The 274,218-nt window shown below is 42.0% G+C and overlaps 1 protein-coding gene across 4 annotated transcripts; it reads left to right on the forward strand.

Annotated features, from left to right (window-relative positions):
• Window positions 1-99,823: 99,823 nt before the first annotated feature.
• On the forward strand, window positions 99,824-231,172 carry LOC121876055. 4 transcript variants are annotated; one of them, XM_042380937.1, is made up of 9 exons: window positions 99,824-100,058; window positions 148,487-149,323; window positions 186,636-186,923; window positions 198,991-199,227; window positions 201,907-202,222; window positions 203,325-203,427; window positions 218,404-219,292; window positions 227,722-227,751; window positions 228,642-231,172. In XM_042380937.1, the coding sequence occupies exons 2-9, from the start codon at window positions 148,703-148,705 to the stop codon at window positions 230,544-230,546; spliced, it is 4,389 nt and encodes a 1,462-aa protein (XP_042236871.1). In that variant the 5' UTR covers window positions 99,824-100,058; window positions 148,487-148,702; the 3' UTR covers window positions 230,547-231,172. The 4 variants fall into 4 exon arrangements, with proteins under 4 accessions (XP_042236871.1, XP_042236872.1, XP_042236870.1 ...); XM_042380938.1 differs by having other exon boundaries at window positions 99,848-99,867; XM_042380936.1 differs by lacking the exon at window positions 99,824-100,058 and adding an exon at window positions 124,284-124,379.
• Window positions 231,173-274,218: the final 43,046 nt, after the last annotated feature.

Raw genomic sequence — 274,218 nt, forward strand, 5'->3', positions numbered from 1 at the left:
ACAGATACCATTACAGTGTGGTATGGGCCACTGAATAGGTGGTGAAGTCCATCGTAAAGGTTGTGAGGGTCATTATAAAGGTTTAGAAAGCCATTAAAAAGCGAACTATAAGCCATTATGACACTGGAGTCATTGTCTATGAGTGAGATTTAATGTGTATCTTACAGCAGAGAGCTTCCCCTGCTAGCAAGCAATATTTGTACCACTCCTGCTAACTATTGTTTGTACCACCCCTGCTCGCTACGATATTGTTTGTACCATCCCCTGCCAGCTATTGTTTGTTCCATCCCTGCTAGCACTGTTTGTACCAGGGGACTTTTGCTGTCATATTAATATTTACACCTGATGGGGTCACGTGATGAGAGCACGACGGCAAGGTCACACAGGAAGGAGGACCCATAACCTCTGACCTTTATAGCTTCTTACCCGGCCTAAAGAGTTGAGAGAGAGGGAGGGAGGGAGGGAGGAAGTGGGGTAGGAAGGGAGAGGGAGGGAGGAGGGAAGGGACGCTCCCTGGTGCAAGGGAGTTGTGGAGAGGCTAGAGGTGTACCCTGGTCTGGCAATACTGTCTATTGATCACTTACCAAGCTGGTAACACTGTTTTTGCATGACTTATGCGAATTGGTAATGATGCTTCTTGATATATTTTTTTTATTTTGTAATACAAAAGCTGTAAGACCTGTTTGACCTGGTAACACTGTACTCATCATATTTGCCTGTGCCTGCGGAGGCCAAGACACCAGATTCGTATTCCTTTCATAAAATTTCTGCTATTCATTAATGTCGTTTACATAGCAAAGAAAAATCCCAAACTAGCAGTCCTTGAATTCAGTGGTGTTCATCTGCATGGCGGCCAAGGAAACACGGGGGCAGAGAGACAAGTTTACTGCTCACGTTTCCTCACGAAGGACTTTCCGTTGTTACCATACAAACACCCTCTTTAAATATATATAAAAAAGTTGTTTATATTAAACCTATACATACCACCTAGTCAAAATTCGCACCTAAAAGATGAGTAAATCAGAAATATGGATAAAAAAACTATCAACATCATATTCGCCGTTATGTCATTATGAACTAAAGTGTATATACATTTATGTAGACATTATATATATATATATATATATATATATATATATATATATATATATATATATATATATATATATATATATATATATATATATCGGATTCGTAATTTATTAGCATCAAATAGTACTGAAACTTTCGACCTTCAGACCAATACAAACAAAACAATTAATATTCATAAAATATTACACAACTGTCAATATAAACAGTTAGTGTTATTTACAACGGCCATCAGCTGCATAATAAATCTATTTTTATTAAACTCGGGGTAATTAGACACAAAGTTAGTTTTAATTGTATATGTATACAACATTATATTCACATACCAAGTGAATAAATAGTTGTATATGATAGAGTAACTAATACTCTCATTACATCTATTTCTCTACCTGTCCATTAATCAACTTATATATCTATCCGTACATCTATGTTTAACCATCTACCTGTATATCTATTTATTTACCCAGACCACATATATACCTATCTATCTATCATCCTATACACTTATCTATCCATCTAACAAAATAGTCATCAAATTACCTGCATATCCATCTACCAATCTATCCATACATCCATATATCACTATCTATCTATCCATCATCTATATACATTATATCTCTCTAAAGCACAACATCCCATCCTTAACCCTTTGAGTCCTGGAGGGTTATATCATCGTCATTAAAGGGTTAAACCAGTCATCAAAAAGTTAACCAATCGTCTTTAAAGGTTGAGAGCGTCATCAAGGGGTTACAACAAGAGCAGGAGTGGGGGACGAGGGGTGGGGGGAGGGGGGGATACGGAGAAGGGGTGAGGGTGGTGGGGGTGGATTCGTCTTGGTCTCTCCTTTCAATATTCGTGTCTTCAGGCCCGTAGCCAAATGGAATATCCAAGAGGGTCGATCGAGCCTCCCCTTTGGTGGAGAATGTTGCCCTCAACCTTCTCCTCCTCCTATATGGTCCTAGTTTATGCGTGTGGTGTGGATGTGTCTGTGTTGGTGTACCGGTCGTGATTAGCAACTAGAGTGAGAGGGTTTATCAATGCCATTTAGGAGTGGAGTCTATATGTGTAGGTGATGGGTCTTTGATGATAAGGCACTGAGAGGCGTCCCTTAAAGCTATTCCCGAGGCCAACCCCAAGTACCTTCTGTCTATGAACTGGTTTCTTGGTTTCTAATTATCATCATCTTCCGTTTTCTTGTATGAATTATTAATTATTTCAATCCCTTCCTGTATTCTAGTAGGTCCATTCTCAAATGCTTTCTATATCTAAAACTGAATAAAATATCACTGTCTTACACGTTCTTCACTCGATAAATTATTTTCTCTAATTCAAATAAAAAAAATAAATTGCTTAATTTTTATATATTGTTAGATTTTTATATAAAGGTCCTTAACATAGAAATAAATAAGAAAAAAAAATCACATTCTTTGGGGATATTTTTTTCGTTTTCTCTTTTCATGAAATAAATGAGAAGTATTAAATTAATTCTCATCAACAAGAGATGCGGGTAGAGGAATTACAATACTGTGATTTTAGCTAACGAAGGGAAGTACATTTATAGGAACTCGATTTTTTTTTTTTGTATTTGAATTATCATGAAAATGGTTAAAATGATATATTAATCTGTTCATATATACCATGTCCCACTCTGAACTTAAACCCATGCATGTTACACCCATGCATGTTACACCCATTCTTACTATGAACTCACATTTACCACAACACAATCTTAAGACACAGCTATCCTACACCATCCATGCCTACCCACACCCAGATCAACACCCATGCCCTCATAAACACCCATGCCCTCATACATTACCCATGTCCTTATTCACTCCCACGTCCAAACCCACACAAATGCTCTCATCTATACATCCTCACACATATTTTCATTCGCCGTAACTCCTCATACCCCCCCTATCTCGCTAGCAGTGCTGATGACGCAACTCTCATTATTGGGAACACTGCCGGTGACATAAGCTACTAGGTTTATGATAAATTACAATTAGCTCTGTGTGATATATTTTTCTTTCATTTTCAGGTGAGTGTTGGGCTTTGGTGAGTGACGAGAGATATTGTCAAGCTTTGGTGAGTGACTGGGGATGCTGTCGGGCATTGGTGAGTGACGGGGGATGCTGTCGGGCTTTGGTGAGGGCTACAGTGGTGACGGGGATACTATCGGGCTACAGTGAGTGACGGGGATGATATCGGGCTTTGGTGAGTGACGGGGATGCTATCGGGCTTTGGTAAGTGACGGGGATACTGTCAAACTTTGCTGAGTGACAGGGGATGCTGTCAAGCTTTGGTGAGTGACGGGGCATGCTTTTGGGCTACAGTGAGTGACGGGGGATACTATCGGGCTTTGGTAAGTGACGGGGGATACTGTCAAGCTTTAGCGAGTGACGGGAGATGCTGTTGGGTTTTGGTGAGTGACGGGCATGCTATTGGGCTACAGTGAGTGACAGGGGATACTGTTGAGCTTTAACGAGTGACGGAGGATGCTGTCAAGCTTTGGTTGAGTGATGGGGTATGCTTTCAAGCTTTGGTGAGTGACGGTAGATGCTGTTGGGCTAAAGTGAGTTATGGACGGGGTATGCTGTTGGGCTTTAGTGAGTGACGGGGATGCTTTTTTTTACGGGAATTAGCCCCGGGCACAGGTCAAACGACCCACAACGGGGCCTGGGGGGCGAAAAAAAAGAATGGAAATAAATTGTAAATATAGAAAAAAAAGTTATACTGTATTACTCTACACCACGAAGATGCCGGAAAACCAGCTTTTTAAAGTGAGACAGATTGTAAGAGCATGGAAACACAGAAGAAGGCAGAGCATTCCACAGTTTGGCTGTGTGAAGAAAGAAGGAAGAACTATAACGGGTTATTCTAGTGTGACCGACATCCACAGAGAAACGTTGGGCACCGCGGGCAAGACGTGTGTTACGAGCCCACGGCCTTGCCGGCGGTACACAGGATGCCAAGTCCAACGAACATTGCCCGTTAAAGTACCTGTAAAAGAGAGAGAGTGAAGCAACATTGCAGCGATTTGGATTTAGTGAGTGACAGGGGAGGCTGTCGGGCTCTAGTGAGTGACGAGGGATACTGTCGGGATTCAGTGAATGACGGGGGATGCTGTCGGGCTTTAGTAAGAGTTAAATATAATGGTTCTCATGATCAATAAATTCTTCCTCATTTATTTTCATTTTCTACACCGGGGTAATCATTGTTTTCTTTTTGTTTATGTTTGCTTGTCTAAAAAAAAAAAAAGGTCTTGTACGGCTGACTAGATAACTGACCAATTTTCCCATCAGCCCGGCTCATCAACTGATGTAAGACTGTCAGGCGTATAATTCATAAAGCAACGAAGACATTTTCAGCTTGGGTTATATTTCCAACTTATCATGATGCAGAATTTATTTTGGGGGGGGGGGTGTAAAGAAAGGAAGGGTGAAAGAAGATTAGAGGTGGGGGAAGAAAGTTATAGTTCGGAAATTGAAGAAATTTAGGAGGAGGTAAGAGAGGGCGGGTAAAAGGGTTCATTATGCCCTCACACTGCAGTATGCCCCCCTCCCTCCTCCCTCCCCACGTGGGTGTAAATAAGTCAATATTTATGTATAGAACTAAAACAATGTACTAGAAATGCTCTAATAATCAATGCCATAATATCCTGACTTGTGGGTCCTGTTATACACACCCTTTGTTACCTCTACTCTGTATTTTTTGTGTGTGTGCTACCGTCTATATACACTACAGGATGAGTATGGGGTGCACCACAAAAAACTAGCTGCTGTATATGGAAAAAATCATGTTGACATGAATGTTAGTCTGTAAAATACTTGCAAGCATTCTCTCTCTCTCTCTCTTGTAACCAATTTTATGTTCCTAATGTTTTGTAACATTTTTTGTAACAAATTACTCTTTTATTGTCTTTTTAATTTTATATGTATATATTTATTTATTCTTACACTTTCTTTTACTTATTCCTGTTATTCTTTCTCGTTACACTCGTGAGAGGTGGAGAGGGTGAGGGAGGTAATTGTTATAGTTGCGGTCGGCTGGTGATATAGGCTTACAGTTGGCCCTCCCACACACACACACCAGCCAGGGGAGACTCAGGGAAGCTGGTTTGGGGAACTAAGATACAATACTTCACAGAGGGGAAATATAGGATAGTTATTATATATATGACTCACCGTATTACTGCATAATACCAAGACATTTATAACACATCAGCCTCTCTCAAGGAGGGAGGGATGAATTAGGACTCTTATTAACGGTTACTGTATTTATTGAATACTTTATGTTAGGGTTTAACAGTTACACTTCAAAACAATAAACCTACCCTCTATGTTCCTAGCTAGTTAAACGGGGACCACGTATCTCACAACAAATGGGAACTTAATGATTTACCAAATAGAATACACCCCAAATACCCGCCATGTCGCCACCACAGACGTCCCACACCTCCCTACACAAAATTCCAACACAGACTCCGCTTTTCAAACTGTTTCAGCCCACAAGGGACGCCACAACGTTCATGACGTCACGCCTCAAAGGCTTTCTCATTGGTCGAAGACAGGCCTAAGGCCTTCTTACTATTACCTTGCAATTGGCGGGAACTCTCAGGTGGCGGGAACTCATGAAATTGTTACACTCTCTCTCTTTCTCGTTTATTTTCCTCACTACTTGTTTATCCTGTATATTCTTCATATCCTACATCTCTTAACCAAAAACATAACAAAACACACAATTGATGGGTTTCTCTCTGTACATAACTATAACAGGAAGGCAACATTACATCGTCCTAGTGACCACTCTGCGACGCCAGTTGGTTGACCTACAGTATTGACCTAAACTATACACACAACACACCCCAAAATATTGATATTACACTTTTTGGTTTATACACTGGAACAAAAGAGACTACCCCCCATACATTGGAATAAAACTATCGATTTTTTATTGTGTTCAATAGAGCTAACAAAAAAATCACATAAAAATAAATAATTTTATTCATTTTTACATATTTATTATACCAAGAAATAAATATAGAGCATAATCATATTTTCCTCCTATTTCCTTTACCCAATTTGATACACACAAAACAAACACAAATAAATACCTTAAAATGTACTTGTTATTTTCACTCAGCTGACATAAATTTATACATAAGGAGAGAGACCATCTATGGAGGTGTTGGTGCTGGGTGACGCTGAGTTGGTATGTGTGAAGTGACTTGATATTATCATTGGGAGCCTTGTTGTGGAACGGGAACACCATAACAGTTTTGCTAACACACATCCCACACGCTACTTGTTACTCACGAGAAGCAGTTTCAGCTGAGTAACAAGGAGCGTTAAGGTGTGTTAGTTTCATCTGAGTAACAAGGATCGTTAAGGTGTGTTAGTTTCATCTGAGTAACAAGGATCGTTAAGGTGTGTTAGTATCATCTGAGTAACAAGGAGCGTTAAGGTGTGTTAGTTTCATCTGAGTAACAAGGATCGTTAAGGTGTGTTAGTATCATCTGAGTAACAAGGAGCGTTAAGGTGTGTTAGTTTCATCCGAGTAACAAGGAGCGTTAAGGTGTGTTAGTTTCATCTGAGTAACAAGGAGCGTTAAGGTGTGTTAGTTTCATCTGAGTAACAAGGAGCGTAAAGGTATGTTAGTTTCATCTGAGTAACAAAGAGCGTTAAGGTGTGTTAGTTTCATCTGAGTAACAAGGAGCGTTAAGGTGTGTTAGTTTCATCTGAGTAACAAGGAGCGTTAAGGTGTGTTAGTTTCATCTGAGTAACAGGGAGCGTTAAGGTGTGTTAGTTTCGTCGAAGTAACAAGGATCGTTAAGGTGTGTTAGTTTCATCTGAGTATCAAGGAGCGTTAAGGTGTGTAAGTTTCGTCTAAGTAACAAGGAGCGTTAAGGTGTGTTAGTTTCATCTGAGTAACAAGGATCGTTAAGGTGTGTTAGTTTCATCTGAGTAACAAGGATCGTTAAGGTGTGTTAGTTTCATCTGAGTAACAAGGATCGTTAAGGTGTGTTAGTTTCATCTGAGTAACAAGGAGTCGTTAAGGTGTGTTAGTTTCATCTGAGTAACAAGGAGCGTTAAGGTGTGTTAGTTTCATCTGAGTAACAAGGAGTGTTAAGGTGTGTTAGTTTCATCTGAGTAACAAGGAGTGTTAAGGTGTGTTAGTTTCATCTGAGTAACAGGGAGTGTTGAGGTGTGTTAGTTCCTATGTGTCTCAGCAGCAAAGGAGAGAGAGTGACGTGTTTTGTAAGTGTCTGTGGTGGTGTGACTTAGACCACACTGAGCCGGAGAAAACTCACGAGAGGGAAAATCAGATTGACTTCATAAAAAAAAAATCCACCTTATCTGTATTTTTACGTGACTATAAATTAGTAGACCCCAACCTGTAGTTCCTGAACCATATAATGGAGCTCGCAAGAGTTTATTAGAAAATTGTGAATTATTTGGGAATCTTTGTAAGAGAGAAATTAATGAAAATATGTAATAACTTGATACAGCTGTCGTGTACAAGACGTGTATTTACCCCAGACCGGGCCCAGAGAGAGAGATTCAGCCTTCTCTCACTGGGGTAAATACACACTTGCTGCCCAAGATTAAATGTAATTGTAACAGTTACGACGTGTAAAACTGAAAATAACTATACAGTATATATGATATTTTTTTTCTTGAACTTAAATGCAAAGTTTTGGCTCCTTCCACTATATTTACAATGATAAATGTGGCCCAGAGCCTCCAAAAGGTTGGAGACCACTGCAGTATAAATTGTCTAGATTTGTATTAATTGTTCGTTCTCATATCCTGACGTTCTATATATCAAGTAAATCAAAAATAAAATAGTTTTATATTAACATAGTGACATTGTATCAAAAATTACACACGAAAAAATAGTTCATCTTAATTTTTTTTTTACAAATTCTCTATCAAGATTCACCATTCCTTCGTAGAAAGAAATCGGCACTACAGTTTCTCAAATAGTTTTCAAAATCGATATAAAATGTTATCCATACAGTATGTGCGCTATAAATTTTCCCAACGCCATCTGCTTAGTTTGAAGAATAATTCAATGGTGACTTTACTCTCTTTTGGTGGGACAGCGACGGATCAATTTGCATACTGATGCTGAGAGATTCACGACGAGACTTCTGCATAACAACGGTGTCTTGTAAGGAGAAAATAGAAAGAGCTGATAAAATAAGAGAGAGAGAGAGAGAGAGAGAGAGAGAGAGAGAGAGAGAGAGAGAGAGACTTAAAATGGAAAATGCTGATATCTGTTATTTGTTTTCCGTTATGAAGGAATTAATAGATAATGATATTAACTATCTCAAGTGAATAAATTAAATGAAACATAATGAAAGAATTATTGTAGCTGTAAAGTCATCGTGTGTGTGTGTGTGTGTGTGTGTGTGTGTGTGTGAGGTGTTTCCACTACACTTCCCCGAGGTTGTCATGTAGATTACTGGCCAATATGCTTTATGGGACATCGTAATTAAGAGTTCAGTAAATTACACACACACACACACACACACACACACACACACACACACACATGTACACACGCACGCACGCAACTTCCACATACAATATCGACGAGTGATAATTACAAATAATAAAATAATGAAAAATAATAATAATAGAAACAAAACATTCGTGCTCATCATTGGCCGGCCGTCGTGAACCTTGTGTGACGTCACTCATTAGGGCTGGCGAGGAAATGAGAATTTCGCGTGCAAGATAACTTAATTCCTTCCTCTGTAATTAAAGGCTGAGAGCCAATTTGTCCAGGGCGAGGACAGGTATTGTTGACGAGGACAAGTAGTGTTGTTGACGAGGACAAGTAGTGTTGTTGACGAGAACAAGTAGTGTTGTTGACGAGAACAAGTAGTGTTGTTGACGAGGACAAGTAGTGTTGTTGACGAGAACAAGTAGTGTTGTTGACGAGGACAAGTTGTGTTGTTGACGAGAACAAGTAGTGTTGTTGACGAGGACAAGTTGTGTTGTTGACGAGAACAAGTAGTGTTGTTGACGAGAACAAGTGTTGACGAGGACAAGTAGTGTTGTTGACGACAAGTGTGTTGACGACAAGTAGTGTTGTTGACGACCACAAGTAGTGTTGTTGACGACCACAAGTAGTGTTGTTGACGACCACAAGTAGTGTTGTTGACGACCACAAGTAGTGTTGTTGACGAGAACAAGTAGTGTTGTTGACGAGAACAAGTAGTGTTGTTGACGAGGACAATAGTGTTGTTGACGGAACAAGTGGTGTTGTTGACGAGGACAAGTAGTGTTGTTGACGAGAGGACAAGTAGTGTTGTTGACGAGAACAAGTATGTTGTTGACGAGAACAAGTAGTGTTGTTGACGAGGACAAGTAGTGTTGTTGACGACAACAAGTAGTGTTGTTGACGAGGACAAGTAGTGTTGTTGACGAGGACAAGTAGTGTTGTTGACGAGAACAAGTAGTGTTGTTGAGTGTTGTTGACAAGTAGTGTTGTTGACGAGGACAAGTAGTGTTGTTGACGAGGACAAGTAGTGTTGTTGACGACCACAAGTAGTGTTGTTGACGAGGACAAGTGGTGTTGTTGACGGACAAGTGGTGTTGTTGACGACCACAAGTAGTGTTGTTGACGAGGACAAGTAGTGTTATTGACGAGAACAAGTAGTGTTGTTGACGACCACAAGTAGTGTTGTTGACGAGAACAAGTAGTGTTGTTGACGACCACAAGTAGTGTTGTTGACGAGAACAAGTAGTGTTGTTGACGAGGACAAGTAGTGTTGTTGACGACCACAAGTAGTGTTGTTGACGAGAACAAGTAGTGTTGTTGACGACCACAAGTAGTGTTGTTGACGACAACAAGTAGTGTTGTTGACGAGGACAAGTAGTGTTGTTGACGAGGACAAGTAGTGTTGTTGACGAGAACAAGTAGTGTTGTTGACGACCACAAGTAGTGTTGTTGACGACCACAAGTAGTGTTGTTGACGACCACAAGTAGTGTTGTTGACGAGACAAGTAGTGTTGTTGACGAGAACAAGTAGTGTTGTTGACAGGAACAAGTAGTGTTGTTGACGAGAACAAGTAGTGTTGTTGACGAGAACAAGTAGTGTTGTTGACGGAACAAATGGTGTTGTTGACGAACAAAGTAGTGTTTTGACGAGAACAAGTAGTGTTTGTTGACGAGGGACAAATAGTGTTGACGAGGACAAAGTAGTGTTGTTGACGGACAAGTGGTATTTGTTGACGGGCGTGGTGTTGTTGACGAGGTCAAGTAGTGTTGTTGACGAGGTCAAAGGCCGTGGTATTGACAAGGGACAAGTAGTGTTGTTGACGAAAGGAACAAGAAGTGGTGTTGTTGGCGGGGACAAGTAGTGTTGATGACGAGAACAAGTAGTGTTGTGACGGGGACAAGTAGTGTTGTTGACGAGGACAAGTAGTGTTGTTGACGAGAACAAGTAGTGTTGTTGACGGAGGACGTGGTGTTGTTGACGAGAACAAGTATAGTGTTGTTGACGAGAACAAGTGGTGTTGTTGAGCGGAACAGTAGTGTTGTTGACGAGAACAAGTAGTGTTGTTGACGAGAACAAGTAGTGTTGTTGACGAGGACAAGTAGTGTTGTTGACGAGAACAAGTAGTGTTGTTGACGAGGACAAGTAGTGTTGTTGACGAGGACAAGTAGTGTTGTTGACGAGAACAAGTAGTGTTGTTGACGAGGACAAGTAGTGTTGTTGACGAGAACAACTTCTTTCGACCTTTTTTATACATTTCTATACGTGTTCCTCCCTTCCATCAACCTTTTCACCTTTCAGGCCTCTTTCTCTCCTCCCTCAATCACTCTACCTCCCCCTTTCTTCCTTACAACAGCACTGCTTAACTCCTTCCTCTCCCATCCCCTTTCTCCCGTCTTCCTTTTTAAGTCTCTCTCCCTCATTATTACCTCTATATCGGTGCTGCTTATCTCCTTTCCTTCTTCTCTCACCCCCACTCTCTTACCTCCCCTTTCGCCGTCTTCCTTTTATATCAGTATTACTTAACCTCCTCCCTTCCTCTTTCGCTTTTTTCCTCCCCCCACTCCCATCATTTATCACCCCTTGTACAATCACTCTTCATTTAGTGTTACATTCCCTCTCTCACCCTCACCCACTGGGAGGAATAAAGAAGGAGAACATTATGAATTTTTCGTTATTTCCCCATTTTTTTTTCGTTATATATTTATAATAATGATAATAACTTCCGGGTTTTTTTGTCCAGAAAGCGCCTCAGTACCCAATGATATATGGCACTCTTTACTGTGGTTAATAATAATAATAATAATAATAATAATAATAATAATAATAATAATAATAATAATAATAATAATAATAACTGGGTATCATTCGGCAGATAACATGCACAGGAACCTACAATATATAATGTGTATATAGGATGATAGTGTATAACAACAAGAATACTTTATTCTATTGAGTGTTGGGGTTGAAATTTTATTTTATACTTTGGAGTTATTTTTATTATAAAGTAAAGAAAATCGCATATATCTAGCGGGTATTCAAGTCGCTGGAGTAAATTTCGGAGGGGATTTAAATTGTACTCTTTTATGTGAAGTTTATATGATCAGCCTAGCCCTAGAGTATAGACCAATCTGGGGAAGGCACTCTGTCACGTGCCCAAGTATTTGAAATGGGAATCTTCAGTCGCAGAGAGTTTTCGTTGTGTCAAAGGTGTTAGCGTCTTAGTGGGAAACCATTCAACGTGTTTTGGACAATATAGCTGCTGCTATTGACATTTTCAAGGTACATGGTGTATTGCTTACTTCCTTAAAGTGTCCAAAGAGTGGTGCAGACTACCATTATCGTGAACAATAACACGTTTGGGTTAGATAAAGACAATAAATCGCTAAGACAAAGGTCAGGATAGGTTAGGTAAGGTAAGGTTAGGTTAGGTTAGGTCAGGTTTCCTTAAGTTTGGTTTGGTATTTTTTTTTCTTTTTGCTTGTTTTTACCCCACAGCTTCCATGGACTTAAATATCCTTCCCTCTTGGGCAATCAAAATCGTAGGTAGTGGGGGTGGGTCATATCCCCTTTAGGTCATCTCTGAAAAAATATCTTATTATCGAATTATCAATATTTTTTGTAATACCTACTGTATAGTCCTGCTTTTATTGAACCACCAAAACCGTTTTATCAGCAATTATCATGTAGATAGATAGAAATTACCATTGCAATAAATATATTTGCCAACTAGACACAATACTGACAGCTCTGTCCTCTTGTTCCATCTTAATACAACCCATGTTGTTCTGCTTCCCTCCCTTATCACATTAATGTTTTTCAATTCCACTGTAAAGTATGTATATATTTATAATATAAATGAAAACAAATAAAATAAAATAAATAAATATCGAAATGATAACCGTGGTAACATTCTGATATGCTCTTATTACCACCATGCTATTGTACTATCCCAGATGTTACATAATACTTCCTTGAGATAAATGTATAGTATATATCAGGTGCCTACAAGAGAGCTCAGGTTCTCAACTGGCTCAGCCATGTTAATATTATGATTTTTAATCAACTTTGTATCTGTGTTCTTCTGGCTAAATAAACTGTTTCAATAACAATACTATTCATTTCAGCCAGAAATGAAGGTCACATTCTTTATATCACCATAAAAAACATGGACCTATTTTTTCTATTGATCCCTGTGTATGTATTCTCCTGAAGTAAAAACGCAATACCAAAGTATTTTTTAAGCATATTAAATTTCTTACGAAACTGCCACAGAATTAACAAACATTCATGATTAAGTTAGTTGGCCCATGTGTTTGATGTAGCCTCCTCCGTTTTCTCTCATTCTCTCACACTCGCCTTCATGTTTCTCTTCATCTCTTCCCTCCTTTAGCAGCCAGATTCTCAAAGGTCTGTGCGAGGAATTTTTTCTTGTCTCAATAACTAGGGGTGAAAAAACTATCTAATTACATTACAGTCTCAAGTGTAAAATTATACAACATTTTGAAGTGCATCTTTGTGTGGCGAACCAAAGGCCGGCATTTAGGCGAGTCCCCCATAATTTCAGGCTAGAAGGTTCAAGTTAACACGAAACTTTATATGTTAACAACAGACCTTTAGGATGATAAAATGAACATGAAAATATTTATAATATTAACCGAAGAACCTTCAGGGAGATACAATTATCTAAGAACCTTAACAGAAATAAATGCAAGAACCTTTCGTAATCAACATAAGATCTTTAGGAAATAAATTATTTTAAGAATCTTTATAAACTTAAAATAAGAAACTTCACGATTATAAGATTAATACACTATTAGAAAAAATTAAAGTAAGAACCTTTATAAAATCATCTTGAAAATTTGTGCAACATTAGTGCAAGGACCTTTGAGAATCGAGGTGATGGAAAGGTATCGACAGCAACTGTCAGAAACTTTGAGGAAACGGTACAGTCGTTGTCTCCCAAAGTGATGACAGCAGGACCTTGAGTCTCTCCCTACACCGACAAGGAGAGATTTTTATGATTGCTGCTCGTTCGATCTCTCTCTCTCTCTCTCTCTCTCTCTCTCTCTCTCTCTCTCTCTCTCTCTCTGTTTATTTGTTCATACCACTATATTATCTCTTCCTATATCTGGTTTCAATGTTTACATTTTTTACTCTCTGTATACGAGAGAGAGAGAGAGAGAGAGAGAGAGAGAGTGTGTCCTTTGAAAGGGCATGGGATAATCATAATTGATTATAATCGATAACAGTTTTTAAAGTAATCGTAAATCGATTACATTCTTATTTTTGACAAAGTAATCGTAATTGATTACATTCAAAATGTAATCGTAATCACGATTACTTTCACTATTACAACAGTAAGTACATACCGGTACTTCATTTCCTTTTCTTACAATACTGAACTCATGATTTTCAATACAGTCATCGGTCCTGAGGTATATCTGAGTATTTAGTATACCATACATTTAATTTTATCAGAATACTAAATTACTATCCTCTTAAAACCATTTGTGTTAATAATATTCCAAAACTTCAGATCACTTCAGAGTTATTTAGGTCAGATTCATTTCTGTATTTAGTATTTTCCATATTAATCTAATGAAAACTTAGATCCGTCAATTAAACACTTTGATTTCTTGTCTATTAAATGTCCTCACCATTATGTATAATGCATTATGTCTACCTTTTTCATCTCAGAAAATATTATTTAAATGTACCAGGTTGACAAACAGTACAGTACAGTGAGCTTTTGTAGTACGTTCGTTTATTTATGCCCATTACTTTAGAAGTAATCATGATTGAATCGTGATTTCGTATCATGTAATCGTAATAAATTACATCCTTTTTATTGTAATCGTAATCATAAAATTACTATGTAATCGTAATCGATTACATTACCGATATAATCGCCCCATGTCTGGCGCTCCTTTCACACCCGTCTCCCAACCAGTTCGCTCCCTCTCACACACTACATAAATCTCTCTCTTTTCTTCCATCCTATCTTTAAATTTTCATAAGATTACTTCCACTTGAAACGATGCCTAGGTGTTCGCAACAATAATCCTCATGAATCCACATTCTAAGGCACGAGCTTGCTCATCTTATGGTATATAAGCTGTATCATTCAGAAAGATGGTTTCAGGGTTACGTTCATTCATGAAACACCATACTAATCCTCAATATAAACTAGATTTGCTATTATAATCCTCTATAATCATCAATATACTAAGACAAGGGTCTTCGTCTGCCTTTTGTATATAATCGTTATCAATGAAAGCGACAGATGGGAAGGATAGGTGAGTCAGTAGAATCCTCTCAGATCCACAACACAAGCTGGAGTCCGTCATCTTCCTGTACATAAACAGATTAACTCGGAGCGACTCACTGCACTGAAGGAGGCTGTATGATAATGTTCGCATGTATAGTCCCGTCGAGGAAGATATGGCAGGAAATATATAACTGTTACTGTGAAGGTCGGACGTATTTTTCTGTAAAGATGGTCTAACCAACACTCTCTGTCACCGCTCAAAGTAAAATACGATCTCTGACCCTCCACCATCACCATTGTACACACCAGCACTCTGCCTAACATGTTCCACTTTTCTTGCGTATATATATATATATATATATATATATATATATATATATATATATATATATATATATATATATATATATATATATATATATATATATATATATATATATATATATATATATATATATATATATATATATATATATATATATATATATATATATATATATATATATATATATATATATATATATATATATATATAATGGAAGCCCCTCGAAATCGAGGATGGCCGGCCCAAGGGCCTCCTAGGCGTGAATTTGTTAAGGTGTAGAAGCTGTCGCCAACACAACAACCAAGAATAGTCCGAGAAGACCGGACAACTAGCCAACTGCACTGGCTAAGCCATTACCCCGAAATACGATCCGCATATCGATTAACATCCAGGTTCCCAATTAGTGCTGGTTAGACAGAGGCAAATGGGGTAAAGAAACTTACCCATAGTTTCACCTGGCCAAGGATTGAACGAGGGTACGCTCGCTTGCGAGGCAAGGATGCTGATCATTACCCCACAGGTCTATACAGTATATATAAACACACACACACGACTATAGCTAACACAAACGGTAAAATAAAGACAGCATCACTTTATATTACCGTGCCAATCTCAGCATTATCTGTAGCCATTTCGTACATAATAAATTATTTCTGCTATTATTATACCTATAATGATGGCGGTTTAAAGACTCTTCAACTGTTTCTAATATTCTCACAAGAAAGGTTGTCTTTTCTCTAAAAAGATAATAATAACTATGTCAGCGGCTCTGTAGTTTTCAGGTCAGTTTAAGTAGTCACCGATGATTAACAGAAAATGATTGGAGTGATACTTCAATGACCGTGCACCATCGTCCTAATAGTCTGAAAATTCCGTATTAAGTCTTCCATTTACTAACTCTCCTGAGACTCTACTGTCACAAGATACAATCTGTAATCCCTAGTTATTGACTCTGCCGCCGGTAACATTTACAGAGGACACGCAACCCATTCAAAACTCTCCCACTGATGGATGCTCCACCATTTCTCTGATAAATTGACACTCCCAGACAACCCGCTGTCACAACATGGCAGCTTCCTTGCCCGAGCATCACACCACAGCAGCTGATGAGTCAGGAATCGTGTACGAGATGGGAGCGAACCCATACTCCTGACGGGGTAAAAACATAAGAACATAAGAATGGAGGAAACTGCAGCGGGCCTATTGACCCATTCTGGGCAGTCCCGTTTATACCCAACCCCTATTGCTCATATAAGCATCCAACCTATGTTTGAAGCTATCCAGCGTATTTGAGTTAATAATGATATTTGGTAACTTGTTGTTCCATTCATCCACTACTCTGTTTCCAAACCAGTGTTTACCTACTTCACGCCGAAATCTAAATTTGTCTAATTTAAAACCATTGTTACGAGTTCGCTCCTGGTTGGATAATTTGAGTACCTTTGTAATGTCCCCTTTGTTTAACCCTGACTTCCATTTATACACCTCTATCATGTCGCCCCTCACTTTACGTCTCTCGAGGGAGTGCAAATTAAGATGCTTTAACCTGTCTCTGTATTCAAGGTTCCTAATGCCCGGGATTATTCTTGTCATTCTCCTCTAGGTTCTTTCCAATAATTCTATATCCATTCTGTAATACGGTGACCAGAACTGAACTGCATAATCCAGGTGAGGTCTCACAAGCGCTAGGTATAATTTTAAGATGACCTCGCTAGTCTTGTAACTAACACTCCTTTGTCTGAACCCAAGTACTTTATTAGCCTTGTTACAAGCAATACAACACGGAACGTATATATAAACTGGAAACAGTATCTTCCCCCCTCGTGTTATATTCCAAAGAAACATGTAAATACATAATACATATAAGAACATAAGAACATAAGAAAATAAGGAGTCTGCAATAGGCCGGTTGGCCTGTGCATGGCAGCTCCTGTCGAGAGTTACTACCACTCTCTATCATCCATGAATCTATCTAGCCTCCTTTTGAAACTTTCCAGAGTTCCCGCACTTACTACAAAGTTGCTAAGCTTGTTCCACTCGTCCACCACCCTATTTGTGGACCAGTTTCTTCCGATCTCCCTCCTAAACCTAAACTTATCCAACTTGAATCCGTTACTCCGAGTCCTATCCTGCTCGGATATTATAAGAACTTTATCTATATCCCCTTTATTGATTCCTTTCACCCACTTAAATACTTCTATCATATCTCCCCGCACTCTTCGTCTTTCTAGGGAATGCAAGTTAAGTTTCTTTAACCTATCCTGATATGGAAGGTTTCTATGTCCCGGAATCATTTTTGTCATTCTTCGCTGCACCGACTCTAGTGAATTTATATCCATTCTATAATAGGGGCACCAGAACTGAACCGCATAATCGAGGTGCGGCCTAACTAGCGCAAGATATAGTTGCAATAAGACCTCTGCACTCTTGTTACTTACACTTCTGTTTGCCTTATTTCGAACATTAACGCACTGTTTTCTAGGCCGTAGGTCCGGGCTTACAAGTACCCCTAGGTCTCTTTCACAAGTCGACTTCTCTAGGCTGATGTTGTTAAGGCTGTATACATTATAAGTATTTGTTCTTCCAATATTAACTACGCTGCACTTGCTGGTGTTGAATTTCATTTGCCATTTTTCAGACCACCCCTGCAGTTTATTTAGATCCTCCTGTAATGCATTTACATCCTGCCCTGAATTAATTTGCCGCCCTATTTTGGTGTCATCCGCAAACTTGCTTATGTCACTGCTGATCCCAGTATCTAAATCGTTTATGTAGATTATGAACAAGAGTGGGCCTAGTACTGACCCCTGGGGAACCCCACTGTTTGCACGGCCCCATTCAGATTTAACACCATCTACGCTGACCCCCTGCGTTCTATCGGTGAGCCATGATTTTATCCAATTTAAAACTTTCCCCTCGATACCATGAGCCTTAATTTTTCTCAGAAGCCTCTGATGCGGTACTCTGTCAAATGCTTTGCTAAAGTCTAAGTAAATAACATCGTAATTTTCGTCATTATCTACTACCTCTGAGACTTTCCTAAAAAACGTTAGCAGATTTGTTAGACAAGATTTTCCCTTTGTAAACCCATGTTGAGAGTCGTAGATTAATTTGCTTTTCTCTAGATGCGATCGGATGCTATCTGCTATAATTGATTCAAGAAATTTCCCCACTACTGACGTCAAACTGATCGGCCGGTAATTTGACGCTGATGCTCTGTCTCCCTTTTTGAATATGGGTACTACATTTGCCTGTTTCCACAACTCTGACACAACTCCAGTGTCTAATGATTTTGTAAATAAGTTTACGAGGGGTCCGCTAATCTGTTCCCTACACTCTTTTAAGACTCGAGGAAAAATTTCATCCGGCCCTGGGGATTTTGTATTCTTTAGTTTATTTATCTTCTTAAGAACATCCTCTTTTCTGATAGTGATATTCTTTAATTTCTCTTCTTCCTTTCCCTTAAATATCAGTTCCACCTCCGGAATTTCATCGCAAATTTCTTCTGTGAAAACTGATAAGAAGTAGCTGTTCAATGCTTTGCTTATTTCTTCACTGCCATTTATCAATTCTCCCCTCCCTGACTTTAAAGGCCCAACTTTGTCCTTGACCTTTGTCCTATATACCTGGAAAAATCCTTGGGATTCGCCTTGGATTCTCTTGCTATTTTGATTTCATAGTCTCTCTTTGCTTTCCTTACATTTTTCTTAACATTCCTAGATAGTTCATTATACCTGTTTCTGAGCTGCTCCTCCCCTCCCTTTAATTTCTTATATATTCCTTTCTTTATTCCTATGTCATGTTTAAGTTTTCTGGTCATCCACCTTGGCTCATTCTTATTTGACCTAATTTTTCTGTGTGGTATATTTTGTTCTTGTGCTTTATGTAGTATACTAGTGAATATATTATAGTCATAAAGTCATATAAAGCTCAATTTCTTACCTGAGGTACAAATATATAGAGGTGAAATACATGTTTCTTACCTTTGTGAACCAAGCAGGTGAAACGTCGTATTAATGAGAACAAAGTAAACAAAGTCTCAGTTCTTACCGTTCCATGCCATGCATCAGAAACCTACCTTGCTGTTATTTTTTTTTTATCTAAGGACAAAGTTACGGACACGCGCATGGAACCTACACTAGTGACCTCTGGCAGTGAGAACATTTTTAGCTGCAATAAGGGTAATTTACCGCCTGTGAATATCTAAAGTACTATCTTATTTTATTTTAATTTTGATTTTTAAACTTATTAAACTTCTCATTTAATTTATATTATATAATAGGTGTTACCGCCCGCACTGTGTGAGCAGTAATGGTGGAATTCAGGATAACATATGTGAGTGTTATGATAACGGCAATACGGAAAAAATAGTTGATATGAACACTGAATTAACTAGTTAAGTTGAAGGAGTCAGTGTTGATGGTAGCAGTTCTGATGAAACAGCACGCAAGTTGTGTCTACAGAAAGGGGACGCAAATTATTGTGATAAGAGTGGTGAGGGCAATTATGGGAAAGTGATAAGTGTAATGAGAGGCGATAGTAAGCCAGCCCGCGTCATAATGAGGAGCAAGTCGTGTATATGTTGAATTGGCTCTACTGTATGGTCACCTGGGCCGCTGGACGATAACATAACTGATCTCTCTAGTCTAAACACAGCAGAGGCTTCCTACTCCATCTGTCCTAGGTGGGCCAGTTCAGGACAAACTCTCGAACTATGAACACTACGAGTATCACTTACAGACTAGTTATAGGACCCATTATACGTAAGTCTATTCTCATACGAGGCTTTATTGTTCTAAACTGTTATGTATTGGGAGATACTATGCATACGTCTTTGTAATTCTCAGATAAGTGTGTAGTAAATGCTGTTACAGTTGTAATGGTATGTACAAACTGGACATATATATTAGTACATATTCACCCCTGAGGATGTGAATTACACGAAAGCACTTGGGAACTTCGAGTTTTCTTGTTTCCGTGTGGTTATCAACATATACTTGGATCACGCGCACCTACAGTGATATACTTGCACATATATATATATATATATATATATATATATATATATATATATATATATATATATATATATATATATATATATATATATATATATATATATATATATATATATATATACATATATATATACATATATATATATATATATATATATATATATACATATATATATATACATATATATATATATATATATATATATATATATATATATATATATATATATATATATATATATAACAGCATACTAAATTACCTCACAAATAACTAACAAATATAACAACAAAATGGCATCAAAAGTACACTGAGACTCTACCACAACGAAATAGGCCCTATAATCTTCTCTATAATGGCGAAATAAAATTAACATACGACTGTTTCAGGATCTAAACGCCAGGCTCTATTGATCGTGTTGAACCGCAGTAACCAAGCCCTCTTATCACGGGTTCCCAGGGCGGCGTTTAAATGTACTCGGGACGGTGTGAATATACGAGATTACGATATGCGAAGAATCTCACATCATACTGCAAATTTATTGGCTGGAAGAGGTCTCGTGCGTGATGGGATATTTGAGAGAGAGAGAAAGAATATGTAAGTATATATAAATGTACGTATATCAAACTCAGAGAGAGAGAGAGAGAGAGTGCGCCAAGAACGTCTTTGTTCCTCTGACATACCCTTTAAAATTTACTTAAAATACGACCCGACACATTAGTTTACATTAGTGAAGAAAACGAGTAAAAACTCTACAAAACTTACTAATTACATCAACTAAAACAAGAAAATTAATCCATGCTCACTTAACCTAACCAAACTTCCAATATTCTCCAAACAGTTATAATAAAATAATAACCTAACCTAAACTAAACTAACCTAACCGTATCTAACCTAACCAACCCTACCTTGAAATATTCCCTAAACATTACATCACCCTCCCCCCAAAATAGGACACAATTAGAATTACTTGTCATCAATACATTATCTGAACATAACGACAAATGTTTCATTAATGTATTCAGAGCCGAGTTTCGCCTTTTATACAATTTAACTACACATTATTTAAGGCTGAAATATGAGAATAGTAATGTTCATTTTAATGAATAGATTTCTAGTTCTCTGAAAAATTGATTGGTTGGCTGTGATTCGGACCCACCAATCAGTTAGGTTAAGTTAGTAACCTTCTTAAATTTACGTATCTTCAACAAATATAAGTTATATCTACGATTTTAAGTAACTTCCATAAATTCAAGTAACCTTTATTTAAGTGACTTCCATACTTAAAAGTAGAATTTATGTATTTTTTCTCATCTTTATCAAAAAATATCTCTGAAATATTCACATAACAAAGTAAAATCAGTAGGGAAACCGAAAAAAGACAGTTAATTAATTGTAAATCCCGAAAAATAAAATAAACCTAAATTCATCATGAAATCCGGGAAAATTAATACAAAACCTCGCAAAATCAGCAGATTATACCAGAAAAACAAGAGAAATAACGAAAATTAGTGTAAATATCCGGAATGTAACAGAAAATTCTGGAAAATCATGACAAAATCCGGAACTCAGAAGAAATCCCCCCAAATCACCAGAAAAACTCAAGATAATCAGTAAAAACTTAAAACCGAAAATTAGCAGAGAAACAAGGGATAGAAACATGAACCTCGAAATTTCAGAATAAAATCCCCGTAAAGTCCAAGAATTCCACAGAAGTTCAACGCTGATTGATTTCAAACACTATGTTAAGCGCAAGCGATTTACCAACTGCATTTTAATCAATATGGTAATTAAGGCGAATTACATCACAAACAACGTAGTTCGGCCGGAAAATGTGTGTGGGAGAGAGAGAGAGAGAGAGAGAGAGAGAGAGAGAGAGAGTGCGAGCGTGTAAATCAGTAGTCGCATTAGATTGCTTATCCTCAAGTCTATTAGCAGTGATGTGTTTAGTGGTCGGTGGGGAAGACAGGGTGTGAGGGGGCATACACTCAAGCCAAGAGTACGTGCACTCAACTGAAGAAGACATACACTCACGAAAACATGCCCTTAACCCAAGACAACATACCCTTAACCCAAGACAACATATCCTTAACCCAAGACAACATACCCTTAACCCAAGACAACATACCCTTAACCCAAGACAACATATAACATAAGAACATAAGGAGTCTGCAATAGGCCGGTTGGCCTGTGCATGGCAGCTCCTGTCGAGAGTTACTACCACTCTCTATCATCCATAAATCTATCTAGCCTCCCTTTAAAACTTTCCAGCGTTCCAGCACCTACTACAAAGTTGCTAAGCCTGTTCCACTCGTCCACCACCCTATTTGTGAACCAGTTCCTTCCTATCTCCTTCGTAAACCTAAACTTATCTAACTTAAATCCGTTGCTACGAGTCATATCCTGCTCGGATATTATAAGAACTTCTTTATCTGTATATCCTTTATTGATTCCTTTCACCCACTAAAATATTTCATTTCATATCTCCCAGCACTCTTCGTCTTTCTAGGAATGCAAGCTTAGTTACTTTAACCTATCTTATATGGTTTTAAATCCCGGAATCATTTTCGTCATTCTCCGCTGCATCGACTCCAGTGAATTGATATCCATTCTATAATATGTGGGCAATTCGGTGAACTGAACCGGCATAATCGGGAGGGTGGCCCCGACTAGCGCAAAATATAGTTGCAATAAGACCTCTGCACTCTTGTTACTTACACTTCTAGATATAAAACCCAATACTCTGTTTGCCTTATTTCGAACATTAACGCACTGCTTTCTAGGCCGTAGGTCCGGGCTTACAAGTACCCCTAGGTCTCTTTCACAAGTCGACTTCTCTAGGTTGATGTTGTTAAGGCTGTATACATTGACAGTATTTGTTCTTCCAATATTAAGTACGCTGCACTTGCTGGTGTTGAATTTCATTTGCCATTTTTCAGACCACCCCTGCAGTTTATTTAGATCCTCCTGTAATGCATTTGCATCCTGCCCTGAATTAATCTGCCGCCCTATTTTGGTGTCATCCACAAACTTGCTTATGTCACTGCTGATCCCAGTATCTAGATCGTTTATGTAGATTATGAACAAGAGTGGGCCTAGTACTGACCCCTGGGGAACCCCACTGGTTACACGGCCCCACTCAGATTTAACACCATCTACGCTGACCCTCTTCGTTCTATCGGTGAGCCATGATTTTATCCAATTTAAAACTTTCCCTGATACTATGAGCCTTAACTTTCTCAGAAGCTTCCCATGCGGTACTCTGTCTAATGCTTTGCTAAAGTCTAAGTAAATAACATCGTAATTTTTGTCATTATCTATTACCGCGAAGACTTTCCTAAAAAACGTCAGTAGATTTGTTAGACAAGATTTTCCCTTTGTAAACCTATGTTGAGAGTCGTAGATTAATTTGCTTTTTCTCTAAATGCGAGACAACCTAAGACAACATACCCTTAACCCAAGACAACATACCCCTTTTTTAGGTTAAGGTGGGGAAAGGATGGAAGGCATGCTGGGGCTCAAGGCACAGCCAGACATGAGGGATGGAGAAGTCACAACATATAGTCGTGGGGGGAAAGGTTGGAAAAGAAGTTTAGTGAGTTAAACAGAGGGGGACGACACCCCTTGTTTTACATATTACAGAGTTTGTTGGCTAACTAAGCTAACCTAGGATTTAGGATGAGGTTGCACAATGGTTATTTTAGTAGACAATGACTAGATTGATTTTACAATTACAAGTTTATTAACATCTTATACTGTATTACGTTATGGACTCACTTGATTGTGACTTGTTAAATGTGAATTTATATCATCTAAGTTTTAATCTAAGGTGGATCACTGTGGCGGACATAGATGGGTCGCGGGTTGGGTTGTTGTAGTGCGGGCAGACTCCGGGGCCACCAGGCGTGGGGTCTCCCTCCGTTGATGTCTTCCCCGCGTAGGTGGTCTGGGCTGTGAGGGTCGTCCAGGAGCTTGTCCCAAACCTTCTTCCCTAGGCGATGGAACCTGACGTTGAGGGCCTCTGTTTTATTTCTTAGGTGGATGGTTTCCACTGTCTCCTGGTAGGGTGGCGCTTGGCCACTGGCTGACCTCAAACACTTGTTTTGGAAGCTCTGTAGTTGTTGTAGTCTAGTCTTCCCGAGTGTGACGAGTGGTATAGATGGGTACTCCAACACAGGCCTCACCAGTGCCTTGTACAGGTGAACTTGTATCTTCTCAGGCATCAGTTTAAAACGTTTTAATTTGGCTGCGGCGACTTTGGCTTTATTTAGTCTGTCCTTCACGTGGGAAATGATGCCCGTCCGAGAGATGATGAGGCCGAGCAGCCTGCCTTGTTTAGAGTACTCAATCTCTTCGTCATCGATCATCAATGGCGCCGGCTTGAATTTGGCTATGGGTATGACCTCGAATTTCGTTTTGTTTGTTTTTATTTTCCATTTATTTTCATACTCCGAGATACCCTCTATTGCCCGAGCAGTGAGTCGCGCCATCCTTGCTGTGGACCTTCCTGGGCAGGTGACGATCTGTGTTACATCGTCGGCATACATGACGTACTCGCTGCCGACGATTGGGGGTGGCAGGTCAGCCGTGTAGAGTGTGTAAAGGGTTGGTGAGAGACAAGAGCCCTGAGGCACGCCGCTCGATAGTGAGAATTCTTCTCCAAAATGTTCTTGCATCTTGATTTTGGCTCTGCGGTCCGTAATGAAGTTGCACAGCAGGCGCGTCAGATTTTCGGGTAGCCCCAGTTGTATGATCTTATACTGCAGCCCCGCGTGCCAAACTTTGTCAAACGCCTTGCTGACGTCCCTCAGTACTATATTGCACTGCAGGCGGCCAGTCATGGCAGTGGCGATCTGCTCGTAGGCCTGAGCTATGGCGGTGGATGTGCCTTTGTACTGGCGGAAGCCGAACTGGCGGGGATTATGCACGTCTTCATCCTCCAGATACATCCGCAATCACTTGTTGACTATTTTTTCGAGGATTTTGGCAGACAACATACCCTTAACCCAAGACAACATACCCTTAACCGGACAACATATCTTTAACCCATGACAACATACACTTAACCCAACACAACATACCCTTAACCCAAGACAACATACCCTTAACCCAAGACAACATATCTTTAACCCATGACAACATACACTTAACCCAAGACAACATACCCTTAACCCAAGACAACATACCCTTAACCCAAGACAACATATCTTTAACCCATGACAACATACACTTAACCCAAGACAACATACCCTTAACCCAAGACAACATACCCTTAACCCAAGACAACATACCTTTAACCCAAGACAACATACCTTTAACTCAAGGCAACATACCTTTAACCCAAGACAACATACCTTTAACCCAAGACAACATACCTTTAACTCAAGACAACATTCACTTAACCCAGGGCAACATACCCATAACCCAAGACAACATACCCTTAACCGAAGACAACATATCTTTAACCCATGACAACATACACTTAACCCAAGGCAACATACCCTTAACCCAAGACAACATACCCTTAACTCAAGACAACATATCTTTAACCCATGACAGCATACACTTAACCCAAGACAACATAAACCTTAACCCAAGACAACATACCCTTAACCCAAGACAAACATATCTTTAACCCATGACAATACACTTAACCAAGACAACATACCCTTAACCCAAGACAACATACCCTTAACCCAAGACAACATACCTTTATCCCAAGACAACATACACTTAACCCAAGGCAAATATAACCCTTAACCCAAGACAACATACTTTTCACTCAAGACAATATACCTTTAACTCAAGACAACATACACTCAACCCAAGGCAACATACCCCTTAACCCAAGACAACATACCCTTAACCCAAGACAACATACCTTTAACCCAAGACAACATACCTTTAACTCAAGACAACATACCTTTAACCCAAGACAACATACCCTTAACCTAAGACAACATACCCTAACCCAAGACAACATACCTTTTAACCCAAGACAACATACCTTTAACTCAAGACAAACATACCTTTAACCCAAGACAAACATACCTTTAACCCAAGACAACATACCTTTAAATTCAAGACAACATACACTTAACCCAATGCAAATATCCCTTAACCCAAGACAACATACCTTTAACCCAAGACAACATACCTTTAACCCAAGACGAACATACCTTAGCCCAAGAACAACATACCTTTAACTCAAGCAACATACCTTTAACCCAAGACAACATACCCTTAACCCAAGACAACATACCTTAACCCAAGACAACATACCCTAACCCAAGACAACACAATACCTCTTAACCCAAGACAACATACCTTTAACCTAAGACAACATAACCTTAACCCAAGACAACATACCCTTAACCCAAGACAACATACCTTTAACCCAAGACAACATACCTTAACCCAAGACAACATACCTTAACTAACCCAAGACAACATACCTTTAGCCCAAGACAACTCAACCCCCCAAAAAAAAAGAAACACATAACAGGAATAAACAAGAAACGCGTCATTGTGAATGTTCATTTTATTTACAATGTTTTCATAGGACATTTTCCCCTCGACTGGTATAAAAGGAAAGGCTTCAGTAGTGTTGCCGGGGAGGGAGGGAGGGGCATGATGGGTGTAGAGGGAGCTTACCAGGATTGGGACCTGATCCTGTTGGGAACATCACCACCAAATCCCACACTTCTGGAATGTAAGTGAGACGATCTCTCTCTCTCTCTCTCTCTCTCTCTCTCTCTCTCTCTCTCTCTCTCTCTATCTCTCTCTCCTTTTTTTCTGGCCAATGTTTAATTACAAAATAAAAAAAATGACATTAAAGCCCTTAAGCCTCAGGCCACTTTCCCTGACCCTCGGAGTGGAAGTAGAAATACAGGGATACCTCTCTCTCTCTCTCTCTCTCTCTCTTCTCTCTCAAGCCATAGTCTATGTTGTAGTATTTCCCAGAACACGTCGCCACTCTCCATATTTTTCCTATTTCCCTTTGATGTTTATTACCGAGGGTGTTTTTTTTTTCCCTTTTAAATTATAATTGGTCGGGAGTGAAGAGCCTGTTCTTTGTTAGAATTCTCATTGGTCGATAGCAAAGGGTCTGTCCTTTATCTGAATTCTCATTGGTCGGGAGACAGGTTAAACCCGATCTTACCTCTCATCTTTCTTGCCTGCACCTAACTAATTTCTTTGTCTACCTCTGTCACTCTGTTTCACCTCCCCTTTTCTCGTATTCTTATTTATTTGAGTGTACAGTATATGTTATGGTTTTTTGCGAAATTGGTTATTTTGCAAAATTACCGGCATGTATATTGGTAATTTTGCGAAATAACCTTCAAACAGGCTAACCAAAGTTAACTGTGTATCAATCTACACGAGCTATCCTAACCTAACCTTATATAGTTTAGATTGTTTGTTTGTAATTTATTTGGCAAAATTACCAATATGCGTGTCGGTAATTTTGCAAAATAACCAATTTCGCAAAAAAAAAAAAAAAAAATAAAAATGTGAAGTTAAACTTTTCCCCTTGAGGAAAATTGAGAGACGGTTTAACTGGATCTCTTACGCTCGCTATGAGAGAGAGAGAGAGAGAGAGAGATAACACAGTTGAGACTTAAACGTAAATTCAACAGTATCTTTCTCTTCAATCATGGCCAATAAAGTAAAAATAAAAAATAAAAAATAAAAAATGTACATAATTCCAAAAATCAGGCATAAATGAGGATATCTAAATAAAATAAATAAACACAATTCAAGACATAAACCAAATTCTCAATAAACTTAATTTTTTTAAGAAAATCCAAAAATTCTGCCTATAAAAGTTTGGTTCATGTTTTTATCAATGAACAACAATACTAGTGGAGCGGACCAAAGTTCTCTCTGATAAAGGAAGAGTCAGCATATCTGAACAATTGTCCGGGAGTTTTGTCCAGGAAGCCGGGTGTTTCGTCCGGGTAGCCGGGTGTGTTTTCCAGACAGCCGGGTGTTGTGTCTAGATAGCCGGGTGTGTTGTCCAGACAGCCGGGAGTGTTGTCCAAACAGCCGGGTGTGTTGTCCAGACAGCCGGGTGTTGTGTCCAGACGGACGGTTTTGTGATCAGATAGCCGGGTGTTGTGTTTAGACAGCCGGTGTTGTGAACAGACAGCCAAGTGTTGTGTACAGACAGCCGGGTGTTGTGTTTAGACAGCCGGTGTTGTGTACAGATAGCCGGGTGTTGTGTTTAGACAGCCGGTGTTGTGTACAGATAGCCGGGTGTTGTGTTTAGACAGCCGGTGTTGTGTACAGATAGCCGGGTGTTGTGTTTAGACAGCCGGGTGTTGTGTACAGACAGCCGGGTGTTGTGTACAGACAGCCGGGTGTTGTGTACAGACAGCCGGGTGTTGTGTTTAGACAGCTGGTGTTGTGTATTAAGGGAAACATTTTTATGAAATTGCATCTGGATTCTAGATTAGCAATATTTTCCCTTACCCAGACCGAGTGCATTCCGTCACTTATCATGAAAATTTTCCCTTTTCTAGCTTATTTTTTTACACAAACTGGATTGAAAAAAAGTACCCAAGGTCTAGTCTCACTGCAGTTTTGTCGCCATTTTTCAAAGTTAATTTAGTTTTTTAGCGTAAAAGAAGCCAGTTAGATCCGTTCTTACTTATATTACCCTTTGAGTAACATAATTTAACTCTTTGACGACTCTGATTTAACCTTCCCGTCCTCAAAGGGTTAGGTGAGAAATTTGCCTTACAAACGCTTGAGAATCCGCACCAAGAGGTCTAGCTTAGTGAGTCTGACGTTGGACTTGTCTGTGCCTGCCTTGGGTAATGTTACAAATTATTATCTATATATCTTGTGCACATAAAAATCCTTATGGTATATCAGTCACAATTTAAACATTAAAAAAAGCAAGATATTAAAAAAAAGAAAAACACGACGATTATTCCTGTCATTTAGTCTCTTAGGAAAGAATAAATTGATCAGACTCTAAGGTATAAGTCATCAGATGCTGTCCATCCAACTTATAATCTGTAATTCAAAGTCCAACTCCTATTTGACGGGGTGGATGTTGCACGCTAATATGTCATCACATAACACTAAATCATTTATAAAACGTAAATTAAAAATTCCAGCAGGATTTTGTAAAGCTCCCATTTAACTGTCATGGTGGGAATTAGGCGGCCTGTTGTCAGGCTGTATTGTCAGGTTGATGTGTCAGGCAGTATTGTCATGCTCCCTTGTCAGGCTACGTTGTCAGGGTTTTATCAGGCTCCTTTGCCTGGCTGTATTCTCGAGCAGTGTTGCCAGGCTCCTTTGTCAGGCTGCGTTGTCAGGCAGCGTCAGGCGTTAAGGATTTAAATCGCCTGGTGACAGTTACTGGCTGTCAGTTTTGGTGGCTCAATTTATCAAGCTCGGAGTATCAAAGAAACTTGCAATATATATTTTTTTGTCCAGTTTGCCTCAGATTCAGAAATAAATTCATAAATAAATTTTATATATTTTTTTCAATATAAGTTCAATTAACAAAATAGATAAAAAAAAGTTTACTCCGAAATTTTAGTGCGAGTTGAAGTTCAGGATTTTACATTACACATAAAAAAATCACTCCTTATAGTTTTAGTGTGTACCTCAACCCAGAAATGATCGAAAATATTAAAACATATTTATCTCAGGTCACAAATAATTATGTTACATATATCCCATCATTAAAACCACACATGGTCATTAAGTATATATTTTTTCCAGATACTAACGTTCATTTTGCCATATTCGCTCAGTTTATAGCAAAATATAAATAACGACTAAAGCGAATATTCACAATCATTTAAGACGAATAAAAGGAAAAAACATATTGAGGGTGAGGTCTCCGTGGGCTCATTACTCGCACATCGTCACTCCAGGGGAAAATAAACTAAAAAAAATCCTAAACTTTCCCTAATTACACGAGATACTGAGCCGAAAGTGTTCAAACTTTGGCACAGGGAGGGGAAAAACAAGTAAAATTACCTATGGATTAAACAAAGACTGAAGCATAGAAACTAGGTGGTGAGAGAGTCTTACACAGGCACAGTAAAAGTGAGTCAGTGGTATGGTGAGGCTCGTGATGGAAGACTCTCAGAACCCCAGACAAAGGTAAGAGTCTCAGCTTTAAAGGCCAGTGTAATATCTACTCTGGTTGAGACATTAACCATTATCACAATTGGATCAAAGAAAACGTATGTTCTAAAACAACTCATTCCTTTACAAATCTCAAAGGAATTTCAGGATAATTTTGCTTCGTTTATCATACAGCAACATAAGACAAAACTCAAGTCCTAATTGGCTGAAGTTTCTACGTTATAATATTATGCGGTACTATGGTGGACAAAAGTCCCTTCCCTCAGCCCTAAATTTCTTTCCCCTTTTGTTCCCCATCCCCCGGAATACGCACTACACGGTGAGCCATCTGTTGGACGATTTCAGCACTTCCCTCAGTTGCTTCGTTATTCGAACCTCAGATATTTAGTCACATTGTGGCTGGCTGAGGAAAAGAACTTTTGTCCACCATAGTACATGAAAAGACTTTAAAACAATTTCTACATATTTTCTCAGATTTTTTTTTTGGGTGTTGTGTAGTTTAAGTGACAATGGTTAATTCTCTTATATTTATTTACGGGAATATATAATCCAGAAGGAAAAAAAAATATTCAACCCACGAACCTCTGAGAAACCGAACTGAGAATCGTATGAGAGAGTGTGGGATTTACCATCTCTGTTGACACACCTTCTGCTCAATATCCCGGAGAGGGGGTCACACACACTCACCAGGTAATATTTTATCAGGTAAATAAATGCATAAGTAAACACACACACACACAGAGTAATGCAGTATGTGGATAACGTGTAGCACCCCAGCACAGGATGAAATAAGTTATGAGTTTGTGCAGGATACATGTTTGGAATATTACCCGCGTACGGGAGAATCATTCATAAATATACGTCGATATATTTAGCTCAATATTTCATGCTTACAATCTTAGTTAATGATATAAAAAAATCCATAGATAAATAATAGAGGCATAATATGGCTATGAAGACGTTTGATATATATAGATATATATATAAAGTAAAAAACGGAAATACATGAAAGAGAGAGAGAGAGAGAGAGAGAGAGAGAGTATACGTGTGTGTGTTCGGGGTAAAAAAGCATAGGAGAACCTGATATAATCGTAAGCTGTCTAGGCAGTGGAAACGAGGACTCCAAAAGCCATTACCACGATTGCAAACAGAAACTCTCTGACGTGTTCCTATACTGTTGATGGTGGACCAAAAAACACGAATTCGAGTGACCCAAATATCTGATCTCTCTAAAACCCTTGTATTGCTGACAGGTCTCCCCCCAAAACCACCTGAACATTATTTGCTTCAGTTTTCATCCTAGAAAGGAGTTTTGGATGTCATATGAAAGCTCTTGGCAAGATAAATGACTTATATAACTGAACCACTTGGGCCAAAACTACGTAATCTTCAGAATTCATTTAAAGTCATTTTAAGCTAGTTCCAGGTCTCACTGATCCTTATGTGAGCTCGTCTCTACGAATATCATAGAGTGTAACTGCTTCTATCACTCTCAGTTCAGTATTTGGCCAGACAGCTGCAGCCGACGACACTGAAGCTGGGAGGGGATCACTGCCAAGGGGGTGGAAGGGGAGGAGGTGTTTGCCGAGCTGAGTGCGTTGACTGTAGCCCACCCACTCTGTTGACGTCGGGAAATTGGCTGTTTTTTTGCGTTTTTTTTTTCTTTGCAAGGGTGTGTTTGTCGAGTGCCGCATTAATGGCCACTCTTGTTGGCTCATGCGGGTTGTGTGTCGAGTTAATTCTTAACCTCAGAATGTGGGAGTTTGTGGAAAAATTGGTTTAAGTCATAAGTGAGCTAAATATTTACTGGGTTAGACGTCTCTCTCTCTCTCTCTCTCTCTCTCTCTCTCTCTCTCTCTCTCTCTCTCTCTCTCTCTCTCTCTCTCTCCACAGCCCTTACTTTGACGTCCCTCTACCTCTCCACCCCACCCCCCTACCACAATCACCGCCAACACCTTCCTCTCTGTTCCATCCCACCTTCTTCTCCACCATCCTCCTTTATTCGTCTACCACCACCAATACTAACATTACCTTCACTATCACCAACACTACCTCCACAATCACCAACACTACCTCCACCATCACCAACACTACCTGTCCACTGCTATTACACCCTAGCATGTATTTGAAAGTAATGACACCAGTTCCATGACATAACCACCTGTAGCTTTCTCTCTCGCAATCCTGCATGGGTTACTTTCGGATTAACGAGATTGACACTATACTGCATAATATCGTGAAGGCATTTAGAGAAGTAATAATATTAAAGTAAATGATATTCACTTCTAAACATTGAGATGAAGGAAAAATTACACCACCCCTTGTTGGATGTCACATTGTCTCACAATATATGATCGAGTTGGGATTTACCTGAGATGCCTGAGGATTATGGGTAACTGTAATCTGAGGGGAGTGTACACCGCCTCCGGCCTAATGACCCCACAATGTCTCATACTGATCTCACTTCCAGCCAGACGTAAACCGAGTATTGCACAAAATCCTGCTAGTGGGTATGAAGCCCATGTCACTAGACTTCCCCACTTGAGTCATACCTCTGTCACTCACACACTAGAGGGAGACCAGATGACCATGGCGGTCAGTAAGCAGTCGGAAAGCAGCAAAGCCTGTCCAGAATTGCGAGAGTGGTAGTAACTCTCGAGAGGAGCTGCCATGCACAGGCCAACCGGCCTATTGCAGACTCCATATTTTCTTATGTTCTTATGTTAACAATGCACCCCTGCCGGCTCATTCCTGTGGAGATTGACGCAGAGAAACCCGACAGAGAGAATGACGTAGTGTCGCTGCCAGCATGCCCTTTCGTCAACTGGCGTATGCCGGACGCAGAGATGACCCCAGCTGGGATCCTGTCATCATTCTTTCAGCCAGGCGGCCAGCCCGACGACACCATGTGGTGGATTGCTGGTACCACAGCCATCGGGTTAAAAGCAAATATCCAGGGACGACGGAGCCAACTCGGTGCCTCTCTTTGACCCAGGGGCCTTACTTTAATTGGTTGGGGAGGAAGGGGCTGACCTTAATTGTGTTGGTCCGAAGTCAACGTGTTGGCTACAGTCAGCGTTTGCAACATACAAAATACTGGTGAACGATAGCTGCTAGAAGCAAGGAGGAGGAGAAACGTGTGAAGTTGATGTCCCGGAGAAGTGACACATACTGTCCTGGAAAACCTCTGTCCCGTTGGTAGCTCTATTAAGGATCCGCCCCATAGGCACCTACCAACGTAGATGTGTCATGCCAAACCTGATGAAGTGAGGGAAGCGTGCAACAGTGAAACACAACAGTTCACGAAGGTGTTAGTACGGATGGGATGGTGGTCACTGTGGATCTGATTGATGCTGTGTGTCCTGATCGAAGTTGGAGAAGAAGATTCTTGTGGAATTGTTCAGAAGAGAAGGAAAGGATATCCTATGTCCTGTAGGATGGACATTCCCGTTGTACAAAATTGGCTAGCTGCCGCCCCACTATTGGAAAGCTCCCATCCCCCTTATGAGTTCTGAAACTAAGCCGCCCAATAAGCCTAAACCGCCACTATTGTGGAATGAGGCTATGCCGCCAAATTAGTACAACCACGAGGTACAATCGATATGTTTAATACGAGGAACTCTAGGCAGTTAGTACTTAGTGAATAATGTAGTCAAGAAACTCCACTTCTCCAGAAATGATTTGTTCACTCATAGTAGATGGAAGTTGAAATTTAGTAAACAGTAAGCAAGTGTCTGTGGGCGACCTGCCATCTGCAAATGTTAACTCTGTATCTCTGCCAGCTGCCAGATGTGCCATCATCAATTGTGAGATGAGAGACCAGCTAAAAAACAGAAAGTAAGATATTCCCACTCTACCTCCACCATCACCAACACTACTTCCACCAACTCTACCTTCACCATCACCAACACTACCTCCATCAACACTAACACTACCTCTGCCATCACCAACACTACCTCCATCAACACTAGCACTACCTCTGCCCTCACCAACACTACCTGCACAAAACCAGGATTCCCTCTTTCTTCCCATTCCCCCTCTTACTCCCCTCCACCTGAGCCTTAAAACTAACCCCATCTCGTACCTCCAACACCAAACTGCTCATGAAAAATTTTACACCAAAATCATGAAGATTCACCTTCCATAAAGTGTTCAGTTATGTCATGAATATTATTTCTCACGCGATTCTCCTTATGGTGGCTGACTCAGTTACGTCACATCAGTAAAAAGTTTCAAAATGTGTGGAGCCCTAATTTGCATATTATAAATTCATCGTAAAATGATGGAATTTTATAGCGTGGCTCGCGGGGGGGGGCCTTTTTTAATTGTTTTGTATTTTATAAATAATATTATATTACATTGCAGCAAGAGACAAATGCAGTTGTTATATTATTATTATTATTATTATTATTATTATTATTATTATTATTATTATTATTATTATTATTGTCATTATTATTGAGTAAGGTTGAGGAAAAAAAATAGGGAAAATTATGTTACGTAAAATTATATTAAGAATATATTGGGACAGGATAGAGTAGGTTCTGGTTAGGCTGGGTTAAGTTAGTTAGATTATGTTAAGAGATAGGTTAGGTTAGGATAGGTTGGGTTACGTTAAGTTACGTTGGAGTTATATAGAATAGATTAAATTAGGACCTGACTAGAATATGTTAATAATAGGTTAGGGATTATTTTGATCCAGTCTAGTCTAGTCTAGTCTAGGTTAGGTTAGGTTAGGTTAGGTTAGGTTAGTGTAGCTTTGGCTGAGTCTCCTGGACAGACTCAGGTGATTAGCGAATCTCGTGAATTTCCAATCAAGATCTGAACCACGAGACACACATTCGCTCTACACAGATATGGAAATATTATTCACTGCCCTCGCGAGCCAAGAATTTATACATGTATTCTGTATGCAAATTATACAAAGCTGGATTTAGTTAGTCATTTGTTAAGGGTAAACTGTGATTATTGAACGTGATGTGAAGTGAATGTAATTGTCGGTATTATAAAGGGAGTGATGTGTAGAGTTTTAATTAGACTTGAAGTACAGTATGTGTGTTCGACTCTTATTACTCTACCTCCTCCTCCTCCTTATTCATTCACACCCTGTCTTTCCCCTCCCTAACACTCTCGCCCCCTCCCTAACACACTCACGCCCTCCCTAACACACTCGCCCCCTCCCTAACACACTCACGCCCTCCCTAACACACTCGCCCCCTCCCTAACACACTCACGCCCTCCCTAACACACTCGCCCCCTCCCTAACACACTCACGCCCTCCCTAACACACTCGCCCCCTCCCTAACACACTCACGCCCTCTCTCTTATTCTCCCTCCCTTCCTTATTCTCTTGCCATCTCTCGCACCCACCACCAATGCTTACCCCTCCCTCCTTCACCATAGCTGTCCATCCCTCATATCTCCCCTCCTCCTACCCTACCTCCTTATCTCTCACCTTCCCCCCCCCCTCTTACTCTCACTCAAGGGGCCGCAGCGTACGTGAGGAGAATCGTAATAGAATTATCATGACATACAGCCAACTCTCCACTTTATGTTCGCGAGATTTGGAGGTTTGCGAATCTCCTCTAAAATTGTTCCTACAAAATACAATGATAAAAAGAGTCGTATTTTCAAGGTTTAACGTCCTTATTATCTTATTTATTCCTCATTATGGAGGCTTTCGTTCAATTTTCCCCCATTGTGTGTTTACCGTTCTATTAGCTATTAAAAAAGATTACATATGTAGTATTTAAGATGAATTTAAAACAGGCGTTTTTCATATACGGATTTGCTAGGTAAAATTTGCTATGTATAGTTTATTAAGTAAGGATTCATTGTCTAGGATATAGAGGCCATGTTACAGCATATATCCCTTAAGGATTCACTACACAAGATACATCTGCCATGTTACAGGATAGGTGGAACAATCCTGAGAATGGAAGAAAGTCGATAGGGAAGATACAAAATTTGACAAAGTTCGGCATAGATTTTTTTTCCTGAAGGAGGATCTAAACTCACCAAGGAACAAGTCATGGCAAGAACTGGACAAAAGATGGCGATATTTTTTATGCAGTTAATTTACTGGAAAATATGTAAATCATTCATAGGTAAGATGTATAGCCACATAATTATACATAATATCATATCAGCACCAGTACAAGTATCCCATCTAATAAGTACATACAGTATATACATATATTATAGGATTATACATTGATATACAGGCAACCAGGACACAAAGACATGATACAAATTCAAACACTATCTTGTCAATTAACACGTTAAAGCATTATCGGGAATTATCTTCATGGTATTCTTCCTATATACAATGTAATACCTGTACCGATATTACTGAACAATATTTTTCTGCTCGTATGAAGACAATATTCTTGTGCGACTGTCATATTATGTCTAGTTTTCTCACCATATGAAAATTACTGTACCTCTATTTTATACCAACACACATCATTGTGGTGTCACGTATAATGTCTTTTTCAGGCTCGCTGTTGGTAAAAATAAGTCAGATTTCACCAAACAAAAATGACTAAACAAGGAGTCTCCTCTCATTACAATATCATTGTCTAGGTCAGCCAAGTTTGCAGACTTGTCACGAACACGCTTTCCCTCACACGCTAATTATTCACAGATTCCCTGACTGCGCTCCCTTCCCCTCAAAGAAAAAATGCACAGCTCTTAACTTTATCAAGAATGATGTGATAATTTGTTCTATTCTTTAGGACGAATAAATTAACGTCAGTGGATTCTTGATAAAGCAGGAATATTTGGTAGCCTTACTCATTAAAGACCCATTAAATAAACTAAAATTGTCTATTACCATCATCATCTACCATCAACCCACATCAACGACGATCATCCCACATCATCATCATCTACTATGAAACCACATCATCTTCCATACACCCACATCATTTTCCATCAACTCATCATCTACTATAAACCTACTACTACTACTTTGCTGTCACCCAGAATCGAGTATGACGATCATCCAGCAATGATACAATGGTATGAATTATTAAGGATGTCACCTTCGTTGGTGAGCTCTGAGGTGACTAGAGAGGCCGATATGGGACGAGCAGGGTCGTCCACAGATGTTGCTCGTGTGGAGGGCTACATCTAGAGAATCTTTCCGGCGTTGGCGCTTGTCTGCCTCGGTATGCAGTCGGGCTGACTCGAAATTATTGACACCTTCTTGTGTGGTGCTCCTCAAAGCATTACGGTGTGGAGTAATCGTCTCCCAGGTGAAGGGGTCGATTTGGCACTTTTTCAGGATTGTCTCATACCTTTACAGTTGCCCACTAGCGTTACGTTTACTATTCGTAAGGTGACTGTAAAGTAGCTACTTTAGCAGTCTACTGTCTTCCATGCGTGTAACAAGGCCAGTCCAACGTAGATGCTCATGAATAATGGTAGACTCGATGCTCCTACAATTGGTGTCAGTTAGAATACTGTTCTCTTGTCTTCCCAGCGAACTCTGAGGATGGAACGTAGACTACGTTGTTCAAAGAGCCCTGAGGTGCCTCCTGTATGTGACCCATGTCTCGCTGCCATATAGCAGGGTGGGGACAACCAATGATCGATATACGTGTAACTTTGTAGATAATTTCAGCTCTCTACAGCTGAAAACACGGGTACGGAGTCTACAGAAAGGCTTGAGATGCACATCTGATCCGATGTTGAATCTCTTCATCGATGTCCACGGTGGTGGACAGGTGGGAGCCGAGATACTGAAAGCGGATAACATTAGAGAGGGTAGTACTGTTAAGTTAGGTGGATGGTGGGGGTGTGGTTGAACCAGGGGCAGGTTGAAAAAGAATCTGAAGCTTACGTACATTCACCTCAAGGCCGAAGTGTGCATACGCATCTGCGTTGGTGTTCAGGATCTCCTGTAGGTGGCGTTCAGTGTGAGCGACAAGGATGGGGTCGTCTGCATATTGAAGTTCTGTAATAGAAGCTGCCGACACCATTGTGTAGGACACTGCCGTTCATGCCATCGTAGAGTTGCCTCACAATGGCGATGAATTTTGGTGGGCAGCCAAAACGGATGAGGGTCCGCCAGAGGGCTTCCCTTTTGACCGAGTCGAAGGCCTTGGTTAGGTCGATGAAGGCCATGTACAGGTCACGAAACTGTTCTCCGCACTTTTCCTGTATCTGGCGAGCAGCAAAGATCATGTCAGGAAGAAGTCTGTTTAGTAGGACTCGGGCGATAATCTTGCCAGCTACGGACAGCAGTGTGATCTCGTGGTAGTTGCCACAGTCTAACAGATCTCTCTTTTTCTTATAAATGTGGAAGATGGAGGCATCTTTAAGAGCTTGGGTGATTTCCTCCTTTTCCCATATATTCTCCAGGAGAGAGTGGAGACGGTTGGTAAGCAGAGGTCCTCCTGCTTTATACACTTCGGCTGGGATTCCATCAGGCCCTGAGGCTTTGTTATTTTTCATCGGTTTGATGGCAGTAGCTACCTCATCCAGGGATGGAAGATAGTTAAGGTGGGTCAACTCTGGATGCTGAGGGATCTGCTCGTTAGTCAGGACATCCACATCGGTGTTTCGGTTGAGCAGCAAATGGCAGTGCTCTTTTCAGGGCAGGATGCCTTCTTCATCTTTAATTAGGGAGTTACCGTCGGATGAGCGGTCGGTGGTTTCGCCATGAGTGACAAGCACATAAAATGTTTTAGTGGAATTGAAAAATTCGCGTATCTTGTGTTGATCTGCAAGTTTTTTGTGTTCATATGCTTTATTTTAAACCAGTTATTCTTTAGATTGCGCTGGACTGCTTTCTTCTTGTGGAAGGTATCAGCTTTGGTCCGAGATTCAGGGTTGTTCCGGATCATCTTCATCAAACCAGTCCTGGTGTATTCTTTCCATCTGGTCGAGGGTCTCTCTGCAGGTTTTTGTCATGACAGTGTCGAGAATATCCCATTCGGCACTGGGATTTGGGTTGTTTTTGTCAGGTTGTTTATCAGCCCATATTCGAGCTGCTGTCTTAAAGTATGTGCTACGGCTGGATCTCCCAGACGCTTAGTGTTAAAACCTCTTCTGAAGGCTTGTTGCCTTCACCGTTTTGGGGCGACGTGAAGTGAGAGCTTGGCTCTGGCGAGCCGATGATCAGTGTCACAGTGGTCTGAGCCACGGATGGCTCAGGTGATGAGGACATCTCGGCGATCTCTTTCTCTGACAATGATATAGTCAATGAGATGCTTGTGTTTGGATCGTGGGTGTTGCCACAAACCCCTGACCTTTTCTGCCTGGCTAAACAAGGTATTGGTGATAGTGAGGTTGTGTGCAGTGCACTTGCCGAGGAGGAGTAGGTTGTTGGGATTACACTTGCCTAGTCCATTTCTCCCTATGATTCACAGCCAAATGTCAGCATCTCTGCCAACTGTGACATTGAAACCACCTAGGCGCACACTCTTATTTTTTCTGAGGATAGAGGTTAGCACTCTGTCAAGGTCGGCGAAAAAGGTCTTCTTGATGTCATCCTCTGAATCCAGTGTTGGGGCGCATGCACTGATGAAGAAGGCATGATGCGAGTGATTTAGTGGAACTTGGAGCATCCTGAGGCGCTCGTTGATCCCATTAGTCATTTCAATTAGTCTTTGTAGGATGCATTGGCAGATGGCAAAGCCAATTCCATGAATGCAGTTCCTGTCCGCAGGAGGCTTAGCCTTCCAGTGAGCCGAACCTCGTCTGGGAGCCGGGACTAACTAATGGCTACTGTGTCGATGTTATACCTAGCCAGCTCTTTTGCCACAAGGGCGGTTCTTCTTTCAGGACGCGCATTTGTGCCAGTATCCAGAAGTGTACTGACATTCCATGCAGCGACCATGCGAGGTTGTGTAGTTTGTTTTTGCTTTGGTCTTTGATTATAACTGTGTTTTCGACCGCATAAGGATGACCTTACTGGGAGCGGTTGCCCAATCAGGTCGGTATCAACCATCACCATCTTCGATCAACCCACGTCATCTACCATTAACCCACATCACCTACCATCAACCCACATCTTCCATCATCCATCATCATCTACTATCAACCCACATTATCGACTATCAACCCACATCATTAATTATCAACCCATTTACTTTCAAACGCATCTAGTAAAGTCTCAGTGTAATTTTGATGTGAAGGGGCAGGTCTTTTTTTTGTTTAAGGTGTGAGAGAAAATATTTCGCACAAAGATTTTGAGAAGTGTGAGACAAGATTGGTAAAAATGACACAGATTAAGGGGATAGATGGCTCTTACGGAGGGAGGGAGGGAGGAGGGAGGGAGGAAGGAGGGAGGAGGAAGGGAGGAGGATGGGGAGAAAGGAGGGAGGGAGGGAGGGAGGGAGGGATAAATGGTAAAGGGAGAAAAGAGGGAGGAAAGTATAGAGGGAGGGAAGCTAAAAGGCGAAAAAAGGGTGGGAGAAAAGGATAAAGGGAAGGATGGCAAAGAGAGAAAGGAGGGTGGGAAGCAGTGAGAGGTGGGTAGTGAAGGAAGGAAGTAGGGATGAATGGATGGTAGAGAGAAGGCCGCCGCTGCTGCCGCCGTCGCCGCCGCCGCTATTATCATTATTATTATTATTATTATTATTATTATTATTATTATTATATTTTCGCCCCCCAGGCCCTGATGTGGGTCAGTGACCTGTGCCCGGGTGGGCTAATCAACGTTAAAAAAAAAGAGGGAAAATAGAATAAGATGAGACAGAGGAGAATACGAGACATGAAATACAGACAATAGAGAGAAAAATTAAAGGTGAGGATAGATGATGAAGAAAAGAAAACGATAAGTAGGGAAGAGAAGGAGAAGCAGAAGTGACAGAAGGAAACAAGAAAGAGTAACACTGAATAATACTGAAGGAGAGAGGAAGGAGAAAGTAAAAAAAAAAGGCTTAAGAAAGAGTAAAACTAAATGATAAAAGAGGAAAGAGGGAGAAGGCAATAAGAGAAAAACCTAATGGAAAAATGAGAATCAGGAGAGAGAGAGAAGGAAAGAAAAGAGAATCAAGAACGAGAGAGAAGGAAAGAAAAGAGAATCAAGAGAGAGGAAGACTATTAAGGAGACAGGTAACGACAACTGACCACAATCATCTTTTTCGGTCCATTACTAAATATTAACTTGTTATCGAGTTGGCAGCTAATATATTGTAGGCCTACTGTACATCTCTTCTCCACAATTATCGGCTCTCTCTCTCTCTCTCTCTCTCTCTCTCTCTCTCTCTCTCTCAAATGTTCTCTTCAACCACATCTCTCCATCTTATTCTTTGTCTTCCTCCTCTCCTGGTTTATGCATTGTTCTTCTTAGTGCATTTTTCTTTTACATTCCCCAATAATCGTCTAAACCCTTTGGAGGTATTTTGGGAGTAATATTTGGAGGGATTTTAAGAGGAATATTTGGAGGGATTTTAGGAGGAATATTTGGAGGGATTTTAGGAGTAATATTTGAAAGGATTTTTGCAGCAATACTTGAAAGATTTTAGGAGTAATATTTGAAGGGAGATTAGGAAGAATATTTGAACGACTATTAGGAAGAATATTTCAAGGAATATTGTATGAATATTCAAACAGGATTGGAAATAACTGAACACAACTCAATTTATATAACAAATCAAGAATCTTTGAGAATAATCTAACTAGATATAATGTCTTAACCCCACTTTAAACTCTACAGCCAACTCTCCCTCTGATAAAGACATTTTCTTTGGTACCTTATTCTGCTCTAACTCCACCTTACACGATTCCAACTCTACCCCTCCTACTTCTCCTACTGAACCTATGCACTTTCCTAAATCTCTACTCGTACGGTTGCTGGTGTTATCCAAAATAGATGTGATTATTCTGAGGGAGTGTGCTGAAATTCTGGCCCCAGTGCTTGCTCGCTTCTTTCGCCGTTGCCTCAAAACCAAAACTTTTCCTTCTTCTTGGAAGCTTGCCTCGGTTCAGCCCATTCCGATGAAGGGTGACCATTCTAATCTCTCTAACTATCGCCCCATTGCCCTAACTTCATCCCTCTCCAAGATTTTCGAAACTATCATAACCTCTTATTTTCTCCGTCACCTTGAACGCCTTTCTCTTTTGTCGGATGACCAGTGTGGCTTTCGCCAGACGAGATCTACTGGTGATCTGTTCTCCTAATGCACCCATCTTTGGTCATCCTCTCTTAGGGATTATGGGGAAACTTTCGTCGTGGCCCTCGAAATCTCCGAAGCATTTGACAGGGTATGACACAAGTCTTTGCTTTCTAAACTTCCCTCTTATGGTTTCTCTCCCCCACTTTGTTCTCTAATTTCAAGCTTCCTTGAAAACCGATCCATGGCAGTTGTTGTCGAGGGATCAACCTCTCGCTCTTTCTCTACCAATAGTGGTGTTCCAAAGATTTCTGTTCTTTCACCTACTCTCTTCCTTCTTTTTATCAATGATTTACTTCACACTACAACTAATTCTATCCATTCTTACGCTGATGATTCTACTCTTAATTCTTCTCAGTTTACCTTCCCTTAATTCTCAAACTAGATCTGTTTCAAAAGCTGATATTGTATGTATATGTATGTATATTATGTATGTATATTATGTATGTGCTCCATTTATATACATTATTTATTCAGCTTAGCTAGCAGCGTCTGGCAATGTAATTACCATGTCCCACATGCTTAATTAATGTGCCTGGCGACACATGGAAGCTGTTTATGTATCACTTACCATACGTCGCCAAGAGGGCAGTTGACCAGCAGACAGAGTAAGGAGCGCTACTCCCCTTGTGTACATATCTCTTATCCAGTAAATAGAACCTATAAAACTATACAGGTGTTTGTGTTCGCTCCTGTATATAGAACCTGATACCCAGAACACGAACATGGCGCAGTGGACTGATTTTACTGGATAATTATACAGTGACAGTGTAAACTTTGTGGGAAGGCCGGATTATGGACCCCTCCCTTCTCTGTGTCAACCAACCGCCACTCCTCGAAGAATTTATAGCAACTTTGAGCAGTGTCAGTGACTGATTTTCTGTGCAGTGTTTAGTGCATTGTGTGTTTTGTGCCATAAATGTGTGGCCTTGTTCTAAAGGATTCCCAAGGTACAAGGCATGTTCTGGGCATTTGTAAGGAGTAAAGTTCAGTGCATCCTCCTCTCGCCATGTCCAGAGGGTAACTGACGCTAGTCGTCGTTTCCACCCCCCCCCCTCACAGCTCGAGGAGAGTGCTCTCGCCCGCCCAGCACACACACACACACACTGACTGCGGCGATTCCTTTATATATATTTTATATATATAATCTACTTATCTGTGTATTTAATTAATTTTTTGTCTGAGATCTTGTTGATACGACGGGCTGACCGGTCAACACTGATTTAAGACAGTACACAGATTAAGTAATTATGTCTCGTGCCTTATGCAGTAGTGGAGCGAACGCCCGGATGAGTCAGTCGGATGACAGCTCGGCAGAGATGGATGACCAAGCTGACCATGATGCTCCAGCTCCCACAACATCGCGCAGCCCTTCACCTCGATATTCAGCATTGTCGCCAGAGATAATTGCTTTAATGAAGTTTATGAGAGATGAACGGCGTCACGACTTTGCTAAAAGACGTGTGGAGGACGAAGAAAGAAGACAAGCAGAAGCAGAGAGAGACCACCAACGGAGATTGGAAGACAGTGCACGGTTTGAAGCTTTGATATCTCGCCTCACTGTTAACCAAGCCCCTGGCTCTAACACTGCCTCGGTACTGACTGGTTCAAATACCTCATCAATGCTTCCTTCACGCCCCCCAACCCCACCTAAAGCGGCAGCTCAAACACCGCCTGTCTTGAAGCCTGATGTGAATTTCCAGACTTTTCGTGAATGGCGGCGACGGTGGACTGATTATGCTACAATGGTGGATCTCCAGAGTTTGTCACAGCCTAAACAACTCATTCAGATGCGTATGTGCCTGTCCTTGGAAACTCAGCGTGTCTTAGAACATACGTTGCAGGTACCTCCGACCTCTTCGTTGTCTGTAGAGGAGGTACTGGACATTCTACAACGGCACATCAAAGGACAGCGGAATGAAGCTCTGCGCAGGAAGGAATTGTTTAGCTGCAGGCAGATGGAGGGTGAGACTTTTGAAGCCTTTTATGTACGACTCAAGAGAGCCTCGGAAGAGGTAGATATATGCCTAGGCCACCACCAGCAGTGCGAGGAGACCCAGTTGAAGCAGGTGATCCTGATGGGTGTTAAGGACGAGGAACTTGTCCAACGCCTCACCTCCCTCGACTCTTCCTCTTCTCTCAAGGATGTGTTGACGATATGTCGCTCCTATGAGGCTGCCAGGTGTGCCACCTCTGCCATCCGAGCTCCCCCTACAGTTGTACGCGCTGTGTCCCGGTACAAGAAGGACAAGAAGTCTGCTCCTCCGCCTTCGCCCACCACGCCCGCGCCCGGTTCATTTTGTAACAACTGTGGTAAGCAGCATGGAACACAGGTGTGTCCAGCTGCTGAGTCTACCTGCAACAGTAGTGACCGTAAGGGCCACTGGTCGCTCACAGTACGGTGCCCAGCTAAGTACGTCCAGTGCAATGTGTGCGGTCGTCTGGGCCACTATGACAAGTGTTGCCCCACCAACAAACCCAAGGGACAGCGTTGGCGGAAGCTTCAGCGCCCTTCTACCAATGAGGGCCGCCCACAGTCTTCCAATCAGAAGCATGACGACCCTGGACAACGCTCGAGCCATATTAGGAATGTGTGCTCCCCCCCGCATCCCAGGACCAAAGTTCCCCAGTACATCAGTGTCATCGTGACCTACGGCAGTGTGTCATCCCGTCTTCAGATGTTGCCCGACACCGGCGCTGATGCTACAGTCATCGGTCCCCAGCATTTGCAATGCTTGGGGCTCTCTCCAAGTGATCTAGGACCGCCCCCCAACGATCTCCGCTTCACGGCAGATGGTTCACAGATGGCCTCAGCCCTAGGTTCACTCCAAGCACAAGTCACCTTTGGCAACAGGTCGTGTCAAGCCTGGATCGATGTGCATAACGGTGTCCCGACTCCTTTGCTGTCCTACAGACATTGTCAAGAGTTGGCCATCATCTCCCAGGACTTCCCCAAACCTATTCTCGAGGTAAAACACGCCAACAGGGTGCAAGAAGGGAGCAGCAACGACCCTGCTGCCGCCCTACCCCTGCCTCTTGCCAGTGACACCTCTCCTTCGGATGCTCGGAAGTACTTCCTGAAGGAATTCAGCGACGTTCTGGTGACCAAGTCCGCTCTGGAATCCAAGCCTCTCAAGAAGATGGTAGGTCCCCTGGCCTTCCGCGAGGCGGTCAAAAACGAGCTGGACTCCATGGTCGCCCAAGAAATTATTGCACCAGCCGGTGATGACCCGTCTCCATGGTGTCACCCTATGGTAGTCGTCGCAAAACCCAAAGGTGGTGTTCGGATCACCACTGACCTCTCCAAGCTCAACAGCCAGGTGTCTCGTCCTGCGCACCCTTCTCCCACGCCCTTTGCAGCTATACGCAGTGTGAACCCGAAGGCGCGCTTCTTCACGACGATGGACGCCCTGTGTGGATACTGGCAGATAGAGCTTGCCGAAGAAGACCGACCACTTACAACTTTCATCACCCTGCATGGACGTTACAGTTATTGCCGTGGCCCCATGGGATTCGCCGCTACAGGAGACGCTTTCTGTCTTCGAGGTGATATGGCTCTACAAGGTCTGGCAAACTGCGTGAAAGTGGTCGACGACATACTCGTGTACGATGAGGATTACATGGATCACCTCTGCCGTATCTACGAGGTACTCAACAGGTGCCGGAAGCACGGCATCACCCTAAATGCCGACAAGTTTGTTCTGGCCAGCTCTTCAGTGGACTTTTGTGGGTACACCCTCTCAGGGAATGGTATTGCAGCTGACCCGGAAAAGGTCCGCGCCATCACGGATTTTCCCACCCCTGCTAACCTCACCGACATGAGGACCTTCATCGGTCTCGTCAACCAGTTAGCAGAGTTTTCGCCGGACATCTCCGCAGCTGCCCAACCACTTCGCCCCCTGATGAGCCCCAAGAGGACATTCCTGTGGACCCCCGACCACGACAAGGCCTTCCAGCAAGTAAATCAGGCCCTGTCTAGTCCACCTGTCCTCGCCAAGTTTGACCCAGCCTTGCCGACAGTTCTGCAGACAGATGCCTCACGCTTGTACGGCGTGGGATACGCCCTACTACAGGATCATGGTGGAGGGCAGTTCTGGCTCGTCCAGTGTGGCTCGCGTTTCCTCACTGACACCGAGACGCGCTACGCCACTATTGAGTTGGAGCTGTTGGCTGTGGTTTGGGCGATGTCCAAGTGCAGGTTTTACCTCATAGGCCTGCAACACTTTCACCTAGTGACCGACCATCGCCCGCATGTTCCGATCCTCAACCACTACACGCTGGACGCCGTTGAGAACCCTCGCCTCCAGCGTCTGAAAGAGAAGCTCTCGGCGTACATCTTCACAGCAGTGTGGCGTGCTGGTAAGGAGCTCTGCATCCCTGATGCCTTATCCCGCTCTCCTGTCAGCCGCCCTACTCCAGAAGACCATGTGCTCGACGTCGATCTCGCTCTTTCCGTCAGGACTGTGGTCACTCTACACGCCGTCCAATCCCTTCGTTCGGACCTGTCAACAGATGACGACAAGGCAATGGAGGACCTTTGAACAGCGGCCCGAGATGACCCTTCCTACGTCCGACTCGTCGAGTGTGTGAGGAATGGATTTCCTAACAACCGCTACGACCTTCACAACACTCTGCTCCCGTATTGGAAACTCCGCGATGAACTCGACTGCGACGGAGACCTTGTTCTGTACGGAGCACGTGTAGTTGTCCCTGCTGCCTCACGTCCCCACGTCTTGGCTCGCCTTCACGACAGTCACCGTGGAGCTGAAGCCACCAAACGACGTGCACGACAGACTGTGTTCTGGCCCGGCATTAACTCCGACATCTCCAATGTTGTCCGTGCGTGTGAGCCCTGCCAAGTACTACAACCCAGCCAGCAGCAGGAACCCTTCATGAGTGACGACAACCCCACCCGCCCCCTTGAGTCTGTGTCGGCTGACTTTTTCTCTGTGTCAGGAAAGTCCTTCCTTGTTATCGTCGACTGTCTCTCTGGTTGGCCGGTTGTCATCAAGTGCGGTAATGACACGACGTCTGCCGCCACCATCAGCAAGTTCCGTCACTACTTCCGTGACGTGGGCGTTCCTGTGCGCCTGCGAACCGACGGAGGACCTCAGTTCACAAGCCGGGACTTTGCTGTGTTCCTTGACCGATGGGGAGTCCGGCATGTGTTGTCATCGCCCCATTACCCGCAGTCCAACGGTCACGCTGAGGCTGCTGTCAAATCCCTGAAGCACCTCATCCTTAAGGTGGCCCCTTCTGGGAATATTGACTGCGAGGCCTTCGACCGGGGTCTTCTTGAACTCCGCAACACACCTAACTACACCGGACGTTCCCCTGCCCAGGTTTTGTATGGACGCCCCCTTCGTTCTTGTGTCCCTGCTCACCCTCAATCCTTCTCCAAGGAGTGGCAGGCCAAGACAGAGGATTGTGATCGCCGAGCCGCCGAACGTGTTCAAGACGTCGTCGCCCGCTACAACGACCACGCCCGTTCTCTCCCCAGGTTGAGTGTCGGCACCCAAGTCCGTGTTCAGGACCCGACCTCCCTACGTTGGGAACAAAGTGGGCGTAGTCAAGGGTCTCGGTAGGTCACGGGACTACCAGGTGCGATTACCCAGTGGTCGTGTGTGGTGGAGGAACCGCCGTTTTCTCCGCCCCGTAACAACGCCTTCTGCTGACCCTGCCACCAGTGTTGAGTCCCATACCCTTCCCAGTGATCAAGTCCCTCGACGCTCAGAACGGATCCAAAAGAAAAGGTCCGCTCAAGACTTTGCTATGAGCGTATAGGGGGGAGGGAGGTGTATGTATATGTATGCATATTACGTATGTGCTCCATTTATATACATTATTTATTCAGCCTACCTAGCAGCGTGTGGCAATGTAATTACCATGTCCCACATGCTTAATTAATGTGCCTGGCGACATATGGAAGCTGTTTATGTATCACTTACCATACGTCGCCTAGAGGGCAGTTGACAAGCAGACAGAGTAAGGAGCGCTACTCCCCTTGTGTACATATCTCTTATCCAGTAAATAGAACCTATAAAACTATACAGGTGTTTGTGTTCGCTCCTGTATATAGAACCTGATACCCAGAACACGAACAGATATCATTTCATCTATCAATACGGATCTGTGCAGCATCTCCGAATAGGGAGGTAGAAAACAATATTTACCAATTACAACCAATTACACGTTCAAAAATAGAAGATCTCCCACCAATCACATTTCAGGACGTACTCATTTTGCCAAATTCTAAAACAGATATGCTAGGCCTCACCATTCCCTCTAATATGTCGCGGAAGCCACACATCAACAACACTGCTAAAGCTGCCTCCCGAAAGCTGGGAATGCTGTACATATGCCGTAGCTACTTCACTCTTGAGTAGTTGCATCAAGTTTGCAAGGGATTCATTCCTCCTAACTTGGAGTACTGCTCTCATATCTGGGGTAGCTCTTTTTCTGTCCAACAGTCGATAAGCTTTTTTCTCTTTCTCTTCGCCGCAACGTTGCTTCACTCTCTCTCTTTTACAGGTACTTTAACGGACATGTTCTGTGGATCTGGCATCCTGTGTACCGCTGGTAAGGCCATGGGCTCGCAACACACGTCTTGCCCGCGGTGCCCACCGTTTCTGTGTGGATGTCGGTCACACTAGAAAACTCGTTATAGTACATTCTTTTTTCCTCACACAGCCAAACTGTGGAATGCTCTGCCTTCTTCTATGTTTCCATACTCACACTCTGTCTCACTTCAAAAAGCTGATTTCCGGCATCTTCTTGGTGTATATTAATATATTCTTTTTCTCTTCTATTTATAATTTATTTTTACTCTTATTTTTTCGCCCCCAGGCCCCGTTGTGGGTCGATGACCAGTGCCCGGGTGGGCCATTCCCCGTAAAAAATAAATAAATAAATAAATAAATAAATAATCTAACATAACCTAAGTACAATAGGTGTATTATCTTAGCCCCATCTAACCTAACCTACAGCAGTTAGATGCATTCAGCCTCATATAACATAACATAATATAACATAACATACAGTAGTATAACCCAGCTGTATGCATTCTCTTAGCCCCATTAAACCTAACCTAACCTAACATATTCTCATGATAGAGAATTCGTAATAATCTTTAAGAATAAGGTTAAGGTTATGATTAGACAGGGCTTGTGGGGGTGAGGCCTCGCGTGGCTGCCGTTCTCGTAAGGAAAATCCGGCAGACGTGATGGATCCTTAAGTATTATTTACACGAACGCCCACCCAGCAGCGCCACCTATAAACAAAGCCCAGACATTTATATCATAAAAGGCTTTTTGGGAAGACTAGAGGCTGTACATCTTTAGAGTGGGTGGAGGAGGGGGAAGGAGAGAAGTGTGGGAAGGTAGAAGAAAGGAAAACCTGAGAGAAAGTCAGAAAAGAGGACGTAAAACTTGGTAGGAAATGAAGAAGGGAAGAGGGAAAGGAGAAAGAACGATAGAGAGAAGGAAAAACGAGTGAAAGAAGAGAGAAAAAGAGAAGAATATAAGAAAAAAGAAAGTCGAAAACGAAGACAGATGAGGCGAGAAATCTAGGAAGGTGACGGAAAAGAGAAAGAAGCAAGATACAAAAAGAAGAAGAGGAGCAGGAAGGAGGAAAAGTCAAGAGAATCCAGAACCAAGGAAGGAGGACATTTTAACAACAAACGAGGGGAGAAAGAAAGAATAGAAGAGAAAGAATAAAAGAGGAGAATGAATGAAGAAGTAGGACAGATGAAAGGAAGAAAAGGCGTAAGAAGATGGGGGAGAAAGAAAGAGTAGAAAAGAAAGAACAAAGGAGGAGAATGAATGAAGAAGAAGGAAGGGAGGAAGGAAGGGAGGGAGGATAGACTAGACAACGTCATCTATATACCATCACATTAATTCAGTTCTCGCCTCTTCCTCCACACATAATGTCACTTACGCTTTCCTCTCCATCTTTATCTATCTTCCATTTTCACCTTCTATTTATCTCTTTTATCTTTACATTTTTCTCTGGCCAGTGTGTAAGAGCTTCGAAAATTACACTTAAAGGAAAACAACAACAACAACGTCAACTACAACAACATTACGATGATTCTGTCTTGTCTCGTTAGTTGTAATTGATTCTTGAAGGTAACTTTCTTTGAGGCTGGTAATCTTTTTTGTCAATATTTTCTAAATAATTATACTTTTAGGTCATTATCCATTATTCTACTTTTTAAGGTTATATTTAATGTATCTATATTTTTTGGTTTATTAAGGCATCTACTTTTTCAGGGCATTATGTACTCTACTTTTTAGATAATTAATTTTTAGGTTTAGTACGTCTTGTTTACTTTAAAGCCTGATAATTCTTGCATTATTTTAAAGTTAACATGTTCATTATACAGACAAAAAACCAGTGAGTGGCATAACTTAATCATAAACAATAAAATATTTTCCAAGTTACTTTCAACACGCTGGTTTAGTCACGTATGTCTAGTAAATACAATATTATCATACATATTCCCGCGTATTCCTTTGATAGTATTAGTAATCAATCAGAAACAAAACATAGGACAGTATTATATTAGCATATCATGAATATCCGTCAGTACAAAACACCCATTGTGACTATTGTCAACACTGTGTTAATCCCGCCAATCAACAAGAGGGTTTTGAGTGTGTGGGGGCGTCAAGCTTTTATTTATGTTGTTAAGCTTGATTTTTATCTCACTAGGTTAGTTTTTATGCCGTTAAGCTTGATTTTTTGTCTCTTTTTAAGGGATTAGCCCACCCGGGTACGGGTCAATGACCCACATCAAGGCCTGGGGGCGAAAAATATTATAATAATACTAATAATAATACTAATAATAATAATAATAATAATAATAATAATAATAATAATAATAATAATAATAAATATAACAAAAATACTATTATTATTATTATTATTATTGAAATACCACAAAAAATATATAAATTAAAAAAAAAGATCAAACGATATTTGTTGGTCGTGTTGTCAAAGTAAGAGAAACAATTGAGACCCCGCACTTGTGTGTAAATGAGACAAAGTCAGATCAGCAACCTGGGACTTGGTCACAATCTACTATCTTCACGTTTAATTTTCACTGCACCAAGCATGAGTTTTATCTCAACAGCCAATAACATCACTGATTACTCGCAAATTAATAATATCATTAGTCAATCACAAGCCAATAACTTCACTGAATCTTCACCCATCATTAATATCATTGGTCAGTTTCATGCCAATTAATATCATTCACAAGTCTGAAATTTCACTTTTTTTAATCACCACTCAATCGTATCATTCATCACTCATAAACCAATTAACTTTTAAATTAATGGCGGTCGTGAGTAAAACACCACACGATTTACCCACGCTTTTATAATGGCGTTCCTGACTCCCGCTCCACACTCTTATAAACATTATTAAGCGTGAGGTGTCCCTAGGTGAGCTAATTGCCAGCACCCAACAATCTTGAGGGGTAGTCACAAGGGTCCAGAAAAAAACATGAGGAGCCAGGGAGAAGCAGTGAGAGGTAGGGAGAAAAAGGGAGTGCCAGAAAGTCAAGGAAAGCAAGGAAAAACCAAGGGGTCAAGTAGAGCCAGGGAGAGGCAGAGAGAACCAGGAGAGCCAAAAAAGGCCAGGGAGAGGCAAAGAGAGAAAGGGGGAGACAAGGAGAGCCAGGGAGAGGAAATGAGAACCAGGGAAAGGCAGGATGAACCAGTGAGAGCCAGTATAGAGAGTGGACTTCAAACTATGCATCTGGATCGCTTAGGTTGCATAATTTCAGCGTCAGAGATGCATTAGTGGCCTGAGTCAGGTCAGAGCAGGTCACACACACACACACACACACACACACACACACACACACACACACACACACTATCCCATCGTTAATTACATATTCCATAATATATTGTCCCTAAGACTTACAATTTGTTGTGTAAATATGTGCCCCTCAAAAACTACAAATATTCCCCACCTCCGTACCACTACCAGCACTCCATTAACCTGCCATCAAATTCACGTTTTCTGTTGCAACATTTGAATTTGGTGGCCCACCCATATATTGTGGTTTTATAAAGGGTCGATTTTTTTTTTTTTTTTTTGGTCTCCTAAAATCTGAATCGTGGTGGAGGGGGGCGGTAATGTCCAATTCTAGGAGGGGGGGAGTTTAGACTATCATTGGGGTATTTTGTTATTTAAGTCTTTGATGAAAGGTTATGGAATTATTATTATTATTATTATTATTATTATTATTATTATTATTATTATTATTATCAGTATCATAATGATTTTTTATAGTATCCAAAAAAAATTATTACTTGTATTATTATTGTTGTTGTTGTTGCTGTGAGTAAGAGAGTGTTAAGAGTGGTCAGGTCTCAGGATGGGAGTCACGCCTGGCTGTGTGAAGTATGTTGAGTAGGAAGTCTGGTTTAATCTTTTAAAACTCCCTATTCATCAACCCTGAAATGAGTTCACGATTTTAAGAGCATTTTCGAGGTCACGAGAATCACGTTTTATGGCAATTTCGACGTCAGGAGTGTCACGTTTTATGGCAATTTTAACATCAGGAGTGTCACGTTTTATGGCAATTTTAACATCAGGAGTGTCACGTTTTATGGCGATTTCGACGTCAGGAGTGTCACGTTTTATGGCAATTTCGACGTAAGGAGTGTCAAGTTTGATGGCAATTTCGACGTCAGGAGTGTCACGTTTTATGGCAATTTCGACGTCAGGAGTGTCACGTTTGATGTCAATTTCGACGTCAGGAGTGTCACGTTTTATGTCAATTTCGACGTCAGGAGTGTCACGTTTTATGTCAATTTCGACGTCAGGAGTGTCACGTTTTATGTCAATTTCGACGTCAGGAGTGTCACGTTTTATGTCAATTTCGATGTCAGGAGTGTCACGTTTTATGTCAATTTCGACGTCAGGAGTGTCACGTTTTATGTCAATTTCGACCTCAGAAGTGTCACGTTTTATGGCAATAACAAGTTTAGAAATTTCAGGTTTAATGGTACATATCAGATCAGAAAATGTTGACTAAATAACACATTCAATATCAGAAATGTAGAATCTCATACAACTTTGAAAATGAAACATACTGATATAATCTAAAAACTAAATGAGAACCGGAATGATCACAACAGGAAGCTAACGAAATATTAATTTACCTTATAAAAAATCGATATATCCTTACTGTTTACGAAGGCAGAAAATATAATACTACTGATTACTGTAATAAGTTTAAAGGCATTATATATATGACTAAATTAGTCACTGATTTCGCGCGTTTGCTGAAGTCGAACACGCGACATGACCTCGAACACCACAAGGCCCTCTAATTAGCCCTCAAACCTAACAGAGACAAGTATTAAATATCGTGATGTTAAATAATAATAATAATAATAATAATAATAATAATAATAATAATAATAATAATAATAATAATAATAATAATAATAATAATAATAATAATAATAATAATCCCCCTATAAAACTGAGAACTAATAATTGTACACATAGCATTGTTATTAAAATATTTTGTCAATATTAAGATAATCTCTCTCTCCTGCCAATAATCACACAAGATAATGGTAGCCTAATTCCCTCCGGCAATAATACCTCCTCAGGTTACAATCTTCTGCTTCACTTAACAAACTGCGGTCTTGAGTGAATGAGTGTCTGTCTGTCTGTCTGCCTGTTGTAACAACAGCATGAGTGAGTATTTCTCGCCAAACGTGAGCCAATCGCAGGGACGTGTGAGGGTGAATGCCTTAGGCCTGAACCAATAAGATAACCTGTGAGACGTGACGTCATGAAGAGGTGGCGCCCTTTGTGGGCGACACAGTTTGAAAAAGACTGTCTAGTTTTGTAGAGTTAAGTGTGGGTGCGTGTGGGTGTTACCTCGTCATGAAGGCATTTAGAGACGTACTAATGTTAAAGTAAATGATATTCACTTATAGCTATTCAAGTTAAGGAAGAATTACACCACCCCTTGTTGGATGTCACATTGTCTCACAATATATGATTGAGTTGGGATTTACCTGAGATACCCGAGGATTATGGGTAACTGTAATCTGAAGGGTGTGTACACCTCCTCCGGCCTAATGACCCCACAATGTCTCATACTCATCTCACTTCCAGCCAGACGTAAACCGAGTATTGTAGGTCTAGCAAAATCCTGCTAGTGGGTATGAAGCCCATGTCATTAGACTTCCCCACTTGAGTCATACCTCTGTCACTCGCACACTAGAGAGAGACCAGACGACCATGACGGTCAGTAAGCAGTCAGAAAGCAGCAAAGCCTGTCCAGGATGGCGACAACAATGCACCCCTGCCGGCTTATTCCTGTGATGCACTCCTCAATACAGAAAATCCGACGGGGAGAATGATGTAGTGTTGCTGCCAGTATGCCTTTTCGTCAGCTTGGGTATGCCGGACGCAGAGACGTCCCCAGCTGGGATCCTGTCTTCATTGTGTTCCAGCCAGGCCGCCAGCCCGACGACACCACCTGGTGGATTGCTAGTACCACAGTCATCGGGTTAGAAGCAAATATCTAGGGACGACGGAGCCAACTCGGTGCCTCTCTTTGACCCAGGGGCCTTACTTTAATTGGTTGGGGAGGAAGGGGCTGACCTTAAGTGTGTTGGTCTGAAGTCAACGTGTTGGCTACAGTCAGCGTTTGCAACGTCCAAACTACTTGTGAACGACAGCTGCTAGAAGCAAGGGGGAGAGAAGTGAGAAGTTGATGTCCCGGAGAAGTGACACATACTGTCCTGGAAAACCTCTGTCCCGTTGGTAGCTCTATTAAGGATCCGCCCCATAGGCACCTACCAATGTAGATGTGTCATGCCAAACCTGATGAAGTGAGGGAAGCGTGCAACAGTGAAACACAACAGTTCACGAAGGTGTTAGTACGGATGGGATGGTGGTCACTGTGGCTCTGATCGATGCTGTGTGTCCTGATCGAAGTTGGAGAAGATTCTTGTGGAGTTGTTGAGATAATTGACTAGCTGGTCCCCCCACTATTGGAAACGCTCCCGTTTCCGTTATAAGTTCTGAAACTAGGCCGCCCAAAAAGCAGCCGCCATTGTGGAGTGAGGCTATGCCACCGAAATTAGTACCAAGGAAGAGGTACAATCGATATATTTAATACGAGTAACTCTAGGCAGTTAGTACGTAGTGGATAATGTAGTCAAGAAACTCCACGTGTCCAGAACCGATTTGTTCACATATAAAGGTAGATGGAAGCTGAAAGCTAGTGAACAGTAAGCAAGTGTCTGTGGGCGACCTGCCATCTGCAAATGTTAACTATGTATCTCTGCCAGCTGCCTGATGTGCCATCATCAATTTTGAGACGAGAGACCAACTGAACAACAGAAAATAACATGTACAAAGTGTGTGTGTGTGTGTGAGATAAGATTCATGATATACCAGAATATGTAATGAAAAAAGTATATAAAACCATCTGAGAGAATGAAAACCAGAATTAGGACAAGAAGTGAAGAAAATCTGTTTTGAGAAATTCTGTAAATTGACTTTGAAAAGTGATTATTTGAAATAGAAGTAATTTTGAAAATTAATGTTGAAGATTCATTAAGAGTTGAAAATAAGATTAAAAAAAACAAACAAATAAAGAGAGAACCAAAAAAAATCCGTCTTCTATAAACATTCGTTTGTGTATGACTAGTAATTAAACCTTTTGTTTTTCATACGAGTGATTTTATTATTAATAATTTTCATTAGCCTTGTGCCTCATTGATTTTTATTTTTAGTTGATACCCGTTTGATTTTAATTTTATTTTTAGAGCATTTTGATTTACCATTAATCATGATTTTTTTAGAGTACTTTCATTACTGACTTATTATACTTATTTATCCATCATTGTAGATCTCATGATTTTGTGCGATTCATATTTGACAATTTTTTTTATGTTTGTTTTCAGCAATTTTTAGGTTGATTTCCTTAAATACTAGGAACATTTTAATATTATTTTGAAGATTTACTATAATTTTTTTTTTTTTGCGTTTGTAATATCTAGCAAATTACAATTTGATGTGCAAATATTAAGAAACATATTCTGTATTGTCAATTTTACATACTAATTAATATTAGATATTCCTAGCTAGGATTAGAAATAAAAATTTGCAAAAAAAATTAACATCTCACAATTTTTCAAATAAGCGACTAAGGGGAGTATTGTAACAGAGGCATGAGTAAGTATTTCTCGCCAAACGTGAGCCAGTCACAGGGACCTGTGAGGGTGAATGCCTTAGGCCTGAACCAATAAGAGAACCTTTGAGAGACGACTCCATGAAGAGTTGGCGCCCTTTGTGGGTGACACAGTTTGAAAAAGGCAATCTAGTTTTGGAGAGAGTTAAGTGTGGGTGCTTGTGGGTGTGAGCTCCTCATAAGGCGGGGTATAGTGTGAGTACCTTTTAGGTTTTATCCGCTTCACGAAATGTACTGTGATTCATATGGCCCCTGGTTTGCTAGCTAGGAAGATAGGTTATTGTTTTGAAGTGTAACTGTTCATTTTGAGTAACGTAGTTAATAAACGAAGAACCGTTATGAACAGTTCTCAATTCCCTTGTGTTGAGTAAAACATTCTCATGCATGTCCTTGGTATTATGCAGTGATACAGCGACCCATTAGAAATAACAATCCTATTCCCCAGTGATCAGCCTTCCTCTACCTATCCACCTCCTCAGTCTCCCCGTGGTGTGAGGGTCAACGTAGGCCTCACCACTGACCACAACCTCCACTTGTTCCCACACCATATTCCTTAACTCCCCTCAGCCAGCCTCAAATATAAACAAGTAACTCCTTCACTCCCTCCTTTCCTCAATTCTTCCTACACCTCCACCATCTTACGAGTATAACGAACAGAGAAAGAACAGAAGATACGAGAATAAAAGAAATATAAGAAGTAAAAGAAAGTAAAGATATAAATAAGAAATAAAGGAAATAATAAAACCTTATAATTGTTACACTGTCTGTCTGCCTGTCTGTCTTTTATTAGTGAAGAATGGAGGGGGGAGGGGAAAGTATTTGAATGAGTGACCACTACAAAAACTACTAATCTACAGTCTCTCTCTCTCTCTCTCTCTCTCTCTCTCTCTCTCAGATCAGTGGTGCCTCACAAGACACTGACAGCATGGTGATCCGGAATAACCACCATAATCGTATCTAATTCTTAATCCTTAGGTTATGACACCTATAACTCTTACCTCTTAAGTTATGACACTTATAATTCTTTGCCCTTGAGTTATGACACCTATAATTCTTAGCCTTTGAGTTATAAGGATATATAACTAATAAATCTTAAATTATTGCATATTTAAAAATTTACCTTCCATCAGTAACCTCTTTCTTTGTATTTCTTATATCTCTCTCTTTCCCTTCTATAATCATACTCATCTTTCTCCCTTTCCCTTCCGTTCCTCAATAATCCGTCCCATTCCTCATTGTATATTTCATTCTTACACCACTATTATCGTTCTTTAACCATTATCAAGGCAACTAACTTTGTCCACTACATTTTTAAACATTTTTCATTATTTTGAGGAAATACCAAAAAAACTCCAGATAATAGAGAATATTATATAATCATTGATATATTAAGGGGTTCAAGAATAGACTTTTGGGAGTTTAAGAACATTTATAATCAGTCATGTCAGTATAGATGGGTATGAATGATTAAACACAAATATATATATTTTTTTAGGTGTGGTTTATTAGTATTTTTGATGTAAAGAATAAAGGAAAATAATCCCGAGGGAAGAGAGTAATCCCCACAGAACAAAATAATCCCCAGGTACAGGGTAAAGAAAAAAAATCCCTAGAAGAAAACATTAAAAGATAAGAAAAAGGATTTATTTAAGGGGGGGGGAATGAAGAGCAATTCAGTTCAATCCCAATGACAAAAGAAAGTTGAAAAGAAAACTACTTAAGCCAGCGAATAGAGGAGGTTTGGTGACAGGATTGCTTGTTGGTGTGTGTGATTGAAGGGAGGGTGTTGTGGCAAGGTGTTTGTCTGTCTGTTCGTGTGTGTGTATTTGAAATGAAGGGAGAGTTTAATGGTAAAATATATTGTGTTTGTTTGGTTGAAGGGGGGATTGTTAGACAGTATTTGTGTGTGTGTGTGTGTGTGTGTGTGTGTGTGTGTGTTGTGTCTTTGTGTCTTGTTTATACGTTTGGTTGAAGTGGGAAGTCGTTAGTAATAGTATTTGTGTGTTTGCTTGTGTGTTTTCTGTTTGTAAATTTAGTTTCATATGTTGTTGTTTACATCCTACCTAGTCCTATTCTCTTTCTCAAAATCTCTCTCTCTCTCTCACTGTCTCCATCTCTCACTATTTCCATCTCCTTCCCTCTCACTGTCTCTATATTTCCCTCTCAATGTCTTTATCTCTCTCTCTCTCTCACTGTCTCCATCTCTCACTATTTCCATCTCCTTCCCTCTCACTATCTCTATATTTCCCTCTCAATGTCTCCATCTGTCACTATTTATCTCGAACAATTACTCACACTATCATACTCAGATAATCTCTCTCTCTCTCTCTCTCTCCTACTCACCCTCCACCTTCAAAGGGACAGAACGAAAATTCACTTTAGACAAACGCACAGAATATATATGGGTAAAGCAGAATAGTAACATGGTAGCCACTGTATTTATTCAACAAACACAACAATTACAATTTGATGAGGGTGTGTGTTTGCAAGTTCGCTGCGTGTTGATAAACAGGGATGGACGGAAACAACTGAATAATGATGTATTAAGTAGAATAGAAAATAATATTGGATAGTATAAGTTATGAAAATTAAGACTTAAGTGAAATGTATGATTAGCTAGTCAGGAAATTTTAGAGATCCCTAACCTCTTTCACCCTCACTGACCTCCTCCCTTAATTTCCTTCTCCCTGATCTCTTTCCTTCCTCTCTTTCCTCCTTCCTCATCTCTGATTTCTCCTCCTCCTAACCATCTTTCCGTCTCCCTGACCTATTTCTCTTTCTCTTTCCCTCTCCTTGACCTCTCTGCTTCTCCCTGACTGCTTTCTCACTCCCTGACTTTCACGCCACATTTCTCTCTCCCCCTCCCTGACCTCTTTCCCTCACCCTGACCTCCTCTCCCCATCTCCCTCTATCATGAAGTAACTTTTATTCCCAAAGTCAACGAAACTTTTCAAACAGCTGTAAAAGAAACGCAGAAACGAACAGGGTGGAAGTTTTGGCAACCGGGTGTGCATTTACATAGTAACTTTGTTCATTGAGGTGATATGAAACACATCTCAGCTTAGGTAAGTAATATATGTGTGTGTGTGTGTGTGTATGTGTGTGAACTCAGGTAGGAGGATACAGTTTACTTCCCAGACAGACAGACAAAGAGACAGACAGATAGACAGACTAAATCTCGAGGAGTAGAATAGTAAATAACAACGAAGCTCACGAGGTACACCACAAGATTATTTTTTAATTATAATTACAATTTATTTCATTATTACATTCTCGTTATTTATAAACATTATTTAATTAAACCTACATTTTTTTTCTTTCTTAATTTTGTCATTTGTTCATATTCAGAATCCGATACACAGTACGTAACCTCAAAACATTTATATCTAAGTATTAGTTACATGAAATTTATACATTTATATACATTATTACCCGTTATACACAACACAAAAAAGATAAAATAAATAGTTTAATGCATATATATATTACCGGCTTTATAAATTATGAATCAATTACATGGAACTTTAGAGAATATAGCAATACCTTGTACATTATCATCGTCCATCTACATTCCAATTTATATACGGACTACGTAAACTGAATCCCTTTTTCATTTATATAAATTCCTGATCCACAATACACATTTAGCCTCAAATAAATCCAAATTTACGCCCAACCATAACCATTCTCTCTGTCACATCAACATACACGAGTCATAACTATATACATTTCAGGTTTTCACTGTTTATATTGTGGGTCAGATTTTAACTTGTATATCAATCTAATTTATGTTCTTGTTCAAAAGTCTGTACGTCCTTGTCACCACTCAGTCACCACATACGTCAACTTTTACGTTACCACTCCGTCACCATATACGTCAACCTTTACGTCACCACTGTTAATATATACGTCACCCCTACGTCACCATTCCTTCACCATATAGGTCACCCTCTACATCCCCACTCCGTTACCATATACGTCACCACTCCGTTACCATATACGTCAACACTCCGTTACCATATGCGTCACGCCCCTACGTTACCACTGTTACCAAATACGTCACCTACGTCACGATTCCGTCACCATATAGGTCACCCTCTACGTCACCACTCCGCCACAAAAAAGGTAACATTACGTCACCACTCCACCACAACAAAGGTATATTACGTCACCACTCCACCACAACAAAGGTATATTACGTCACCACTCCACCACAACAAAGGTATATTACGTCACCACTCTACCACAACAAAGGTAACATTACGTCACCACTCTACCACAACAAAGGTATATTACGTCACCACTCCACCACAACAAAGGTATATTACGTCACCACTCCACCACAACAAAGGTATATTAGGTCACCACTCCACCACAACAAAGGTATATTACGTCACCACTCTACCATAACAAAGGTAATATTACGTCACCACTCCACCACAACAAAGGTATATTACGTCACCACTCTACCACAATAAAGGTATATTACGTCACCACTCCACCACAACAAAGGTACATTACGTCACCACTCCGTCACACCAAAGGTAACATTACGACACCACTCCGTCACAACCAAGGTAACATTGCTTCAGCACTCCGACTTATAATATTTTGAGGTCAAACTTCCATATACATTCTAACTCAAAGCTTTATATAAAAATGTCTATCATATATATCGTGATTCAGAGCCTTGTTTGTGATTGAATATTTATATACAGTACATTGCACGTCGAGAGTTTTCATATATTGTCTAATATAGAGTCGGGATAAAAAAATAATAATAATATATATATATATATATATATATATATATATATATATATATATATATATATATATATATATATATATATATATATATATATATATATATATACTGTATAGTCCTTTTATATACATTTTAGGTCAGAAATTTGTGTTCAAATGACTTTTTTACAGTTTACATATTCTTGTGGGCTGGCGGCGACCCGCACACTGTGTCTGGGTGTTGCTCAGGCCTGGAGGTGAGCGTCTGAATTTGCATATAAACAACATGGGTAATGATGACTGAGGTGTGGTGACTGAGGTGTGGTGACTGATTGTCTGGGGTGACTGAGGTGTGGTGACTGATTGTCTGGGGTGACTGAGGTGTGGTGACTGAGGTGACTGAGATCTGGTGACTGAGATAATTGAGGTGGGGTAGCTGAGGTGTAGTGACTGAGATGTGGTCACTGAGGCGATTTAGGTGTAGTGACTGAGATGAGGTAACTGAGGTGTGGTAAATGAGATGTGGTAACTGAAGTGTGGTGATTGAGGTGTGGTAACTGAAGTGTGGTGACTGAGGTGCGGTAAGTGAGGTGTGGTGATTGAGGTGAGGTAACTGAGGCGTGGTGACTGAGGTGACTAAGATGTGATCAATGCGTTAAGTAACTGAGGTGACTGAGGTGTGGTGACTGAGGTGACTGAGATGCGGTGAATGAGGTGTGTTGACTGGCATATAAAGACTGAAATATGGTGACTGAGATGTGGCAACTGAAGTGTGATGATTGAATTACGAGGATTGAAATGTGGTAACTGACTGAGGTTGTTGTAATTGAAATGTGGTGACGGGGTAATGATGTTAATTACCCGAATTCCATGACGTTTGGCTGTGACGGTAGTAGTGGTAGTGGTAATAGTAACGGTAATAGGGGTAGCAGTGATGGTAATGGTAACGGTAGTAGTAATAGTTGTAGTAGTAGTAGTAGTAATAGTCAACCGAGGGAACAACACAGGGGGACCCTGTTGCAATGGCAATGTATGCAATTGGCCTATCAGTGCTCCAACAAGAAATAAAATTTGAAACAACTGGGGTCAAACAAGTGGCATATGCTGATGACCTTACAGGAGCAGGAAAAGTGGAGGGCATCAAAAAGTGGTGGGACTTGGTAACATCGCGAGGTCCACAAATAGGGTACCACCCAAACGCCAGCAAGTCCTTCCTCATCGTGAAGCCAGAACATTATGAACGGGCATTGGAGGTTTTTGGCGGAAGTGAGGTCAAAATAACTAAGGACGGCCAAAGACATCTAGGCGCAGTAATTGGCACTACGGACTTCAAGACCGAGTACGTAGCGGGAAAGGTGAATGAGTGGGTTAGTGAAATCCAAGCTCTGTCTGAGATTGCTAACACAGAGCCACATGTGGCCTTTGCTGCATTCACCCATGGAGTCAAGCATCGTTGGAACTACCTGATGCGTACTATCCCTGATATCGGACCCCTCCTCCACCCTCTGGAAGAAGCTATCAGTGTCAAGTTCATTCCCAAATTAGTGAAACACCCTGACTTAACCCCAGCAGAAAGAGCACTTCTTGCACTTCCACCAAGACTGGGAGGGATGGGACTAACAAATCCAGAGGAGATTGCTGCCACTGAACATCAAAATTCACTTAAGCTCACGGCAGCCCTCACGGACCACATAATAGCCCAGAATGCAACAGGGGAAGTGGATACCAGCGAAGTAAATAAGATTCGTAGGTCCATTACGACAGATCGACAGCACTGCCAAAATGATAAGTTGCAGCAACTATTGCTGCAGGTACCAGAAAATTTGAAAAAAAAAGTAGCTATAGCGCAGGAGGTGGGCGCCTCGAACTGGTTAACTACGTTACCGATAAGGGCAAATGGTTTCAGTCTTAATAAACAAGAATTTACAGATGCCATTGCTCTAAGGTACGGTCGGCCAGTAGAAGGTTTGCCCTCCCAATGCGTGTGTGGCTCTTCCTATGATGGCGATCACGCCATGGTGTGCAAGAAGGGGGGCTTCATATGCATGAGGCATGACGAGGTAAGGGATCTCACAGCAAATATGTTGAAGGAAACTGCCGGGATGTCATGGTAGAACCGACCCTCCTTCCATTGGATGGTGAGATCTTCCAACACAGGACTTCAAACACATCTAACGAAGCCCGTGTGGACGTCAGTGCTCGAGGATTCTGGACGCGGGGACAGCGAGCTTTCTTCGACATCAGGATTTTTGATCCCATGGCCGCATGTCACCGTAACCTAGCTCTCGATGCTGCACATAGGAGGAACGAGAACGACAAGAGAAGGGCATATGGGGAGAGAATTCAAAACGTTGATAAAGGCAGCTTCACTCCTCTAGTGTTCACAACCTCTGGTGGGATGGGACCAAGTGCAAGATGTTTCTACGCCAGACTCGCGGAGTTGATCTCCGAACAGAAGCAGCAGCCCAGAAGTTATGTTACAGCCTGGATGAGATGTTGACTGTCTTTCTCTCTCCTTCGGTCGGCTTTGCTCTGCCTCAGGGGAACGAGAGCGTCTGCCCCAACTCCGACAACTGTTGCAGATATTGACTATGAGGCTACAGTCACTGAATGCTCCATAGATCTGTGGCTCATCTAATTTAACACAGATAGGATAGCTACTTATGTACTAGGATATTTAATATTAAGGTAATTAAATGGTGGCGAAGGTGTGGATATTGGGGGAGGCTGGAGGCCACGTTTTGAAAAAAAAAAGTAATAGTAAAGGTAGTGGTAGTGGTGGTAGTTATGGTGGTAATTGTCGTAGTATTTGTAATAGGTTGTAATGGTAATGGTGGTAGTAGTAGTTGTGGTGGTAGTGATATTAGTGATAGTGATGATATTAACAATAGTGGTGGTGGTAGTAGTCGAAATAGTGGTAGTAGTCATAGTAGTCATAGTAATAACAGAGAGCTGATAGACAATGGATAGATCAAAGAATAGGGACGAATAGAATCACAGACACACAATAGTATGGACAAAGACATTCAAACAAAGACATCCAAACAAAGACTTGGTAACTGGCCGACAGACTGGCTGCAACAGTGACAGTGGACATAAGAGGAGAATAGGAGAACAGAAATAATAGACAGAATATTGATAGAAAGAGGAGTTGAATGTTAAATTGAGTGAATGAGAGACAGAATGGTTCTGCTATATGGTGTGATGTGGTCAGAGAAATTGATAGATAGATGAGGCACAGGTGTAAAAGATTGATTGTGTGAATGAATGGAGTCAGCAAGCAATGATATGCAGGTAAAAAAAACAACAAACCACAGGTAAACACATACAACACAGGTACACACACAATAAAACACCTGTAAAAACAAAGAAGCTAAACAAACAAAAGCTCAAGTAAATAAACACAAACACACAGGTAAACAAAAACATTGATTACTGTCACACGTTTCTATTGCACTGTAATTTCTACAAAAACTACAACAGACAATTTAAAATCGTCGAGGCAGGAGATTATTATGATAAACCACACACACACACACACACACACACACACACACACACACACACACACACACACTACTACTACTACTACTACAGTACTACTACTTAGCTGTCACTCGGAAACGAGTATGACGATCATCTATCTATGCTACAATGATGTGAGTTATTAAGGATGTCACCTATGTTGGTGAGTTCTGAGGTGACTAAAGAGGCCGATACGTGACCGGCAATGACGTTCGCAGGTGTTGCACATCTGGGGGATACCTCTAGTGCGGGAGGGGCAGCGGTAGCGTCTTTCCGGCGTTGGCGCTTATCTGCCTCGTTATGCAGTCGGGCTAACTCGTAAGTACTAACACCTTCTTGTGTGGCGCTCCTCCAAACATTACGGAGTGGGATAATCGTCTCCCAAGGGAAGGGATCGTTTTGGTTCTTTTTCAGGTTTGTCATGAGACTATCCTTATACCTTTTCAGAAGCCCGTCAGCGTTATGCGTACTATTCGTTAGGGGACTGTAGGGTAGCTGCTTTGGCAGTCTACTGTCGTCCATGCTAGTAACCTGGCCAGTCCAGTGTAGTTGTTCATGGATAATGGTAGCCTCGACGCGTCTACAATTGGTGTCAGTAAGAATAATGGCATTTGTTCTCTTGTCTTCCCAGCGAATTCGGAGGATGGAATGTAGACTACGTTGGTGAATCAAGTGCTTTGAGGTGCCTCCTGTATGTGACCCATGTCTCGCTGCCATATAGCAGGGTGGGGAGGACCACTGCTCGACTTTAGTGCAAATTTGTAGATAATTTCAGCTCACTCCAGCTGAAGACATGGGTACGGAGTCTGCCAAAGGCTTGAGATGCACATCTGACACGATGTTGAATCGCTTCATTGATGTCTGCGGTGGTTGACAGGTGGGAGCCGAGATACTGAAAGTGGTAAACAATAGAGAGGGTAGTACCGTAAAGCTGAATGGATGGTGGACGTGTGGCTGAACCAGGGACAGGCTGAAAGAGAATCTGAGTCTGAGATACATTCACTTCAATGCAGTAGTGTGCATACCCATCTGTGTAGGTGTCCAGGATCTCGTGTAGGTCGTATTCAGTGTGTATTAGCCCCCGTCTAATAGATAACAGACAGTAGTACTTATATAAATACAGGTAAATACATCAGTTTTATATAATTCCATCACCCCCGTAATTTTCCATGAGCAGTGAGTGTCATACATGCATCATGTGATCAGTAAATTTCCACTGGCGAGGTAGCGTCTCTAAGGATGCGATCTCAGCTCCCTTGAGCCGGCTTACAGCTAGTTACCACTCAATCCTCACGATAGATGGACATGTGACAAAAAAGTTTATTCCAGACAAGCTTCCCTCCTTCCATAACACTCGCAGCTTATATTGTTATTTACGGTGATATTCTTGTTGACTGTGAGCAGTTTATTCTTCTAAATAAATGGAGAAAAGACCATTTGGGTTTTGCAAACTTATTCCATGAAAATTTTAAACGTAGCTACTAAGTTACCTCTCATTAGCCAAATTCAGGTAACCGGAAACGGCTACAAGTGCGAGCGACAAGGGTGAGTTCATCTGCAAACTGAAGTTCAGTAATGGAAGCTGAGGACACCTTTGTTCCTGCCTGGAGTCACCTTATTTTGAGAAGACCCTTCATCCGGGACTGGATGTCCACCCCGCCAGATAAAATGGCACTGGCACGAGTAAGGAAGGCAGCCAAGAAAATGGAAGAGAGAGATGGCGCCAGTACACACCTTTGTTTAACCCCCGTTTGGAAGGGGAAGAACTTAGACTGGGTGCCATTGTGCAGGTCCCCGCCGTTCATGCCATCGTGGAGTTGCCTCACATTGGCGATGAATTTTGGTGGGCATCCAAAACGGCTGAGGGTCCACCAGAGGGCTTCCCTGTTAACCGAGTCGAAAGCCTTGGTCGATGAAAGCCATGTACAGTCACGACGCTGTTCTCTGCACCTTTCCTGTATCTGACGGGCAGCAAAGATCATGTCAATGGTGCCACGTGATGGTCTAAAGCCACATTGAGACTCTGGGAGGAAGTTTTCCGCTCCAGGGAGAAGTCTGTTTAGGAGGACTCAGACGATAATCTTGGCAACTACGGACAGCTGCGAGATCTCGCGGTAGTTGCCACAGTCTGATCGGCCTACCTTGTTCGTATACATATTGACAATAGAGGCATTTTTAAGAGCTTGGGGGATTTCCTCCTTTTCCCATATATTCTCCAGGAGAGAGTGGAGATGGCTGGTAAGCAGAGGTCCTCTTGCTTTATACACTTATGCCGGGATTCCATCAGGCGCTGAGGCTTTGTTATTTTTCATCTATTTGATGGCAGTAGCTACCTCATCCAGTGATGGAGGATAGTTGAGGTGGGTCAGCTCTGGATGCTGAGGGACCTGCTGGATAGTCAGGACTTCCACGTCGGTGTTTAGGTTGAGCAATGAGGCAGTTATGATGAGAATATAAATACAAGTGAGACTCAGTATTTCAAGCTACGGTCATGAATTGATGAAGTATATTCATATTTGTCTGATAATCCATTACCTGGTTATTATATCGCATAGTCAGACTCACGCCAGAATGGTATTTGGACGTTTGCGCCAGGGGCCGCAACCCTCGGACGTTTGGAATATTATGGAGGGTAGACGTTTGGGGCATTGACCAAATATTTCCTGACTGTATAATATAATCCCCTTAATTCCCCTGGGAATCTTCCAGTCTGGAACCTTCAGTTTAGGTTATTATGTTGTTATTTATATTACTTTGACCCATGGCAAGTGTCCCAACCACTCCTGGCCCATACGTCCGGGGTCCTGGCCCATGGCCCAAACGTTCTACATTAAGCCAAAATATAGAGATAGTCGAGAAGTAATTATAAGATGCAACAATTCCCATTAGAGGGCAAAGTATCCCTTAGGTATTTTTCTGACTGACGCCAGATGATTTCATTCAGGTAACACCTAATAATGTGAACGAGTAACTCCCACACCTTGGACGCTTGAAATACTGGATATCACTTGTATTTGTTTTCTCATCATAATTACCTGTTGTAGATAAGAGGACACTGTAGGTTATGTATCTATGCTACTGTGCCGAGTAGCAACCTTGTAAATAAGCTACTGTGCCGAGTAGCATTTATATATGTAATCACGTGGCAACACTGCACGTGTTATGTGGCAACATTGCCCCGAGGCTGCCATATGGCAAGGCAGTCTCAGTCTGACTCCGTGGGCCGTGCATGGCACACGCTAGTCACCACTTGTATTTCTCCTATCCGTTAATAAATGGACTTCAGTGTTACCCGGTGTTTCCCGACCCATCACTGCCTTCTTCAGGGAACACTTGGAACCTTCACACACATCATCATTCTACTCTGTAAATTGTCTGCAGTGATTCGACTACCAGCAACCCAGAGTAGGAATTGGTGTGGTGGAGGGTGGGGAGTCATGAGTTCCATCAGTAACTCCATCTAGAGCTGCCGTAACGTCCAATGCACAACATAGAATATAGCTGCATTAAAATTTCACATTTAATAATAATAATAATAATAATAATAATAATAATAATAATAGTATAATAATAATAATAATAATAATAATAATAATAATAATATTAATAATAATAATAATAATAATAATAATAATAATAATAATAATAACGCCTTTTTTAAACTCTTTTAACTTGTTTGGCACAATTGAACTGTGCGGTTTGCCGACTTTATACATGACAGCTGGCAACTGAACTGTTTTTGTTCTCATCATGTTTGTATTACAATAAACATGTGGTGCCCACTTCCCGATTGTTTTGACTGCGGATTAATCCCTTCACTACGATGTCTTCTTAACCATTTTACTCTGACTACCACCAGACGATTTTATTCAGCTGGGGAAGTTCCATCTCGTAATCAAGCGGAGAAAAAAAAATTCGCTGCTTCTTCAAGATATAGATTCAAACATATCCATAATCCATTTGCTTACAAATGCCCCATTTTGCAAAAGAACACCTGCCTTGCTTAGAACATGAAAAATAATCATCTCTCTCTCATCCTATTGTAACTTTAGTGTTTTCATCTGGCTAGTGGTATACGATTACACCCAGCTGAGGAGCCACCGTCGGTATTGTAATTGGTATTCTGTATTTTAAAAGCTCCCAATTGATATACTGTACACTTTTCCTCATCACCCCTAGTACCACCCTCCCCCCAAAGTAAGACACCTACCCCGACACACCCCCTCCATTCTCCATACCTCTCACTCACGAATAGTTCGAATTCACACTTCAGAGCTCGGGATTCACACCTCAGGGAGAGAGAGGATTGGCAACGATAAGTGGTAAACGCAGAAGTGGAGCCAACTGTACGTGTGCAGTCGATTAAAAACTATCTGAAATTGAGGGGACTATGAATTCCATAATGAACACTGCGACTCCTGTTATCCAGGTAGAGCTGCCAAAATCCTTCATCCGTTGTGTCATATTGTCTAACGTATACACACAAACACACACAAAACCTCCAAAACTCGAATAAATTAAAAACAATAAAACACTCGTGACATCCACAACAGGGCAATTCCTAGCCAAAGTTGTATATATGTCGCTTGATCTGCCACCCCTACCCCTAGAGCCTCCTAAGCCCACAGCCCTCGAATGAGAGAGAGAGAGAGAGAGAGAGAGAGAGAGAGATAACTGAATTACAAAACTGCTCCTGTCACCAGTAGATACGCTTGGCTGACACTGATGACCATTACCTTGGGTTTTCCTGTCAGTGAAAGTATGCGTGGTGAGTCTAATTTGCGTAGTGTGCGTCGTGCGTCAGTCTATAGAGTTTGCGTCAGTGTGTGTTGGGGTGCGTCAGTCTTTCGAGTGTGCGTCAGTGTGTAATAATAATATTAATAATAATAATAATAATAATAATAATAGTAATAATAATAATAATAATAATATGATTATATTCAAAGTGTGCGTCGGTGTACTCAATAATAATAATAATATCCATGTACATCATGTATGTAATAATAAACGGTTTTATTATTAATAAATTTGCAACCAGTGGCTGAAAATATACAGGCACCCATTTAGATTTGAACACTATTGATATATACGTTAGATACATTTACAGGGCTGTACAGAACGCCAAATCAGTTGTTGTTTATTATTTTTAACAATAAATGGGATAGATTACTATTCTTATATATGTATCAGTTGCACGAGGCTCTTGCAGACAACATTTTATTTATGATAACACGGCTACTGGGGTGGGTGGGGGCTGCCGGTGGCAGAAGGTATATAGCGATGATAGAGGTGGTGCATTGAATTTGGCTGCTGAAACCTTTCCAGTGCTTGGTGGTAGAAGGTCTTTGAGGATGGCATTTCCGAGAACGTTGAGAGGCGTTGATGTAGCCATCATTCTGCGCCGAGCATGATTCTGCAGGCCCTTTCCTGCTTCCTTCTCTGAGCGACGTTGTTGCGTTAGGTTGAGAAGACAAACAAGGTTGGTAACCCCTCCGGTTAGATTTGGGGAGGGAATAAGGCGGTGCTCAGATAGTCTCCTTTCCTGGCGTGGAGTGTCCCAAGTGACCTAAGTCGTCGTAACGCATGTAGAGACGGTACGAGGCTACTTATCAGCTATTTTGTTACACCGACACCAAGTCAGTTTTATTTGTCTAGTTACACAGGAGTTTGCTGAGCTACCAGCACTGGGGGATGGCTACTGTGACTGCTGGGAACTTGCCTGGAAGTAGTGACGTATTGTTGTGTACATGACTACAGGTTTTGGTGTGGTTGATGGTGACCTTGTTCTCGTGATGATGTCTCCATGCCTGCTTCCGCCTGTCCAGGAATTTTTATGGGCCAGTGAAGCTAGTCACAGTGCAGTCATTCCCCATCCCTAGAAACCCCACAATTCTCGGTCATCCAAGTACTTCCACCTACGAGGGTGTCCCAATGGGCGTCAATTGATCAGGATGGGGAAGCACAGTGATCCCGCTCTTGATCCCCTGGGAAAACCGCAGGTGAGGGTGTTTGCGGAATCTGGAGATTGAGCCTGATACTTCACTACTTCAACTGACGCCCTCCATCAGTGAGCCATGAGACCACGGTGGGCAGCCCTAGTGCAATGGCGCGGCCCGATAACGGTGCAGTGATCAACAGGGTCGAAAACGCTGAAGTCAACAAACCATGGCCAGTGATGTCCCCACGTTACGGTTTTTGTACGAAAAATCCAGAAAGCTCCTCTAGCGAGTGTGATGTAGAGGAATTCCTCCTGTTGCTTAAGTGCTGTTTGGATCAATTGATGACTGAAGTAGATTCTGGCAAATGCCCGCTCGCTTAACAAAGTCTCACAAGAGTAAGATTGGGTATGAAATTGACCAGCTTCGCTGGCCTGGGGTCGTTGGGGGACTGTGGGGTATTAGGGGATGGGGGTGACAAATAGGTTTTCCATTCATTAGGGCATTGCTTTGTCTGAGGATGCATTAATAATAGAGCGAAGAGGGGTGGCAAGTTCGACTGCAACTCGCCTCTATTTTGGCCAGGAGGTCAATTGGTCGTGGAGCCTTAGATTTAAATTTCAAGGTTTTGTTGGCAATTTCAATGGTTTGAACATTAGGAAGGGGGAGGGAAGGCAATCGCCAGGAGGAGAGTGAGGGTCAAGACTGAGTGAGAATGACATGTCAGAACAAAATGGTTATTAATTACCTCCAGCTGCCTCCTCACGAATCGTCATCAGATATGAAAAGGAAGGTGTGGGGAACTGTGGTTGAGGACCACAGAGATGTTTTACCTTGAGTACCACTGACCGATGCCGACTTCTGTGATTAAACCACTCTCGTGAGATGTCTGAATCTTCTTGGCCATTCAATTTCCTTGATGTCTGATTTTTGTTTATTGAGCTGTTTGTTGGTGTGGCCTCTTGTATTTATTATCAATAGAAATCTTTTTTATGCGGGCATCAATCACAGGACATCATCGAGGGTGGATCTCTAGTATAACTTGGCTGGAAAAAGTGGTGGTAAACTTTACGAGCAGTATTGTCGAAATAGTATCCCTCACTGTCTACCCGTAAACCGGACGGCGATATAGGATTCAGAGTAATGGATACAGGAACCTGTCAAGTAAACAATGTTTTTGCTCGTAACAAGGCTAATAAAGTACTTGGGTTCATACAAAGGAGTGTTAGTTTCAAGACTAGCGAGGTCATCTTACGATTATATCTTGCGCTTGTGAGACCTCACCTGGACTACGCAGTTCAGTTCTGGTCACCGTATTACAGAATGGATATAGAATCCTTGGAAAGAATTCAGAGGAGAATGACAAGACTAATCCCGGGCATTAGGAACCTTGAGTATAGAGACAGGTTAAAGCATCTTAATTTGCACTTCCTCGAGAGATGTAGGGCGAGGGGCGACTTGATAGAGGTGTATAAATGGAAGTCAGGGCTAAACACAAAGGGGACATTACAAAGGTATTCAAACTATCCAACCAGGAGCGAACTCGTAACAATGGTTTTAAATTAGACAAATTTAGATTTAGGCGCGAAATAGGTGAACACTGTTTGGAACAGAGAAGTGATGAATGAACAGCTGTATCAAACATCATCATTAACTCGAATACGCTGATAGCTCAAACATAGGTTGATGCTTACATGAGTAACAGGGCAAACGGACTGCTCAGTATGGGCCAATAGCCCGTATTTCCATTCTGTGTTCTTATGTTCTAAAAGCATTTTACCGGTAACTGCCTTAAGTAACTACAGGTCGACGTGATGACCTTGGCTGCTACTGAGTTAGAGACACGTCCTCACTCAGTAGGTCACTAAGGCTGTGTATGAGTGTGCGTCAGTGTGTAAGGAGGTGTTGATATGAGAGTGGTTGGTCATAGAGGAGTATATGTATCTGTATATGTATGTATAAATAAATAAAAAATATAGATAATAAATGATAAAATAAATAAATATTGAAGTGATAACCGTGGTAACACTACGATATGTACTTATTACTACCATGCTATTGTACTATTCCAGATGATACTAAATGTTACATAATACTTCCTTGAGATAAATGTATAGTACATATCAGGTGCCTACAAGAGAGCTCAGGTTCTCAACTGGCTCAGCCATGTTAATGTTGTTATTATTATCCACCCTGTATCTGTATTTTTCTGGCTAAATAAAATGTTTCAATTAAATTCAGTCAATGGTGTGCATGTTTGTTTCCCAGGGTGTGTGTGTGTGTGTGTGTGTGTGTGTGTGTTTCCTCCCTTCCTTAATCCCTCCCTTTATCTCTATTTTCGTCTCTCCCTTATTCCGCTCCCATCTCTCTCCTTTCCCTTCCTTCATCCCTAATCTCGTACTCTCTCCCTCCATTCCTCCCTGCCTCCCCCCCTTACACCTTTCCCTTCCTGTATCCCTTAATCCCCTCCTCACTCACATTTTTTTTCTATTTTCTTACCCTCTTCCTTTCTTCCCTCCCCCTTTCTACCTTTCATTTACTCTCCCTCAATCTCTCTATTCTCTTTTCCCTTCTTCTCTGTCTCCCTCCTTCACATCTTTCTCACACCATAGAAAATGACAACGATTCCATTGACCTCACTTTACCATGGGCCTCTCGACCCCTTCAATATGATAACCTGATTCCTGACCTTCTTGCACACCTGAGAAGCATTTTAACCTGTTTTAACATATTTAACTTTACCATGAAGAGTAGGACACGTCTCAAGTTAACTGTTAACATTAAAATTAATGTTTATATTATTACATTGTGATGTTAGTACTAGGTATGTATAATTAACACTTGCTCAAACATGTACACTCGTGCATAATTAATTCAATTACTCTTAGAAGTGACTACCTGCATTCACACATACTTTATCACACACATCCACAACCATCGACTATCACCTACCCCTACACATTCATTACACATTCATACACCTAAACATACCCACACCTATATTTTTGCATACTAAAAAATACTCACTCACATCCATACAACTATTACACACCCACACATTTACACATTAAAACATACACACACACACAAACACTCATACGCCTATTACACCCCCACATCGACACCTTCTGTACATTAACACACACACACACACACACACACACTCTGACTCAAATCCCTCGGAGTTCCTGCACCTGAGCTCCTCAGTGTTTACACAACATTCATACTTCCCAAGCTCACCTATGCCTCCCCTACCTGGTCTTCCTCCCTAAATGCCACACAACGTAAACATCTAGAAAAAGTGCAAAAGAGGGCATGCAAGATTATTCTCTCCCCTTCCTACTCCACATATCAAGAAGCGCCGCCTAACACACTGACCCTTTCGACTCTCACTGACCATCACCACGACCTCATCTGCAAATTTGGTAAGAAGCTTCTACACCATCCTCGACACCGGCTCCTACTACCACCTGAGATCCCTAGCCCGAGAATTGCTGTTCTACACCACAACCGCATCCAGCCTATACGTGCACGAACTGATCGCTATAAGAACAGCCCAGTCCCAGCCATTGTAAAAATTATCAATAACTTGTAATAGACCAGTGTATTCACTCCCAGTAAACACTACTCCTTGCACTGTCACTATATTGAAATGCACTGTAGTTTGAGCTTTTCCCCATCTAGTTATTATATATCTTATTTATATCACTTATGTTACTTGTATATTATTTGTAATTCGAAACCCATTCTCAATTATGTAACTGTATATTTCAGTCTTCTGGCTGCCAAGCTTTACCAATAAACCGTTTATTATTATTATTATTTGTATATTATTATTACCCAGGGTTGTTGATTTTTTTTAAATAAAAAAATCTGATTTATTTGACTTAAATCGGATTTTTTATTTTATTCAAGTTTGTATGAACTAGAATAAAAAAAATAAATTATTGCACCATGATGTCACCATCCACTCCAAAATGAGTATATTACATATCAAAGATGAGTATTGCATCATCCACTGCCCACCTGTTACATCAAGCTAAGACCTGAGCCAGTGTGCAGTAGCCCTTAGTAACAGGCTCGCAGCTTAGCAGTTATCAGTGCCTTTAATATTTACCTACAAGAGAACATGTACTGTAGGATGAGACAAGAAATGTGATAATATTCATCTGAAATTTGTGTTTGTTGTGTCAGTTACAAAGCAAATATTGTAATTTTTGTTGTGAGAACACCGAGTAGTGAACACTGCGAAACTGGAAGTTTCTTCTGTTTAATTATATAAGCTTCTGTAATAAGAGCATATTTTGTTTCTGTCTGATTAACAATACATTAGGCTATGTTAGTAGTGTTGTTTATTTTGTTCTTCCTTCCCTTTACAGTTACGTGCAAAAATCAAATTGTGATTTAAATCAAATTTTTTTTAATATTTTGATTTAAATCAAACAACCCTGACACACTCTCATTCACCTATTACCCGCCCTTACCTACACACACACACACACACACACACACACACACACACACTCACACACACACACACAATACACTTATGTCACTTGTATATTATTTGTAACTCGTAACCTATATTCCCCCCAAATATGTAACTGTATATTTTCAGCCTCTACGTGCTTCTTCAATAAACCGTTAATTATTATTATTATTATTATTACACACACACACTCACACTTTAACACGCTAAAACATACACACATACACCTTTAAAAACAATTATCCACGATCTTGATTCAGTAAAAGTATAAAAGTAATCAATTCAAATTTACTTGCATAATATCTTAGCAGAGATAATATCTATACGTTGTGTTTCTAGTACACAGTTGTCACCTGAATACACTGTTATATAATAAAGACGATGTTTCAGTGTAGTACGGTAATATATCTTAACTTAACACTGCTATATCGAATCTTTGGTACAGTATTACTTAATCGTCTTATCACCATAATAGCTCATCTTAAGGTTTCAGATTAGTTACGGGTGAGTCACTGTATGCCAGAATTAGCGTGATGATGCCGTAGAATATTTCAGTCAATGCACAATGTCCGATTCACAGATATTTTCCCCCATAATTCTGACACCCCCCCCCCCTCCTCCCCGCTCCTACCCTGTACTAACTGAAAGAATCTAGTACAAAGTCTGAATGTAGTTTTAATGCAATTTTGGTAGTTATTTCTATATGATAGTTTAATTCAACCAGTTAGTTGAGTTCTTGCATCTCCAGTTACGAGGAAAATTGGACTATGATTTTTGCTTTTTCAGAACCCGGAAACTGTCAAGCTCAGATTTTCCAAGGCTCATAAGTCCATGAGGATAAAAGAACTTACCTGGTTTGTCGTAAAACGTCATTGAAATTCTGATATTATTTGAGCCGCTTTCCATTCGGGTATCTCATGTCAATTGGTAAGTTAAAAATAATATATATTGTCTATAAATTCCCCGATTATGAAAGATTACACATGTCTATAAATTATTCAGTTAAAACAACGTTTATACTTGAAAATTATACTCTTAAAATAATGTCACCTCTCTGTAAATTATTCAATTAAAATAATATTTATTCTATCTATTGTAGTGACTCCTCTCCCAGTTCTGTCATTGGTGGGTGAAGGAATAAAGAAATATGAAAAAATGGGAAAGAATAAACGAGTGAAAATCATAATAATACAATTGGAAAGCGACAGGAAAGAGCTAAGACAACAGGGAGGTACTACCACCTGGGAAGATATTGGAAGCATAATGTGTTGTCTAATGGTAGACCCTGTTGCCATATGGCATCACAAAAATTGTGACCAAGTCCCAGGCTGCTGATCTGACTTTCTGCCTCATTTACACACAATTGCAGGGGTTCAATTGTTTCTCTTACTATTGACAACACAACATACATATATTGTTTCTCACTAATGATTTTTCTTGTTATAATTTAATTTTATTTATTTTTTGTATTTTTTTATCAAATTTATTATGATTTATTATTATTATTATTATTATTATTATTATTATTATTATTATTATTATTATTATTTTTATTATTATTATGATTTATTATTATTATGATTTATTATTATGATTTTTTATTATTATTTTTTTTTCGCCCCCCAGGCCCCGATGTGGGTCAGTGACCTGTGCTCGGGTGGGCTAACCCCTGTAAAAAAAAAGCAGTGCAGTGCAGTGCAGTACAGTACAGTACAGTACAGTACAAGAAAAGGAAATCATTCACACTGACAAGTACACAACGCTTCAAAGTAACTCGCGTCGTGATGTGTACTTCTGGTCTTTCATAATGATGATGATGACAATAATAATATAGTGTGGTTGGTGATATAAAGAAATGAGTTACAGGTACAGTACCATATTTCAACGCGAGAATCAATATTACAATATTTTTCACCACCTATTATATATATTAGTGTGTGTGGGGGTAATGGTTACACCCTGAATTAACGAGCTGAGTGACCCAGTGTGGCGACCTGTGGTGTAATGGTTAGAATGCTCGCCTCGCAATCAAGAGGGCCCGGGTTCGATCACCAGGTAGGGTGAAACAATGGGCAAGTTTCTTTACGCAATTTGCCTGTCTACCCAGCAGTAATTGGCGACTTGTCCGGTCTTCTCGTACTATTCCTTGACATTGGGTCATGTAGTTTGTCAACTTAAGAATGTGGTTGTTGTATTGGCGACAGCTTCTACACCTTAAACAAATTCACCCTTAGGTGGCCATCCTCGTTACATGAAGAGCAACCATTTTGTGTGTGTAAAAAAAAAAAAAAAAAAATAATAATAATAATAATAATAATAATAATAATAATAACCTATATATATAAAACACAGAAGTATGTCTGTGTGTTTGTTTGTATGTGTGTCCGCACGAGAATCTCGGAAACTACTTTACCGATCTGTAGTGATGATGGATGGTGTTATATGTAGTGATGATGATGGATGGTGTTATACGTAGTGAAGATGGATGATGCTATATGTAATGATGATGGATGCTGTTATATGTAGTGATGATGGATGGTGTTATATGTAGTGGTGGTGGTGACGGTGGTAGTGACAGTGGTAGTGGTGGTGATGGTGATAGCGGCATGTTTGTGGTGATAGTGGTGGTGGTAGAGACTGGTTGATAGTAGTGGTAATGATGGTGGTGGGAATGATGATGGTGGTAGTAGTGGTGGTAGTGATGATGGTGGTAGTGATGATGGTGGTAGTGATGATGGTGGTAGTAGTGATGGTGGTGCTATATGTAGTGATGATGGATGGTGTTATATGTAGTGATGATGGATGGTGTTATATGTAGTGATGATGGATGTTGTTATATGTAGTGATGATGGGTGGTGTTATATGTAGTGATGATGGATGATGATATATGTAGTGATGATGGATGGTGTTATATGTAGTGATGATTAGACAATAAAATAATAACAGTTTAATGCTAAAAAAATATACTTTGCTGTACCGTTGTAGTGGAACTTACATACACCGTTAATGAACTATTGATGGAAGAAGAAGTTTTGGGGACTGAACAGTGAGACAATGTGGAGCCTCCCGGAGGGTGGCGTCCTACCGTGGCCTAGCGAATAAGCCGCCCGGACCAAACTTGGCATGGATAGCAAGTGTCATGTGGGGATCTCAAAAAAAACTCCAACTAACCCGATGCGACACACCCAACCCGACCCGACCCGTTAAACCACACACAGGTTGAAAAGTCGTTATCACATCCCACGTATTATAGGTAATTTTATCCTTATATATACTACTACATGTTCACTACAACACCCGTACTACATGTTCATTACAACACCAGTACTACACGGTCACTACAACACTCATACTACACGTTCACTACAACACCATTGGACCCCAGGTCGCCTCTCAACCTCGCTCGCAATGAGAATCCAGTGTGCAACATGAAAAAAGGATCGGTAAAGGCAAAACTCCTAGAAAAGTGCAGCCTCATAGTCTGGGATGAATGCCTCAAGGCATCATACCTTTGGAGAAGTGTTCAGACACTCACCCTATCCACAAACATGAGAGTACATCTACAAGAAGATCAGGATGCTGGACGGTTTGCAAACCTTCTACTACAGATTGTGAATGGAACTTTCCCTGTTGATTCAGAAGGACAAATATTCATTACTCAAGGATGTGGAAATGTTGTGAAGTCCTAAACTGAGCTCACTAACATGACCTACCCAAACATTATCCACCACTACAAGGACCACAAGTGGCTGCGTGAACGCGCAATTCTGGCACCAAAGAATGAAACAGTGGCAGAAATCAACATGACTTTACTCGGACAGCTTCCAGGCAGTGAGACCTCATTCAAATCTGTTGATACAGTAATCGACCAGGACACAAGCAGTCCAGTACCCTGCAGAATTCCTTAATTCTTTGGAGCCTGCTGGAATGCCTCCTCACCACCTCACTCTCAAGAGTGGAACTCCTATAATGTTCTTAAGAAATCTAGAACCACCAATCCTCTGCAATGGCACAAGACTGGTGGTGAAGAACATGATGCCACATGTACTGGAAGCTACAATACTGACAGGAAAAGCTAAAGGAGAGGACGTTTTTATACCAAGGATACCTCTCATCACCACTGACCTGCCATTTGAGTTCAAGCGACTTCAGTTCCAGGTTAAAGTGAGCTTTGCCATGACCATCTACAAAAGCCAGGGACAGTCTCTAAAGATGGTTGGCCTAAACCTGGTGTTTCCTTGCTTCTCTCATGGACAGTTCTATGTTGGATGCTCCAGAGTGGGAACTGGCAAAAATCTGTACATATTTGCTGCTAATGGCAAAGCCAAAAATGTGGTCTACCTTAATGCACTACAGTGAGACAATGTGGAGCCTCCCGGAGGGTGGCGTCCTACCGTTGCCTAGCAAAAGAGCCGCCCGGAGGGCGGCGATTCCGGTAGTAATAATAATAATAATTAACGGTTTATTGAAAGAGCATGGCAGCCCAAAGGTTGAAAATATACAGTTACATAATTGGGGAATGGATCACTTGATTGACAAATAATATACAAGTAGCATGAGTGAGTGAGTGAGTGAGTGAGTGCATATATCCATTAATAAACACAAACAAGCAGACTTTTACGTAACATCTGTTGAACCAATCACACTAACGTAAATAAGTAACAAAACAAAACAAAAAACAGTTGGAACACTAAAGGTATGAATAGATAAATCTGCCTACAAAACTTAGCTAGATGTATATTCAAAGTTTATGCAAATGACAAAAAAAATATATATATATAAACATTTTCAATCATATAATCAAGATTTTTGTTGATAATCACCAATATATAATAAACATTTAAAGATTTTTTAATTTAGATACTTATTTAATGAGAACACTTTAACACATATTTTTTCACGTAAAGATAATTGTTAGTTATATGATACAAGTACAATAATACTCATAGAAAAACTAAGACATTTCAGTCCTTATAAGCCATCAATATATTAGTCAATTTGTAATTTTATGTTAATGTTTATTCATTTTCTTTCAGTTTTGATATATTTATTTAGTTATTTACCTGTAAGTGTTTTATTATTATCAGTACTAATATCATTACTACTGTTGTTGTTGTTTGTTTGTCCTTGTTGTTGTTGTCAGGCAAGGGCAGGTAGGGTGGATACAGAAGCCAGAATGACTGTGTAAAAAGAGTCAAAACAACGGAAGTCACTCCTTTACGCCGGTGGACAGACATATTTACTTAACCCTTCGAGCTAAAGTTAAAAAAAAACGTACTTAAGTCTTTATAATCTATGAACACTGAAATAACGCTTGTTTATATAGAATTGTTTAGAGATATAACACTATATAGCTCTAAATCCCTCTATAATGCCTGTGTACATAGAGGTGAATAAAGCAATAAGACTCTACACCTCTACATAAATATACAAATTACGCTTGTGCATATAGATTCCAACACTATTCACATATAAACCACAACTTAACGTAACTCTAAATATAAAAATTACTATACACCCAAGAGTTATTTAGTTCAAGGTTAAATTATAGAGTAAATATAATACACCATTGTCTGAATAACACGAAGTATAGAAATTATATAATAGAATTTTCTCTGTTTAGTATAATTGTATGTTATCCGACAACACTTGTTACTTAATATATGTAATGAAACATTTAAATTTTATTTGACTACCTGGCAGCTGAGTCGAATAATGCAAGCATTCAAACACGCTCACTACTTTCAGTACTGGTATGTACTACAGAACATACCAATATCGTTACCTAACAATATTTGGTGATTAAATACACCTACTACCAGTATTCAAACACACATTAACCTGACTTCATATTAGATACCCCGAAAATGTGTTGAGTGGAGGGACGCGGTTACCTTTTTGTTTGTTTTTATAATTACAGGGATAAGTCCACCCAGACACAGGTCACAGACCCACATCAGAGCCCGGGAGGCGAAAAAAAGAAAAAAAAAAAGAAAAAAAAATCATGAGTGAGAAACGATATATAAGTTGTGTTGTCAAAGAAAGAGAAACAGTCGAGACCCTAAAATTGTGTGTAAATGAGGCAGAAAGTCAGATCAGCAACCTGGGACTTGGTCACAATTTTTGTGATGCCATATGGCAGCAGGGTCTACCGTTAGACAATACATCAGACCTGATCATGGTACCTTCATTGAAAGCTTGACTTGGTATTGAAACTATTAACTGGTACTTAAACTTCCCCTTATTATTATTGTGGTTTTATCGGGACTTACGGTAATATATATAGTTGTAGTATTTTACCACACAGTGACACCATAATTCTGTAAGTAAGTAAAGCGGTGAGGACAGGTTACCTCAGCACCTCATCTTATCATTGTTACATCCCTCCTGTCCTAATTGTAGGCTGTTTTCGTGTTCTATCCAGACTTTTATCCCTCCTAAAGGTGTAAAAAATACGTCAAGACTCCGTGAGAATGTTTCATTAATGATCGTAAAGGTAAGAGATAGAGGGGTCTTAAACTATAAAGAAGGGAGATAAATCATTGACAGGAGAAATGGACTCGGTGATATCACAAGAGAAGCCGAACAAATTTCCGGCCAGAGAGAGATTCCATTTAGACAAATAATTCCCGTGACTGTCGGTGGAAAAATGCGTCAAACACACATACGGAGGGGCAGATTTGGACAGAAACATAACAAGAACAAGTACGAAAATTATTGCAAGTGTGGGGAGGTAGAAGAACGCGGAGAAATGGAAACAAGAATAGATTTGGTTTATGCTTATTACAGTATCTGGCAGCCCGCTGGATATCATCCGCGGCATGTGTGTGTGTGTGTGTGTGCGGTGAGGCTCTCTGGCACCTATCTCCACCACTGTCCCGTGTGCCGCTGTGCCACTGCCCCACTGTCCACCTACACCTGTGGTTGTAACACCTGTGCCCCAATCATAAAGCAATCGTTCATCGCTTACCCTTGTGTTTAGTGTTTCTGTGTGTGTATGTGAAGTTACCAGCATCAACGAAAACCTTCATAAACATGAGAGCGATAACACTAACGGATCCGAGAGGTGATAAATAAGTGTCTGTGTGTTACCTTACCAACGGGTTTATATATTTATTTCGTCGAGTGTTTAAGTGATTAACGAAGTGTTTAGTGTGAGTGTAAACATCGGTGGAAGAATGTACGGGGTGACATGTACGGGTTTACCGCCACCAAGGTTATGAGGAAAGTGATAACATCGTGGCTCTGGCATCACCTCCTCTCCTACCTGATTCCTGCTGAGTGCTGAGGTAAGGTTATAATCAAAGCTCTAGATAAACTCTCACTTCTCACCTTAAACATATATAAAAATTATTACACCTCTGACTTCTACACTCGTTATCAAACTATTAAACATAACATTGAATTTTCTGATATGAACTCGGGTTAAAAATCATAGCTAAATGAGGATAAATTGGTGTAAAGAGCGTTTCCCTGTTGGCTGCCCGCGAGGCCGTTTGATAAAGTCACCTTAATACCAAATGACCAACTGAACCTCCAACAGCACATAAATGGCTTGAAGCTCACACAAGATTTTCAGAATAATTATAATACTTACAAAAGACTCACAAAAGATTCACATAAAACACATAACTCACATAATACTTACAAGACTCACAGAACTCACATAAAGCTCACAAAAGATTCACATAATACTCACAATACTCACAAGACTCACGTAATACTCCATGTACACTCTCAAGCAACATAACACAGTACATACACATGATCTAAATACCACTGAATTAGTTTATTAATTTTCTCTTATGGATACAGGTGACGCAATACCCCGTCAGTTGATCTCTCTCTCTCTCTCTCTCTCTCTCTCTCTCTCTGTGTTTTCCACCTATTCTCTCTCAGTTTATCCCTTTTACTCCACACCTCCACTCTTCCACCACTCCTCCCTTTCCACCCTTCCATTAAACTTCCCTCTCCACTCTTCCTTCATCCCTCTTTTCTACCCTTACATCAAATCTCCCTCTTCACCGTCCCTCACACATTCCCCCTCCCCCCACCTTCGTCACTCCCCCACACATCCTCTCTATCTATCCTTACCATCCCTCTCCACCCTCCCATCACTCCTCTCTCCCTCCCACCCCCTCCCATTAAACCTCATATCCCACCCTGCACACTCCCATCATATTCTCGCTCCCACCAAACTCTCTCCTCACCTCTTCCTCACCTCCCTCCCCTTCTTTCCACCCCCCTCTCCTTCCCCACCCTCCCCCCCACCCTCCCTCTTCTCCCACCCTCTCCCCCACCCTCCTCCTCTTTCCACCACCCCCTTCTCTCTCTCTCCCTCTTCCACACCCCTCTCTCTCTCCCTCCTCTTTCCACACCCTCTCTCTCTTTCCACACCCTCTCTCTCTCCTTTCCACACCCTCTCTCCTTCCACACCCTCTTCAACATCCTCTCCCTCTTTCCACATCTCTCCTCTTTCCACACCCTCCTCTTCCACACCCTCTCCTCTTTCCACACCCTCTCTCTCTCCCTCTTTCAACATCCTCTCTCTCTCCCTCTTTCCACACCCTCTCTCTCTTTCCTCTCCCTCTCTCTTATCACCGTGTACTGCAGATGTAAGGTGAGGAAATGAACAGGTATACACAGAATAACTACCGTATATGTTGCTTCTCTCCCACCTTCTCACTTCTCTTGCATTTCTCTCGTTTGTTGTTATTTTCTTGTTTTCTTTGAGGTTTCTTTACCCTTAATCTATCCCACAAAGAAGAAATAGAGGGGAAATGATAATTGGTAGGTATTATACGATTATTATTACAATTACTATGAAGATTGACTTATTGTTGTTGTTGTTGTTATTATTGTTATTGTTGTTGTTGTTATTGTTGTCGTTCGCGTAAACTCCTCTACTCTCACAGCATCAGGCATCACCATACATCACGATTTACGATACCAAATAAGGTATTCCCAATCTAAGACTGGACCGAAGAGCAAGGAGATGGAAACTTAAATGCAGATATATGGAGAACCTTCATTATTATTCACTGATGCGATACAGAACATAAATAATTTACATATAGAAAGTTAATGATCAATAAAAAACAAAATTTTGTTTATAATAATAACAATAATAATAATAATAATAATAATAATAATAATAATACGAATAATAATAATAATAATAATAATAATAATAATAATAATAATAATAATAATAATAATACGAGTAATAATAATAATAATAATAATAATAATAATAATACAAATAATAATAATAATAATAATAATAATAATAATAATAATAATAATAATAATAATAATAATAATAATATTAATAATAATAATAATAATAATGAAACTCTTTCTATACAGTATTGGGATAAAATTCACTCCCAGACATAATATAGGTAAGTGATAATAAAACACGTCTTGCGCGTATTAAAAAAAAACACACACTAAACCCAACAACATATCTTCTACAGTGCTAAACCAAAACTTATACTGACTTCCTGGTTAACTTTTCTGACTGAAGGTATAAGGAGGCAACTCCACGATGGTAAGAACGGCATTGTCCTGCACAATGGCACCCAGTCTGAGTTCTTCCCCATCCAAACGGAGGTAAAACGAGGATATGTACTGGCTACAACTCTCTTTTTCAATTTTCTTGGCTGCCTTCTTTGCTCGTGCCAGTGCCAATTTAGCCGGCTAGGTGGACATCCAGTACCGGATGAAGGGACTTTTCAACAAAAGACGACTGCAGGCAGGAACAAAGTTGTCGGCTACTTTCATCTCTGAAGTTCAGTATAGAAACGACCTCACCCTTGTCGCTCACACTGAACGCGACCGACAGGAGATCCTGTAGGTCGGGAGATGAAATTATCTACAAAGCTGCAAGTATATCGATCAGTGGTCCTCCTCACCCTACTGTATTGCAGCGAGATATTGGTAAACATACAGGAGACATCTCAAGCCACCTGAAAGCTTTCACCAACGTAGTCTACTTTCCATCCTCCGAGTTCGCTGGGAAAACAAGAGAACAACTGCCAGTATTCTCGCTGGCACCAACTGTAGGAGCATCGAGGCTACCATTATCCAAGAACAACTACGATGGACTGGCCATGTTACCCGCTTGGGCAACAATACACTGTCAAATTAGCTACTTTACAGTCACCTATCAAATGGTAAACGTAACGCAGGCAGGCAACGGAAAAGGTTTAAGGATACTCTTAGGACAACCCGAAAAAGTGCCAAATCGACCCCTTCACCTGGGAGATGATCACTCCACACGACACAGTGACAATAGTTTCGAGTTAGCCCGATCGCATACCGAGGCAAATAAGTGCCAGCGCCGGATAAACACTGTCGCCGTCCCTCCCGCACTAGATGTAGCCCTCCACACGTCTAACATCTGTCAATGGCCCCCGACGGTTCCGTATCGGCGTCTCGAGTCATCTCAGAGCTACAAAGGAGACTTCTATAATAACTCATATCTTTGCATCATAGCAAGATGATCGTCATACTCGATTCCGAGTGAGAACAAAGTAGTGTGTGAGTGTGCGTGTGTGTGTGGGGGGGGGGAGGATGTGGGGGTGTGGGGGTGTGTGGGGTGATGTGGGGGGATGGGGATGGGTGGGGGGTGTGGGGATGTGGGAGTGTGGATGTGTGTGTGGAAGTCGTTTGATGAAAATGAACCGGAAATCAATGTACTCATCAATGATAAACGTGCTGCTTTAACTGACTAGCAGAACAACTCTCAGTCTCGGACCAAAGCTGATACTTTCTTCAAGAAGAAAGAGGTGGCCCAGCGCGAACTTAGCATGTGAAACGCAACAACTTGCATATCAAAAAAAGATACACGAATTTTTTTCATCCACTAAAACATTTTTTGGGCCAATCACTCTTGGCGCAGCCCCCCTCCGCTTATCCGACGGTAACTCCCTAATTAAAGACGAAAATGGCATCTTTCGGCGCTGGAAAGAGCACTACCATTCTCTGCTCAATTGAAATACCGATGTGGATGTCCTGACTACCCAATAGGTCCCTCAGCATCCACAGCTGTCCCATCTCAGCTATCCTCCATCCCTGGATGAAGTAGCTACTACCATCAAACTAATGAAAAATAACAAAGCCGCAGGGCCTGATGGAATTTCAGCCGAGGTGCATAAAGCAGAAGGACCTATACTTACCAGCCGTCTCCACTCTCTCCTGGGGAATATATGGGAAAGGGAGGAAATCCCCCAAGCTCTTAAAGATGCCTCTATTGTCAATATGTATAAGAACAAGGGAGACCAGGCAGACTGTAGCAACTACCGCGCGATCTCGCTGATGTCCGTAACTGGCAAAATTATCGCCATGTGTCGGCAGCTTCCATTAATGAACTTTGGTATGCAGACGACCTAACCTTTATCGCTCACACTGAACGCGACCTACAAGAGATACTGAACACCTACGCAGATGCGTATGCATACTTCGGCCTTGAGGTGAATGTAAGAATCAGATTCTCTTTCAACCTGTCCCTGGTTCAGCCACACGTCTACCATCCATCCAGCTTAATGGTACTACCCTCTCTAATGTTACCTACTTTCGGTATCTTGGCTCCCACCTGTCCTCCACCGCGGACATCGATGAAGAGATTCAACATCGGATCAGATGTGCATCTCAAGCCTTTGGCAGACTCCGTACCAATGTCTTCAGCTGTAGGGAGCTGAAATTATTTAAAAAGTCGCACGTATATCAAGCAGTGGTCCTCCCCACCCTGCTATATGGCAGCGAACTCGGAGGATGGAACATACTGTAGACTACGTTGGTGAAAGTTTAAGTGCCTTGAAGTGTATCTTGTAGAAATAGCACGCAGAAATAGCACAGCACGCAGCTGTGAACACTAAGCCACGCAGCTGTTAACACCAAGACACTCAGCTGTGAACAGTAAGACACGCAGCTGTGAACACTACGACACACAGCTGTGAACATTAAGACACACAGCTGTGAACACTAAGACACACAGCTGTGAAAACTAAGACACGCAGCTATGGACACTAAGCCACGCAGCTGTTAACACCAAGACACTCAGCTGTGAACAGTAAGACACGCAGCTGTGAACAGTAAGACACACAGCTGTGAACACTCTAGCATACAACTGTGAACACTAAGACACACAACGATGAACAATAAGACAGACAGCTGTGAACACGAAGACACACAGCTGTGAACACTAAGTCACACAGCTCTGAACACTAAAACACAGCTCTGAACACTAAAACACAGCTGTGAACGCTAAAACACAGCTGTGAACGCTAAAACACAACTGTAAGCACTAAAACACCGCTGTGAACACTAAAACACAGCTGAGAACACTAAAACACAGCTGTGAACACTAAAACACAGCTGTAAAAAATAAAACACAGCTGTGAACACTAAAACACAGCTGTGAACACTAAAACACGCAGACAGGTTGACAGACAGGTAGATAGAGAAGTGGACAGTCAGTGATAGACAGGTAGACAGAGAGGTAGACAGAGGTACAAATCTACTTTTCCCTGTATGTTTCATGAGAGGTATAAGAAGTAAGATATTACGGCATTGCCTGTCATTCATCTATTGTACCTCTCACCATTGTATTATATTTCTCACACTTTTCTGTGTTAATTATATCTCTAATTAGCGTATTTCTCACCTGTAATAATCCTCATAAAGACAACGACCTTCACCTCTTTTTTTTCAAATTTCAAAAATAATTCAACCAATAATTAATTAGCATTTGTATTTCTTTATTAACTGGATTTGAAATTGTATTGTTAACTTGACAAAAATGGAATACTTTTGAATTACATTTCAAGACATTCATAGTTATTTTAAGATTCTTGTTTACATATATTTCTAAATATTATGAAATATCTTATTAAAGGTTGTATTATCTTCGTCCGTCCGTTCAAGATGTCATTTCCGTTCACTTACTCGACAAAAGTTAAACGAATCTGAATTAAATTTGGTTACATATTCTTGCCATTAATGTCTACCTTAAGATCAATATAACCAATGTTTACTCTACCTGCCAGAGCTGTGGCCCGTTTATATAACTATCTACCAGAGCTGTGGCCCGTTTTATAACTATCTACCACAGCTGTGGCCCGTTTATGTAACTATCTACCAGAGCTGTGGCCCGTTTATTTAACTATCTACCAGAGCTGTGGCCCGTTTCGTTTTGAAAACATTAGCAAGGACATATAAACATTGCCTTCAGTGACTGTCGCTTTTTGCTTCATTGTTCATTGTGTAATATTTATTCATTGTTTATAATCACCGTCATAAGTGTATCCCATTGAGTAAAAATATCTGTTTAGCATCAACAATTTTATTCTCATGTGTCATTTTCCGGGACCTTGGTTACGTTAGGTTAAAGTTCATTTTGGTTAGGTGTCTTTAGGTTAGTGAATGTTTGGTTTGGTTAGGTAATGTTAGGTTAGGCTATGTTTGAATAGTTTAGGTTAGATTAGGTTTTGTTTTCTTAGGTTAGGTCAGGTCAGGTTAGGTTAAAAGTTAGGGTATTTAATCGAGTGATATAACCTTGAGGTCGAAATCGTAATGAAATCAACAACAAATAATAACCATAATGCCAGTACCTTAGAGAGCTCCCCCTGAGTTCTCTCTGTGTAGTGTGCTTGCAGTCGACACACTTACTGCCATCATCCGCTTATTATCAAGACTTTTCCCCCAGCGGATGTTGGTGATATGAAATCATAATGCTAAGACAGTTGTTATGTTACGTTTATTATTCTGCTATAGTTGTTAGTCTTTATAAGTAACAAGTTTATAACCATTCGTAATGTTCTGAGGTGTCCTTTTATCCATTCTCTAAACATCATCATCAATAATAATAATAATAATAATAATAATAATAATAATAATAATAATAATAATAATAATAATAATAATAATAACTCCAATAATAGTTTCGAGACACAACACCTTTACAACACCTTATCACAAGCTGGTACCACAACCCACACACAACATAGTGACAGTAAACTATAACCACAGCTCTGTATATGAACCTTATATCCCTACTCACTGTAACACGGAGACAACAGGTATGCTTCTCTTTATCTGAGAAACTATAAAGTGTGACTAATTTGGTGTTTTGTGTCTTTGCAGGTGAGTAATTGGGAGGTTATTTAATTGGTGGTCTCAGGTAAGCAGATGTGGTACACTTGTTCTTTAAATATATGGTTTCTATGGTCTCAGGTAGTTAAGTGTGGGACTCTTTGTATTCTTTAGCTAATAATGTGGGGTTTGTAACTTGTTTTATTTGGTTTTCAATAAAAAATTTTGTCGTTTTTAAGTTCATTTCCCTTCTATCGCTGACACTACCTCTCACTGACACCACCTCTCACTAACACCACCTCTCGCTGGCACCACCTCTCACTGGCACCACCTCTCACTAACACCACCTCTCGCTGGCACCACCTCTCACCTCACTGGCACCACCTCTCCTGGCACCACCACCTCTCAACCACCTCTAACACACCATCACCACACCACCACCTCTCACACCACCTCTCAGGACACCACCTCTCACTGACACCACCTCTCACTGACACTGACACCTCTCACTGGCACCACCTCTCACCCACCTCACTGACACCACCTCTCCACCTTCCACCTCTCGCTGGCACCACCTCTCACTGGCACCACTCACTCTCCTGGCACCACCTCTCACTGGCACCCCTGGCACCACCTCTCACTGGCACCACCTCTCACTGGCACCCCTCTCTCACCTCACCTCTCACTGGCACACCTCTCACTGGCACCACCTCTCACTGGCACCACCTCTCACACACCACCTCTCCACTGGCACCACCTCTCTCACACCTCTCTGGCACCACCTCTCACTGGCACCACCTCTCACTGGCACCTCTCACTGGCACCTCTCACTGGCACTCTCAAAGACACCACCAGTCACCACCTCTCACTGCACCACCTCACCTGACACCCCTCTCACTGGCACCACTGGCTGGCACCCTCTCTTACTGGCACCCCCTCCTTACTGGCACCACCTCTCACTGACACCCCCTCTCACTGACCCCCTCTCACTGGCACCACCTCTCACTGACACCACCTCTCTGGCACCACCTCTCACTGGCACCACCCCTCACTGGCACCACCTCTCCACCCCCTCACTGGCAACCCCTCTCCCACTGGCACCCCTCTCACCCCACTCCACTGGCACCCCCTCTCACTGGCTCTCACTGGCACCCCCTCTCACTGACACACCTCACTGGCACCACCCCTCACTGGCACCACCCTCACTGGCACCACCCTCACTGGCACCACCCCTCACTGGCACCACCCCTCACTGGCACCACCCTCACTGCCCTCACTGGCACCACCTCTCACTGAGCTGGCACCCCTCACTGGCACACCCCCTCACTGGCACCACCCCTCACCCACTGGCACCACCTCTCCTGGCACCACCTCTCACTGGCACCACCTCTCACCGGCACCTCTCACTGGCTACCCTCACTGGCACCACCCCTCACTGGCACCCTCCACTGGCACCACCCTCACCACACCACACCACCCCTCACTGGCACCACCTCTCACTGGCACCACCTCTCACTGGCACCACCCCTCACTGGCTGGCACCACCCTCTGGCACCACCTCACTGGCACCCTCCTGGCACCACCCCTCACTGGCACCACCCCTCACTGGCACCTTCACTGGCACCCTCTCTCACTGACACCTCTCTACCTCAGAGCTGACTTTATTCCTCCTCATACCTCACTCTCCCCTTTCCAAACCTTTGTACCCCTTTCACCCCCTCCAACCTCTCAGAACCCCTAACCCCTCCCAGTGACCTGACCTCCCTTTCCCCTCTCTCTCCGCCCTCTCTACATCCATCGTGTTAAGACTGGCGAATTTCCTTCACTTCCTGGTGGCAGAACCCTTGGTTCTGGAAATCCATTGGCTGTAATCCTCTGCCCTCTCCCTCCCCCTCCCTCACCTCCTTCCTCATTTCCTCTCCCCTCTCACTCAATCTATCTTTTACGGTGTTTGAATATCTTTCTCACTCTCTCTCTCTCTCTTTCAATCCTGTTTATAAGCATCATGAATCTCTCAAAATTTCACTGAATTTCTCTGAATATCTTTGTAAATTTATCCTCACATCTACCTATCTCTCTTATTTTCCATTTTTATTTAAAATGTCTCTTTTTCCTCCTATCTCTCCAATATTTATCCTCCATTTCCGTCTTCATTTTTATACCTCGCCCGTAATTTTCCTCTTCTTCCTCTCTATCTCCCTTCACGTTTAACCTAATTTCCTTCCCTTTTCCTTACCTTTACCGCCCATATTTTCTCTTTCGCTCTCGTCTTGTATCTCATTTATTCCAATTCCCTTCGTTTCCCTCCCCCCACGTCTCATTCATCTCAATTCCCTTCCCTCTCCTCTTTAGCACCTTCCGTCTTTATTCCTTGACCCCCCTCCTTCTTCACCCCGCGAGGTGTCTGTCAGAGGCGAGAGGCGCGTCTGATGCTTCGATTAACTCCACGTCTCAAAGCGGTGAGGTCCCCAAAGGTTGGACACGTAGATCAGGGTTATGTAAAGTACGCCAGGGCGCTATAGATCAAAGTTATATAAAAGTGATGATTGAAGTAAGCCCTCATATGTATTATGCATTTTGTGCCAGGTTTCTTAATCATAGTTATATAAAATAAATGAACCTCCGTCCCCGGTTATATAAACGACAAGACACTCCAGTAAGCCAGGCCTCGGAGCTTTAGTTTACGCAATGGATTAAGCCAGGTGGTAAGCCAAACCCTATAGATAATAAATATATAGATAATAAAAACAATTAATTCAATCCTGTCAGACAACACACGTCTCCTGTCAGTCACTCGCCGCTGCAAACCAAAAACCTTGGACGTAATTCTACCATATTTACCCGAGATCTTGTTTTCGTCTGGCGGAAGCCAGCGAAGGTTGTCATCAGGGAGGATGATAAGTAAGATGATATGATGGGGATTCTGATAACGTGAGAGGCGATGGTGATTTAGTAAAAATAAAATCTTAATATTTGAAATAAGAAAATTGTCGCCTAATGGTAAAGTTAGTTTAAGTTCGGTAAAATTTGATTTCCTCCGAATGGCTAATAATCAATATCATACCCCAATCCTCTGCCGTGAGAAATATTGAACATTACGATATAGGATTACGGCGAAAAGGTTCAAATTCCCTAAACTATCTCCTCCTATTACTCGCTCCTATTTCAATACATTATAAGGCTATTCTTTTGTGGGGCCAAGCGGAATTTAAAAGAAAAAAAATACCAATACCGCTGATCTGACTAATTCTTCTTTTAGTGAATCTTTCTGGTCCTTAACTAAAAACATCTGTAATAACTTCTGCACGGCCTCTTTCCCTCCCTGATAACTCTATAGCCAACATTCCCCTGATAAAGCCAATCTCTTTGGCACCTTATTTTCCTCTAACTCCACCTGAGACGAATACATCTATGCTCTTGCTACTGAATCTATACACTTTCCTATAATCTTCAATCGTAGGGTTGCTGGAGTGTTATCCAATCTGGATGTGAGTAAGGCGCATAGATCAGAGACCTCTTTCTCTTTTGCCCATCCCGAAGAAGGGTGACCATCCTAATCCCTCTAACTATCGCCCCATTGCCCTAATTTATCGTTATCTAAGTTTTTCGAAACTATAATAAACTTTCAAACGCTTTTATTTTTTGTCAGGTCACCTGTATGGTTATGGTTTACTTTGTTCTCTCATCTCTAGCTTCCTTGAGAACCGAGCCATGGCAGTTTTGTCGAAGGATCGATCTCTCGCTCTTTCTCTACCAATAGTGGTGACCCACAGGGTTCTGTTGCTTCATCTACTATCTTCCTTCTTTTTATTTATAATTTACTTCACACAACAACTAATTCTATTCATTCTTACGCTGATGATTCCACTCTTCACTCCCCCTAACTCTCAAACTAGATCTGTTTCTAGAGCTCATTTCGTTTCTTCTATCAATGCGGATCTGTGAAGCATCTCCGAAAAGCTGTTTTTTTTTCTTAATAAACAACACAATAAGATGCAAGAAAAACGCTATTGTCAAACTTACCCACAACAACTATACGCACACGAATAAATGCCTTCTGTAAATACCGAATGTAAACAAAGAATTTAAACACGTAGAAACCATAATATTCCACTCTGATAATATATTCAGACATCTAAAACCGCTGACTGTAACTAAACGCGCCCAGCCAGTTTCTGTTCGCTGGATCGTATACTCGAGAGAGATGTACTAATATTGACTTACGGAATATGCTAAGGTATATCTCTCTCCTGGAGACTATACGTAAGGGAGATGCTCGTAGAATATGTCGTAATTTCTCTCTATCTCTCACAAGAAGCACTATGTAAGGGAGAACAATAAATTGATATATCTGGAACGCCTACAATATATGCTAATATGTTTTCAATATATTGCCTGAGGAGAGAGAGAGAGAGAAAACCTACATGCCTGTGCCAATTACGAAAGGAAAAAAATAAAATAATAAATAACAAACACATAAAACTTTACGTAAAAAATTAAAAACAAGTAAACATTAAAACCCCAAATCCTACTCACGACTTAATGATAGACAATAAGAAGGCATAAACCGGGGAGGTTCTTGCTCGAGATAGGGGATGGGGGTGTCGGGGATGAAGGTGTCGGGTCATGGAGATTGAGGATCAGTGGTGATGTCCTGGAGAAGGGTTCTGTCTGGGGGGGTCCAGTCGGTATAGGGTTGATGATCCGATTCCAGTTCTCGTATAAACCGCAATTAAAATAAACCTCCAATCTGACGTAGTTGTGCTAATTAAGAATAATGGGTGTTCATCCTACTGGTTAGGTTATGTTACATTAGGATTAGATTAGGTTGGGTTGGGTTGGGTTAGGTTAGGTTAGGTTAGGTTAGGTTAGGTTGGGTTGGGTTGGGTTGGGTTGGGTTGGGTTGGGTTAAGACTAATTGCTAATTTGTGTTAGGTTAGTTAACGGTAAACTTTATAAGAATTAACAACATACTGAACCTGCAACTAGTTATATAAGTGAGACGACATCCTAACCCAATCCGCCTCACAAAGACGGCAATCAAAACGGCGTCGAAATATCACTAACTATACACTCTATAATGACCTACCCCTCTCTCCCCCCAAAAAAAAAAATAAACATCGTAAGAAACTCTGAGATAATACTCTACTTAATTACTTTCATGACGTAACACATTAAAAATATCCCAAACTTTCACGTATCAATATTTGGCAGAATAAGTTCATATGTGGTCTTTGTCTTCCTCATTAAAGACCTTTGGAATTGTCTTCGTTAAAAAAAAAACTTATTGTTGTTGACATGTACAAGAAAAACAATCTTGTTCGTCGTTATTATTCAACGTTAAGTAGTAGTTATCAGAGTCCGGATATTCCAAGGTTCGTATGTTAAATTATTCTCATAACTTATGATGTACTGTACAGACGCATTTACTAGTCTCAGTTTTGGTTTAAAGATAAGATCCATAGAAACACTAAGTACACGAAGACTCCTAGACTACTACTGCTGCTACTACTACTACTTTAAGATGCTATAAATTCACGTAGAGTTATGTCTGTTTTTTTTGTTTACAGACTCTCCTGTTGTGGGTTTTATTTTCAACAGACAACAGTAGCTGTGTTTGTCTGTAATCTGTTGACTAGATTCTCCTGTTGTGTTTAATTAGGAACGTACAATAGATGCACAGTGTCTGTCTGCTGTCTGTTGAGCGCCTGTGTCCTGTTGTGGTGGCGAGGTAACGGGAGCCTTTGATGGGTATCTCCGGCCACTGATGACGCCGGCTGGCCACCACACCTCCTGACCGCTACCTGGTGGTGGTGGTGGTAGTAGTATTGTGGTGGCGGTGTGGTAGTGGTGGTAGTAGTGGTGTGGTGGTGGTTGTGTAGCGGTGGCGACGGCAGCGGCGGCGGCGTTGGTGATGATGGTGGTGGTGGTGTGGTTGTGGTGGTGGTAGTGTGGTGGTGGTGTGGCGGTGGCGACAGCGGCGGCGGTGTTGGTGATGGTAGTGGCGGTGTGGTGGCGGCGCTGGTGGTGGTGGTGGCAGCAGCGGCACTGGTGGTGGTGGTGGCGGCGTGGTGGTGGTAGTGTGTGGTGCCACCACATCGGTGGTGTGGTGGCGGCGTGGTGGTGGTGGCGGCGAACGGCGATGGTGGTGGTGGTATGGTGTGGCGATGGTAGTGGTGTTGTGGTGGTGGTGTGGTGATGATGGTGTGGTGAGTAGTGGTGTAGTAGTGGTGGTGGTGATTCGTTGTGGTGGTGGTGGTGGTGGTGGTATGATGAATGTATTGGTATTGGTGTGGAGGTGGTGGTGTAGTGGCAGTGTGGTGTAATGAGGTGTGGTGTGGTGTGGTGTAGATGTGATAGTAGTGAGGTAGTTGTGTTTTGATAGTGGTGGTGATTGCAGTGGTGTGGAAGTTATGGTGGTAGTGGTGTGGAAGTGATGGTGGTAGTGGTGTGGTGTGTGGAAGTATTGGTGGTGGTGGTGGTATTAAAGTGGTGGCGGTGGTGGTATTAAAGTGGTGGTGGTGGTGGTAGAAGAGTGAAAGTTGTGGTGGTAGTGGTTGTTGATAGTGGTGGTAGGACTGGTGGTGATGGTGGTAGTAGTGTAATAAATGTGTTATGGTAATACTAGCGATGGTTGTTGATAGTGGTGGTAGTGCTGGTGGTGATGGTAGTAGTAGTGTAATAAATGTGTTATGGTAATACTAGCGATGGTTGTTGATAGTGGTGGTAGTGCTGGTGGTGATGATAGTAGTAGTGTAATAAATGTGTTATGGTAATACTAGCGTGGTTGTTGATAGTGGTGGTAGTGCTAGTAGTGATAGTAGCTAATAGTGTAATAAATGTGTTATGGTAATACTAGCGATGGTTGTTGATAGTGGTGGTAGTGCTGGTGGTGATGGTAGTAGTAGTAGTGTAATAAATGTGTTATGGTAATACTAGCGATGGTTGTTGATAGTGGTGGTAGTGCTGGTGGTGATGGTAGTAGTAGTAGTGTAATAAATGTGTTATGGTAATACTAGCGATGGTTGTTGATAGTGGTGGTAGTGCTGGTGGTGATGGTAGTAGTAGTGTAATAAATGTGTTATGGTAATACTAGCGATGGTTGTTGATAGTGGTGGTAGTGCTGGTGGTGATGGTAGTAGTAGTGTAATAAATGTGTTATGGTAATACTAGCGATGGTTGTTTCTTAAGACATTTTAACTAACGTAAACAAAATGTATTAAATAACCTCCAAAACTTATTAATAATCATACGACTACTTTAACCCATTCATTATAAATCTCAGCCAATCAGAGAAGACCACATACAATCATTACTACGGAGTCTTAATACGTAATATAAGACAGCATTTGACTTCCTTCTCTCGAGGTGGTAGGGAAAGCAGGAGGGTTAGATGGGGGTACAACATACACCTCTACTTTATATGCTCGAAAAAAATGTCATGATAGTGGTGGTGGTGCTAGTAGGGAGAACTGGCCATTTCCTGCTAGTGGTTGGTGGTACTGGTGGTGGTAGTGGTAGGGACAGCTGGGCACACAACCATCTGGCCACTTCCTGCTGCTGGTGGTAGTGGCGGGTTACAGGCCATACCACCACCCGCCCACTTCCTGCTAGTGGTAGTAGGGGACACCTGACCACTTCACCACATACCCACTGGCTAAAAGTTGTGGTAAAGTTGAGAAAAGTGGGGAAAGTGTGAAACAAATCTCACCTCCCCTAGGATCAAAATCCCTAATTTCATACAGAAAACCCTCCTCTTTAACTAGGGATGTAAACACATATATGTCATTCATTTAAACTACGTCTACCCTAATAAATACGATTTCTGAGTCATAGTTAAGGATAGAAACAAACGTAATAAACTGAGAATCCGGATGTTGACGTTCACTGACACCTGGGTGGGGGGTTGGTGACGAAAGAGGAGGAAGGGAAAGAAGGGGGGAAAGTAGGAGGGAGGGAAGAGGGGTTGTGGTGAGGGAGGGAATGGGCAAAAGTAGGAGTGATAGAGAGGGAGAGGAAATGTGAGGGTGTGGAGGAATAAACAGGGTATGGAAGTTGGAAGAGGAAGAAGAAAAGGAGAGGTAGCAGAGGAAGGGAAAGAGGTGGAAAAAGGAAGGACAGTGGATTCTGGAGGAGTAGAGGCAGAAAAGGTGGAAGAAGATAAAAGGTGGTGAGAGAGAATTGGGATGGAAGAAGAGAGGGTTTGAGAGGCTAGGGAGAGAGGGGAAAATGGTAAGAAGAGACAGGGAAAGAAGAGAGGAATTAGGAGAAAAAGAGGTATGTGATGAGCAGGATGGAAGAGGAGGATAGAGTGGTAAGAAACAAGGGGAGTTACTGAGGAGGATAGGAGAGAAAAAAATCGGATGAGAACTGGTGGAAGGGATGGGAGAGGGATTGAGGGATGGTGTGGTAAAGAACAAGGGTCGTGAGTTACCTTAAAACAACACCAAGGGAATATTTCTACGTCACTTACTCTCAAGCTTAGTCTATAACAGTTCTTCAAGCTTGGTATAAGTCAAAGTCAGTTTTTCAGTATTGATTCGGAAATTATACAAACGCAGGTACAAAATATTACTACAGGTACAGGTTCTTGTATAGGTAAATATACAAGCACGGGTAACAGGAAAAGTTACAGATGCAAATACAGGTACAGATACAAATACAGGTACAGTTACAAATACAGGTACAGATACAAATACAGGTACAGTTACAAATATAGGTACAAATACAAGTACAGATACACATTTAAGTACAGGAAAAGGTGCAAGTACGGGTAAAGATAAAATTGCAGGTACGGATACAAGTACAGGTTCAGATACAGGTACAGCATTACATCACTGACAGTGGTACAAAGCATTTGCGATTGGATGGCCTTGACGTTTGTTAAGAGAAGCGTGAAGGCGACTCAGTGTAGCATGTAGACCAGCCCCCGGTGTGAAGCGAGTCGCTGGTACCTACTACAACATCACCACACACACACACATATCCCTCCTGGTGAATCCCCGTGACTCACACACACACACACACACACACACACACACCTGGTGATGCTCACTCCCTCTCTGTTTCGTGACAGATACTGGATACAACATGCCACGTTGTATAAATGACATGGATATTAGTGTGCGACCCATGACAATATATATCATAGCATGTGATCGATTACATGGCAGATGGTATAAAACACATGACAACTGACATTTAACACGTTAAACATGAGAAAAATGTGATGAATAATTGCATAATCATACAAGTTTCAGAGATTATATTAGATAAGATTGATAAGTGTTACGATTTACCCATAAATGTTGCGGTTATTGACACTAAAATGACACATTTACTTTTATCATAAGGATTGTTTGCTTGACATTGTCGGGTCTGTGTAATTATGATTAGCGATATGAGGTGTGTGTGTGTGTGTGTGTGTCTTCACAATTTCTCTCCCCATTCCATCCCATCATCCCTATATTTATCCCTCCATACATCTCTCTCTCTCTCTCTCTCTCTCTCTCTCTCTCTCTCTCTCTCTCTCTCTCTCTCTCTCTTCTATCTTATTTCTTACTATCCTTCACATACATTATCCAGTCCCGCCCACCTCTTATTCCTTCCTTCATTTCTCACCTCTTGCTTTTCCCAACCATCTAGTTCCTATCCTCTCCACCCCTCTTCCCTACCATCTCAAATGCCTTTTTAATTGGTGTCCTTTTCTCTAATTTCATCCCCTTTCTACCCTCGACCCGTTTTCTGTTAGTCCCTAATGGTGCCTGAGCCAAGTTTGAAGGGGGGACTGGTGCCGGCTGGGTCACTTCCGCATAGCTAGGGGGACCATAACACTGGTTCTGTACTGTGGATCATGTTGCACCCGCCATGACAATCGTAAATGAGGGGTAGTGGGAGGAATGAGGGGAGAGGGAGAAGAGGGGGTCCGTATGCCATGACTGTTGACGTCACTGTAGAAGGTTGCAGCTGGCCAAAAGAGGGAGTGAGGGAGGAGAGGGAGAAGCCAAAACATCTCTTAGACTCCGTCACTCCCTCCCTCTCCTCCCCCCCTTACCTCTGTTTATTTACTCTAGCTGTTGACAGGTGCAGCTTGCCAAGCTCTCGTATGCAAATATGTCCCTCCCTTCCACTCTACGCTAATATCAAGTGAAATGTCTTCATAGTATCAGTCAGCGAGTGTGACGGTCAGTGACAAATAAACTTCCCATAGTCACACCGGCAGAAGGAAAAATTCGCCTTGGTATTTGAGTAACTGGTCTCCGAGTGAAGATATGATGCCGGTTGCCCGCCATCTGGTCGACTCACTCAGCCAACCAGAAGCGCGAGCTGGTTGTGGGTGTGTGGGTGGGTGTTACTGCCGCCGTCGGTACCGTTGTGGTGACGAAATTGCTGGTGATGGTGTAAAGTGTGTGAGCGTGGCCATAGTTGCTAAGGTGGTAACACACGCATATAGACCATAAGAGAATGATAAAACAACAATAAGAATAATAACGAATAAATGTTGCAAATATTGGCCAAGTGGGGTATCAGCAATGAGTGATTGATTGGCTTACGTCGTCAAACCGAAGGTATAGTGAATTGTTTTGATTTTATTGTGAAATACGTAGTGACATGAACTTGTAAAGTCACACGTTACACAATGTTGGAGTTTTATGTCACAACTCCAGAGAAAAGACCAAAAACATGGGGGTGTTTTAAGAAAGAACCTGAATCAACTGGAACACGAGGCAGGAAAACTTCCAACGTCAGCAAGTTTAGTCTGATCCTTGATGCTACAGTGAACATGACCCTGAGAGATACACGGCCCAAGGGGTGGAGGAGGATGGTGAAGGAAGATAGTGGTGAAAAATGAAGAAACAAGAGGCAGAAAGAGATGAAACAAATTAGCCCCCAAGGAAAGTGACACATTCCTGAGGCAAGTGTCTTATCTGGGCTCCACCCATGGCAGCCCCAAATATAGACCCCGGGTGAGATCATGAGTCTATAAATTTTTGCTGTTCGCCTCCTCGTCACTGTGTATGTTCCTGTCACCATAACCATCTTCACTTGCTGGGATTGTTATCGTCCTTGTAGCGAAACTATTATTAAGGACGGGGGAATTATTATCACGGGTTCAGAGTTGGCACGATACCTTTTTTTGAACCCGTGTGTGTGTGTGTGTGTGTGTGTGTGTGTGTGTGTGTGTGTGTGTGTGTGGTCGGTCAAGGGAGACGCTTTTAGTGTGTTTATACTCCTAGCACATGAAGCCATACAAACTTTTTACACCTGAACGTAAAACATGTCCGAAAATGCTGAGATATGTATCTGCCCAACACACCTGGACTCCTGTTTAAGTTCAGGGGTGTAAACTTGGTCATGATACACACACACACACACACACACCGGAATTCCTTTATATACTATTCTCAATAGAGGCAGGCAAGCGTGACAACTGACAAATATTACCATTACACCCCGTTCTTTCCATTGCGTAATTTGATCATTAGTACTTCCTCAATTACGTGCCATGAAAATTCAGTCAATTTAACCTAAGCTGACTGCACTTTTACTTACACTAAATCACCCTAATTAACTATCTTAAGTGGTTGTAATAAACCAACCTTTACTTTAATTTATCTTTAAGTAAATAAGTAAGTCGGGGGGGCAATGTACGTTATCACATCTGATATCAAGGAGCGCTGAGCAATAGATTATAAACACACACACACACACACACACACACACACACACACACACACACTTCATAGGTTAGGTCAACAACAACAGATAATGAGAGATAATTAATCAGTTTAATGTTGACAAATACAATGGGAGAGAAAGACAGAGAATGGGAGACAGACACATGAGACGAGAGACAACATGAGAAAAATGGAAGAGAGAGAAGGAGAGAGAGAGAGAGAGAGAGAGAGAGAGAGAGAGAGAGAGACGGCCAACCATGTGTACCGTTAATATCTGCTGTTTAATTCTCTCTCTCTCTCTCTCTCTCTCTCTCTCTCTCTCTCTCTCTCTCTCTCTCTCTTACACGCATACGCACGGACACTCCGTTCTCTTTCTTTATATCTCTTCCTCTCTCTTCCTTATCTCTTTCTTTCTTTCTCCCACACACACACACACTGTCCGTCTTTCTGTCTCTCTAAAGAGTTTCCCTTCCTTGGATACTGTTGTCACTTGATAGGGCTAGAGATGAAGAGGGGGGCGGGGGCAGGATGGCGAGTGAGGAGGGAAGGATAGACGGAGAGAAGGTGGGAAGTAGGAGAAAAAAGAGAAAGATGAAGAATGAGGAGGGGGAGACGAATAAGGAGTGGGATGGATGAAGAGAGAGAGAAGAAAAGGAGAAAAAGAGAAGGAAAAGGCAAAAACAATGAAAGAGAAATGAAGAGTATGGAGAGAGAGAGAGAGAGAGAGAGAGAGAGAGAGAGAGAGAGAGAAATAAGATATTCTACTGCAGTAAAGAAGTAAAAAATAATAAGGGTACGAAGAGTAGAAGCATTTTTTTACTGAGGAGATTTATTGCATTACTTCTTGACTATCTTTTACACATGAACACAAGAATGGAAGAAACTGCAGCGGGCGTATTGACCCATACTGGGCAGTCCCGTTTATACCCAACCCCTATTGCTCATATAAGCATCCAACCTATGCTTGAAGCTATCCAGCATATTCGAGTTAATGATGATATTTGGTAACTTGATCCATTCATCCACTACTCTGTTTCCAAACCAGTGTTTACCTATTTCACGCCGAAATCTAAATGTGTCTAATTTAAAACCATTGCTACGAGTTCGCTCCTGGTTGGATAGTTTGAGTACCTTTGTAATGTCCCCTTTGTTTAACCCTGACTTCCATTTATACACCTCTATCATGTCGTCCTTCACTCTACGTCTCTCGAGGGAGTGCAAATTTAGATGCTTCAACCTGTCTCTATACTCAAGGTTCCTAATGCCCAGGATTAGTCTTGTCATTCTCCTCTGGATTCTTTCCAAGGATTCTATATCCATTCTGTAATACGGTGACCAGAACTGAACTGCGTAATCCAGGTGAGGTCTCACAAGCGCTAGATATAATTTTAAGATGACCTCGCTAGTCTTGCAACTAACACTCCTTTGCATGAACCCAAGTACTTTATTAGCCTTATTACGAGCAAAAACACATTGTTTACGTGGCTTAACATTCCTTTTTATCATTACTTCTAAATCTCTCTCCCAGTAGGATGCCATTATGGCATCGTTGTTCATCTGGTAACTGGTTTCCCTGTTTACATCTCCAATACTGAGTACTTTACATTTGTCCACATTGAATTTCATCTGCCATTTTTCTGACCATTCGAAAAATTTGTTTAGATCTTCCTGTAGTTTTGCAGAGTCCTCGTCAGATTTATTTACACGTCCTACTTTAGTGTCATCAGGAAATTTACTTATGTTGCTGTCTATGCCGATATCTATGTCGTTTATGTTAACAATAAATAATAATGGTCCAAGTACTGAGCCTTGGGGAACTCCACTCGTGACGTTGCTTCAATGTGATTTAGTGCCGTTTATGCTCACTCGCTGTTTCCTGTCCCGTAACCACGCCCTTATCCATTTAAGGATATTACCTTTGATGCCTTGCGCTTCTACCTTTCTAATTAGTATTTCGTGAGGGACTCTGTCGGAGGCCTTGTCAAAGTCGAGATATACCACATCATAATTGTGGCCCTCGTCCACCGATTCGAAAACTGATGAAAAGAATGTTAATGGATTAGTTAGACATGAACGCCCGCCTGTGAAGCCATGTTGGGAATCATTAATCAACTTGCGCTTCTCCAGGTGGTTTCGAATAGAGTCTGAAATGATTGATTCTAGTAATTTGCCTACTATTGATGTTAGACTGATTGGGCGGTAGTTAGAGGATAGTGATCTATCCCCCTTCATGAAAATCGGTATTACATTCGCTATCCTTCAGGATTGTGGTACTACACCTGTTTTTAATGACATGTTAAACAACTTTGCTCAGGGCATACTGAGCTCTTCCTTACATTCCTTTAATACTCTGGCAAATTATCTCATCGGGACCAGGTGACTTATTAGTCTTTAGTTTGTCTATTTGCTTACTAACATTGTTACTAGTCACTACTATCTCGCGTAATTTGTTTTCTTCACTATCTCTGAATAGAGTCGGTGCCTTGGGTATCATGTTTAAATTTTCGGTGGTGAAAACTGTTGAAAAATATTTATTCAGATTATTGCTCATTTCTCAGTCGTCATCAGTTAGCTCGCCGGTATCTGAACGTAGTGGTCCAATCTTATCTCGTGTTTTAGTTTGATACATTTGGTAGAATCCTTTGGGGTTTGTCTTCGCCTCCCCTGCTATCTTCAGTTCATAATTCCTCTTTGCTTTTCTTACCTCGGTCTTAACCCTACTGGCCAATACCTTATAATACTCCTGGAGGTAAATTTCGCCACGATTTATCCTTCTACCTATAGCCTTCCTTTGGCCAATAATGTTCTGTAAATAATTATTTATCCATTTAGGGTCATTGTTGTCTGATCTGAGTTTATGTATGGTATGTTCTGCCTTTGTGCATTAAGTAACTCATTATTTAAATTGTCGTGGAACTCGGCAATCTCAGATCTCGTTATCAGGTCGGTGTCATCTGTCAGGTTCACACCCAAGCGCGACACCCCCTCTCTCAACTGCCTCTTTTAAACTATCAGAGTTTGCCCTTCTGAAATCTGGGACTTTAATGGAATTCTCCTTACGTCTGGCCTGAAAATCTACCTGGAATTTAATTTCTTTGTGATCGCTGTTTGCAAGTTCGTCCCCTACCTCGACATTGCTAATGAGGTTTTCTCTGTTCGACAGAACTAAATCGAGTATTTACTCCTGTTATCAGTATTTTTATTCTTCCTATCTTCATCATCATTTTTGTTTTGGTTATTATTATTATTATTATTATTATTATAATTATTATTATTATTATTATTATTATTGTTATTATATTATTGTTATTTTTGTTGTTATTGTTGTTTTTATTAATTTTATAGTATTATTTTGAGATGGAATTAAAATAACAGACAATTGAGGAAGCTTGAATCAAAGTAAAATAGGAAACAAATAGAAGCAACAACTAAAAATGGGAAGAGGCACAACTAAGGGGAATTTCGAAGAGCAAAGCAAAAAAAAGAAGTGATATAAGAGAAGTGATAATTATATAAAGAGAATAAGAGATGAGGGAGAGATACAACTGAAAATAACAAAGGAAAGGGGAGTGAAAGAGAGATGAGTGACGAAAGGGAATGAAGGGGGAGACAACAATAAGAGAGACGTGGTAACAGAGAGGATGAAAGGGAAGAGGGATGGATGGATGGAAGAAAGGTATGGATGGGGAGGGTGGATGGGATGGAAGGGAGGGAGAATACGATGGATGGGTGGATGGATGGAGAGAAGGAAGAAATATAGGAGAGATGTAGGGAAGAGGGAGGAAGGGTGGAAAGAGGGAAGAATGAAAGGAAGAAGAGAGGGAGGGAGGACTGTAAGGAAGGATGTGATGGAAGAATAAAATGAAGGAGGGTGGGAAGGATATAAGGGAGGGAAGGATATAAGGGAGGGAATAATAAAAGGAGGGAGGGAGGGAGGGGCTCAGGATGTCACTAACCGCGTCACTTTACAGGTCGATCTTACCATATGGAGAGCGACCATATTTCCTCCCCTTTATAACTCGCCGCCTCTACCAACTGAGACAAGTAGAGCTCAGCTAGAAATAACAGACACATAGAAATAATCCAACTAAATAGAGAAAGAGACAAAGATATGATAATAACAAAGGGGATGGAGGAGAACGAATGGACTTGAAGATAGACACATTAAAACCTGTTGATATCGATAGCTGACCTACGGGTGGGTCAAAGCCTCTATGGAAATGGTGAGCTGGATAACGGAACACGAGGAGCTCTCTCTCTCTCTCTCTCTCTCTCTCTCTCTCTCTCTCTCTCTCTCTCTCTCGTGTAGCCTCATGAGGTACTGTAGATGGTCCCCATGTCTCTAGGTGAGGTAGCCCTAGTTCTAAGGTAGGGTAATCTTCATCCAGCTAGACTACGTGAAAATACCCCCATGGTAGCAACGTCTAGTGTTTATGTAAACCCGTCGTTGTAGCCTGCATAGCTGTTTAGTTGTGGCTTGGACCTTATCTGGGCCAGCTACCGGATACACTGAGAGATAGGGAGATTACTTCTCTCTGGTGAAGTAAAGTGTTGATGTAAGGTGTTGGTACGGTACATGAAGTTGACCACAGAACACCTACTACACAATATAAACGTAAGCGCTCGCAGGTGTGTGTGTGTGTGTGTGTATGTGTGTGTGTGTGTTCGTTCATGCATCCATCAGAATATGAACCAAATTTTTCTCAGAGACAACTTGATGAATCGCACTTACAGTCTTCCGAATAAATTAAAATCACTAAAACAAAAAAGACCGAAAGTTATATAAAGAAAGATCCTTAATTTTCAGTATTACTTTTTTACTTGGACATAATTGCCAATATCTTCAAATAATATATAAAGTCTATTTTCATTCAATATTTTACAATACCGGTAATCTTATTAAAACCCCTTTCAAAATATAATTAAAAAAATAACAAACAAAGTAATAATTTTCCTCAAGTTACAAAGATAAATAAATACTTTCCATAACCAATGCCAGAAAAAAATTAAATTAGTAATATGTATTTGCTTCGCGTCTCTAAATTACAAGTTAATTATATTGTCAAGAAGTAGTTTGTGAAAAGAGGTAATGAATGCGGGCAATTATTTACATCGTGGTTGACTGAAGGAAGAGTAATACTGCATTTATGAATCTAAACCCTGATATATTCGTAGGAAAATACATTAAGACGGACATACATACTGTACATACATACTTTATATACACATATATATATATACTCTCTCTCTCTCTCTCTCTCTCTCTCTCTCTCTCTCTCTCTCTCTACCAAACCACAATGAAACACACCTTTAACAAACCCCTCAATTAACACAAAAAACGATATATTTAAGTGATGAACGAAATATTATCCTAATATGAATACAATACATTACTCCCAGGGAAGAAATTAGTCAAACTTGGAAAACTTTCGTCCAATAAGATTTCTTCCTTTCACTGTTTGCTGCTTCTCCCTCCCTCCCTCCATTATCGCCTTTCTTTACTCTTTTCTCCCTGCCTTCCCTCATTTTCTTTTTCGCATCGTCCCTCTTCATTTTCTCCATTCTTTCCTCACACTCTTCCCTCCTTTCTTCCTCCCTTTTCTTCCTCCCCTCCTCCTCCTTTTCTCTATCTCCCCTTCCTTCTCTCCTTCTTCCCTTCTTTCCCTCTCTCTCCTTTTCTCCATTCATCCATTCCTCCCTCTCTTTTCCTGGTTCTTTCTTCACTTTCTCTCTTCCTCTCTCGTCTCTCCCTGTTTCTCCTTTATCCCTTGCTTTCCTCTTTTCATAAACTGCATCCCTTCCTCTCTGTATCTATCCCTTCCCCCTCACCCCTCTCCCTTCCTCTCTCTCTTTCCTTCCTCCTTGATCTCATGTCTCTTTTTTGTTTGCCTCTTTAACTACTCAATTTATTCCTTCCCCTTACACCTTTTTTTCTTCATTCCCCATCCTTAAATCTCTCTGCCTCCCCCTAACCTACCTACCTACCTCTCTCTCTCTCTCTCTCTCTCGTTTCCTCGTCATTTTTCACTAACCAACATTCCTTTCCCTCTTACCTCTACACATCCTCCCTCCCCCATAACCACAACCACCCATCACCACCACAACTATCACCTCTCACCATCCCCCTCACTGTCACTACCCTCTACCCCCCCCCTTCCTCACAATCCTCCCTCACTGTTGCCACGTTTCATTATCATTTCAGCTCATGACCACCATCCCCTTTCACTATCATTACTACCCCACCATTCCCCCCTTATCCTATTTCCACCATCATCACCTCCGTCATAACCATCACCAATTAACACCATCACCTCGACCACTTCTCTCACGACCAACATCACCAATACTACAACCATTCCTTCAGCTACCACTGCCTCCCTGACTTCCCACACTCTCACTACTACCACGATTTTTCTCACTACTTCTACCACCACTACCACCATCACACCACCTAGCATCATATGACCCTTGACTCCCCCCCCCCACTACCCTCGACCGTGTCACAGCCGTGTCTTGAGAGCCTCCTTGACAGCTCCGTGTCTGGGAACTTCCGCGACAGTCACCAACGCCACACACAACAAATGGACTGGTTGTTCTTGTACAAATTGTGAGGTGGAAGGAGGAGGAGGGTACTGGACTCTGAGCGCGCGCGCGTGTGTGTGTGTGTGTGTGTGTGTGTGTGTGTGTGTAATAATAATAATAATAACGGTTTATTGAAGAGCTTGGCAGCCAGAAGGCTGAAAATATACAGTTACATATTTGGGGAATGGGTTTCGAATTACAAATAATATACAAGTAACATAAGTGATACAAATAAGATATATAATTACTAGATGGGGAAAAGCTCAAACTACAGTGCATTTCAACATGGTGACAGTGCAAGAAATAGTATTTACTGGGAGTGAATACACTGGTTTATTACAAGTTATTGATAATTTTTACAATGGTTGGGGCTGGGCTGTTCTTATAGCGATCAGTGTGTGTGTGTGTGTGTGTGTGTGTGTGTGTGTGTGTGTTGGAAGGGAGTGGATATTGATATTGATATTGAAACAGTTTACTTAACCAGAAATATACAGACACAAAATGAACAAAAGCAACAATACTGACATGACTGAGCCAATTAAAAGCCTGAACATTTATCTCAAGGAATTATTATATAACATTCAGTAATATGTGAATTATATATATGTTACATGGATGGGAGATGTAACGTTAGTGGAGTGTGTGGATGGAAAAAAGAGAAGGAGGGAGGAATAGTACATCTGGTAGTGGGAGGAAGAGAGGGAGGAGTTGTACATCTGGTGGAGGGAGAGTGGGAAGGAGGAGGAGGCCATGGAAAAGAAGACATGAGGTTGGAAGGAAGGAGGAAGGATACAAAGGAGTGGTGAAGGTATGAAAGGAAAGGAAGTGGGGAAGGAGGAGAAGGAAAAAAGAATGGAGGGAACAAGGAAGAGAGGGGGTCAAAGGATTAACGAGAGAGGGAAGACATAGTGAGGAAATACAAGTGAGTGAGGGGAAGAGGGAGGGTGTTGTGGAGGGATGAAAAGATAGAGAGAGGGAGGGAGGGCTGGTAGTGGGTGTGTTTCTCTTAATTAACACGAAGGCGCAAATTGGAATTAAAAATGCTTGTTTCTAAAGTTTAGTGACATGTAAAATTGTATTCGGCGTGTTAAGTAGCAACGCTGACCTGAGTTATAGCACACACACACACACACACACACACACACACACACGAAACAGTCGGCACCTAAAGCAGGAAGTATGGCACATCTTGAAAAATTCGCTCCAATTACACTCAGTGCTAGTTTACAATAGGGCGAGAGCCATAAACTGGGGCTGAGGGAGGCCTCTTTTTATTCCTTTATCATAAAAACTTGCCTGTCGTGTAACGTGCATAGTGAGACTGGTTGAACTGTGCTTAAAGACCCTGGTGAAAGACTCATTTCTCTGAATTCTTAAGACCTTGGTTGTTTTCTAGCGTCAAAACGTGTTGAACGACCTTTAAAGACCCTGGCAAAAAAACTTCAGATCTCACAAGTTTTGGAAAACTAAGCTGGTCTCTAACGTAGAAACTAAGACCTGTTGAACGTTCTAGTCCAGAAACCAAGACCTATTCAACGGTGGTTATAAAATCCTGGCAGCTAGAACAAATTAAAACAACTAACAGCTGAAAGATAAGTTATACCAGAAGACATTGTTTACATTTGATCAGCTGTTTTTAGGATAGAAAAGAAACGTTGATAGTAAAGGAACGTTTGTTATCCGGGAGGAAAGAAAAGTTGGTGTTAAGGAAAGACACTGTGATGAGGCTTGGGTTGTTTCTTTTCGTAAGGAAGAAGAAAGAAAGAAAAGAAAATAAAGTGGAGAAGGGGGAGGTGAGGAGGATGTGGATGATGATGGGGGGGGGAGAGAGAGAGAGAGAGAGAGAGATTCTTTCAACAACACAAACCTTAGAAGACAAAATAAACTGTTCTAACTCTCTTGAATAACGGTGTTTTGTTTAGTCTCACATAACCTCTTGACCCTAAATGACCCTGACCTGCTCTTTCCCGTGACCTCTAGTTGACCTCAGCTTCCTTGGTGGTGTACTGTTATTCCTTCCCCTCTCTCCTCCTCCCCCCCACCCACTCACCCACCCACTCGGTTTCCCCCTCGTCCGGTCAGGTCATCTTTCCCCTTATGTTACCCTCAATGAATTTTTTCTTCCTTAGGTCTGTTAATTATTCTCCCTTACTCATTCACTCTCTTTTACTCACACACTCTCTCTTACTCATACACTTATCCTACTTACACTCGGTTATTCACACACACATTCACTCATACACTTACTCTCTCTTACACACATACATTTCACTCACACTCAATCCAGTCACTCACCTACTCTCCCACTTTCACTTACTCTTACCCATCCACTTACATCCACTCTCCCTCTCAACTCACACACTGACTCTCACTCGGTCTTCCCAAGGTAAACCCACTCTTTCTGACACACCACAACACCAAATCAAACACCAAAGTCCTTATATACAACACTAACTATAAGGGACGTCTTTCTCACGTCCCTCATAACTATAGAACGATATACCACCCGTGTAAAAAAAAAGGCAAGGGGGGGTGGGGGGGTATTTACCAGTTTGTCTCATCAAAAGCGAAGCCGAAGTCGCGGCCAGAATGACACCACTGGACACATTGGACCTGTTTCTTCAAGACCATTGGCGGCTAAGTCGATCACCTCCTCCTCCTCAGCACAACAAATAATACACGTATACCTAGTTTTTCTATGTTACATGTTAACGTTATATACTTGTTACTTACATCATCCACACGTCATTACCCACACACTATTACCCTTGCAATTACTGTACCCACAAAATATTACACGCACATACACACAGTTACCCACACGCATTTACCCACACACTAATGCCCATATAATATTACTCACACACTCTTACTCACAAAATATTACCCACACACTAATACCCACAAGATATTACTCAAACACTATTGCCCACAAAATATTACTCACCCACAAAACATTACTCACATTATTACCCACAGAAAATTACTCACCAACAAAATATCACTCACGCTATTACTCACAAAATATTACTCACACTATTATTCACATCATTACCCACACAATTATCTCGGTGTTTCTGTCAGTCTTAACTATATATTTACGCGAGGTTGTTCAGGTGTTCTTGAAAGGTTGAGTTATTTACACTCGTTAAACTTCATAATGCTAGTTTATTTACACTCGTTAAACTTCATAATGCTAGCTTATTTACACTCGCTAAACTTCATAATGCTAGCTTACTCACTCATTAAACTTCATAATGCTAGCTTACTTTCACTCGTTAAACTTCATGATGCTAGTTTACTCACTCGTTAAACTTCATGATGCTAGCTTACTCACTCATTAAACTTCATAATGCTAGCTTATTTCATGCTAGCTTACTTTCATCCGTTGAACTTCATAAGGCCAGCTTGCTTTCACTCGTTAAACTTTATGATGCTAGCTTACTTTCACTCATTGAACTTCATAATGCTAGCTTACCTTCACTCCTTAAACTTTATGATGCTAGCTTACTTTCACTCGTTGAACTTCATAATGCTAGCTTACTTTCACTCGTTAAACTTTATGATGCTAGCTTACTTTCACTCGTTAAACTTCATGATGCTAGCTTACTTTCACTCGTTAAACTTCATGATGCTAGTTTACTTTCACTCGTTGAACTTCATGATGGAAGCTTACTAAAACTCGTTGAACTTCATGATGCTAGCTAACTTCCACTCGTTGAACTTCATGATGCTAGCTTACTCACTCGTTAAACTTCATGATGCTAGCTTACTCACTCGTTAAACTTCATAATGCTAGCTTATTTCATGCTAGCTTACTTTCATCCGTTGAACTTCATAAGGCCAGCTTGCTTTCACTCGTTAAACTTTATGATGCTAGCTTACTTTCACTCGTTAAACTTTATGATGCTAGCTTACTTTCACTCGTTAAATGTTATATTAATCAATTTATTCAAACGATAACAAGCAACTGCCATTTGTTGAACATAAAAGCGCTACCTCACTCTAAATTTTATAATAACTAATTTCATAAAACGTACAGCACGAAATTAACTCTCCCAAACCAACCATTATATGTATTAACCTCAATACTGCCTCACGTGTTGCAAGAACCAGAGGGAAAACTGTGTGTTAAGGTCAGTGAGTGGTGGTGGTGGTACGTGGTGGTACATGGTGAGTGTTGACAGTGGTAAGTGGTGGTGGTGGTGGTAAGTAGTGAGGGAGGTGGTAATAGTGGTAAGTGGTGGCGGTGGTACGTAGTGAGGGAGGTGGTGACAGTGGTAAGTGGTGGTAGGTGATGAGGGAGGGAGTGGTGAGAAAAGGAAGGTGGCGGTGGTAGTCGTCGTGAGGGAGGGGGGAGGAGGAGGAGGTGACTGGCGAGGGAGGTGGAGGGTGGTGGTAGTGAGGGAATGGAGGTAGTGAGGGAATGGAGGTAGTAGGGAAGGGAGGTAGTAGGGAGGGAGGTGGTGAAGTGGGGGGGGGGTGGTGGTAGTAGTGGTGAGGTAATCTATTTATACCTTGAAGGGCAGTGGCAGAGGCTGAGACACCCACGGAGGTAAATCATCAGCTGACGTGTTTGGTCGAGATGTGTCCTTATAAGTACAGGTGAGCTAATGCACGTACACCAGGTATTAACAAAACAAGATTAAATCATCAACTCTTCGTGACAATAAAATGAAAAGAACAGTTAAAACTTATACAAATGAAGATAATTATGTACTATATATATCTACATTATCAACAGACTGTGTGTATTATGTAAATTTATATTTCACGACCCACCTGACTCCCTCACACTCCACCGTGCCCTAGGTAGTACAACCACATGAGAGAAGCATTATATACCAAGGTGTTCTGCAGTGTACCTAGCTATACCCAGCTCTACCTACGAGTACCCAGACGTCCCCTATCGTACCAATACATACTCAGATGTTTCTACAAGTACCCTGTTGTACCCTGCTTACATTGGTGTGTCTTGGGCTTACCTAACCTAACCTAATCAAGGCTCATCTAGCTATACCAGGATTCATTGAATGGCTTTTTTCACCGATGGTTTTCTCGAGGAAGGCTTTTATATGGGTTCCTTCATTACTTGTATCTAATAAGTTCACTCAAAATGTGTCTATTAAATTTATAACAATTATCCGTACAGACATTTAATATATAAACAAATTCACAGACAATCCCATGTAAAGTCATTCAGATTATTTCTATTCACTTACATTCCCTGTCAAGCAGAATTTACATTTAGTCATACAGTTAATATTAATAATCATATAGTTAACAGTCACGATCATACAGTTAACATTCACAGTCATACAGTTAATATTAATAGTCATATAGTTAACAGTCACGATCATACAGTTAACATTCACAGTCATACAGTTAATATTAATAGTCATATAGTTAACAGTCACGATCATACAGTTAACATTCACAGTCATACAGTTAATATTAATAGTCATATAGTTAACAGTCACGATCATACAGTTAACATTCACAGTCATACAGTTAACATTAATAGTCATATAGTTAACAGTCACGATCATACAGTTAACATTCACAGTCATACAGTTAATATTAATAGTCATATAGTTAACAATCACGATCATACAGTTAACATTTACAGTCATACAGTTAACACGCACAGACATGCGGACACAAACTACAGAATTACCTCAAAGTGGACAGTCTTAAGAATATCCCAAGTCTTGCCTCTTAAACACAACACTCGGGTGAATTTATAAACACAACCTTGGTTAAACGAGACACGAGGTTGCCTCTCTCTCTCTCTCTCTTTCTCTTTCTCTCTCTCTCTCTCTCTCTCTCTCTCTCATATAAACTGGCATGAGAGAGCTATATGTCAGCCGCATGACAGGACCTCATGACGGGACCCATGAGAGCGCTATATGGCAGGGTTCATGACAGAGCAGTATATCAGTTATATAACAAGACCGCATAACAGTGGCCACATGACAGGACTACATGACTGGGCCATATAACAGGATTACATGCCGGGTCATATAACAGGGGCCACATGACAGAGCCAAGGTTACATGATAACAGCGTTACATGACAGGGTACATAACAGAGTTACATGACAGGGCCACATAACAGGAGCCACATGACAGGGTCACATGACAAGGCCACATAACAGGAGCCACATGACAGGGACACATGGCAGGGGCCACATGACAGGGCCAAGGTGACATGATAACAGGGTTACATAACAGGGCCACAAAACAGTTACATGACAGGGTCACATAACCGGGGCCACATGATAGGGCCAAGGTTACATGACAGGGCCACATAACAGGGTTACATGACAGGGCCACATGACAGAGCCAAGGTTACATGACAGGGTTACATGACAGAGCCACAGGGCAGGGCCACAATGGAGCGTTGCATCAAGCTGCCACACAGTAAGGTTGCATGACTCACCCTGAAACTTGACAACAAACGTCAAGAGGCCAGCGGTAGTGTCCAGTAATCTCTATCTGGCAACTCAGACAGTGATTCATGCATAAGGGTACTCCAACGTCCGGAACTTCGATCGAGGTTATGACTTTGGTTTAAGCTTTTGACAAGTGGCTCAGTTTCTCAGTTAGCAAAATCTCCAAACAAAATAAACTTCATATATAATAACAAGAAATAATCCTACTTTTTAACTTGTTGATAGAATTTCCTTCCCAAGATAATTTTATGATTTACTGAATATTTTGTCAGTGATTCGGATAGGTTAAATACTACCTTAATTTTCAATATCCGAATAGCGATGACTCACCAATGGTCCTGGCTGAGGCTGTGATGCTCCACGTCTGGACACTCAAAGGCCCCTAAGTTAAATCTGTCCCATAACCTGAAGATGTGACGACGAATTTGACGGGCTCTTTTAAGACAAAGATATATCTGAGACGTAAATTCGTTCTCAAATACAAAGTGGTTAACGTCATAGCCTACAAGAAAACAAAATATAGCGATAACAAACCACGAAATACATTAACATTATCCTCTACCACTACTTCGTAGTGGTCAGCGTTATACGATATCTTAGTTAAAACAACAAGGTCGAAACACCAACAACATAAAAAAAAAATGTGACCTTTAACGCCAAATAAGACTCGAAATCATCAAGTCATCTCTTCATAAAGCCCCTTCAAATATATAAATATATATATATATATATATATATATATATATATATATATATATATATATATATATATATATATATATATATATATATATATATATATATCAAGACCCTTTAACATTTGAAGACTTAAGTGTGTTGCCGACCAAAATATTTATGAGATGGAGAGAGTCTTAGAGGCCGTGAGGAAGAGGACAATTAGTACAAACAATGAATGAACAGGTATATGTATCATAGCCTTACGGTACCTATCACTTATATATTTATTGTTTTTGTATTATCTAATGCACAACTCTCTCTCTCTGTGTGTTTATACATCGATCTTGCCTTCTTTTCTCTTTGCCTATCTGTTTTTTCAGTGCCATTTCTCGTTTAGTTGGGAAAAAGTTAGCTTAGGCTCAGGTAGTAAAGGTAGGTTAAGTTAGGTGAGATGAAGTAAGTTTATAATTGCGTAGGTTAGGTTAGGATACACTTCATTAGACAAGACATACATTATCCCCCAACTACACATCACACCACCACCTCAGAGCTGAACGCACACAAACCACGTCGATCAAAGCCTTATTACGAAAACATTTCCTCTAAACCGGAACACACCAAGATCCATTTCCAGGGTTGTGTTTCATCCTTTCAAAGTCGTGGCTGATTCCTGGAGCGTTTTGTATGCGTATGGTCCATTGAGCTGTAGCTGTTTGACGTTTGTGAAGCCAATACTACTCGACTTTTCAAAGGATTCTGTGAGTGTGTCGTGTTGTTGAAGGCCAAGTAACTATTTGGTTGTAGATTGTTAATTAATTCATGATGTTTCTGTTCTTATGTCTGTTAATAGGTTATTAAGAGAGAAAAAAATACATAGAAAGAACACACACACATTATATATATATATATATATATATATATATATATATATATATATATATATATATATATATATATATATATATATATATATATATACACACTACTACCACTACTTCGCTGTCACTCGGAATCTCGGAATCGAGTATGACGATCATCCAGCTATGAGACATTGATTTGAGTTATTAGGGATGTCACCTTCGTTGGTGAGCTCTGAGGTGACTAGAGAGGCCAATACGGGACCGGCAGGGTCGTCCACAGATGTTGCACGTGTGGAGGGCTACATCTAGTGCGGGAGGGGCGGCGGCAGCGTCTTTCCGGCGTTGGCGCTTGTCTGCCTCGGCATGCAATCGGGCTAACTCAAAAGTATTGGCACTTTATCAGGTTTGTCAAGACTATCCTTACAGCTTTTCAGCTGCCCGCCAGATTTTTATGTTTACTATTCATTAGGTGACTATAAAGTAGCTGCTTTCGCAGTCTACTGTCGTCCCTGCGGGTAACATGGCCAGTCCAACATAGTTGTTCTTGGATAATGGTACCCTCGACGCTCCTACAGCTCGTGTCAGCGAGAATACTGGCATTTGTTCTCTTGTCTTCCCAGCGAACTCGGAGGTTGGAACATAGACTACGTTGATGAAAGTTTTCAAGTGCCTTGAGGTGCCTCCTGTATGTGACCCATGTCTCGCTGCCATATAGCAGGGTGGGGAGGACCACTGTTCGATATATGAGCAACTTTGTAGATAATTTCAGCTCCCTACAGTTGAAGACGCGGGTACAGAGTCTGCCACAGGCTTGAGATGCACATCTGACCCGATGTTCAATCTCTTCAACAATGTCCGCAGTGGTGGACAGGTGGGAGCCGAGATACTGAAAGTTGGTAACATTAGAGAGGGTAGTACCGTTAAGCTGGATGGATGGTGGAGGTGTGGCTGAACTAGGGGCAGGCTGAAAGAGAATTTGAGTCTTACATACATTCACCTTAAGGCCGAAGTGTGTATAAGCATCTGCGTAGGTGTTCAGGAACCCATGTAGATCGCGTTCAGTGTGAACGACAAGGGTGAGGTCGTCTGCATACTGAAGTTCAGTAATAGAAGCTGTCGACACCTTTGTTCCTGCCTGGAGTCGTATTATGTTGAAAAGACCCTTCATCCGGGACTGGATGTCCACACCACCGGCTAAATTGGCACTGGCACGAGTGAGGAAGACAGACAAGAAAATGGAAAATAGAGTTGGTGCCAGTACACATCCTTGTTTTACTCCGTTTGGATGGGGAAGAACTCAGACTGGGTGCCTTTGCGCAGGACACTGCCGTTCATGTCATCGTGGTGTTACCTTACAATGGCGGTGAATTTTGTTGGGCAGTCAAAACGGCTGAGGGTCCACCAGAGAGCTTTCCTGTTGAACCGAGTCGAAAGCCTTGGTTAAGTCGATGAAGGCCATTTACAGGTCACGACTCTGTTCTCTGCACTTTTCCTGTATCTGGCGGGCAGCAAAGATCAGGTCAGTGGTGCCACGTGATGGTCTAAACTTAGTTACCACAGTTTGACCGGTCTCCCTTGTTCTTATAAATATTGACGATGGAGGCGTCTTTAAAAGCTTGGGGGATTTCCTCCTTTTTGTCATATATTCTACAGGAGAGAGTGGAGACGGAGGGTAAGGAGAGGTCCTCCTGCTTTGTACACCTCGACTAGGATTCAACCTCGCAGGCGCGCGCCTGCTCTCTCACACACACACACACCCACACACAACCTACGCCTTTATAAACCCACATCTAATTAAATAACAACAATGTTAAACTCTAGTGACTCGATGTGTCTAATGAGCAGTTTCCGCCTATCGCGACAAAACCTGATTCCTCCTTACACTTACACACATTATACCCACTTACACCCGCAAGCAACCCTCACACCAACATCTGGACATCCTCACCTACACCCACGTCACACCCACGCAACACCCACATCACACCCACGCCACAACCACTACACCCAGACGTCTTTTAAGTAACACATCAAGAACCAGGAAAAGATTGTCGTCCATTCCTCGAGTCTACATCAACAACAGCAAGACTTGGTTAAGGTTTAGGTGATTGGTCCTATCACCTGTTTCCACCTTCTTCGATAACAGCTGATAACAGGAGATAACACACGAAAAGAAAATACAAAATGGTTGAGAAACATATAATCCAGCAATTAAGAAATACTTAGTTGGTATTCCTTCTCAGTATCTCTTGTATGGATTTTGTTTCTTGGAATGAATTGTGTTTTTTTTTCAGATTGGGTGATAAGATATATGAGCTGAAACGTTACCCTCCCCCCCCCCAAAAAAAAAGAAAAAAAAGAAGAAAAAAGAAGATACATTAAAATATTACATCGGGAGATTTTATAATAATTGCGATATGTGATGGAACTTTTTTGGGGGGTGGGAGGAATATTTTGCTTTTGATGAAGTGAGACAGACAAACTTGAGGTATTACGCTCGAACAATTTTTCAACTGATATACAACATTTTATATGTCTTGGAATAAATATTTTCTTTTATATCTCTTTGATAATTTACAGTATATATATATATATATATATATATATATATATATATATATATATATATATATATATATATATATATATATATATATATATATATATTTCTCCGATCAGTAAACCCATAATAAAAATAAATACCATTATAGAAAAAAGTCATTCTATCGCGGAACATATTCGGTACATTTGTTTTATGAATATTAAACAAGAAAAATACTATTACTTACCTTGTCTTGCTATAGGTTCATGTACAGCTGTTGAGTATGGCCTTGGTCCTGGTCGATCAAGATGTGGTTTAACTGCAATACAAAAAGTAACACCCTGTATAAGATAACACATGATAACAAGAGACAAAAAACTAAAAACAAAACAAAAACACAGACTACATAAAAGAAATATCCTGAGGTAAATTACACAAAAACTCTTGTACCTTTGAAAAAGTAATTAGATTTTTTTAAGTCATTTAGAAAATATTTAAGAACGCATGGGAAGTAATTAAAATACAGGATATTGGTTGTAGGTCGCGTATTTACTGGATACTTGAACGAGTTTGGGGAAATAATTATGTGAGTCAGTAGTAAAGGAAGTCGGGAATTACGTATTGGGACGAGTTGCCTCCAGCGAAGAAATGCTTCAGCTTGGTGGTGGGACTGTTGACGTTTGCCTCTTATGACTGTTGTTATGACTGTTGTGAGGGTTGTAACTATTGTTGTGACTGTTATTGTGATTATTGTGACTGTTGTAGTGACTGTTATTGTGACTGTTGTGAGGGTTGTAATTATTATTGTGATGGTTGTGCCTGTTGTTGTGAGCAGCGGTGACTAATGACCTCTGCAGCTTGAAACTGTTGTTGTGACTTGTGGAGACTGTTATTATGATTATTGTGACTGTTGTTGTGACTGTTGTGGTGGGACTGTTGCTATAATGAACGAACAATTCTACCTGAGCCCTAATGTCAGCTAACGAAGGCAAACTTAGGATCACATGGTCGTGAGAAAGTGATTTTGTCTTAGGTATAATTTCTGTCCTACGAGACCTCATTTCTTTCGTTTCTTGTGATGTGAAGGTACACTAATTTTCTCATTATTATGTGGTTTGTTGTTATCATCATCATTACTACTGTCATTATCATTACTATTAGTGTTAGTATCACGTGCACTCTAGCTGATTTGACAATTTTAAAACAAATATTTTTCAATATTATTAGTAGTAGTAGTAATAGTAGTAGTATCTTTATTTTACTATTTCTATTATTATTTCCCTCCTTATTTACTTATTTAACTACGTTGTATATAGCGTTTAAACCGCTCTCTTTCTCTCTTCCATCCTTTACATTCTCTTACAACGCAATCAAAAGCCAAGTGATATATGTGTACCAAGTTAGAGGAAACAAAGCAATACTTATCCTTCCCTCCACTACTCTCTCTCTCTCTCTCTCTCTCTCTCTCTCTCTCTCTCTCTCTCTCTCTCTCTCTTATTATTCTCCTTCTCCTCTTCCTCCTCCTCTTCCCCCTCCTCTTCTTATTCTCCTCCCCCTCGTCCTCTTCTTATTCTCCTCCTCCTCTTCCCTCTCCTCTTATTCTCCTCCACATAACTAGTTACAGGGGTGAGTTTCCCTCTGCACTAATTTCCTCAAGGCAGCCTCACTGCCTCAGTTCCCCGTCACACAGGTAGGCAGCTCAACACACACACACACACACACACACACACACACACACACACACACACACACACAATTTAATCCCCGTTCCACTCACCTCTCATTCCCACTCCTCCTCATTTCCTTCCCTCTTCCTTCCTCTTCCCTAAGCAAGGAAGCAAAGAAGAAGAGGAGGAGGAGGAGGAGGAGGAGGAGGAGGAGGAGGAGGAGGAGGAGGAGGAGGAGGAGGAGGAGGTATGAGTCAGCTGGGAGTGGATCAAGCAGGTTCACCACCACCACCCGCCATCAAGGTCACCTCACCCCCACTATCTCCTCCACTGACCACCACCACCTCCACTGACCAACAATACTAACCACAATCACTAACCATCATCATCACCAACCACAATTACTACCAATACCACCACCAATAATAACCATTTCCACCACTACCCATTACCATCACTATCAATGAACCACAACCACCAACAATGACCATTAAAACCACTACTACCTCTACCACCACTAACAATGGCCACTACCATCATATCTACCACCACAACCCCAATATAACAACCACCATCACTATCACGACCACCCCCCGACCACCCCCTAGATTTGTGTACTACTCACCTGCCGGCCAAGGTGTGGCAAGAGGGGGAGATAAGAGAGTCGAGTGGAGGGGGAGAAGGCGGGGGAGGAGGGGGAGGAGGAAGAGGTGGAGATGGAGGAGGAGGGGCAGGTGAAGTGGAGGGGAGGGCGAGGAGGAGGAGATGGAGGAGGAGGGAGGAGCAGGGAGGAGACATTGAAGAGAGTGGAAGGAGGAGACATAGAGGGAGGAAGGTGGGAAAGACAGGAGAGGGAGGGAAGAACCTGCCAGAGAAAGAAAGGGAGGGAGGAAAGGGGTAAGGGAAGGAGGAAGAGGAAGGGTGGAAGAGGTGGGAGAAAGGGAGAGGCAGAGAGGGAAGAAGGTGGAAAGGAGGGGGTGGAAGGAAAGGAGAGGAGAGGAAAGGAGAATGGGGAGGAGGAGGAGGTGGTGGGAGGGAGGTGAGGGAGGGAGGCAGAAGGGGTGGGGAGGTGTGTGGGGGGTAGATTACTTAAGATGGGTGGGGGGAGGGTAGGTAGAGAATTTGTTGTCAGGGGAGTGAAATTTGTCAAGGGGTGGTAGAGGTGAGAGATGTCTGTGAGTGTGTTTGTGTTTGGAGATCAGGGTGTGTGTGTGTGTGTGTGTGTGTGTGTACATACCAGTACTGTATACGTATTACCGTGTGTACCTACAGCTGTTCTTCATTATTACACAAATATACAACGGCGTTAATGACTCAGTATACACACCGCCTGAAATGAGTTGAAACGTTTTGAGTGTTGCTGCCGTCACGAACAAACTTTATGTCTGGTGATACACGTAAACGTTTTGAGTGTGTTGCTGCCGTCACGAACAAACTTTATGTCTGGTGATACACGTAAACGTTTGAGTGTGTTGCTGCCGTCACGAACAAACTTTATGTCTGGTGATACACGTAAACGTTTGAGTGTGTTGCTGCCGTCACGAACAAACTTTATGTCTGGTGATACACGTAAACGTTTGAGTGTGTTGCTGACGTCACGAACAAACCTTATGTCTGGTGATACACGTAAACGTTTGAGTGTATTGCTGACGTCACGAACAAACATTATGTCTGGTGATACACGTAAACGTTTGAGTGTGTTGCTGACGTCACGAACAAACATTATGTTTGGTGATACACGTAAACGTTTGAGTGTGTTGCTGACGTCATTGAATAGTAAAGGTATACCTTGTATATGCTAATGACATCACCGAAGGAAGCAGATGTCTCAAGCATTGTATTTATCCAGCGGAGTGTGTGTGCGTGTGTGTGTGAGTGTGTGTGTGTGTGTGTGTGTGTCAGTAGGGGCCGGGAAGGATGAGGAGTAGGATGGAGAAGGAAAAGGGGATGAGGGGTGATGGAGGAGTAGAGAGGGAAGGGAGGAAATGGGATGAAGGAAAAGGTGGGGGAAAGATGGGAGGATAAATTAAAAAGAGGGACGGAGTGATAGGAAAGGATGAAAAGGGGAGGCAAGTCAGAGAAAAGAAAGTGGGTGGGAAGGCGAGGAGTAGAAGGAGGTCAAGAAACAAAGAAACAGCAGGAGAGAGAGAGAGAGAGAGAGAGAGAGATGACAAATTAAAGGTGCAAAATTACAGTCGAAACGTCTTGTTGTCAGGCGGGGACAGACACAACCCCTGTCTAATATGCCTCCCAGTTTAAATAATCCCTAGACCTTCCTTACACCTTAAGACTTTTTCTCCCTTTAGTAAATAGATCTCATTAAATTTTGGCGACATTCTTATATCTACAACATAATAAACACCATTGGATAATATTATAAGAGGGAGAATAATAGGTGAAAAAATAGGTCTCATTTTACAATCATGTCACTACGATAACTTTTAGAAACTTATATTCACTAATGACATCTCCTTAAATTCCCTTGACATTTGTATATATCGGGAGCATAACGGACAACTCAATACTAACAACAATGACAAAAAATATTAAAACATAAGTGGATATTCAGTCAACCGTTGCCGTCAGTAGGAGCTTTGCCTTCTTCGTCAGCCAAGGAAGGTTTGGACAACACACACACACACACACACACACACACACGAGCTAATTGGGGTGTGAAAAAGGGAAAGGTGATGGCGAACAAGGAGGAGGGGAGAGAGAGGAGGAAGTTTGATGAGAGGAGGATGGGGAATGGTATAGGTGGGGGAGAGATGTGGGGAGGGATGGGTAGTCTGAGAGAGAGGAGGGGGATGAGGAGGTGAATGGTAGGGAGAGGATCGAGCAGGGGGAAGTGGCTAAGAGTCAGAAGAGTTTCGAGTCAGGGATAGAGATGGAGGGAATGGGAGATAAGAGGTGATAGGAATGGGGGGAGAGAAGTTACGGGAATCGATAGTGGGCATGGGAGAGGCATAAGAAAGAGGAGAGAGAAAGATACTTGAGATATGAAAGAGTGAATAGATGAAAAGGGAAGGAGGGAAGGGGGCGACGGATAGCTATCACCACCACCAACCACTACCATCACCACTAACCACTACCATCACCACCACCCCAACCATCATTCCCGACCATCACTACCACCGTCATCACAACCACCAGCCACAACCACCATCATTACCACCATTCGCGACCATCACTACAACCATTCACCACCGTACCACACTACCAACCACCACCACTACAAAATTATAACCTGACACGCTCCTTGCCATCATCCCTCCGTGTCCCAGCATACATCATCTCATCACCCTGACTTGCACTTGCTAATTGCCGTGAACTCGTGCGCGTTGCAAAAGAAGTCGTGATTACCTCGCCGTGTTGTGTCCAGAACAACAGATATCTATACTTAAATCATGCGAAATATAGGTTCAAATTTTGCCCCCCAAATCGAAAATAACTTATAATAATGTTAAAGAAAAGAACAAAAATGATAAAAAAGAAGACCAAAGAAATTACACTAAACTTCGTCGATACGGAAAAAAATGTATATCGCTTTCAATAATACAAACGCACACATAAGACAGGATAATGCTCACATCAAAAACCAGGAAAAGGTAAAAAAAAAAGTTCGAAGGCAAAAAAAAAAACACTCAAAGGATCACACACATAAACACTCAAAAATACTCACAGTAAACACACCAGCCGGAGTGGTGTTAGTATGGATATCCCGTGTCTCTCCACAAGTCCGGAATTCCCCCCCCCCCACCCCCCCCTCGTATCTTGATTGGATTGAGCAAGTGTGGGGACGTCGGTGATATTAGTGGAACACACACACAGACACCTACCTATTTACACACACACACACACACACACACACACACACACACATAACGTAAATAAGTATTATGTAAGTGCACAAATTTAGATTTAGGCGCGAGATAGGTAAACATTGGTTTGGAAATAGAGTAGTGGATGAGTGGAACAAGTTATCAAATATCACCATTAACTCGAATACGCTGGATAGCTTCAAACATAGGTTGGATGGATATATGAGCGATAGAAGTTGGGTGTAAACGGGACTGCCCAGTATGGGCCATTAGGCCCGCTGCAGTTTCCTCCATTCTTATATTCTTATGTTCATATGCTCAATGTACAAACAAAACACTTGTACATACACACAACCTTCTACTCCATATGCACACACACAGACACACATACCGTGAGCAACTGTACTGTAACGCATAGTCATGTACACGTTCACACGCGCACACACACACACGTATATACATACATACGCACAGAGCCAGAGACACTTGTGTGGGAAGGGGAGGAAGCAAGTCACTATCACTCAGACCGCGGAGAGAGGAGGTAGTGTGTGTTTGTGTGTCATCCCTCCGTCCACGTGGGTCACTTGAGAAACACCATATTGTGAAGGTGCTTGGTGTTTTAATGCCATGGTTGTGCGTGTTTAATCGACCCTTGAGTGTTTTATCTCGTGCGTTAACAAGATTTGTGTTTGGTGTTTTATCAATGTATTTTCAAGTGACGATAACTCACAGTTTGTGCAGCAGCAGCAGCGTCGGAATAGTCTTGTGCTGTTGGATTTGACCCGAGCCGTTTTAAGTGGTATTGATGTATTCATATTTTATAATGCACTTAGACAGAACAGTGTAGAGTGTTGTTAAGTTACTTTTCATGTGTTTTAGTCGTTGTGCTGTCTTACTTACGAATGCGTGATAAACAGCAAAGATGAATAATAAGGGCAAGAGAAGGGACAGCAGCACTAAACAACACCCAGGAACTACGAAAAAAGAAACTGTGTAGATACCAAGGACAATATCAACACACGAGTGAGTAAACATCCTGCAATGACACATTATGAATCAGTGTTGAACCATGGTGTAAACAATGCTGTGTAGCCAACCACTAACCAAGGGAGAAACACCAGGTGACACACAGCTAGAAATGAGTTGGTGTAGATACATCAGCAAGGAACACCAGGCAATACACAGTCTCAAACACACAGCCACATTGTTGACCAAACAAGAGTCGGGAAGTGCGTTGTCGTGTGCGTGTGTTCCTGTATGTTGATCTTGATGTGAGCAATGTTAAGTATTTTCATTGTTGATGTGTTCTGCTTGTTAGTGTGTTCTCCCTCTACCTCCACCTTTATTGGGTTATTTACGAATGGACAACAAGCATAAGTTGCGTTAATATCAAGAATCCATACATGGAAGAGCCACACCCCAGTAACACACTCTCACACACACACACACACACACACTGTTGAACCAGGTGGAGCCAGGAACCGCTCTCGCTTTTGTGTGTGTGTGTGTGTGTGTGTGTGTGTGTGTGTGTGTGTGTGTGTGTGTGGCTGGGTGGGTGACCTCCACGAGCGAGTTTTAAAGTATTATTACAACAGCGCGGAAGTATACAACTGTTTCCTACTTCTACGAGTATTGCTTCTGCCGTTGTTGTTGTTCTTGAGTCTTGAGGTTTTCCACATAGCAAACCATGACGTGTCCTCCATCTCCTCCTCCTCCACCACCCCTCCTCCTCCACCACAACCCTCTTCCTCCACCCCCTCCTCCTCCACTACAACCCTCTTCCTCCACCACCCCCTTGTCCCCCACCCTCCTCCTACACCCCTCGTCCTCCACCCCTTCGTCCTCCACCCCCTCCTCCTCAACCACCCCCTCCTCTTCCTACGTCTTTATGTTCCTCCTAAACTACGACACACATTCCTCTCGAGACTTGCACACCCCTTCACATGTTCTCTGATCAACATGTTCGTTTCACACGTCTGAGCTGCAGCTTCATGTAAATATCATCTCTCAAGTATTTCCTGGCCTTGATAGCTGGGCGAGTAACGCAATCAACATTGTTTTTCTATTAACAGATCGCCTGAAGATTTGCCCCCAGCTTATTTCACCTAAACATTCGCCACCCACCCAGCTAATGTATCCAAAAGATTCTACCAGCTCAGTTCATGAAGAATCCCCCACCCATCTAGCTTATTTTGCCTAAAGATTCACCCCCCAACTTATTTCGCTTGAAGAATCGCCCCCACCCTGTATTTTGCCTAAAAGATTCGCCCCCACCCGGCTTATTTCGCCTAAAGATTCGCCCCACCCATTTTATTTCGCCTAAAGATTCGCCCCACCCGGCTTATTTCGTATGAAGACTCTCCTCCAGCATTCTAAATGAAGATTCGCCACCCACCCAGCTTATTCCTTGAAGAATCGCCCCCACCCAGCTTATTTCGCCTAAAGATTCGCCCCCACCCATTTTATTTCGCCTAAAGATTCGCCCCCACCCTGCATATTTCGTATAAAGACTCTCCTCCCCAGCTTATTTTAAATGAAGATTCGCCGCCCACCCAGCTTATTTCACCTAAAGATTAACCACCTTAACGTTAACGCAATCTAACTGAATTTAATAATAACCTAACCTACTCCCTACAGGTATAGCGTTAGGAAGAAATAAGCTGAAGGGTGGAGGGGGGGGGGGGTGATTCATATGAACAACAACCAACATCTTTGTCAAACTTTACAACTCCGTAACATTATCTTGACACACGGGACAACAAACTTCACCAGCTATGTCTTAATTCCACTGATAAGAAGCGATAAGTCTTAGTAAAGTCTTGTAATATATGACGAGTTTCTTATCAGAGCGAGGATTATATTATGCATGAGTCATTCCCTCAAGTAAAGCAATATGCAGAATGAACATTACACAAGGTATGATTCCTCGTTCGTATGATCATGTTCGTCATGCTGTGTTCTTCACTGCTGGATGGAAGACTCCTCCCTATATAGGAGAAGCTAGAACACCAATAACGAAGGTACTGTACTGTATGTAACGTGTATAAAGAGTACAGAACATACCGTGCTCTCGTTCTAATGTTTTATTTTATCAGTGTTATGATTTATGCGTTGTAGTGTCATAAAAAAAATAGGGTTTCAAATAAGTGGGTTAAGTTCCCCTCTTCAGAAAAACAGACGTAAGATGCCCAAGTGATAAGACACACACCTCAGATTGTCCACAATCTTCACCCTGAACTATTTTATTGATGCGTGAGGGATTTTTTGTTATTGTCGTTGTGGTGGTGGTGGTGGTTGGTGGTGGTGGTGGTGGTGGTGGTGGTGGTGGTGGTGGTGGTTGGTGGTGGTGGTGGTTGGTGGTGGTGGTGGTTGGTGGTGGTGGTGGTGGTAGTGGTGGTTTTTGTTAAAATTGTTTGTCTTGAAGCACCGCGGTTAAGAAGACTACCTATATAATTATATTGTTATTGTTTTTTGTCTTAGTAGATGTGTCGACTGTCGGATATGTGTACACCTAACTCACATCCCTGTTCCTTAACCCCTTGAGTACGATGACTTAATCCATTGAGTACTGTGATAACCCATTCAGTACCGTGATATAACCCAATGAGGACGATGACTTAACCCGTTGATTAGGCCTACTGTGACTAAACCCACTGAATAAGATGACTTAACACCTTGAGTACGTTAACTTAACCCCTTGTGTACAATGTCATCGTACTCCAGGGATTATGAAACAGACTCGCCAATTATCGCTCACTATCTAACGAAAATACTTTAATATCGATTGACGAGAAACTGCTTACTGTCTAGCTATGCTCAGCGGCACTTGAAAAAAAATCCCGGAAGAATGTAAAAAAATAAAAAATATCCACCAGTCAGGTCAGGTAATGCTACAGGATGACAAGACGTAGGAAAACTAACAAAAAAAGGTGTTCGTCGGGTTGAGAAATATTGTCTACGCCAAATTTATCCTTTTAACTCGTGTTTAGGGAAAATATATAATTAAGCTTTAGTTTTATTATGATTATTACGCCATGGATATTACATTCGTGTTTTATCATAAGACAGTCAAATTCTATTCATCCTTACGTGTACAGTTACAAAAAAAAATATTCAATGTACGGTCCTCTGTGAATCCGTTCAATTCGGGAAATTCTTATCCTCGGGGGGAAAACTCTCGAACTGAGGCTGAACTGTTTCAAGGATATACAAGCAAACTCGGAAAAAAAATATCACTTTTTGATTACTTGAAAAAAGAAAGAAATTCAACGGAAATATGACTCGCAAATAATACCTGGTTTTATTGGGCAAATAACTTAATATATATATATATATATATATATATATATATATAAAAGAGAGACGCTGAATTTAACTGTGAGAACTACAGGTAAATACGACCTTAGAGTGCCGGACAGACTTGGCAGAAAGTTAATCAGAGTGGTATGTGTTGCATCAGCCTCCCTGACTCCCTTCCTCCTCTCTCCCCTTCCCTCTCTCCCTGTCGTGTTTCACTCACATTATTCCACACCAGGCTACAAATTACTACACATTCATAGTAGTCTCTTCCTTCCGTCTGTGTTTCTGTTAGCTAGTCCATAACAGATTCATAGCCTCTCTCTCTCTCTTATATATATATACCATATATATATATATATATATATATATATATATATATATATATATATATATATATATATACTGTATGTATATGTACGTATTATGTATGTATATATATATATGTATGTATATGTATGTATATGCTATATATATATATATACAATATATATACATATACGTATATATATGGGGAGAGAGAGAGAGAGAGAGAGAGAGAAACCAATCGTACATTAAGCGCGAGGACAATATATTCAGCGTTGCCATCAATTAGCCCAGCGTTGTCAATCTCCAAACGGGATAAATTAAATGGATTTACATAGACGAACGCGCTAACCCATTCTCGAGTGTCTGTCTGATGGTGGTGATGGAGGGGCTGACAGACATCGATACTATGAGGGAGGGAGGGAGGGAGGGAGGGAGGGAATGGCAGTTTAATGTTGTGACTGTAGTAGTGTTCGAATGCTGACAGATATTGATACTATGAGGGAGGGAGGGAGGGGAGATAGTGTGAGAGGAAGGGAGGCAGGGTCTGGGAGAAGGACGGGAGAGACAGAAGAAAGGAGTGAAGGAGGGAGAAAAGAAAAGTAGTAGGAGGGAGAGATTAAGTGAGGAGGAGGAAGAAGGGAGAAAAAGAAGTAGGAGAGTGAGAAAGAGAGAGAGAGAGAGGTACTGTAGGAGAGGGAGGGTGGAAATGATTGCTTGATGTTATGACTGCGGTTATATGAAATGCTAACATACATTGATGATGACGAGTAGAGAAAGGGTGAGTGGTCATATCCCTATTAGGCCTTGGTTTTTATCTACTAACCATCCATGAGATTCTACATACATACATACATACATACATACATACATACATACATACATACCTTTTCTATACATCAATACCCTACCGCTTGTCTTATCTACCATTTTCGTTCGCTGGTTTGGTTGATTTTGATAATTTTGTTACCGTCCGTTGACTCTTAGGGTGCGGCTACCAAGTGAACCACAGTAAACATAACCTAGCGTTCATTGGGATCACGCCGACGTACAGTACATCTGGGACACGCTCGGCATCCTCAAGAGCTTTTGGGGACATTGAAAGACGGTATTAGACATCCCAGGTGCAGGAGTGAAGACCATAACGGATATCCCAAGTTCCTGAATGACACACTTAGCTTCATAGGTCACTGTTACTAGGGGCATTGCGTGTGTATTTGCACGGTCTGTTGCAGAAATCTATGGAGCGTTTAAGTTAAAAATTGAGCCTTCTCATTGCAATTTATCAGCAATTTGTTGGGCAGACGACGCTGATAGCATCTTGGTTGAGTTAATGGGGGGTAAGGAGGGGTGGGCAAAGATAAGGGTAAAGGAGGGGTAAGGTGATAAGGGCAAGGAGGGAAATTGGGGTAAGGGGAAGGTAGGTAAGGTAATGAGGGGTAATGATGAGTAAGGGGAGGGGTAAGGATGAGTTGAGGGGTAAGGATGAGTATGGGAAGGTAATGATGGGTAGGAGGTAGAGAAGGGTACGATGGGTGGGAGTGTAGAAGAAGGTAATGATGGGTGAGAGGTAGAGAAGGGTAATTATGGGTAGGGAGGTAGAGAAGGCAATGATGGGTAGGGAGGTAGAGAAGGGTAAGAGGGTAGAGGAGGGGTAAGAGGGTAGAGGAGGTAAGAGGGTAAGAGGAGGTAAGAGGGGTAGAGGGAGGGTAAGAGGGTAGAGGAGGGTAAGAGGGTAGAGGAGGGTGTAATAGAGGAGGGTAAGAGGGTAGGAGGAGGTAAGAGGGGTTGAGCAGGGTAAGAGGGTAGAGGGGTAAGAGGGTAGAGGAGGGTAAGAGGGTAGAGGAGGGTAAGAGGGCAGAGGAGGGCAGAGGGTAGAGGAGTAAGAGGGCAGAGGAGGTAAGAGGGCAGAGGAGGTAAGAGGGTAGAGGAGGGTAAGAGGGCAGAGGAGGAAGAGGGTAGAGAAGGGTAAGAGGGTAGAGGAGGGTAAGAGGGTAGAGGAGGGTAAGAGGGTAGAGAAGGGTAAGAGGGTAGAGAAGGGTAAGAGGGTAGAGAAGGGTAAGAGAGTAGAGGAGGGTAAGAGGGTAGGGAAGTGTCGAGGGAGAAGAGAGACCAGCAACGAAACCGAATCCAGGTAGACGCCAAGTAAACTGTGTAGTCTAAGCACAGCGGACCACAGAGAGCCTCCTCGCCACTGAACAAATGCCCATAAACTTCTGAGATCTACAGTAAGTGTGGTTTGGTGGAGTCAAGTCGAGCGATGCCCGGATCTTATGTCTCAGTCTGGGATTTGGGGTTTTTTACAGGTCCAGGATTCACAAAGAGTCTCAAAAAGAGAAATTTAAGGAATAAAGTTCTAATCGGAGACTTTACAAACCGGAGTCCGAATTTTCAAAGATCCAGACGATAAATTAATTGGCTCACCAAATACACCAAGAAACTTAAACTGAACAATGCTAAACTCTGTAATAATATTTAAGGGCCAAGGATCTATAATGAGACAAAACTCAACAGAAGATATTACATATAGGTAGAATATTCATAGTAAGAGGAATGCAAAGAGAGGAAGTTTGGTAGCGTGGCTGGTTTGTTATTTACACTTATTTATCTTATACGTTCTTAAGGGACAACTTCTCAAACACCACTTCGATACATCTATTTATTAATTCACTCAATGACATGGACACATTAATATCAATATTATATCGGAGTTACTAGCACATTATGTTTACATTACTCGACACTGACTCTCGGACACAAACATGAAATGAATACACTTCCCACAGTAGGTAACTCACCCTAGGGATAGCTCTGACAAGACTCAAGTGCGACCTGACGGAGGCCAAGCGGGTGCTACTGGACTCTGTCTCCTATGGGAGACTCTGCTTAGCTGGTGACACCGGGGCTGGTCGGGAAGTCTCCCTCCCGACCTGGGGGAAGGAAGAGCGTGACTCTGTGTGAGTGAACAGAATGACCGCCCGAACGGGAGAGAGATGAGTCGGATGAGACTGATGAGAGTACATAAGAACATAAGAAAATAAGGAGTCTGCAATAGGCCGGTTGGCCTGTGCATGGCAGCTCCTGTCGAGAGTTACTACCACTCTCTATCATCCATGAATCTATCTAGCCTCCTTTTGAAACTTTCCAGAGTTCCCGCACTTACTACAAAGTTGCTAAGCTTGTTCCACTCGTCCACCACCCTATTTGTGAACCAGTTTCTTCCTATCTCCCTCCTAAACCTAAACTTATCCAACTTGAATCCGTTGCTCCGAGTCCTATCCTGCTCGGATATTATAAGAACTTTATCTATATCCCCTTTATTGATTCCTTTCACCCACTTAAATACTTCTATCATATCTCCCCGCACTCTTCGTCTTTCTAGGGAATGCAAGTTAAGTTTCTTTAACCTATCCTGATATGGAAGGTTTCTAAGTCCCGGAATCATTTTTGTCATTCTTCGCTGCACCGACTCTAGTGAATTTATATCCATTCTATAATAGGGGCACCAGAACTGGACCGCATAATCGAGGTGCGGCCTGACTAGCGCAAGATTTAGTTGCAATAAGACCTCTGCAATCTTGTTACTTACACTTTTAGATATAAAACCCAATACTCTGTTTGCCTTATTTCGAACATTAACGCACTGTTTTCTAGGCCGTAGGTCCGGGCTTACAAGTACCCCTAGGTCTCTTTCACAAGTCGACTTCTCTAGGATGATGTTGTTAAGGCTGTATACATTATAAGTATTTGTTCTTCCAATATTAAGTACGCTGCACTTGCTGGTATTGAATTTCATTTGCCATTTTTCTGACCACCCAAGCAGTTTATTTAGATCCTCCTGTAATGCATTTGCATCCTGCCCTGAATTAATTTGCCGCCCTATTTTGGTGTCATCCGCAAACTTGCTTATGTCACTGCTGATCCCAGTATCTAAATCGTTTATGTAGATTATGAACAAGAGTGGGCCTAGTACTGACCCCTGGGGAACCCCACTGGTTACACGGCCCCACTCAGATTTAACACCATCTACGCTGACCCTCTGCGTTCTATCGGTGAGCCATGATTTTATCCAATTTAAAACTTTCCCCTCAATACCATGAGCCTTAATTTTTCTCAGATGCCTCTGATGCGGTACTCTGTCAAATGCTTTGCTAAAGTCTAAGTAAATAACATCGTAGTTTTCGTCATTATCTACTACCTCGAAGACTTTCCTAAAAAACGTTAGCAGATTTGTTAGACAAGATTTTCCCTTTGTAAACCCATGTTGAGAGTCGTAGATTAATTTGCTTTTCTCTAGATGCGATCGGATGCTATCTGCTATAATTGATTCAAGAAATTTCCCCACTACTGACGTCAAACTGATCGGCTGGTAATTTGACGCTGATGCTCTGTCTCCCTTTTTGAATATGGGTACTACATTTGCCTGTTTCCACAAGTCTGGCACAACTCCAGTGTCTAATGATTTTGTAAATAAGTTTACGAGGGGTCCGCTAATCTGTTCCCTACACTCTTTCAAGACTCGAGGGAAAATTTCATCCGGCCCTGGGGATTTTGTTTTCTTTAGTTTATTTATCTTCTTAAGAACATCCTCTTTTCTGATAGTGATATTCTTTAATTTCTCTTCTTCCTTTCCCTTAAATATCAGTTCCACCTCTGGAATTTCATTGCAAATTTCTTCTGTGAAAACTGATAAGAAGTAGCTGTTCAATGCTTTGCTTATTTCTTCACTGCCATTTATCAATTCTCCCCTCCCTGGAAAATTCCCTTGGGATTCGCCTTGGATTCTCTTGCTATTTTGATTTCATAGTCTCTCTTTGCTTTCCTTACATTTTTCTTAACATTCCTAGATAGTTCATTATACCTGTTTCTGAGCTGCTCCTCCCCTCCCTTTAATTTCGTATATATTCCATTCTTTATTCCTATGTCATGTTTAAGTTTTCTGGTAATTCACCTTTGCTCATTCTTATTTGACCTAATTTTTCTGTATGGTATATTTTGTTCTTGTGCTTTATGTAGTATACTAGTGAATATATTATAGTCATGATCAATTGTTGTGTCATCTATGACCTCACCCCTTCCTACTGGGAACTGACGTGACTGTTCCCAGGTGACCTCACCAAGGTACCTTCTTAACCCCTGATAATCCGCCAACCGAAAGTTTGGGACTCTGACCATATTGTCATTGTTTTTCGCTTCCCAATTTAGGGTGAACCTGATTTCTCTGTGATCACTGTTACCTAGTTCTTCCCCTACTGTGATATCTCTGATAATATTTTCTTTATTTGTTAATACTAGGTCTAATATATTGTCACCTCAAGTAGGTTCTGTAATTAGTTGTTTCAAAAAATTGTCCTGTACTGCGTCAAGGAAGTCTTCAGATTCATAGTCGCCTACAATGTGGTCCCAGTCAATATTTCTGAAGTTGAAATCCCCCATAATGCATAGGTTGTTATATTTTGCTGCCCTACTCATTTCCTGCCATATGGGCTGAGCTGCTTCTTTGCCAAGACTTGGGGGGCCTGTAAATCACTCCCATAATTAGTTTTTCTCTTCCTTCCGTGATTTCTACCCACACAGAGTCGGTTCCTATTTCACCCTTTATTGAATTATTAATACAACATTTTAATGTATCCTTGACGAAGAGTGCGACCCCTCCCCCCTTCCTACCTTCCCTGTCCTTGTGAAAAAGGGGAATTTGAATGACAATGACTCAGTGGACGGGATTGCAGGGCCTTAATATGGGGGAGAAACAGCCGGTGTTTGACCTTTGCCAATTAACACTAAACTGGTTAGTTCTGGACAGATGTGTTTGCCCAGGTGTGTGGTCATGCCCGGATGTGTCTTGTTAGGTGTGGTTGTAGGTCAAGTCACCAGCTAACTCAAGTAATTAGTAGATGAGGTCAGGTCCCTTGGGTCCTGACCCAGGGTGTCAACCTGGTATGTTGGGGTACCACGAGGCCTGTAGCACTCACTGTTATATGTGTTGTAATTCTCTGGGCTATAAGCTGTGGTCTGATAATCGATCATTACAGATCCAAATTCTCAACTCCTATCAAAAAATAAAAACAGACACAATACAAGAGCTTAGTATGCCCTTAGCAAAGTTGTTTAACATGTCCTTAAAAACAGGTGTAGTACGAGAATCCTGGAGGATAGCGAATGTAATACCGATTTTCAAGAAGGGGGATAGATCACTATCCTCTAACTACCGCCCAATCAGTCTAACATCAATAGTAGGCAAATTACTGGAAGCAATCATTTCAAACTCTATTCGAAATCACCTGGAGAAGCACCGATTGATCAATGATTCCCAGCATGGCTTCACAAGCGGACGTTCTTGCCTAACTAATCTATTAACATTCTTTTCATCAGTTTTCGAATCGGTGGACGAGGGGCACAATTATGATGTGGTATATCTCGACTTAAGCAAAGCCTTCGACAGAGTCCCCACGAAAGACTAATTAGAAAGGTAGAAGCTCATAGCATCAAAGGTGACATCCTTAAATGGATCAGGGCGTGGTTACAGGACAGGAAACAGTGAGTGAGCATTAACGGCACAAAGTCACATTGGAGCAACGTCACAAGTGGAGTTCCCCAAGGCTCAGTACTTGGACCATTATTATTTATTATATACATAAACGACATAGATATCGGCATAGACAGCAACATAAGTAAATTTGCTGATGACACTAAAATAGGGCGTGTTATCAAATCGGACGAGGACTCGGCAAAACTACAGGAAGATCTAAACAAATTTTTCGAATGGTCTGAAAAATGGCAGATGAAATTCAACTTCGACAAATGTAAAGTACTCAGTATAGGAGATGTAAACAGGGAAACCAGATACCAGATGAACAACGATGCCATAGAGAAATCCGACTGCGAGAGAAATTTAGGAGTAATGATAAGTAGGAACCTTAAGCCAAGTAAACAATGTGTTTTTGCTCGTAACAAGGCTAATAAAGTACTTGGGTTCATACAAAGGAGTGTTAGTTACAAGACTAGCGTGGTCATCCTAAAACTGTATCTTGCTCTTGTGAGACCACACCTGGATTACGCAGTTCAGTTCTGGTCACCGTATTACAAAATGGATATAGAATCCTTGGAAAGAATTCAGAGGAGAATGACAAGACTAATCCCGGGCATTAGGAACCTTGAGTATAGAGACAGGTTAAAAAGCATCTTAATTTGCACTCCTTGAGAGACGTAGAGCGAGGCGACCTGATGAGGTGTATAAGTGGAAGGCAGAGGGGCTAAACAAAGAGGACATTACAAAGGTACTCAAACGCTATCCAACCAGGAGCGAACTCGTAACAATGGTTTTAAATTAGACAAATTTAGATTTAGGCGTGAAATAGGTAAACACTGGTTTGGAAACAGAGTAGTGGATGAATGGAACAAGTTACCAAATATCATCATTAACTCGAATACGCTGAATTGCTTCAAACATAAGTTGGATGCCTATATGAGCAATAGGGGTTGGGTGTAAACGGGACTGCCCAGTATGGGCCAATAGGCCCGCTGCAGTTTCCTCCATTCTTATGTTCTTATGTTCTTAAGATTATAAACCTTGCTATGATACTTTACGAGCAGAAATCCGAATCGTTAAAATATTCACATTAAAATTACGTAAGCGAATTAAAAATAAATAAAACGCAATGATAACAGACTTTATGAGAGACAGGCTTCAGATTCTCAACTTGTAAGATATAATTTGCTTCCCCTTCGACTACGGATGCGAAGACGCCCTTAGTTAAGATAAGGGTCTCGGTACACACTTCAGATCCTTAGATCCTTACGTAAGTCTGTCTTCCCTTCTGATTGTTTTATCCTGGGTGCTTTTACTACCCAGACAGAAATAGAGATAATAAGAGATAGAGAGAGAGAGAGAGAGAGAGAGAGAGAGAGAGTTACCTCCATTCTGAGTGTTGTGTCTTCAGCTTAATTCCTACCCACCGTGAACTTTAACCTCTCGTCTGACATTACTAAGAATAACGGAGATCCCCTGAGAACACAAACATCGCACTGAGCGGAGAGAAGTATAATAATAATAATAATAATAATAATAATAATAATAATAATAATAATAATAATAATAATAATAATAATAATAATTATTAACGGTTTATTGAAAAAGTTCTGCAGCCCGAAGGCTGAAAATATACATTAGAAAAAAATGACTTATTACATACAAAGACATAGGGTGGGTGGGTCGCTTAACAAAAGCTTTCATTACTGACAGAAGAAGGAACATGAATTGAACATACAAATTATTATAGTTTGCAGTTGATGGCCCGGGCTGGTATCTTGCCATACTGTGTGAGTCACATAGGCCTCGTGGTGCAGTAACTCGTCCGTAGGTGTTGATATGAAGGACCTCACGTGGTCTTGGAAGCACCGGGTGGTGTGGTGCTCACGTGGTGCAGCAACTCGTCCGTGGATGTTGATATGAAGGACCTCACGTGGTCATGGGGACACCGTGTGGTGTGGGGTGGTGTCACAGTACCTCACTCTCTCTGCTCGGTGGTGTTGTGTTATCTCGTAGTCAGGTGTGAAGCCGACTCACTGTTGTTCTCATGGTGGACTGATTAGCATCTCCTGGTCAGAAGGTGGTGGCCAGTTCCCAGGGGTGCTTATCCCACTGGTGGGTCATGGTTCTCACTGGTTCTGTCTCGTGCTGAATTCACTGGCTTAAACGCAGTTCATCACTGTTCAACACTGGTCCTTCTTCTTCTTTTCGAAACGAAATTGTCGCTTTTGATTATGTTGATATCCTGGTGGTGAGGATGGGTCGGGGAGAGGGACTTGAGGAGTGGGGCCGAACATGACCAAGGGGGACAGATGCGCAGCAGCGCTTGGTAGGTCTTGACTCTCCGGTGGTCATGGATGTAGTGTATGTATGTGTGTATGTGTGTGTATGTGTGTGGGGGAGGGGGCGAGGAAATGACTCATCCAACCATCCATAACCACCTAACCTTTCAATCATCCACTCACCCATTAACCCATCCACCCTTTTATCATCCACCAACCACACACTCATCCATCCACTCATCCATCCATCCATCCACCAATCCAAAACAACTTCTAACCTCCACCTTCTCCTCCACACACCAATCCATCCACCTTAACTTCCATCCATCCACCAACCATTCACTGACTCCTCCCACCCTCCCATCCACCCACCCATCCATCGATCCACCAGAGGAGTAGAGAGGTCGGGAAGGCGGTGAGGAAATGACTCATTCATGGGTACTTTCGTCGATGTCGGGCGTGTCTGTGATTTTGGGCTCTGGTTAACATGGGGATAAAAGAACACTCTTACTTACAAATTCACCTTAGTAGATAAATGGATCTTAATGACCCATGGGTTAAGGTCTATATTTCCATGTCTTCAATGGTGGTACAGATGGCATTTTGGGGTGGAGAGAGAGAGAGAGATGAAAGGAGTTGACGCGACAGTTTTCTCTCTCTCTCTCTCTCTCTCTCTCTCTCTCTCTCTGTCGTGTGTGTGTGTGTATGTGTGTAAATAATGAGAGAGAGAGAGTATGCATGAAAGCGTACGGCCGCCCATGCACACTTCAAATCAAGCAAACATTCGACACAAGAACACCAACAGCATATCAAAGAATAATAAATAAGCGAAAAAATATTAAAATAACAACAACGAGAAGCGAATAATAATAATAATAATAATAATAATAATAATAATAATAATAATAATAATAATAATAATAATAAAAATAATAATAATAATAATAATAATGATAATAATAATAATAATTCCTCAGCAGCCTGGAGACACGCCGAGCTGTGCGTGTATGTGTTATGGGGGCGGGAGTAGGATTCCCATAATGTAAGAACAGAAGAGCACACACCCCTAACCTCACCCTGTATAACATAGTCTACGTATAATTGCAACTCTTATTGTAAAAGCGTACCATTAATATAACTGAGTAATACTATAACTATTATCGTATAACTGTATCACTGTTGTCAACTCTATAATCACATAACTAAAATTACTCTATAACTGTATCACTAAAGTTGCATCACTGTATTTTTTGTATCACTGTATAATCGACTGACTATTGAACGACATTAAAGCGAGTGACACATCTATCGGTAAAACCAAATATCTTTCATTTATCTCCCTGTCGAGGCAAAATACACAACGATGGTGGGATGAGTCAGCTTGAATACTTCTCACGCAAATGTGAATAACAAAGTGTGCGTCCAGACATACTGCCTCACACGCCTGTATTCACGCATTTGTGAATAAGTTACCCTTTATGTATAGAACTAAACAAATAATGTAATTGAAATACTGTGTAACATTCAGTGCCATAATATCCTGATAACGGGGGTTAATTATTATGACCCATTGTAAACTCTACTCTGTAATCCTTTTGCGCTACCGCCCACAGGATGAGTGTGGGGTGCACAATAAAGTAGCCGCTATAAGTGGCAAAATAAAAATCAATATGGCCTGAGTCAATGGCACACGGTGGATTTATATACATGCGTTAATATCCCTGTCTCTCTGTGTAGTATTGAGATGTAGTTAGCTGAGTGGGTGTAAGATGAGTAAGTTGAGTCAATAGGACAATTTACCCTATGGTTGATGATAAGTAAAACATGAGTTAGTTGTATCATGGTGAATGTATTGAGTAATTCACCCATTTTATGAAGTTGGTGATGAGTTACCGTGAGTATGTCGAGTGAGTAAATGCCTGTCGGGGACTGATTAGGCTTTATGGATCAATAACTCTTCCTACAGGACAGTGATAAGTAAACATGAGTCTGATATATGTAACAATGATTCGTTTAAACCAGCAACTCGTATCCTTTGAGTCAAGAACCTAATTCTATGGATAGTGACGTAGTAACCTGAGTCAGTGTCTGTTTAACAAATAATAAAACTGAACTATGGTATCATATCCTGTTTGTGTGGGGTGAGTCAGATGAATCAAGTGCCTAAATCCTGTGATGAGGGATGAATATGAGTGAGTGAGAATGGGCCGGACTGGGTACTGGATAAGTTGAATTCACGAGTGTGCTTCCTGGGTGAGTCAGAGAGCTTTGCGTGTGACATCGTCATTATCACGTCTACTGCATGTTGGCGAGGGTGTGAGTGTCCGGATGTGAGGGAGAGGGAGGCAGGAAGAGAGGGGATGAGGGGGGGAAAGGGAGGGGATAAGGGGGGAAAGGGAGGGAGGGAGTGAGTGAAGTGGCGGAGGAGATGGGGGGGGGAGCGTGGAGAAAGTGTAGGAGTGGAAGGGAGAGAGAAAGAAAAGGAAGGGAGGTAGAAGAAGGGAGAAATGAAGATAAAGGATGGAGGAGAAGCGAAGGAGAGGGAAGGAATGACATACACACACAAAAAACTCTAAAAGACAGAAAGACACACACACACACATACACAGATTAAACTAAAAGAGAGATAAAAAACATACAAAACCAGAAGGGCATAGTAAAGCGACACAGACAGACAATTATGCTACACAATAATAAAACGTAAACAAAACAAAAGATGACAATAAGTACAACGAGAATAATACAGTGTTTATATTCTTCCGTTTTCTGTGATATTGAAAGAAAATAAAATGTTTACAGATGGTCGTAAATATCATATTTTCGTACCAATCATAGTGAATTTTTTCTCTCCGGATCACCTGAAATCTAACTTAATCTGACTAACTAAGCTAACTTAAGGCTAACCTAACCTAATCGGGCTTTATCTAATCTACCCTAACCTAACCTACTATCATACAAACTAACATAATATAACTTAAGCTTATCTAACTTAATCTACACCCCCCTCCCCCGTGGTAGCGTTAAAGTGGTTAATCTGCAGGTAAAATAAGCTGGGGGTATCTAATCTTAAGGTGAAATAAGCTGCGGTATCTAATCTTGAGGTGAAATAAGCGGAGTTATCTAATCTTGGAGTAAAATAAACTGAGATATCTAATCTTAAGGTGAATTAAGCTGCGGTATCTAGCGGTATCTACTCTTACGATGAAATAAGCTGCGGTATCTAATCTTGAGGTGAAAAAAGCGGAGATATCTAATCTTGAGGTGATCCAAATACTCTGTTGTTGTTTTTTACCTGAAGATAATGTAATTCATCAATCAATCATATAATCTAACGTAATATTTTCATACAATTCACTCAACAAACTAGACGACCTGTGTTATAGCTTATCTAAATAAACATATTAAACCTTAATGTCAACATAACAAGAGTCGCCTCCTATATTCTCACTTTTTTTCCTGAGTAGTTACAAAAACGCCCGGTCGTGTGTTATAAATTTCACGAGATGGGAATAAAATTTTAATAAGAAATGATTTGTGAGGCAGTTTACGTCGATATGTTCACCACTTGATGTTGATGGATGTGTTATGGTTATGTCAGGTGTTTGGGGGATATAAACACGCGCAAGCACATCCATACACACACAAACACACCCATAAACACACAGACACACACACACACACACACACACACACACAAGCAAAAGCATAAAGACGTACACACACACACACACAAACTTGTACTCAAACGTTGCTACACATAAATACTTCTACAGATTCTTGGAAGACGCAGATTGCAACACACGCAGAGACAAACTTGGCCTCACTTCTACAGTGACTCACAGGAGGTGGCCCCCGCTGTTACTGACGTCAAGCACTGGGTAGTTTGGATCACTTCCTCCTCAAGACAATAAACTCAAGATGTTGTATTTTGTCTCTATTTAGATGAATCACGCCTTCCGTTTCCGAAATTATTGTACTGTTAACACACACACACACACACACACACACACACACACACACACACACACACACACACACTTGCATACAAACTAACTCACGAGAAACATCTTGTGAACTGTGATGTCAGTAATAAACCTAATGCAGCAATAATAATAATAATAATAATAATAATAATAATAATAATAATAATAATAATAATAATAATAATATAAACATCACGTAGGTACAATCATCACACATTATTAATCTACTCACTTAACACCACATGTCCTCAAACAAATATTCAATCTATCAAACCAAAAAAAGGTCCCGCAAGGCCGTGACCTACAGATGACCCTTTGACCTTTACGGGCAAGTTAAGTATTCATTCCCATGGGCGAGTCAGAGGTCATGAGGCAATTTCAGGAATCGTCCATCAGAACCGGGAAGCTCGAGGGAAAGAGATCAGGAATTAGTGGATTTGGGGAATGGGTTGGGGTATTGGGTTCATATTGGGGGTTTTACCTGGAATTGGGGTCCATGTTGGGAAATTATGTCTGGAATTGGGCTCCATGTTGGGAATTTAGTGGGAATTGGGGTTCATGTTGAGAATTTAATCGGGAGTTATGTTTCATGTTAGAATTTAGTCAGGAATAAGAATCTGGAAAGTAAGATTTTAGGAATCCGTAATTCAGGAATGGGTTTAAAGGATATTTAAAACGTTTTACGACTGTCCTGATAAGAATTTGCTGTGGGACGTTTTTATCATGTCCTGGCAAACGTTTTCTGTGTGTGTTGCAAAACTTTTTTCCTGTAAAATATTTTCTTGATTCATGCAGTTTATTTTTTATTTAGCTATTTTGTTTTTCAATATCCAGCAAGAAGCTCTCTCGAGTCATATAAACATTTCTCTGCCTTGTATAGCGTTTGTTCAAGGCCCCAGGAAATAAATTTTCCTGGTTTTTTAAGCGTTTTCTTATATACTCCTAAATACGTGTCAGAAACATTAAGTCTTAGCTCTACTGTAAAATAATTTATTTTGTTACATTTTTTGCCTCTTATCTGTTAATGTGATTTCTCTTGGGTCTTCGCAACATTAAGAGCAGTCCTTTGTATGTTTCCTTGGGGAGAAACGTACGATTTCAGTGTTATATATTTTATTTCTTGTCCTGAAAATGTCGGTCGGTAAGCGGGTAAACACTTGGTGATTGAGGGAGTACTGTCGTCACTTGGTGCTTGAGGGAGTACTGTCGTAGTTTGGAGCTTGAGGGAGTACTGTCGTTGCTTGGTGCTTGAGGTTGTACCGTCATCACAAGATGCTTGAGGGAGTACTGTCGCTGCTTGGTGCTTGAGGGAGTACCGTCGTCACATGATGCTTGAGGGAGTACCGTCTTCACTTGGTGCTTGAGCTGTACTCAAAGCACCTCGTAACACACTCGGCAATCTTGTAACCGACTTAGTGTTTAAACTGCAAACGATATTGTAAATCTTTCATAATGAAAACTATTTTGTGAATAAAAAAACTAGTAGTAGAATTTATATTAAAAAAATACTGTTAAAAGTATAAATAATAAAAGCTGGGCGAGTCGGTACAGTGTATGACCTCGTTCCCTGCTTTAAAACGGTGTCTGATTCTTCGCACAGCTTCAAAATATCACATTGAGGATATATTTAGAACCTCAACTATTGCTCATCACTTTATGTTATGAGGGTCCAAGGGTCTCGGTACACCCCCTCACGTCGCAAAGCTCGACCGTTTAAATATACATCGATCAACTCCATCTTGCCTGTTAAGCATAAACAAACACGTCTGCTGTTTTAAGATAGTCTTTAACCGATTAGAATTTATTTTTTAATATCATTTTCTATTGAAATAATATATATGAAACCTATTTTTCGCAATATTATCTGATAAAACAGCTTTAATGAGGTTTATCATAGCCTTGAAGGTATATACTGTTTGCGCAATCTGGAAATATACTGTACTTGATATATCTGGGTTTATTCAGTTACAGAAGCTCCTTAGGTCCCTCCGATACAAGATGTGACGTCACGAGGTGGTGGATATTTTGTTTTGAATATCAATAGAGAGAGGACTTACAACCTCGTGGGTCGATTTACAGAGTCAACTGGGTGATACAATATTGTTAATACATTTGAGTATCTGACCCCTGGTGTGTAAGTTATCAGCCAACAGTCAATCGATCATTCTGTCTTCACCGTCATCAGCTCAACCAAAGTAAAGTGCATCGCAGAGACTGGGTACACGCCAACAGACGCCAGGCTATTATGAAACGAACTTATCACTTCTCCGTGACTAAAAAAATAAACATAAATACTACGTCCTGTCTTGATACCCACGCCCCTACAGGCATTAAGACACCCACAAAACCCGTTTAAGAGCGCACCTACTTGGGAACTGAAACGGGTCCCCAATTCACAGACATTCGCATGATAATTTTATTCCTGTAACTGGGAATGAGAAAATAGATCTAGGTAGGGTAAAGTTCTCACGGCAATTTTCAACACCATTAAGGCCGCCTTGTTTCTGTCGGGGTTTAAATGAGGTACAGTTAGATACGGTCTTACACATGGGAAGAAAAATATATTGTAGGAACATTTAAGAATTTAATTTTTTCCCCAATAGTTGAAACATTAATTTTTTCCCCAACCCGTTTCAATATTAAAGGTTTTCACCAGCTATTGAAACAGTCTCGTAAGCTGTTAGATCCTGTACGGTAAGACGGTGTATTAACTTCTCTTGAGAGATGTGATCGACCAACCTGTAGCTGTTTACACACTGGTGAGCAGCTTAGTGAGTGTACCGCCGCTGGCTACCAGGGCGGGGTGTGGCGAGGACTGAGAGAGGAGCCCAAGGTTAACAGTCAGTCTGATGTGAACAATGTCTTCTAGTCAAGATGGTAAACCTTGTTGTATATTGAAGGTTTTTCCTGACGTGTCTATAGCAGTGAGAAGACGTTACCTGTAATCTAACAGTGAAAGTCCTTCCATTTCACCGCCTCCCCCTCCCCTCCCCCATGTAGACAAGCCTTTCCTTTCTACTGTCCATTAAATATACTGTATATCCTCTCTATTTTCACCGTCATCTTTCTCCATCTCCTTCTCTCTCTGCACCACCTCCTCCACCACCATCACCTGCACCTCCACCATCACCTCCTACTCCACCACCATCACCTCCTCCACCAACATCACCTTCCCCACCATCACCTCCTCCCCACCATCACCTCCACCCCACCATCACCTCCTCCCCCCACCATCACCTCCTCCACCACCCATCACCTCCTCCACCACCATCACCTCCTCCCACCATCCTCCCACCATCACCTCCTCCCCACCATCACCTCCCACCATCACCTCCTCCCCACCATCACCTGCACCTCCACCATCACCTCCACCCACCACCATCACCTCCTCCCCCATCATCTCCACCATCACCTCCTCCTCCCCACCACCTCACCTCCCTCCCCCCACCATCCCACCACCATCTCCCCCCCACACCACCTCACCCCCACCATCACTCCTCCACCTCCCACCTCCCCACCATCACCACCACCTCCTCCCCACCATCCCACCTCCCTCCCCCCACCTCACCACCTCCTCCCCCACCACTCACCACCTCCTCCCCCCACCATCACCACCTCCTCCTCCACCATCACCATCCTCCCCCCACCACCTCACCATCCTCCTCCCACCTCCTACCTCCTCCCCCACCATCCCCTCCTCTCCCTCCCCTCACCCTCCTCCTCCCTCCTCTCCTCCTCTGGGTGGACGGGAGGCTACCAGAGAAGACGAGGATCCGGCTGCAAGGTATTTAGCCCCATACGTTCATCGTGACCACTAGTCAATATTTAGAACTAGACACTCAGACAGACACTCCTAAATTAGCTGTGGGAGGAACGAACCGGGAGGGGGGGGAAGTGACGTGTGTAGGGGGTGGGGAGAGGATGAGGGTGAGGGAATGGGTCGGTGAGGAGTGACGTGTGTTAGAAGGGAGAGGGAAGGAGAGATGATAGGTGATGCAAGGTGATAGAAGTGATGGCAGTGAGGAAGGGGGGGTGAAAAATGAGAGGTGATGAGGGACGAGTGAGAGGTGATGAAGGACAAGGGATGGTGAGAGGTGAGGGTGGGTAGGGGATGGTGAGGGTGAGGGATGGTAAGATGATGGATGTGGTGTATGGGATGATGAGATGGTGGGTAAGGGATGGTGAGAGGTGAAAGTGAGGGGTATTGATGAGGATGAGAGGTGATTAAAGGTGCCGATTGATGAAGTGTGAGAGATGAGAGAAACTAAAGATTTAGATAAGGTAAAGGAAGCCGTAAGGGAGGAAATGTGGGAGAGGAGAGAGAAAGTGTGTAAGAGATGTGGGAGAGGAGAGAGTGTGTGGGAGAGGAGAGAAAGATGTGGGGAGAGAGAGAGAGAAAGGTGGGAGAGGAGAGAGAATGGGGAGAGGAGAGGAGAGGAGTGTGGGAGGGAGAGAAAGAGGAGGAGAGGAAATGGGGGAGGGAGAGAGAAAGTGTGGGGAGAGGAGAGAGGGGAGAGGAGAGGGGAGAGAGGAGATGGGAGAGGAGAGAGAGATGTGGAGAGAGAGAGAGAGGAGAGAGAGTGTGGGGAGGAGAGAGGTGTGAGAGAGAGAGAGGAGGTGGGAGAGAGAGGGTGGGAGAGAGAGAGAGGCGTGGGAGAGAGAGAGAGGAGGCGTGGGAGAGGAGGAGGGTGGGGAGAGAGAGAGAGAGGAGGAGAGAGGAGGGGGAGAGGGGAGAGAGAGGAGGCGTGGGAGAGGAGAGAGGAGGCGTGGGAGAGAGAGAGAGGGAGAGCGTGGGAGAGAGAGAGGAGGCGTGGGAGAGAGAGAGGAGGCGTGGGAGAGGAGAGGAGGCGTGGGAGAGGAGAGAGGAGGCGTGGGAGAGGAGAGAGAGAGAGAGAGGAGGCGTGGGAGAGGGAGAGGAGGCGTGGGAGAGGAGAGGAGGCGGGGGAGGAGAGAGAGAGGGAGGGGGGAGAGGAGAGAGAGGAGAGGGGGAGAGAGGAGAGAGAGGAGGCGTGGGAGAGGAGAGAGGAGGCGTGGGGAGAGAGAGAGAGGAGAGAGGAGAGAGGGTGGAGAGGAGAGAGGAGGCGTAGAGAGAGGAGGCGTGGGAGAGGAGAGAGGGAGGCGTGGGAGAGGAGAGAGGAGGCGCGGGAGAGGAGAGAGGAGGCGCGGGAGAGGAGAGAGGAGGCGTGGGAGAGGAGAGTGGATGCTGTTATTCGCTAACAAAGTGGTCCGTCCGCTGCCTCACCAGCTGTTCTCTGTTGATGTGCTGTTTTCATCTGATGGCGACTGTTGCTGCTGCTTCTGCTGTTCTTAACACTTCTGCTTTTCCATTTTTTTCGTTTTATCTTGTTCAGGTTTTCCTTGTTTGTTATTTTGTCCCTAGTTCCTCGTTCCAGTTTCTGCTTGTTTTTGTTTCTCTTGTCTGTCTCTGCATCTGCTTCTATCGTCTCTGCTTATATTTCTATTATCTCTGCTTATACTTTCCCTAATACTCACATTGCTTCTCTTCCTCTTCTTACCTTTTCCCCTTCTCTTCCTCTTACTCCTCCTCTTCCCCATTCCTCTTCCTCCCCTCGCTCTTTCTCCTTCTTTATCAAGTTACCCTCTTCATTTTACCTTTCCCACTAACTTAATATCCCGCTTCGTCTCTCAAGTTGAAACATAAACACAATGCTCACTAAAACTGTCCCACGTCGACCCGAAACACACGAAGGATCTTTTCAGTAAAGGTGTAAAAATAACAAAGATTAATTTTGTAAATACAGGAGCTTCATCCATGTGAAAAACGATTACGGTATCTCCTATAGATTCTCCCACGGTTTATTTCATCTGACGATTAACCACCCTAATGCTAAGCTAACCTAACCTAACGCTAAGCTAAGCTAGGCTAACCTAACGCTAAGCTAATCTAACCTAACGCTAAGCTAACCTAACGCTAAGCTAACTTATCTATCCTTACCTACCCAACTCTAACCGAGTAGTAGCATTCGGATTAGGTTAGGTTAGGTTAGGGTGGTTAATCTTCAGGTTAAATAAGCTAGGGAAGGAGAGAATCAACAGGTGACTCCCAATTAATGCGACATATTCAGGTGACTCACCCTGGTAAAATCGATAAAGCTTAATTTCATCCATTGAGGTCGACCATCCAGTAAAACTTTCACGTTACGATTTATTTATTTAACTGCAAATGAAAGCGACGGGGGGAGGGGAGATATGTCCTGGGCTTGGAGTTTATGTCTAGCTGGCTTATTACACAGGTCAAACTAAAGCCAGTTTAAGCCAATGGATAATGATTTATACATAGTGCGTTAAGTTTAAACCCCCACCAATAATATTCAAAAAGCATCGCAAATTAACCACCCACGCACGCACGCACATACACGCACGCACGCATGCATGCACCCAGGCACACGCAGTAAAGTACACAGCTAGTGGGATTTTTTTCCCATTAAAGTCACAAAAATTGCGACTGTACAAATAATCGAATCGGTTAAAGATTAGGCACCCCAGTTGATTTCATCTTGAAGATTAACCATCGTAACTTAACCTAAACTAAGATATTCTAACCAAACCTAACCAAACCAAACCAAACCTAACCTAACCTAACCTAACCTAACCTAACCTAACCTAACCTATCCCCTCACTCGCCCCAGGTAGCGTTAGGGTACTTAATCTTCAGGTGAAATAAGCTGGGGGGTAGTATCTAATCATCTGATAATGCCCCCCCCACCCCAAAAAAACCCCACCCTTTCGAGGAGCTTTTTACGTTTCACTCGTTATATGAACATTACAATAGAAGACTAGTGACGTACCCAGACCAAAGTCCCAAGTGACATGATGTAAACAGCTTCCATCCTTATCAACACAGGTGTGGGTTTACTGATAAAAAAAACTGTACCTTAGATGTTTTATGAGCGGCTTGAACTCCTTACACTGACTAGTAAGGTTAATGTTGTTATTTCACCTGAAGATACGATTAAAGAGTGATGACGTCATAGTTGATTTGTTTTAGATGATTGTTTTTTGTTTTTTATTTATGAAACTTTGGTTATATGTTGGACACACAAGTCCCCGGTCATGGATATAACTGACCGATGTAAACTAAAAAAAAGTCACAGTATAGTTAGGTTATTATGTATTTTACTCCTTATGTTATTTACATTTGAAGGTGATAATGTTTTTTAGTAATTCGTCAGTTATTCAAACATCTTCATTGATGTTTATTGTTTTGTTTTTAATTGTGGTGTTTGATATCTCTCGTTTGTCTGTCATTTTTTTTCCCTTTTGATGTTACTAATAGTAGTATGTGATATTTTCTTAGCCTGAAGTAGTGTGTTATTAAAATAGAAAACAACATAAGAAAAAAAACAATAAACCGTATAGAAAAAATAATATAAGACATTTTAAATCGTGCAGGAGACACTAGACACCCCATCAAGAAACTACGAGACGCAAACATTTACATAAGGTGGTGAGGCAGAATTATACAAATGGAATAATTTTAGAACTGTCTTTGCATAACCTTAAGTGGAAAATCATGTGCGAGTCAGAGGTTCACGGTCTCCCAGGCTCCGGAGGCTCCCCGAGTGTCGAGAGGCTCAATGCTCCTAGTCCTGATAGAGAGGAACCTACGGAGAGCCCAAGAGACTCCCTGGTAACGAAAGAGTCTGAAGCGGCGCAACAAGATCCCGAAACCCCGGCAGGAGATGCCTTAGAGACCCCTGGAGCCTCAGAGGACGACTCGAAGCTCGATCAAGTCTCCACCGGCAGCAGAGATTCTGCAGGAGTCACGCCAGCGTCGTCAAAGGAGTCCATAGTCAAGAAGAACTCAGACGACGAAGAAGGGATCGATCCCTTCAGCGTCAAGACAAGCGACACCATAGATGCTCTTCTTCCCGGCAAACCTGCCGACAGGAGAGGATCTAAAACAGTAAACTTCAAGGACCCCGAAGTAGAGGAAACACCTATCCAGAATGGGAAGGAAACGGTGACCTCCTCCCCTTCCTCTACGTTGTCAAGGTCTTCGAAGGACGGCAGTGACCTTCTGGAGGAGGAAGGAACGTCTGAGAAGCAACTCAATAAACACAGGGCGTTGGGGGAAGGCAACCCTGTCTATCGACTCTCCATGAAGCTCTCACCTAACTTGTTCAATATGACGGTAAGTGAATGTAAGCAAGAACTACCTGAGAGAGAGAGAGAGAGAGAGAGAGAGAGAGAGAGAGAGAATATTATTTCTTTGAACGTTAACTCATATTTCAGACACGTCAAAGCTTCAGTTCGGGGGGTTAATGGTAAGTGATTTTTTATCCCACTTCACCTCTGGATTATCTTTAATTACATTTTTTCTCATTAGGTACAAACAGTGACAAAAAATACATCAAATACTCTTATAACATTATAATCTAAAACTAAATAATCACATAGCTGGAATCAGTCATTTTAAGTCATTTTATATTCATAGTTACATTAAAACACCAAGTTAATGAAAGTCATGTAAGAATCATTGTATATGATCCCCACCTAACCTAAGCTAACCTTACCTGACGCAACAATCACAACTAACTTGGCTGATTAATATTTCCTATTCTAGTACAACTTTTATGTTATTATCACCAGATGGGATATAGATAACAGTACCTGAACTCCTCCCACCTGTCCTGTACCTGTATTGATTCCTCCAGGTATTTTTTTTTCTTATCCAATGTTTTAATTAACGAACCTAAAGGAAATTACATCTAGTACAGATTTTTTAACAACCTTTATACTGAATAGAAAAACCGATATATACAGTATATAAAAATAGTCGATTATGTTATTATATTATGATTTTGTTATTAATTATTCTACAACATCTAACTTCAAACTTACTTAAATTCCTATCCATAGTGATCCCAAGTTCTCAGTTTTCATTGGTAAAGTTATAAATATTACGACAGCGACCATCCCACACAACTTTCCCCATTACAAGAGTGACCCTTTAAAAATGTCTCTAATATAGGAGAAAATCACAACGAAAACGACGACAATGATGATGACAACGATAATAATGATAATGACAACGATGACAATTGCAACGATGATAATGACAAGATGATGATGATAAAGATGACAATAAACAACGGCTACAGTGACAACGACGGCGACAAAATATATATATCCATTTTTTTTGTAAACAGACGAGATAACTACACCGAGTCCTTCATCTAGCGGCCTAAGCCTCCAATAACCATTACCTTTCATATAATCATTTGTAATTTTAATTAACGAAAGGTGAATTATCTCATTGGGTTACACTCAAGGGACTAAAGTTCACTAAATAAATTGATGAACTAATGTATTCAGTGGCACGTTTATGTACAAAATGTTTGTGTACGGTATCTTGTGTGTGTACGTGAGCAGTGTATTTTCCCGAACAAGATTTTTTTTAGTGTGTGTGTGTGTGTGTGTGTGTGTGTGTGTGTGTTGGGGCTGAGGTTGATGTGATCCATTAGTCTTCGTTTATGCTGATGGTTTTCTTGTTTATTTTTTTTACCACGAGTGAGAATAAACGAGTTTTTTCCATATGTTAGCAGGGGATGAGGAGGGTGAGGGCATCTCTGAGTTGGGAGCTCTACATCTGCTTAGTACACCTACACGACGCACCAGACAGTTTTTATTAATTTTTTCATGCCAGTGGTGGGGGTGAAGAGAGGTAGGAAGCATCTCTGAGTTGGGAGCTATAAACCCATTCTACTTGGCACACCTGTACGGCGGCACACGCCCGCTTGGTAAATAAGTTTGGCACATCTGCTCAGGCACATGTGTAGAGCAAAATTTTAATGTGGGGGAGAAGTTCTCATTACTGTAAGGAGGTCCATCATTTAGGGAGATCCAGGATGGGGAAAATTTGGGGGAAGGACGTGGGGGTGATTTAAATTAGGAAAAGGAGAGTCCAGGTGGCGGGGAAGAGATATTAGTTAAGGAAATTTTTGTGACGGAAATATTCCAGGTACTTGGGGAAGATATGTGCTGGAAAACTTAAAGGAGAACGAATCCAGAAGGTGAGGTAGACGAGGAACATTCCAGTTGAGGTAATTTTGTGAAGGTAAAATCCAGGTGAAGGGAAAAATTCTCAGGATACCACGTAGGGTTGAGGATTAACGGGGGGCGTAGGTAAGTGTAGGGTAGGGAATGGGGAAATGTGAACCGTGTATTGTACCTAAAATCCCGGGGAACAAGACGAATTTAAGGGAGGGTCACTATAGGAAAACTGAGGAAAGGGGTAAGAATTTTAGGGAGGGCAATTAATAAACAGGATGGGGGTAGGTAAGCATGTTCGAGGTAAGGGAACTAATCTTCAAACACCTGGGTGGTCTAACGCAGAAAATAAACGATAATGACTAAAAGAAGGAGATTGAGAAGAAATAGATAACCATTAAAGTAAGAACATCATGACCCATCAACTAGGGGGCGCTTGGGGCAAGAGATAAGGGGGACTTAGGTAAAGGGAGCTCACCCTACCTACCTGGGGAGCTTAAGGTAGATGATAAGGGGAAAACATCCTTCTGAGGCTATTTAGGAAGGCAAAAGGCAAGGGAGAGAGATCGTCCTACCTACCTACCTACCTACCTACCTATACCTGGGGAACGCTCAAGGCAAGAGGCAAGGAGACTAAGGTTAGCGCCAGACTCAACACCGGGGAGGTAAGGCCACACAGCGTGACTGCCAGGTAAAGGTCGAGACGTCAACACCTCACATTATTTTCAAGATCTGGGTACGATTCACGCCGGCTCATACATTGTTATTAGTGGTTTATCTTCGTCGAGAAGGAGTTAGGCAGGCAAAGGTGTTGGTAGAGACAGATTGGTAGATATGTAGATGGACAAACAGACACATAGGTATATAGATACACACACACACACACACATTATATATATATATATACATATATATATATATATATACACTGTATCTGCAGAAACACACAGATGCGATGTTCAATACAATACCCCTCCTGTCCTATTAGTATGTTTGAAAGGCTATAGAAAATAAAATTCCGAATACCTGTAAAATACTCTAGTCTAAATAATCAGTATAGGGATAACAACCTGGACCTAGTGGTAAAGTTCTTGTTATGAGAGAATGACCTTTTTTCAACAATATTTATCTCAATAAGATACATTTGTACCGAAAAGCGATTAAATTAAATTCTAAAAACAAAATAAAATAAAACTTATCTCGATTTTTTTTGAGGATTCACTCTCCAGCACCTGTATAACACACCTGGACGTGAACAGCTGTGGTTCATATCTCACAAGACTCACGGCTCATGTACTCAATAATCTCTCCCGCCCCCCATCTACTCCTCTTCACTCCACCTTCTCTTCATTCCCTCCTCTTACTCTTCTCTACCCCTTCCCTTCCTCCACCTCCTCCTCCTCTTCACCCCACCTCCTCCTCCTCCTCTTCACCCCACCTCCTCCTCCTCTTCACCCCACGTCCTCCTCCTCTTCACTTCACCTCCTCCTCCTTCACTCCACCTCCCCTTCTTCTTCACTCCACCACCTTCTTTCTTCACTCCACCTCTCCTCTTCCTCCTCCTCCTCCTCTTCACACCACCTCCTCCTCCTCTTCACTCCACCACCTCCCTTCACTCCACCACCTCCTCTTCACTCCACCACCTCCTTTCTTCACCCCACCTCCTCACCTCCTCCTCCTCTTCACTCTTCCTCCCTCTTCACTCCACCACCACCACCACCTCCTCCTCCTCTTCACTCCACCACCTCCTTCACTCCACCACCTCCTCCTTTCCTCCCACCTCCTCCTCACTCCACCACCTCCTCCTTCACCCACCACCACCTACTCTTAACTCCACCACCTCCTCTCTCTCCACCACCTCCCCTTCCTCCACCACCTCCCCTTCACTCCACCTCCCCTACTCCACCCCTCCTCCTCTCACTCCACCACCTCCTCCTCTTCACTCCACCACGTCCTTCCTTCACCCACCACCTCCCCTTCCCTCCACCACCTCCTCCCTTCCTCCACCACCTCTCCACCACCACCTCCCTTCACTCCACCACCTCACCTCCACTCCACCTCCTCCTCTTCACCCACCACCTCCTCCTCTCCTCCACCACCTCCTCCCTTCACCTCCTCCTCTTCCTCCACCACCTCCCTTCACTCCACCACCTCCTCCTCACTCCACCACCTCCTCCCTCCACCACCTCCTCCCTCTTCACTCCCTCCTCTCTTCACTCCACCACCTCCTTCACCACGTCCTTCTCTTCCTCCACCACCTCCTCCTTCACTCCACCACCTCCTTCACTCCACCACCTCCTCCTCTTCATTCCACCACCTTCCCTTCACTCCACCACCTCTTCACCTCCACCACCTCCTCCTCTTCACTCCACCACCTCCTCCTCTTCACTCCACCACCTCCACTCCACCACCTCCTCCTCCTTCACTCCACCACCTCCCCTTCACTCCACCACCTCCTCCTCTTCACTCCACCACCTCCCCTTCACTCCACCACCTCCTCCTCTTCACTCCACCACCTCCTCCTCCTCGGCTGTAGATGTAAGAAAGCATCCAAAGGTCTCATTTACCCTCTGAGACAAAGATACCGACACAAATCGAATGACAATAGCTCTGACAAGTTACCGTAGTTGATGTTCTTTCATTCCATTAACAAGAAATAACGGTTCATCTTAAGATTAGACACCCCGGTTTATTTCACATAATGATTAAGCAACATAACATAACATAATTTAACATAACATAACCTTATCTAACCTAACTTACCCTACTAATCTAATCTAACCTAACCTCCCAGGCAAAATTTGGATAATTATGTGAAATAAGCTGGGATGCCTAATCTTAAAGTGTTCCAAAATAATTTAGGAATATCAGAGAATACCAATGTCGTATACTTAGGGAAAGAAAGACATAAGACACTAATACCAACTAACATTAATAATCTAACATGGTATTAACATCTGTGGTCCTAAGACAATTGTTTCTTTAAGATTGTTCTTCAGTAACTAAGACCTTGTGATTAAACCCTTGAGCACGTTGGTGTCTTGACTCTCTGAAAATGATAATTTATCCCCTGAAGTAGGAGGTCATCCTATTGAGGGATGAAGTCATCGTACTGAAGGGGTAAAGTCATCCTATTGAGCGGGTGAAGTCATCGTACTGAAGGGGTTAAGTAATCGTACTAAAGCGGTTATATCACAGTTCTAAAGGGGTTAAATCATCGTACTAAAGCGGTTATATCACAGTACTAAAGGGGTTAAGTCATCGTACTAAAAGGGTTAAGTTTTTGTACTGAAAGGGGTTAAATCGTTGCACTAAAGGGGTAAGTTTAGTTACTGACCTGGTTGTAGAAACCCAGAGTGAAGGATAAACCCCCAGAACTTCTAGAGTGAAAGATATGCAAGCCTAGAGTCCCGTAGTGAAGGATATGTAAACCCCAGAGACCCCGGATTCAAAGATAAACACCAATGCTCACAGAGGAAAGAGAGAGAAACCCCAGAGAGAAGAGTACACCACAGAATGAATTACTTTTAAACCCCAGATTGAAAAATAAAACACCGGAGTGAAAGAAAAAACCCCAGAGTGAATGCTAAAGCCCCAGAGAGAAGGCATCAGGCAAGAAGAACGTTCACTCTGGTGTAACTCCCTTTAGCGTATCACTGTGGGGGAAAGTAAAGATCGCCAGGCGGTAGTGAGTGCTCGTGCTGACGCTGTTGTTTTATAAGGCTGGGAAATAACACAGAGGCCAGGGGCAGCTTTTTCATCCTTACAACAGATATTATGGTAACAATATCAAAGTCAAGTATATATTTAACTTTATTATTATCTCTCTCTCTCTCTCTCTCTCTCTCTCTCTCTCTCTCTCGGTAACTTATACACTAAATACCGGCGAAACAAGAGTGACCTCATAACATATATATTCTAACATCTATAGATAAGCTGAAACACCAACGGAAGAAACTGTGTGACTCTGGGCTTGTCATCGTCCCCTAAGGGTAAAAATGATCTTAGGAACCTTAGAGACAACGACCTTAAGCTTTGTTTACATTGACTCAAGTGTGGCGACCCAATATACTATTACACGAAGCGTTTTCTGTTGTTGTGAGAGACCAGTTGGCGACTGTCACACCATTTTCTATAATTAGGGGCAACTGTGTGGGGTTTACGGTTACACGCTGCGGGGTATAGACTGTACGTACACAGCCGCAGTTATGAATTTATTTTGTACACGTGATGATGAGATATTTTTCTGAAAAAGAGAGACAAGTGACTTTTTTTTTCGGGGAATAGCCCACCCAGGCACAGGTCATCGACTCACAACGAAGCCTGGAGGGGGGGTTTAAACAAATAAGAGAAAATAGAAGAGAAAAAGATAAATTAATCTACACCACGAAGCTGCCGGAAAACCAGCTTTTTGAAGTAAGACAGATTTTAAGAGTATGGAAACAGAAGAAGGCAGAGCATTCCATAGTTTGGTTGTGTGAGGAAAGAAGGATGTACTATAACGGGTTATTTTAGTGTGACCGACATCTACAGAGAAACGGTGGGCACCGCGGCCAAGACGAGTGTTATGAGCCCAAGGACTTGCCGGTGGTACACAGGAAGCCGAATCCACCGAACATTGCCGTTAAAGTACCTATAAAAGAGAGAGTGAAGCAACATTGCGGCGAAGTAAAGGGGAAGGGAGATTATTGACTAAAGGAGGAGAGTTAATGAGACAAAATGCCTTTGATTCCACTCTATCTAACAGTTGGACAGAAGAAGAGCCACCCCAGATATGAGAGCAGTACTCCAAGTTAGGACGAATGAATCCCTTATAAACTTTAAGCAACTACTCAGGAGTGAAGTAGCTACGGCATCAGTACAGCATTCCCAGCTTTTGAGAGAGAGAGAGAGAGACGGATGTAAACAACGAACCAACATGACCTTAAACTTAAAATAATCTCAAGTAACAACGGTTCAGTACACATCCGCTGCTCTACATTAGAACTTCAATGTCACTTCGAAGATATTGTGAATGAGTTTATTACATATTTGAGGTGATTTACGACCCGTTTTGTCTATACCGACGGAGATAGCCCTAACTCCCTTTACAGTTACCGTTTTATTATTCTATCAAGTCGTAGGAAACATTTTGGTACCGTAGCTTAAGTAGACGATGATTAAACACCCTAATGCTACTTGGGGGCGGGTTAGGTTAGGGGATTGGGTTAGGTTAAGGGGGTTAGGTTATGGTGGGTCATCTTAAGGTGTAATAATCTAAGGGGCTCAATCTTCAGGTGCTACTAATTTCGATCATTATCCCATCCGTCATTGTCGTAACTTAAGTTAATAAGTTATGAATTCTCGTGTCTTTAGTATGAAGCTACATTTATCGAACGAAGGTCTGAGAATCCGGAGCTTGGTTATCAGTGATTACACCATACTCTGTGTTGAACCTTCATTATCAACTTAAATTTCTTGGTAGTGTGTGTGTGTGTGTGTGTGTGTTGTTAAGGTATGTATGTGTGTCTCATCATTAATCTTCCTTCATCTTTATTTAAATTCCTAATTCTACTCTTTACCAATTTCCACTTACTTCACTTAACCTTCCACCAACTTTTGTCTTTTATTTTACATCAGCTTTAACGAAATTTCATCTTCGAGGATCAATCACACTTTATTTAATGAGAAAAAATTACACTAATATTTCAAGGCCCTGGTGCTCCTCTAAGGTGTGTGGAGAGAGAGAGAGAGAGAGAGAGAGAGAGGAGTGACTCGAGCTCCTACTGCACACCCACACTTTACACGCACGCACGCAGAGAGAGAGGCTGGGCAGAAGCTGATCCCTTGATTCTCAGCAATTAGTAGCTGATGGGTTACCCCCCCCCCCCACCAGAATATTGGTCCACCAAAGGGCTGTTCCATGATCGGTAAGTGCACCCGACAGTGCACTCAGTTATCGATAAGTGCACAAAGGCTAATGAACAGTATCTCAAAAAGTATTTGCCAGGATGGGTCCAATGACTTCCGAAATGCTAAATGCAACTCGTGATGTCCCGGGAGGGTTGGTATGCGTGGCTCTGTGGCAGACTGATCCTACTACATTTGATAACCGAACATCATATTAATTATGCCCAAATAAATACACATTGCATTACTTATGTTAAACTATATACCAGAGTGAATGCATGTCCCAATATTTATCATCGTAGTCTCAAAATGTTTCACAGTGTGTGGACAGATAATTTTTTGGCATACTGTACAAGGGCTAGAGCACAAAGGCTAGTATACAAAGTCTAGTGTACAAGAGCTAGTGCACAAAAGCTCGTGTACAAGGGCTAGTGCACAAGAGCTAGTGCACAAAGGCTAGTGTTCAAAGGCTAGTGTTCAAAGGCTAGTAAACAAGGGCTAGTGTACAAGGGCTAGTGCACAAAGGCTAGGGTACAAAGGCTAGGGTACAAGGGCTAGTGTACAAGAGCTAATGTACAAGAGCTAGTTTACAAGAGCTAGTGTACAAGGGTTATTGTACAAAGTCTAGTGTACGAGAGCTAGTGTACGAGAGCTAGTGTACAAGAGCTAGTGTACGAGAGCTTATATACACGCGCTTGTGTACAAAGGCTAGTTTACAAGGGCTAGTGTACAAGAGCTAGTGTACAAGGGCTAGTGTAAAAGACCTTGTGTACAAGAGCTAGTGTACAAGAGCTAGTGTACAAGAGCTGGTGTACAAGAGCTAGTGTACAAGAGCTAGTGTACAAGGGCTAGTGTACAAGAGCTAGTGTACAAGAGATAGTGTACAAGGGCTAGTGTACAAGCGCTAGTGTACAAAAGCTAGTGTACAAGAGCTAGTGTACAAGAGCTGGTGTACAAGAGCTAGTGTACAAGAGCTAGTGTACAAGAGATAGTGTACAAGGGCTAGTGTACGAGAGCTAGTTTACAAAAGCTAGTGTACAAGAGCTAGGTGTACAAGGGTTTGTGCTAGTGTACAAGAGCTAGTGTACAAGGGCTAGTGTACAAGAGCTAGTGTACAAGGGTGTACAAGAGCTAGTGTACAAGGGCTAGTGTACAAGAGCTAGTGTACAAGAGCTAGTGTACAAGGGCTAGTGTACAAGCGCTAGTGTACAAAAGCTAGTGTACAAGAGCTAGTGTACAAGAGATAGTGTACAAGGGCTAGTGTACGAGAGCTAGTATACGAGAGCCAGTGTACAAGAAATAGTGTACAAGGGCTAGTGTACAAGAGCTTGTGTGCAAGCGCTAGTGTACAAAGGCTAGTTTACGAGAGCTAGTGTACGAGGGCTAGTGTACAAGGGCTAGTGTACGAGAGCTAGTGTACAAGAGCTAGTTACGAGGGCTAGTGTACAAGGGCTAGTGTACAAGGGCTAGTGCATGACTAGAGGCTAGTGTACGAGAGCTAGTGTACGAGAGCTAGTATACAAGAGCTAGTGTGCAAGAGCTAGTGTGCAAGGGCTAGTGTGCAAGGGCTAGTGTACAAGGGCTCGTTTACAAGGGCTAGTGTACAAGGGCTAGTGTACAAGGGCTAGTTTACAAGGGCTAGTGTACAAGACCTAGTGTACAAGAGCAAGTGTACAAGAGCTCGTGTACAAGGGCTAGTGTACAAGGGCTAGTATACAAGAGCAAGTGTACAACAGCTGGTGTACAAGAGCTAGTTAGTGTACAAGGGCTAGTGTACAGGGGCTAGTGTACAAGGGCTAGTTTACAAGAGCTAGTTTACAAGAGCTAGTGTACAATGGTTAGTGCACAGCGACTAGTGAACAAGGAGATGTCACTCTTCAATTACAACATAAAATCCAATGCCTGAGAAGCCGCCCTCAAAGATATCCTTTTAATACTGAATAAACTGAGGTGAGCTACAACTCAGTTTCCCAACACCATAACAGGGAGCTAACCCTTCTCCCCCGTTCCCTCGTAGGCAGCAGGCTCTACCATTACTATGTTGTTATGTGTAAATGAGCAGGGGCGGATCCGGGGGAGGGGGGGATGTTCTTGGGAGTCCGGACACCATTTTTCATTAGAAAATTCCAATACTTTTTCTTTAATGCAGTACTGTACTTGGGCGTTTTTATATAGTACTATTGACCTCAGAATATCTCCTAATGTCAAGTGCACATGGCTTCAAAATGGCCTCAAAATGCCCCCCCTCCAAGCTGGATGGGCTCACTCACTGCGCTCGCCATGTTCCTCCACCCACACCTTCTTGGACCCCCCTTTTGATATTCTTGGATTCGCCCCTGTTTAGTGATGTGTTGCCCAGCACGGCAGGTGCTGATATAAATTGGTGTATTTGTGTTATTACTAGTTTTGGCAAAAACCTTAAAATGTGTCGCATCACTGACTGATTGTAAATAAATTAATGTAAATTTTGAATATAATTTGCTTGTTTCTAACATAATCACGCAAATTTACTGCCAATTTCATTTAGTATAATTTTATTAGGATACTAGAATTAAGATGCGCAATGTTGAAGAGGGTGACTACTGCAATTTTATTTGATCGCCCTACGAGGTCAAGTGAGTCAGACCAGGATCATGACAATATAGATGAAGAGAATTTGCATTAACCTACATCAAAGGACATAAGAAGAAAAGGTCTACAGTATCTGAGGCGAGGAAAAAAAATAGGCTTTCGGGGGAGACTAATAAAAAACGCTGATTGGGGTCTCAGTTTTCGCCTGACTTATTTCGCGCTGAGCCAACTTCGGGTAGATGTGAGGTCAACAGTGTGGGAGAGATGGGGGGAAAGAGGGAGATGGGAGGAGAGAGGGAGATGGGAGGAGAGAGGGAGATGGGAGGAGAGAGGGAGATGAGAGGAAAGAGGGAGATGGGAGGAGAGAGGGAGATGGGAGGAGAGAGGGAGATGGAGAGGGAGATGGGAGGAGAGAGGAGATGAGAAGGAGGAGATGGGAGAGAGGGAGATGGGAGGGAGAGGGAGATGGAGAGGAGAGAGGGAGATGGGAGGAGAGAGGAGATGAGGAGAGAAGAGAGAGGGAGATGGTAGGGAGAGAGGGAGATGGGAGGAGAGAGGGAGATGAGAGGAAAGAGGGAGATGAGAGGAGGGAGGGAGATGGGAGGAGAGAGGGAGAGAGGGGAGATGAGAGGGGAGATGGGGAGAGAGGGAGGTGGGAGGAGAGAGAGGGAGATGGGAGGAGAGAGGGAGATGGGAGGAGAGGAGATGGGAGGAGAGAAGGGAGATGGGAGGAGAGAAGGAGATGGGAGGGGAGATGGTAGGAGAGAGGAGATGGGAGGAGAGATGAGAGGAGAGAGGGAGATGGGAGGAGAGAGGGAGATGGGAGGAGAGAGAGGGGAGATGGGAGGAGAGGGGAGGGGAGGGGAGGGGAGAGGGAGGAGAGGGGAGGGAGGGAGAGGGGAAAGAGGGACATGGGAAAGAGAGGAGGAAGGACGGAAGAGACTAACGCCCGTATTATTAAACAACATCTTCCCTTGAAGAAGGTCGTCGTGTTTCAACCCGAGTTTTAAACTAAATGAGTCCTGAGGGACACCGCGGTACAGTACTTAACAGGGTGGTGTGGCGGTAAAATTAATTATTTCCAATGTTATAAATTAATTTTATTGGAATTAGTTAATTTTACCGCCACACCACCCCGTTAAGTGATGTACCGCGGTGTCCCTCAGGACTCATTGAGTTTAAAACTCGGGTTGAAACACGACGACCTTCTTCAAGGGAAGATGTTGTTTAATAATACGGGCGATAGGGGGCGACACAGGACAACCAAGAGCTACATAAATGACTAAGCGACAGATTAAGAGGACAGAGAAAGCGATGATATTATAGGCAATAGAATATATCTATCTCTCTCTCACACACACAAACACACACATACACTCGCACGCACGCGCAAGCGAGCACGCGAGCGCGCACACACACACACACGCGCGCACACACACACTCACGACTGTCTTTAAGTTCCACTTGTACGAGTATAACAAAATCTTTACTAATCATACAAGTTTCTAATATTACAAGTGTTTTCAAATACGGAATTTTATTTAGAATGTTTATATTTGTTTTTAAATTTTCCTATCCTCATAGGGCCCACACCGTGTCGAAAAAAACCCCCAGAACCTGGGTAATTGTCGAACAAGGTCGTAATGTCAGCAGTTATCCAGAGCCAAGGCAAGGATGTGAATAACGAATTTACGCTTTTAAAGTCTCTAATTTGAAAGCGCATTGTTAATAAGTCCACACATTGAGCCACTCATCCTATATAAGACAATGAACACTATGAATATATTTAAATTCAAATAAATTAATTGTTGACCATTTCAGATTTATTTTTTCAGGTTTGCCCCACGAGCGCCCAACAGGGAAGCATACGGAGTTCATGCTTGCCTTCGTGACCCCTGCATTAAGGGCGAAAGTGCCTGAAGGGCCATGGGTTTTGTCAGCAAGTTACATACATAGTGACAGAATGATGAGCGTGATAAGAGGGGAGGAGACGCAGGTACATTTCACCTGTTTATGGCTAAGCGTGGCAGGTCCCTATTAATATCAAGTGCCAGGCCTGTCTCTAGGAGGAGGGATATTTGGTTAGGGACCTGTAGGAAGAGGTCATAGGGCAGGTGAGGATATAGTGAGAGAGGGTGTGTGTCGGTTTGACCACAAAGTTTACAAATAATGCGGCCAGACTCAGGGTTGCCAATGTACTCCCATGGGCATCTGTACCCGAAACATGAACAGAGATGTTGACATTCTGGCTACCACCAGACGAATTTATTCAGCTGGGGAAGTTCCATCTTATAGTCAAGGGGTTAAACAAAACTTTGCTGCTTCTACAAGATGTAGATTCAATCATGTCCATAGTCCATTTGCTCGTAAATGACCCCTTTTGCAAATGAACACCTTACTTACAACATGTATTCATCTCCCTCTCATCCTATTAACTTTGGTATTTTCATCTGGCTAGCGCTAGACGATTACACTCAGCTGAGGAAACCCCGTCTGTATTGGCAAAGCGTTATTCTCCATTGTAATCTCTCCCAACTGTTATACAGTACACTTCCTTCCTCACCCCCAGTACCGCGTCCCCCCCACAGAAAGACACCTACCCCGACACACCCCTTCCCTCCCGGTCACTAGCGAATGCTTCGGAGTCACGCTTCAGAGTTCGGGGTTCACACCTCAGGGATGAAGAGGATTGACAACGCTAAGTGGTAAACGAGGGAGTGGAGTCAACTGTACACACATGTATGTAGTTCAAGTCTAGTAATTTACCTGAGAACATAATATTAACTGCTACTGTTTACATAACAAAGCTCGAAGAGGCACCGATGTATTTTCTGAAGCCCGATTTTCGTTTCAGTATATAGATAAGTTTACGTTCGGTTACGCGAGATTTTGGCTGCGTTAGGTTTAATTGGTTTAAGTTACTGTAGCGCGGCTAAAGTAAATCTAGGTAGGAAAGTAATTAAGATAAGTTAGGGAGTGACAGTGACGTAAGCATGAGTAGACATTTGAAAAGTGTAAAATTCCCACCGTCCACTCTGTCTCCCATCTGTCTGAATGAGTCATAAGTAAAGTTGGGTTATTTTAGATAAATTGAACAGCAAGACTAGCTCATAGAAACTGCATCCTAGCCCTAAAAAATATGACAAATCAGTGGGTAAAACAATAAATTTTTTACTAACCTTGGTCTGTGCATCTGTATCTTATCTGTAGCACACTGCCTCACTCTGTACCAGGCTGTATCCCTGTCCGTCGCATTGTAAACTGTGCTGTAATCTTAAGGTCAGGTAAGGTTTAATCCACTTCTAACCTCTCAATCCCAATCATTATGTGCGTTTGTTCAAAATATTCACTGTCTTGTTCAATAATTTTGACTCACCTAACCCAAAGTTTGGTTTTATTACCTTTGGTTTACCTTCTTGGCTTTCAAATCTTCGTAAGTTCCAAGATGGCGTCCAACATGTCCCAAATAACCACTTTTACTTATATCAGCGTCACTGTTCCAATATCATCAGTTGCATTATCGTTACACTATATTACTGTCACTACTGCATTATGTCTATGTTACCACCTTAATATAGTCTCGTCTTCTCCATCTTGATTCACTAATTCACTTCAATACATAATGTCACCTTCACTCTCGCAAAATAAATGGCAAATGATAGCAACTGGAGCCTCTGGAGGGCGGAGTCGTTAAAGCCATACCAATATGAGAAAGTCTGTAGATATAACGTGGTGTGTAATATAATGCTACTGCCACCTGGTGAATGACTGCCTCACTACTCTCCTATAGTTACAGTGGGACTTACTTTATGGAATTAAATAGTTATATGTTAATTTTTTATTGTTAATGGACTGGTTTAATTACTAATCTTGTTACACGCTGAAAGGTCGAAGACGTTGAAGTATAGTAATAACATTATAACGTCAACGACGAAAATTTATGCAGCTACGATACACTGATCAGTTGGCTGTCACTGTCTGCCTGTCTTTTATACAGATCTTTTTTTTTGCAGTAAGGGTTACAAAGAAGAGAAATTATGTTCTTGACATTTTCGGTAAGTTAATATAGGACCAAAGTTTACTGTTTTTTTTAAATACAATGAGATCAACTGCGCATCTATTTCGTAATAAGTACTTCATCTTTTTTTTTGCTGGGGGGGAGGGCTTTTGTGATGTACAGTCAAAACATTAGCTGCTACCCCCTCCCCCTCCCCTTCCCTTGTAGCTGGAGTCACGGAAAGTGAAGGCCTGGCGATCCTACTCTTCGTCCCCCTGGGTAGTTTTGGAACTAAGGTGGCTGGCGATGTTGCATTGTGTCAATATCGGCCTTCACTGGCTGTGGTTCCGGCTATTGGAGGGGGGGGGGATGAGATACATATGAGGGTGTGCGCTGACAGGTACTTACACTCAAGCTAGCCGTAATTTGTACACCGTAGAACTAATGAGGAAACAAAGGGCGTCTGTCACATAGGTCTGTCGTCACATGCCACGGAGGGTGAGACAGTCGGGATATATCGTCTCATATAGTCTTGATATTTGTGAGCCAGATAAATTTTTACAAGCTGGTGGTGATATGGTTATACTACTGGTACTGACTCACACTACAAGCTGGTGATGAAATGGTTATACTACTGGTGCTGACTCACAGTACAGGCTGGTGGTGATATGGTTATACTACTGGTACTGACTCACACTACAAGCTGGTGGTGAAATGGTTATACTACTGGTACTGACTCACACTACAAGCTGGTGGTGAAATGGTTATACTACTGGTGCTGACTCACAGTACAGGCTGGTGGTGATATGGTTATACTACTGGTACTGACTCACACTACAAGCTGGTGGTGAAATGGTTATACTACTGGTGCTGACTCACACTACAGTACGGTAGGTTATACTACTGGTACCGACTCACACTCGCGTTGGTGGTGATATGGTTATACTACTGGCAATTAATCAGCATTATGAAGCCAGGTAAAATGGTTATACCACTGGTACTGACTCACACCACAAGCTGGTGGTGATATGGTTATACTATTACTGGCACTGACTCCCACTCACAGGCTATTGGTGGTGATATATATATACTGGCACACCTCGAATTCGCCACCATGCTTTTGGTATATATGATTATACTACTGGTACTGACTCACACTACAAGCTGTTGGTGATATGATTATACTACTGGTACTGACTCACACTACAAGCTGGTGGTGATATGATTATAATACTGGTACTGACTCACACTACAAGCTGGTGGTGATATGGTTATACTACTGGTACTGACTCACACTACAAGCTGGTGGTGATATGATTATACTACTGGTACTGACTCACACTACAAGCTGTTGGTGATATGGTTATACTACTGGTACTGACTCACACTACAAGCTGGTGGTGATATGATTATACTACTGTTACTGACTCACACTACAAGCCGGTGGTGATATGATTATACTACTGGTACTGACTCACACTACAAGCTGTTGGTGATATGGTTATACTACTGGTACTGACTCACACTACAAGCCGGTGGTGATATACATAATACTTAAAGACCACACTACAGGAAATAGTGGGTATACAGGTCATTGGTACTGACTCACACTCACAAGCTGGTGGTGATATGGGTTATACTACTGGTACTGGACTCACACCATGCTGGTGGTGATATGGTTATACCACTGGTGCTGACTCACACTACAGGTCAGGTGATACAGCAACACTGGTACTGGACTCTCAATACTACAAAGTTTTAAAGGCAGAGAGGTTATATTACTGAAAGATCAAGACTAAGCAGGCTGGTGGTGATATGGTTATACTACTGGTACTGACTCACACTACAAGCTGGTGGTGATATGGTTATACTACTGGTACTGACTCACACTACAAGCTGGTGGTGATATGGTTATACTATTGGCACTGACTCACACTACAAGCTGGTGGTGATATGGTTATACTACTGGTGCTGACTCACACTACAGGCTGGTGGTGATATGGTTATACTACTGGTACTGACTCACACTACAAGCTGGTGGTGATATGGTTATACTACTGGTGCTGACTCACACTACAGGCTGGTGGTGATATGGTTATACCATCATGTCGCTGACTCACAATTGGTAAGCTGGGTGATATATATATCATTGGTGCTGACTCAATACCATGTTTACAGGTGATATGGTTACATTTCATTAAAAGATCACACTACAGGCTGGTGGTGATATGGTTATACTACTGGTACTGACTCACACTACAAGCTGGTGGTGATATGGTTATACTACTGGTACTGACTCATACTACAGGCTAGTGGTGAAATGGCTATACTACAGGTACTGACTCACACCGAATATAAACTACACATTGCTATTTCAATAAAGATTCGAACCCAGCACCAATGGACTACCAACCCAGTACAATAACCAACCCCTTCACCACACTCAATGAATACAACATTTCTCACTGCCTCTCCTGACCTCAGTGATGGATAGTTTTCGTATTTGAGGGAATTTATTTTATATCTTTCGGTCGCCTTAACACAACCAGTATATAGTCACCCTTGTCTTTTGTTTAAATATTCACAACCTTGAAGCAAGAGTGTATGTAATAGGCTAATATGTCTTTAAGGTCTAATTAAACACGTGTAACTCCTTTATAATGCGAACCTACAGTATAGAGGTTGGTCCGTTAACATAGCCGGGTCAGTGAGCATCATTTAGCAACTAATGGTGAAATGTTTACTTGAGTTACGTACACACGGGGTATTGTTTACATCGTGTGTGTTTTGTACTTGGTAAAGTGTTTGCATGTGGAAAACCGCTTGCGTGTGGTTATTGTTGTTGTTGAATTGTTTACGTTTTGTGTTTTTTTTATATGTAAAGATTCATTTAGAGCGATTGTGTTATTTAATTTATTTTTGTGTGATGATTTGTCTGCCCGTAGTGTATTATTGACCCATAAATGTTTAATTGTTAAACTATTTAATGTTATAACACTTTGCATAATGTAAACTGTTTGCATATAGTGAACTTTTTTTATAATGTAAACTGTTTGCTCAGTGGGGATTTTCGAGACAGTTAATGCATCTGGTTACTGGATCATCTGTGTCACAACATAACCGCTTGACTGGATATTATCCATATAGGAACATTATAAACGCTTAATGGTGTGTTATTTAAAGACATTCTAAATGTTTTTTTGTTGAATATCCTGGTAAGACATTTAAAACACATAAGTGTTAAACTGTTTCGAAGCAGAGAGTCCTAATGATGGTCGATAGCTCAAGACATCCGAGTCTCTTAAAGTTAGACTCCGTCGAGAAATTCGATCCCTTACACTGGAATGTTTCGAGACATTTGAAACTCCTTAAGTTGGAATATTTCGAAACGTTTGAACCTCGTGTTGTTGAACTCCTTCAAGATGATTAAACCTCTTGTTTACCCGAGAAGTGGAGAACATCTCAGAGTAGTGGTCAGCTGCGAGGCACCGAGAGGAGCTGTTGCTGTAGCTGGCAGAGGTTTGGAAAAGAAGAGTCAGAGCAAATCACGGTCGACACACTGTAAACTCAACATTGTGTTTGACATACGCGTCGCCCGTTGTTAGTACAGGCCAGAGCACATAACCTTGCATTTGCATGTTAAACAAGTGCTTTAATTTCCTGCTAAAATTAGCGAACCCCAAATATTTTTCCACTGAATTACCCAGCATCACATACTAATAATTCATGAACATAACATATGTAATCATAACAGAACGACATTGACTTACGTTGTGCAGGTGTTCCCAGGACCTTATACCAACCAGTCCAGTGTGCACAGGTGTCACAGGTGTTACAATTCCACTTGTATAGATCATTACAGATATAAATAGGAAAGGTAGATGATTACATAGAAAGATAAATGTACAGGTAAACTTAAAATTATATATTAAGTAACCAAGTAGACAATTGAATTAACAGATTACACTCCTATCTCGGTATGTAACAAGCACGTGTAGAGGGAAACTCGGAGTGTGAGAACTGGTCCAACTCAGTGACGTGAGGAATGCCAAACTTTAACTAAGGGTGCCAAAGCCTATGTGAAGGTGCCAAAGCCTAGATAAGAGTGCCAAAGCCTAGCGCAAGATGCCAAAGTCTAGGTGAGGGTCGAAAAGAATATGAGAGGGTGCCAAAGCCTAGATAAGGGTGCCAAAGCCTAGATAAGGGTGCCAAAGCCTAAGTGAGGATGCTAAGGACTAGAGAGGTCATATATAATGAATCTTTCTATCTGTTTGTGTTACCGTCTGTCTATCCGTCAACCCGTTCTGTATATGTCTTTCTATTTGTTCATCATACTTCATCATACTCTGTGACGTCATCAATCTCCATCATACTCTGTGACGTCATCAACCTCCTCCATCATTCTCTTTGACGTCATAAAATTCCTCCATCATACTCTGTGACGTCATTAAACTCATCCATCATACTCTGTGACGTCATCAACCTCCTCCACCAGACTCTGTGACGTCATCAACCCATCTCAAAATCATCATACTCACCATACTTCATCATACACGATCATTATACCTTAGCACGATCCCTAGGGTACCTAATGAAGACGAATCAGTATTAATAGCGACACAAAGGAGGAGGCGGACTAATGATCGAAGGTGATTAGTGTCGACCTGAAGACCTCGGCAGGTAATTAGGAGACGGTGGAGGGGAGGGGTTGATGGGGTAGGGTGCCAACTCGTGATTATCTCTCCCTTTGCTTCTATCCCAGGAATCCTTGTGTTAACTTGGTCTGTTTCACTGTCTGTCTGTTTTTGGTTCTACTTCTCTGTCTGTCTATCTGTCTGTCTCTTTTTCCTTAGTATTTCCGTCTTCATTTTTGTCTTTCCATCTGTCTTTCTCTCTGTCTTCCAGTTCCTCTTTCTCTCTGTTTGTATTTGCCTATTCATCTCTCTCTCTCTCTCATTTTCCTTCGTTATTTGATCTCTGATATTTCTCTTAATTTTCTCCTTCGATTGGTTTCTCTCTCCATTATCTCCTCCTCCTAGCTGTCACCCTCCTCCCCAACACTACTCTCCCCTACAAAACCTTCCTCCCCAACACTATTCTCTCCAACAAACCCTTCCTCCCCAACACCACCACAACCATATTAGTCTTCCTACTACAAGAATCTCCCCACCACATCGACCTTGCCCCACTAATACAATCCTCCCCAATATCACGTCTTCTCCCAAACAACACTGTCCTCCCTATCATCTTCATTCTTCCCACCACCATCACTATCCTCCCCACTACAAATTCCTCACCACCACCAACCTTCCCATTTAAACTTCCCTCCCTCCCCACCACCTCCCTTCCTCAGTACGCTCCAATTCCCCCTCCACCTCCAGTTTCTCCCCCAAACTCTCGGTAATTTCCCCTAATTATAGGTTGATTATCAAACTTCCTGAGAGCAAGTGGCAGAAGGCTATCATCTCCGCTACACGATGATCAGAGAGAGAGAGAGAGAGAGAGAGAGAGAGAGAGAGAGAGAGGAACAAGAAGCCCCAGAAAAGAGCTATATGCAGTGCATACAAAAGGCGTGAGTCACCATTGTGTAGTTTTTCAAGAAATTATTTTTTTTCCTCCTTTGAGTCACTCCTCTGTATTTTTACATTAATTAGACTTCTTGTGTATGAATGAGTCAGTATAGTGAAACTTGAGCTATAAGTCTTTGTTTTTCATTATACTTAGCTCTCCTATTAGGCTTAAGCTATAATATGAGACCAGGTAGTATAATAGCATTTAGCTTTTTCATTATATCATTACTATACGATACTCTTAGCTTTCCTATAATGCTTCAGCTATAAGTCAAGGTAGTATAATAACATTTAACTGTCCTATATAAAGCTAAACTATAAGTCCAGGTAGAATAAAACACTTTAAGCTTTTAATAATGAAAGGTAGGATGTTTTTAGTCCTTATTTCATCCTTCTTGTTCATATTATTGTGTAAGGAAAAACAGCATATTGATCCTAGAATTATTCATTCATAGTGGCCAAAATCTAGTCTTGAATGTCTAAACGTTTACATCTGTGTTCGTGTGCAGAAAGATCAATAAGTTAGGGGCAGGTCAAAAAGTGGGGAGCAGGTCAAGAAGTGGATGAGGTCAAAAAGTAGGGGTCAAGAAGTGGGGGAGGTTAAGAAGTGGGGTGATGAAGTCAAGAAGTGGGGGAGTCCAAAGTGGGGAGGTCAAGAAGTGGGGGAGGTCAAGAAATGGGAGATCCAAAGAAGTGGAGGAGGTCAAGTGGGGGTGAAGTCAAGAGTGGAGATCAAAAATTAAGGAGGTCAAGTGGAGATCAAGTGGGGTCAGAAGTGGGAGATCAGAGGTGGGAGTCAGAAATGGGAGGTCAAGTGGGGAGGTCAGAGGTGAGATCAAGAAGTGGGGGAGGTCAAGAGATGGGGGAGGCCAAGAAGGGGAGGGCAGGTCAAGAGGTACAGAATCCTCAAGAAGGGGCGACACAGCATAAAGGAGAATGGTGTAATAAAAATGTAGAAAGTGAGAGGAAAAGAGATAAGACAACATACGTGGACTGTTGGACGCACATAAACACACTTACTCGTATTCTCATCTGACATTCCACGCGTTAATGCATGTGTCCCACACCCTTACAGTGATTTAACATGCTACGTATCAAGTTAACAGTTTCATGTCTAAACGGAATCTAATCCAGACTGTACACTCTCTGAGAACTTAATCCCTTGACTACAGTGGTTTAATCCTGTATACAGTTACTTAAATCCTTGAAGAACTATGTCTTAACGCTGTGAATAAGATGATAATCCCCTGTGTATGACGATACTGTATTAAAGGGGTTAAACCATAGTGCTCAAGGGGTTAACACTCATGTACGAACGGAATTCAATCCACACGGTACGCAATCATTCCTTCAGCATTATCTAGCGTGTGGTACAGCTTTTTTCAAGAAGTCTGTTTGCCTTATTGACTGTATTTGTGTTCGTCTTTCTCTGTCTCTTATCATCTTCTCACCATCAACCACATAACCATAGTCTAGGTAATCTATCAGACCAATTTGTCACCATCTGCCATGAACCCCACATGATTACACTGCCACCGTAAGCTTTCAACCCCAATTATTCCTTTGCATTATCTGTTCCTACATCTCCGTCGCTTACTAAACATCTTAAAATTAATATAATTCATTTGAGAGGCGTATTCTTATGTGTTTAAATGTGGAAACATTGAAAATATTAGACAGGTTCTTTTGTACAGTTAAAATAGCCAAATGTTGAAGAATGTACAGAGATAATATGGTGAGACTTGTGTTAATAAGAGTTAATGTTTACGTAAGAGAAACGACGTTCACAACCAATGATTAATTACCTAGAGATAATGTGATGGATGGAACTTAAATGCGATTATCTTAACTACAGAGAGAGCATATATCCCGCTCACTCCTATAATGTGTCAATTCTTGTATGCTGGAGTCACCTATTCTAACTTTCATTGCTCAAATTTCTCCAAATTGACATCACTCATCTGCAGTAATCTCAAATCTCTCTCTCTCTCTCTCTCTCTCTCTCTCTAACCCACCCAGCCAAAATGAAATAAGTGTTCCTCGAATTGCGTAAATGTATAGGAGAATGAATCAGTTAGATCAGAACATACTCCTGAAATAACTTTATATCCCCCCCTCTTCTCCATCCCCCATCACACACATCCTCATACATAAAATCATGATAGTGGAATTCAAGATCAGTATAATGCATAAAAGAGAGAAAGAGTAACACATCCATATACCTAAAGCGTAAAACATACATAAAACACTCACTGTTATAGCCATCCGACCCCCACGACCACAACATTCTCTCTTCTCTTTATAAAAAAACAAAACAAACAACGTCATATCATGTGTGTGTGTGGTATTATTAGTAATAATGTCAATGTGTGTGTGTGTGTGTGTGTGTGTGTGTGTGTGTGTGTGTGTGTGTGTGTGTGTTTATTATTCACCGTTGGAAGAAAAGAAAAACGTAAACCTTGAGAATCGTTCCCCCGAGAGCGAGGCACAGTGAGGGCAGTGAGTATCGTGGAGCGATTGATTTCGGATGAACGTAAGGCTTTGGGAGGGCGAAGAGTCACAGAACAACAACTAGGGAGTACAGTTAGTGTCTTAAGTCCTCGCTTTTGGATTTCCTCTCAGTATACACCAGTTCCTTTTTCTTTTTATTGGTACCATATTTATTTATATAAACTCTTAAGTATTTTGATTAATTAATTTATATAGCGAAACCTTCATATAATGGACTTCTCTCTATATATAACCCGTTTGATGGAGTTTCACATCTAACAGACTCTCTCGATATAGCGGACTTTCATCACTATATAGCTCTTTAGATGGAGGTTTTATATCTAACGGACACTCGATATAACGGACTTTTCTTTCCATTCTAGTCCGTTAAATAGAGGTTTTACTGTTGTCAGATTTATACTCCTTTAACAGATAATAGTTTTCGGAACATAAATCTTAAGTCTTTCCAGGAATATGAATTTCTAGCACCTTTTTGTATCCCTCATGATGATAGTGGAGTAAATACCAAAACTAATACTTCCCGAACCATCATTTACAACGAGGATGAGAGAGAGAGAGAAAACATGAAAACAAAAAATAAAAACAAGTAAAACTCTAAATAAAATAATGACTATAAAATCAGAATAAAGTATAAATTGAAAGCAATAATAATAAAAAAACCTATGAATATGTTACCAATTCTGTCCAGTATGGTTTTTTTTCCAACGTAAAAAATAAAGTAAATACATATCTAGCGTCACAAAAAACAAATAAAATAAAGTGCAAAAGTTAAGAATATCTCTAAAAAAAATATATATATAAAAAATTTCCGACCTCGAGGCCAAAACATAAATAATATTTTTCTGAATCTGTTTGTTCAATCTTTCTGTAGCGTGAAAGGGTCTGTCCGCTGCATATGAATGACTGACTTTGTATGTTACAGATCTCTCTCTCTATCTTCGACCATCCACCTCTCTGTCTACCTGTCCATTTATCTATCTGTTTATTAATCTATCTCTCTATCTATCTATCCACATATCCAATTATTAACACTCCTATATATAAAATATTATAAATTCTAGATTAAACATTCACACTTTCTTTTCAATATTTTTCTTTTCAATCTTTACTGCCACGTATAAAAACAGATATGAACGCCATCTATTGCATATCAATTAGATTGGACAATACAGATCCCTCTACCCTGTACTGCCATTCTCACACACGCTATTGTTAGTTTTAAAACTCTCGCTACATGTGTCAAGCCTTTTTTTATTTCCGAATAAAAAACACAAAGACGAGAACTTTAAAAAAAAAATTCCTCTCCCCCTCCTCCTCCTCCCCATCTCCCTCTTTCTCCTCCCCATCCTCCTCCCCATGCCCCTACTCCCCCTACTCCTCCTTCTTTCCATCCCCCCATAATTCTCCTACTCCCCAACCCCCTCCTCCCTATATTGTACCGATTTCCTGTTAGCAGTGCGATATTGCCTCCCACCGACACTCGTCATGGCTGTATTCCCTGGTGCGATATTTTTTAGGAGATGGAAACAGTCTCCGAGGACCGTGTGTATGTCGCAGGCGATATCTTGTGGGTTGGTATCTTAACAGAGCGTTCTTAGTGACTGGTGGTTAAGAAGTGTACCAGGTGATATCTTACGAGGCGACGGTATCTCACCCTTTACATAACATCTTTAGTACTTGTAAATCCCAACGATATCTTAATATAGGGTTTCAGCAGTGATCATCAATTTTTGGCGATATCTTGAAGAAGTATCACCCGTAGTAGTTGTTCCCTCATTGATTGTGCTAAGCGATATCTTGGTCACTCTCAGTTGGTCTCAAGTCCCAGGCGATATCTAATGAGCCATACAGTGTTCATAAGAGCAATTATCGGATAACCATAAATAAAATTGTTATTCAAAATATTAATAAACCTAAAAAAAAAAGTAACATTAATCCCAAAGAAGAACAAAACCTCAGTAATAATATCCAACACCATTAAAAAAAGTAAGATAAATAAACATGTTATTTAGGAAAAAGAGAACCCCCAAAAATCTCTGTGCCACATCTGGTGTAAAAACAGAACCCATCAAAGTTGGTTAAAACATCGATAGGAATTAATTAACTAAGATTTAAGGGAAGGGAGTGAGTAGTAGAGGAGAAGAGGGGGTAGTAGGAAAGGGGGGGAGGAGAGGGTGGAAAGAGAAGAGGACAGAGAGAAGACGGTAGTCGGGGAGAGAAGGGAAAGGAGAGGGGGTTGTAAGGAGAGAGGAAGGAGAGGGGGGGGTAGGAGGGAGACAGGAGAGAGAGGAGAGTTTAGTAGGGAAAGAGAGGGAGAGGAGAGGAAGGGAGAGGAAACTTTTGTCCGAACAAAATTAATTTCGAACGAATGGAAGTTTAATGAAGGTGAAACATCCTAACCTCTTCCTCAGCCTCAACGGGATATAGGGGTCAGTGCTGCAGAGCGCCAGGCAGGAGTCATGAGGCCAAGCCTGGAGTGATTCTTATATTACGTTTTTCAAATCGCTTTCAATGGACTGCTAATATTTTCCTCACTTTTGGTAACAACAATAATAATAATAATAATAATAATAATAATAATCCTTAAATTATAACCAAAATTTTAGTCTTTCCGATAAAATGTTTTCCATCAAATATTCTAATTAAATGTTCTTCAAGTCTTTTCATAAAAATTTTTCTATAAAATCTGACGAACTGAATTTTCTCAAATATTGACATAACAGATAAGACCTTAGCATGATAGAAGGAATACGAATTTAAAAACATGAGAGAGAGAGAGAGAGAGAGAGAGAGAGAGAGAGAGAGAGAGAGAGAGAGAGAGATAATATTGACCATAGTGTGTATGAACCACTTAACATAAGAACATAAGAATGGAGGAAACTGCAGCGGGCCTATTGGCCCATACTGGGCAGTCCTGTTTACACCCAACCCCTATTGCTCATATGAGCATCCAACCTATGTTTGAAGCAATTCAGCGTATTCGAGTTAATGATGATATTTGGTAACTTGTTCCATTCATCCACTACTCTGTTTCCAAACCAGTGTTTACCTATTTCACGCCTAAATCTAAATTTGTCTAATTTAAAACCATTGTTACGAGTTCGCTCCTGGTTGGATAGTTTGAGTACCTTTGTAATGTCCCTTTGTTTAGCCCTGCCTTCCACTTATACACTTGCTGATCTCTGGGGCAGAAAGCGTGCGAGAGTAGAGAGTATTTACGGTTGAGTCACTACAATTAAACACCAACAACACTCGTCACCACCCACTGGAACCAGGAAGTTAGAGCGTGTGAGGAAACATCACATAATACTACTGAGAGCAATAATAAGCACAACCCCTAAACTGTTCACTGTGTACATCCTCTTAACTGTTTATTGCATTAATAATAAATATAAGACCTTTTTTTCCCCTCAATAACTAAATCTAATATACAAGCTTAAATATATCATTGAAGATTGTGGGCAAGTTGACTTGGGCACTGGTGACACCTTGGGGAGAAACAACCTTGTAGACCGTCATCGGTTGAGCTATAGGGTGGTGTAGTGCTTGATCTTCAATTTGCCCGATCACCTTGGGACCTCAAATTCTTGCACTAAGTTGGTGGGTGAGAGAGCTGGTTGGTAAGCTGGGAGACAGGTTGTATCAAGCTGAGAAAGAGTGTGGCATGGCTGTAAACTGCGTCACTATTAGTGAGGTGGCTGACGAAGGGGAGGGGGTGTCGTATTGTCTCGCTGTGTGTGCGTGTGTGTGTGTGTGTGTGTGTGTGTTGTCGGAATTACAATGCACGAACAAATAGAATTAGAAGTTAGAGAGGGAGAGGATAAAACTTCTCTTCCCGAGAAACTTTCTATTTTGAAGATTTGAGATACTCCGGTGGGGTGGGAGAGGAGGAGTGGGCAGGGGCAGGTGAAAGGAGGGGAGGGGATGAGAAAGTGCAGCCTTTTGTGTTTTGTTTGACCTTTTCCTGGCGTGATGGGGTGTTTTCGCGGGGTGAAGTATTAATAACTGTAGACGAGTGTAGAGTAATAGAGCATCAGTGCATTTTCGACGCCATGTTGCCGCTTAATTTTTCTGCACCTTACGTGAGTCAGTTACACAGTTCTCACATCTCCATATAGGAGAAATATTTAGTGGAAGAACCTCTGAGAACCCGAGGTCTGGTTCATAACAGAGTGTGAATCCGGCAGCACACCATAACACTCGTAGCTAAGCACCAAGTTTGAGGCGAATGCTCTGGTCCGTGATGACCCTTACACCTGTGGTCACACCTGCTGGGTGTTACCCAGGGCTATCGCTCTCTCGCACCTGGTGTTGGTCTCACAGTCAGGTAACTCAATCACCTCACCTCTCCTCACCTCATCTCACTTCATCTCACCTAACTAATTAGTAAATATAGAAATATAAAAACAAACTTCTTTCAAAAATCACAAAAGTCGAATTGATATGTAAAACAAAAATCTTCTTATATACGATAACATGTACACCTTCGAATATATTATGAAGGCAACGGGTATCACTGTACGAACTAAATATAACCTAACCTAACCTGAGCTAGTTGAGTCTAATTTATGCTAACCAAACTAAATAAAACAAACGAGACCCAAACCTAGCACAAATATTTCCTCTGCCTAAATACGTGTAGTTTATACACAACTGGGCGTCTTGGAACATTAAGCTGGGTATCATATTCAATTGACTCTTACACGTATATTCCGATGGTTTACTGGTCCTGCAGTTCACTGGTACTGCGTTTCACTGGTGTTGCAGTTCATTGGTTCTGCGATTTATTGGTCCTTCGGTTCGTTGGTCGGACGAGTCATTGGTCCGACGCTCAAATGTAATCAAACCCAACCCATTATTTGAACCAGTAAATCATCTAAGCATAATTCTCCTCGTACCTTATAATATCTACCAGTAGCTGATCTGGCCGGAGGGGAAACATTCATATATTCTGAAAATACTGTTTTGTGTAGCGAGTGATTGACGAACCGCTATCATCATCTCCCTGCGTCATATATACAGTATGTATAAAGAGTGAATCGGGGTGTTGGAGAGAGTTGTATGAATCAGTGTTAATTCAGATGGCTCTTTGTATGTATGAAGGATTATGGTGGTATGTTTGTTATTAAACATTCGATAAAAATACGATATTCATAGCTGGATGATATTATTTTGTAGTACAGTTGGTAATGGATTTTGAGGTGTGGTTAGACACATGTCGAAAGCATTTTATAACAGGGAATTAACTGAGACTCGTTTATACTTTCTTTACGAATTTTTTCCAACAGACGTAAAAAACTGTCTTAGGTGGATTTTTATATTCAAATGTTTTTGTTAAATGATTGATATTATCTACACGTATTTGTATCTACATTTTCTGAGCTGTTCATATTATCTAAGTTACCCCGGATATTTTAAGCGTTTTCTACTTAAGATGTCACTCAGATAAACTCACAATTAATGAATGTTAATAAAGTTACCACGAACAGATCTGCTAAACTATTTCGTATTCCTACAACAGTAATCAGTATAACATAACTAAACTATTTTAATATCTATGAGCTTTCGATATGGTTAAACTTGGTTCATGTCGTCTCTTCCAAAATAGGACGATAGGGGTGTATTGTTTTAAGTATGTTGGTTGTCAGGAAAAGCTAGAATTACAATATGAAGTTAAATAGCCGTATCGGTGCCAAATTAACCGTTGATAGTGAACATTACCCCACTCAAACACCTACCAGAAGTTTCACCTGTCACTCTTTATCGTGAATTTTAATATATCACACCTTTACCTATTGTTATAACCGAGACCAGGCGGCCCTTCACAGGTAATCTTCCTAATGCACTAGACACACACAAACGTATACAACATAGGTTGCATGTCTGCTTAATTTCACACACACACACACACACACACACACACACACACACACACACACCTAACCACAAAATCTACCCATACACCCATTCACTTACCCATACAACCCCTTTTGTGACTGTAGTGCAGTGATTAATGTGACAGTTGCTAGCACTCCACAGTGTCCCTACAATTATGCCCATACTCCACGCACGTGGTACCGTAATAAAAGCTCATAGACCATAAGTAAATGTGGTCGAGTTTTGTCACTCCACCATGTCTGAGTCGACCTTATGAATACACTGCTGATCACTCTCTAGAACAGCAGCAGGGAGTGAGCGATGCAGTCAACAGCGAACTTGACCCTGGAGATGAAACCGACGCCATGGCGGGATTTCAAATAGTCCAATTCAAGAAGCAGAAGAATTACAGAGTGCAGAGAGGCAACGTGACCAACAATTGCCCTCTCTTTTCCTTTAAAGAGCACGCCTAGACTTCCCTGACGCCAGGGAGACCACTGACAAATATGCGTGGTTACATGAGGCAACAGCCAGACATCGGGGAGCTCAGTTTTCACTCAGAGTTCACACACAGGGATATGTTTTGCTGAAGAATGATCCAGACATCCTAATTGACCTTGTCAACAATGAACTACAGGGAATAACTATACAACACCCATCATTGACATCAAACAGGACTACCATAATAATCAAGACCTTGTAATGCTCGAACAAGATGAGAACATTACAAGGCCAAGGCGGCTCAGAGGCAAGAATGCAGTCATTGCTGATTGGATAGAATGTGAGGACCCAACCAGGACTCTCACTGTCTCTGGTGCTTACCGCTATCTAAAAGTAGACATCCAGCTCTGTCCTCTTGTTCAACGTTAATGCTGTACAACCCATGTTGTACTGCTTCCCCATTATACTTATGTTTTTCAATTCCACTGTAATTTATGTATATACTTATAATAAAAATAAAAATAAATAAATTAAAAAATAAATATTGAAGTGATAACCGTGGTAACATTATGAGATGTTCTTATTTCCACCATGCTATTGTACTATTGCAGATGGTACTAAATGTTACATAATACTTCCTTAAGGTAAATGGATAGTATATATCAGGTGCCTACAGGAGAGCTCAGGTTCTCAACTGGCTCAGCCATGTTAATATTTTTATTATTATCCACTCTGTATCTGTGTTTTTCTGGCTAAATAAACTGTTTCAATTGAATTGAATTGAATTAAATTCAATATCAGCCTCCAACCCAGAGATGTTACAATGTCAGCGATGGGGCCATGTGGCTCGTGTGTGCCCTTCTCAGAGACCGTGATATGGTTTCTGTGCACGACCACACACAACAAAGATCTGCAGAGAAGATTACTGCAGGTGAAACTGTTCAAAAACGATGCATCAACTGTAAGACTGATGGAGTCCCTACATGGCACTACAACTGCCCTCAAGCTCTCCCCCCCCCCAGCGACCAAACCCGCCACCAAGGCAGGTGTCAGGCAGCTCTACTGCTATAGGGGAGCCACCTAGGAACAACCCCTGGTTTACCGGCACCACCGCACCTAACCGACCGGCACCAGCTGTTAACAGCAGACCCATATGGAGCGACACAGACGCAGAGCCGCATCAGGAAGTTACCAACGCTCCCACTGAAAACACAAGCAACGTAGTGAATACTGCCATGGAAAATGACACACAACAGCTGAAAGATCAACTGGCAAAACAAAATGAAGTGATCAAAGACTTTTGCGAAACAATAAAGGGACTGAGCACAGTGATTTTACAGCAATACAATAATTGTAATAGAAAGGATTATCCTGAAATGACAGAGCCAGATGTGGGAACTCAAGATGCACCAGGAACTTGCGTCCAAGCAGAGGAAAACAGTGATACTGGTAACAGTTTTACTGGTGCCACTGTGCACTTAGTCAGTGAAGATGAACAAACACAAACAGAAAATAGTGGCGATGTAGACAGTGACCAAAGTGTGATAATACTGTATCTCCCACTGAAATACAACAACTGGTGAGCAGTACATGCTCCAGATTTGTTTCAAAAGGTTAAAAGGCCTACTGTCTGCCGAAGGAACATGGAAAAACCGCAATATTATACAATGTCTTCTTCTTTCCAAATATAGTTCATAATGGCCAGTGTTAATACCAGACAAAGATACACAGAGGTGAAGGTGATGAGTTGGAACATCTCATCCATCAGTAAAAGATACCTGACCGACACCACAAAGTTGAGACTTAGGACATCGATATAGTGTCTGCAGAAATGTCTCACACCTAATGGTAAGACCCACCCAGTCTGCCTAGTTATGTGTATTATGATCCTAGTTTTTACTCACACATGTTTGATGTATGTTAAGAAGTCATTACCGCATGTACCTCTTGTATCCAAAAAAGACTACCAATGTTTAGTACCGTGGGAACACTATCCACCTGGGCAACTCCACACTCAACGTGCTAAACGTCTATGCTCCCTCAGATCAACTTCACTACACATATCTCCCAGACTTCGTATATACTGAACCCAGTGTCCTAATTGGTACTAGACACTAGAAATTAGATGACCCCACCACTAACAGGGAGGTACTACCACCTGGGAAGATATTGGAAGCATAATGTGTTGTCTAATGGTAGATCCTGCTGCCATATGGCATCACGAAAATTGTGACCAGTCCCAGGTTGCCGATCTGACTTTCTGCCACATTTACACACAATTGCAGGGTTTCAATTGTTTCTCTTACTTTATGGTTCTTTATTATTATTATTATTATTATTATTATTATTATTATTATTATTATTATTATTATTACCAGTGTTGTTTTTATTAATATTATTGTTATTATTATTATTATTATTATTATTATTATTATTATTATTATTATTATTATTATTATTATTATTATTATTATTTAATTTTAAATTTTATTTACGATGAACTAATTATTATTATTATTATTGTTATTATTATTACACCCCCCTCCCCCAGCTCCGATATGGATCAGTGACCTGTGTCCGGGTAGGCTAATCCTGTAAAAAAAAAAAAAAAACACCAAGAGCATGAAGATGTTCAAATCATTGGTGATTGATGGGCTCTAGACAAGTGTATTGGCTTTAATCTGTCATACACAACTCATAGCTCTGATGTAGTCACTGATCTTATGTCTGATCACAACCCAATACAAGATAGTATACATTTAGCCAATGCCAACCCCACTGGTGAAAAACTTAACAGGTGTACACTCACAGTCAAGCAAGAACATGAAAACCAGTTCATAGACTTCATCTATGACTGGTACAAAGATTACAAGCCTGACAATTACCAGTCTCCATGACGATCTTTTAGCTAGGACTTACACACTCTCCCCAGTAATGCCTCCACCAAAAAGGGGAGCAAACGTAGTCAGCATAACAGGAACAGACCACAGCAGTGTTATGATGACCCCAGACTGAAAGAACTTCAGTCTATAGCCAGAACACCTCAAATGCACAAACTGTTTCAAGCTTCCCTCGCTGTTGTCCGGGAACGCGTGAATGAACTTAGACAAAATGCATGGGAAAAATATGTCAACAGCCTAAACCAACACACTTCCCTCAGCAAAGCCTGGAGCGACATGAACACAATCAGGGGTAAAAACGATAGACACGTCTCCCATCCATACCCGCTGCAAAACTCGGGTGAGCTAATAACAAAGTGGGCTCATGTGTCTAGCTATGACATGTTACCACCTAGGACTCAAGAGTTCCTTGGTGCGAAGTCTGTAGAGAGAAGTAATCTTATTAATTTTACGCTGGGCAAACAGCACGATGAGTGTGGTGTTCCATACACTGAGTGGGAGCTTGACGCCGCCCTCGCCAGGGGTAGGTCGACTGCCCCTGAAGAGGATAGAGTCACCTTCAATATCGTCAGACTGCTACCCACATCATGGACCAGCAGTATTGTTGTACCAATGCCAAAGCCGGGACAGCCTGATGCCTTTCGCCCCATATCACTAACCAGCTGCCTTTGCAACACCTTTGAGAGGATGGTTTTGGTAGACTCAGATACAGAATCAGAGAACACGTGTCCCCTAACATAAATGGCTTCACCCATGGTAAAAGTGTACACAATTGTATTACCATATTCCTAACTGTGCATGGGGGTGAAAGACAAAAATACACCACATTTCTTGACCTGAAAGCTGCATTGATATTGCCAACAGGCAACTTATATCTTATGAACTAGCCAAAATGGATATAGGAGGTCGGCTGTTACACTGGATAAGTGGTTACCTCACTACAGAAAAACTGTTGCATTGTTTCAGGTGGAGTACTTAATCCCACTGTGTTCAATGTTCTTATAAACACATTATTAAAGTCAGTCCCAGACAGTCTCAGCAATATTACTGTCAGCTATGCAGATGACATTTGTATACATACTAAAACTCCTCGTGAAATGCAAACCACCCTGAACCATGTGAAAATCTTGGCCTCATCATCTCCACTGAGAAAACTAAAATATTCAACAAACAAGCTGGTAACAGCAAACGAGGACCTTCAAATCTTAAGAGAAGTAACAACACTATTGACTATGCTTCTTCTTTTAAATATCTCGGTGTCCCTATCCCCTGTACCTCACCTGCCATACAACGGCTAACGCGCTAATGTACTGATAGGTTAAAACCCCTTAAATATGTAGCGGGGTACAACCCACATTATGGCGTTAATATCGCAATTGTGTAAACAGTGTACCTAGGCTATATAAGATCTCTGATAGATTACCACGCATCAGCCCTGGTCCATCGTGACGGGAAAGGCATTGACAAGCTCGAATAAATGCAAAATAAAACCCTTAGAATTATTTTAGGCTGTCCCATGAGCACTAAAGTACTTGATATGAGGAAAGAACTTGGTATACCCAGTATCAAAGATAGAATAATTGAAGTCAACCTTTTGATAGCCATGAGGCTTGGTGATCCTGAAAACATTGTTTCCTTAAAATTGCTCGAATGTGTGAGCCATGGGATTGGTGAATCTAAATGGATTCAAACTACAGCTACACATACATTATATATGAAGAAGTTTGGACTAGACCATCTGTACAAAGCTGAGACACAGCAGCGCTTCCTGTCACCCTGGCGGACAGTTCCCTTCGATATAACAACACCCACGTACCCGCCTGAACGACTGACCACACGTAATCCTTATCTCCACAACACTGCCAAAGTGAGAGCTCTTGACCACATATATAACTTGCAGACTGGAAATAACATCACACAGACCATCTACATTGACGGCTCTCTTAACACTGTCTGTGGGGGGCTGAAAGTGCTGTCATTGTGACTAAGCCTAACAGAAATGTAATAGAGAAAGGAAGTAGATTTAGCAACTGGGCATCCGCTCTACAAACTGAACTATTTGCCATACTCACAGCCTGAAACTTGTTGAAGACACCGCCACTGACAGTCTCATCATCACTGACTCCTTATCCTCTCTACTTGCTCTTGATACCCTAAACTCAGATTGTCACCCGCTTCTCTCTGAAGCCAGACACAAGCATATGTGTCTTGTTGACGGGGCTATGACGATCAAGCAGTTGTGGATCTCCTCTTACATAGGCACTAGTGAACATGATAGAGTTGATGCTTAAGCTAAACTCGCGTCCAACAATGACAGTGTTGAGTACAATCTAGAACTGTCAAACAGAACCTTAAAAACTGAATCAGAAAGAGGTTTATGATGAATGTGAAGCCAGTAGACAAGTGCAAACAGGCACTAGCCAATCCATTGTTTGCAATGATGAGATGTATCAAATAAAACATGTATATGAAGCAAGTAACGGGATCACTAGATTACAAGATGTTGTAACCGCTAGACGAAGGTTCGGATATAAGTACCTCTGGCAGCATGCCCCTCAGGAAGATGTGAACAAAACTAAATGTAAAGTGTGTGGCCAGACATATGGCTACACACTCCAACACTACGTCTTGCTGTGAAAAAATAGAACTTTATAAAGATAGATCCAAGCAAACTGTGTATGCAATGGCACAGCACTTTATCTCTGATGACAAGATAGCTGATGTACTAAGGCTGTATCCACACTTCGCATCCAGTACCAAATCAAAATTCTATGTACCGACTTAAACAAACAATATACTGGAAATACTCTGTAACATTCATTGCCATAATATCAAACTCACTGGGGTCTGATAAACACCCTTTGTGGCCTATACTCTGTAATCCTTTTTGCGCTACCGCTCACAGGATGAGTATGGGGTGCACAATAAACTAGCTGATGTCCGTGTCAAAATTCAATTCCCCCCTCCCCCCCACACACACTACTAAGAAAAGGCCACATCACGGTGTTATCCTCCACTGGTATTTAAGGTGGGCCAAAAAACAGTTCCTCACCTGCCTGAGTGGCCAGGTGTCACTGGAGGAATTCACCAATTATCACAGGTAGCGGGAGAAACTGTGGGTAAGGGAAGACGGGAAAGAGAAGATATTGAAATGGTGAAACAGAGGAAAGAAATACTGAGGCGAAGAAGAGGAGGGCACACACACACACACACACACACACACACACACACACACACACACTCACATAAATATTCACCCCTTCAGCACAACTCCTCATTTTAATTTATTATTTATTATAACACACGAAATGAAGATTCAGACATCTGGCTCCCATATGTTACGATAAGAGTGTTACTCCTACACTGTACCATCACTGACACCCATGACAAGTACGTATGTTATTATGCACGTGTCCACCTAAATGGGCTGGGGAAGAGTCAATTAATTGCACGCAGCCTCATCGAGCGAGTATTATCGTACGTCAGGAAGTACAGTCGACTAACAGCCAATGGAATAGCGCACTCCAACTGCCGGGGTTCGCCAGGTGAAGTTGTTGTACGGCCGAAGAAAAGGAAAAACAACATAATGGGAAGTTGGTACCCAGCAATTTCGTTAATGACAGGCCAGGGAATTTGATTATGCCCGATAATTTTCTTTGAATAATGTTTCGTCTGTGAGCAGATGTTGAGCTGTACAGCACATCACCGGATGAGAACGAGACACTTGAATACAATACAGTACAGAAATAAAGAGAGAGAGAGAGAGAGAGAGAGAGAGAGAGAGAGAGAGAGAGAGAGAGCCATTCAATCATTCACGGTCACCAAAGAAAACGAAGACATCGCTCTGGTAATGTTTACAAGGTGGCAACGACAGGGTGGTGGTGAGGGGGGAAGAGGGGGGGTTTGTCAGGGACGGGTTATGTGGTGGTTTGGGGTGATAGAGGGGGGGGGGTGTTGCCATCCGTCAGCTGGGGAGTCATTTCCTCCCGCATCACGCAGAAAAATGTCGTGTGGCTGTCACCCAGGCAGACGAGAAACTCACTCCCCACTAAAGAACTGCTGACTGCTCGATACAAATCCACTTTTTATGAGAGCGAGAGAAAAGAAAAAGAGAAGCGTTCGGATTTAGTTTCATTGGTGTGTGTGTGTGTGTGTGTGTGTGTGTGTGTGTGTGTGAGAGAGATCAGCAATACCCCTCATAAATTCCACTTACCATACCCCCGAAAAATACTCTCCACCATCTCTACCCAAACAGCAAACTCGACCCGTTAAGGATTCTGTTGGACACAAAAATAAACTCGATTCCTGTAGCACTCTATCAGACTATTAACACGACTTCTGAAGGACTAGCATACCCAAAGGGCAAAGCAAACTCGACTCACTCTCTCTCTCTATAGCCTCTGTCAAACACCAAGACCCAACTTGCATCTGAAGGACTCTGTAGGACTCGGTAAACCTGTGTGAGAGGAACGTAAAGCGGTACTTGTCGGAGGCGCCGTTAGCTCCTTCACATCCCCTAACTTGAAACAGATGTTTACCTCAGACGACCCGCACTGCCACTTGCAACATGCCCGAGTGTGTTTGTCTTGTGTTGGAAGTGTCTGGGTGTGACAGTGGATGGTGCCTGTGTTTGTTTGAGTGTGTGTGTATGTGTGTGGTGCCCAGGGAATGTGTAACGCACACGTGACTGTGGGCGCTCCACTCCCTCATGTCACATCCTGCCCTACCCACCTCCTCCAACGCCTTGATTGTTGTCTGTTGTCACACACACACACACACACACGCACACACGAGAATATTATATACACATATCCTGGCATACAAACAGAACTTACACACACACACACACACACACACACACACACACACTTCTACTATACGGTATCATAAGAAAATTAATCCCAGTAATACCATCTCTCCAGACCTCTATAATCCCATTAGCATTAACTGAACACGCGGAATTCCTACCCAGGCACCTTGGTAACCCTCTCACTCCTCCATCATCAATCGCAAATTAATCTCCTTGTCCAGGCCGGATTACTGACGTTTGAGTCTTAAATCCGTCTAATCTGATTAATTACTAGTGACCCTTCAGAGTGGTTATGTAATTATTAGATGTAATTAACAGCAGGTCGTTATGTGTATGTGTGTGTGTGTGTGTGTGTGGGGAACAAAAAAAAATATATTGACGGGTTCACGTGATACGACGCAGAATATTAGTAAATAAATTAATAATGTCTGAACGAATTTTTGTTTTTGTTTTATCTTTTCAAGGCAAAACAAAATATATTGTTTCGCCTGAGGAGACCTTAGCAGGATCGAAACGTAAATACCCGTTTTGTGTTTACGACCAGAACAAGGACGTCGGCATCAGAGTTCAAGTTTTTGTTATTTTGTCAGATTCTCAAGAAAAAAAATCACAGCGAGACTTACCTGTAACCACGCCTGAATAAAAATTAACCTTCTGATCTAATAATAGTCCTGCTTCTCGTTCCTTCAATAGCTAATTTAATTTTAAACATAAAGTTAATTGAATCAATAGAATTATTTTTCCCTGTTACAGAAATTAATATATTAAATTTGTCTCCTTTCATTCTTCATATATTTTATATGTCCTACATTCACCCAATTTATCTCACACAGACATTCTCGTCATAGTTCAATATTAACCATGTCTTCTTGTCGTCTCTCCTCCAGGATATCCCAGGAGCCAGCCAACATCGGGAGGCGGAGAAGGCGGGTTACCTGACGAAGCTGAGCGGCAGGAGCTTCCCTTACATCCCTCAGTGGAAGCGTAGGTACTGCGTCCTGGCCAAGGGAAGACTCTACTACTACGAGAGAGAAGACAGCAAGGCGGGAGAGAAGACAAACGGTGTCATCAACCTCGAGTATTTTGACCACGTGGCAGAAGCGGGGCCAAAAGACTGCAAGAAGGCCACCAATGTCTTCATCATCACCTCACAAGACCGGAGCTTCTTTGATCCCGTGAGTTGAAAGTTTGGATTGCTTTGTAAAGTTGTGGTAGTAGATGAAGGGTAGATGGGCGTCATAAATATATGGTAGATGTGTTTCATAAATTGATGAGTATAAGGGCGTCAAGAGTAGACGTGTAGATAGATTTGGTGTTTGGAACAATATGAAATTATCATTGCTAAACTCTCTCTCTCATTTTATTTTCACCTACTGAGTAGAAAACTTCCCTCCAACTATTCAGGACCTAAGGAGACAATCAACCCTACAGGAAGACACCTATATGGAGGTGTTCCTGGGATTTATGTCTCAGAGGACCAGTTGTCTCATATCTAAATTGTAATGCTTCTTAGCATGACCTGCAGATTAGCCCCCAGCTTAGTTCACCTGATGATTAAACACACTAGTGACTAGCGCTACCTGGGGGTGGGGGGTTAGGTTAGGTTTGGTTAGATTATGTTATGTAGTGTTATTATGTTATGTTTTGATATGCTAGGTTAGCATTGGGGTGGTTAATCCCAAGGTGAAATAAGTTGGGGTGACTAATCTTTTGGTGATCATTTTGTTATCTTCGGAGAAGGAATCATGTATGTTAATTGATTTGCGGATCGTATTCAGGGGTAATTGTTAGCCAGTGCAGTTGGCGAGTTGTCCGGTCTTCTCGGACTATTCCTTGACACTGGGTCATGCAACTCGTTAACTTAGGGTGTGGTTGTTGGGTTGGCGACAGCTACTACACCTCAAACAAATTCACGCCAAGGTGGCCCTTGGGCCGGCCATCCTCGTTACACGAGGGGCATCCATTATTATTATTATTATTATTATTATTATTATTATTATTAATGTATGTATGTATGCATGTGTATGTGTATGTATGTATGTATGTACGTATATATGTATGTTTGTATGTATGTTAGTACAGTATATCCGTAGTATAAACCAATAATATTCAGGACATTTTGAACTCAAATCAAACTTCATTATCGACTACACTTTATTTCAAGTATTAAAACAAGCATAATTCCATCCTTTTCGTCTTTAAATCAAATTACATCAACTTCAAAGTACAATGAAAATAAATAAGAGAGTGACTGTCTCTATTCATAAAATATCGTATGATGTTTATTTTTACCCTTAAGTGGGGACGAGAAAACGCATTTACTTACGGTAGAGTGTCAGTGAACTTTTGACGACATTGTGGCTTTTTACTCGTATCTTTCCGTCATTAAGTGAACTTAGATTCCGACAGGCTCATGGGCTCGATTACCTCTTTACTGTAGACGTAAGAAACCACATAACTATCCGACATAAACAATTGGAAAATGTTGGCTGAAAATATGGCATCGAAATTGAACTAAGACTCGACGTTTGCTAGATATAAAAGTAAATGAGAAAAGTTAAGGGTGAATATTCAATTTGTTAACCTTAAAGACTCAGTGTCGCCTTCTCCTTCTCAAAGCTAACTCACTCTTACACTTGTAAATTTTCTCTTGATTAATGGATAATCTCATCTCCTATCTCTCTCCCCTGTTAAAATTCGAAGATATTAACACCTACTGCTGTGCCCTCTTTGTTTATAAATCTATCAATCACTTGCTTGACAATAACTATTTCCAGCTCCGGAATAATCAGAGATACAGCTTAAGGCACCCAGAGCTACTAAGACCACCCCTTATGCTCTCCTCTCAGTCCCAGACCTCCATGGTGTGAAGGTGTGGAACAACTTACCCCCACCCATCCGAGCAAAGACTACGCTCCCTTCCTTTAAATATCTATTGTCTAAGTATTAATATTTCTTGTAATACCTACTATATTTACAGTACCTGCTTTTATTGTACCATCAAAACCGTTTTATCGGAAATTATCATGTAAATAGATAAGAAATTACCATAGCAATAAATATATTTGCCAACTAGACATAATCCTGACAGCTCTGTCCTCTTGTTCAACCTTAATGCTGTACAACCCATGTTGTACTGCTCCCTCATTATACTTATGTTTTTCAATTCCACTGTAATTTATGTATATACTTATAATATAAATATAAAAATAAATAATAAATAAATAAAATAAATAAATATTGAAGTGATAACCGTGGTAACATTCTGAGATGTTCTTATTACCACCATGCTATTGTACTATTCCATATGATACTAAATGTTACATAATACTTCCTTAAGATAAATGTATAGATCAGGTGCCTACAGGAGAGCTCAGGTTCTCAACTGGCTCAGCCTTGTTAATATTGTTATTATTATCCACTCTGTATCTGTGTTTTTCTGGCTAAATAAGCTGTTTCAATTCAATTCAATTCAATTATCTACTGGGCTGTGTCTCTGTCTCTTCTGGACTGTCTCCGTCTCTCTCTCTCCTGGGCCGTGTCTCTGTCTCTCCCGGGCCGTGTCTCTGTCTCTCCCGGGCAGTGTCTCTGTCTCTCCCGGGCAGTGTCTCTGTCTCTCCCGGGCCGTGTGTCTCTGTCTCTCCTGGGCCGTGTCTCTGTCTCTCCTGGGCCGTGTCTCTGTCTCTCCTGTCTCTGGGGCCGTGTCTCTGTGGGCCGTGTCTCTGTCTCTCCCGGGCCGTGTCTCTGTCTCTCCCGTTGTCTCCTGTCTCTGGCCCGTGTCTCTGTCTCCCCGGGCCGTGTCTGTCTCTGTCTCTCCCGGGCCGTGTCTCTGTCTCTCCTGGCCGTGTCTCTGTCTCCCCGTGGTCTGTGTCTCTGTCTCTCCTGTTCTGTCTCTGTCTCTGTCTCTCCCGGGCCGTGTCTCTGTCTCTGGGCCGTGTCTCTGTCTCTCCCGGGCCGTGTCTCTGTCTCTCCCGGGCAGTGTCTCTGTCTCTCCCGGGCAGTGTCTCTGTCTCTCCCGGGCCGTGTCTCTGTCTCTCCTGGGCCGTGTCTCTGTCTCTCTCATCGTCAGTATGTAAGGCTTTGACTTTGATATTTCTTTAAATCTAATATTGCTCACGACAATTATACATCACTTTGTCCATTGTATCGAAGAGCAAAGTCTTAGTTCATTGATGATGATGATGATTAATGAATGATGATGATGATGATGGTGATGATGATGATTAATGATTGATGATGATGATGATGATGATGATGATGATGATGATGAATGATGATGATGATTATAATAATAATAATAATAAGCTAAATTACACATAAGAAGAGCACAAACAATATCACGACTATAAGCAATTACAATCTTCCTTATTAATTCACCCCAAAGCATCTCCATCTTCACTAATTACCCTAATTATTCACAGCCATTACCAGTGTCGATGATTTCATGAGCGACTCGGTAATTAAGCAATACAGGAGCCTCTGAATCGCTTTTTAAAGGGTCATAGGGAGAGATGGAGCTCAAGGGGGCAGCCCGAGAGGTCTTCATTTTGATGGGTCTCGTGTGTATGTGTGTGTGTGTGCGTGTGTGTGTGTGTGTGGTTTATTTCATCACTATTAATATCTCACAACCTATGAAGAAAAAAGCTACGATAATGAAGGAGGAGGAGAAGGGAGGGGAAGGAGGAGGCAGGACAATATGCGAAGAAAAATTGGAGATGAAACAGGGAAAAAATACAAAGGTCACTGAAAGGGGTATTGAAGGCAAGCAGAATAGGGAGAAAAATTGTACAGGTGATTAGAAGATCAAAAGAACACGGGGAAGTCTAGGGGAAAAACGACGCGGGGAAAAAAGGTCAGATTAAGACTCGGCTGTAATGGTTTCATTAGTGTGAGGTGGGAGGGAGAGAGGGAAGAAATTAGTGTGGTAGAGGAGTATTGAGAGAGAGAGAGAGAGAGAGAGAGAGAGAGAGAGAGAGAGGTGTATGTAATAATAATAATAATAATAATAATAATAATAATAATAATAATAATAATAATAATAATAATAATAAAAAAAAAAATAATAATAATAATAAATAATAAATAATAAAAATAATAATAATAATAATAATAATAATAATAATAAATAATAAAAATAATAATAATAATAATAATAATAATAATAATAATAATAATAATAATAATAATAATAATAAACGATTTATTGAAAGAGCATGTCAGTCAAAAAGCTGAAAATATACAGTTACATAATTGGGGAATTGGTCACTAGAATGACAAATAATATACAAGTAACATAAGTGATACAAGTATGATATATAATAACACGGTGGGGAGAAGGTTATACTACAGGGGATTTCAACATAGTGACGGTGCAAAAAGTAAGATTGGCTGGGAGTGAACACACTGGTTGATTACGAGTTGTTGATTATTTTTACAATGGTTGGGACTGGGCTGTTCTTATAGTGATCAGTATGAGCTCGTATGGGCTGGATGCGGTTGTGGTGACGAACAACAATTCGCGAACGAGGGATCTCGGGTGTGTGTGTATGTGTGTGTGTGTGTGTGTGTGTGTGTGTGTGTGTGTGTGTGTGTGTGTATGTTGGCACCAATTCTCTTTTCCATTTTCTTGGCTGCGTTTCTTACTTGTGTCAGCGCCAATTTAGCCGGCGGGGTGGACATCGAGTACCGGATGAAGAGTCTTTTCAACATAAGACGACTCCTGGCAGGAACAAAGTTGTCGGCAGCTTCCATTACTGAACTTCAGTATGCAGACGACCTCACTCTTGTTGCTCACACCGAACACGACCTACAGGAGATCCTGAACACCTACGCAGATGCGTATGCGCACTTCGGCCTTGCGGTGAATGTACGTAAGACTCATATTCTCTTTCAGCCTGCCCCTGGCTCAGCCACACCTCCACCATCCATCCAGCTTAACGGTACTACCCTCTCTAATGTTACCCACTTTCTGTATCTCGGCTCCCACCTGTCCACCACCACGGACATCGATGAAGAGATTCAGCATCGGATCAGATGTGCATCTCAAGCCTTTGGCAGACTCCGCAACCGTGTCTTCAGCTGTAGGGAGCTGAAATTATCGATAAAGTTACACGTGCAGTATATCGAGCAGTGGTCCTTCCCACCCTGCTATATGGCAGCGAGAGATGGGTTACATGCAGGAGGCACCCTAAAGCACTTGAAAACTTTCACCAACGTAGTCTAGGTTCCTTCCTCCGAGTTCGTTAGGAAGACACCAACTGTAGGAGCATCGATGCTACCATTATCCATGAACAACTACGTTGGACTGGCCATGTTACCCGCATGGACGACAGTAGACTGCCAAAGCAGCTACTTTACAGTCACCTAACGAATAGTAAAAGTAACGCTGGTGGGCAACTGAAAAGGTATAAGGATAGTCTTAAACAAACGTGAAAAAGTGCCAAATCGACCCCCTCACCTGGGAGTCGATTACTCCACATCGTAACGCCTGGAGGAGCACCACACGAGAAGGTGTCAATGCTTTCGAGTTAGCCCGATTGCAAACCGAGGCAGACAAACGCCAACGCCGGAAAGACGCTGCCACCGCCCCTCCTGCAGTCGATGTAGTCCTCCACATGTGCAACATCTGTGAACAACTCTGCTGGTCCCGTATCGGCCTCTTTAGTCACCTCAAAACTCACCAATGAAGGTGACATCCCTAATAAATCATATCTTTGTATCATAGCTGGATGATCGTCATACTCGATTCCGAGTGACAGCAAAGTAGTAGTAGTAGTAGTAGTGTGGTTTGTGCGTTTGTTAAGCTCAAGCTTATTGAAAGTCGATTAATGGTAATAAAGGTGATCAGATCCTTAACCTATCCTAACCTAACCTAACCTTACCTGGCCTAACCTAACCTAACCTAAATTAACCTAAGCTAACTTAACCTAACCTAACGTAACCTAACTGAACCTGAACTAACCTTAAACTGATACTTGTAATATTCATTACCGAGTCACAAAGGAAAGGTTATAGTTGTTTTTGTTCATTTATGGAGTTTGTTTTAGTGTTTACATTATATATCGTGAATGCGTCAGTTAGTCAGTGTTGATGCTCGTGTTCCACTTCTAAGAACGAGACCAGAGATTACAACCGTCCCACTGGTTTCCTTTTGCCAGTAATAGAGTCGGTGTTATATGCTGTTGTCTTCACTCTCACACACCTGATTCTCAAACTCATTTCTAACTCAGAATAAAACCCGCCGCTAGTTATGGTAGTCTCAGTGCAGTTTTGACGTCATTTTTGTCTTTAATCCTCAGCTGTGGTTAAAGTGAACCAGCTACACAAGCTCTCACATCTCTATCCGGGAGGGGAATCAGGGCTCCCTCAACGATCATAATTGTGTGTCCGTGTGTGGTTCTCTGACTCTTCAAAGGAGTTGAGTTATGGACCAATGTTTCTGACTTCGACAGAGAGTCATATTAACTTTCATGAAATTTATAATGAACTTTGATGGTAAAGTATGTGTGTGTGTGTGTGTGTGTGTGTGTGTGTGTGTGTGTGTGTGTGTGTGTGTGTGTGTGTGTGTGTGTGTGTGTGTGTCTGTGTGTGTGTGTCTGTACCAAGGTGATGATGAGGAAGCTTTGATCTCTCTCCGTCTCTCTCTCTTTCTCTTAGCATCATTATCCCTCCTCCCCCCCTCTCTCACACCCTCTTTTCCATTCTCTCCCTCTCCTTTCACAGTTCCTCCCCTCACCATCTCCTCATCCACCACCTCACACTCTCCACCTCACCTCTCACCTTACAACAATAAGGATCATGTCTATAAAGATGTCCGGGTTAATTAGTGATACCTGATCATTTTTCTCCCTCGTTTATTTCCCCTATTTTATCCCTCGTTTATTTTTCCCCTATTCTTATTCCCTCATTTAATTTCCCCTTTATCTTTCCTCTTTTCTTTCCCCCCATTTACTCTCTTTTATTTTCCTCCCTTTCTCTTATCCTCGTTTATTTCCTCTTTTCTCTCCCGTCTCTTTCTTTTGCTGTTCCTTGACTGGTGATCTTTCAAGAGGTCTGATAATTTCTTTAAGCAGATAAAGATATTAAATGAAGAATAAGAATAATAAGAAAGGATGAATAGTGGCAGAACAAAATAACATTAAGTAAAAGAACAAGAATATGAAAGAAGGGAAGAAGAAAATACCCACATAATGGAAGAGAGAGAATGTAAACATAGTGGCATAAGAAAGGGATAATGAAGAATAAGAAGTAGAGGAGATGATAAATATAAGGCTAGAAGTGTTGTTGTTGTTGTTGTTGTTTATTTTGAGGGAGAGATAATAAAGAAAACTTCCCTGGTGTACGTCTTACGAACTAAATTCCTACGTTGTGTGTTTCTTTGCGATTCTGAAAGACGACTGAAAGACAAAAACACTTGCAGAGACCCGCACACTTGCCGGGATGACGTCTGATGTTGCTGAATTATTTCGATTTGGTTCAATATGATATTAGAAAAAATCCTTTGTGGTTTAAATTGATTTCTGGGATCACCTGAACATTAGACATCTCAGCTTATGTCCTCTGAAGATTAGACACACCAACTTATTTCGCGTGAAGACTAATTAACCTATTTCTAATATAACTTAATCTAATCCCCAGCGAGCGTTTGGGTGTCTAATCTTCAGATAAAATAAACTGTGGTGGTTAATCTTTAGGTGGAATAAGGTGGAATATCTTATTTTCAGGTGGTCTAATTTTTGCAATTTTCGGTGTAATTTCCGGAGGATATCACAACAGTGTTTGGACCAATTCGATAGAAACTGGGTAGACATAGCAGCTGTAACCAATTTATAACGTTATATTGGGTAGCACATCAATTAAGCCTCACTTCTATTGGGTCCTATCTTACCATAACCTTATTTAACATTACCTAAACCTTCTCCTTTCCCTCCCACACACAGTCAGAATATGTGTGTGTGTGTGTGTGTGTTCTCCTGTTTTTATTCTGAAAAACGCCATGCTTGTCCTTTGTGTTTACATATTTGCATTAGTTAGTGGCTGAGTGAGAGTGCCGGCAACATCACACCCATGCTAATGTCTGCCTTTGTAATGCATAGGTCCTTTTGCAATCATGTTTCGGGAAAATAAACGCGATACATTCTTACATCAATTGGTAGCCACGAATGTGTGTGTGTGTGTGTGTGTGTGTGTAGAGAGAACACATGTTAATACAGTAAATACCTTTGCGCTGCGTGAATCCCTCAGTCCCTTGATCCCGTAATCCTAATGTATTTGTGTAAGGCAATTTGGCCTGCCGAGCATCTTACACTAGTGATCGTGTCTATTGGCACATTTAGGCGAGCCGAAACGATTGGAATGTCATGGTAATTAGAGATGCTGGATTTAGAGGTCTCAATGATTCGTTTGTCTAATCCTAACCAGAAGAATTAAGTACTGAACGACGTCGTGTACTCCTCCATCACTGAGTTATTTTTTTTATTTATTAGTCAATTATTTTAGCAAGCAAGCAAGCAAACAAGTAAGCAAGCAAGTTTGAACCATTGATTTGAAGGCATCAAGCAAGACTCTCCGATATTAGTCTCGGGTCTAGCTAAGCGGAGGTGCGTGGGTAGAGGAGGAAGGTCGGTCAATATACCGAGAAGTTATGATTTATTATCCCCAGACGGTCTCTCTTCCGTCCTTCTTCCTCCACCTTCTTCTTCCTATTACTCCGTTCTCTTAATCCTCTTTCTCCTCCTTCGTTCTCTTTTTCCCCGTTCCATTCTTCTTCATTTTCTTCCCGCCCCATCATCTTTCTCTCCTTCTTCCTCTTTCCTTCCTTATCCTCTCTCTCTCTCCTCTTCCTCCTTTTCCTCCTCTTCCGCTACACCCTCTCCCTTTTCCTCATTCTTTCCCTCGGCTTGGTTTCTCTTTTCTCCTCCGTTTCTCCTTCTCTTTCCCGCCTTGCTTCTCTTTCTCTTTCCCGCCTTGCTTCCCCCTATCTTTCTTTCTCCTTCACCTCGCCCTTTCTCTCTCTACCTCCTCCTGTTGCTCCTTCTCTTCCCCACCTCGCCCCCTCTCTCTCTTCCTCCTTCTGTTGCTCCTTCTCTTCCCCACCTCGTCTCCCGTCTCCCTTCCTTCTCCTCCACCTCTTCTCCCTCCCCCTCATTCACTCTGCTGCCTGGACGTGGCTTCCAGACCCCAATGAACCTTCACTTAATTCTTAATTCACAAACATTTCGTCTTGAGAAAACGTCGTCTCGTGGAACTTAATTCAGTGTCGCTTGATGTTAATATGATGTTTTGGCATAATTTACCGCTAAGAGGTTTAATTCATTTTGTTTTACATTATAACGATTGGTGTTTAATTATTTTTCTGTTTTTCTTCTAATTTTAAGATTGCAAATATTTGTTTTTTATTGATGTATATTCTCTATTTATTACACTGAAGAAAACGCCAATACGAAATTATTATCAATCAGTCTATACTCAGAACACCGTGACCTATAGTCCAGTCGTCTGACCTTAATTCCTGACCTATAAACGAGGAGACAAACAAGAAAATATAATTATATATTTGTTATTAATTCATTTAATTTATCATGAATTATTATCATTCCACTCTTTAATGTCCGGTTTAGTTATTATCTGTTCTACCTATAACACTACTTCTTTGTTTGTGTTAATAAATTTATCGCCTCCAAATTTATTGTTCCGTGTTACAAGTCACAAATTTGTGTCGAGGTTAATTGTTACTTATTCGTGCTTGTCTCTATTTTATTCTGGTTAGGCTCTTACCCAAACATTTACTGCAGAAGAATTAGTATTTAGGAGGCTACAGAATTGTTCAGTGGCAAACTAATGTGCACTAAAAGTATTTGGAATGGGTTAGTGCGTGTATGAGAGAGAGAGAGAGAGAGAGAGAGAGAGAGAGAGAGAGAGAGAGAGAGAGAGAGAGACTAACTAATCATTATTTACTCTAGGGGCGCCAGTTACCACCAATTACCATGATAACAAGGCTTAACTCTCTACACCAAACAACTTAAAAATATTCAGATATAACATGTTAATACTCTCATAATAAAAAATAAATAAAAATAAATACACAGACTGGTAACCGAAACATTCCACCCTGGGAGGTCAAGTACAATACGAAGTGGCAGTATTTTTCATATCTCCGTCATACAGGAAACTCTCAATTAAGTTTCTTGTTATTCTTCGTAAACATTTCAAATCACATGTTTTCAGAACAGTCTTTGTACTCAATTGTGACGGTGGTAGTAGCGTGTGTGTGTGTGTGTGTGTGTGTGTGTGTGTGTGTGTGTGTGTGCCGGTGGTGATAGTGGTGCGGTGGTTGTGGTGGTAAGTAGCTGTAGTAATATAATTTGTGGTAGTGGTGGTGGTGGCTTGTAACTGGTAGTAATTGTGGTGGTGACAAAGGGTGTTAGTAGTGGTGGTAGTGGTAAGTGGTAATGATGACCACTTACCACTTAACCCCAGCAGAAAAGTCATTTCTTGCATTACCACCGAGACTGGAAGGAATGGGAATGACCAATACAGAGGAGCTTGCTGCCACCGAACATCAGAACTCAGCCAAGCTCACGGCAGCTTTACTGAGCACATAATAGCTCAGAATGCAACAAGTGAGGTGGATACCAACGAATTAAACAAGATTCGACGGTCCATTACGACAGAGTGACAGCACACCCAAAGTGATAAACTGCAACAACTGATGCAGCAATTGCCTGAGAACTTGAAGAAAACAAAAGTAGCTATAGTGGTCTCCTCGAACTGGGTAACAACGTTACCGATAAGGGCAAAAGGTTTCAGCCTTAATAAACAAAAATTCACGGATGCCATTGCTCTAAGGTACGGTTGGCCAGTAGAAGGTTTGCCCTTCCAATGCGTGTGTGGTTCATCCTACGACTTTGATCACACCATGGTATGCAAGAAGGGGGGCTTCGTATGCATGAGGCATGACGAAGTAAGGGATCTCACAGCAAATTTACTGAAGGAAATCTGCCACGACGTCATGGTGGAACTGACCTTCCTTCCATTGGACGATGAGAGCCTCCACCACAGGACTTCCAACACATCTAACGAAGCCTGTGTGGACGTCAGCGTTCGAAGATTCTGGACGCGGGGACAGCGAGCCTTCTTTGATGACAGGATATTCGACCCCATGGCCCCATGTCACCATAACTTGTCTCTTGAGGCTGCACACAAGAGGAACGAGAACAAAATTAGGGCGTATACGTAGAGAATTCAGAATGTGAATCAGGGCAGCTTCACTCCTCTGGTGTTCACATCCTCCGGCGGGATGGGATCAAGTGGAAGACGCTTCTATGCAAGATTGGTGGAGGTGCTGTCTGAGCAGAAGCAGCAGCCAGAAGCCACGTTGCAGCCTGGTTGAGATGTCGACTGTCCTTCTCTCTGCTTAGGTCTGCTTTGCTTTGCCTGAGGGGAACGAGATCTTCTGCCCCAAAGCAAACAACAGTCGCAGATATTGACTATGAGGCAACAGTCACTGAATGCCCCATAGATCTGCGGCTTAACCAACTCAACACTGCTTGGGTAGCTACTTTTGTATTAGAATATTTAATTTTAGGGATATAAAATGGCGGCGAAGGTGTGGATGATGGGGTAGGCTGGAGGCCAATTTAAAAAAAAGTAGCTGTAGTAGTAGCAGTAGTAGTTGTTGGTGGTAGATGTATAACGTGTGGTGGGGGCAGTGGTATTGGGACAGGCCAGTGGTGCTGGTGGTGTAGTCATAGAGGGGGACAGCTTTGTTCTCTCGTCTGTGCCTCGGGTCGTCTTTGTTAGTAGCTTCCACACTTTCGGGAATCGTGCCTGGGCTCACTCTACTACCAGGGAATACTGAGAGCCAGGGAATATTCTATTGTTCATCCTTTTTCCTCTTTTTTTTTCTTATTATTTTTTTTCCGTATAGCCTAAAGTGAATCCTATATACATTTAGAGTCCTGGCTGTATGTCTATAAAATCTTTGTAAGTATCATACATAAACTGAATCATCTAATTTCCTCTAAACGTTCATCATTAATATTTTGCACAGGTTGGATCAGGTGATTTGTTGACAAGACTTTCACCTGTTTTAGCATTATATTGGACAGCACTTTTCCTCGACTTTACAGTAAATTCAATTGTGTAAAGGTATTCTCATGTTATTCCCCAGGTGTTTATGTTTACGTGTGTATGCGTCAGGTGGGCCGGAACGTATATCTAAGCTGTTTGTTTAATTGGCAGGGTCGTCACCTGTTCTCGGCAGACACACTGCCGGACATGAAAGACTGGATCAGGAGGCTACACTCAGCTCTTGAACAAATACGAAACAACAATCGACCTGCGACTTCGACGACCTCGTCCTCCACAAAGGAATCCGGGAAGAGGAGGAAAGAGGAAAACCAAGATAATAAAGAAAAAGGACAGAATAAGGAGAATCTACACGGGTCCACTAAAGAGAAAAAGAAGAAGAAAACGGAAGTAAGTGAAGCATTTATGAATTCCCATCATTGGCTACGAAATAGGACGCCAGGAGTTTGTTTAAAAGAGTTGCCTTCCTTTAATTGCTTACACACTTAGGCCCCTTTCATACTATGCTGTTTCTCGCCGCATCTAGATGCGGTGCGGTGCCGGACATAGCAGTCGACTGATAGTTCTTATGTACCTCTTCACACTCTGCTGTTGCGGCGAATTCGCCGGTCCGACGCCGGACTGCATGTGCTGCGTCCCACTGGACTTGTCCGGTAACGCGCCCGTACGCTGCGAACTGTGGACAAGAATCCAAAGTTGGGTCGCTGTACGCGGCAGCCGGATGAATGTGCAGCAGAAAACCGTGGTCTCTCTGGTGCGACAGAAAACCGTGGTCTCTGGTGCGACAGAAAACCGTGGTCTCTGGTGCGGCGACCACATCTAGGTGCGGCGAAGAACTGCATATTGTGAAAGAGGTCTTAATTATACTTCATAATGGTGAAGAATTAATTAAATTCAAAAGTTATCATCATTTTACAGTAATTTAGAACAACATTATGTAGCGATAAATGATGCATATAAATGTACAGTACATCAAAGGTATCTAATGTAACTGGAAGACGAACATGCAGTTCAGACGACATGAATCTTTCTCACACGACCATACATAGGACAAAATTCCCTGATTCACTGATTCACTACAGAAATCTTGTCCACCATCTGAGATCATAAACCAATAATTTCTTACATGGATTACTGATGCTGATAACACTTGGAGATTCAACCGAGTCAACACCATGCACGCACACACACACACACACACACACACACACACTCCTAGTTTAGTAACCACCATACACATACTCCTAGTTAAGTCAACACCATACATACACTCCTAGTTAAGTCAACACCATACACACACTCTTAGTTAAGTCAGCACCATACACACACTACTAGTTAAGTCAACACCATACACACACACTCCTAGTTAAGTCAACACCATACACACACTCTTAGTTAAGTCAACACCATACACACACTACTAGTTAAGTCAACACCATACACACACACTACTGGTTAAGTCAGCACCATACACACACTCCTAGTTAAGTCAACACCATACACACACTCCTAGTTAAGTCAGCACCATACACACACTCCTAGTTAAGTCAACACCATACACACACTCCTAGTTCCCTGTAACGCAATGGTAGCGTAGTCGGCTCACATCAGAAAGATCCCCGGTTCGATTCCTGGGCAGGGTGAGAAATTAGGCAGGTCTCTTTACTCCCGTTGCCTCTGTTCACCTAGCAGTGAGTAGGAACCTGGTTGTAAGACGGCTGTTGTGGGTCGCATCCTGGGAATGGTGTAATGCAATAACATCTGAGGAACAATTCTCAAAGATTTGGGACTTGTGCCCGAGATATGGGTGTAAACCCGACAACCAGAGACAAAGTTAAGTCAACACCATACACACGCTCCTAGTTAAGTCAACACCGTACACACACTACTAGTTAAGTCAACACCATACACACACTCCTAGTTAAGTCAACACCGTACACACACTACGAGTTAAGTCACCACCACACACACACTCCTAGTTAAGTCACCACCATACACACTCCTAGTTAAGTCACAACCAAACACGCACTACAAGTTAAGTCACCACCATACACACATTACTAGACAAGTCGCCACCACACACACACTACTAGTTAATTCACCACCATACATACTCTACAAGTTAAGTCATCACCATACACACCCAGTTACTGTGTGTTGCCACGAGGAGGCACAGCAGGAGTCTTGATGGTGAGGAGGCTGTGTACTGGCAGGGGAGGACTTATGCAAGTTACTTCCCTGTTCGCTACTAGGGCTAGCCAGCAACGATAGCTGAAAGCGAGAGGGAGCAGGCAGTGCTTGCACCTTAACACTAACACAATGCTGCCACACTAGACGCATTACACCACCCTGTGCGCACACACACGCACGCACACACACATACACACACATACACACACGGTCCTTGTTGAGTCACCCCACACACACACCCGCAAACACATCTAGTTGAGCTGTAACAATTGTGTATTCATTCTTTTTCCAGGTCTTTTGCATTAAATTGCACCAGGTTATGTTCATGACCTGTTAAGTTTAGTTATGTATCGAAAGAAGTGTATCCTCATTATTAAAAGAATAGAATGAGCATAGTCTCACTCATTGTTCTATCTTCCTGAGAAATAAGAGAGCAAGTATTCCTAACTTGTTAAGCACTTACTCATAAAAATATCTCAACTGGTGGTGCAAAGTGATGAAAGAATGTAACAATGTATAAAATACTTTTAGAATAACAAGGGCTTATAATAATCTATGGTTTATCATACTTTTTGTTCACCCAACCCTTTAAAAGTGTTAGCCAGGTCAAGTAACTTGATGAGGCCTCATTGACGACTCCTGGAAAGAATTAGCGGGAAGTCTGGCGCCATTTTAGAAGCTTATTTGACACGTCTTCAGATTCTGGGAAAGCCATCCGGAATGTTAATGGAATTTCAAATACTGTATTTTTTCCCCGATCACGTTTTTTTTTTCAATTTTGTCTCGAAGCAAATAATTCGCTCCGGCTTCTCATTAAAAACTTTTATTTATATATTTTTCTTTACGAGTCTGTCCTAAACTTTATGTTTAAATCCACAGGAATCTCATCGCTCTCGTAAACCAGGCGTGTCCTCCGAGACACAGACCCCAATGGGTGAGGTAACACCAATGAAGTCAGAAGAGGAGGCGGAGCTAAAAACGATGACGTCACCAAGGGGAGGCGTGCAATTGCCAGGTCTGATGTCATACAAGGGCTTTCAGCTGCCTGGAATGTCAGCAAAGAAAGAGCCGGAGGCAAAGAAAGAGCCGCAGCCTCCGGCGGAACTGACGAAGAGTACGGAAGGAAGTGAAGACCTTCCTCAAGCTGGTCCTATCCTCCCCTGCGTCACCAAATTGAGGGTGAAGGGGCCGCAAGGTATGGTGTGAGGGTGATGGGAAGAGTGAAGGTGTACAGGGTATGGTGTGAGGGTGATGGGAAGAGTGAAGGTGTACAAGGTATGGTGTGAGGGTGATGGGAAGAGTGAAGGTGTACAAGGTATGGTGTGAGGGTGATGGGAAGAGTGAAGGTGTACAAGGTATGGTGTGAGGGTGATGGGAAGAGTGAAGGTGTACAAGGTATGGTGTGAGGGTGATGGGAAGAGTGAAGGGGTACAAGGTATGGTGAGGGTGATGGAAAGTGTAGGTATGGTGAGGGGTGATGGGAAGAGTGAAGGAGCACAAGGTATGGTGTGAGGGTGATGGGAAGAGTGAAGGTGTACAAGGTATGGGTGATGGGAGAGTGAAGGTGCACAAGGTATGGTGAGGGTGATGGGAAGAGTGAAGGTGTACAAGGTATGGTGTGAGGTGATGGGAAGAGTGTATGGTGGGTGATGGGAAGAGAAGGTGTACAAGGTATGGTGCGGGTGATGGGAAGAGTGAAGGTGTACAAGGTATGGTGCGAAGGTGATGGGAAGAGTGAAGGGGCCGCAAGGTATGGTGTGAGGGTGATGGGAAGAGTGAAGGTGTACAAGGTATGGTGCGAAGGTGATGGGAAGAGTGAAGGGGCCGCAAGGTATGGTGCGAGGGTGATGGGAAGAGTGAAGGTGTACAAGGTATGGTGCGAAGGTGATGGGAAGAATGAAGGGGCCGCAAGGTATGGTGTGAGGGTGATGGGAAGAGTGAAGGTGTACAAGGTATGGTGTGAGGGTGATGGGAAGAGTGAAGGGGCCTTAAGATATGGGTGTGTGATGGTGATGAGACGTTAGAAGGGAAATAAAATTTTATGTACTCCTATAAGGATACTGAAGAATATGCCTGATGATTGGGTTGGGACAAACAAGAGGATCACTCAAGAGAACACATTATTGATGACAAAGATAATCTAACTAAAAACTCCTTGGGTAGTTCTAGCATATCTGGGTCATTAATTCTGCTTCTAGGGTTGTAAATCTCCAGGAGTCACGTGTGCAAGTATCGCTAACACCATGGTATGTCTTCCATTTTATCAACATTGTACTAAACTGTGACCTTCTCCCCAGGTCGTCGTGCCCCACAGAGCCAACGTCGAATCACCGCTGCAGCCCTGAAGAAGCGAGCCAGCTCCCTCTCTGCACTGGAGTATCAAGACATCAACGACAACAGGTCAGAGTCTAGTCAGGGTCAACGAGGCTCCTCCAGAGATTCTCAAACACCCGAGAATGAGTTAGAAGGGGTAGAGGAGGAGGGTCCTCAAGTGAGGCAGGTCCAGTTTGATGACATTGATGATGATATTTTCTTCAAGCCAAGGATTCAGGAAGTAAACCCAGGGAGGGAACATGGAGGGGACCAGGAGGAGAGGGAGACAAGGAAGGAGAAGAAGCGTTCGTCTACCCTGAAAGTTAACTTTGATGATAGGGATCACCGTAGATCAACTTCTCGTTCAAGAAATGGAACTCTCTTAGGTTCCAAGTTTTCACGGATCAGGGAGACGATGGTGTCCATAAAGAGAAACAGATATGAGAGTAAAGAACCTATAGGAAGACCCGATCATCCTGACGACATAGAGAGCTCCCGCTGGAACTGCTCCATCTTATAACATGCATTCTGGTGGTGCTTGCCCTGTATATCATGAGCTTAATATTGTTATTATACCCAGTTAAAATATACGTATGAAAATACAATTAGTACTCAAGACATAAACGTCGGTCGCAGACAGTCAGTCGTGGCGTCAGGAGGAACAGTAAATACTGTATAGCTGCAGAATGTTCACCTTAAGTCGCTTGTATGACAGCTGTCACTCCAGGTTAACATCCCTCTGTTTCTGTCATGTTCTTCTGACATCTTCTGCCTGAACCAATGCCCCGAACATTGTCTTGAACAACGTCATGTTTACAGTATTTTCAAAAAGAAAAAAAAGAAGGATACAGTCAAAGGAAATAGGACATCCATCTAAAGGGAATTAAAAATGCATTAAGTGAAGAAAATCCTGGAATTTTTCACTTGTTTCATTTTGATAAACGTCACTTGCAGGACAATGACTGTGACTGGTTATGTTTCCTGAGAATATTTCTTATTTAAGAGTTTAGGATTGAGTGAAACTTATAGTGTGACCAGAAGGAGAGAGACCCGTGTCCTGTCCATGGAGTGAACTCTGGTCCTAGTGCTGAAATATAAGGGCTTTATTCTCACAAAATGTACAGCACAAAATATCTTAGTAACCATGAATGAGTCACGGTGGTAATGAATTATTAGAGTGGGAACGAAACATTGTAAATTAAAAAAAAAAAGTGTTATCAACAGAACGGAGAGTAGCAATATTTTTGCTGTGATGTAAGAAGCATAAGAAGCATACCATGACGTGCCTTAACGCAATAATACGTAAACGTCCACCTCTGTCTGTTAGTGATAAAAATAATTATTATATATATAAGTGATCTCGTGAACACAACGGAACCAGTAATACGTAGAGTAAATATAAGCAATCTTTTGTGTTATTCATCAGTAAGGATGTTCCATAACTATGCCTTATTCTTTACATAGTTATATACGTATAGTGATGTTTCACAGGAGCCTTATTCCGAGTCATATAGTTTAGTAAGTATGACCACGGAAACTAGTCCTTTCTTATCTTGGGCGATGTGTCCCTTGGCCGTACCGTGGAGGGGGGGGGAGGTGAGCCTACCCTTGTAGTGTCGGAGCAAGTCACGAGAAACATTCACTTCCGTCTCTTGACAATCAGTTGAAAATATAGTCAGTCCAGGTGTTCTCTGTTTACACGCATACAAACACACACACACACACCGAGTATGTCAATAAGGGTTTCCATGAATGAGTCTTTATGTTGTGAGTGAATGAATATATATGACCATCAGTCAAGTCAATGACCGCATTTAATAAATCCACCAATGATACTGTTTTTTATGAACCAATTATCATGTTATCAAGTGGGTTAATTAGCTCCTACTTTTTTATGAATGGGTTGCCAGACTGTCAAGACCACCAATGAACGTATTTTCATGAATGAATCTCCGTATAATCAAAACCAGTCTGGCGTGAGTGAGTGAGTGTGTCCTGTTTCCATTTTCTTCAGGTGACGATCTTTCTTATTAGTGAGTCGACGTAACTGCGTGTTTCTTGAGACTCGTATTGTCATGATGGGGTCAACGAAGTGCCTGAACGTTTGGTGTCGAGTTTCGTCACAGTCATGTAACGTGTGTTCAGTTACGCACAAAGATGTTAGTGTCTGTGTTGGCCTTATGTGAGGAGCTTTATTTATCCACACAGGGAAAACAAAGTGTGACTTATCCGGGCTTAAGGAAAATACTACGTGATAGAATATAAACATTTAAGAAAGCCTTATATTATATACATTATATATATACATATAATAAGTATAAAAATGCTATATTTAGGTCTAGTTTCGATATACAATTGTGTCGTTAGTCATGAGTTCTGTATCTTTGCATTACCCGGTCAGAGGCTGATACTCCAGAACTTCTTTAGGTTATATTAATCGATGCCATGAAATAAATGCTGATTTTTATGAGTCGTCTTCTCCTCGCTGACTTACATCTCTCACCACTATTTAACATTTGGAACAAGAGTGCAGAGAGTTCACTTTGCCTTTGGATTAGGGGAATGAGAGAAAACTGTTCATTTAGAGTCGAAAGAATAAAAATAACCTACAGCATTGGAACAAACAGGGTTAATACTGGTGAGTTGAGGGACATTTGCTTAAGTCTGAGTCTTGCATGTTGTTGTTGATGACGTTTTGCATTAGTTCAGGTAGTAATTGAAAGAGTCTCAGAACACAAAACAATAACATATGGATCTGTATTTATCTTGTTTTTTTAGTTTTTGCTGCAAGTTAGTCCGATAATGAGTAAATATATAGGTTTATGTTGATGAAATGTAGATGATATGTATGTTAGTTACAAGGATTGACATGTTAAAATGATTAGTAGGTATGCTATTTGCAAGGACAAGGACTAGTAAGTTACAAGGATTAGCAGGTTATAAGGATTTATACATGCAAAGATTGGTATGTTACTTACAGGGATTAGTTGGTTACTCCCAGGGATTATTTGGTTAGTTATACCTAGAGGTGTAACCAGGGAGAATGTGATTAGGAAAAAGACACCTGTACGATGGTTGATGGTCAGTGCTATACAGTATAGTGCTTCTCGCGGTGCTAGTCCATAGTGTTGTCACGATGATGCAGCAAAAAAATGTATAAGTTCCTCATATAGCTAACGCCAGCACGCGCGATCAACAGTGCCCAGTAGTTCTCCCTCTGCATCACAATGATGTTTCCTGAAACTTTGTCAGGTGAACGTTCACCCGACTTTCGCCTGCACTGGTGTTGATAAATTATCAAAAGAATCGGTAGATAAACTGGATAAAACCATTTGACACGAATGATACGAGGTACTTTCCTATGCAAGTGTACATTATATAAACATTTTAGAAATACACTCGTAAACGACATTAGTCAGTTAATACCTGTATTTAAGACATTGAGGTGAGTGTAGGTGTGACCCAAGTGCGAGTTGTGTCTACAGGGGAAGTTGGGTATTGAAGCTTCAATATTTTCTGTTCGTCTGGAGTATTCAGCTGGTGACGCTGGGTAATACATCTTTGATACGTTGCCAAAGGATTAAATCTTGTCATAGAGGGGTTTATGATAAAATTGTAAATAATATATATATTTGTAAAAAAAAAACACTTTTACATCAGGGTGTGAAATTTTCAACAATTCTTCCATTTTTTTAAGGATAATGAAGTTTCTTGTAGGAAAGGCAAGACACATGTGGAAGCACATTCAACACTCCAATGAGAATTTGTTGTGTGTGTGTTTTAAGGCATCGAGAGCTCTTCCAAATATATTTATCTCTTGGCGGAAATCTTTCAGTAGGGAGATGTAATATTTAGCACTAACCGCTCTTTAATTTTCCAAAAATCTGATTTATTCCGTTTGTGTGAAACTTTTGACAGCCAAGAATTCACTGCTCCCATTAGTTAGGAGGTAATATGCAGTATTTGCTTCACATTAAAGAATCTTTTCACGATGATAAGCCGTCACCCTTCAGTATATTGCAAAGCATATACAATGTTAATTCCAATAAATTACTGTTCATACGTTTAGGCCATGATAAGACTCAAGAACACTGGAGGGATCTTACACAGACTACTGGCCTCCTTCCTCCGCCTTGGCCACCAATAGGAGGATTGGCCATAACGTAAATTATATAAATAATAACTTGATCTTTTTCTTGACAAAAGTTTACACTATTAGAGGATTAAAAAAAAACATCAATGTAGCCAAGAGGTAAAAGGCAGACGGGGTCACGAGGCACGAGTGATACTCCACTTGTCTCTCGCTGAGCTGTTGACTAAAACACAGAGGCTGAGGGCCACTTTCATACCCTTTAGAGTGGCCCTCCAGCGGTGTCAGCTCACAGCATACTAAAACTTGAGTACCTCATTCAGCAGCAGCAGTATAAATCTTCTTTTTTTCTTCTTTGTCTAGCGTTAAAGCCAACCTAAGGGATGTGTCACTAAGTCGGGTTAGTTCCCATACACAAGTTGAAATTGGATTGGTATATCTATTCCCGTTTGTAATTTACTGTTGTCAGCTAACAGACACTGACTGTACACCACAATTCGCTGACTTAATAACCCCTATTAGAACACAGGGAACACTAGTATATCATAAATTTAACACAAACAGAACAAATTTGAAAAAAAAAACTTCGATCGTTGCAATGACAGTAAAGTGGAGCATTTCCTTAAGCTTTACCTATGCTAAAACAACGTACAGTCTTTAGTTATTTCAGGTAAATTTACACGTGAAATTTAGAACAAATAATCACTTCTTTGAAAGTAAACTCACTATGTAATATTCTGACTCAGGTGAACATTGGGGAGGAAGGAGTGCTGGGAGGTATCTCTTGTCACTCGTGATTATAAAGTCATGAAGAATCCCACCTGGTCTTATCAAATAAATTCACATTGGAGTCTCTAATATAATGGTGTCATGTGAATTCAATTTAAAGCGTACGTGAACACTACCTAAGGATTTGGGAAGGGGTGCAAGGAGAGTAGGAAGAGCACCCCTTTCTTCTATTAGAGTTATATAGAGAGTTAATCAATCTTTTAGAGTATTTTCTTGTTTTCTTTTTTTTACGGGGCATAGCCCACCCGGGCACAGGTCATCGACCCACAACGGGGCTGTATTAAGTATATCAAAAACTAACAGATAGGGTCTTTACCTGACAGACTGCATAATCAGAGGAACTAGTCTATTTTCTACATAAAATTCCAACTTCTTAGTTTCTCTGACAGAGTAGACCACAGCTCCATAAAAAAAAACAATTCCATCTTCCAGTATTCTTAGTATATAGATAAAAGATCTGTTTTCGGGGGACTTTGAAAGTTGGCGAATATATTAGATAATTCTTAAATGTGCGCTGAAATGTAACTACAGTATACCCATATTAAAACCGAAAAAGAGGCAGAAAAATGCAAACAGAACCTCGTCAGCGCGTCTTAATGTTGGTGCCTTCGTCGTTTAGGGGGAAACTAAAAAAAAAAAGACCTCATATATGACGTACAGTAACACAACTAAAATCCCAAATAAAAATCTTGGTGCTTTCGTATGACTAGGAACAAAAGATTGAGGTCTATCTGTGGACCATTACTTATTATATAGGATTATCATATGAACTAGTGAGAAACATTAATACGCTCTAACCATACCATGCTTAAGGTGCAATTGAAAACAAAACCCGCAGTAAAGAAATATGTAAAATGAATTATATACAGGGCTATCAAAAAGAAAGCTCAATTTTGATATATTGCCAAGGGCATTCTTTTTGGATGACCCTGTATACAGTATATATTTTTTTTTTCTTGTTCCACCCTGATATTGGTAATTTAGTTTAGGTGCCTTCCTAGAATTTCGATGTAAGTATTTTTTGCTCATGTATTTTATAGTTTATTGCAGAAAAGTATATCCATGTATTATGTAAGCCCCTGCATCTTCCACCCCCACATGCATACTGTACAGTACATATACTCGGCCATCGAAAAAGAATGCCCAGGATTTAAATTCATAACCATTTAAAATCTGGGTATTCTATTTTGAAGACTCTCCCTATGTGCATTATAATATATTCCCTAATATGTTATATTCAATTACTCTCTACATTTATTTTTTTTCTCGATTCCTGGATGTCTTTTTAATTTGTTTTGTAGCTCAATGATCAATAGCGTTTGTGAATACCTTTATCTGTTTACATCTGAGTTATTGTTTATGGTAGACGCTAGTGTTTGCAGTACAGTAGACTCTAGTGTTTACATCTGATGTTTGTGGTAGGCACTGGCGTTTACTGTAGATGTTGATGTTTAAAACAGACACCAGTGTTGCCAACAGAAACACATATACACATATGAATGTTGTTTTTACAGTAGTGATACATGTGAATGCTTGCATGTTGTATGTATATCTTAGTGATATTTTATTTATGTTTTTTGGCTACGACTAGCAAGTCCTTTTTTTCACCTGCTGTGTAAAGTTTGAAGACAATCCTCTCTGTATGTAGACCCTTTAGCCCACTCGACCCTAGATAATAAAATTGTGTTATGCAGTAGATGTGTATTTTCATTAACCCTAACCTGAGAATGTTGTTTTTCCCTGATTTTTTTTCTTCATCATACTGATTTCCTTTGACCTTCCAGATTTTGACCTCTTGTGTTTTTATAATCACCTTCTGTCTTGACCTGCACTGTTTTCTCCTGAAGTTGATGTTATTTTTTTTTAAAGCTTAATTAGGGACTTCAAGAACCTTTCCTTGTGACCTCATATGACCCTGTGTTAGGAGTGATTCTCTCTCTCTCTCTCTCTCTCTCTCTCTCTCTCTCTTCTTGCTGTTTCTCCAAGCTGTGACCAGTAATGATCCTGTCATTTAAAACTTCGAATCACTCTTTTTAGCAGGTAAGTTAAAATGAATTACGTCATATTTAAAACCTTCTCTGACACACCTAACCTAAGGTAGTCGTGTGTGTGTGTGTGTGTGTGTGTGTGTGTGTGTGTGTGTGTGTGTGTGTGTGTGTGTGTGTGTGTGTGTGTGTGTGTGAGTGTGTGTGTGTTTGTGTGTGTGTGTGTGTGTGTGTGTATGTGTGTGTGTGTGTGTGTGTGTGTGTCTGTGTAAATCTTTGTATACGGTAGTGATGCATAAAGTCGTGTAATATTATTAATGACTGCTTCCAAGATTCTGAAACCCAAAACACCTTCTAACTACAGTAGCCAAAATGACCACGAAATTTCTATAGTCTAAAATATCTTATGAATACAGAGGGTAGCCAAAGATAGTTTCTCGCAGCCAGGTATAAAATCAGGCTACAATAAAATAACTCACCTGTTTTAGGCTATGATTCAAAATGGCTTCCTCCAACTCACTTGTTAAATTAGAAGTAAAACCAACGAAAAAAAATATATATAAATTCAAGATTAAACTGAAAATAATTTCCTGCCAACGATATATATCAGTACACCTACGAGAAAGGAAAAATCTATACTAGGTTGTTCTTACTTCATTATATTTAAAGATAATATTTTATTCGAGTGTGGGTTAGGTAACTTAAATCTTGCTTGTAACACATCCTGAGGCGTGTAATCCTATAAAACTCCATAAATAAAAATAAGTTGATAGATAATAAAAACAAAAACAAAACTAAAAATCACATTAAAATTTATAAAAGTTTAGATTGAAATTTTATCCACGCATTATAAACCATCTTTAGAACGAGAGAACCTAAAAATAAAAGCTAGTCTTATATATTACAATTAAAGTCCTATATGTTTTGACCCTGATGCAGTGTTTTAATTCTTGGAAAGATAAATGACTCATAATTCAGGCTAATTGGTCAGTTTTACGTTCAGCTGGTGACTGTCCTCAAGGCGGCAATGAAGGACATACAAAGCGAAGAGCTAGACAATTAATGAATAAAACAAAATAGATACACCTTGCTTCCATATATTAGTACAGGTGAAATATCCCCCTATAGTAAAATCCTACGTCAATATTAGCAAAGTACATCTAGGTTAATTAATGGAAATAAATGGGAGATATGCGCCAGGAGCTTAAAATCAGACCACATAAATTGATTCAGGTTTGTAACAATAAAAGAAATCTGAATGTACCGTATATAAAAAAATGATTCATGTTTTGAAGAACATTAATGGGTCTTTCTTAGCTATATGTAATGGAGAGTCTTTGATACTAATTTGTATGGGGGATAAAGCGGGAAGAAAGAGAGAGAGAGATAGAGAAACGGAGAAGAAAGCCATGGTAGTGAGTGAGTCTCCAGGAGTGCATGACGTAGGAGTTGGAGGAGAACGATAGCATGAATCATATCCTCCGTGTACCAGCTGTGAGTCGTGAGTCACAATGAGGGAATAAAGTATGTCATGATCATACGTGTACAGACCATGAGACCAAATTTACGTACTCGTGAACAAACACTGAGACTGTGGGGATGGTGTATATGTCTCGCTACCAAACGAAACATATCAGGGGTGTAAGAAACGCTTGAGAATATCTAAGGTGAAAAATAGAATACTGGATTACAGAGTTGAAATATATTATACAGAGACTTACACTGCGTTTATTAAAAGACATGAAAATATGACAGAACAATTTGCTTGAGACGAGTAAATCTTAAGAAAAAGGTCAATATACAAAGTAGATAGAAATTAATAGAGGCAGGGCTCTTTTTTTTCCTGTTAAAGAGATGGTCTTTGTGTTAGATGCAGGATGATGTGTGGAAGACTGTCAAGAGTCCTGGGTGGTGGTGTAGGCTGTGAGGCTTGGGTGGGGGGGGGGCTACAGTTAAGGTTCAGGGGATGTACTCGTGGCTGGTAGTGGTTACAGTGACAAAGAGAAACAGTGATGGAGGAATACAGTAATGCAGTGAGACATGAATGCAGTATTACAGTTTTATTCTGCGTACTGCACGACAATTGTTTTATTTAGTACAATTTAAAACAGTAATGAACGAGTAACATTTAATGGACAACAGTTTTGGGGCATTTTATACACAAGATGATTCCGATAAGATTATAACTGTACACTGGAACTGACAGTAGTTATATAAAAATGAAATAAAAACTCAGCTATGATGAATAACAGAAGGAAACAAGTATAAAAAAATATTAAGTTTAAATAAAAATTAAGTTAAGGAGAACAAACTACAAATAAGACAGTTAATCCAGCGTTTAATACCGACTAGACAAACACAAAACTTTTCTTCATTGGTAATAACGAATTGCTCATCCTATGAATAAATTAAACTATTCCCACATAACTATGAATGATGATTTTCTTAACATATCTATAAGTATCAGTAAGTTATATGCCACTAAAACCCCAAGAAGGTGAGTTATACTTGAGACTCGGGAACCATTACCACTTACCAAACTAATTACTGAAACTTAGTATGCATGAGTCACCTTAAATCTCCCGTTAAACTAGACTTCTCAATTGTGGGTTTTACTGACATATGATCAACACAGTAGTTAAGATGGTCGACTTTAGTGAAGAAGACAACGAGATGACACCCACAGGTAAGTCAATTAAGGATGCTACAGGTATGTCTTGTCTTTATACCTTGTGAATTAAATTAGTGTTGTGTATACCTGTTGTTGTTTAGTTGCCTTGCATGTAGCACACAATAGAGATAAAATTAATCCCTGTTTCCAGTAAAGCCTCGACCCGACACCTCCTCCACGGCCAGAGACTAATGAGCTTAACTCTTCCTCTCAGGTAATCTTGATGAGGTAACTTTATGAGGAAGCTCCAAGACAAATAGGATTGAATTACAAGATATATTTACGATGCAACACTATGATACCTATTAGTCGAGGATGGTGTGCGTGTGTGTGTGTGTGTGTGTGTCCAGGTTCAGGTATACACAGACAACAATAATTATATTATTTCCACGCTAACCTGGCCCATAAGCCACACCCCTCTCCTATACTAATAGCTGATTGGTTCATAGGAATTCAAACTAAATGTGTTCACAATTGGTAAGAAGACCTGTTATTATCTAAAATAATGTTAATAAACTGGACTATCAAAAAGCAATTTATTTCAAGACATTAGCACCTCAGAAAGGGTGTTAGAAAATATTAAATATTTATATACGTGCAGTCCGGGAGGAGGGGGGGGGGGCTAAGACGCTCAGGGGAACCAATCAGGTACTATTTATAGCTGGAGACGAGGGGCGGGGCTTACGGGCCAGGTTAGAGTGGGAAGGATATAATTACCGTGACAGTAGAAAACGCTTGATGCCTTAACTATAGTATCTTAGAAATATATTCATAACTACACAAACACGACACATTCTACCACAATATAACATTAACATAACCTAGTATGACCTACGCTAACACTACACCGTACACATTCTACCACAATATAACATTAACATAACCTAGTATGACCTACGCTAACACTACACATTCTACCACAATATAACATTAACGTAACCTAGTATAACCTACGCCAACACGACACATTCTACCACAATATAACATTAACATAACCTAGTATGACCTACGCTAACACCACACATTCTACCACAATATAACATTAACATAACCTAGTATAACCTACGCTAACACGACACATTCTACCACAATATAACATTAACATAACCTAGTATGACCTACACTAACACGACACATTCTACCACAATATAACATTAACATAACCTAGTATAACCTACGCTAACACGACACATTCTACCACAATATAACATTAACATAACCTAGTATAACCTACGCTAACACGACACATTCTACCACAATATAACATTAACATAACCTAGTATAACCTACGCTAACACGACACAATCTACCACAATATAATATAACATAACTTAACTGATTTTGAGGGTCAACTATCGTAATTTTTTTTTTCGTTCTCTTAAAGATACATCAAAGATAAAACAAAAATGTGGTAGGAAATCGAGAGCTCTGAGGGCGATTTCCTAAGATGGAAGACACAACCATGGACGGAGCCCTTAACCTTAGGACGCCCTAGTGTCATAGATCACTCCACGGAGCTCTAACCAATCCCGAGGTCCTAACTCCTAACTACTCGAGTGACAAAAGCCAATTTAGGAAACTCACCCTAGCATTCATGTTATTAAAATTTCTAATCCAACTTTTAGAAAATTTTAAACCTAGCGGAGATGACGCGAAGGATAAGCGGGAGGGAGACATTAAAACTCTTTAAAGTTGAGGAGATCAGGATGGTGTATTGGTATAATTCCCGGTGGTCCCATATTAATCTACTGGTAAATGATTTATTATATGTGTGGTCTCTCTCACCAAACGAACTTTTTTCCAACCTCTAAGAGCCCCGAGTCTTTAAGTTTCTCCTCATAACTAAAGATGAGAGAAAGTATTTATTTTCTTACAGTAAGTCTCAAGGTAATTTTGACTTCATTTTGATTGTCATCTTTTGTGTTCGGCAAGTTAAATACATCCTCACGTATCTAGTTAAGTGGGAATTTTAATAGCTCAGAGAATCGATATAGAGAATTTTAAAAGATCTGTCCTTCATACACAGCACTTAAAAACGAAACAAAAATATGAATTTCCGAACAGAATATACACGAATCTTCCAATATTCCACCCAGAGCTTTTTTCTCGCTTTCATTCTGTTTTGCCTCTCTCATTCTCTCCCTCTTTCTGTCAGTCAGTATTAAAAAAAAAAATCTTGAACGTCCATACAAAATACCACAAAATCCACGAAGTTCCATAGAGAATATTGTGAAAAGCTGCAGCAAGAGAGCAACGAGAAATATATTGGTGGGGGCCACAGGACGGGGCGATGCGACAGGTGGCAAAAAACGCACTGAGCTAGAATGGGCAGCAACAGGTCGTACGTGAGTGGCGAGGTAATGTGGGGAACTGCTTGCTTGCTTGCTTGCCTGCCTCCCTGCCTGCCTGCCTGCCTGCCTGCCTGCCTGCCTGCAACACACACACACACACACACACACACACATTCTCGAATCCTCTTTATTTTTAGTTGCATTCATGCCACGTTCTCTAGAGTTACGTTTATGCAACGTTCTCTACTGTAGAGTTACGTTCATGCCGCATTCTCTAGAGCTTCGTTCATGCCACGTTCTTTAGAGTTACGTTCATGCCACGTTCTCTAGAGTTTCGTTCATGCCACGTTCTCTAGAGTTTCGTTCATGCCACGTTCTCTAGGGTATGTTTATGCTACGTTCTCTAGAGTTACGTTCATGCCACGTTCTCTACTGTAGAGTTACGTTCATACCACGTTCTCAACTGTAAAGTTACGTTCATGCCACGTTCTCTTGAGTTACGTTCATGCCACGTTTTCTAGAGTTACGAACAGTGCGTTAATGTTCGAAATAAGGCAAACAGAGCATTAGGTTTTACATCTAGAAGTGTAAGCAATAAGTGCGGAGGTCATATTGCAACTATATCTTGCGCTAGTCAGGCCGGACCTCGACTATGCTGTTCAGTTCTAGTGCCCTTATTATAGAATGGATATCAACTCACTAGAGTCGGTGTAACCAAGAATGACGAAAATGATTCCGGGACTTAGAAACCTTCCCTATAAAGATAGATTAAAGAAACTAAACTTGCATTCCCTAGAAAGACGAAGAGTGCTGGGAGATATGAAAGAAGTATTTAAGTGGGTGAAAGGAATCAATAAAGGAGATATAGAGAAAGTTCTTATAATATCCAAGCAGGATAGGACTCGTAGCAACGGATTTAAGTTGGATAAGTTTAGGTTTAGGAGGGAGATAAGAAGAAACTGGTTCACAAATAGGGTGGTAGACGAGTGGAACGCTGGAACGCTGGAAAGTTTTAAAAGGAGGCTAGATAGATTCATGGACGATAGAGGGTGGTTGTAACTCCCGATAGGAGCTGCCATGCACAGGCCAATCGGCCTATTGCAGACTCCTTATTTTCTTATGTTCTTCTATCTTCTTATACCACGTTCTCTAGAGCTACATTCATGCTACGTTCTCTAGAGTTACGTTCATGCCACGTTCTCTAGAATTACGTTCATGCCACGTTCTGTAGAGTTTACTTCATATCATGTCATCTAGAGTGAATCCTGAGATGCTATATATCTGTCTTGTGTGCTAGTGTGTGTGTGTGTGTGTGTGTGTGTGTGTGTGTGTGTGTGTAACTCTATCTATCTTTCATGAAATTATCTTATTTATGTGTTTCTGAATATTAACAAACCCCACGAGAAATTAAAACATGTATTTGTTAAGGTCAACCTGTCAAGTCAAGCTACGTGTAAAATCCCCGTGAAAATGTTTCGTTACCATGTTGTGAACTGGATAGCTTAGGTTATTTGGGGTTAGGTTAGATTAGGTTAGTATAGGGTTGGTTAGATAAGGTTAGGTTAGGTTAGGTTAGATAAGGTTGGGTTAGGTTAGGTTAGCTAAGACGTTAAAATTTCATCAAACTTCACACTGAATAACCTAAACCTAACCTATCATAAGCTAACCAAACATACCCTACATACAACATCAAACGGTATTTATAGACATTTTACTCATTGCCTGACTTAACAGACCGACTACAACATATCCGTAGCTCCTCATCCAGACCAGGCCTGTAGACCCACCACACTGTGTCATTAAGTTGGTTTAGGACCCATATATTGCATTGTATCTATGTTCAGGAGTGACTTTATGTTAGTTATCCCAGTGATTTATTCTTGACTGGCTGACTGACTCACTTACTGAATGACTGACTGGGTGAGCAACTGACTAAGTGAATAACTGAGTGAGTGAGTAACTAAATCACAGAATTAGCTGGGTGACTAAGTGAGCGACTGAATGGCTAACTAAGTGAGCGACTGAATGGCTGACTAAATAACTGAATGACCGATTCACTGACTGAATTACTGAGTGAATGACAGATTGACTAAATGGATAACTGTATAACTGATGGACTGACCGAATAACTGACCGAGTTACTGACTGAAAAAAATAATAATATTTTTTTACAACTTGAGAGAGATTTTTCACCTTACTAATAACCTGTATTCATTGTCTCTTGTAATAGCACTGTTACTAAATGTTAAATAACTCCTACCTATAACTGATTTAAAACCTGTGTTGGTGTTTGTAAGGTATTCTCTTACTTTTGAACTGAAAATTTGAACCAGAAAATCTCCTTCCGTTCAAAAACTAATAACAAATGGACACCCAGAAGGCCTATACAAGATTAATTCACCAAAAGAAAAGAAAAAAATTAACTCTAAAATCTTCGATAACTCCTTCAAAAAATTGATAAAATTTCTAAAAAGTATAAGAAGAGAAAATTAATGAAATATCTGCCGGATATATCTCTTGAGGAATGACTTGCCGTCGCGTGCCGCCTCCAACCTCATCGATCACTTTAGCTTTGCTTTATGATTCATTAACGTTGAGAGAGGAACACAAGAGGCGGCTCAGAGTTTTACGAGAGTTGGAGAAGTTTCTAACAACTGGAGAAAAACTGGTGGCACTTTATCGCTGTCTGAGAGGCTGGGCTGTGGACTTACTTCACTCTTTTGTTGTTAATGTGTTAGTAAACTTTTATTCTTCACCATTTCTTCAATACATCAATTTTTCCTCTTCTTGGTACATTTCGGAGGTAGCAACACCGATAAAACGATTATTTAGAAACAGGGAAAACAACGTTAACTTATTTTAGAAACGTTGAGATCCTCAATAGCATTATCAATTCTATGGTCCAAATAAGTTCATAAATAATGCACATGTAATAGATTCCTCCACTGGATAAGAAAATTACATACCGTACATGAAATACGGGACAGACAGACGAGCAAAGTGACGACTACATGATCACCCGACACCGAGGAGCACAATAAAAATTATTTAGTTAAGAGGTTCTCTTCAACATCATGTAAGAAGATTTTTGAATTGGAAAAATAAACATGTAGTTTAAAGCAACTCTAATTCCTGGTTTTCTCAAAATGTTTACCCGAAGCTGAACAAAGATATTATCTTGCCTGTCTGTTGTAGGTATAATGTCAACACAAGGTCTAATGTGTATTGTACTTTCAGTGACGCGCCGTGGCTGAACCGGTCACTGGATGTGCTGGATGACGGAGTTGACGGAGGGACGGGAGCAACTGCCGGGAAGGAGGGCCGGCCAGCCCGCCCCTACAAGGCCTACAACTACTCTTCAGATGATGAGGAACATGACGACGATGGCGACAACTCCCACTCGGACTCCTTCCCCACGTCAGCCTCGGGGATGCCGCCTCCGCCCCTGCCCCCCCGCTCCGCCTCCTACGGTCTAGAATTGCGTCAGAACCCTGCTATGGGTCTAGCGGGGCGCCAGGTCCTACATAGCTCCCTGGGGGATGCTCGGGGCTCTCAAGGGGACCTTGGGGGCTCGAAACGCTCACTGGGGGATGGACGGATGTATGGTCTGGTTGGGGAGTGGCACGGATCGCCTGGGGAGGAGTGGGGAGGCTCCAGGTGTTCTCTCAGACTTAATGGAGATGTGGCTGGCAGAGCCTCGCCAGCTATGGATGACCTGGAGAACATGTTGATGAACCAAAGTATCCAGCACACCAGCGCCATCATGGACTCCACCAGTGACGTCGGTAGTGAAGGCAGCACATGCCGCGCCGCTGAACATCCTCGCCCCCAATACCGCAAACAGCAACAACAGCAGCAGCACCCACAGCAGCAGCAGGGACGCAAGAAGTCCCATGATCTTAGCCGCTTCGGCACCGCCGTGCGCCACCTGCAGCGACATGTCGTAGAGGTTGACCGAGCTGTGTTCAACATTACAAGCGACATTGCAGACACGCGGCGAGAGGTCACCACGCTGAAGGAGGCGGTGCTGGCACTGCAGGTGGATACTGATACCATCACATCTACGCTCTCAAACCTAACTCAAGAGGCCATCACAGCCCAGGAGAAGATCACCTTCGCTGCCAAGGTAATGTTTCCCATCCAACACCTGAGTTGTGGACAAGTTCACTCTGCTGGTAACCTCCCAACCCAGCATCTACTAACTCCTCCAATCAACTCAATACTAACACGTATACTTACCTGCTACTAACATCTGCTAAGGTACTAACGAATGTGTCAGTCTGCAGACTCAGAAGGACCACTAACATATCTACAGCTTAAGTATTTCTAGCCTTAATGGTGGAGACTGATCATCGCCCTGTGTAGTGAGTGACAGAGGAGCCCACAGCCATCATCACCAGTTTCTGTATAGTGAGAGGAGGGAGGCAGCCCGTCTTCATTAGGAGACGACCACAAGCATCGCTCCAGTGAGAGAACAGAAACGAGCTACAATATCTAGTCAATGTAGCACAAATAAACATAGATCACTCCAAGAGAACAACATATAACTGTTAACAAGACCAGTAAATCAAACTTCAATATGCATCCACCAATGCTTCACCTGATGACGTCATAGTGCTAAACCTGACATGTCAAAACTGTGGCTTTTGCTCACTGATTCATACACCTCAGGATCATCTTTCTTCAACACATTCCCTCACAATAAGATGATGGTGAAACAAACTTCTGTGGACTGCTCCTCATTAACTCCCTGCTGCATCACACGTGATGACCAAATTATTAACTGACACCTGGTGTTGTGACGAAAAATTTCATTATAATTCAGAAGCGAGTTCATGTAAAGGTAATTAGAGATAAAATTATGCATTTATGATTAATGAAAAATGTATCAATAACTTGGTGAATGACAAAGAAAAAGCAGATGGAGAAAGTTAAATAAACACAGACAGGTGAAGGCAAGTACAGTACTCAGGGGTGAGGCTACAACACGACTCAACAAGCTAAAACACCATAGAAACTTAAATAAAAGATACAAATTGATTTATTGTCAACAAAGTGAAGAACACTTTTTTTCTTAATAAATCACCAAAAATTAGTTAAGTACCATATTAATACTGGATATAATCTCACTTAGAAATTTAGAAATAGTTAGTACTGATGAAGACACTTAACCTAAAACCCAACTTTGCGTAAAGAGATAAAGGGGACGTAGCCAATCACAGTCGATGGTAACTATGAACTCACTGTAATGTATATAAAGAACACAACATTACCTGCTACACGACCAACATTCTGCCGCTTAGTGTCTCAACTACAAAACTCCTCACTTAATAATTATGTAGAATATTCACCAGGTATAATAACAGTACGATGCTTTAATTAGACGATAAAAGACAATTATTATAAATCTTTAAATAAGCACAAAATATGTTAACCTCGTTTATACTTAAGCTCTCTGGAAATCATGTTATATGGTTGATTTTTGGTTAAGATGTTAAGCTTTAGAACAAACAGACTTTCATACAAATAAACACACCAAATGCACATGTTTACGAAATGCACTGAATATTATAATACAAAAACACAGTATTCTTCAACACAAAAATATTATTACAGTCAGTCAACAACATTTATCCAATTTATTCAGTACAAAAAACAAAACAGGCGTTCGTTCTATCAAGCATTAAGAAAAAAAAACTTCATTCCCAGGTACATAATTTTTTCACAATCTGGTATAAAAAACAGACAACGCTTCATTCAATTTTTTTCACAAATTACATAAAAAGATCAACAAGGTGTCGGTCATACATAACTACTGTAATTCATTATCAACTCAGGCCGTCATGACACAAGGGTTAGTACTAACAGACAGATTTTACCCTAGCAGAATGCGAATCCCTAAGTCTTGAGTTTTCTGATTTGAGGTTAAAAAAAAATAAATATATATATATAGATACAGATTATTGTTATAATGTTATATGAAGAATGGCAATCACAGGCTACATGTCCACGTTACTAAAAGAACACTGAGCTGCTGAACGTGTCTTGTGGTTATGAGAAGAACGGCAGCCAAATGAATAGATTAACTCTGAATACAAGAATGCCGGATTCCTTACAGCTATAAGGTGAATTACTTACAGTTTCAAGAACGGCAGCTATAGGAAGGATTATCTACAACTACAAGAACGTCAGCGATTGGGTGGATTACCTACAGCTACATAAACGTAAGCTTTAGGACGGATTATCTACAACTACAAGAACGTCAGCTACTGGATGGATTACCTATAGCTACAAGAACGGAAGCTATAGGATGGATTACCTACAGCTACAAGAGCGGCAGCAAAATGAACGACTATATAATACAAACTCAACAGCTGAAGAACGGGCATCAAACCACTACAAGATCCACAGTTAAGACACGTTCTTACTACCACAAGAAGGTATCTACAGCACAGAGATCCCTAACTGTAATAAGAACGACAGGCAGAAAACGGATCGTGCTGTCTCTACCAAAACACAAACTAGCTGTCCAAAAAACGGACTATCAATCACTGTACGAGTTGCCCACCTTTGTGTAATCAGCTGTTATATTTCTTCATTCATAAAACAATACATAAACATAGTATTCTATACCACATGCAGGTATTTATCAGTATGTGTGAATTTTTGTAATGGCGTTTATTAACTTAGGTTGTATGTTAATGTGAGTAGAGAGAGAGAGAGAGAGAGAGAGAGAGAGAGAGAGAGAGAGAGAGAGAGAGAGAGAGAGACTGTTGTTACGTGCAACTCAAGAACTTTATATATGAAGAAAAAAATTGTTGATATTGTTGTCAGGTGTTCTTTAGGGTTCAATATATACACAGTACATATTGCGTCGTTATGTAAAGAAACTGAGAAGTGTGTAGTTTGAGAAGTGGATATGAGCGAATTGTTATGCGCTAAAATAAAAATAATAATAATAATAATAATAATAATAATAATAATAATAATAATAATAATAATAATAATAATAATAATAATAATAAAAAATGGTGAATTGGTCTTAATGATGTGTTGATTTCTATATTAATAAAAATTATATTATTCTCCTAACTGAAAAAAAAAAAAAAAAAAACATGAATTTGAGACAATAAATAGTGCTACAACAACTTATGTAAGGTGTGAATTAACTTAAAACTAAGGAAAAATAAATATATGACTCTCATTAAAAGTTAGGACAGGATAAGTGCAAATAAATTATAAGGGGTGCCAAAAAAAAGTAATTTGCTTAGTAAATCAATTCTATAATAAGTGATGCCTAACTCACACTTCACATGAGCGCACTCGACCAGACCGTCTCTCGGGTATGGGAGAGAAAGCATGACGACCACTGCTAGGAATGTTCCACGAATAGGTCTGCGTTATTATTATTTTTATTTTCATTTTAAAAGTAGAGCCACGCACCTTCCCTGGCATGTCTGACTATAATTTTAACCAAACCTGACAAGATCTGAGCTAACCCTACCGAATTTAACATAACCTAACCAAAACTATCCTAACCAATGCAAACTTCGTCTATCTTGAACAAATGTGCATGAAATTAATTTAACCAAATTTAAAAACCCAAGCTAACTTTTCCTCATCTAACTTAACTTCTCCTGATCTATCTATATCTAATGTACTGTAACTTAGTTTAACCTAACCTAACCAACCCAAAGAATACTCATTAAGGTCAGGGTAGTCTTGGGTATTTCGTGGTAGGTTAGGGTTTTGGTCCGAATACAGATGGTTCAGTAGTCCTGTTGGTGGGAACTTTGCTGTCAATGTTGACCATTCTGCCAAGGGTCGAGATGTGGTTCAGGATCTAGCGAACGTTCCCTTAATGTTCATAATATACGGTGTTGTCTGTCTATGCAATAATGTTTGTATTTTTATATGTTTCGTTGTTGGGTTTGGTGAAGTTGAAATAGGTGATGTAAGCGCATGTTAGTGAATATAAGTACTCGGAAATGAACGTACACAAAGGCATACCAAACGTACGTATGCACAGACCAGTGGACAGTGCATGTTCGTACACCTCACTGGAACGTCCGCACATATAAAGTTAACGTACAAGCATATCCAGTAAATGTACGCAAAAATCACACAGGTCAAATCAATGAACACTCAAATCAACTCAGCATACACAGAGATCGAGTCATCATACATGGATATCGAGTCACCATCTGTGTAAATCGAATTGATGAATACGGAAATCGAGTCAACGTCCGTGAAGATCGAGTCAAAATGCGCAATTATAGAATCCACATCCGCGGTTATCGAGTCATTATCTGCGAAAATCGAATCAACATCCGAGGAGGTCGAATAATAATCCGAGCAAATAAGACACAGAGAAGTTCACTCACTAACTTACTATGATCTTTACAAACAAATCCACAGTATTTTTCCTTTTTCTAATAATTCTTATCTTTCATTCTCATTCACTTCATTTGTACTGGAATATTGTTGATGGTAAATACGTATCTCCTTTTTCTAATTCATAATCAAAGTCGTTGAGAATTGCCCACTTAAAAAAGATAAAAGATTATTATTATTATTATTATTATTATTATTATTATTATTATTATTATTATTATTATTTGGCAGAACATCACTGTAAAGCAAATAAATTCCCATAGGGACTTTACAGTTTGTTTTAAAAGAAACAAAATGAACTGTTTTGATATCACACGTTATTAAATTACCCTAACGTGGCCAGAACAATCATCCTTACATATCATAATAAAAGTCTCCTTCTATTTACTGTTTCTCTTAATCTATTGTCTATTATCTATCATACGTAAATGCTATAACCGTTCTATGTGCTATCCTTTATATCTATTTATCATCAAATATCATTTGTATACGCTATTGTCCATCTATCCAGTGTCCTTCGTTCTTTCCGCTATCCTTTATATTCACAATTGGCTGTCTATTCACTTTTCTTCGTATCTTCCTCTTCCCCTGTCCACATTCTATCCAGTGTCTATCCCCTCCACCATCCATTTGTTATCACCTCTTTCCCTTATGTCCATTTTATCCAACTATTCTTCTACTTATCCACACTATTTTTTTCTGTTTGACATTCTACTGTATCTCTTGTCCACATTCACTTCATTATCCACTGTCATTTATCCTCTTACCTTTACTATCCACATTCTATTCTCTCTTCGCTCCCTCCCTTACTCTATATCCCATCACCTGCTTTTCGCTTTAATATATTGATAATACTAAGTCACAGAAAACCGTAAGTTAGGTTAAAAAAGAAATTATATATATATATATATATATATATATATATATATATATATATATATATATATATATATATATATATATATATATATATATATATATATATATATATATATATATATATATATATATATAGTATCGTGGTGTCTTGAGGAACGACTTGTAACTGTGTGTTTTTGGTCTTGATATTCAGAGGAACTTACGTTAAATTTGTCCTTTTAGTAGCTGGAGGAGTTTAAGAGAACGAGAGAGACATGTAATTAAGGTATGGTCATGGCGCAGTTCTAAAGCCATATTAGTTTCCATTGAAGTGAACAGATTAGAGTGTATTCTTTTACGTCACCAGTTACGAGAGATATTTAACTTATGATCTTTTGAGGATTTGGATCATCATCATGGACTTTAGCTCTCTCTTAATCCCTAATACAGACATACAGTTAACCTTGTTATATCGTGATCGAAGACTATGTCAGGAACTGGGATTCGTTGATTCGACTCCTTCCATATTTTTCCTCATGTGGTATTCAGTGGATTTAGATTCTCAAAGGGAGTAAATTTAAAGGATTCATTTAATGTCAACTAAAGACAATATTATTAATAGAAGGGATAGTGAGGGGAGATGAGGGGTAGTATAGATTAAAGAGGAGAGAAAGGTAGAAGAGGTGAGGGAGAACTTAAAGGGAACTTTTTAGATGTGTTTCTCACATTTCCAGTTTAGGGGAAAAATTAACTTACGAATCTTTGAGAATCTAGAACCTGGTATGATTGTCGAGTGTTATGTATGGTACTTAGTCATGGCCACCAGAAATCTCGTATAGTTACCCACATGCTGGTATAGTATGGCCACCACTCATTAATAGGTATGGTCATCCATTGAAATGATATGGCCACTGACTGAACAAAGATGGCCTCCGACTGGTGGATATAGCCATTGACTCAGCATGGCCACCCACTAAAGGAAAGAGCCACCCACTGACAAAAAGATGGCCAATATTCCAGTTATCCCCATAATAACAAAAAGGTGTTCAGTGCCTCGGTATTGTCACGTGTAATTTTTCTCTCTCTCTCAAATTGTTGTATCTGTGTCAATATTCCTTCCTCCTTAACACCCCCTTTGTGATCGTCTGTTAATATAATCAATAATATTCTCCCAACACATGGAAGTAAACACCCTATATTACCCAATTAATATCATTAAGTATCCTAATTACCCCGTATACGTCATTAATATATTTAATTAGTCTATCTATACCTAAATGATTGCTAGTCTTAACAAGTCCTTCTTATATAAACTTGTCATATTTAACATCAACAAATGTTTATAAATGTTGAATAATCCATTAACTTAACCATTAACAAGTATGACATGGTTAACCTACCCAAGCCTTCCCTGCCCCATTAACTTAACCATTAACAAGTACGACATGTTAACCTACCCACCCCTTCCCTGCCCCATTAACTTAACCATTAACAAGTACATGTTAACCTCCTCACCCGTTCCCTCACCTCCTCCCCTTATCCACTACACTCCATTTTTAAACGGTACTGCTGCTCCCCTTCTCTCTGTAATTCCTGTTAAGCGTCCGATATGACAAGGTTAACTTAAGAGGGGTTGTCTAGTAATATATATATCTGTACCGGAATTAATGAATTTACCTCATTATTTGTGTACAAAGAACCTCGATATTGACAAGTATTTTATGTTGATGTTATACTGTTACATGTTTGCTGTCATATTCAATACACGATTGTCTTAAGGGAATGTTTGTCTTATCCTTTAATAGTCTTGAGTTTTATTAGTATTATTATCATCATTGTTATCATCATCTTCATCATTTTTGTTATCTTTATGGTTATAATCATCATCTTTATCAACATTATTATCGTCATTATTATCATTATGCATCATTATCCATACGCTGTTATCAGGATTGCTCGCTTCTTCTCTACGCCTCTATATTTAAGTGGTTTATTCCATTTATTTTCACGTTTAATCATTTATTATTTTCCTTTCAGTTTCTTCTTGCGACGAAATTAATCTTAAGTTATTTATAAGACTTTGTTTTATTATTTTATTTATTATTGCTGTTTCTCCATCCTTGGTATCTTCCTCCCACGGTTTATTATACGATTTCTTTCTTTCTTTCTTATTTCAAACAAGCTATCCTTAACTTATAGCTATTAATCCTTTATATTATTTATTTTATTTTGTTTTCGTATGATACTGATGTGTGTGTGTGTGTGTGTGTGTGTGTGTGTGTGTGTGTGTGTGTGTGTGTGTGTGTGTGTGTGTGTGATCTCAATCATTTACACATATTTTTTTTCCTTTCCTTCGTAAATTTTCATCATTATTTTCCTCTTATCTGTTTAGTGTTGTCATCACATATTCCTGATACTTTCATCGTTTCTGAATTACTTAGAAGGAAATCACAGGTTAATCTCGGGATCATATGAAGATTAACGCCCCCCAGCTTATTTCCTCTCATGATTAAGCACCCTATCCTAAACTAACCTAATCTAATCTAATCTAATCTAACCTAACCTAACCTTACCTAATCACAACTCACCTAACCTAACCTAATCTAATCCCTCCAGGTAGCGTAAGGTGTTTAACCACCAGGGAACATAAATTGGGGATGTTAATCTTCATATGACCCAATCTAGGCTACAGCATATATAATAAAGTCCTCTGCTACAAAGGGTCTGTCTTCCTTCTTGTCCTCTGTAAAATACAAAAGACTCCTTTAAACACATGTTGCCTTCATCTCTTTTTCACATCTATGGCCTATTTTCTTCTTTACAAGTTGTCATTTTTAGTAAGTATTGTTTTGTCTTGATTTTTTCTTAACTCGAAATTTTTAATCTTTCTTATCGTCTCATTTACTTCCTTCAGTATTTTTCCAGGTATTATTTTACTTCACAGTTAGATTTCTTGTATTTTATTAATAAGTTTTATTTTATGGCTTTGTTTAATTTATTATAATTTCGTATTTTATTACTCATTGTCTTCTCGTCTTCACCATAATTACACATTTTCTCTCTCATTGTATCTAACATAATATTTTTTATTGTCTTCTGGTTATTAACACAATTATATATTTTATTGCCCATTATATTCTTTTTTTTACAGTTTCTTCGTTGTTTTCACCATAATTACAAATTTTATCACTCACTGTCTCTTTGTCTTCACCATAAGAACACATTTTATCACTCACTCTTCTTGCCATATATTAAGCCTTTATCGTCATCCATGTGATAACAAGTGTTTGTCTTCCCTTCTAGATCAAAGCAGACACTATGTCACCGGTGAAAGTAAGAAAGTTTCGAGAGGGAAATTAAAAAAAAGTAGTTTGTCCACTTGTACTTAAAACTTACAATAAAAATACAATGCTTAGAAGACTTAAACATAGACACTTATAATCCACTGTACCCTTAGTGACTTGACCTATGTTTGTTTTGTCTTTTTTTTGAGTTAGAAATTTTTAGAGGATGAGATATACTGTTCGTGGTTTAGTAAAAGTCATGGTATATGATGTGCTTTTGATTCTATGGCCCAACTGCTTAGTGTTATTATTTCTTGTTTTTTTTTGTTTTTTTTTGTTACTAATATTCCCAACTGTAAATCACTGTAAATGATAATCACCTCAAAGTAATTTAATTTATTTTATATTTTTTGTTTTCCTTATTTAATGTCAGTTTATCATAAAACTATTTTTTTAATGATATGCAAGAGTAAAACAAATCAAAGTGCACATAAAATTAACCTTTTGAGTTATACACTAAACAATCTTTAATTGGAAGTTGAACACAATATTTTAGTGGCAATAAAAAACAAAATTAAATAAAGTTATTTATGCATGATTAACTTCAGTATTTTCTTGAGTAATAATGAAATAGAATGTAAGATGCCATTGTGTGTTTTGTAAAGGCATAAAAATTACACCTTTAACATTATGCTACACGACAGGATGAAAGGTAAGTTATGATAACAGTCACCTACGTCTACCAGGCGAAGCAAAATTATAAGACTTGCATTATTTACACCAACAAACAATTATTACCCTTAATATTACAAATAAAACCAAAACTAAATGTTCATTTAAAAAACTAAAACACTCATGATAAAACAGAGTAAGTGAAGCTTATATAATCGTCTCTTACCATGAGTACTGTACACTGATGTCTTCCCTCCCGGCCTGCAGGAAGCCGAGAAGGTGCAACACGCAGCTAACTTGGCCTTGAGAGAGGCGGAGAGAGCAAGACAAGAGCAGCTGAAGAGCAAGAAGGAATACGAGGAGCTCGTGGCGGAAGTGAGAGCTGTCCTGAAGAGCATCAAAGACTCTCACGTCACCACAGCAGATCCTCAAACTCAGTCTAAAGCTCACAGTCAACCTCAGATGAAGACTCACGCCAGTAGCAGTAGTGTTAGTGGTGGTACAAGTGCTGCGAGCCGGAGCACGAAAGCGCTTGACCAAGGCCACAAAACTCAAGGAACTTCTACTGGAAAGTCGAGTCAAGAGCACAAGAGCTTAAAAACTGCGGAAAAGGGTGTAGGTCAAGATTATAGCGTAACTTATTCACCTAAGGGCGGTAGAGCGAACTCTTATTCGATAACTTCAGCAGTTAATTTGAAAACCTCTAGTGGTAGTTCTCCGAGTTCCCCGAGCACGACGGTGGCGGGTACTAAGTCCTCAACAACTACACAGGCAGCCAACACACCGAAGACAACAGGTTATCAATCTCTCTTTGCCAAACCCTCAAGCATCATATCAGGACTAACTAACAGACATTCCCTCACTAAGTCTGTCTCATTTGCTGATCAAAAAGATAAAGAAAAAGATAAAGCAAAGGCTGAAGGTACAGACGCCAAGACGTCCAGTTTAGAAAATAAGAAAAAAAAAGAAAAACATCAAAGCTCTCAGGAAAGAAAGGAGAAAAAGGATGACAAACACCAAACTACATTAGAGAGGAAAGACAAGAAGGATTCCAAACAACACAAGGATGATAAGAAACACAGTAGTGCAGACACTAGCAATACTGAGAAAAAGAAGAAAGAAAAAAATGAGAGCTTGGAGAGAAAAGACACAAGTAGTATAGACAGAAGGGAGCGGAGGGCGAAATACGAGGGTAAGAAGAGTAGCCCATGGGAAGTGAAAGACTCAGGTCATCTGATATCACAGATATCCCTGGAAGACATTCCTATGGCAGATGATAATAGCCACGAATTACTGGATCGATCGTCAGTGTCCAGAGCTGAAGCTGCTACTGCGGTCACCCAGAAATCATCGATTGACAATACGATGAAACCATCCTTGAATTTTTCACTGGGTAAGTCGTCCTCGTCACCGACTGTCTCTTACGTTCCTCCAATGAGTCGTCCTCGAGCGCTACCGCTGAGCAATGACCGCCAGCGCAGTGAACACTCGATTTCCAACGCCTCGTCGCCAGAGTCACCAATAACACCCAGTCCTTTCCCTCGTCCATCCTCGGCTCTCCCTACGTTAGAAGAATCTCCGACGAACTTTGAGGCTGAGCTAGTTTCCTTGTTGCATCGGGCTGGTTCGACACCTGGCCCTCTGGCCCGCCAGGGATCCATGACCACTGTCCCGGAAGACAGTGTCATAGTCGGTCCACCGCCATCAAAACGACCAGGAGTATTTGCCATCAGTCGCCAAAATTCATCTCCAAATATTTCGTTGCAGCGGCAAAACTCGGGGCCGATCTTCCCATTACAACGACAACACTCCCTCGGGATTGTGCCTGAAGAAAGTCGTCTGCCGCGCCAGGAGTCTCTCATGTCGGTGCCTGAAGAGAGGCCTATTGTGGATCAGACACTGCCTTTGTCTCCCTCGCAGTCCATGACACATTTCCCTTTGTCACACGCCCTGTCCTCACCAACAGTGAGTGAGTCTACTCGACGCGCGGCGCGGGAGTCCATGGAGCTGGTGACAGGGCCGGTGTTGGCTGGGTCATCGATGCAGGAAGCAGCAGCCACGGGGACGCTGCCTGTACTCAACCTATCCGAGGAAGACGACCAACCCTCCGCCACATCCACACTAAAGAAGGATCAAAAACCACCTACAAGCGTGGTTGGAATCCTTGTGTGATGAACAAAAGGGTGTTAAATCATCAAGCTATTACCGTCAGTGAACAATGTGCCATTGTGCCATACGACTTGAGCCAAATATTCTATGAACAACAATAAGTACCTCACAGCCTTAGAGAATCATGGGACGCCACTTCTCCTCATCTTTCATGGGATGGATGACTAACTGCACCACATAAATGACCCACGTGCTGTCTCTTCACACCACTATGATTATTCCATAAATGTGTGGACGTTCCAGGAGAACTGTGTTATATAGGATTTTTTTTTCTAACTCTTTACATTAATTCCAGTTTGATGTTTCTTCTTCTACGACATAAACATGATAAGGTACGATAAGTCGAAGAGCTTCCTGTATTATATTCTTATAACAGTGACCTGAAGCTTTTGCCTTCGTGTAGCTGTTCTCCGACAAGAACAGTTTATAAAGTTTCTCACGTCTCTTTCTGCCAGTACTACTACCATCACAATCTTATTTCTTCATTGGATAAAAAATTGAAGTCTCGTTACTTTTTCTGTAAGCCTGTTATGTCTTCTTCACACATTATCTCTATGAAGTGAAGTGTTGTGACCCATTAATGTATTTATGTGTCCAACCTATATACCTATAAAATTAACTGAGAATGAGTTTGTCTCTCTATCACCTCTCAATCAATTAATTTATTGATGTATGATATACTGTATATTGCTGTTCTCCCTGTTATAGCTAGACTAACACTTGGAGTATATCTTGGTTCTTCTGATCTAAAAATAAAAATCTATATTGTCAGAAATCATACAAGGTCTAATACAAGAACACACACACACACTTACACACACACACACACACACACACACACACACACCCACACACACACACAACGGTAAAAATGTAGAAAAAAAGATAATGTTGCAAACAAAAAAAAAGACCACACATAAAACATTGGCTAAAAAGCCAATCGAGACAAAGAAAAAACAGAAAACGAAATATATTTTTGACAAAATCAAAACAAAGACAAAAGTATAAAAAAATTGGTAGAGACAAACAGAAAGACTGATTAAGACTTGATACGATAAAGTCCACCAAGACAAAAACAAAACGAAGACGAAAAAGTCTACGACAAAGCAGCAAAGACAAATAAAATAATACAAAAAGGGAAAAAAAACAAATAAAAAAACAAGCACAGTGTGTAAAATGACATCACTCACCTTGAACCACCCACCTGTATACTGGGATCGTGATCCTCAGCCCACATACCTGATCCATCCACCTGATCCACCCACCTATATACAATGGCCGTGATCCTCAGCCCACATACCTGATCCATCCACCTGATCCACCCACCTATATACAATGGCCGTGATCCTCAGCCCACATACCTGATCCATCCACCTGATCCACCCACCTATATACAATGGTGGTGATCCTCAGCCCACATACCTGATCCATCCACCTGATCCACCCACCTATATACAATGGTCGTGATCCTCAGCCCACATACCTGATCCATCCACCTGATCCAGCCTCCTGTATGTATGTGATCCACGTCCCTGATCCTTAAGCTGCAGTAGCTGTGGCGGACATTCACCAACCTGAAATAAATAAAAAACTATAGAAACACGTAATAGATAGACAAAGATATAAACAGAGACAGACAGACAGACAGACAGACAGACAGACAGAGAGAGAGAGAGAGAGAGAGAGAGAGAGAGAGAGAGAGAGAGAGAGAGATACGCAGACAGAGGTAGAGAGACAAAGACATAGAGACAGACAGACAGACAGACAGACAATCCTAAGTCAAGATCATAAGTCATAGACCCATTAATTAAGACGAAGACAAGCGATCAATGCAATAAATCTTACCCATCATCTCTTACGTAAACTTAGCCAGAAAAAATATATTAAAAAAAAAATTACAGACTAAACGTCTTTTGCCATTCTTAGGCATGTCCGGTGTCGTCTTAGAAGAATGCCAAAGTCACCCTTAGAATGATTGAAGTGTGTTGTACCTCTTGTTAATTCATGTTTACTCTGTACTATGTGAAACAGGTATGAGCTTATGGTCTCTGTATACAGTCAGTCACTACTGTAAGTGTTTGATTGCTACCAGATATACACGAATTGCTCTTCACCTGTGTACTAATTGCCACCAGCTGTACATTAACCTCAGTACCGATCTAGATAACTACCACCATCTGTAAACTACAACCAGCTGTACATTAACCACCACCGGCTGTACACTAATCACCACCACCTGTACACGTAACCACCATCAGCTGTATACTAACCACCACCAGCTGTATGCAAACCACCGCCAGCTGTACATTAACCACCACCAGCTGTACACTAACCACCACCAGCTGTACACTAACCACCGCCAGCTGTAACACTAACCACCGCCAGCTGTACACCAACCACCACCAACTGTACACACTCAACCAACTATACACTAACTTCACCACCAGCTGTACACTAACCACCACCAGCTGTACACCACCGGCCATTAACCACCACCGGCTGTATACTAACCACCACCAGCACTATATACCACCAGCTATACTGAAGCCACCATCAGCTCACATTAACCACCACCGGCCTTACTAACCACCGCCAGCTGTACCGCCAGCTGTACTGTACACCAGCACTGTGCACTAACCACACACACCGCCAGCTGCTTTACAGCGGTGCACGCTGCCACCACCAGCTATGCAAACCACCACCAGCTCTTCACCGCCAGCTGTACACTAACCACCACCAGCTGAAACCACCGCCAGCTGCTGCACTAACCACCGCCAGCTGTACCTAACCACCACCAGTACTAACTGACTGTGCACTAACCACCTGCGGCAGTACACTAACCACCACCAGCTTTACACTATTACCTGGCACCAGCTGTATACACCACTAACCACCGCCAGCTGTACACTAACCACCACCAACTGTACACTAACCACCACCAGCTGCAACCGGCACCTTTACCAGCTTTACACTAACCACCACCAGCTTTACACTATACACCACCACCAACCACCACCAGCGGTACACTAACCACCACCAGCTGTACATTAACCACCACCGGCGGTACAAACCACCACCAGCTACACCTAACCACCACCAGTACACTAACCACCGGCTGTACATTCCTCACCACCAGCTGTACACTAACCACCACCAGCTGTACACACAAACCACCGCCAGCTGTACACTAACCACCACCAACTGTACACACTGAATCCACCGCCAGCTGTCCACCACCACACTAACCACCACCAGCGCCGCAGCTGTACACTAACCACCACCAGCTGTACACTACACTAACCACCACCAGCTGTACACCTAACCACCACAAGCAGTACACTACACCAACTCACCTCACCAGCTTGACACTAACCACCACCAGCTTTACACTAACCACCACCAGCTGTACACTATCCACCACCAACCACCACCAGCTGTACACTGCACCACCTACTAAACACCGCCAGCTGTAACCACCACCACTGACCACCCACCACCAACTGTACACTAACCACCACCAGCATATACTCAATCCACCGGCTGTACATTCATCACCACCAGCTGTACACTCAAATCCACCACCAGCTGTACACACACAAACCACCGCCAGCTGTACACTCAACCACCACCAACTGCTTACACTAACCACCACCAGCTGAACTTCACCACCAGCTGTACACTAACCACTAGCTGCACACCACCACCAGCAGTACACCAACCACCCACCAGCTTTACACTAACCACCAGCTGTACACACAATCCACCACCAGCTGTACACTAACCACCACCAGCTGTACACTAACAACCACCACCAGCTGTCAACCACCACTCATTAACCACCACCAGCTTTACACTCAAAACCACCAGCTGTACACACAAGCTGTACCACCACCACCAGCTGTACACATTAACCACCACCAGCGGTACACCAACCACCAACCACCACCAGCACCAGCTTTACACTAACCACCACCGGCTGCACATTCATCACCACCAGCTGTACACTAACCACCACCGGCTTTACACTAACCACCATCAGCTGTACACAACCACCACCAACTCTACACTAACCACCACTCAACTTATTGCACTCAACCACCAGCTGTACACTCAACCACCACCACCAGCTTTACACTAACCACCAGCTGTACAAACCACCACCAGTTTTACACTAACCACCACCAGCTGTACACTAACCACCACCAGCTGTACACTAACCACCACCAGCTGTTACACTCAACCACCGCCATTGTACACTAACCACCGCCAGCTGTACACTAACCACCACCAACTGTACACTAACCACCACTAACTTAAATCCAACCACCAGCTGTACACTCAACCACCACCAGCTGTACACAACTGCCACCAGCTGTACACCTAACCACCACCACCTGTACACTAACCACCACCAGCTGTGTACACTAAACCACCACCAGCTGTAGACTAACCCTTTCACCACCAGCTGTACATTAACCACCACCAGCTGTACACTAACCACCACCACCTGTGGCACTCAACCACAGCCAGCTGTACACTAACCACCACCAGCTGTACACTAACTTCACCACCAACTGTACACCAACCACCACCAGCTGTACACTAACCACCACCAGCTGTACACTAGCCACCACCGCCAGCTGTACACTAATCACCGCCAGCTGTACACTAACCACCACCAACTGTACACACAACCACAGCCAGCTGTACACTAACCACCACCAACTGTACACTAACCACCACTCAGCTTTACACTAACCACCACCAGCTGTACACTTAACCACCACCAGCTGTACACTAACCACCACTAGCTGTACACTAACCACCGCCAGTTTTACACTAACCACCACCAACTGTACACTAACCACCACTAGCTTTTTACACCTACCATCAGCTGTACACTAACCACCACCAGCTTTACACTAACCACCACCAGCTGTACACATTAACCACCAGCTCTACTGAACCACCATCAGATGTCCATTAACCACCACCGGCTGTACACCAACCACCAACAGCTTTTACACTAACCAACATCAGCTGTACACTACCATCCACCACCACCACCACTAACCACTGCCTCAACCACCATCAACTGTACACTAAACACCAGCTTTACACTAACCACCAGCTGTACACTAACCACCACCAGCTGTATACACCAACCACCGCCAGTTGTACATTAACTACCACCAGCTGTACACTAACCACCACCAGCTACACTCAACCACCGCTGGCTGTACATTAACTACCACCAGCTGCAACCACCAGCTGTACATTAACCACCACCGGCTGTACACTAACCACCACCAGCTTTACACTAACCACCATCAGCTGTACACTAACCACCACCAGCTGTACACTAACCACCACTACCTTTACACTAACCACCAGCTGTACACTAACCACCATTAGCTTTTAACCACCACTAGCTTTTACACTAACCACCACCACTGTACACTAACCACCACTAGCTGTAACAACTACCACTAGCTTTACATTAACCACCACCAGTTGTACACTTAGCTACACTAACCACCACTAACCACCACTGCACACACTAACCACCACTAGCTCACCAGCTGTACACTAACCACCACTAGCTGTACACTCAACCACCCACTAGTTTACACTAACCACACTAGCTTTCTTAACTAATTAACCACATCAGCGTACACTAACCACCACTAGCTGTAGCTACACTAACCACCACTAGCTTTACACACCATTTACACTAACCACCACTCAAGGCTTTACACTAACCACCATCAGCTGTACACAACTTCACCACCAGCTTTTTACACTAACCACCATCAGCTGTACACTACCACCACCAGCTGTACACTAACCACCACTAGCTTTACACTCAACTACCTACCAACTATGACTAACCACCACCAGCTGTACACTAACCACCACCAGCTGTACACTAACCACCACCAGATGTACACTCAACCACCACCAGCTAACCACCACCAGCTTACACTAACCACGAGCTGTACACTAAATCCACCACCAAGTATACACTAACCACCACCAGTACACTAACCTGCACACCTGTACACCAACCACCATTAGCTTTACACTAACTACCAGCTGTACACTCAACCACCACCATCTGTACACTAACCACCACCAAGTATACACTAACCACCTCACCATGTATACACTAACCACCACCAGCTGTACAGCTTTAACCACCTGCCACTAAACACCACCAGCTGTACACTATACCCACCGGCTTTACACTCAACCACCAGCTGCAACCTAAACACACCAGTTGTACACTAACCACCACTAGCTTTACACTAACCACCAGCTGTACACTAACACACCACCAGCTGTCACCCTCACCACTGTAACTAACCACCACTAGCTTTACATTTCTACAGCTGTATTACACTAAACACGACCAGCTGTACACACTAACCACCACTAGCTTTACACTAACCACCAGCTGTACACTAAACACTACCAGTTGTACACTAACCACCACTAGCTTTACACTAACCACCAGCTGTACACTAAACACCACCAGCTGTAGCTTTACACTAACCACCAGCTGTACACTAAACACTACCAGTTGTACACTAACCACCACTAGCTTTACACTAACCACCAGCTGTACACTAAACACCACCAGCTGTACACTAACCACCACTAGCTTTACACTAACCACCAGCTGTACACTAAACACCACCAGCTGTACACTAACCACCACTAGCTTTACACTAACCACCAGCTGTACACTAAACACTACCAGTTGTACACTAACCACCACTAGCTTTACACTAACCACCAGCTGTACACTAAACACTACCAGTTGTACACTAACCACCACTCGCTTTACACTAACCACCAGCTGTACACTAAACACCCCCAACTGTACAAGCACCACAGCCACCCACATTTTTTTTTCTAATGAGAATGAAAATTTATGCATCAATCAGAATAATTTTCAGTGGAGTCAGTACAGGGCAGACCAGGGGGTGTATCGCATACCTCCTTTAAGAGGCTGTGGTGACGGCTCGCTGGCCCAAAATACACCCCTGTGTGTGTGTGTGTGTGTGTGTGTGTGTACAAACTATACATTAAATTTTCTTTTGGTGACGGATGGTGTTGATGTGGGTGTATAATATATCCAAGCGTTCAGGAACACAGTAACCACAAAAATGCGTGTTTTTACTCCTAGCACCAGGTGTCACTCTGAGTGTATGTATACATGCAGGCGCTCAGAAACATAAATAATATAATACGTAATTCAAAACTACCTTGAATGATTTGACAAAAATATTAAAATTTCAAGGCCGACTCTTTGCTTTTTATTTTTTAGAATTTCTAGAATTTGTATGTTGCCAATTATCAAGACGTGTGTATGGTGAGAAATAACTTTATCAGTAAAGTTAACAAAATATCTGATTTACATAATGTTCATGTCAAGAGGTTCAAGCTGATGATGTGATTACTATTTGTTTAGGGTAAGGTAAGGTAAGGTAAGGTAAGGTAAGGTAAGGTAAGGTAAGGTAAGGTACGGTAAGGTAAGGTAAGGTAAGGTAAAGTAAAGTAAAGTAAAGTAAAGTAAAGTAAGGTAAGGTAAGGTAAGGTAATGTAAGGTAAGGTAAGGTGTACGACAAACTCTGACAGGGGTGTTGAGTGGCAGAGTAGTTGATGGTGGTGCATGGTTTTAGAGACACGGAATTTTACTTTAAAATCTTGGAAACAACTTATTTTTCTCTTTAATGTAATTACTTCCTCATTTTAGATTATAGAGAAAAATATACTTCAGGCACAATTCTTATTTTTTTTTACATTATCCATCTGCTGCAGCATCCTCCAGTAGTTATGAACTAAACAAAAGGTACAGCAATCTTTAACTTATAAGCTGTTATAACACATTCTAAATTCTAAATAATAGTTATTAGGAGTTCATACGAAAAACATCATTTATTCCATGAAGTTAAGACTCAATACCGAGGCCAGCCTCCCCCATGTACAGTGTTCTTATTTTCAAGTGTACAGGTGTACCTGAGCCTCTACCAACCTCAGTCACTCCCACCCTCTCTCTTCCCCATCTCTCCTTTCATTTCACCACCACCGCTCTACCTCTCCCCCTCTGCTCGCGCTCACCCATCTCCCTTTTACAGTTTACTGTCAATTTCGAGGGGGGCACAGCCCAAAATTACATCAACTGTGTTTAAAAATACAGCTGCAAGGCCTTAAAACGACAGTATAACCCACTTGACTATTGGCTAGTCGGCCGGACAACGTCATCAAATGATGTGACGTGGCCTGCGCTCATTGGCGGCATAACAGGACTGTCATGACTACAGCATTCTCACTGGTCCATCAACAAGTGTCATACACCTTACAGTGGGTTGCTAACACACCGCTGCCAACCTGTTCTACGATGTCCATAACACATGGCATGAAATTCACTCCGGCTGTAATTAATTTGTTTATGGGTGGGAGCGTCTGGCTCAGTTCAGCCAAGGACCGACGGACAGAAATGTTATCGTGATGAGCACGGAGGGGTATTCATCACGTGCCTCTGGTGAGCGATGGCGCCACTGTGTATCTTGAGGGGACATGTGCATCTGGCTACCCCACCTATGATGGACACCCCAGCCTCCACCATCCGACCCCAGACACGTGTGTTATGACTCCATCTAAGAATGTTATCAGATCTGACCGCCTCATTGGGTTCTAAATCTAAATATCTGAGATGTCTAAGCGGAAAACACATGTCTAAACCGTCTGACCTTGTTAAGATATTGCATCACGCCTGAATAGTTCATTTGGTTTTTGATAATTTAACTCATGCTGAACCTTGATTGGCTCAATCAGATGGTCTGGTCTGGTCTGGGCCCGTCTGGTCTGGTCTGGTCTGGTCTGGTCTGGTCTCGTCTCGTCTCGTCTCGTCCGGTCTGGTCCGGTCTGGTCTGGTCTCGACTCGTCTCGTCTCGTCTCCTCTCCTCTCCTCTCCTCTGGTCATGGTCCGAATTATGATCTGATCTGAAAACCTAAACTGACTTAAACAATTAATTTAGTTCCAATCTGCAGTGAATACTTGACTCAGCTGCTGCCTCACTCAGTACCTAGACAAGTCTAATCCAATTAGGTGTCTGGGACAAATATATAGGCCAAAGATTATTAGATTACCTCTTTCCTTCATCTGTTGGTTTTACTTTGCGGTCTTTTCTTACGTCGTGGAATCTAGTCAAGGACTTCCTCAATGCACTGTTGGTCTGTTCATGATGCAATATGATACCTTAACGCTATTACAGTTCCTTTGTCTTACAATTCTGTATTGTTCTTTGGTTTGAAATCTCTCCTGCAGCCATGAGTCATGCGGGAGCACACACACACACACACACACACACACACACACACTGTACTTAACCGTAAACGTACCCAGACACATGAAACTATGAGCACTCTCTCACTCACATTCATCTCTCATACCCACTTCCTTACGTCCTCTCACTTTCACTCTCACGCACTCACTCACTTTCACTGTCAACCTTCCTCCCCTCCCCCACACGCACACACGAGAATCAGTACACAAGCCACAAACTTACACTATGGTCATCGTTAAGATCAAGTTGCAGTCTCGGTATTCACACCACACCACCCCAGGCCTGACTCTCATGGCCCCCACAGGCACTTTATTTATTACTGTAGCTAAGGGGGGAGTGGATTAGTGAACGCCTGATGACCTGGTGCTGTAAACACGACTTGGCGCCAAATATAACACCTTAATGATATTGTGCCAAATATAACACCTTAATGATGGGATTCAAAATATAACACCTTAATGATATGGTGCCACATATAACACCTTAATGATATGGTGCCAAATATAACACCTTAATGAGATGGGGCCGATTATAACATCTTAATGATATGGTACCAAATATAACACCTTAAAGTCTTAGCAGGAAAAACAGCACCTAATATAATGGTAGTAAACAAACAGTTGATTTTTTTGGCGGGAAATATAACACCGAAAGATGGTCTGGCGGGAAATATAACAGCTAATGGTAAGAGGCGATGATCTGATACCTGATACCCAATATAACAGAATCTTCAATAAGGTCCCACAAATTAGGAAAAGACCCAGAGAGAGAGAGAGAGAGAGAGAGAGAGAGAGAGAGAGAGAGAGAGAGAGTGCAATAACCAGAAACCTATATGTAATGAAGAAACTTAGAGGTATTACAAGAACAAGGCAACTAAACACACGGTTATAGGGAGAAATAAAAGGTCTTTATCCAATTGTGAACTGATATATACTTTCGTTTATTCACCCATCTATTCTTTTTTCCTTTATTTCTATACCATATTATACTTCATCACTATCTCCACCTCCTTACTTCCCCCCTCATGTTCCTCCCCATCCCAATCTTCTCCCCATTCTTTCCTTATACCCCATTGCCTCCCCACCCACTAATTTCTCTCTTTGTCCGTAATCTTCTCTCCATTCGCTATCAGCTCCCATCGCCATCTATCCCCATCTCCCATCTGCTTTCCTCTATACTTTCCCATCTTTACACTTTCTCCATCCTCTACCACTTCCTTCCCTTCCACATCATCATCCCTCCCCCCATTTCATTTCTTCCTCCCCTACCTTCTAATCTTATCCAGATTACAGATTGCCCCGGAGGGGGCTAGTTTATTGGGAACTCCTCTACATCCTGTGCAAGGTGAAGCGCAGAAGCGTTTACAGTGCCCAACTGGGAAGCATGCTAAGTTCATGCTTGCCTTTATGACTCATGCATTAAGGGCGTGGAAGCCTGAAGGGTCATGGGTTTTGTCAGCAAGTTACATAAAGTGACAGAATGATGAGTGTGTGGGGGGAAATTCCCGGTACATTTCATCTGTTTATAGCAAAGCGCGGCAGGTCCCTAATAATGTAAAGTGCCAGGCCTGTGACCAGGAGGGGGGATATCTGGTCAGGGAGGGAAGAGGTGTTGATAACGGCTGGGGACCTGTAGGAGGAGGTCATAGGGCAAGTGAGGATGTAGTGAGAGAGGGTGTGAGAGTCGGGTTGGCCACAAAGTTTACAAACAGTGCGGCCAGGCTCAGGGTTCCTCTCCGTCTTTCTCTCCTCCTCTTCAGGGTGTCACATCGGCCGAGGTATATAAATAAGGTACCTATACCCATGAGGTGAGAGAGTGCCAAGGGGTGCCAATTAATCTTTTCTGGCACTCTTATGGTTCTAGTGGACGAGTGGCCCTCCCTGCTCCCCTCCCTCCTTCCCCCCTTCTTTCCATTATTTTGTTTCTTCCCTCTTTCCCTTTCTCCTTCCTTTTCCTATTAATCTCCTTCCTTACTTATATTCCCCCCTCTCGACTCCTCTTACATTATCTCTCATTTCTTTGTACTTTCGCCCACTCTTTATTCTGTTACCACCTTATTCTGTTGTTTTTTCCCATTTCCTTTCTCTCTCCTTCTATCAACTGTAATTATATCTGTACCTGTACCTTTTCTTATATGCATCTGTTTGCAGCTATACCTATACTAGCGATTGCATCTGTACTTGTACATCTTTTTCTGTATCAAATGAAATTAAATTATTAATACCTGTACAGTCTAAGAAATAAATGTGTTGCCGGCCTTGGTCGGTAATATATAAACCTGGCGGATTATACTGAAAAAGCGTAACCGTGACGACATCTGGTCAGTTGGTACACCTGACTAGACACAACCTTCCTGTTGTTGAACGACTGATGGTTCCAATAGTCGAATTATTATTATATTGTGGAATACGGATTTTAGTTTACCCTTTTATCATTAATTATCTCCGGCGCCATATGACTTTGGCTGTTGTGGCGTTAAGATAGTCTTCATAATCATCTTTCTAAATCTACCTGTTTTAGTATCTGTAGCTGCACCTGCTGTTTCTGAGTTACCGAAAACAAATTAAGTAATGTATACCTGTTCTGGTGCCTATTGTTCCTGAAGCAAATAAGTAAATTGAACTGAAACGATCTGTACCTGCGTTTGTACCTATACCACTGCCAGTTGTTATGATACTGAAATGAAATTAAGTAATCCTTGACCGCAATTGCACCTGTGTTTTTTAAATTAATAAAATTTAATAAACTGTTCCGTACCTGTACCTATTGTTTCTATATTAGTAAAATAAAATGAGTTAGATCGACTATCACCAGTGCCACTCACTTGTCCTCTAAGGTGTCATAACACTATGGTCTGGCCAGGAGTGAGTCATGGGCAAGTCATGAACAACAGGAGACGCGCTTGGGTGAATGTTGAGTCGTGTTCGTCCCTTCTGAGAATAGTAACCATGACGTCTGAGTGTATGACCGTCCTGATGTAATGTAGGACAGATAAAGAGAGAGAGAGAGAGAGAGAGAGAGAGAGAGAGAGAGAGGTCTGTATGTATGTATGTTGCCCTCATGTATGCATCGTTCAAGTATAAATAAACACATTCTACAGTATACGAGTAGCGGCAAGTCTTCCAAGTGTATATTAATCTTAGGTATCTGCATCACTAATGGAACACCTTAGTCATATGTGATCCTCCTCACCCGCTCGTCTGTGTTGCATCAGAGGTTCAGTCCGACAACTTATATATTTATAAATGGATCACGTGAAGCTGAGCACCCGTGTCTATTCTACTTTAAGATTAATCACTCTAACCTAACCTAACCTAACCTAACCGAACAAGACTCCCTCACCTTAAGAAGCGAGAAAACATTGTTAACACGTCAGAAGGCCTTAACACACTTGATAAGACTCAGGAACAATGGAAGGATCCTACAGAAGCCATTGATCATCTTCCCTCGGAATGGCGACTTCGGGTCCCCTTCACTAGTGCACTTACAAGAGCTCGTCATATAAACAATCAATAAATAATTATTTTGAGACATTTGTTATAATTTTGCTTTAATTCGATTACATAGTATGGCTACTATTGCGAGTTTCCTTCTGTCGAATGAACACGACCACAGGGCTGCCATACTGCACAAAATCTGACGAGCCCCTGCAAACGGACTAGTGAAGGGAACTGTACATTCAGAAAATACTATAAACGCTTATAACCTCATCATAGTCGATAACAATGACTCTTAATACTAGAGAATGGTAGCCTACTCAATGTTAAATTATTTATCCTCCGCGACGGTGGCGACGTCAAGCGGCTGGGGAGTGGCAAACACTAAACACACCAATGATCTATAACACACACACACACACACACACACTACACACCAGTCACCTATAACACACACACACACTCTACACACCAGTCACTTATAACACACGCACTCTACACACCAGTCACCTATAACACACGCACTCTACACACCAGTCACCTATAACACACGCACTCTACACACCAGTCACCTATAACACACGCACCTAACACACTGAGAATCTGTAAGAGGTCTACATCACCAGCATAACAACAACAACAGCTTCAACAGAGGTATAGTGTATTGGCTTCAACATAATGCGGTTGCCATCCCCACCTGTCCGTTCTACTGTCAACACAGGTATAATTAATCCATTAACCATGATTACCTGACGGAAGATGAGTGACGTGGAGAGGAGAAGGAAAGCGAGGGAGCATGGGTGGGGTCAAGCGATGGTAGGAAGTAGAGAAGGGTTATGAGACGGGAGGAGGAGGAGAGGGAAGAAGCAGAGGGGTTTAGTTAGTTTAACAAATTTATTGGCAAAGCTTGTAGTACATTTTGCCTATTCTGAGTAATTCAGTCAGGTCTTGACACTGAGGGTGGTATCACTTCTCACTGCCACGCAGGACAGAGGTTCATACACAAAGAAATACATCATATTCATTAACAGCTATAAATGTATAGAGGTCAGATTCATATGGGTAATGTCACTGTTCACTGCCATGCAGGACAGAGGTTCTTACACAAAGAGATGCATCATATTCATTGACAGTATATATACATATATGTACACACACACACACACACATACACATATACATACATATACATGTACATATATATATACACATATGCACACATACACACATACATACTCATATACACACATACATACATATACGTCGGTCAGATTCATGTGGGTAATGTCACTCTTCACTGCCATACAGGACAGAGGTTCGTACACAAAGAAGGAAAAACATCATATTCATTAGCAGTATATATAGGTCAGTGGATCACATACATTGGAGTCATATTCTAATTGAAGACTAATCAGTGTGGGCTAGCAAATTTGGGATAAACAGCAAGAATGTCCGCAAGCACACCTGATTCAATGAAGTAATTACATAGTTCAAGACACAATAAGTCAGGTGGCCTGAAGTCTTTGACAGTGTCACATTCATTAATATAGTGTTCAAGTGTATGCTTTAGAGGTTTATCACAAAGTTTACATGCTGAGTGTTCCGGTATGGGTACAGCGTTACTAACTTGCCAGATGTGTCTGTACCCTAGCCTAATTCTGGCCACGACTACATCACATTGTCTGATTTTGCCCTTACCGGTACCTCCTGTCACAAAATTTGCCATATTTACTAATGCTACAACTGTCAGGTCTCTGTGCATTTCTCACTTCTTCTAGATCAGAGTTCTTGATTCTGACTTGAATGTTTTTAATTACAGCATTGGACAGGCCAAGGTCACGGTCAACATTTTCTTTCTTACATGTCTCATTGGCCAGTCTATCAGCGCGGTCATGATACCTGATTCCAACATGGGACGGAATCCACACAAATTCGATACGAAAGTTGTTCTCATTGGCAGTTATCACATTCCTTTTAATATCACATACAACTTTAGACATAGAGCCTGACGGGCTGTTCATTGAATTCAAAGCACTTTGAGAGTCACAGAATATCACCCCACCTCCATTTTCTTTGAGGTAGTCTGTGGCTAAGTAGATTCCAGTTAGTTCAGATTGTGTTGTGCTGGCCCAGTTGTTCAGCCTTTGTTTGTTTGACACTATCATCTCTTTTTCTTTACATATTACAATTGCACAGCCTGTTCTACCTGTGTTTGTCTGCACAGAACCATCAGTAAACGCATAACATTCACTTGATTTAATACTCTCTATGTGTCTGTTAATAGTTTCTAGTGTGACACATCTCACAACATCGGTGTTTAACATTTGCTTACTACCAACAGGAGTGTAATTAATAGGAACTGATATATCCAGCCAAGGAGGAATGGCATTAATAGGTTCGTCTGGGGTGATTGGGACATTCAGTTTCAAGAGATTTCCAACACTTTTATGAAGCCACGCCCCAAAGAGAGTCTTTTGTGGAAGGTTGGCGAGATGGTCGGGATTACTAAGATAGAACATCAACTCAGTGTGAGCTGTAGTTTGAGAACCATTGTTCTTCAAAACTTTGACACAAAACATGGTATTAAGTAGAGCTATCCTCTCAGATAGGGAGGGCAGTCCGAGCTCTTTCCTCATGTTTACAATTCTTGTTGATTTTGGACATCCTAGAATGATGAGGATGGCTTCAATTTGCACTACCTCAAGGCTGTTGAGTTGTTTAGGCGGAATAATCACAAGATGGAGAGCATTATAGTCAACTACATAACGAATGAAGTGAAGATAGAAAGTAAGAGCATAGGTGATGAAAATTCCATAGCCCTTGCCAACAAGGGTTCTGAGGGGTTTAATACGCTGCATTAGTTTGTCACGAAGGTTGCTGACAAAGTTTGCATCATTCACACAAATTCCAAGATATTTATAGGAGCTACATAGTTCCAAGGGCATGCTGTTAATGTTATAGTCAAGAGGCAGAGGGTGAGCAGGACGAGGATTGAGGACCCTCGTCGTTTTTTCAACAGATATTATGAGACCACATTCAACAGTTCTCCGAGCAAATACATCCAGCAAGGCTTGGAGCCTGAGTTTGGTTTGTGTTATAATGCAGATATCACCAGCACAGCATATTACGGCTTCGTTTGGCTGAACTGGAATGTCAGCAATAAGAACATAAGAACATACATAAGAACATAAGAAAATAAGGAGTCTGCAATAGGCCGGTTGGCCTGTGCATGTGCATGGCAGCTCCTGTCGAGAGTTACTACCACTCTCTATCATCCATGAATTTATCTAGCCTCCTTTTGAAAATTTCCAGAGTTCCCGCACTTACTACAAAGTTGCTAAGCTTGTTCCACTCGTCCACCACCCTATTTGTGAACCAGTTTCTTCCTATCTCCCTCCTAAACCTAAACTTATCCAACTTGAATCCGTTGCTCCGAGTCCTATCCTGCTCGGATATTATAAGAACTTTATCTATATCCCCTTAAATACTTCTATCATATCTCCCCGCACTCTTCGTCTTTCTTGGGAATGCAAGTTAAGTGTCTTTAACCTATCCTGATATGGAAGGTTTCTAAGTCCCGGAATCATTTTTGTCATTCTTCGCTGCACCGACTCTAGTGAATTTATATCCATCCTATAATAGGGGCACCAGAACTGAACCGCATAATCGAGGTGCGGCCTGACTAGCGCAAGATATAGTTGCAATAAGACCTCTGCAGTCTTGTTACTTACACTTCTAGATATAAAACCCATAGGACTTAACACTCCTCCCTGAGACGTGCCAAGCTCAAATGATCTCATTCTGGTACTTTTGACTCCCCTAAACAGATCACTGGCATACCTGTTGGACAGATAACACTTTATCCATGTCAGGAGGATACCTTGGATGCCAAAATTAGCTAGTTGTTCAAGTATAGTGTCACTATTAGCTACATCAAAGGCTGATTTAAGGTCTATGAAGGCTGTTTGTGTCTTATCTTTTGAGTGAACAAGATATTCAGCAAAGCATGTCTGTGTGCTGCGCCCAGGCATGAACCATACAGATTAGGGGCGAGTTTGTCTTTGACTTGAAACATGAGACGGTTTAGAACAACTCTTTCAAGGACTTTACACATACAGGATGTGAGTGAAATTGGCCTGAAGTTTGGAGAATTAGCTTTAGGGATTAGAACTATGTTTCCATGAGTCCATGTCTTAGGCAGAATACCCTGTGTGAGGCTCATTTGATACAGGTCAAGCAGTGGATGGTTAGGGATCTCATTCAACAATCTCAGGGTGTTTTAGGTTATGCCATCCTCACCAGGGGAGGATGACTCACCTTTCATTTGTGCTGTTGTTAGTTCGTGGTGCGTTATAGGAAACTCGTTGGTAAGGTCTGGTGAGGAACAGGCAATTTCAATGTTGAAACCCCTATTAATGTGTGTGGTGTTAAGATATTGCTGTATGTCAGGAGGCAGGGAAGTGATTTGTGACAAACTAGACCATTGGTCTAATAGCATGTCAGCATATTCTGCAGGGCTGTGATGAAGCTGGACTGGGGTGGGTGACTTGGTAATGGCTCTAATTTTGTTCGACACTTCTGTAAGAATTGTTCCCAATAGGTGTTTCTCACCTGACCTTTGAGTTCACCATATTCTCTGTTAGCTTTGAGGAATGCCAAGACGTTATCACTAGTTTTATTTTGCTTATAAGTGTTGGCAAGCTGTTTTACATTCTCTCCTTCTTTGGTGAGGATGGGGTCATGTGTCCACAGAGGTGGATAAGTGCTGCCCCCCTTCCTCCTTGACTTAACCCAGGTGGTATAATATGTGATAATGACATTTACAAGATCACAGCAAAATTCATCCACTGACCCAGGTTTATATCCAGCATACCATCTGTGGATGTAGGCCTTGAAGTGCAGTTTAAGATTATCTGGGATGTTAATTCTGAGCTTAGGTTGGGGTTCACACTTGACATCAGCAACAGTGTATTCAGTAAGTATTGCATAATGATCACTAACTAGGTGGTCTGAGATGAAATTAGCCTTGACATTACTGTCTACTAGGTTATACCCAATCACATAACCAAGTCTGCCCCACATCAGATGTGTCACTTTGTCTGTGTCGTAAACAGTGATATTATGATTATTGATGTAATTCACGAACACCTTCCCATTAGAGTTACACTGGACATCACCGAGGACAGTGTGACGAGAGTTAAAGTCAACCATACACAGCATAGCATTGTTACCTGATGGCTTTGGTAACACGTCCGCTCTCAGCTCTTTACACCGAACATAGATGTTATACAGCGAAAATTGACTGTTTGCTGTCTTTACTGTAAATTGTTGATAGTGAATACTTTCATCCTTGTGAGTTTTGACCCAGTTACAGACCAGACCATTCTTTACATAAGTGAGCAGGCCACTTCCTGCTCCACTATTGTATGCTATAAGCCCAGCTATCCTGGGTGCAGCTTTCTTCTGGGTGCTGTACGTGTAAGGTTCTTGTAAACCAATTACATCAATGTTAAAAACTTTAACAAACGATTGTAGATCATTAATTCTGCGATTAACACTCCGGATGTTCCATGAAATGAACCTAAGCGTTCGTGTTACTTTTCCCACCTTGAATTTAGCGTAGAGAGTCGCACGCTGGCTTTATAGATCAACCTGACCAATAAGCTGACCATTCCAAGTTCTCTACCTCTGGATTTCCTGATAATGTTCTTCACAGCCCTTATTCCAGTAGGATTTCTATACGCGGATTCCTTCATCAGTCCCGCGAGTTCATCCCCCGTAAACAATGGAAAACGTACAGGGTCATGGACAGTCTTCAGACCTGGGACTATTATAGAGACCACGCTGGCAGTCTGGGGCTCGTTCTCCCCATTCATGCTTCCATCACTATCGGTCTCGCTCTGGCTACTCATCCTCAAGTTGGGATCATTATGAGAGGAGGCACCAGCTCCTTCAGAAGCTCCATTAACGCTATCACTGTCATTGTTCACTGGTACACTTACTTGGCAGGCTTTAACCTGACCTGCATTGGCTAACAAAGGAGAGTCACTGTGACTGTTGACTTCAAGTGGCGGAGGCGATCCGGCCGCATTGGCATCACTGAGTGGGACCGCTATTGTGGATGGAGGCGACCTCCCAGGACAACTAGGGTGCAAGGCCGTCACACCCTCCTCCCTGGACCTGGGACACTGCCCCCTGGGTGGGGAGGTGTTGCTGTTGATTTCAGGCGCTGGAGGCAACCCCGCAGTGTTGCTGTTGGCATCACTGAGTGTGACCGCTATTGTGGGTGGAGGCGAGCTCCCAAGGCAACCTGGATGCCAGGCCGTCACACCCTTCTTCCTGCATCTGGCACACTGCCACTCAGGTGGGGAGTCCTGCTCTCTCCCCTCCTGAGAGGCACCTTCCTTGGTGGGGCAGCTCCTTGTGCTATGCATTCCTGCGCAGAAGCTGCAGGTGGCTGGCTTGTGACAGTATTTCGCCACATGATTGACCCCGAAGCAGTTGTAGCACACCACAGGGGGAGGAGTCCACCGACTGATGTTACTAGGGTTACCGTACGTGCTGCCAAAGAAGCGGTACTCCTCAGGAGGTGGTTCCTTCCTTTTCCAAACAATGATGATCCTTTTAAGTTGTGCACCATCCTTATAAAGTCTTCTTGCTCTGTGGACGCCCTGAAGTGACAGAGTTCTCTTGGTGGGAATACCCTTGGGGAATTGGATGACAAGGCATTCCTTCATTTTTTGGGGTCGAACAGGTTCATCTCGCTACATAAGCTGTATTGAGCCGACCTTTCCATCAATGAAGCGTTGGATAGCATCCGTCTCCTCTCGGCCTACATAGACAAAACGAGGGGTGTTACCTGGCACGACAACATTCAGCTTAGCCGTGCCATAATCCTTATTCAGGGCAGTTAACCAATTAATCTTCATCAAATTGGTTGCGTTCTCGGGGAAGGCAAGGCGCATGTAGTCAGCCCGGGGAGCAATGGGAGGGATGCCCCTATTGGCTCTCCTCTGCTTCCTTCCCTGGGTCCTCATTTTGCGTTTCTGCTGACGTGTCTTAAACTTCTGAAAGCCAGCTTCAGTGTCACCATGACTGTCCTCCTCATCTTCTTCATCAGGGACATCGGCAGAGCGCCGCCCAGCGATGACTCCTGCCATGGTTAGATTTAGATGGAATCTAGGTCTTATACACTGGGGCAGAGAGGCGATATGTAGGCCAGCGGTGTCCTTGAGGCGTAAACCCTCTTATAGGACAAGGGGAGAGGGGAGCCTGACATCAACGGTGTGAGGGTAGGAGGGCCTCCTGGGAGCGGAGGGAGTGTGGTGTCGGGGGGGACTAAGGTAACAGGAGTATTCTCAGTTTATAAGCACTTTTATTACACTACACTTGTTCTTAATAGTATCTCTATTTTTCTGGTTAGATACAGTATCAAAGTCAATTTTAGTTTCAAAAGAACTATCCAGCGTGGCACCATATAAGGGGGGGGTTTGTTTATACAGACCTTCACCACATGGTCGGGGGTGACTGCGGGAGTAGGCCTGCCTGGCTGGGGTCTTACACACCCACTCCACAGTACTCGACCCACGATGCGTTAGTTCACTTGTTATACAGGCAACATATTTGCAGTTGTTGACCTATCGGTTAAGGTAATCCTCCAAGTCATAGTGTTAGGAAGAACACCTAATATTCAGTAACACCCTGTGAGAATCCTGTACCTCTAATTCCAGTGTGTACCACCTTAATCTGAAAAAGATCACAGGTGGTCCACCACACACCCACCCTACACACACGCTGAGGAGAAACTGTGAGTAGAGGGGTTGGAAAGATGGTTAGACGATGAGTGACGTGAATAGAAGGAGAAGTGAGAGAGAGGAAGAGAGGGTTCAAAGGAGGTACAGAGGGGTGACGATAAGGGAGGAAAGGGAATGAAGGATATCTGAAGTGGTTAAGGGAAGGGAAGAGAAGTATGGGTAAAGGGGGAAGAAAAACGTAATGGGAGTTAAGGAGATGGAAGTACAGGGGAATTGAAGGAGTGAGGGAAAGTTGAGAAGCGTGTCAATTTATGCTAAAAACGAGAGAAAAGGAAAAAGGAGTTCTCTCGACGAATGAATGAAAAAGGGAGTCAAGTCAGTACTCTGGAGAAACTTGATTACCTCTAGCTATACCTGTCGTGTAAGTCACTGATGCACTGAGCCAAGACCTGACGAGGCCAGGTGTTTCGTTTATGAGGTGAGTTGATTATGGCTGGTTAGTTATCCTCCCACCTAGCATATCCAGTAACACCATCCCCCACCTACTACACTTGACAAAACCCTCCACCCCCCTAGCACACCCCAATACCCCCACACCGTAGGGTCAAGACCTATTCAGGCGCTGCTCTTGCTGAGAAGCGGCCATCCTTGGCCAATGCTCGGCCCATTCCCCAAGTCCCTCTCCCCGACCCATCCTCACCACCGGGATATCAACATAATCAAAAGTGACAATTTCGTTTCGGAAAGAAGTGGGACCAGTGATGAACAGTGATGAACAGTGTTTAAGCCAGTGAATTCAGCACTAGACAGTACCAGTGAGAACTGTGACCCACCAGTGGGATATGCACCCCTGGGAACTGGCCGCCATCTCCTGACAAGGAGGTGCTAATCAGTCCACCCTGGGAACAACAGTGGGTCGGCTTCACACCTGACTTCAAAATAACACAACACCACCCAGTAGGGTGGGGTACTGTGACACCAACCCACACCACCATGTGTCCCCATGACCATGTGAGGTCCTTCATATCAACAACCGAGGACGAGTTACTGCACCACATGAACACCACACCACCCGGTGACCCCATGACCACGTGAGGTCCTTCATATCAACACCCGAGGACGAGTTACTACACCACGTGAACACCACACCACCTGGTGTCTCCATGACCAGTCCAGGCCCGGGCCATCAACTGTAAACTATAATAATTGGGTATGTTCAATTCATGTTCCTTCTTCTTTCAGTAATAAAAGCTTTTGTTAAACGACCCACCCCATTTCTTTGAATGTAATAAGTCATTTTTGTCCAATGTATATTTTCAGCCTTCGGGCTGCGGACTTTTTCAATAAACCGTTAATCATCATCATCATCATCATCATAATGGCTGCCCTTCGCGTACGAGGATGGCTGGCTCTAGGCGTGAATTTTTTTAGGGTGTAGAAGCTGTCGTCAACACAACAACCACACCCAAACTTAACTAGTTGCATGGCCCAGTGTTAAGGAATAGTCCGAGAAGGCCGGACAGCTCACCAACTGCACTGGCTAAACATTACACCAGAACCCGATCCACAAATAGAAAAACATCTAGGTTCCCAATTACTGCTGGGTAAACAGAGGCAAATGGCGTAAAGAAACTTGCCGATTGTTTCACCCTACCGGGAATCGAACCCGGGCCAACTCGCAAGAATTTTCAATTTCAATTTCAATATTTTATTCCTTGATAGAGGAAGCGGGGTCCTAGTGCTGTCACTAGGTACCCCTGTACAATAACACCAGAAGTATCTGGCAAGTGTCACACGTATATATAAATATTATAAAGGGGCTTACTAAAGCCTAAGGAAGGAAGGATATTCCTTCAACTCATAATCAATATTATTTACTTAATATCTGGCCAGTATGAGGAGGATCATCGTGTCTCCGTCAGGGGGTCGTGGTGATCCAGCAGGCGTCACGGAAGCGTCGTGTGTGGGACATCTTAGGAGGTAGTGGACAAGGGTGCGGCTGTCGGGTCTTCTGCATAATGCACAAGAGCGTTGCTCAGGGGATGCGGGGATACCAATCTCCCAAGCAAAGTCATACCCAATGATAATACGGGCAGCAATCACGTCCCTTTTCCGCGACCCTTTCCCAAAGACATACGAGAGGTCAGGGAGTTTACGGAGGACATCATACCAGGTGGGCGGGGAGTCCAGGGGGATGGCTGCTTCCCGAGCTTCTCTCTGTTTGCGGCGGATTTGGGTCCTAATCTGTAAGAGTGTTCGAGGAACAACGTAGTCAGGTGTGGCCTTGTTGCAGCCAGTCTTGGCAAGGTTATCTGCTGCCTCATTCCCCAAGATACCGACATGACTAGGTATCCATAGGAATGTCACAGGACGGCCTGCATCCTGAAGTGTGGATGTTAACCCTCGTATTCGGAGGATGAGGTCCTTATTTTCCCCTGATCCAAATGCAATCCCGTCGAGAGCAGACCTGGAATCGCAGCAGACAAGCAAGGGGCAGAAACCATCTGCTTCTTCCTGAGCGAGAAGGGCAGCAAGGAGGGCTATTAGTTCAGCCTGAGTGGAGGATGTCCCGCCAGAAACTCTAAGAGACAGTTTGATAGGCTCAGGGGCATCAGGACGGGAGATGTAGACACCAGCCCCGGCCCGACCTGTAGCGGGGTCAACAGAACCATCAGTGTAGAGGACGAACCCTACCTGGGGACCAGTGGGCGATCCTGGAGAGGTGGTATTTGCAGAGAATAACAGGGTTCACGTGGGATTTCGGGAGCGGTCCACCGAGGGCAATCACTTCAGGTTGAAAATCCAGCCAGGGAGAAGGAGACGAACCAACAGCAGGGGTGACAACAATATCAGGCAGGAGGTCGTGTTCCTGAAGGGCTCGGATGAGTGACCCTCGCCCTGTCTCTAGATTACACATCTCGGAAGCAGGTGAAAGTTGGTTGGAATAGTTGCCCACGGATCCCCAGAATGGAAACGTAGTTTTTATCTTCAAACTCCTTGTGACACGATATGTAATATATAAAACCAATATTGGTATATAAGAAGTAGATATATATACTAGGAGCCAAAGGATGATCGATTCAATTTCATCTGGATAATTTATTCCGGTATACATATAGTCCGATAATCAAATAGTCATATATATATAGTCACACATAACGGACATTAACTTCCCAAACATTAAGTACAGGGATGGTAACACCAATTAACCCCACACATGGTAGGGAGGTCTCGAGCGCCGAAAGTATAGTGAGAGACCAGGAACCAGGGACTTTGGTGTGCGCGAGTTACATACGACCCAGGTATTAGTCTCATATTGGAGTCCAAGTTATGGCCGAACAGGAAGACACCAGGTAAACAAAGACCGTGAGGACTCCTTTTGTTTTAAACCCAAAGACCAAACTAGTGAAAGCAACTCTCAGGTCAGATCAAGGGCTTCCTGCAGCCAGGTAGTCAGGGGCTTGGATGAGGAATCGTCTGAAATCCTGAACCAATTCATTAATTTTATTTTCCCCCTTCCCTTCCGAAATCCACTCACCATCTAACCTCATGTCTTTTGTGCAAGAGCCCGACCATCCATCCGTACTTTTAGACTGATGAACAAAAAAAAACAGGGATGAACCAACTCTAGCAGAAAATAATAACCATCAAAATATATCTGACAAGGTTCCTGCACTGTATTACCAGAACACCGCCAATACATGCAGGTTGGTGATAGACAAACTGGGCTGTTGACTGACAGTGTATAAAGATATCAGGAGAAACAAGAAGTCCGATATGGACATTCCCCCACCACTCTATATACCTTTCCTTTTTTGCAGGTCACTCTAAATGGTGATCACATTTTCCATTTCGTTTACCTAACCACCAACAATTAAAAACAACAAATACATAAAGTAATTTGGAAATTTTCACTTCAAAAGAGGTGAATCTCATACCGAAACTCATGTTGTTGACGATTGGCGCGCGGCGCTATTGTATAGGGTACCGGGTGTAACTGTGCTTGGAGTATAATTGTAGCCCCGACGTGGCCACTTAATTCCACCTGGGTAGCCTCCCAACACATAACAATTACCGTAAGTGACGACAGTGACGATCTTGACACAGCACCAATTTACTGCGACCAGATGATGGCGACTTACTTCACACAGGAACTAGACCCTGAAGCTGCAGCGTCAGTAGAGGACTTCGTCACGCAGGCCCAGGACATGAACACCTTCCTGTACACGGGTGACGAGAAGTTCGAGGGCCCGTCATTAACTGACAAGCGGATGTTCGAAGGTTCTGCTAAGAAGATCCCGTCCTATAGAAATGGCAGATATCGAGCAAACACTTCAAGCGACGCCCCAAGCTACAGTCTCCGAAATGGCAGTCGTTAGCAGGATGAAAATTGTCCAACATAATGTCCTACACTGGTCCCTTAATAGACGTAACGAACTGTCTAACTTATACTATCAATGGACCCAAAGACGACGAAAAGTAAAACAGTTAAAGGACGAAAGTAAGCTGAAAATTTTTGGCTACACTGTATACCAGAGGAACATGACGGGTGAGCTGAACGATGGTGTCGCTGTGGCCATCAGGTCACGGCTGAGTCACAGAGTGTTGCCAGACTTCGAGGATTCAGTTCTGGGAGTGCAGGTGGAGACAACTAAGGGCCCTGTTATCATATGCACAATGTACCTACCTCCCAGACGTCCTTACTTACCCGAACAAGACCTAAACCATAGGGGACTTAAATGCGCGCCACGCCATACTAGGACACGGTAATGAGAACAACGTCGGTGTGGCGCTGTATGACAACATTAGAAGGGGAAAACTGCAACACCTCGGGCCAGATTTCCCGACATTGATCAGACGTGCCAGTGCCACAACACCCGACATAATCCTCTCTAACAACGAGGCCGTCCTGAACAGGCACGTTACCGCCGGACCCATCAGTACCAGCGATCACCTGCCAGTCGTCGTGACGCTCTCATCCAATCCCATTATGATCCCCGCCAACATCAGGTCAAACCTCAAACGGGCAGACTGGAACTCCTTCAAGGAGTCTCTCAGTCTCAAGCAGGGGAGAAACCTGGAAGAAGCCAGCCCCAATGACATCGACGACGCGGTCGAACAATGGTATAAGGATGTGAAGACGGAGATGGACAACAACATCCCGACCACCAGTTACAGGACCATTCCCCATCCTCACACTAGTCACCAGCTGAGGCAGCTCAGTGTCCAGTACGCTCACGTGAGACAGCTAGCCAGTATCCGCGGGTGGACGCAAGAGCTGAGAGACCGGTACCGAGAGCTACAGACGGACATCCAGCACGAGAGCAAACGTCTACATGAACAAAAGTGGGCCGCCTTGGTGTGGGAGGCAGCCAACAATTACCGCGATTCTGCTGCCTTCTGGAAAGGGATCAAGCGACTGATGGGTTCCACCTCTAGCACGGTCCCTTACCTGCTCGACCAAAACAACGCAAAAATATTCGAGGAAGAAAACCAAGAACAACTGCATCGGCGATATTTACGAAAGATCTTTACCATTAGTGAACAGGAGAACAAGGGCTTCGATAGGGAGTTTGAGGAGGACATTTTAGGTCAGTTGCAGGACCATCAGCACCTGCTCCAGCCGCTCCCACGGACTGACTTCACCAGACTGGTGGACGGAAGCTACCTGACGGAGCGCATAGTTCCTGCAGATGTGTCAGCCGTCATAAAAGGGTTTAAAAACAAATCACATGGTCAAAGTCACATTAACAAGAAGATCCTTGATCAACTCCCCGACAACATGATAGAGAGGCTTGCTCATATATGCAACGCCTGCCTCGCCTCTGGATACTTCCCTAGGATGTTCAAAATTGCCGTTATTCGCCTCATACCAAAAGCAGGGAAGCCTCCAAACAGAGTCGAAAACTTTCGACCAATATCGCTGCTAGAGGTACCTGCCAAAATCTTCGAAAAAATAGTCAACAAGCGATTGCGGATGTATCTGGAGGACGAAGACGTGCATAATCCCCGCCAGTTCGGCTTCCCCCAGTACAAAGGCACATCCACCGCCATAGCTCAGGCCTACGAGCAGATCGCCAATGCCATGACTGGCCGCCTGCAGTGCAATATAGTACTGAGGGACGTCAGCAAAGCGCTTGACAAAGTTTGGCACGCAGGGCTGCAGTATAAGATCATACAACTGGGGCTACCCGAAAATCTGACGCGCCTGCTGTGTAACTTCATTATGGACCGCAGAGCCAAAATCAAGATGCAAGAACATTTTGGAGAAGAATTCTCACTATCGAGCGGCGTGCCTCAGGGCTCTTGTCTCTCACCAACCCTTTACACACTCTACACGGCTGACCTGCCACCCCCAATCGTCGGCAGCGAGTACGTCATGTATGCCGACGATGTAACACAGATCGTCACCTGCCCAGGAAGGTCCACAGCAAGGATGGCGCGACTCACTGCTCGGGCAATAGAGGAGATCTCGGAGTATGAAAATAAATGGAAAATAAAAACAAACAAAACGAAATTTGAGGTCATACCCATAGCCAAATTCAAGCCGGCCCCATTGATGATCGACGACGAAGAGATTGAGTACTCTAAACAAGGCAGGTTGCTCGGCCTCATCATTTCTCGGACGGGCATCATTCCCCACGTGAAGGACAGACTAAATAAAGCCAAAGTCGCCGCAGCCAAATTAAAACGTTTTAAATTGATGCCTGAGAAGATACAAGTTCACCTGTACAAGGCGCTGGTGAGGCCTGTGTTGGAATACCCATCTATACCACTCGTCACACTCGGGAAGACTAGACTACAACAACTACAGAGCTTCCAAAACAAGTGTTTGAGGTCAGCCAGTGGCCAAGCGCTACCCTACCAGGAGACAGTGGAAACCATCCACCTAAGAAATAAAACAGAGGCCCTCAACTTCAGGTTCCATCGCCTAGGGAAGAAGGTTTGGGACAAGCTCCTGGACGACCCTCACAGCCCAGACCACCTACGCGGGGAAGACATCAACGGAGGGAGACCCCACGCCTGGTGGCCCCGGAGTCTGCCCGCACTACAACAACCCAACCCGCGATCCATCTATGTCCGCCACAGTGATCCACCTTAGATTAAAACTTAGATGATATAAATTCACATTTAACAAGTCACAATCAAGTGAGTCCATAACGTAATACAGTATAAGATGTTAATAAACTTGTAATTGTAAAATCAATCTAGTCATTGTCTACTAAAATAACCATTGTGCAACCTCATTCTAAATCCTAGGTTAGCTTAGTTAGCCAACAAACTCTGTAATATGTAAAACAAGGGGTGTCGTCCCCCTCTGTTTAACTCATTAAACTTCTTTTCCAACCTTTCCCACCAAGACTATATGTTGTGACTTCTCTATCCCTCATGTCTGGCTGTGCCTTGAGCCCCAGCATGCCTTCCATCCTTTCCCCACCTTAACCTAAAAAAAATAAATAAATAAAAATAAAAATAAAAGCAGTAGAAATAAAACTATGGCCGAATACGGGTGGTATAATTTATATATATATATATATATATATATATATATATATATATATATATATATATATATATATATATATATATATATATATATACTGTATATAATGATGGTGAGTTTTGAGGTGACTAAAAAAGCCGATACGGGCGGGCAGAGTTGTTCACAAATGTTGAACATTTGGAGGGCTACATCTAGAGCGGGAGGGGAGGCGGGAGCGTATTTCTGGCGTTGGCGCTTGTCTGCCTCGGTTTGCAGTCGGACTAACTCGAAAGTATTGACACCTTCTCGTGATGTGCTCCTCCAAGCGTTACGTTGTGGGATAATTGTCTCCCGCTTGAAGGGGACGAATTGGCAGCTTTTCAGTTTTGTCTTAAGACTATCCTTTTCCCTTTCAGTTGCCCGCCAGAGTTACGTTTAATATTCAGTAGATGACTGTAAAGTAGCGCCTTTGGCAGTCTACTGTCGTTATTAAGGGTAACGTGGCAAGTCCAGCGTAGTTGCTCATAGATATTGGTAGCCTCGAGGCTCCTACAGTTGGTGTCAGCAGGATTACTGGCATTTGTTTTCTTGTTTTTTTTTGTTTTTTTGTCTTCCCAGCGACCTCGGAGGATGTAACTTAGATTATGTTGGTAAAAGTTTTCAAGTGCCTTGAGGTGCCTTCTGTATGTGACCCATGACTCGCTGCCCTATAGAAGGGTGGGGAGGACCACTGCTCGATATACTGTACGTGTAATTTTGTAGATAATTTCAGCTCCCTACAGCTGAAGACACAGTTTCGGAGTTTGCCAAAGGTTTGAGATGCACATCTGATCCGATATGGACAGGTGGGGGCCAAGATACCGAAATTGGGTAACATTAGAGAGGGTAGTACCGTTAAGCTGAATGGATGGTAAAGGTGTGGCTGAAACAGGGGCAGGCCGAAAGAGAATCTGAGTCTTACATACATTCACTTCAAGGCCTAAGTGTGTATACGCATCGGTGTAGGTGTTCAGGATCTCCTGTATGTCGCGTTCAGTGTGAGCAACAAGGGTGAAGTCGTCTGCATACTGAATTCAGTAATGAAAGCTGCTCTCACCTTTGTTCCTGGCAGGAGTCGTCTCATGTTGAAAAGACTCCTCATACGGTGGTCGATGCCCCCCCCCCTTCATGCCGGCTGAATTGGCGCTGGCACGAGTAAGGAAGACAGCCAAGAAAATGGGAAAAAAAGAGTTGATGCCAGTACACACCCTTGTTTAACCCCCGTTTGGATGAGGAAGAACTCCGACTGGGTGCCACTGTGCAGGACACTGCAGTTCATGCCATTGTGGAGTTGCCTCACAATGGCGATTAAATTTAGTGGGTAGTACAAATTGCTGAGGGTCCACTAGAGGGCTTTCCTGTTTACCGAGTCGAAGACCTGGGTTAGGTCGATGAAAGCCATGTACAGGTCACAACGCTGTTCTCTGTACTTTTCCAATATCTGGCGGGCAGCAAAGGACGTGTTGGTGGTGCCACATAATGGTCTAAACTAAAGGTACATTGAGATTCTGGGAGGAAGTTTTCCTCCCCAGGAAGAAGTCTGTTTAGAAGGACTCGGGCAATAATCTTGCCTGCAACGGACAGCAGCGAAATCCCGAGGTAGTTGCCACAATCTGACCGGTCTCCCTTGTTTTCATAAATATTGACAATGAAGGCGTCTTTAAGAGCTTGGGGGATTTCATCCTTTCCCCATATATTCTCCAGGAAAGAGTGGAGACGGCTAGTAAGCAGAGGTCCTCCTGCTTTATACACCTCGGCTGCGATTCCATCAAACCCTGAGGCTTTGTTATTTTTCATCTGTTTGATGGCATTACCTACCTTATCCAGGAATAGAGGATAGCTGAGGTGAGTCAGCTCTGGATGCTGAGGGACCTGCTGGTTAGTCAGGATATCCACATCGGTGTTTCGGTTGAGCAGTGAATGGTAGTGCCTTCATCATCTTTAATTAGGAAGTTACCGTCGGATGAGCGAAGGGGGGCTGCGCCAAGAGTGATTAACCCATAAAAAGTATTAGTAGAATAGAAAAATTCGCACATCTTGTGTTGATCTGCTTCATTTTTAAACCAGTCATTCTTTAGTTTGCGAAGTTCCCTCTAAGACACCATTTTCATCTTGCAGAAAGTATCACCATTGGTATGAGACTGAGGGTTGTTCTGCCAGTCAGTTAAAGCAGCACGTTTATCGTTGTCGAGTACATTGATTGCCGGGTCATTTACATCAAACGAGTCCTGGTGCATTCTTTTGATCTGGCCGAGGGTCTCTCTGCAGGTTTTCCCATATCCCATCCTGCTCTGGAATTTGGGTTGTTTGTTGTCGCGTTGTTTATCAGCCCATGTTCGATCTGCTCTCTGAAAGCATGTGCCACCGCTGGATCCTCGAGATACTTAGTGTTAAAACCTCTTCTGGAGACTTGCTGCCTTTGCTGTTTTGGTGCTACTTAAAGTGATAGCTTGGCTCTGACGAGCCGATGAGCAGTGTCGCAGTGGTCTGAGCCACGCATACCTCGGGTGATGAGGACATCTCGGGGATCTCTTTCTCTGTCAATGATGTAGTCAATGAGATGCCAGTGTTTGCATCGTGGGTGTTACCATGAGCCCATGAACTTATCGGCCTGTCTAAACAAGGTATTGGTGAAAGTGAGGTTGTGTGAAGCACACTTGCTGAGGAGGATTTGGCCGTTGGGATTACACTTGCCTAGTCCATTTCTCCCTATGGTTTTATGCCAAATGTCAGCATCTCTGCCAACTCTGGCATTGAAGTTACCAAGGAGCACAACCATATCTTCTCTGGAGATAGAGGTTAGCACTCTGTCGAGGTCGGTGTAAGAGGCCTCCTTGATGTCATCCTCTGCATCCAGTGTTGGGGTGTATGCACTGATGAAAAAGGCATGACGTGAGTGATTCAGTGGGACTAGGGTCGTCATGGGGCGCACGTTGATCCCAACAGTCATTTCAGTTAGCCTGTGTAGGATGTGTTCGGGATGGCACAGCTAACTCCATCAATGTGGTTTCTCCCCACAGCAGGCTTACCCTTCCAGAAGAAAATATAGCCAAACCCCATTCTCTGAGTTGACCCTAGTCTGGGAGCTGGGATTCACTAATAGCTGCTATGTCCATGTTATACTTAGCCAGCTCTTTTGCCACAAAGGCGGTTCCCCTTTCGGGAAACTCATTTGTTCCAGTATCCAGAAGTGTCTTGACATTCCATGCAGCGACCATAAGAGGTTGTATAGTTTGTTTTTGTTTGGATATGTAATTTTGTTTGTGTTTTTGACCGCATAAGGATGACCTTACTGGGTGCATTTGCCCAGTCAGGTTGTTTTTTAGGCAGGCTATGTTTAGGGCACCATTTCTAGCCACCTCCCCATGTGGGGTGAGAAGAGTGGCTCCTCTAAAGGGCTGCTCAGTCATACAGACAGGATCGGATTGCACTGCTGCCTAGATCCCAGTGCATAAACGACCATCTTATCCCGGCAGTAGTCTCTGCCTGTCCCCGTCGCCACTCGTTCGTCGCCAAAGGACTTTTGGGGGGTATAGGGGTTTTGATGATGATGAGAAGTAAGATGAGCTGGATGTTGCCTGCGCGTGAGTTGATTTATGTGGTAAGGCAGGAGCGCAGGCTGCAACCACACATCTTGGCTCTCCCTTTTCCTGATCCAGTGGTGCAAGTGTTGCAACGACTGGGGAGAGGGAGAGTTGCAATGCACTGCCGATAGTCCATTTTTGGGGGTTTCGCCTTAGTAGCCAGTCCATCATCATTGTCTTCGTCCGCCGGTGCAGTCGTTGGGTTCCCATGGTGGTTACCTCTTCCGCCTATACCGCCGTTGGGGTCTTGTTGGAGGTCTGTAAGCATGTCTGCCTGATGCGGGGCTCCACCACAGAGATTTCGTTCAACGTTTACTCCCAAAGCCTTACACCTACCAAGATTAATCTGCAAGGCAGCGGGCAATGCTTGGTAAGCTCCAGGACGTGTCAACATGGCAATGGGCCTATGCGCCGTCCCTCTGGGGCCCACTGCTACTTCGAAATCCCTTGCTGGTCCATGAGGCAGCCAGTTACTGTGTGCTGCCACGAGGAGGCACAGCAGGAGTCTTCATGGTGAAGAGGCCGTGCACTGGTAGGGGAACACTAATGCAAGGCTAGCCAGCGGCTGTAGCTGAAAGCGAGAGGCAGCAAAGCATTGCCTGCACATTAACACTAACATAATGCTGCCACACTGGACGCATTACACCACTCTGTGCACACACACACACCTACCATACCGAACAACACCCTCCACCCCCACCTACCACACCGAATAACACCCTTCACCCCTACCTACCATACCGAATAACACCCTCCACCTCCACCTACCACACCGAATAACACCCTCCACCCCCACCTGCCACATCGAACATCACCTCCACCCCCCACCTACCACACCGAATAACACCCTCCACCCCCCATCTACCATACAAAACAACACCCTCCACCTCCACCTACCACATCGAACATCACCCTCCACCTCCACCTACCACACCGAATAACACTCTCCACCCTCACCTACCACATCAAACATCACCCACCACCTCCACCTACCTCACCGAATAACACCCTCCACCCCCACCTACCACACCGAACAACACCTCCACCCCCACCTACCACACCGAACAACACCCCACCCCACCTACCACACACACCTCCACCCACCCCACACGAACAACACCCTCCACCCCACCTACCGTACCGAACAACACCCTCCACCACCACCTTCCACACCGGATAACCCTCCACCCCACCCACCACACCGAACAACACCTCCACCCCACCTTCCACACCGGATAACCCCTCCACCCCCACCTACCAACCAACACCCTCCCACCCCAACACCTCCACCCAACCAAAAACAACCCTCCACCTACCTACCACACCGAACGACCCCTTCACCCCCACCTACCACACCGAACGACCTCCACCCCACCCACCATACCGAACAACATCCTCCCCCCACCTATACCGAACAACACCTCCACCCCACCTTCCACACCGAACAACCCCTCCACCCCCACCTACCACACCAGAGCAACCCCTCCACACCCACCTACCATACAGAACAACACCTCCACCCCCACCTACCACAGAACACCCCCACCCACCACACCGAACAACACCCTCCACCCCCACCTTCCACACACAACACCCCCTCCACACCGAACAACCCCACACCCACCTACCACATCAAACATCACCCTCCACCTCCACCTACACCACACAAACCTCCACCCCCACCCACCTACCACACCGAGCACCCTCCACCTCCACCCCACACACCCCCTCCACCTCCACCTACCATACCGAACAACACCCTCCACCCCCACCTTCCACACCGGATAACCCCTCCACCCCCACCTACCTACCGACCACAACACCCTCCACCCCCCACCTACCACACCCGAACGACCCTTCCACCCCACCTACCACACCGAACAACCCTCCACCCCCCACCTACCACACCTAACGACCCCTCCCACCCACTACCATACCGAATAACACCCTCCACCCCACCTACCATAAACACCCAAAGACCTGCCACATACACCCATAGACCTGCACAAATATGATATACCTGCACAAATACCCATAGAGCTGCCACAAACACCCATAGACCTTACAATATGACATACCTGCCACATACACCCATAGACCAAATATGATATACCACAAATACCCATAGATTCTGCCACAAACACCATAGACCTGCCACAAATACCGATATACCCACAAACCTATAGACCCAAATACACGTACCACAAACACCCATAGACCTGCCACAAATACCGATATACCTGCTGCAAACACCCATAGAGCTGCCACAAACACCCATAGAACAAATACTAACCATAGACCTGCCGATATGCACAACACCATAGACCTGCCACAAATACATAATATACCTGCCACAAACACCCATAGACCTGCCACAAATACTTACGTACCTGCCACAAACACCTATAGACCTACAAATACTGACATACCTGACATACACCCATAGACCTACAAACACCCATAGACCTGCCACAAATATACCTTCCACAAACACCCATAGACCTAGACCTGACAAAATAGACATAAATACTGACATATGCCACATGCACCCATAGACCTGCCACAAATACTGATACCTACCTGCCACCTGCCATAGACCTGCCACATATCCTGCCACAAACACTCATAGACCTGCCACAAATAATTGACATACCTGCCACAAACACCCATAGACCTGCCACAAATACCGATATACCTGCCACAAACACCAGCTTCTAACCAAAACAATCAACTCTCAACCACAAAGAGCCAAACACCTGCCACAAACAAACCGGATATTTCTTGGTCATTGGATTATGTACTTCATAATCCATGGTCAGTGTTGTCGTACTGGGGAATATGGCTGGTGCATATCTCTCTTGTGGCTCCTATTTGGCTCGTGTCCGTACCGAGAGTGTAGGGGAGACGGAAGTAAAGGATGGTGTAGGGAGTAAAGGAAATAAAGGTAGGTAGAATAGAATGAAGAGAGAGAGAGTTGAAGAAATGGTAGGAAGGAAAGGAAATAAGGTGGGTAGAATAGAGGAAAGATGGTTAGGTGAAGAGAAGTGAGATGTTGTTGGGAAGGGAGAGTGTACAGGAGGGAGATATGGACAGGGAAAGAAAGAAGGTTGTGACGATCGGAGGGAATGGTGGCAGTGGGAAGACGTGGTAGGGAGAGAAGAGGAAAGGGTAAGAGAAAAGAGGAGGGGTTGGAGAAGGATGAGGAAGTATAAGAGGAGCGGAGAGGAGAGGCCGGGAGGAGGAGGAGGAATAGGAAGAGGAGGAGGAGGAATAGGAAGAGGAGGAGGAGGAGGAGGAGGAGGAGGAGGAGGAGGAGGAGGAGGAGGAAGAGGAAGAGGAGGAGAGGAAGAGGAGGAGGAGGTGGGTCAGTTGGCAGACGGAGAGAGGTAAAGGGAGGTTCAGAGCGTGTATATTAGATGGCGGGGGTTAAGTGGGAGATGACTATGAAAGAAGAGAAGTATAGAGTATATACTTATAGATAATCCAGCCTTACAAATTTTCCTACATGAGCAACTTCAATAGAACTCCCCTACGATAATAAGTTATCCAAACAAATTGTCTGTGGGAATTCTCCTAAAGGATCAGTGAATTGTCCTGACCAACACTCGTACTGAAGCAACTTGTCTTAATCAGTGACGCGCCCTGAACAAATAATCTCACGTCTCAAGAACACCTCCTTCCTCTCCTGCAGCGTCTGCCTTGATGAGACAAAAACGTATTGGTCTGACTAGATATTTACATACCTCTGTCAGGGGTCAAGGCAGCGTTTTAGGCAAGTGTAAACATACATGATGTGGATACAGAAGCATGAGTGATGTGATTTGTTGGTGCTTACTGGTCCACGCCGTGAGGTATAGATGTGTAAGAACATGTTTCTCTTTACAGTATCTCTAACAACTACAGTTCTTGAGCACATTACTCCATTTTAAAATTACTATAAGGTTGGATTCATCGACAGTGAATATAAGGTTAAATTTTGAACATAAATCGGTTTAAATATTATTTCGAGCTGCAGCAGCTATCTCACTCAATAAAGCCCCCCCCCCACTCCCGCAAAAAAATACAGCCAAGCATCAAGTGGCTAAGCAAAGGATACAACAACATGAGTCATGGGGTGAGGAGAGCCTGAAGGGTGAGGAAGAGGTGCCATACATACTTTAAATTGCATGATTCTCGTAATCAATTCCTTAGATACTTTGTTCACAGCTGCAGTTTACTAACAGGTGCCTCGTGGATGACAGAGGGGAAAACTTCGCATTCAAATGCTATTGTTAAATACAGCAACACTATTACTGGGCCGTTGTCGGTGCTTGAAAGGAGAGGAAGGGTCCAGCACGTCTCGAATAAAAATCCATCCTGTAATACTTTTACCAGATAAAAAAAATGCCCTCATTATACAAACACATTTCATCACCCTGTAATATTTTATTAGATAAACAATGAAGAAACTTAGTCCACAAGCATCATATTATCAACAAGCTGAAAGACCAAAGTGCTGAGGCATCAAGTCCCTTTCATAAAAAAATTGATTACATAACTCCTGAAAAGTGTTTGTCCTTGAGAGTGTGATTCATCATAGGTGTGTGAGTGTCAGGGGAGAGAAGCACAGCAAGACGGAGCCAAGAGTGTGTGTCAAGCAGATAATCCTGGTGTGGGTCATGTGGTAAAGAGGCTACGTATAGTGCAGGTAAGGGGAGACAATGGGCATGACTACCACCATGACACAAGCTACCAGAAATCACCACCATCACTATCACCACTACCACCACCTTAACCATCACCACTACCACCATCACTACCAGGGATATATACAGTATATATGCCAATTTGATTAATCTTCAAACACTTAAATACAGAGTTGGCCTGACGTAGGGACAAGCGCCTCCTCATCTATAAGGGAAACATAATGTGGTGAATGATGAAAAAAAATCACTGGTAAAAATAGATCATGCGTCCACTTGACCTCTGACCTAACATCCTAAAACTAGCCTGTGTCTCTCCTATGATTCATTATCCTTAGTGAGATCCTTACCTTTACTTTCTGCCCTCCCTACTTATCATCAGTTATCCTTCTCTCCTTCATACATTCTCTCTCTCTCTCTTTTTCTTCCCTTCCCTCCCTACCACTTTCTCTTAGTCCCTTGGTGGAACGAGTAACACGAACGCTTAGGTTCATTTCATGGAACATCCGGAGTGTTAAGCGCTGAATTAATGACCTACAATGGTTTGTTAAAGTTTTTTACATTGATGTAATCGGTTTGCAAGAGCTTTACACGTCCAGCACCCAGAAGAAAGCTGCACCCAGGATAGCTGGATTTACAGCATATAATAGTGGAGCAGGAAGTGGCCTGCTCACTTATGTAAAGAATGGTCTGGTCTGTAAATGGATCAAAACCCACAAGGATGAAAGTATTCACTATCAACAATTTACAGTAAAGACAGCAAACAGTCAATTTTCGCTGGATAACATCTATGTTCGGTGTAATGAGCAGAGAGCGAACGTGTTACCAAAGCCATCAGGTAACAATGCTATGCTGTGTATGGGTGACTTTAACTCTCGTCACACTGTCCTCGGTGATGTCCAGTGTAACTCTAATGGGAAGGTGTTCGTGAATTACACCAACAATCATAATATCACTGTATACGACACAGACAAAGTGACACATCTGATGGGGGGCAGACTTGATTATGTGATTGGGTATAACCTAGTAGACAGTAATGTCAAGGCTAAGGTCATCTCAGACCACCTAGTCAGTGATCATTATGCAATACTTAATGAATACACTGTTGCTGATGTCAAGTGTGAACCCCATCCTAAGCTTCGAATTAACATCCCAGATAATCTTAAAATGCACTTCAAGGCCTACATCCACAGATGGTATGCTGGATATACAACTGGGTCAGTGGATGAATTTTGCTGTGATCTTGTAAATGTCATTACCACATATTATACCACCTGGGTTAAGTCAAGGAGAAAGGGGGGCAGCACTAAGCCACCTCTGTGGACACATGACCCCATCCTCATCAAAGACGGAGAGACGGTAGAACAGCTTGCCAACACTTATAAGCAAAATAAAACTTGTGATAACCTCCTGGCATTCCTCAAAGCTAACAAAGCATTTCGTGAACTCAAAGGTCAGGTGAGAAACACCTATTTGGAACAATTCTTACAGGGGATTAATAGAACAACCACTCTAGCAGAAGTGTGGAACAAAATTAGAGCCATTACCAAGTCACCCACTCCAGTCCAGCTTCATCACAGCCCTGCAGAATATGCTGACATGCTATTAGACCAATGGTCTAGTGTGTCACAAATCACTTCCCTGCCTCCTGACATATCTTAACACCACACACATTAATAGGGGTTTCAATATTGAAATAGCCTGTTCCTCACCAGACCTTACCGACCAGTTTCCTATAACGCACCACGAACTAACAACAGCACTAATAAAAGGTGAATCATCCTCCCCTGGTGAGGATGGCATGACCTATAACACCCTGAGATTTTTAAATGAGGTGCCTACCCATCCACTGTTTGACCTGTATCAAATGAGCCTCACACAGGGTATTCTGCCTAAGACATGGACTCAAGGAAACATAGTGCCAATCCCTAAAGCTAACTCTCCAAACTTCAGGCCAATTTCACTTGCATCCTGTATGTGTAAGGTCTTTGAAAGAGTTGTTCTAAACCGTCTCATGTTTCAAGTCAAAGACAAACTAGCCCCTAATCTGTATGGTTCATGCCTGGGCGCAGCACACAGACATGCTTTGCAGAATATCTTGTTCACTCAAAAGATAAGACACAAACAGTCTTCATAGACCTTAAATCAGCCTTTGATGTAGCTAATAGAGACATTATACTTGAGCAACTAGCTAATTTTGGCATCCAAGGTAACCTCCTGACATGGATAAAGGGTTATCTGTCCAACGGGTATGCCAGTGTTCTGTTTAGGAGAGACAGAAGTGCCAAAATGAGAGCATTTGAGCTTGGCACGCCTTAGGGGGGAGTGTCAAGTCCTATGTTATTTAATATACTAATGCACAAGCTTATTGCTGACGTTCCAGTTCAGAAAAACGAGGCTGTAAAATGCTATGCTGATGTTATCTGCAGAATGACACAGACCAAGCTCAGGCTCCAATCCTTGCTGGATGTATTTGCTCAGAGGACTGTGGAATGTGGTCTCATAATATCTGTTGAAAAGACGAGGGTCCTCAATCCTCGCCCTGCTCACCCTCTGCCTCTTGACTATAACATTAACAGCATGCCCTTGGAACTATGTAGCTCTTATAAATATCTTGAAATTTGTGTGAATGATGCAAACTTTGTCGGGAACCTTTGTGCCAAACTAAGGCAGCGCATTAAACCCCTCAAAACCCTTGTTGGCAAGGGCTATGGAATTAACATCACCTATGCTCGTACTTTCTATCGTCACTTCATTCGTTTTGTAGTTGACTATCATGCTCTCCGTCTTGTGATTATTCCACCTAAACAACTCAACAGCCTTGAGAGAGTGCAAAATGAAGCCATCCGCATCATTCTAGGATGCCCAAAATCAACCAGAATTGTAAACATGAGGAAAGAGCTCGGGCTGCCCTCCCTATCTGAGAGGATAGCTCTACTTAATACCATGTTTTAGGCAAAGTTTAGAAGGACAATGGTCCCCAAACTACAGCTCAAACTGAGTTGATGTTATATCTAAGTAATCCCGACTATGTCGCAGACCTTCCACAAATGTCTCTCTTTGGGGCCTCGCTTCATAAAAGTGTTGCAGGTTTCTTAAAACTAAATGTCCCAATCACCCCAGACGAACCCATTAATGCCATTCCTCCTTGGCTGGATATATCAGTTCCTATTAATTACACTCCTGTTGGTATTAAATCAAGTGAACGTTATGCTTTTACTGATGGTTCTGTGCAAACAGACACAGGTAGAACAGGCTGTGCAATTGTAATATATAAAGAAAAAGAGATGATAGTGTCAAACAAGCAAAGGCTGAACAACTGGACCAGCACAACACAAACTGAATTAACTGGAATCTACTTAGCTACAGACTACCTTAAGGAAAATGGAGGTGGGGTGATATTCTGTGACTCTTAAAGTGCTTTGAAATCAATGAACAGCCCGTCAGGTTTTATGTCTAAAGTTGTATGTGATATTAAAAGAAATGTGATAACTGCCAATGAGTACAACTCTCGGGGAGGGGGGCGCTGGTGGAGCGGTACCTCTCTTGCCTCGCAAGCAAGCCGTCACGGGTTCGATTCCCGGGCCGGCGGAAGTTGTTTGGACACTCTTCCTAGTCCCCTTGGTCCCCCTGTTCACCTACCAGCAATGTAGGTACCTGCTGTAAATCGAAAGTTGCGAATTCGTATTCAGGGACAAGTTGTTGGAGCTTCCAATAACTTGCTTAGACATAAAAACTATTGACTCATCAGGCTTCTACGCCCTTGACTCTTAAGGCTTCTACGCCCTTAACTCATCGGACATAAGGCAAGCATGAACTTGGCATGCTTCCTTTTTGGGCGCTGTAAAGCGCTTCTGCGCTTCACCTTACACAAGGATGTAGGGGGGTGCCCAATAAATGAAAAAAAAAAAAAAAAGTACAACTCTCATATCGATTTTGTGTGGATTCCATCCCATGTTGGAATTAGGTATCGTGACTGTGCTGATAGACTGGCCAATGAGGCATGTAAGAAAGAAAATGTTGACCGTTACTGTGGCCTGCCCAATAGGGTGTGTCATAGGAGGGAAGATCAGCTAAAACTAATGGCCCATCACTTTTTTGGTAGATTTTAGTGTATATAAACAGAAAATAATTTCAGTTTCAATATTTTGCAACCTTTTGCTAGGTAAATTTTAGCGTGAAATTTATCGAAAATCTAACGTAAAGCTGCATTAGTGCATTACAATTAAATAGTGAACATTGCTTTTTGACTTCATTCTTTAACAATCCAACTAACAATATTTTTTTCTGTTTCAGATTCTGATGCATTTATAAGTTGATAATATTTGCTATGGCTGCTTGTGTCAGGACGAGGAACCAAAAATCCAGCCATCTCAGTCACTATCTTGGGTCTGGGAGAGAGCTCCTGAAGTCAGGTTGCCTACATTGAGAGATGCTTTGAGATACGGTGTTTTAATCAGGCAAATCAGTGAAAAGAACCAAAGAACTTACACAAACAAAGACATTGCCAGTGATATGACCAAAGCTGTCTTGGCACAGTACACTCTGGCTAACGCTCAGTTCAAGCCTCCAGTCATAACAAGTCAGAAGAAGATTAGTGAGAGACTGCTAGCCAGTTGGGAAAAGGCAAGAGATATCTCTCTTGGGAGAGGAAAACTTGCAGTTAAGGACAGCTTTGCCAAGCAACTGGACCAGTTATTTGACATAATTACTTGCAAGTGCCCAATTGTTCTCTGTCCTGAGTTTGGATGCGATCGTGACTGTAAATCCGAGGCCCACATCTCCTGTATTTGCAAGCGTGAACTGAAGATTCCTGTGATCGAACTGGCATTTGTCAAAGCACAGAGAGAGAAGACTGGCAGTATAGGGGCTCTCATGATTTCTAGCCAAGATATTCCGGAGTCCAAGAGACAGGAGGCTGCCACAGAGAGACAGAAGAGGAGAAGAGTTGCCGAGGAAAAGAGACTTGAGAAGGCCCAGGGTGAGGTAAAAAAGGCCGATGATTGGAGTCAAGCTGATTCAGAGTTTAATGACTTCCCCATGGCTGATCCGAGTGCTGACCAGGAGAATGGTGACTTTGTCCCTAACCCAGAAAATAATGATCCCAAACCTTCCAGGCATAAGATTCGAAATAGGAAAGATATCCCGAGCATAGCTCTGGCCAGCATGCGACACCACACTGGTCTCAGAGAAACTGCAGAGATAGCAACAGCTGCCTGGATTGACGGTGGTTTGATAACACCTGATGATGTTCACCTGGTGATAGATCATAACAAAGTAAGGAGAGCTCAGGAGAAACTTGTCAGTAACCTAGAAGAGGAGTTTGATAAGGGGATAAGAGAAAATGGAATCAATTGTTTGTTCTTTGATGGGAGAAGGGATGACACTAAAGTGTTCATGAAAGTTGGAGATTCTGACAAGTTGTTCCCTGCCATGGTGAAGGAGGAACACTACTCCTGCTGCAGTGAACCAGGAGGGAAGTATTTGTGGCATTTCACTCCAGAGAAAGATGACATCAGGAAACCAGCTGAGATAGTGGCAGATAACATTGTGAACTGGCTCAGAGAGAGGAACGTAGACCAGACCCTGCAGGCCATTGGAGGGGACAGCACCAACACGAACACAGGGTGGCAAGGGGGGTCATACAGTGGATAGAGCGGAAGATTGGGAGGAAGCTGGTCTGGATTGTTTGTGACCTCCACACCAACGAGTTGCCACTCAGACATCTGATCCAGGAGCTGGATGGCAAGACTCTTTCAAACAACAGATGGTCTGGTCCTCTTGGCAAGATGCTGGACTCTGCCACTGAGTTAGAAATAAATCCGAGCTTTGAAAAAATCACAGTTGGCCCTCCACTCGTTGAGCTTGCACATACTGTCATTGACGACCTGAGTACTGACCAGTACTATGGTTACATGATTTGCAGTGCCATCAAAACTGGGGTCATGCCTGATAGACTTGCTTACCTGCAGATAGGTCCAGTCTCACATTCTAGGTGGCTCACAACGGCTCTCAGGTTCTGCAGAATTTGGGTCGCTCATCATAAACTGAAAGGGAACCAGCTTCACAACCTGAGACTTATTGTCCAATTCATCGTGAGTGTCTACTTGCCAAATTGGTTCAACACCAAGGTCAAGTCATCGTTCTCCGAAGGTCCGGGCATGTTCTCTTCCAGCTTGAGCTCCTGAGGAGTCAGCCAAGGAAGGTTGTTCAGATTGTGGAGCAGACTGTGAGGAGATCTTCCTGGTATGCTCATCCCGAGGCAGTTCTGCAGACAATGCTCTGCAGTAAGGATGAGGAGGAGAGAGTGGCAGTCAAAAAGATCTTGGATATGAGACTTATGAGAGGATCTGGGCATGACGAATCAGTTGGTGACGATTCCTTCAGGGTCAGGAAGACTCCTGAAGTCAATCTAGGTGCCAAGACCCTCACTGATCTCATAGATCTGGATAACATCCAGGCTGGCAGTGAGCCCCCTCTTACCTGCAGCCTCACCAATGTTCAAGTCAGAGCTTTCCTGGACAACCCCATGCATGTCCCTGCCTGGCCCTCGCACACCCAGAGTATAGAGCGTTGTGTACAGCAAGTGAGCGAGGCCAGCAGTCACGTGTACAGCCAGGAGAGGAGGGAAGGCTACATCCGAGCTCAGGTGGTCAGCAGGGAGGTGATGAGTAGAAACAGAAGCAAGAAAGACATGTTCTCTATGGTGTGCAGCAACACCGGGTCGTAGTAGTAAAACCGGTTTTTGTATTTGATGATTTTGTTTTCTAAAGGAATATTAAATTTAATAAATGTGTCAAGATCATTCGTTTCACTATTCTGGATCATTTTCATCCTAATAAATTAACCTGATACATTTACTTTACTTTAAATAAGCTATTTAGTGGTGTTGGTAAAAGGGTGGGAATACTGAATTTTCATAAGATTTCAAGTTAAAATTTACCTAGCAAAATATGAAAACTTTTCAAATCTGAAGATATCACATGATTCTGCACATAGAACTACATCATTAATACCATGGGCCGATTTTTCAAACTCAAAAAAAAAAAATTCGCCTCCGTATGACACCCTACTGCCCAATGCTGTATTTAAAAACATTCAAGTCAGAATCATGAACTCTGATCTAGAAGAACTGAGAAATACAGAGAGACCTGACTGTTGTAGCATTAATAAACATATAAAAAAATGTGACAAGAGGTACCGGTATGGCCAGCATAAGGACAGAACTAGACAATGTGATATAGTTGTGGCCAGAATTAGGCTAGGATACAGACACATCTGGGAAGTTAGTAACGCTGTACCCATACCGGAACACTCAGCATGTAAACTTTGTGATAAAC

Source organism: Homarus americanus, unplaced genomic scaffold, assembly GCF_018991925.1.
Source record: "Homarus americanus isolate GMGI-L3 unplaced genomic scaffold, GMGI_Hamer_2.0 scaffold49198, whole genome shotgun sequence".
In the NCBI taxonomy this organism is placed as follows: Eukaryota; Metazoa; Arthropoda; class Malacostraca; order Decapoda; family Nephropidae; genus Homarus; species Homarus americanus.

What these genes read in the sequence shown, in the direction of transcription:
- LOC121876055 (XM_042380937.1), top strand. Translation starts at nt 148,703, where the DNA reads ATGTGCGAGTCAGAGGTTCACGGTCTCCCAGGCTCCGGAGGCTCCCCG. An exon ending in CAAGACATCAACGACAACAG is followed by an intron (nt 203,428 to 218,403) that starts GTCAGAGTCTAG and finishes TTGTACTTTCAG; the next exon opens with TGACGCGCCGTGGCTGAACC. An exon ending in ACACTATGTCACCGGTGAAA is followed by an intron (nt 227,752 to 228,641) that starts GTAAGAAAGTTT and finishes CCCGGCCTGCAG; the next exon opens with GAAGCCGAGAAGGTGCAACA.